At 47.1% G+C, this 276,727-nt stretch overlaps 4 protein-coding genes across 5 annotated transcripts; 3 read left to right on the plus strand and 1 right to left on the minus strand.

Moving 5' to 3' along the window:
- Nucleotides 1-51,750: 51,750 nt before the first annotated feature.
- On the minus strand, nt 51,751-122,999 carry LOC146178802 (uncharacterized). Its single transcript, XM_084578558.1, has 15 exons — nt 122,693-122,999; nt 118,626-118,720; nt 112,774-112,887; nt 107,896-108,030; nt 104,173-104,402; nt 101,094-101,295; nt 96,170-96,257; nt 93,872-93,916; nt 88,803-88,862; nt 81,714-81,787; nt 77,874-77,952; nt 75,881-76,003; nt 67,725-67,963; nt 59,513-59,623; nt 51,751-52,108 (listed from the first exon to the last, which is right to left on the minus strand). The coding sequence occupies exons 1-15, from the start codon at nt 122,808-122,810 to the stop codon at nt 52,022-52,024; spliced, it is 1,800 nt and encodes a 599-aa protein (XP_084434684.1). The 5' UTR covers nt 122,811-122,999; the 3' UTR covers nt 51,751-52,021.
- A 475-nt stretch (nt 123,000-123,474) lies between these two features.
- Nucleotides 123,475-159,906, plus strand: LOC146178803 (uncharacterized). Of its 2 annotated transcripts, none has more exons than XM_084578560.1 (4): nt 123,475-123,731; nt 124,580-124,655; nt 124,748-124,860; nt 154,557-159,906. In XM_084578560.1, exons 2-4 carry the CDS (start codon nt 124,590-124,592, stop codon nt 157,273-157,275), a joined length of 2,898 nt encoding a protein of 965 aa, XP_084434686.1. In that variant the 5' UTR covers nt 123,475-123,731; nt 124,580-124,589; the 3' UTR covers nt 157,276-159,906. The 2 variants fall into 2 exon arrangements, with proteins under 2 accessions (XP_084434686.1, XP_084434687.1); XM_084578561.1 differs by lacking the exon at nt 123,475-123,731 and adding an exon at nt 123,796-124,310.
- A 59,565-nt stretch (nt 159,907-219,471) lies between these two features.
- On the plus strand, nt 219,472-223,924 carry LOC146178804 (endothelin-converting enzyme homolog). Its single transcript, XM_084580039.1, has 2 exons — nt 219,472-219,501; nt 221,840-223,924. The coding sequence occupies exons 1-2, from the start codon at nt 219,472-219,474 to the stop codon at nt 223,922-223,924; spliced, it is 2,115 nt and encodes a 704-aa protein (XP_084436165.1).
- Nucleotides 223,925-257,157: 33,233 nt separating this feature from the next.
- Nucleotides 257,158-259,191, plus strand: LOC146178805 (endothelin-converting enzyme 1-like). The gene has a single exon (XM_084580040.1). It carries the CDS (start codon nt 257,158-257,160, stop codon nt 259,189-259,191), a length of 2,034 nt encoding a protein of 677 aa, XP_084436166.1.
- The last annotated feature ends 17,536 nt before the right edge of the window (nt 259,192-276,727 follow it).

Here is a 276,727-nt window from a genome sequence, read left to right on the forward strand (position 1 = left end):
TGTAGCGCGTCACAACTAAAATTTCAGCCTGCCTGCAGCAATGCAGCATAGGAGTCTATGCCTAGCAGAATCGCAAACATGGCGGCAAAGTTTACAATGGGCATGAACATGACCCACTTTGTGGCACTAAGAACACTGGGCTTCCTTCCAGGAATGAAAAGAGGCACTGAATATCAAATGCTGTCAAAAGATCGCTGATGTCACTGATCGCGGGACCATCAGCAAGTGTCAGCACAAATTGGAATTGATTGCCGGGTATGCGCCATTTCCGTGACCATCGAGTTTTCAACAATGTTCGATGTCACTCTGCATAAAATGTGATGCGACGAATGTATATATTCTTCAGATGGTCTGGAAGCCACAGCCGCTTTATTTCGACTACATTTGACCCTGATCCAATCAAGCTAATACGACGTTTTTTTACGTGTGGTCTCTGGTGTTCGCGGAATGTTCTTCGCTATCGCCGACTAACGAGCAACCACAGCATCAGCCGACATTATAAATTGTCCAAAGGATCTAATGTCACGCAAATTGTGTACAGAGCCCGGCTGGCAAGTATTGAGCATAGTAGGGACTCACCAAAGGTCCACAAGAAACAGAGAATTGAAAAACATCTTCCCGCTGGCGGATGGGGGTGACAATATGGTATATATTACTGCTGGCTGATATCGTCGTGGTACATGAGTCATCGAATCGTAATAACTCATTGCCGACCATGCGTTATTTTGATCGCTAGCGAAGTCTTGCACATATCGGCAGTTTAGAAGCCATAGGCAACAATCTCATACCGTGGACAGGCAACCGCGCATTACTACTGCAATCATCCTTTTACCGGCACCAGCAGCCCACTTTTTGAAAACGTGCAGATATTAATGCGGTAGCAATAAGGCTCTCTAATGAGGAAGCCTTCGTTCCATGTGTGGAAATTCCGTGATTGGTAGAGAAAGCTGAGAGGTCACCGAGGCCACTGGATTGAGACAGGCACGACTTACAAAATAGTACCAAATTTGAAAAAGGTACGAGGAGCCGGCAAACAGCGGAGTGAGATTCAACATTTTCCAGTTTTCGAACATTCGATTCTTCCCCAGAGTAAGTAAACCTTTAAAGTTTGCGAGTTAGCGTCACCCGTCTCCAAAATATAGTGCCCACCACGAAAATTTCTGTCGGCCCACTTAACACTGCAGATCACCAAAACATATGATTAATTAGAAAATGGGTGCGATAGGTTGATTGTTGGAGCTTGGAATAAAATAATTGTTCAATTTAGTATGATATATTGTCCTAGAACCCTCGAAAAGAGGTTACTCATGCTTCCATGTAGGCTGTCGCCGTACTTCCTTTATAAAAGCGTATCAAGCGAAAAATTTTGGACTGTGTTTCCAGGTTGGGAACAATAATGTGATTAGGTTTCTTTACGCCTGTGAACGATTTTAACTAGACATATGGCCGCAAAGCTATTCCCTCGTTTCTTTGCCTTATGGAGGTCTGTTCATTACCTTGAAATCGGGAGTCCAAACCGTTGTAATTAGCTGGTTATAGAGGCTGGACAACACCTTAATCTACCCAGAAGAATGTTTATATCGCCACAGCCATCCGAAAAGGGTACCTTTTGTGCACGCCGTTTTCCCACTCGCGGTTTCTGTGGTTCGGTAGCGGCTTTCGTGTCACAGCTGCTATGGAAATTACGGCAACTTGGACGCGAGCGAGCCACGATGTATGTGGAATGGGCATGGTGGAATATCGGATATTTATTCGCTCTCGGTACGACATACACATACTGTGCCCTCATGCACGGTGCACCTATTAGCGCATTTTATTATGTCTTGAGGGCGTGCTTCTTTTGACACTTGTTCAAGTCAAGGAAGAACTCCGGCTTATCCCTGATGTAGTACATCTGTCGCTCTAAAAAAAATCGATAACAAAACGTGAAAAAAAAAGCATGTGGCTCACGTACGATGTCCTAAACGTAGACAATGAGGAGACTAGAAGGTCAATAAATTCCTTCATGTCTCAACCGCAAGCTATGAAAACTAGGCACTGTACTTGCATTACCGATGCACTGGTCGTTATGCGTGGTGGTGGTAGTGGTAGTGGTTATTTTATTTATATACAAAAGAAAGGAAAAGATGTTTGCCAGCCCCGGTATCTGCTATCTGATATCTGAATCACCTGAACTGGGGCGGCGGAAATAAAGGGATAGCGAGGAAGGGTAGAGGAAATCAAAGAGGTGAGCGATGAGGAGAAAGGAAAGGATAGGTAAAAATAAAAAGAAATACGTACACTATAGAACAATATACAGTAGTTTGCTTGAGGCCCACCCGAAAATGTCTTAGGTCACTGAGCACTCGGCACATCGGGCGGGCCTCCGCTCCAGCTCTGCGCCCATGTAAGTGTTTAGGACGCCTGGAGGACAAAGCAATGACGGCTGACGTGGGGCGATCGATCGTTACGCGTGACGATCACGTTCTATGATCGCTGCTGCTTGGAGACAACAAAGGTCGGCATATTTTTGTTCAAGATGAAGGCCAAATACATGCTGTTGTGCACAAAGCAGACATCCGTCAATCAAGCGCTGACAATTAGTGAAATTTTAATTAAATCATTTCCCCAGCTAAGAGCACTTTACGGTATATACGATAATTGGGGTCATACTTGGCTCCAAGACAATGAACGCTGCGCTGTAGTGCAACCAGACCATCTAGAAAATCGAACTGCGGTCGTTTCAGTGGAGGGTGCATTATCCTGACTGGCTCGCGTTGCTGTCTAGAATCACCCCCTTCGATTGCTCCATTAGCGCCGTCCAACTGTAAAGAGATAAAAACAATGCTGCAGTTGTTGGAACATTTTCGATTTTTAAGCGTTGCAACATGATTGCTACCATTGGAAGAGCATGCAGTTGTTTGTCAGATTGCTTCGTCGTGCGAAGAACAGGCCACTGCTTGTCATGCTACATTTCATGTTTGTGAATATGCCAGTCTGTCCAGAAGTGAGCATTTCGGCCGCGTATCTTGAGAAAATGTAATAAATGGGTTTCTGCTTTCTTCCATATCCTGCGTCTCATTGTATTACTGCTTTCATGAGATATTTTATTTCATATTTTATGATTAAATATATATATATATATATTTGTAAAATTTGTAAAATTTGCGATATAGTGTTTTTAATACGTACGTAGAAATGAGCATTAAATTCACAATTCTACGTGCAATAACAATGTGCGTTCAATGCGTTTTGGTGGTTGAAGATCGGCATTTTTTATCGCACGATGTGATCGCGAAGAGAACTTTCTTGAAATTCACTGTGGAATTACTTTTTACAATCACAATTATAATTACAATGTACAATTACTTTCTTCCGCACTCTGGAATAAGCTACCCAAGAGCATTGGCGAATATAAAACGTGTTGAAAGTTTATTTATTGTCACACAGTCTACCGTAGATGCATATCAACCTGCTTACTTCATTTCGTTACCTAGTATTGCGCTTCATGATTTACTGTACCCTTCCTATTTAGTGTGTTGTGAATGTTGCACCGCGGCGCCCTGAAGATCGTTTGCCGTCGAGGGGAGTTATCGGTGTCGCGAATTTTGTTATCTTTTTTTGCTTTTACCAACTGTGCTTAGGGGTTTTAGTTTTTGTCACATGTTCATTTAAGACATATGTTCAAGACATACGGCTTTTTGTGCAGATCATCACTCTGCATTGCGTGTTTAGTAAGACAGAGCGTTTATACACCGACGTCGCAAACAATTTTTCAGTTGAATTGGCGACTACCGTACGATGCCTCAAAAGATATCGAGCCTGGTTAGGACTCGTGAGAGAGATAGTAACTTAGAAAAAATTGTCATGTTGCATCGGTGCCGAGCCTTAAAAGCCTCGTAGCACAAAAGCAATCAAGGGCATTGCTTCATTTCTTTAGTAGGTAGCAGTTGGCAAGTGGCAAACCTATCACCCTTGTCCCCTTCGCATCCCCCCCTTCCACTTTCTAGCCGAAATATGGCATCATCTTTTTGTGCCTCGTGAGCACTTGAAGTATGCCCCTTTACTTAGGTTAGGGTTTTTTTTTTTTTTTTTTCAGTTAAACAGCGCAGAAAAGTCCGAGTAGGCCCGCCGACTCGATGACCACAAAAATGCTTTTTTTTTTTTTTATGAAAGGTGTGTCTTACTCATGTAATACTATAAGATCAATTCGTCGATTCGACAATGTTGATTTCGTATATTTCAAACTAGTTTCGCGTATCGTACTGAATGTTCCTCATTTCGGCACATTAAAGATCGGGGCAGTTGCCTAATTATTATAAAATGGTCTTTTCTTTTCTCACTACCGCCGACGTATTGTACGCAATTCCCTACAAACCTACTACAAGAGGTGCATTTTAATGTCTTATAAGAATATCTAAGCATAATAAACAACAGCCCTTTATGTTCTGCGTGTAAATGCCAAACACCGTTTTCCCTAAAGGTTTTAAACGTATTCTCAGTTTTACTACTCCTAAAGGCGTCGTAAACCAGTGACGCAAATACTTTGAGGGAGGTAATTGTTTGCCTCTTTTGTAAACGAAATTGTCTGCTTGCATTGGCGATGTCAACCATTGGTAGCCTCCCAGCCACAACAGATAACAATCATGTCCCTAGCAGGTTGTAGTTAGCAGTGACACCCAGACCCTTGCACGTCACGTTTCAAGCCACGCAGCCTCCTAGCTACGGGTATTTCTGTGGCAGGCCTAGTTGACATGTGACGCGGCCAGGCATTGATGAGTTTGACAAGAAATAACGCGCCGGCGTTCCTTGCTTCCTCCATCACAGAAATCACTGGACGTGTAAAAGGTCTGCGGATTCTGTCACGGCAAGAGACGAGTTGGCATGGTCGAGTCAGATGGAGCTGCCAGCTGGGGTAGCTGCTTTCATCAGGAAGGCTTAAATTGGAATAAAACACATGGTACCCCTGTACCCCTCGTTTCCGGCTTCACAGCTAGTGTAAAATAGAAACACGTCTCAGAGAGGTGGTATGCATGGGTAATTTCCCCTTATCTGCCGATAAGGCTATATTGATCCTATTGACGTCCACACGCTCGCCTAAAAGAAATATCGTCCGATACTGGACATCTTAATTGGTGCAGGTCATCCAAAAGAATGCTGCCACTACATAAAAAACAATTCAGACGCTAGCATATTACCCCTGCCATTTCAATATATATATATATATATATATATATATATATATATATATATATATATATATATATATATATATATATAAAAGAATCAGCAAGCTGTAAAAAATGGGCTTTCTTGTAGTGCCGCATGAATCTCACTGATCATCTTTGAGTTTTTCGTCATCCGTTTTGAACCGCGCAATTGAACAAGATATTAATTAGCCACCCGTTCTTGCAAGTATACACTTTTAGATGTTGTTTCATGCAATCAAGGTAATGACATAGCCTACTTTTATCTCGTGAAAGATGCAAGATAAACGCTCCTCGCTGGAGAGGAGCTTTTCATTCAGAAACGAGATAACTCGCTCTGGAAACCTGTGTCGCAGAAGGTAAAGGAGGTGACGTGTGGAAAATAATTGAAAACAGTAACTGAAGAAAAATAAAGGGGCCACACATGTAGTACTAAGAGAAGCAAATTCCATTTTTTAGATTAGAGAATATAACCACATTTATTTTTCAGGGGCCATTTCAAAACCTAAAATACAACGTATTCCGACCTAATACAACGATGTCACGTTTAATCGAGTGCTATCTAAACTAACCCATCTCAATACCATGTGATTACATTGAATCCAAAGTATTCCACCATATACGAAATTAAACTACCCCTATCCAAAGTCATAACTCTTAATCAAACGCAATGAGCCCAAATTGCGCAGTACTCATGTTCACGTTAATTACTCCTAATTACCGTTAATCTAACTTAAAGAACTGAGCCCAACTTTATCTCCCCTGATCCTGAATAATGGACACAATATGCAATATGTATACTTAATTGAGCTAAAGTCACTGTTGTGCACCTGACAGGCCACCACGACCTCCACACGAGACCTCCATAAGTTTTAAAAGTTTCTCTCAATTCTCGGACTCAGCGTCGGCGAGAGCTTTTTGTCCGGACGAGCTGTATACACTTTTCGGAATATTTATTTTCCCAAATTAAATTCCAGGAACCGTAGCGTATCTTTGCGTGCAGTTCTCATTACTTCAACGTGCTTCAATCTGAAATTCTAACTGGAAGCGCATATGCGTCTCTTACAGGTTGAACAACGAGCTTTGTTGCAGTTACGAAAAAAACTAGACAGGTGATCTATATTCTCTGAGATGTTTTTTGCTTTGCGAAAGTTCATTTAGTTTGGAGTCGCTTATCACTACCGCTACAAGAAGTAGTGGATAGACGAGTGGACCTTCCATCGATGAGAACAGAAGGATGCATTTGAAAGGTTGGCATATTGCTGTCACGAAACCTGCAGGATTTTCATAGTAGATTCTGATATCTGCCCTAATAATTGAACCGGATGTGAGCAATATTCTTATAGAGACGTTTAGCAAAATTGTTGCATTTGTATTCTTGTACAGTGTAATATTGCCACGTGCCTAGTGCCGCGCGACAGCCGTGCTTGGTGCCGATGACGACGAAGCGGTTGTTGGCACGAGCGGAGCACTGGTGCTGGACTCTGTGATCGGAACTACAAGCCGACCTCGGCGACGTGTACCTTCACGGCTCCCTGTGACTTGAGTCGTGACAATATAATAAGGAAAGATACATATAATGGCAGCATGGATGCAAAAAGTGCTCGGTATACTCGGCAATGATGGCTGGCGGACGTAACCACGGGGCCTCCTGAAGCGCCTGTCGAAGCACGATCCTACCGAGCGACGACCTTTCTGTGCGTAGCAGTAGCATCCTGGTTTGCAGTCAGCACTACGCATGGCAGGCACACACTGAAAGACAAAAGAAGAGATAAAAGTTGAAGAACGCTTAAGGTTCGCATCTAAGAGTTCAACGTGATTGCTCCGCTGTCCTTCATTCCCAACGTTTTTAAGACGATGGATTGTTGTATAAGGCTTTGCATCGCGCGGCGGATTGCGCCATCCGGTATGGCAGCGCCGAACAACCGAAGGAGTTTACTTGTGAGCTCAGCATCGCAGGGAAGCAAAGCGGAATCATTTTTCGCTGCTCAACTTTTACTTCCGTAATTAGTTTCTTTCTAACGACACACCTAAACATTGGCTGACAATCATAAGGAAATGCAAAGATTACATCCTCCTTTATAGAAAGAGAAGCAATACTGTTTGCCGCAAGCCGGAAACTATCGAACACACTTTCTTAGACTGTTGGGAAGCCTGTTTCTTTTAGGACATACCACGACGAACGATTAAAAAAGATCTACCCGTGGATGCATCCGGAATTAGATTTTTACCAGTTGGGCTGCCCCTGGGCATGATCATGTTATCGGGCCTGCACAGTGCCTGGCGATCTAGAATGAGTTACAGGCATGCAGACATTGATGCGAGGAATATATGGCACTATTTTTGAAAATCCTTTGATAGCGTTAATGATATTTTCAAGACACAAGACCAAGTGTCTGAGTGGTTGCCGAGAATGGAAGCGTTGCTACACTGGCTGAATTTTAATGGTTCACACATCCCGAGCTGGCGTGGTTTTTAACCCATGTTGTGTGTTTGTCGCGTAATATTCTGTATGTGTAAAATCTGGCTTTAGAAATGGCAGTAAAAAAACAAACTTCAGTGGCGGAGTACTGGCTTGCTCGCCTCCCATTGCAAAGGATCTGTGTTCGACTCCGCGGGTTTCCGGAACATTTTATTGTTTCTTTTCTCCTACCAATACGCCGGCCCCTGCTTTTTTGCGACACGGGGACCGTAACGTTGTTGCATTAAATATTAGTTTGTTTGAGGGGACTAATTGCATATTTTCGAAAAGAAGGCTTTTTTGCTTTGAATACCTGCCGTAAGTTATTTAAATTTTACTGGGGCAAAAGAGAAGACCCCAAAAATATTCGCAAATTCATTCTCCTAACAAAAAAGCACCATTTCTTTGCACCATAATAAATTCCTCATTGTAGTCAACTATTTGCTGTCTTTTCTTGATTCGATACCGACAGCGGTACTTCAGTGAGTGCAATATTGCGTCGTCTCAGGTCTATACTGCCCCTTCGCTTTTTCCTAAAGTGTCTTGAAATATCCGACGTTACCAGCATGCCCAAACCCCCTCCCCCTTTTATAGGCGCCTATTAATTGAACGCTAAATAACGAAGACAGCAGTCTGAAAAAGACAGCTGTCTACTGCTGGGTGAAATCTCAGTAAACCTTTTGGAATCTTTGCTGGCTAACAAACACGAGACACATGAGGAGGCTTTTGTAAAGTACTTAAAGGGACACTGCCTTGTCGTGGCGGAGGGGCTTGCGAAACTCGATGAAGTCGTGAGCTCTGCTGTGTAGGGCCACCCAAGATAGACAGGTCACGGCAGAGAGTTCTGACAAAATCTGATTCACTGGAGAAGGTAATGGCAACCCACTCCAGTATTTCCTGCCAAGAAAACCCTATGGCCAGTCACAATACCATTAATGATATGGCGCCGGAAGATGAGCCCCCCAGGTTGGAAGGCGTCCCACATGTTACTGGGGATGAACAAAGGGCGATTCCTAGTAGCTCCAAGACGAATGAAGCGGCTGGGCTAAAGCCAAAAGGACGCTCAGTTGTGGATGTGTCGGGAAGCGACCGGAAAGTCCGATGTTGCAAGGAGATATATCAGATAGCAACATGGAATGTAAGATCTATGACGCAAGGTAAACTGGATGTCGTCAAGCGAGAAATGAACCGATTGAACATTGATATCTTGGGTATCAGCGAGCTCAAGTGGACCGGAATGGGAGAATTTAACTCCGGCGACCATTATGTCTTTTATTGTGGGCACGAATTCAAGAGAAGGAATGGGGTCGTTCTCATAGTAAACAGAAGAATGGGTAAAGCAGTGCTAGGGTACAACCCCAAAAACGACCGAATGATTTCACTTCGGATCCAAGGTCACCCTCTCAACATAACAGTTATCCAAGTCTATGCACCGACCACTACTGCTGAAGAAGCTGACGTTGAGAGATTTTATGCGGACCTACAATGCCTTTTAGACCGCACCCCATCATCAGACGTCGTTTTTCTCGTAGGAGACTGGAATGCTAAGGTCGGGAGTGAAGAAATATCCGGAATTGTAGGCAAGTTCGGTCTTGGCGAGTCGAATGAAGCTGGACAGAGGCTACTAGAGTTTTGTCAAGAAAACAACCTGACCATAGCGAATACTCATTTTCAACAGCACAAGAGGCGCCTGTACACATGAACTTCACCGGACGGTCTGTACAGGAATCAGATCGATTATATTCTTTGCCGGCAGAGATGGAGAAGCGCTATACAAGCAGTAAAAACAAGGCCTGGGGCCGATTGTGGCACCGAGCATCAGCTTCTTGTTGCCAAAATTAAGCTTTGATTGAGGAAAACTCAGAAAACTAGAAGGCCTTTCAGGTATGATCTGGATCAAATTCCATTAGAATATGCTGTGGAAGTGAGCAATCGATTTCAAGAATTAGATCTAGAAGACAGAGAGCCCGAAGAGATGTGGACTGATGTTCGTGATATAATACATTGAAGTTGCTACTAAGGTAGTTCCAAAGCAAAAGAAATGCAAGAAAGCAAACTGGTTATCTGAAGAGGCTTTGCAAATAGCTGAGGAAAGGAGGATGGCAAAAGTTATGGGGGAAAGAGAAAGATACAAGGTTCTCAATGCGGATTTTCAGAAAATAGCAAGGAGAGATAAGAATGCCTTCCTGAACATACAGTGCCAAGCAGTCGAGGACAACAGCCAATTAAGGAACACAAGAGCTCTGTACAAGACAATCAAAGATATCAAAGGAAGCTTCTGTGCTAAGCTGGGCGTGATAAAGGACAAACGAGGCAAGGTCCTCACTGAAGCCTCAGAGATAAAGAAGAGGTGGCAGGAATACACAGAAGAACTGTACAAGAAGGACCCGAATGTGCAAACCCAACATAAGACGGTTGTGATTACTGATCTCGAGCCGGGCATCCTGAAGAGTGAAGTTGAATGGGCCTTAGCCAGTCTTGCTAAGAAGAAAGCCAGCGGAAGTGATGGCATTCCAGCTGAGTTGCTTCAAAACCTCAACCATGACGCTGTTAGCATTCTGCATACATTATGTCAGAAGATTTGGACAACTCTGCAGTGGCCACAGGATTGGAGGTCAGTTTACATCCCCATTCCAAAGAAAGGCAGTGCCAAAGATTGTTCCAACTACCGCACGATCGCACTTATTTCGCATGCTAGCAAGGTGATGTTGAAAATCCTCCAAGGTAGGCTGCAGCAGTATGTGGATCGGGAGCTTCCGGACGTGCAAGCTGGGTTTCGCAAGGGCAGAGGAACTAAAAACCAAATTGCCAACCTCCGCTGGATCATGGAAAAAGCAAGAGAGTTCCAGGAACCCATCTACTTCTGCTTTATTGATTATGCGAAAGCGTTTGACTGCGTAGATCACAGCAGATTGTGGCAAGCTCTCCAAGAGATGGGAGTTCCAATTCACCTCATCTGTCTCCTCAGGAACCTGTATGAAGGACAAGAGGCCACAGTCAGAACTGGGCATGGTCTTACCGATTGGTTTCCGATTGAGAAAGGAGTGAGGCAAGGCTGCATACTGTCGCCCTGCCTATTTAACCTATATGCAGAGTGCATCATGAGGAAGGCCGGTCTGGACGAGTCTTCATATGGAGTGAAGATTGCTGGAAAACGTATCAACAACCTTAGATATGCGGATGATACCACTTTAATGGCAGAAAGTGAAGTGGAACTCAAGAGACTTCTGATGCGCGTACAAGAAGAGAGTTTGAAGTTTGGGCTTAAACTGAACATCAAAAAGACAAAGATCATGGCGTCTTGCCCTATCAAGTCCTGGAGCATCAATGGACAAGAAGTGGAAGCTGTGACAGATTTTCTCTTCTTGGGCTCCAAGATTACCTCGAAAGGAGACTGCAGCCATGAAATTAGGAGACGCCTGCTTCTGGGAAAGAGAGCAATGGTTAGCCTTGACCGCCTAGTAAAGAGCAGAGACATTAGTCTGCCAACCAAGATCCGTATAACTCGTGCTATGGTCTTTCCAGTTGTGATGTATGGATGCGAGAGTTGGACTGTGAAAAAGGCTGACCGCCGAAGAATTGACGCGTTTGAATTGTGGTGCTGGCGAAGACTCTTGAGAGTTCCTTGGACTGCCAGAAGATCAAATCAGTCGATATTGTCGACCATAAACCCTGACTGCTCATTGGAGGGTCAAATTCTAAAGTTAAAACTCAGGTTCTTTGGTCATCTGATGAGAAGAGAGGAGTCGCTGGAGAAAGATTTGATGTTGGGAAAGGTTGACGGTCGCCGGAGAAGGGGTAGGCAGCGAACGCGATGGTTAGATGGAATCCTCGAGGCACTGCAGATGAAGTTATGTGATGTTAGGAAGATAGTGAGAGACCGGAAAGCGTGGCGTGAAATGGTCCATAGGGTCACGAAGAGTCGGACACGACTGAACGACTGAACTGAACTGAAAGAGAGAAACGATGTGGGTTTGCATCGATAGAATACCAGTTCCTGATTACAAAAAGACCACTCTTACTGAAAACAGAGCTGTTATAAGGTAGTAAAGAAGAATAACGGAAATACAGGTATCGCCACCACAGCCAAACGGCCGAGGCTCGCGACTACAAATCACGTGACGCGCTAGGGATCCCGGAGGCTGACAAATGCGAATTACGTTGCATTTTTGAAAGCGGCAGTACATTTTTTCTCAAAGATGATAACACGCTTTTATGATACGTAAACGACGGCGAAAAGACAACGTAAACGTTGCAAGGCAAATACAAAAATATACTTGGAGGCGCCACAGGCGCCCACTTCAGTTTTGGTTATGTTTCGGCTCAGGCATTTCGTGCGCCCTCGGATAGTTTGTTTGAACCTGCAGCGCCTGAATTACGAGCTTGGAGCAGCAGATGCGCCTTGATGGTTCCCATTTGAGCATTCGGAGGCACGAGCGAGCGAAATCCGCTACCGCCGACACACCCCTTCTTTTCACTTCTGCGCCAACATATCGCCGCTGTTGCCGCTTCGACTGCGACCTGACCGCTTGACTGCAGCTACGTACGCCACGAAAAGCATACATATGCTAAGTACCGAAGGAAAAACGCATTATCATTCAATTGTTCACTAAATCATGGCACATCTGACCAACATATACTGCATCAACAAGACCTTCAACGTGCAATTTGCAGGAGTCGTAAACAAAAGGGGCATACTTGCCGCTCATACCAAGGAGATCATCGATATATTGCGCTCGTCGCCCGGCAAAAAAAAGGGCCTCGGGTAAAAAGTAAAAACTAAAAATAACGAAGCACCAGAAATACATTACAAAAGATTAAAAAAAGAATCGATTTGTAAAAAAAAAAAAAAAAAAACCGCCAGACGCGGTAAGACTCGAACTCGCTACTGCTTGCCCCGTAACGTTCGGCGCTAACCGCTCGGCTACGCCGCGCTTTTTTTTTTTTTCTTTATTGCATGGAAAAACTTCCGTAAAAAGGAACAACTCCACTTACTTAAACATGTCCATGTCTAAAGTTACCGGGCTGCTTAATACGAGCCCGTCATATCCCCAGCCCGACAATGCACAATCATCAGATCATCAAAAGTCTGGGAGACATACACATGCGTCTAGATACGGCATCCAGTTTGGAGGTTCTTCACGTGCAGCATATACACTTCTCACCAAAGCACACTGCTCCCGAAACACGGATTTGGACGATCTTGGTGGCTCTGCATGCCTGTCGATCATGCGGTTTTTCCAAAGGCTGAACAGTCCCATCAACACAAATAGATCGTAAGGCACGACAGAGTTTTTGTCAGGAGGCAAAAATCTAATTGTATAAGGCGTAATTTCAATGTCCTTTTTAAGAGTTCTTTGCAGTATGTCCCAAAATAACATAGCACCACGGCACAGAATAAAGCAATGATCTATTGTCTCAGGCACGTTACAGAGACGACAATTTACCGACCAGGGCACAAACATCTCCTTATTGTGAAGAAATGTCTTGACAGGCAACGTCGCTGTATGTAATTTGAAAAAGAACGTTTTTGCAGCTGCCTGAATGCACATTTGCCTAACACGCTTTAGAACAGTGGTGTCCAAAAACCCCAGATAAGGCTGCCGATACAACGGTGTAGGGAACAAAGACTCAGTGAGAGCCTGGGTCATCTGCTTTCTCGAGAGGCTATACAGTGAGAAAATTGAAAGTGTCAGCAACCTCCTTAAGGAATCCCCATAAACGCCCCTCACGAGCCTGCCCAGTCGGTGCGAATAAGTAAGGCAAATGTGGACTAAGACGCCTAATGAGCACAGTTATAAGAAACGGATGGTTTGCCGATTTGAAAAAGAAAAAGCGGGAAACAAGTTGATGCACAAACAAGTGTACAAGGCCCACTCCACCAGACTCTAAGGGAAGAAACAAGTTGTCACGCCGCATGGGCTCCCATTGAGAGCGCCACACAAATGTTGCAAATATTCTGTGTATAACTTGTACTTTGCTCCTCGCACAATGCAGGACTTGAAGGACATAAGCAAGCTTTGCAAACAAAAATATGTTACAGACCTGTGCCCTAGCAAACACTGAGAGTTTCCTACCCATCCAAGCCTGCGTTTGTCGCCGCATAGGTACGATTTGTGAATCCCAGTAGGCTGCGCTGTTACGAACTTGGTTCAGCGGAACCCCTAGGTACTGAAGAGGACTACAGTCCCAGCATATGCCTCCAAACTGGCTTGGTCTAGTGCCCCAGTGTCCCAACCAAAACCCTTTAGATTTATCTAAATTAAGGGCCGCGCCTGATACATCGCAGAACTGTTCAGTCAAGTGTAAAGCCTCAAGTACACTCTTTTTGTCAGAACAAAAGAGGGCGATATCGTCCGCGTAAGCTAAAATCTTAACTTCACATTGAGCCAGAGAGAAACCACGGATAGCTGCACTGTTAATTATACTGAGACAGAGGGGTTCCAGATATAAGCCAAACAACAGTGGAGACAGTGGACATCCTTGACGAACAGATGATTCCAGTGGTATTGGTTTCGTTAGCTCATGATTAACAATTAGTCTTGTATACGAGTTCATATAGCACAGCCTTAAGCCTTTGAGCAAAACGTCACCAATGTTTGCATTCTCCAAGACCGCGAACAAGAAATTGTGCCGAACTTTATCAAACGCCTTCGCCAGGTCAATCTGAATCAGAGCTACTTGGCCTGCCTCATCTGATACTGTCTCGATTACTGAACGTGCAATATGGATGTGTGTTTGAATACTGCGCCCTCTGATACCACATACCTGATGCGAACCTATCAAGTCCACGATAACCAGCTGCAAACGAGAACAGAGGACCTTGGCAAAAATTTTGTAATCAACATTACAGAGGGAAATTGGGCGATATCCTTCAACAGTTTTCAACCGATTAGTATCTTTGCTTTTGGGAGTTAATATTGTGTGGCCTGAATAGAAAGTGGGAGGAAGGAAACCCACATCATAAGATGCTTGGAATACTTCCATCAAAACAGGCGTTAGGCAAGGCGAAAATGTTTTATAAAATTCGCTAGTAATACCATCAGGGCCAGGAGATTTCTGGTTCTGAAGGTCTGAAATGGCTGATTTAATTTCTTCCAGAGTGATGGGTCTACTACACCACACTTCTCATCGTCTAGTCGAGGAAAGTTCTCAAGTAAGGAATTATAATCGAAACCCTGATTAGGATCTTTACAACTGCCGAACAGCTTTCGATAATAATCATAGAAAGCAGCAAAATACTAGGAGCATCACTATATGTGCAATCACCATACTGAATTTCCAATATTTTCTTCGTAAGAGCATTCTCTCTTTCATCACTGAGGGACCGACGTGAAGGTTGCTCGTCAAGAAATCTTCGAGTCCTAGATCTTATTAGGGCCCCCTTGTATCTTTCCGTCGCAAATTGTTGAAGCTCTGCCTTTACGTTATTAATTTCTTCAACATAGGCACCCGGGCTAACCCTCTCTAGCTCATGCAGCTCAGTTAGAGTGCGCCCAAGCTCACGAAGGTGGTGTCTCTTTAGGAACGCGATTTTTGCAGAGGCTTCAATTGCTAAGTTTTTGGTTTCCTGTTTAAACAAGTCCCATTTTTGAAAAACTGACAGATCATGGCGTGACCATATGTCTTACAAACAAGTAGGTACAGCACGCTTAAAGATTTCATCTGAGAGCAGACAGCTATTCATTTTCCACAGTTCCCATCGAGGGTGAAGTATCTGCCGACTGTACCTCCCTACCTGAAGAGACACCATAGAATGGTCAATGAAGAAGATGGGCCTCACCCAGTAACCAAACACATTTGCTAACGTGTCTGCAGAAACATAAATTCTGTCAAGGCGGGCATTAGAGGAGGACTGAATATGAGTGAAATGAATACTGTCGCCTTTTTCCTGCCCCACATCCACAAGGTTATATTCACAAGCCAAATCGTTAAGTAATGCAGCACTAGGGTCATATCTCTTACATAATGCTGATCGGTCCTCATCCCTACAAACACAATTAAAATCTCCCAACAACATAATTTTGCGATCTGTGCACAAATGATTAACTAATGAAAGAAAAAAAATGCCTTCTGTCTCGCTGTTTTACAGGGGCGTAAACACAAATAATTCGCCACTGCACACCTGAGATTGTGAGGTCACAGCATATATGTCGTCCCTCGCCATCTATGCAATAAGACATGGCTGTCATCTCTAGTGTTTTGGCCAGGAATAGCATACACCCTCCGGACAAGCCTCTAGCGTGGCTAACAATAATGTTATATTCCGGCAAAAACGGCTCAAGAGCAGCTTCCGTCTCTTCATCAGATGACAACTTTGTTTCCTGAATTGCTGCTACAGACACACCCCATTTCTTTAACAGATGTCTTAACTGCTGCTGTCTCCGACGATTGCGCATACCCCTGACGTTAAGGGTAGCGACTTGATATGCTGCGACGCTAGCCATTTTTGGTACTAGTCCTTTTAAACATCATCCCCTGGAATGGGGTGGCCCGCCTGCAAATTGGCGGCCTTTCGGGCAGACATTGCCCTCCTCTTTAAAGTCACCCTTCCTGTGGCCTCTACACAGTGTGCCTTCTGGCCAGCACCATCGATACACACCTCATCATCTGCGGGACGCTTCAAAGGCACTGTGTTGTCCATGTCCTCCTCTGAGACACTCAAGGCTTCGGTCCACGAACCTGATTGGAGCACATCGCTCGCTGTCACACTGACAGCCGACAGAGAACCAGACGTACCAGAGATCGGCGCCACACACGGCTCACTGTTACCCTCCAACGACGAATGAGAATCAATGACGAAGGAGGATAGGCGAGCATCCACTGGCAGTATCTTCTCCATTGTCTCCACAGGAGACATATCCAGACGTCCTTCAATGACAGGTGGTTCTTGGGCAGCAAGCGCAGCACTCTGAGTGGCACTCAGGCGGGCCCGGGTCCGGCGGTTTTGGCTCTGGATACGCTGGTTCTTGATGGTCAGTCACTGCAGATTCTTCTGAGTTGATGTGGGGTGCTGAAGGCTTCTGGTCCCCATCAATTTGAGGTTCACGATCTAACTAACCAGTTACATCAACAACCTCTGACACATCCATGATATGTTCGGACGCCACGTCATCTTCTCGTGACCACTGGCCTTGACGCAGTCTATCGGCATAACTTAATACACAGTTCTCCACAGTATGGCCAAAGCGCCGGCACTGGGTGCATCGAGGCGTTCGGCACTGACGCCGTACATGACCTACCCGGCTGCATCGAAGACACAGTGGAGGTCTCCTTGAGATAAGCACTAATGCCTGCACCCCATAAACATTAAGAGTGTGAGGAATTGTACTTGCTGACACTCCGTCCTTGAGCGTGAGGGAGATTTCACGGTTCGCCGTTTCCATGTGCTCCATCCCTGGGCACCGCCACTTTTCACGCTCCACAGATTGAATCGTTCCATAAGGCTCGAAAGCTTCCACAATCCTCCGGTGCTCCATATAGCGGGGAAGCCAAAGGAGCTTAACCTTGACATTCTTTGTATCCGGGTCGAACACCATGCACCGAAGTCCTTTCGCAGGGAACTCTGCTTTGTTAATTAGCTTCTGCTTTGAACAACTACTCTCGCAGGTAACCATCCACACGTGGCTCATTTGGTATTGACCAATGCACAAAATTTCCCGGAGGTCCAAAATCTGTGCAAGTGCGTCTCGAAAGTCAGGTGCTCGGTACGGGCGACCCTTATGGTCGGCATGCAGGAAAACGGTATTAAGGACAACATTACCGGTGGGCAGGCGTGGAAGGACAACTTTGTACGTTTCGGTAGTGTCCTGAGGAGACGAAAGACCTCGGCCAACGGCCGATGCGCTGTTTCCAGCAAGCAACATTTTCAGGCTCAGCCGCCCAGAACGCCCTTCTTCCTCGCGCCCTTCGGCTACGCCGTGCCACAAGAACCTTGGAAATATTTCTAGTTTTCATGTCATGATCCCATTTACAATAAAGTGTTTCTGCTGCCGGTCTAAAAATTACAACTTCTTGATTATCGGCGCATGCTGCCTGCTCTCACGTCTTGCAACTAATGTTCTGGATGCCTATGCGCACTATATTGTGCACTGGATCCATTTTAACATGTGGAATTTCACAGCGCTGGCAAATGTAGTGGCGCCGGCACTTCGGTCATGTTCTGCTACCGTGGACGTAATTTTCGCTGAACACGGAGCTGTAGCACAAACCTTGAAGGAAAAAAGTGCGACGAAGCTTCAAAACTGACAAGCGCAGCAGCGAGGACACTATTTTTCTGGTAACTAAATCTTATTTGTATGTAAACATGTCAGGAAGCGTTGCGATGACCGAGGGCTCGGTTTGTTTATACACAGTGCAAGAAGGAGCGCAAAAGCTTGAGAAACATGTAAAGTATTGTGCATTACAAGCGCTCTATGTTTTTTTTTCTTCCTTTATGGGCCCATCGCTCGGTAAATTACTCTCTTCATCGTTTTATTTATTTTGGCTGAGGCCGTCATTGCGAGTACGCTGTTGCCAAGTTGGCCCTTGAGGGATGCGACGCCGCGGGCCGCGCCGGCTCGCTAGCTATCACGGAGTCTCCGCTTAGTCATAGTGTGCGTCACTCAACTCCAACTACGTAGTTGAAGGCCACAGTTTGAATTCGACCGGCGGGAACAAGAAAAAACCTCAACTTCTTATCGCAATATCTCAGCAATTATTCGATTCGGCGAACCGGCTGCCGGATATGAGGCGACAGTGTCACCAAATGTAGTTTATTAGATTTTCATACCATCTTTGGCTGTCTTTAGTGTCCCTTTAAGAACAGAGCCAGCAGACACCGATAAAAGAGAGAACGATATTTATGTTTTTGTTCATCAATGTGAAGTAACACCTTCCCGCCTGACCAATGTATGATCATCCACACGACATTGTAAATTTGTACAATACGCATATTGTACATGTCACATATCTATACTAATGACGAACATTACAGCCTGCACTGACACATGGCATAGCCTGTATGTGACGACATGGCATAGCGGTATGTGACAACTGCAATCTTTCGGTCTTCCTTTCCTTTTAGCTCTTAGTCCTTGGCGCGGGCACGACCTTTCCTGACTGGTTTCAGCAGGCTCCCATTCACCGACGTGAAGACGGAGGTCGGTTTAACATGGCCACCTGAAGATCTGTGTCAGCGGGTGTTCCAGCGTCAAAACTGTTCCTGAGCCCTACAGTCACGGTAGCTCTTGCTCCGTAAAATCTATAGAAGCTTATCAAAAATGCGGCTATATACCTCACTGTTTTGTCACACATTCAGACTTTACTGTAATTCAGTGGTACGTTTTGTAGCGCTGTACATTGTCTCTTCTCTGTTCTGTAGCATTTTTCTGTTGTAACTACACAAAATTTTGATGATGCTATACAACAGGTTCACTATCAAAAGCATCCTTATGCCTTTATAGAATTCTAATCAAAATTAGTTAGAAAATCGTCCTATGTAATTCTGAATAAGACGGACTTTAAACATTTCGCCTGCCAGGCATTCTTTGTGCGCAGAAGATGACATCATTTGAGCACTGATGGATGCAGGGGTAGCCGACTATTTATGCATCTCATTTGTCGATGGTCTGACAAGCGCCTCAGAAATGTCAAAGATAAACGTGAAAGTGAAAGAAGCCCAGCTGGAAAAATTGGAGAAATGTTTGTGGTGTCGAAACAGTGTGTTTTCTTATTTTAATTTATCGTAGGGTCTTATATCACATCCTAATGAATTACAATTTTCTTCGAAGCTTTCAGCAGTCTATTTACGTCATTAGGCGAGCCCTAGAGTTAGCCATTCCCTTTTTTATGCCCTAATCTCTGTTATGAGGGGCGAACCAAATTTGATTCGTTTACGACTACTTCAGCGTTCCTATTTCCACAGAGCGAAAAAATATTTGTATAGAACGCCATGTGATATGTGGAGAGCCAAGTCAGCTGCGTTTCCAAAGGCAATGAATACTTTCTTTTGCATCTCTCATTAAGTATTTTTTAAACCGGCAATCTGGCTTTAGGTGCTGCTTGCAAGTAGTGAGCAAGAAGATTATGAAACTGGGCTGCTTCATTACGCTAAAAAATATTTGATGGCCTATAGACCAAGGTAGAGATTAAACATTTAGCATAACAAAACCATTCTTCACCTTATGGTTTGCAGACAAACATGGCAAATTGTTGTTACTAGCACGCGGAATGTTTTCTATTACGAGTATTTCGGTCATGCCATGAAGCATTCCTCGTTTGAACGAAAACGTGGCAGCTGCTGTAAAATTTTCCTTTTGAAGATGTATTTCAGCTGTCGAAAACAAGATAATAGCAGTCTTCGTATTGCTCTGTGCGCACGCTATACAAAACGTAAAGCCTGCTATTACCTCCATGTCCATCATTAACAGGTGTTGTCCTTTTAACTTTGTGCAATGCAGATCGAATCATTTCTGCTCGTCAATACTACTTATTATTGCCACATATTTGTCAGTTCCGAGCAATTGCGTCGACAAACGCAAAAAGCAAGCATACATGCTAGCAAGACAAGCTAGCCGCTTGACAGTAGAGCTGTGCCTTTTAGAACTATAGAAAGGGTTTTTCAACCTGCAGAAACACTACAAATTTCAGTTTCTTCACCCAGGGCACGAGTGATTTTCTAAACCGTTAATTTCAGCAGAAATTGCAAAAATGCAGGGTATAATAATAAAGCCGCCACCATGATGGGGCAGGGGTTAGAGCCCTTGACTACTCTTCCGAAGTATGCGGGATCTAATCTCCAGTTTGGCGGTCGCTTTTCGATGGAGGCCAAAAGAAATCTAGGCGCCCGTTTTCCATCTGATGTCAGTGAATGTAAAGAACCTAAGTGGTAAAATTTCTTGAGCCCTCTGCTGGGCCGTCTCTAAAAGCCTGAGTCGCGTTGAGACGTTAACCCCAAAAACCAACCAAAAAGTGCTACACACTGTACATTCATCCGGTTTGACGAAACTGTCATGCAGAGAGTGATCGATTAGCCTTAGATAATATATACATTAAGAGCTTACGGCAGCCATGCAGCGATCATGAAGTTGCAGGTAGTTGGGTCCTTTACTTGGCAAGGGTGCGCTGCAAAGAAAACAAGAGAAAACACTTAGAACACTAGAATCATTTTAGAAATTACTTTATAGCATCACTACAGCGTGAAAAGCATGAAAACCACTTGACTAGCTGTTCAAAGACCGGAAGTATAAACCTTGTTATAGGCACCATGTGAAAGCAAGTTCGGATTGAAATAGGTCATTTTATAGTGTGATACAATAATAACCAGACATGCTTACGCGATTGCATACGGGTAAAACTACCAGCATAAACTTATCGTATCATTTCGCAAATTACACACCGGAGAAAATACATTGTGCATAAACGGCACGCTGCGAAGAGCCACCCAAGCCACTAGGAACATAAGTATTCTCACTTTCTAACTTATTATTGCAATCAAGATCGTTGCTATCTGATGTAGGTGCAGCTTATTTCTTTAGTCGTGTTATTGGTTGCGAGCGTTCGCCAGGAGAATGTTCTAAATTTTTTTTTTGCAAATTATTGACTCCAAGCAAGATTTTTAAATTTGGTTCGAATACTCACGTTGACTAAGTTTAATAATTTCTTTCTTTAGTATATTGGAGAAAGTAGCGCTATAGGGGCCCTGTAAAGGTGCATATAAATGTTTCTTCATAATATTTTTGCGGAGTTGCCAGAAAACAGTGTCTTTTTTCACTTGTTTTATTGTTGCGACCATTCTGCAGGGTGTATGCCGCCAATCTTTTAGATCCGCGTGACATTAGTGCTAGCCAAGTGCTTTTTCTTGCCATGAAGGATATCGGACGTACAAACTTGTAATTATTTAACACTTTTCGCATTAAAACCTGCACTGACTTTTTTTTTTTTACGCTGCCGGAAATATTACCCACCCGTTCGTAGTGAGCCATTAATTTTCTGCCCGCTGAAAACTTTGAACCGCTAGAAGTATGGTCACTGAAAAACCAGCAATATGCGCCACACTTGCGTTCAACCTGTGTTCTTTGAACAGCGCGAGGATTCTTCGGTTTGTTCTGAAAGGCGCTCCTGTAGCCCCGCAATATTCCATGGGTACTTTCAAGGTGAAACATAATGGTGAGCTTATGTTAGCACAAGGAAGAGATTCCCTCTTACAGCAACTTTATCTACAGTTTCTTAGGTTATCATTCAGCACATTCTGTGAGTGGGCAACCTAAAGAGATTAGCGATCTGTTTGTGAAACCTCTTAAAAGGAATATTTAAAAAGACATAACATAAAATAGTCACTTTTAACACATCACAGTTCCGGGCAAAAAATCTAGGAAAAAAATAACATTTTAGCAGCTTTAGCGACTGAGGCTGCACTACGTTGTAGTAAGGCCTCATTTGGTGCATTAGAACTTAGAAGGATTTGGAACAATGAACGTCAAATATTATTGTTATGTAGAGCTTAGAACATACTTACTAAACAATATGCACAGAGAGCAGGAAGAAAATAGCGACAATCACTACGTAGCAGCGCATTTGATGCAAAATGCCTTTTTGGAAGATAAATGGCGAAGTGTTCATGTTGGAGTGACATTGCCGAAACATTTTTAGGCTCTAACTCGCTCTCAAATGAGCCCTTGTATATTTAATATGCCTCCTCGTTTGCACACGGAAATTGAAATGCGCACAACAGCTGGATTTATATCACAAAAATTCAATTCGAGCAGAAATGCGTCAGAGTTTGCATAAAAAATTCTCATTTATGCGTATTCGACTAAAGAGGGGAAATTTTCACCCAGTTATATTTATTTTTTGTTTACAGAATGCATGCGGCAAAGCCTGAGGAGAGCTAGTGAAAAAAAAAATAATCTCAATAAAAGTCTATAAGCATATTGTGTGCGCTGTATGGCGCTTTATCTTTCACAAGGCACGGCTATACAAAATCTCTTTGTTAGGGTTTAGTGGCGGATGCTCCAGCCCCCGTCCTCTAGGCTTGCTTGCCGGGGTTGGGGAGAAAAGGGCCTCCATTTACCGTGGACAATCAAAGTTATTCATCAATCTATGCATATACGAAGTTGCCCCACCGGGCGCTCGATCCAGGAGTCCGTGCGGCGCCATTTATCTGGCGCTTCCTCGAACGCCGCAGCACACAGCATATAGAAGCAGACTCAGTGCAGCCGGCATCAGTGGCATTTCAAATTTGTCTACAGAAACGAAACGGTGCAGTATCTGTAACAATTCTCCGCGGACGCCTTAACCGAGTCGCAAGGAAAAGGAGGAAGGCGGGAGTGAAAATAGAGAGAAAGAGGGTGTCGTAGTGGAGGGCTTCAAATTTAGCGGTCTAAAGCGCCCCCTATGCCACAAGAAGGGAAAGGCGCAGTATCTGTCACACTTGTGTCTGTGGACACCTGAACCGCGCCGTAGGGAGGGGAGGAAGGTGGGAATTAAAGTGAAAAGAGAGAAAGAGGAACCGTAGTGGAGGGCTACGGAGTAATTTCGACCACCTGGGGATCTTTAACGTGCGCTGACATCGCACAGCACACGGACGCCTCTTCGTTTCGCCTCCATTGCGATGCCGGAATTTGTATTAAAAAACGCAATCATCAGCATACAAATGTATGTTAGAGGTGATGTTAAAAGGCGTCATTTATAAAGATCAAGAAAAGCAATGGACTCAACGCAGAACTCTGTGGAATTCCTGAGAGCACTTCTGGTACCATGGAATTATTTCTGTTCAAAGATACACATTGACGTAAAGAAAATTTATTCGGTATTCACAGCTAGCACACATCTACGAGAGAAATCTAGAAACACAGTATATACACACTGTCCTGTCGTGACATGAGCCGATCGGCCATCCTTCAAAACCGGAATATATGCGCAACAAAAGAACAGCTAAATGATCGCACAATCCAAAGGGGTGGCTTCAGATGCTTCTCTTGGCACTAATAATGTTTCCCTTCTGAGAATGCGCTTTATTCTTATCGGCGTTTGAAGAAGTTATTAGATTAAATTACTTACAAGGCGAATATTATTTCATTTTTGCTCCTGCCTGAATCACTGCGGTTCTGGCTAAACAGAATGCGTTTCTCAAATCCTGAGCCCCTCTGAGGCATTACAAACTACAAACTAAAGCAAACCAGAATAATGTTGCTCACCTACTGAAGCAAAGTACCCAACTTCAAAACCAAACTGTTCGAATCCGCAGCGATGTTCTTTTAAAGACGAAAGCCTTTAATGGCTCCGGCGGCAGCTTTTCGATGGAGGCGAAAAGCAAGGCGCCCGTGTGCTGTGCGATGTCAGTGCACGTTAAAGAACCCCAGGTGGTCGAAATTTTCGGAGTCCTACACTACGGCGTCTCTCATAGCCTGAGTTGCTTTGGGACGTTAAACCCCACAAACCAACCAACCAACCTTAATGGCTCTTGCTCGCGGCCAAGATCGTCTCCGTCCGTTCGTAACGCATTAGTTTGATGACGTCAGGAGTATGTCGTACCTTAAAAAAATTACCGACGATTACATTACTTCCTAATGCGAAATTTGAGCGCAGCAAATAAGCTGTTTCACCTTTTCGATAGATTGAGGCAAAGAAATCGAGCAACACATGTATGCGCTATCACAGAATTTTTTTTTTATTTTTCACACGTATTCCTTTAACAAAGACTCCCTTCTCGGCGGCGGCGATGAGCTTCTGCTTCAGCCTCGCTTACACCTGGTTGCTCTCGACGGTGGCGATGAGCCTCCGCTTCGGCGGTGCGAACGGCAGGGTCTTCTCGACGGCGGCGATGAGCTTCTGCTTCAGCCTCGCTTACTGCTCTGGATTCTGGCGGCGACGGCGCTGGGCCTCTGCTCTGGCAGCTCGTTTAGCAGCAGCAGCAGCAGCAGCAGCAGCAGCAGCAGCAGCAGACGGAGGACTTCCACCAGTCGTTTCGCTCATGGCTCAGAAAGAACTGGCAGATAATTTCGCAGTGGCGAACGGCAGCGGCAATTTCGGCTCGGGCGGTGCACATATACAGATCCGCCGCCACCGATCTGGCTCTCTGATTGCCACCGCACAGGGGTTGCATTGGAGGAGGAGCAAGAAAGGAATTAAGTTCGAGCCGGCGCTTTGACTACCGGAGACTCGCAGGAAGAGGGGGGAGGGGGGCGGCGTGTACACCCAGCGGCAAACGATGGGGGCAGAAGCGCGCGCCGCAAGCGGACAACGCGATAAAGGGAGGAGGGAAGAGATAGCAGCGACTGACTGATGCTGCTGACGCCGATAGTGAGTCAACCCCAGCTGCGGAGTTGGTTTCAGGGACAACGCCGCCGATGCCGACGCAAACAATATGATACCCTCGCTTCCGCAGCGCCAAGAACCAGGTCTAGCCGTGGGAAGGTGGTCACGTATTCGTCGACGTGCCGGGGCCTACGTGAAATAACCGGCGCGTCGGCAACTGAAGAGCACCCTATCCGCCACACAGGAATAGGGGGGGGGGGGGGGACCCTTCCCTCCTCTTTCTGCATGGCGGCGACGGTGTTCTATGCAGTCACGTTATCTTGACTCTCTAGCGGCGTCAGCGGCATCCAGCGGTATCAGTCGGTCGCTGCTAGCGCTGGGGGGATGAAAGGGGGGCGGAGCTGGTTACGAGGCCGACGACGACGCCGACGCGAAACCCAGAAACGGACGCCAAAGAGCTGCGCTCTAAAACATACGTCATCAATGGTGTAGTACGTCGTACCTTGAAATTAGTGGTGACGTCATCACTGGTGTAGTATGTCATTATTTGAAATCAATAATGACGTAATCAGTAGTGTAGTATGTCGTACCTTGAAATAAATGATGACGTCATCAGGGGTGTAATATGTCGTATCTTGAAATTATTGATGACACGGCCATGACTGTCTGTCAGGCCATGGCCATGTCACCTCTTAACTAGTACTAGTAATAGTTATCGCTAATGACTAACTAGTCACCAACCAGTACTAGCTAATGACTAACAAGTCACTAACTAATACTAAATAATGACTAACTAGTTAAAAGCGCGCATTATTTAGCCAGTATTCATTACTGTTTTTGTCATGGTTAATGACAGCGAGATTACTGCGACATCAGAAATGGTGACTCCACGGCAGTGACGTCATGACCAGATTTTGCATCATCATGACCTCACATTCGGCAATATCTGATTACTGGAAGCGACGTCACGTGACGTTGATTGGGTCATGTCACGACTGGACGACTATATCAAACAATGGGATACAAGCTGCAGGCCCGTCCTGCACAACGACCATTCCACTAATGCCAAGCTAAGAAGCACACAATATGGACATGTAAAGGCTACAACATCCCCTCCCCCCCCCCAAAAAAAAAAGGAGGAAAAGGAGGGGGGATGTTCCCACTTCGCGCAAGTCAGAACGTCATTACTGAAGAGAAGTTTATTGTAAACTCCAAAACTGATGTCCGCCCCGCCAGGGTGGCGCAGTGGTTACGACGCTCAACAACTTTTCCCAAGAAAGCGGGATCGAAATCTGGCTTTGGTGGCCGCTTTTCGATGGAGGCGAAAAGCAAGGCGCCCGAGTGCAGTGCGATGTCATTCCACCTTAAAGAACCCCAGGTAGTCTTAATTTCCAGAGTCCTCCACTATGGCGTCTCTGAGTCGTTTGAGACATTCAACCCCACAAACCAACCAACCAAGCTGCAGATCCATTCTGCACAAAGACCATTGCAGAAGCACACAACATGTAAACGTCACACCTTCGACTCTATGCTACCCTTCGAATTGCTAGCTGGGTTCAGTGCAACTGCCATCCTTCAAAACGAGAATATATGCGCAAGAAAAGAACAGCTAAATGATCGCACAATTCAAAGGGGTGTCTCCAGATGCTTCACTTGGCACTAATAATGTTTCCCTTCTGAGAATGCGCGTTATTCTTATCGGCATTTGGGGGAGTTATTAGATAAAATTACTTACAAGGCGAATATTATTTCCTTTTTGCTCCTACCTGAATCACTGCGGTTCTAGCTCAACGGAATGCGTTTCTCAAATACTGAGCCCCTCTGGGGCATTACAAACTACAAACTAAAGCAAACCAGAATAATGTTACTCACCTACTGAAGCAAAGTACCCAACTTCAAAACCAAACTGTTCGAATCCGCAGCGATGTTCGTTTAAGGCGAAAGCCTTTAATGGCTCATGCTCGCGGCCAAGATCGTGTCCGCCCGTTCGTAACGCTGTTGTTGTTGTTATGAACTTTATTTTTCCACCGATGTAGGAGGCCCCCTACTCCCCGCCCCCGGCACGCAGGCCTATGGGACGGAGGCCGGGGCCTCCGCGACTAAAGACAGGCGAAGCGACAGTGTTTCTTCGCGGCTTCAGCCGCCAGACGGATAGCTTGCTGCTGGTTGGCGGGGGACTCGCTCCGCAGTAGCAGTTCCCAGGCTTCTCTACTGTTTATGTTTTCCTTGGCGCCAGGGGAAACGGCCGCGGCGTGCCCGCCGCCGCCGCGTCCGTTAGAAGCCGAAATGTAGACACGGCTGAAAAAGTTGCAATAGCGCTCGCTTGCGTTGGAACGGAAGCCAGCATAGTTATTAGTGACAGCAAAACAGCTGCCTGGAAATTTGGAATTCGATGGAGGCGAAACGAAGTGGCGTCCGTGCGCTGTGCGATGTCAGCGCACGTTAAAGATCCCCAGGTGGTCGAAATTACTCCGTAGCCCTCCACTACGACCCCCCTTTCTCTCTATCCACTTTCACTCCCACCTTCATCCCTTCCCTTACGGCGCGGTTCAGGTGTCCACAGAGCAAGTGTGACAGATACTGCGCCTTTCGCTTCCTATGAACCAACCAACCAACCAACTTTGGAAAAGGGAGGGTCTCGACGGAGGCAGCCAAAATTTTAGAGAAAGGAAAACTTGAAAGAAACATTCGAATTATTTGGACCCCCGCGCACGAGTCCGTCCCCGGCAACGAGGCGGCGCACGAGCTAGCCCGAGCTCTCTACTTTCGGGCAGCCATAGAGCCGCCTGATTGCGATGGGATGGACGAGAGGCTACAAACTTATAAGGAAATTTTAGAACACTACAGACTTAGCAGAAGGTCCCTGCCACCACCGGACCGAACGCTAACTAACAAGGAGGCCGTCGCTTGGCGGCGCCTGCAAGCTGGGAATTTCCCAAATCCCGTCTGGCTTTTCCACACGCAAGTGGAGGAAAAGGCGGACGATAAATGCGAAACCTGCGGAGAAAGGGGTACTCTGGATCACATAATCTGGCAATGCCTTGATTCCCCTGGCGCCAAGGAAAACATAAACAGTAGAGAAGCCTGGGAACTGCTACTGCGGAGCGAGTCCCCCGTTCGTAACGCATGTTTGATGACGTCAGGAGTGGTGTAGTATGTCGTACCTTAAAATAAATGACGTCATCAGTGGTGTAGTATGTCGTACCTTGAAATTAGTGAAGACGTCATCATTGGTGTAGTATGTCATTATTTGAAATTGTTAATGACGTAATCATTAGTGTAGTATGTCGTACCTTGAAATAAATGATGACGTCATCAGGGGTGTAATATGTCCGTCCCATAGGCCTGCGTGCCGGGGGCGGGAAGTAGGGGGCCTCCTACATCGGTGGAAAAATAAAGTTCATAACAACAACAACAACAATATGTCGTATCTTGAAATTATTGATGACACGGCCATGACTGCCTGTCAGGCCATGGCTATGTTACCTCTTAACTAGTACTAGTAATAGTTATCGCTAATGACTAACTAGTCACCAACCAGTCCTAGCTACTGACTAACAAGTCACTAACTAGTACTAAATAATGACTACCTAGTTAAAAACACGTACTAATTAGCCAGTAGTCATGACTATCTTTGTCATGGCTAATGACTGAGATTACTGTGACGTCATATATGGTTTTTGTTGTTGTTGTTGAAAAACCTTTATTTCCACCGAGAAGAAGCTCCGTTTCGGACTCCCCGGCAAGCAGGCCTGATGGAGCCTTACTCAGGAGCCTCGCGAAGTAAGGTCTGGTGAATATACATTGTTGCTTCACGGCCTCAGCCGCCAGGCGGATGGCTTGCTGCTGCTGAGCGGGGTCCTCGCTTCGCAGCAGGGTCTCCCAGGCGTCTCTATCTATATTTTCTTTAGCTCCTGGGCTGTTGTTACACTCCCAAATAATATGATCTAGAGTGCCCCATCTCCCACATGGTATGCAATGTAGATCCTTTTCATCTTTTGAAATTGTTGCATATACCCAAAAGGGACTAATATGATTGCCCCCTTGTAGCCTCCTCCATGCAATTGCCTCCCCGTTTCCGAGGGAACGGTCTGGCGGCGGATAGACCCTTCTGCTTAGTTTATAGTTGCAAGGGTGGAAGAACGGGCTAGTTGGTAATTCATCTTGGAAATCAAACTAGCGCACTTCAAAACAGACACAGGAAGAGAACGACAACACAGCGCTGCAAGGGTGGAAGAACGGGCTAGTTGGTAATTCATCTTGGAAATCAAACTAGCGCACTTCAAAACAAAGACACAGGAAGAGAACGACAACACAGCGCTGTGTTGTCGTTCTCTTCCTGTGTCTTTGTTTTGAAGTGCGCTAGTTTGATTTCCAAGATAGGTTATAGTGCTCTGTAACCTCTTTATACGAGATTAGGCTATCTTTTACATCCATGCAACAGGGCTGCTCGGCAGCCGCCCGGTGATAGAGAGCTCGGGCAAACTCGTGAGCAGCCTCATTCCCTGCGATGGATTCATGTGCTGGTATCCACATAATTTCCACGTTGCGCTCAAGCGGCCTCGATTCGAGGACTCGTTTAGCTTCTTCTGATATCCTTCCCTTCCCAAAATTTCTGACCGCATTTTTGCTATCGCATAATATGAATTTAGCCTTGGTACCGACACAAGCGAGCGCTACTGCCAATTCCTCCGCCGCGTTGGGGTCTCTCGTGCGGCTTGAAGCCGATACTACAGGTGCTCCTGTTCCGTCGACTACTGCGGATACGGCTGCTCCTTGCCGTCCACATGCAGCATCTACGTAGGCCACTTGTTCTGCTGGTTGTTCTCCCATTCTTTTCTCGTAGGCTCTGGCTCTATGCCCGCGCCTCTCTTTGTTATATTCGGGGTGCATATTTTTTGGCATAGGCGGGACGCGTATCCTAGCTCTTATCTCTTCCGGGATATCCACTGTCTTATGGGCAGTGTATCCCTGTTTGATGTCTATCCATTCTAGTATTTTTCTTCCTGTTTCAGATTGGCTAAGTCGCTCCAGCTGAGCTATTCTAACTCCCTCAGCTAGCTCGGCCCATCTGTTGTGGATACCCATTTTCTCAAGACGTTCCGTTGATGTGGATATGGGAAGTCCCAGAGCCCTCTTGGCACATTTCCTCAGTATCCTGTCTAGTTTATCTATGTTCTCTTTGTTCATATTTAAGTACGGCGTTGCATAGCAGATTCTGCTTGTTATGTACGCCTGTGATATTCTTAGGAGGCTTCTCTCTTTTAGGCCTCTCCCTTTTACTGCTATCCTTCTGAATATGCCTTGCACTTGATCCGCATATGTTGCTAATTTCTTTATGGTATTGGTATTGTTGCCTTTATGATTGATAACCATACCCAGGACCCTCATCTCTTCGACCTGCGGCACCTCTAGGCCCTCTACTACCACTTTGATGTTTATTGGCTTTTTGTCTCTGCTGTTGGTGTTGTACCGTCTTTGCCACAAGTAACCAGGCTGCTCCGAAGGCTGCCGGAGCAAGCACACGGCCATGTGACGGCGTTGCGCTCGCTGTGGCTTATCGGTGCTCGTCAGCTCCGAGGGTACAACAGCTGACGTAACTTCGCACCCTCAGTCTCGCCCGTTGGATGATAAAAACTAGGCGCGTATGATGTTCGGGCTGCGATTTCACGCCTGCGAAGCCTGGTTGTGCCCAGCGAGGGCGCTCAGTATAGCGACGGGGCTAATCGCTCATCTCGGCAACTTCGGAAAACAGAAAAGCAGGTGATAGTAGACACTAAGAGCACTTGTTCATTTTTAGGACGAATATGTGCTGGGTTTGCCAGACAATGTTGCTCTGAAATAAGGGTTCTGCGAACGAGAAAGCAATATCATGTGCATATAATGGCTAAGTGTGAGGAAGGTTTCATTATAGTTCATTACTTAAACCAAAACTTACCAACAAGCAAATGCAAGAATTTGTTAGAATCAATCATTGCACTTATTTATAGGCAACCTCCCCAAGGGGCTAACACAATTTTGCAAGCCTAAAAGAGAGATAAGGTGGCTTGAAATGGTTCACTAGCTTTCCCATATCTTTGTACTGAAGTTACGGCCCGTACAATTTTGCAAGCCTAAAAGAGAGATAAGGTGGCTTGAAATGGTTCACTAGCTTTCCCATATCTTTGTACTGAAGTTACGGCCCGTAAAGTGGCAGTACGCAAGACACCTCGGAGAAAGCATATTGAAATTTCGAGGTTCGTTATCATTATTTAATGTACAGGCGCATCAAACACGCAGGACAGCTCAATTCTGCTGGTGCGTTTCAGCAGCGGATTACAGAACATAAGCACGTAGCGAGTAACGCGACATAATATCTGCTTCATGGCAATTGCCGAGAAGAGCGAATAGCCCCGTCGCTATACTGAGCGCCCTCGCTGGGCACAACCAGGCTTCGCAGGCGTGAAACCGCAGCCCGCACATCATACGCGCTTAGTTTTTATCATCCAACGGGCGAGACTGAGGGTGCGAAGTTACGTCAGCTGTTGTACCCTCGGAGCTGACGAGCACCGATAAGCCACGGCGAGCGCAACGCCGCCACACGGCCGCGTGCTTGCTCCGCCAGCCTTCGGAGCAGCCTGGTTACTTTTGGCAAAGACGGTACCTAAAGAGCTCCGACTTCTGCGGTGAGCATGTTAGTCCTCTGTCGACTGCATACTTCACCACGGCGTCTGCAGCTCTCTGCAGGCTCCACTCAATTTCTGCATCACTTCCATTGTTCATCCAGATGTTAATATCGTCAGCATACATACTGAACTTTATTCCAGAGATCTCATTCAGCTTAGCTGGGAGGCCTCTCATTGCTATGTTGAATAGAAATGGAGATAACACGGCACCTCGAGGGGTTCCTTTGCTTCCTAGCCTTATGCTGGGAGACTCTGCGTCCTGAAATTTAATCACCGCCCTTCTGCCCTGAAGAAAGTTCTTAATGTAATTGTATGTTCTTTTGCCTACGTTTACCTCCTCAAGACCTTTTAGTACCGCGTCATGTCTGATATTATCGAAGACCTTCGTGAGGTCTAAGCCTAGGATCACCTAGTGTCTAGCCCTTTCTTGTCTATGATATCATGTCTTAGTCTGAGCATTATGTCCTGCGTGCTGAGCTTAGGTCTGAACCCTACCATCTCATGCGGCCATAGGTTTTCATCCTCCATGTATTTTGTTAATCTCGCTTGCACTACGTGTTCCATGAGCTTCCCCACACACGATGTCAGAGAGATTGGTCTTAGGTTTTCTAACTTTGATTCTTTCCCCGGCTTAGGAATGAGAATCACTTCTGCCTTTTTCCATTCGTCCGGTAATTTACTTTCTTTCCATACTTTGTTTATGTATCGTGTGATTGCTTTACCGATCCTTCATCTAGATTTCTAAGCATGACATTTGATATCTTATCTGGTCCAGAGGCCGAGCGAGTTCTTAACCCCGCAATAGCTGCTCTGACTTCTGCTACCGTGATATCTGCATCTAGTTTGCCATTCTCTGGACCCCCATATTCCGCTTGTTTAATTTCTGTTGTTTCTCCTATGTATATTTCTTTGAGTCTCTCCATTAGTTGCTTATCCGTCCCATGGAAAGCGTGTCTCGCCTTCACTTGGTTGATGCTAGCTGTCTGTTTTGATTTGTTCAGGTCTAGGAGGTGCCTCAGTAGGTTCCACGTTTTGGCTAAGCTCATATTCCTATCCATTTCGTCACACGTGCTGCACCAGTTTTGCTCGTTAAGTTTTATCGCGTAGGTTTCCATGTCTTTCATATGCCTGGCTAGCGTTCTTCTTAGGTTTCTGTTCCATTTTTGGGATTTCAGTTTTTTTCCAAGTCTCTCCTTCTCCTTCCACATACTCATTAGTTTGCTGGCCATTATTTCGGGCGTGTCTTCCCCTTCGGCAGCCATTTCCGCGCTCTTAGCATCCTCTCTAAGCTGTTTAGCCCAGGTATTTATATCCTCAATTTCTTCAATTCCATGGTCTCCCCGAATTGCTCGGAATTTATCCCTCTCCGTTATTTTGGTCTTCTTGATCTTCCTCAGTTTCACCCCTTCTCCCACTTTGGTGGCTATTATGTAGTGATCACTTCCCAGGTTCTCCATGGTGTTGATCCACTCGACTTTACTAGCATTTTTACTGAAAGTGAGGTCTGGCGCCGTGTCTCTGGTTACACTGCCGCCGACTCTAGTGGGCGCACACGGGTCTGTGTGTAAGGTTAAGCCAAGAGCTTGGGACTCTTCCAGGATAAGTCTACCTTTTAAGTCCTGCCTTACATACCCCCACTCCTGATGCGCCGCATTAAAGTCTCCCACTATCACCAGCGGGTTCAACCCGGCCAATTTGATGGCTTTCTTGAATATCGTTCCGAATTTGGTTTTCTTTTGTTTTGGGCTGCTATAAATGTTAAGCAAAAAGATACTTTTTGCTTTTTTCCGCCCTGTTATCATTTCTACCAAGACTGCTTCTATGCTTCCAGTGCTAACATCGTGCTCTAAGGTTGCTATGTTTCTCTTGACCAGCGTGGCCACCCTGCATTTTTCTCCCAGATTGCTGCAAAAACTTTGGTATCCGGTCAATTTGACTTGATAACCTCCGGTCTCCTGCAGTGCTATAGCAATCGGTTTGTTGTCTAGATTTTCTAGGTGCTGCTGCAGTAGTGCCCTTTTGCGTCGGTACCCTCGGCAATTCCATTGCCATATGGTAGCGTTCTCTTTCTTATTTCGGTTCGTGTCCATTGTTGGAGTATACTATTTGTTCTAGTTTCGTCATCCTATCAGCGATGCCGCTTAGCGCCACAAGGATTTGGTCTATCGACCCCTTTATGTCGCCCAAGGCGTTAAACCTGTTATTAATTTCTTGCATTTGTGCATCTATTCGTCCCTCTAGCTGTGTAAACCGCGTACTTAGTTCTTCTACTCGCGTTTTTAGCTTTTCAATTTTGCTGCCGAATCTGCTTGTTAGTTTCCTTTCGAGTACCAAGAGAGGGTCTGACTCGCCCGCCTTCCGTTTTACTGGTGGGGGTTTAGTTACCTCCGCGTCCATTTTTTTCTCCCCATTTTCTGTTACCTGTTTCGCCTCTGCTGTTTTTTGTATTACCGCAACGTGAACAGGAGGCGTTTCTGGTCTAGATCTGTTATTGGTAAGTTCTGCCATCATTTTTCTTAGCTCTGCAATTTCTGATCCTTGCCTTTTTATATCGGCTTCCTGTTTTTCTATTTTCGTTTTTAGCTCTGTGTTTTCTTTTTTTAGCGCTATAGTTTCTGGGCTAGCCTGGGAGGCCTTGCTCGCGTAGCTTACCGCTGCCGTTTGGTGCCCCGTCTTGGGTAGTCGCAAGTCCTCCCTGGAGGGTAGGCACGGGAACTCCTTGTCGTCCGCAAGTACCACACTCGGCCGGGGGTTGGGTTTCCCGGAGTTGGGTCTCCTTCCAGATGCAGGCCCTCCTTTGGGGCCCACTCTTGGGTAGCGTAGCCTCGCCTTTTTCATCTTCCAGTCTGTTCGTCGGCACGAATGGCTTCCTGTATATTTTTCTGCACTTGCTGTCGCCCAGCATGTGTTCTCCCCCGCATAGTTGCATACGTCATATATGGTGACTCTACGGCGGTGACGTCATGGCCAGATTTTACATCATCATGACATCACATCCGGCTATATCTAATTACTGGAAGTGACGTCACGATGACGTTAGATCGGGTCATGTCACGACTGGTCATGACGTCACCTGGCGATTCACGCATATATGAAGCTGACCCCGCCGGCGTCGGTGCAGCGCCTTTCACTTGGCGCTTCCTCGAACGTCGCACCCCAGAGCATACAGAAGCACACGCCATAGAGAATGTAAGATGGAGTCCCCAGTCAGACTTCTCCCGCACCACTAATATATCGTGGGTAGAGAAAGATCCGCCATTTGGCGACATAAATACATAAATGAAAATATCCATTGGGACAATTGGTTTTTGGATAGGTCAATAAATAAAAGTGGGGATGCTAATACAGCGACCCACAGCCAGGGGAGCGGGCCTGAGGAGACCCCCCGAATATCCCGTGGGAAGAAGCGAAATGGGATGGGATAAAGGGAATGGGAAAGAGAAATAATGAATGGGTTACGGCACCCCCACTCACTATAAGGATGTCTGGGAGTGTGCGCAAAATTAGTGGCGCCTCGTTAATAATTCATAATTATTAACGGGTGACATCGGGCAACCTAATACTAAAGAACTCGCCAACATTATCACCTCGTCCCCCTCCTCGTAAGAAGAGGAATTCACACCGGCCTACGCTTTCGGGCAAATAACTCAACCGTATCAAACAGACTCAACCTTTACCCCCATCAGTGTAAAGGATTAACGATGACGGAAGAACGCGTGTTTCTCCGCCTCTTTACGCACACCATGATGTGCGCGGTGTCGCTTAAACACTATGACACTGCCTTGTACGGGAAGTGCCCGTACTCTGGGGAAATGTCATCGAACCTCTTCCCCATTATGTGGACGTGTCCCTCCATCCCTGCCCTTACACCAAACCCAAGCCCCATCCGGGAGGACTGGTAGGCGACCCTACGCGCCTGCTCCGACCTGAAAGCCCAAAAGGCATTAGTCAAATGAGCAATGGCGGCAGAGGAAGTAACTTGGGTCCCGTACTAGGGACTCTACTTAGTGTTTTGTGAGGGAAATGGTACTAAGCCTGACCTCAGAGCAACCTTCATGTAACTCTCTCCTTTTGTAAACGTTTTTACGACCACGCATTTCAAAATGGATAACATAACAGTTATCCAAGTCTATGCACCGACCACTGCTGCTGAAGAAGCTGACGTTGAGAGATTTTATGCGGACCTACAATGCCTTTTAGACCGCACCCCATCATCAGACGTCGTTTTTCTCATAGGAGACTGGAATGCTAAGGTCGGGAGTGAAGAAATATCCAGAATTACAGGCAAGTTCGGTCTTGATGAGCCAAATGAAGCTGGGCAGAGGCTAGTAGAGTTCTGTCAAGAAAACAACCTGACCATAGCGGATACTCATTTTCAACAGCACAAGAGGCGCCTGTACACATGGATTTCACCGGACGGTCTGTACAGGAATCAAATCGATTATATTATTTGCCGGCAGAGATGGAGAAGCGCTATACAAGCAGTAAAAACAAGGCCTGGGGCCGATTGTGGCACCGATCATCAGCTTCTTGTTGCCAAAATTAAGCTTCGATTGAGGAAAGCGCAGAAAATTAGAAGGCCTTTCAGGTATGATCTGGATCATATTCCATTAGAATATGCTGTGGAAGTGAGGAATCGATTTCAAAAATTAGATCTAGAAGACAAAGAGCCCGAAGAGATGTGGACTGATGTTCGTGATATAGTACAAGAAGTTGCTACTAAGGTAGTTCCAAAGCAAAAGAAATGCAAAAAAGCAAACTGGTTATCTGAAGAGGCTTTGCAAATAGCTGAGGAAAGGAGGATGGCAAAAGGTATGGGGGAAAGAGAAAGATGCAAGGTGCTCAATGCGGATTTTCAGAAAATAGCAAGGAGAGATAAGAATTCCTTCCTGAACATACAGTGTCAAGCAGTTGAGGACAACAGCCAATTAAGGAACACAAGAGCTCTGTATAAGACAATCAAAGATATCAAAGGAAGCTTCTGTGCTAAGCTGGGCGTGATAAAGGACAAACGAGGCAAGGACCTCACTGAAGCCTCAGAGATAAAGAAGAGGTGGCAGGAATACACAGAAGAACTGTACAAGAAGGACCCGGATGTGCAAACCCAACTTAGGACGGTTGTGATTTCTGATCTCGAGCCGGGCATCCTGAAGAGTGAAGTTGAATGGGCCTTAGCCAGCCTTGCTAAGAACAAAGCTAGCGGAATTGATGGTATTCCAGCTGAGTTGCTTCAAAACCTCAACCACGACGCTGTTAACACACTGCATACATTATGTCAAAAGATTTGGACAACCCTGCAGTGGCCACAGGATTGGAGGAGGTCAGTTTACATCCCCATTCCAAAGAAAGGCAGTGCCAAAGATTGTTCCAACTACCGCACGATCGCGCTTATTTCGCATGCTAGCAAGGTGATGTTAAAAATCCTGCAAGGTAGGCTGCAGCAGTATGTGGATCGGGAGCTTCCGGACGTGCAAGCTGGGTTTCGCAAGGGCAGAGGAACTAGAGACCAAATTGCCAACCTTCGCTGGATCATGGAAAAAGCAAGAGAGTTCCAGAAACCCATTTACTTCTGCTTTATTGATTATGCGAAAGCGTTTGACTGCGTAGATCACAGCAGATTGTGGCAAGCTCTCCAAGAGATGGGAGTTCCAATTCACCTCATCTGTCTCCTCAGGAACCTTTATGAAGGGCAAGAGGCCACAGTCAGAACTGGGCATGGTCTTACTGATTGGTTTCCGATTGAGAAAGGGGTGAGGCAAGGCTGCATACTGTCGCCCTGCCTATTTAACCTATATGCAGAGTGCATCATGAGGAAGGCCGGTCTGGACGAGTCTTCAGCTGGAGTGAAGATTGCTGGAAAACGTATCAACAACCTTAGATATGCGGATGATACCACTTTAATGGCAGAAAGTGAAGTGGAACTCAAGAGACTTCTGATGCGCGTACAAGAAGAGAGTGAGAAGTTTGGGCTTAAACTGAACATTAAAAAGACGAAGATCATGGCGTCTTGCCCTATCAAGTCCTGGAGCATCAATGGACAAGAAGTGGAAGCTGTGACAGATTTTCTATTCTTGGGCGCCAAGATTACCTCGGAAGGAGACTGCAGCCATGAAATTAGGAGACGCCTGCTTCTGGGAAAGAGAGCAATGGTTAGCCTTGACCGCTTAGTAAAGAGCAGAGACATTAGTCTACCAACCAAGATCAGTATAACCCGTGCTATGGTCTTTCCAGTTGTGATGTATGGATGCGAGAGTTGGACTGTGAAAAAGGCTGACCGCCGAAGAATTGACGCGTTTGAATTGTGGTGCTGGCGAAGACTCTTAAGAGTTCCTTGGACTGCCAGAAGATCAAATCAGTCGATATTGTCGGCCATAAACCCTGACTGCTCATTGGAGGGTCAAATTCTAAAGTTAAAGCTCAGCTACTTTGGTCATCTGATGAGAAGAGAGGAGTCGCTGGAGAAAGATTTGATGTTGGGAAAGGTTGAGGGTCGCCGGAGAAGGGGTAGGCAGCGAACGCGATGGTTAGATGGCATTCTCGAGGCATTGCAGATGAAGCTATGTGATGTTAAGAAGATAGTGAGAGACCGGAAAGCGTGGCGTGACATGGTCCATAGGGTCACGAAGAGTCGGACACGACTGAACGCCTGAACTGAACTGATTTCAAAATGGTTAGGGGCGGGATAGCTCTTAGCGCTTGAGGTTAACAGACGCGCTGGCATGAGCTACATGTTTCGACACCGGTATAAGCTATAATTTGTGCCACCGATTTCGAACCTTTGATGTCTCGAACTGGGGAAGTCACGAGGGTCACGAATTTCTAGGCGAGTGAACCTTTTTCTGCCTTTTTGTGAAAGATTGTAGTTCACAACCACGGGGAAGGCTAAGTCTATTCAGACATAGTGAACCACCCACGCAGCCAGCGCATCTACGCAGGGGAAGAAGGCCAGAATATAAAAATGGAAATCATCGTTGAAGGATAAAGTATAAAACTCGAGCAACTCGAGGCGCCGAACAAGTGGTTCGTCAACTATAAGTCTTGTAATGCACTTGGAGGAAACGCATCGACAACGCGAAAAAGAGAAAGTGTGAAGCAAGCTGAAGGGAATGATGCTGGCCGTGAACTCGGTAGATAAACAGTACTCTCGGATACTAATAGGATACGAGCCAGTATGTCAGATGTGCGGCAAGGGACAAACATCCTAAGGGACAGCAAATGCAAATCTATATACTGTACGTCGTATATTGTCAAGAAGCGGCGCTGGTTGAAAATTATGGAGATGGAACAACTATGGAGACAAGAAGACAAGAACAAGGATAGAGCCAAAATGCGGACGATAATAACGGATCCGAAAAGAGGTTCAAAGACGATTATTTCCCAAGACGCGGGGAGGAAAGTGGAGGACACAACTGGAGAGGAACCGCAAGGGGAGGAGAATGATCCAGAGGTAGAAGCAAGTCAAGACACAAGAGTCAGCCGAAGGGGACAAGCACCTCCAGCTGCCGACAACAAACTAAAAAAAAGACAGTTCAGGACGAACACCAATAGACGAGCAACCTTTTTTGGAAGAGGAAAGATGCCGGAAGAGAAGTGAATCAGCTTCGCAGAAGGGTCGCAGCCAGGTAAGGGGAATGGTCAGGATAACAAAATAGATTAATTAGGCAAATTGAGGAAATGCAAACGATAATAGAAACGCAAAACGAAACCAAACGTAGACTTACAAAAACAGCAGAATACAAGGCAGGCACAAGCAGCAGCAGCAGCAGCAGCAGCAGCGGCAGCGGCAGCGGCGGCGGCGGCAGCGGCAGCGGCAGCGGCAGCGGCGGCAGCGGCGGCGGCGGCGGCGGCGGCGGCAGCGGCAGCAGCAGCAGCAGCAGCAGGAGGAGGAGGAGGAGGAACAGTAACAGTAACAGGAAACAAGGCGCGAGCTAATAGTGATAAGACATGCGACAGAGTCAACCGCCACCGGCAAAGCGCAAAACCAGTGACATGGTGTCTTCATATTTGGGAACTAGGGTCCCATGATTGAAAAATGGCTTCACTAAGCTAGAGAGTGTGATCACCAACTTCTCAGATTTTATGAAACAAATGAATGCACAAATAAATGCACAGAAATGAAGGGATGCAAAAACAGGCAGAGAATATTTGTCTAATACCTACAGGTAGAGCTGGGAGCCAATTAAGGGTGGCAGAAAAAAGCAGAGGAAGCGATACTTCAGCTGCAAGATGGACAGAACGAAGAATACTTAAATCAAATCTGGTAATGTAATTGCAGAGGTTTTAGGAGAAAGCGGCCAGTTCTAAAGCAGCATCTTAAACAATTAGAAAACCAATTTCTCACAATAGTGCTGCGGGAAACAGGGGCCTTGCGAACTTGGCAGGATAACAATCTTTCCATAGCAACAAAGGATATAAAACGAAGCTCACTACGTTAGTCAAAAGAAATGTGGCAGCTCTGCAGCATGAGATAGGATCTAGGGACATAGGACACGTGTTCGTGAAGGTATTAACCGGGATCATCACAAAGCCGAATATTTTCATACTCAACCTTTACAGGTCGCCAAAGCAGAAAAAGATAAGATTCCAAACATTATTTAAAAATGCTAGAAAGATATAGTAAAATCAAGATCCTAAGATGGTAAATTTATCTCATGATTGGACCTGAAGAAGGCAGTTGACAGTATAAAACACGAGGCTATTTTCCAGGACCTCACGGAACTAAGCGGAGGGGAAACAATATATGAATATATAAGAAACTTTCTAACGGACAGCGAAAACAGATATCAGGGGATAGATCTCAGATATTCAAACTTGAAAGCAGGGGCACATCACAGGGAGCAGTGCTATCACCCCCACTTTGCAGCATAGTCATGGATGGACACCCAGAAAGACGAAGGCAAATAGAAGACATAAAATTCAGGCTATATGTGGGTGATATAACCATTTGCATAAACAAAGGACGCGATGCTGAAATCGAGCAGAAACTGCAAGATGCGGCAAACAACACTGTACAATATGTAAAAGAGCGGGGCATCAATCTTCTCCAGAAAAGTCAGAGTTGTTTTATACAATCCGAAACACCTCAGGCAAAAAAAAAAACAACAAAAAAAAAACAAGTAAACGTAAATACAGAGGTGGGGAGACAAGCGGTCTTAAAGTCTAGTAAATTAGGTTGTTAGGAATGGTCTTCCAAACAAACGGATACAACGAAGAAACGATAAAGAAGCTGGAAGGACAGGTCCAACAAACGGCAAATCTTATACGGAGAACAGGCAATAAAATAGGAAGCCTTAAGAAAAGTAACCTATTTAGGCTTAAAGAAGCTTTTGTAATAAGGAGGGTCGGCCACGCCATGCCATACTCGGGCCTCAGGAAGGCAGAAAAGATAGGATCGATAGCATGATCAGAAAATGCAATAAAAGGACACTACACCTACCGGCAACTACCTCCCCGGACAGGCTAATGATGCTGGGAATACAAAACACATTAGACGAAATGCAAACCTAAGGCTAGAGAAAAATGAGGGCAGTGGAAACATACTGAGTGAAATAGGTACGCAACCACACAACCGAAGGAATACTGATACACGACAGAGAAAATTAGAGGGCGGATCGGAAACGGATCCATATTCCCCAATATGAAAAAAACATGAACCCAGAATATAATAAAGACAGGGCAGAAACACATACATGGAGATTGGAAGCAAAACAATCTATATATAATTGCATATGTAACGCTGCATAGTGCGGCAAAGGAAAAATAAATGCAGTCGCATTGAATGTCAATCGAGAAATGGTAACAGCAATCTCCATAAAACAAGGTTAGAGGAGGCTGCAATGGCACTGGCTCTTGCTCAGACAAAGGCATCATGCATAGTCAGTGACAGCAAAATACAATCACAAGCTATGCCGCGGGAATCATAGCGACGACCGCGGGCAGAATCTTTACCCATCACTTCAGGCTGGAAAGGCGCGCATATTCGCCCCCCCCCCCCCCCCCCACACACACACACACAAAATTTTAACAAAGGCGCAGGAAGTTACCTGGCGCCGACTACAAACACGCCCCCTCCTAAATCCAGCGGTGCTTGCCTTGATGCACCCAGGCCAGTACAACCCAACCTGCAGTAAATGCAGCGAAAGAGCGGCATACGATCACATTCTCTGGAACTGCGCAAATGATCCACCTGTGGTGGAATTAATACAGCTCCCTTCTTCCGAGCAACGGGAAGCCGTGCGGGTCAGCTCGGACCCAAAGTTTCAACTACGGGCCATCGAGCAGGCTGATGAGGTCGCCGCCAGCCATGGACTAGCGGCCATCCAGTACGTCTCTCCTTAGACCTGCTTGAGCGACGAAATAAATGTTTTGCAATCTAATCCAATTGCTGAAAAGAAACGGCGCAGTATCTGTCACAATTCTCCGCGGACACCTTAACTGATTTATGTATAGGAAGAGAAAGGCGTGGTAACTGTCTCACTTGTTTTCTCTGGACACCGCAACCGCGCCGTAAGGGAAGGGCGGAAGGTGGGAGTGAAAGTGGAAAGAGAGAAAGAGGAGCCGTAGTGGAAGGCTACGGAGTAATTTCGACCACCTGGGGATCTTTAACGTGCGCTGACATCGGACAGCACACGGACGCCTCTTCGTTTCGAGGTCGGGTGCGAACCCGGGTACTCCGGCACAGTAGTCGGGCGTCTTACCACTGTACCACCCCGGCGCGGCAGAACACCTTAACCGCGCCGCAAGGAATAAGAAGGTAGGAGTGGAAAAAAAGAAAAATTTGGAGGACGCTTAAGCTTCGCCTTCAAGAGTGGAACGCGATAGCGTTATTGCACCTCGTTCGCACCGCCCACTCATTCGCTCGGTATGCTCTTGAGTACCGAAGGGGAGAAGCGGGTGAGCGAAGATAGTGATCTAAAGAAAGGAAAGACGCTTGATTCTACAACCCGTGAGGGTGCACGGCGAAACGTCAGGGGCGAGTGGCGTGCCACGAGTCGGGGCAGCGCCGTACATTGCGAGGAGGGGTTCTTCTGTGTTTGCCGCAAGATGGCTCTGCATGTGCGCAGAGCGCAGAAGAAATGTAGCGGAAACGTACTTCGCTACTCGTTAACTGCGACTTCTGTAAGTAACATGCTCATAATTACCGATATACAGCGCAGTATAACGTTCTACGGCAAGTTTCTAAGGCAACACCGCATTCACTAGAAGCGCTTTTGTACCGCTTTCAAGCATCGAACTCGTGGCTGAGGTCACGGCGAACGTGGCCTGCGCCGTGACACCGCAGGCACTGCATCGGCCGCCCGGGAACCACCACGAGAGCCAACTCGCCGGCGACGCGAAGCTGGTGGGGCAGGTCGTCCACCTTCATACCTGGCTCCAACTTGAGCAGCACTGTTCTCGTGGTGGATCCCTTTTCCTTCATTCCAACGACGCGCCAACGCTCCCGCGTCACCTCGGTCACGTTTCCGAACGCCGCGAAAGCAGTCCGGATGTCCTCGTCTTGGACACCGTGTAGCATCCAGTGCAGGCGTAGCTTCACCTGCTGGTCTTCAGGGTCGAATATGAGGCAGCGGCGTCCCTTGACTTCCAGCTCCTTTAAGGCGGCCAGCTTCTTCGCGGCTTCCGTGCTGTTGATGGTTACCGCCCACACATGGTTGATTTGGTACGCCCCCAACGCCACGACGTCGGGGAGCGCACCGACGTTAGCGAGGGCATCCCTGAAGTCCTCGACCCTGTAGGGCCTCATACGCACGTCGCCGTGCAAAAACATCGTGTTTAACACAACACGTCCGGTGGGCAGGGTAGGCAAAACGATCTCGTAGTCATCTTCTTCGGCGCTAAACCTGTTTCCGCGGCCAGCAACGGCCGCTATCGCCGCTCCGACGGAGCTCATGATTCCACGTCCGTACACTGCGGTGGCCGTGCTCCAAGCGCAGGCGCTATGGACACGCGGACGAGGACTGCGTCCGCACCTACGCGTCAGCGACCGGGCTCGGTGCGAAGGACGACAACAGGGAGCTGATGGACGTCGCCGAGGCTGAGGAAGCAGCAAAGGGTGCCGACGTGCTGGACAAGGTTCCCGTGTCGCAGGGCACCTCGGTGACTCCGAGTGGCGACGCCCCCCTTGCCGATAAGCCAGAGCTCGCGCCAGCTACGGTGAATTTGCCACAGCCAAGCGAGGAGACCTCAGCGGACGCGGAGAGCCTGCCGGCTCCCAAGGACGCAGAAGCAAAGGAAGTGAGCGAGGTTCACCGGCACAATTGCGGTGGTCGGACGACCACGGCCGCTACCCCCGGGAAACGCCCACATGCCGACACCAGCACCGGCGACGACAAGGAGGCAACGCCCACTTCCGAGGAACCACCAGCAAAGGCGCCTCAAACAAGGAGGCCCACGTTGAAGCTTCGCCCAAACCTTGCGAGCGAGAGGTGGGCCGGCGACACGGCGCCTCTCGAGCACGGCCAGAAGCTCGAGGAGGACGGCGCCAGCAGCGACGGAGGCGTCTAGCCTTGTGCTAGGCGCGAGAGGTAAGCACCGTGCTTTCGGTCTCTTCTTCTTATTTAAAAAATGGCTCCTGCATCACCGTTGAAGGTCGCCACGCTAAATGTTAGAGGTCTGGCAGGAAAGAGAAAACAAGGCCAGGTGTACCGACTTTTAACGGAGCATGATATTGATGTATTAGCTGTGCAGGAGACGAAAGTTGACGGTGAGGAAGAGACCGAGAGCATGGTGCAACGTTTCACGCCTAGGTTTTTTGCTGTGGTTAGCCACGCTGTAGGCACATCGGCTGGCTGTGTTCTTTTTGTGAAGAAGTTGCCGGGGCTTGAAGTGCTTGGTCATTTTTCTTGTGAGTCGGGCCGGTGTGCACTTCTAGATTTTTCGCTGAATAGCACGGATTGGCGGATTGTCTGTCTCTACGCGCCTAATGTAGCAGATGAAAGGGCGCAGTTTTTCCAAGGCATCCAGCAGCGGCTCTGCACTGATAGACAACTGATCGTCCTAGGTGATTTTAATTGCGTCCTTAGTGCGCGAGACAAGACAAGCCGGCGGCCATACCGAGACGCAAGCACTGAAGTGCTATCGCGAATTGTTGAGGAGTGTAACCTCGAGGACGTGGCAGAGTGTCTCGAGGGAGCCCGCACCGTAAAGCTCACGCACTTCCAGGGTTCGAGCCATGCAAGGCTGGACCGCATTTATGCATCCCTCGACATCTTACCTGAATGCAATAGTTATGAAGTAGAGCCGGTATCGTTTTCAGACCATTGTTTAGTTAAATGTTCTTTTGGATGGGTAAAGAGAGGGAATTCTTTTTCGTGGGAAATGTGGAAATTCAATAATAAACTCTTGCAGGATGAACATTTTACCCGCATAGTAAAAGAAGAAATTGAAAAAATAAACCCAAGTAAAAATATGCACCTTTGGCAACAGTGGGAGCTGTGTAAAGAAACTATAAAAATTAAAGCAATATAGAGGGCAACCTGTATACGGTTTGAGGAAAAACAGAAAGAGACGGAGTTAAGGACACTGCTCCGTACGTTGCTTAAACAGGAAGCTCGAGCGCCGGGGAAATGGATTGAAGATATACGGAAAACAAAGCAAAAACTAGAATTGATAGACGAAGATCGTTATCGAGGTGCGTTAGTGAGGGCAAGGGCAGAAGACACAGCTGCAGGGGAGGCGCCATCAAAACGAGCGCTGGGGTTCGAAAAAGCAAACGCTCAACGGAACCACATCGACCAAATAGATTGGGGCGGTATCTTGGCGGCGGACAACGACCACATCAAAGCAGCGTTCAACGCCCATTACCAAACCCTCTTCGCATCCCACACGGTAGACGCCATCCCTTTTAAGAATAAGTTTCTGGCGACGATACCGCGTCTGGACTATGAAGTGAAAGAGAGATTAGAACTAAAGATAACTGAAACAGAAGTGGAGCACGCTATTGACAGTTTAAATGCCGGTAAATCGCCGGGACCGGATGGGTTCAGCGCGGGTTTTTACAAAGAATTTAAGTACGAAATCACACCTATTTTGAACGCAATTTATAACGATGCCTACACAGTAAATGCCCTGCCTCCGTCATATGGGTCATCCCACACCGTACTCATTCCTAAAACTGATGAAATAGACAAATTACGCCTGGTAACATCTTACAGACCCATAGCACTTACAAACGTTGAATATAAAATTTTTATGAAGGTTTTGGCCCGAAGGTTGCAAACGGTTATTAAGGATATAGTAGGACCACACCAAACGTGTGGGATAAAAGGGAGGTCAATAGTGACCAACATTCAAAAGGCGCGAAGTGTTCTTGAGTGTTGTGATGACTGGGATGGTCGGGTCGCCATGCTTCAGATCGACCTCGAAAAAGCATTCGACTGCGTCGATCACGAAATTTTGTTTTCCTTTTTAGAACATGTGAATGTTGGTTCAGTTATATGTAAGGGTGTGGCCCTGGCGTACCGTAACTGCACGACGAGAGTGATTATTAATAAGAGTCTGGGAGCCCCCATTCGACTGCAGCGTTCGGTGCGACAGGGCTGTCCCCTCAGCCCTCTTTTGTTTTGCATTTATATTGAAACATTGTGCATGAAACTTATGAATAATGTCAACATTAGTGCGTTTAGGTTACAAGCAGCCGAAGTGAAGCTGCTCGCGTATGCAGACGACATCGTTATTTTTACGGTTGACCAGGAGAGTATCACCGAGGCTGTCAAATGTATCCGTGAGTTCTCTCAAGTTACCGGTAGCGGGGTGAACTGGGCCAAGTGCCTTGGGCTCTGGCATGGACAGTGGCCGTCGAAACCAGATCGCTTTGCCAATGTTACGTGCACAGACACACCGACCAAGTACTTGGGCGTCGAGCTGGATGCCTACCGCGAAAGCGAGCATTATTGGAAAGGGCAAATGACCGAACTACGGGAGAGAGCCGAGAAGTGGAAAGGCGCCAACATGTCGATTTTTGCCAGAGCTACTGTATGCAATCTTTTTTTTATCGGCAAACTTTGGTTCGCAATGCAAGTTTTGAGTTGTTCGCGCGTAAACGTACAGAAGTTACACAGGATTTTCGCCGTTTTTGTTTGGGCAGGTAAATGGGAACGCTGCAGCAGGACGAATTTGTTCCGTCGGGTAAAAGACGGCGGTTTGGGACTCGGCCATCTGTTTTTACGGCAGGTGGTCAACCGGTTTTTGTTTTTTCGGGATGCTTCGGACCCTTTCTTACGCACCGTCTGCCAAGTTAGGCTACGGCGCCTACTGCCGGAGTTTGTTGTCTCCACCGAAGAAGCTACGGGTGGGATTTTTGGTTATTACAGGGAGGTCGTCGCTAGTGTAAGACTTCTTTCAGTGCGTTTTTCTAATGAATATTTGTTCACTGTAAAACGAAAAAAGCTGTATCGCGATTTATGTGACATTGTTTTGCCACAACCCTTGTACAGAACCTTATACAGTGGAGGTCCGGGCAGAGATGTCTTGAAGAGAGTAAAGAAAATGCAGGTGTCGCCAGGAGCTAAGACATTTTTCTTTAAATTACACACCGGAACATTATCAGTAAAGAAGTTTTTGGAGGAAAGGGATTTTTTTTTTACCGTTGGGGGCGCACTGTTTAATCTGCAAGCAGCCGGAAACAATAGACCATGTTTTTTTGCATTGTTGGGAAGGGGTTTATTTCTGGGATGTTTTGCAACGTACGATAAAGAAAGAATTTCCACTAGACTCCCACGGCATCCGGTATTTAAGCATTGATAATGAAGATGGCGTTCCGTATGATTTAATCATGCTCATGGGCCTCCACTCTATATGGCGCTCCAGAATGGCGGGCTATCACTGCGACAGGGATGCTCGACCCGCTAGAATATACTTTCGAGAAAGTGTGAATTGGTTTATTGCCATACAGAAAGTGGCTGCTGAACCTCCCGAATGGCTCTCAAGGGTAGAGCCTTTGCTGTCGTTGCGGGAGTTTTAATGTACTGAGACGAAGCCAGCCTGACATTGGCTGATGATGACCTTCCAATATGTACTTTGTTTTGTGTTATTCGTGTTGTGTTCTTGTGAAATGGTATGAACCAAAGCCAGGAAATAAAGAAAAAAAAAAGAACTCGTGGCTGAGTGGTAGCGTCTCCGTCTCACACTCCGGAGACCCTGGTTCGATTCCCATCCAGCCCATCTTGGAAGTTGCTTTTTATTTATGAAGTGCATGCCGGGATTTATCGCTCACGGCCAACGCCGCCGACGACACCGGCTTTTCTGCGATACGAGCTCCTTAAAGGGAAGCTGAAGCACTTTTCGAAAAAAATGAGTTTTCGGCTGCATTTAGTTGTTTTTGGTCCACTGAACAAGAATATCGCATGAAAAAAAGGGCTTAAATAAACGCAAACAGCTGTTTTTTTAGAAGAAAACGCGCGCCAGCGCCTCAGGGCGCCGAGCGAACTCCACTGTCGCCTGTGAGTGGTCGGGACCGTCGTGAGGTCATCTACGGGCGTCCCGCGGGTCTCCGGCCTGCACCGACGGCGTTGTTGCGTAGTGCGTTGCTAGCGCGTTGCTTCAGTTGGCTGGAAGGCCTAGTCTTGAAAATTATGGATAATGCGGGCAGTAGTGAACAGTTTGGACTCTCGCCATATATGTTCGAGCCATCAGCGGCTGCAGAAAACGGCGGGACCAACGATGCCGCGGAGTGCGCCGATGGAGAAAGTGACGCCGCGACATTTTCGCGGGTTTGAAATCTCCTCTGGTACGTATGTTTTGCGTAGGTGCTTGTTTTTACATATCTTTTCGATGTAGATGTGCAAGTGGTAATAAAGTAAATCACGTCGAAACGCTGTTGCTTACTGGCTGCTGCATAACAGCCGAAATACCAGACACCTGTAATATCGAATTCAAAACGCCGGCATGCTTACACGAGTCACGCGAGGTAAAGCATTTATTTTTCATTTATTTAGAGCACGGTGCCTACTTGCATCCGAAGGCCTTTTATTACTACGAAAGAGCGCCAAACCTGTTTAGTGAGTTCACTGCTGGACTGCAGTGTAACGAGATGAGAGAAGAAGCTATTCGTGTGTGCTAGTAAGTGCGCCCCTGTATTTTTTTTTCTTCTGTCGTCCAACGAGATGTAGTAAAGTGGAGAGCTAGGTGAATTGGCACATTTTAAACAAGTAAAGCCAGCTAGAAAACGAGGCAGATCTTTGCCGCGTCGTCCTGTGCATCTCTTTTTGTCTGCGGCTTTCCGTTGGTCTTGTTTCGGCAGGATGTAGTTGGTGGTGTTGCGCAGCGAGATAGCCAGCAGAATGACTTACAACAGATATATGCATACCGCGGCTCGACGAGTTTGCCATTTTTACTCGAGGAAAAATTTGCACGAACGCTATACTATTGTCGATCATCAGCCTTGTCAAACGTTCACGAATGCAAATTGTTTGCATTGCTCAAATATTTATAAGTTCAAATAATCGGATTTTGTTCAATTAGGTGCAGCTGCATGTGCTACGCGCTGATGAATAATGAAGAGGACTGCTTGTGCTGCCAGGAGGCCGCTCTTGGAGGTGGCGAGGCGTTATTGTTGTGCGGGAACACTGACGGAACGACTCCGGGCTTCAGTTGCACCGATTTAATTGGAATCCGCGTGCCCGCATCGTTCCCAAGCTCCGATAATAGTCACTGTCACGAAAATGGTTCGAGCACAACACAGTTGATTTCGTAGGTACGAAATTTTTCCTCTTCACGGCAGAGACCCACCGCGCTGAAAGTTTCTTGTCCTTTGGAAACGTGTGAAACACCACATCGTCCCGGCCGCCAGTGTTCGCGCAGCCGAATGCTGCGCAGAACGACGGCATGATGGCCACTTGTCGCTACACCCACTCCACACAGAACGCTCGAACTAGAAAAACCAAACGGCACTAGCAAAGGATTACGTTGAATCGTCGTTCGCCACGCCAAAGCGCGAGACGCAGCGGAGCAAGCAATGCGGGACTGGCAGGACGGCTGGCCGGCTCCCCGTGAATGGCGTCACTTCCGCCAGCTCTCCAATTTTGCCTCCCCCAACCCGGCGTTTCCGGAGGCGACGGGGGCGTGTCCGCGGCGGGTTTTTAAAAGGCGATTGCGGCTCTTCTAACGGACAGAATCGAGAAAAAATTTACACATATGATTTTCGACGTCTTTTCTTCCCAACCACAGCGTTTCATGCAATTTGAAAACCGCTTCAGCTTCCCTTTAACGCTACAGGGAGATCGGTGGCTGCTCAAGGTTGTTGGTGGTTGCTCCTGGCCCTACGGGACTGGTAGGCCATTACCGCTTGCGGCGGGGGCTAGCCTACCAACATATTTTTATCTGTTGTAGGCCGTCATTGCACCCGCTACTGTTTCGGTGGTGGACGACGGCTGTTGCGACGCGCATCTTTCTCTCCCTTTTTTTTCTTTCGTCTCTATTTTCTCTTCTGTCCGCACGAGGCAGCGGAGGCTCAGCTACAGAGCCAGGAGCAGGCCCGCGCATTTTCTTTTCCTTCAGTCGCAACCTCCTGGCCCTACGCGGCTGAGACTGGTAGGTCACTGCCACTTGCGGCGGGGGCAGGCCTACCACCGGATTTGTATCTCTGTAGGCCGTCATTAATTATCTGTCACACTTGCTCTTTTGATACCTGAACTACCTTTAAGGGAAGGAAGATGGAACTGAAAGTGGAAAGAGAGAAAGAGGAGCCACAGTGGAGGGCTACGGAGTAATTTCGACCACCTGGGGATCTTTAAGAGCGCTGACATCGCACAGCACACGAACGCCACTTCGTTTCGCCTCCATCGAAACGCAGCCGCCGTGGTCGGGTTCGAACCCGGGAACTCCGGCACAGTGGTCGGGCGTCTTACCGCTGCACCATCCCGGCGGGGCCGGCCGTCATTGCACCCACCGTTTTGGTGATGGACGACGGCTGATGCCGACGCGCGTCTTTCTCTCCTTCTTCCTCTCCTCTAATTTTTCTTCTGTCCGCACGAAGCAACGGAGGTGGCTCAGCTACTCAGCCAGTAGCAGGCCCGTGCATTTATTTTCCTTCTCCCTACAGTCGCAGTAACAACAACAATAACCGCGCAATAGCGGCTTCCGCCTCATCGCACTTTAGTGGTCCAAACTGCCCCATAGACTTTTTAATGGGAGCACACCAGAAGATGGTGTGGTCCGGCATATTTTAAATTGTGTGCACAACACAGTGCGATAATGTAGATTGTGAGAAGCACTTGTTTGAACAAATCATTAGAAAAAAGTTGTACAGTGCACTTAGAAGTGTTGAGTATGAAAACTATGTCTTTGTGCGACTCAAGAGCATACCGAGCGAATGAGTGGGCGGTGCGAACGAGGTGCAATAACGCTATCGCTTTCCGCTCTTGAATTGCGAAGCTTAAGCGTCCTCCAAATTTTTTTAGCTAGTGTGAAGACATGGGTTCCTCGCAGAGAATTCTTGCGCACTAACGTTACTGGCCCTCTTGGTTAGAGCGGATGTTTGTTTTTCCCGCGCACCGTAGGTTATTTTTTGTTTCTACGCGTATCTCGATCAGCCCATCACAATACGCGTGCAATGCTCTATATTTCATTTATTTACAAACTCTGTCAATTGAAATCAGTACAGTACTGGAGATGCTGCGTGAAGCAACACCCAATGCATACCACTGCCCGAGGCAGCAGAATCTTCCCTTGAGTAAACTTCCATGTCAACGTGTTCGTTCAGAATAATTTGAACATTCTGGCCTTCGCACGATCCCTCCTTTCTCGTCATTTGAAATGGAGACTGCAGTAATGCTAGTTTCTCAGGGGCCCGGCATGATGTAGTTTGGCTGATCAGAGGGGTAGGTGTTGATTCCCAGTGGAATTAAAGTTCCTGGCTTGCTGGTCGCGCATTCCGTGGGGAGTCTCTTTCTGCGCAATACACTGATGAGTCGAGAAAGGCTCTTGCCTTACTAATGCAGCTCGCAGCATTTCCCATACATTGCTCAGAGCTAGTGGACATGAGACAGACCTTCCAAATAATAATTTCAGTGGTCACAGCCCTATCTAGTCCTCAAAAAACCTTAGAACCTTACACTGTGCAAGGCTTGAACTCCCTCCGCACGGATGGCATCTGAATGTTAAGGTAGGCCAATACAGGCTGCCCAGTCAGCAATTAAAATAAGGCTCCCAGTGATTACACTAAATACTACCCACACAACACAAAAGAAACTGCAACGTCTTTTATTTTCGAGACATTAAATGCACCATAAAAACACATTTGTTTTGTTTGAAGTTAAAAAATAGATTACTCTGAAAACTTTAAACTTTGAAGTTAAAAAAATAGATTACTCTCAAAACTTTATGCACATAAAATGAAATATGAATAAATAAATGCATATGTACAGAGGATTTAATACACAAGACAAACACACACGTTATTCAAATAAATCACCAGTTATGCAAAAAAAGAATATAAAAAATAAAAACTAGTTATATACAAGGTATGCTGCAAGCTAGAGGTCGCCCCGTAGCTCTCTTATCTCGGCTCGCAGAGCCAGGACTTCATCAAAGATTTCTTGCAACATGTTCTGCATGTCATCCTGCAAAGAGAATGTACAACAAAAACACGACTGACAATTAATTCTTACACAACCATAAGACACATGATCTTAACTTCTTGATTGTTCAGATCCATTTGGTCTATAAATTATAAGGTTAAACTTTCACACAATACATCAAAGTGAACTAAACACATGCTTTAATAATTAACAATCCACTTCATTAAACAGTTTTATGACTCACCAAATTTTATTTGCAAAAATAAAGGTTCTGGGCCTCAACTTGAATAAAACTTACTACACTACAATCCGTGTCTATTCAATAGCAAAAACATACTTTGAAAAATATTAAAGGATTTCTAGATCGTACAGTTTCCTGGCTAGAAAAATTTCCTGAAGCTAGTGGAGCCTGGATGGCGTTGGCCACATTGATAATGGCAGATTTGCAGTTGGCCGCGTCGGCTGCTTTCCACGTGTTCTTGCGCAGTTGCTATTGCAAGCTCAGTTTTCCCGCAGTGTTTCCATCGGGATATAAACAGTATCTGCTGAAGTGCATTGTGATAACTTTGCGAGCATCATCCACAATAATTTTTCTTAGGGCAAACGTTCAGTTCAACCATTCAAAGAAACACGCCCGAGACAGGATTCATATTTGTCACTAGCTTGGCAAGCAACGTGACCAAAAAGACAATGACCTCATTTCGAGTTAGCAAGTAGCTTGTTATTCCCATTCTCAGGTTACAACAAGGCATAATTTAAGGACAATAAAGCAATAATGGCACTGAGTCCTCAACTAGACGAAAGAGAATGTCTCCCTGAAAATGCTGCACGTGACCAACACTGACACTGGGTTGTCAAACCACAGTTATTGCACAAAAAGCAATTTTCTTTTCAGGCTGCTGGAATAATACCCCCGGACTTTCCCATCTAATTGATGCACAAAAAACATGTGCTGATGACCTTCCCTTTAGCCACGGCACTCCCCAGGACAGCAACATATAAAACTGCTCGCTGCACAGCCTGAATTCGCCAAATGGATTCTCGGTCGATGGTATTACAGCGCAGATGCGATGCAGCATTGCTGGTGACAAAATCACAAATATTTTCACAGAAGGATTACGACTCTCTATGCATCGATCAAGCGCTCGCGAAATAGTAAAATGACTCCACATGCTGCCCATCCTTCTTGGACTAGAGTTACCATAAGGGCTCTGCCTATATAGTAACTATCTTGGACTAGTCTGCGGAGCCACTGCAGCATGGTGTCAATTGGCTGGCACAGACAGGAAGGCACTTGTCAGCTTAGTGTGACAAGGATGAACCCAGGCAGCACACTCATTGGCACAATACTGGTGCCGTGTTGGCAATGAACTGGTCCTATGTTGGACCAGATATTATAATCATGGTAACAATATATTGGCCCAATGATCTGTGCCGGTTGGAATACATTGGCCCAATATATTGGTATTGCAATGACTATGCACTGGTTCTATGCTGGGCCGGACATTGCCAACACATAACCAATATTTGGCGGATGGTTCGTGCTGCCTGCGAAGGCAATGTAGAAACTGCATTTGCCATTGGTCCTGCCGATCGAGATCAGACTGATGTGACTGCACTTTCAGTGTAGCGGCCATGCACCGCTTAGTTTCAAAAGAAAATGCTCGATATAAAGACTGTGGTGGCATCTTCGCTTGCGTACTGCAGGCTTTACAGTTGGAGAGAGTAGTCGGGCAGGAGACAAGCAGACGGCCTTGCAGCTGACGTAATAGCCATTTTGCGTGCCCTGACATGGTATACATTGCATTCATGGAAATTCTGAGTTATATACAAAAATGTGGCAGTTAATGGTATGGCAGGAACCTGCTCCAAAGAGGCACTCATACGTCATTACTGTTGTTGCCATCTTTCCTAATGAAAGGTGCAATTTCTATTTAAAAGCTACTAGGGAACATAACTCAACCTCATAGACAATTTCTTAGGTTAGGTTAGGGGTTTATAAACAGTTTGAAATTTTCAGATTTCAACAGTCCCGTGTTTACTCGAATTTAACGCGACCGCAAATAATGTAACATGAGGACCGACTTTCCATACTGCCCAGTGAGAAGAAATAAACCACGAATGTAACGCGAGATAAGCGCTTGAAAAAGTACCTTTAAAGGCCATTAGGCCATTGCAGTCTAATCAAAAACACTCTTCATCATCGTTATCAGAGGCAGAGTTGTCGGAAACCCAGTCTTCCTTTTCACTCTCGTCCTCCCAGACGATTCAGAAGCCTTTGCGGCCAGGCCAACATTTAAAAATCACCTCCCGCTACATCCGCCCCCACATAGGCAGATTAGTAACGTCTAGCCGTCAAGCTGCCTTCCTTCTGCTATCACAATAGCCTTTTTGAGGCCAGCGTCATATCGTGCAAAGCGCATTGCCATCGTGCGAAATGCGGTAACAGAAGTAACCATGCTAATCCACTGCGAAAGATGTGACAAGCGCTTGATCAAGGGGACAACGTGATTCTGAGCCCATGAGAAAAAGCGCAACGTTTGGATGGATTGGGATTTGGCTTTTCTGCTACCCATGTTGCTAACATTATATTGTAAAACCGCGGAAACCAAAACTGAGTGGTGGCGGATTTAATACGGCTGCACCCTGGTGCTGCTTTAGCCAACTAAATCGCAGTATTTGATTATAATGCGAGGGTAGACTATAAGAACCAAAAATCATGAAAAAAAAACTTTCGAGTAAATACAGTATATTTTTATTATTTGTAGTCATTTAAAAAAACAAGCATTCATCTTGAGCCGAATAACGTAATCAACCGACTATTTCTAGGGGTGTATGAAAAGTTGAAATTGTAAGGTTCAAATTAATTTTATTTTTATTATTTTTAAGAAATACAGTATTCAGCTTGTGCCAAATAATGTAATCGACCAACTATTTCACTGCAAGCACTAGCTTTCATTTGGTCTGAAAGGCCACGGCTTATCCAGAGCAACATGACAGCACCATGCCCAATGTTGGCCATGCTACCACAGAAGTGGAGCTTATCTGCGTTGAATCCAGCTAACCTGCGATTCCACGTCTGACTTGGTAATTCGTGCCATGGCGGAGCAAGCTTGTGGAGAGCTGTCCGCGAAGCAGGCGAACAGCATGGAGACGACACCGAATTGAAAAGGAAAGAGTACTATTTGGAAATACTTTGACTGCAAAGATAGCACCATCCAAGGCATAGTAAGCGACGCGCAGCTCAGTGTTTCGAACATCTACAGGTATGACAACACGGCTTGCCAACTATTTCAAAGGTGGCCTTGATGAAAGAGTGTCGATGGATCGCTGTAGGGGTACCAGGAAAAGATAGCAGACTATGACAGACTTTGTGCACGCGAAGAAGCCGTTGTCATAGCCTACCACCGCACACAAACATTTTGTACGTACTTGTTCCGCACATGTACAATATGCGGAAGGCGAAAACAAAACTGAGCAACGCTTATCGGGGAACCACGTCTGTTGCCCTTGCCAGGAACGAGTGGACATCGAGAGCAACCGAAAGTTGAGAGCTTCACTTGCCGTTACCTCACTCACAATTTTTGAAATAAAGCGGTTCACGCTTAACACAAAATATAGTTACCAGCCACTATGCTGAATGTGATGCGAATATAGTGGGGGATACCCAACAATTGTGAAAAGCATGCGGTGACAGTGACAGATTGTAGACGCAACATCCTGCCCACTGAGAAGGCTCCCGTGGAGCGACACCCTGCGCCTAATCCTAAATGATACAAGATTACGATGCCGTCCATCCACCGTCTGTACAAAAAAGCTAGGCAAATTGTTGGCCATTATCAGGGGAGCAACAGCTGAAGAGTAGGATCCGGATCATTTTTTGGAGTAGGAAAATTTTAATTTTCGAGAAGTAAAATCCATTTTTGAAGCAGTGACAGAAAAGAAAAACTACACTCTGGAGCACAAATTCAAATTCTGGTGACATTAAATAGGCAGAAACCTTAATATCTGCATAAATAAAGGACCTATTTGAAAATTAAGCCATCCAAATGTGAATCAAAGGAAATCAACCAACGGTCACTCATCCTCACACTTGACTTCTTTAAGAACCCGGACTGCAGCTGATTAATAATTATGTTAGTAATAGTAAATAAGCATCTTTTACTGCAAAACATGCTATTGCAATAAAACATAAAATCACGGATGATGAGGATGATGATAAGCTCTATTTACTCCCAAAGAAGGGGAACCAGCCAAAAGACTGGTTGCACTGCTTGGAGAAGGTCAGCAAGGATCCCTTGGGACTCTGCGGCCTCCAATGCGCGCAAAATGAGCTGGCGCTGTTGGGTGAGCTCAGTGGTGGTTCATTTTTCAAACTTCAAGAACCAAATAAAAAACAATGGTTTTGGTTTGGTTTCTTGGGTTTAACATCCCTAAGCAATTCAGGCTATGAGAGACGCCACAGTGGAGGACTCCGGAAATTTCGACCACCTGGGTTTCTTTAACGTGCACTGACATACTGACATCGCACAGCACATTAGTGCGAAGTGTGTGAGAACGGGAATGAGCGGTGCGTCAGCATGGAGAGCGGACGCTTGAAAACTGTGTGTGAACGTGCATGAGCCATCACCCCTTCCCTTGCGGCGCGGTTCAAGTGTCGACGCAGCTGCGGCTCAAGGTCAAGCACGGCGTCCGCCGAGGATATGCGACGGCACGAAACCTGGCGCAGATTATATACGCAATAGAAAAGAAAGAAAAAAAAAAAGGTCAGCGACCAAAAGGTGAAGGGGTGAATGCTGAAAGAAGATAACAAGGAGAATTGTAAGCAAACAAAACTGGCAAGCAGATCTTTGTCCCATGACTTTCACTTTCTATGGGCAGCTGATGACTCGGGATATTAGTTATGTAGTTCGCGCACAAACAGATACTATAATAATCACGCTACGCTGTATAGTGACGGGAATGCAAGTCTATCGAGGAGATAGCATAAACAACTACGCGATAAATGAATGACTCAACAGGATAGCGGAAATTTCGAAAAGCAGACACACATAAAAGACACGCGACACATGCATTAAAAGCATGCAGCGCTTAAGACATGACCGTACTAGTAAAAATAAGGCAAACAATGAGCGCCTGCTCTGCTGCTTGGACTACAGCCTTTCAAATGAATAAACCGACAATTCTGGCAGCAGACAGTCACTCGGCATCGACAAGCATGCACATGGTATGGCCTTTGATGTAAGACTGGATTGGATTGGCCAAAGGCAAGGCTGCAGGTAGCCAACGTGGCTCTTTCGCCAAATTTAGTGCACACAACCACACACACACACAAACATAAACAAGAACGATGCTGCACTGACAACTGATTATTTGAACACCAACATCCTCTTCCTCCTCCACTTCTAAGCACACACACCAATTCATCTTTGAAGGTCCTCCCAATGATCTAAAAAGTATATCTCTTTCTTCGATGGAAGAACAGAAGACGTGCTAATGCCATCATCACCAGCTAAAAATATCTCCCAGGCTGTATGGTTGTGTGCCTCTCCTATGTGTCATCACCTACTCTGCTGCGTGGTGCATCACGTCGTCTGACACACAAGCTTGACTTTCTACTGTCTTTGGCAGCTATAGTCAGGGCAATTTGGCGCAACGTGGCGCAACTTTTAATACATTCCATACTTATGGCGCAGAAATATGCAACTGTATCAAAAATGGCACAATAGACGCAGCTGTTGCACCAATCATTGAAAGCACAGTTTATCAGCACAAAAATGGGAAGAGGAATGAACAAAAAAAAAAGAATGGAAACATCTCTGTCTGGTGAAAAATGTAGAAACTATACATGGAACAGCCAGATGTTATCTTGACTCTTGAAGCTAAGGAGGCAGTCACTGTGGATCTTGCTACTTCAGACAACAGCACTGATGGACTCAGTTCATAGGAGGGGAAAGGATTCTCAATATACAGAAATGATAAAGCCATTCATTGAAGCCACTGTTATCAGTGCGGAAACATATCCGTCACTCTGCTCAAATACCCCTCATTTCTTTCAGAATGCCGCACTATCTCGCGAACTCTAATGGTGCAGTCATGAGCAATATGAGAGGGCACAATGTATCAACATTCATGTCTTCCCTACTCCATAATAATTTGCGACAAGCAGTTTTTTTCAGCTCTTTAACCAGTTTTCCAGCTGAATGCATAGTATCTGATGGTCGTCCTCATATTCAGTAGCGAAATAGTATCAAGAATATTCCCCGTCATATTGCTCAAGACTGCACTTTCAAATTTCACTCAGCACTGGAGTGCATCCTGTAAATTCAAGGTTTATCCTGTAGGCGGAGAACAAGGAGGCACGCTTGGCCACGTTTAACCCGCGCTTCAAATGCAACATTATTCAGAGCGGACAAAGAAAACATGACATGGCCAATGGTTTTTTTTTATTCCTCCAAAAGCTGTCCCTTCATGCCCCCATAGAAGCAACTGACCCAGAAGCCAAAACGAAAGGCCAGGGCTGTACAAACAATCTTCACCTAACATCTCAATGCATTTGATAAATTTGTGAAGGGTGCTGTGAAAACTGAAGCAGCCACTGCTGCAGAATGAGAGCTCAGTGCTCACTTAGAGGAGGTACTGTTGAAAAAAAGGCACTAACCCGTGAAACTAGTGGTGGACTGTGGTATTTTTTTGTGTCTACCTCAACCTGTCGAAGCTCCATACGAGGTGCTTTCTAATGCCTGCCACTCGAGTGTCAAGTGCGAGGGCATTTTTTCGTGGCAGGAGCTGTTTTGGAGCAATTGGTTCTCTTTCATGACAGCCTGTAATTTCCATACCTGCAGTGCTTTCTTTGCTTAAGGCAAACTAGTCTTAATCATTGCTGTGTACTAGTTCTTCTCCACGATATTTTGCCTTAACCAAAACTGGTGATATTGACATGGTGCTAGTAAATTCTTCTAAGCAGTTGTGCCGCCGCAAAATAGAAAACCCCCAACGGGAAGCTGCAGAAACTGCTAACGAGCTCGGTACTTGCACCAAAAAGCTCATTCTTACGCATCTTATTATGTTACTTAGCCTCCAACCAATAAAACCAAAACTGTAAACATATTTTCTGTAAACTGTAAACATAGCACAGTTTTTTTTTTTCTACAACTTTGAACTACAGATTATTTCATCAAGCAATTTCCAATCAAATAATTTCATTTTCAGGGATAACCTGCCTGCCCTCTGCAGGTTTAAATTAAGGTCGCAGAAAACATTTCCTTTCTTTCAGACTACAAACCACTATCTGCAGGCACTTCAAGCAAAAAAAAAGAAAAAGAAAATGTAGTCTGCTAAACCTTACACACACACACACACACACACACACACACACACACACACACACACACACACACACACACACACACACCTTGTACACGCTACACCTTGCATATCTCTTACCGCAAACCTGTTGTGCATGAGGATCAGCTGAATGTGCATGTGCCGCATGTGGGCGTCCAGGTGGCGCGCCCGGTCAGTCATAAAGTCCTCCAGTCTACTCACCAGGTCCTCCTGCACACATGATCCACAACCGCAGCGCACAGTTAATGAAAATGCGGGCGGGTAGCGGCTCTTCCAAATTCTTCTCCTGAACCAGCCAGTTCCACCCCGAATATTTGTACCACTCGCTCTAGATTTCCACCTCTGCCCCGCAACAGAAGAGCCCATTCTTTACACAGGCAAAAAAAAAAAGCTAATCTCCAGACAACTGTAAGTGCACCATAGTTGTCCGACCAGGTTAGCCATCAGAGTCAAAAAAGAACGAGAAAATCTTTCGCGGAAATCTGCCTGGTTGGGTTGCTGAAAAGAGAGAGAAACACCAGCACCAACAAAAGATTTATTCTAAACAAACGTTTTGGGACCAGCTCTGTCCCTTCATCAGGGGGCGACTGATGTGAGAGCCAGCTCAAAACATCAGTCCTTCGCTTCTCCTTTCTCAAAATGTGCCTAGTCCATTGGCGTATGCGCAGGATGGCATTCCTAGCTTCCGAGATTCCGACTTACTCTCTTATTCACTGGGACAGTGAATCAGAATCCAGGAATGCTATCCTCTGCATACAGCAATGGACTGCGCCACATGTTGGGAAAGGAGAAGCGAAGGCCGCTGCGTGCTGCTCGTGGTTCACACACCAGTCTCCCCTGACGAAGGGACCGAGTTGGTCCTGAAACAATAAATTTTTAGTTGGCGTTTTCCCCCTTGTTTCAAGAACCGAACGAGGCAGATTTCTGCCAAAGATGATCTCGTTCCTGTTTGACTCCAATAGTCATCCTCGGCAGTAAACATTTTTCCTGCCACTACTGCACAGTTTTTTTTTTAGGTGAACAGGAATTGGGAAGGAATTAAGTGTTTAGCTGGAATGAAACTATAATGCAGTTGTCATGTTTGCATTAATAAAGAGTGCGATTCATTTCAATAGCTTCGTTTTTGCTGCTTGGAGCCTTACCCATTTGGCATGTACAGAGCTTGTTCGGTTAAAAAGGCATCGCCGTAACACAGAATTGAGGAAAATGTGTCGGGAAACAATACACGATTCAACAGAATAAATTTGTCGCCACTGGGGTTTGAACCCAGGCCCTGTGCCTGCCAGGCAGGCCCACAACGCCAAGGCCACAAAGTGTCGTCGGTGCAAGCCTGTTAAGAGAAACAGTTAATGAGCGCGTTGTGGTATATACGACTTAGTTACATGTACAGTTAAACGTCAACAAAATGAATTCTGTAAAGTCTGCCGTTTACTTCTTTAAACTGAAATTGCGCCAAATGAAAATTTGTCATCTTGCATACGAGAACCTCCAGAATATTACGCAGAACGTCCAGACGAAAAGCCTCGAATTGTGGCGGAATTGGGCATTATATGCGAAATGGGATGACACGGACTTAAATATTTGTTTCACCATCATCGCCACCTACCTGAACCTCAGGTTCCCGATTACGCCACCGATTCGACATTGTGTTCAGCTGCAGTAGTGCGGGAGCCAGGGAAATGAAGGCCGGTGGCGAAAGCCCATGACAGCTTTTTTGCCTTGCTTTCTCCAAATCAGCGACAGTGAAAGCGGTGCCCTATACGCAGCTAATGAACTGAAACGCATTTCAGGATGATTACAGCTTTGCGCAGCTAGCACTTCTGTTTGCGTGTGCACACAGCATCCGAGTGAAAAATGAGGTTGTTAGGCGGATGGGTGTGGGTTTACCCTTCCAGTTTTTTTATTTTGCCGAGCTTTACGGGCAAATGCGATAATCGCAGCGCAGGTCCCTTTGAGTACAGGCACCAGACTGCACTCGGTGCCCGTTTCGGGCAGGATTACAACCAACTGCGACATTCTGCCAGTGGTGCGTCTGGTTTCATTTGCTGTGTGTTGCGCGGACCCTCATACTGCCTAGTGGTGTCCCCCAAAACTACTACAGTTGAATCCCGCTATAACGAAATTCACGGTGCACGAAAAAAAATTCGTTCTCGCGGAACTTCGTTATCGCAAAAATTTGACGTGAAACGCAGAAAGAATTGCCCAAGCAGCAGCAAAGGCGTTTAATGCCAAAAATCTGTAAGCTTGGTTTGCTTACGCTTCACGGCGAGCAACGCCGTCACGCGATTTTCGCACTCAGTCAGCAAACCCATTGCAACATCGTCGTCTCGGACAGCAACGAAATTCCTGATGACATCAAAAGCTTCCATCACCTGTACGGCGGTTGCCGCAGCCGGCGCTTCCTGTACGTCGTCGTCTTCTTCACCGGAAGAGTCCTTATCATTCCGGGCAGCTTTTATGATCTGCTCATCACTCACATCTTCGTGAACAACAACACAAGCGTCAGCGCCGATGTATTCGTCGAGCTCGAGATTAGGCGGCACGGTTCCTATTTCTCCCAGCGTTTTCCAGGCGGCCGCGATCCCCGGAGCCGGTGACGCCTCTTCGTCGTCGTCTGTAACGCCTGGTGTTAGGCCAGCAGAGGGTACGGGTCGACCTTCGGCAAATCCGGCGTGCCTGAAACAGTTCACAATTACTGAGCGCCCCAGTGTGCTCCAGGCAGCAGACATAATCTGCAGCGCCACGTACAAGTCCACCTTCGTGTCTCGGCCGGTTTCAGTGTTAAAAAGCAGCCGCTGAATTAACCTCCCGCGGTAAGCGCACTTCAGGCTAAGAATCACGCCCTGATCGAGAGGCTGTAAGACAGACGTGCAACTGGGAGGGAAAAACCTCAGCTCCGTGTTAGTGAGCTTGACTTCGTCGGAGTGATGCGCTGAACAATTGTCCAAAAGCAAGCAAACTTTACGGCCCTGCCGCTTCATGTCGCGGTCGAATGCCATCATCCACTCGGTGAAAATAGCGCGGGTCATCCATGACTTGTTGTTCGCCTTGTACTGCACAGGTAGGCTACGAGTTCCCTTAAAACAGCGCGGCTTGGCACTTTTGCCTATGACTAACGGCGGACGCTTGTCCGAGCCATCCATGTTTGTGCAAAGCAGCACTGTGATGCGTTTTTTGCTGTGTTTGCCGCCGTGACAGCGCTGCCCCTTGAAGTCGAGCGTCCTAGCCGGCAACATCTCGTAGAATAGCCCGGTCTCGTCGGCGTTGTAAATGTCTGCAGGCGCGAAGTTGCTTAAAATTCCGGCCATGTTACTCGCCTTCCAAGCAGCTGCTCCGTCCACGTCTGCTGACATTGACTCGCCGCACAACACTTTTCCAACGATGTTATGGCGGGCCTTGAAACGGTTTAGCCAGCCAATGCTGGCTTTAAAATCATCAATGCCAAGTAGGCATGCATAGTTCAAGTCTTTCTGCTGGACGATGCTTCCGGACAGGGGGACGTTGCTGGCTCGTGCTTCCACAAACCACGCATGCACTGCTTTGTCCAACTCTTCATGGAGGGGCCGCGTCACCTTTTTGTGCTTCGAGGATGTGCCTGAAGCAAGTGCCATTCTCACGCTGTCCTTATTGCCTAGAATCGTTGACAGCGAACTTGCAGGAATTCCGAAGTCTTCAGCAATTGCCGCTTTCTTCCTTCCGCTTTCTGCTTGGGCGATTATTTGAGCTTTTTGCTCAAGGGAAAGAGTTTTGCGTTTTTTCACTTGCGTTGCCATCGTGTCCTGCGGATGAAAACTCGTCGTTGTCGAAGAGAAAGGCAGCGAGTGAACAACGCGACCACGACACAAAGCCAAAATGGCGGAACTGCAATCACGTGATTTCATGCTTAATGTGGCTTTGGATTTGACTTGGACTTCTCGCCAATAAAACTAGTTTCGGTTTCGATTTTGAACGCGAAAATTTCGTTGAAGCGGAAACGCTCTGCAAAAATGGTTCGTTGTGCAGAGAAATTTAGGCCATTAATTCTTATAGGATACTCGCGGGGAATAAAAAATTATTCGTTGTCGCGGAAATTTCGTTGTGGCGGTATTCGTTGTGGCGGGATTCAACTGTATGTTCGTGAACCTCACCCGCACTGCCCCAGATGGAGCACAGCACGCGGTGAGCTCCGCCACTACGCACTCTTCATCTGTCTTCCGGGCGGTGCACCTTCACGCATGCGCTCCGGTGCGTGCTTCGGCACAGGCTCCACTCAACCTTTCTTGCTCGTAGCCCAATTTTTCTGCTGGTTCATTCCGAAGCAGCAATGAACTTTCGCTACGATTAATGTGCAGTAACATTTATTTCGTCATACAGATGAAATCACGGCATATCCCCCTGAATAGCCTGCGAGAAAGTATAGAAAACTGCATCACATACCAAGCTCCAATTACAATGGTCGTTCGATATATCGAACTCACCCTCGATATATCGATATATACCGATATTGATATATCACCTTCGGCCATTTGCTGCGTGACGTTTTCAAGCCACGCGCGGAAGGAAGGAGAGATAGAACCGGTTCGGCGATGACTGGTCGAGAGCAGTGCCACGCCCTTTCCTCAAAGGGGCGTGTATCTGCAGTGATTGCCCTGTGGCAGCACGCGACGTTTGCAAGTCATGTGCATAAAGGAACGAGAGGGAACTGGTTTGGCAACGGCCGGTACGGAGCAGATATAGCTAATGCAGCCGTGGTGTCCGGGGGAGGGGAAGCAATGCGATAGAGCGAAGCGCAAGGGTGTGCCCATTGTTCTGCCGAGCTTTCTCCTTCCTCTCTCTTTCCCGGTCTTCGTTCACAGCAGCACGCAATACGCATGCACGGACAAGCCAGTTCAGCCCGTGGCAAACAGAATGTCTGACGCTTTCTACGGTGTGTTGTGAACTCTGTCTGCGATGGGTCACATGCAACGTGCGTCGTGTTAGCTATGGTGGCTGCAGCGTTAAGAAGCGGCAGTTTTTTTTTTTGCGAGACTCGTCCATCCTTGCGTCTATGAATCAAAGAAAGCATGTGGTCAGATGCGATCATGACACCGGCTTTTAGCGTTGTTCGCTTTGAACGGCATTTAGAGCTATCACACATTCCAATGATTTTGTGACAGTGGATGCCGCCTGCCCCAAGTGCTATCCAGGCTTGTACAATCAAGCCACCACAGGCATGCTGCCAAGTTCGCTCCTCGCCACAGCAGGAGCTAAAGTCGTAACATAAACGCACCATGACGTTATCGCTGCGCAGCATCTTGAGCTTTGAATGCGACAGCCGAAATGGGGGACGTGACACCGACTAACGTTTTTTTTTTTTCATTCTCGGTGGCAAAAGTGGAGGGTGGGTTCATTATGTGAGTGGGTTGATTACGCAACAAATACGGTATCGTTTTTCATGATTGCGAGCCAAATTTCTGCATATCGAGTTGTCGATATGCCAAACTACTTCGCGATCCCCTTCAAGTTCGATATATCCATGTTCGACTGCACTGATGCTAAAAATACAGGGTGTTCTGTGAGCACGAAGTTGTGAAAACCAAAATACCTCGTTACATCAAAGATTTCTTTACATCGAAGAAAGTTACATTGAGGCTTGACTCTATTCAGAATGTGCCGACAATGCAGCAACGATAATTTTTAAAACTAATAAATTCAACAAGAAAAATTTCAAAACATTACAGAATGAAAGGGTAAGTCTTATTGAGTCTACTCTTAAAGGGGCAGAACATTGGCCAAAATATGTCATGAGATTATGGTGGAGATGAAAAGATCTCTCCTCATATAGTATAGATCGAGCACTATAATATCAAAGAAAAGAGGCTTTACAATTTTAATTTGCCATTGAAAATCGCATAGAAGCAACTGAGGCGCTATCTAGCGGAGGAACCCTATTACTTCCACCGTAGTACCCCACGTGACTAGTTGTCAGCAAAATATCGCCGATTTTTGTAACTGCACATTGTTCTTTTTTCTTCTAGGAGTGCTTGTCACAATTTATTATATTTTGCGCTCTCTCCAGCGCGTTTTAAAATAAAAACCACCCCTCCTTTCGCATCACGAGAGGATGCTTTCAGGTTTTGCCACTAGATGGCGCAACAGTGTTTGGAATTACAGGAATGAAGCGGTGGTCACGGTGGCGTAGTCATCATCATCATCAGCCCGACTATACCCACTGCAGGGCAAAGGCCTCTCCCATATTTCTCCACTTAACTCGGTTTTGTGCTAGCTGCATCCACTTGACCCCTGTGAACTTCTTAATCTCATCCGCCCACCTAACTTTCTGCCGCCCCCTGCTACGCTTTCCTTCCCTTGGAATCCAGTTTGTTACCCTAAGCGACCATCGGTTATCCTCTCTTCGCACTACGTGTCCTGCCCATGTCCATTTCTTCTTCTTAATTTCTGCTAGAATGTCGGTAACTTGAGTTATTTCTCTGACCCACTCTGCACGCTTCCTATCTCTTAATGTTACCCCTACCATTTTTCGTTCCATAGCCCTCCGAGTTGTCCTCAACTTAAGTAGAACCTTCTTGGTTAGCCTCCACGTTAGAACCCTCTTGGTTAGCTTCCACGTTTCAGCCCCATAGGTGAGTACAGGTAAGATGACCTGTTGTATACTTTCCTCTTGAGCGATACCGGTAAGCTGCTTGTCATAATCTGCGAGTGCTTGCCAAATGCGCTCCATCCCAGTCTTATTCTTCTTGTTATTTCCCTTTCATGGTCCGGATCTGCGGTTACTACCTGTCCTAAGAAGACATATTCACTTACTATCTCCAGTACTTCGCTACCTAATGCAAACTGCTGTTCCTTCCCGAGGCTGTTGAACATTACCTTGGTCTTCTGCATATTGATTTTCAAGCCTACCTTTCTACTTTTCCTCTCTAGGTCATCAATCATTATTTGCAGTTCATCCCCCGAGTTGCTTAGTAAGGCAATGTCATCAGCAAATCGCAGATTACTGAGGTATTCTCCATCTACCCTTATCCCTAACTGCTCCCATTCCAAGTCTCTGAATACTTCCTCTAAGCAAGCTGTGAATAGTACTGGGGAGATTGTGTCTCCTTGCCTAACACCTTTCTTTATGGGAATTTTGTTACTTTATGCAGAACCATGGTTGCTGTGCAGCCACTATATATATCTTCCAGCACTTTCATGTACGGCTTGTCTATCCCCTGATTTCGCAATGCCTGCATCACCGCCGAGGTTTCAACTGAGTCAAATGCTTTTTCGTAATCAATGAATGCTATGAATAAGGGCTGATTATATCCTGAGCATTTTTCTATCCCCTGGTTGATGGTATGAATATGATAGATAGTAGAGTACCATTCCCGAAAACCTGCTTGCTCCTTTGGTTGATTGCAGTCTAAGGTTCTCCTGATTCTATTAGCGATTACCTTAGTAAATACCTTATACGTAACAGACAGTAAGCTGATTGGTCTAATTTTTAAGGTCCTTAGAGTCCCCTTTCTTATGAATGAGGATAATATTTGCATTCTTCCATGGCTCCGGTACCGTCGATGACACCAGGCACTGCGTATACAGGGTGGCCAGTTTTTCTAGCAAGATCCCCCCCTGTCCTTCAACAAATCTGTAGTTATCTGATCTTCTCCAGCTGATTTCCCCCTTTTCATAGTTTCTAATACTTTCTTGACCTCGTCCTTTGTCACTGGTGGAACGTCTGGCTTTAGGGGAAAACAGTCAATCTCATTACGGTCCTGACTACTTTGGCAACTGTAGAGATCTGTATAGAATGCCTCGGTGCCAGTGGTAGTGCCCACTAAAACTTTCGTCGACAAGGTGTGCGTTACTGTGCCATAACATCTGTGTGTGAAATTGAAAAGGATGTTACTCTAAGCAAAAATGTCTCATTACTGCCTGGAGAGTGAAATATATATTTGTTTTCGGTACGTCTTTTTTGTGGACCACCCGTAGTCATCATGGTCGCGGTTCATGGTTTCCAGCATCGGACTACATAAAGCGATTGGATGCACTGATCGAAAAATTCTAGGTAAAAATTTCTACAGTGTTTCTACCAAAACCGTTACGAAATCGAACATTTTAGACATTTTTTCCATTGTGCCAAAAAAAATTCGAGACCTAAAATCCAGTGTCCTGCCCCTTTAAGGTTAAGTTTAAGCATCGACCTAAATATTTCATGGTTCCAGCAATAAAACTGATTGAAAGTCGGCACCAATCCTTAAAGTGCCTTCCCTTTTGTCCCTGGCTAAGGGCGCTCTATTCCTCTCACAATGCCAATGCCGCCTGCCACCCCAGTGACCTCTTTGATCTCTCTCACCGGCGGGAAGAGATCGGAAACTTCAGGTGGGTAGCGAATGCCGCTATTCTGAGCAGCTTCCTCAGGTATGGTGGGCTGGGAAGCTCGAGCTGAGCGTCGGTTACGCACGCTACGGCTCTGATCAGCTCCTTCGGGTGTGGTGGTTGCAGAGTTGCTCGAAGCCCAATCCATCCTGCCCGAGAGATGGTTCTGCAGCATTCCGGTGCTGCTGGTCCCCACAGGAGCCTCGGGCGAAGCATCTGTTTGCAGTGGGAGATATGAGAAAACTTTTAATTTAAAGCACGGCGGCAAGCCAACAGAAAACACAGCATGCCTTTTTATCGACCAGGGGGCAAAAGAATTTTACAAATGTGTACCGCACTGCCATCGCAAACTGGCTGAAGAAAGAAAGGTGCGAGGAAAAGTGTACACTAAAAGTACATTAGTTTGGTTTGGCTAAGGGGTTTAACGTCCCACAGCAACCGAGAGGCGATGAGAGATGCCGCAGTAGATGGCTCCGGAATTGCACAGCACACGGGCGCCTTGCTTTTCACCTCCACTTGAAAAACATCCACCACAGTCGGGATTCGATCCCGCACTATTGTGCAGAGTAGTCGAGCGCCCTAAGCGGCGGGAGTGAAAATAGACTAGTACTACCATGACCACTAACTAGCACTTAGAAACATTGTTTATCAATTGTATGAAAGCGAAAAACTGTTAGGCCAATGTGCCCCTTGATTCAATTCCAATTCCAGCCAAACCAGCTGCTTTGAGCAAATCACCTGCCCAGTTCTCATACCAACATACAAGAAATAACAGGCTGGGCTATTACACAACATTACAAGCTTCCGTGACAACACTATCCGCTGGGCCACAAATGTTATCACTTTGTTTTGCCCTACAAGACTCCACTCCATCCTACCAACGTCATACATAACAAAATTGCCTCCACTGTGGAGAACCTTAAACTTCTATCGAATAGTCTGGGCCTGTCAACGCAATAAAGATATGAAAGCTGTCCCTCATCCAACTATCGAGCAGTGGAACATTATCTACTGACCCCTTATATGTGGAAGTACACTTGACTGGTATATTAACAAATCATCAGTGCTCAGAAAAATGCAATATCAAAAATGCAATATGCAATATCAAAACATCTCATATTTATCATATCCTCAGCACAGCTATCTTCTCAATACCGTGCTCTAAATGTTCATAGGTTACATGAATATCGGTTATTAACAGGTTTTAAAAAGTTGGCTGTGCTGGTTTAGCTCTTGCGAAAGCAACGGCTGCATGGCTATGCTCGTGGTCAAGCATTTGGTTTAATTCTATATTACAGACAAGACGAACTGTTCAGATAACTAGGCTTTCATTTTTGATACCAATGATGACGCTGCGATGATCAGTGATGTAGTGGGACTTGGTTTCCACTCAGCTGACGGCGTGGACTGTACCTGCCGAGGCTCTGTGTACAACCAAGTCTAAACTGCTTCCCCAACGTGTGGCGTTTTGAGGTTGGTTGCTGGCTCATCTCGAGTAGAAACCGCTCCTCTGCAGCTTGAATGAACTTCTTGTCTTTAAAGTCCCCTGTCACGACAACAAACTCCTTTTCAGTTCGGCTAGGCATTCAGATAGCCACAACCTTCAACGCAGTTTCAACGCTGGCATGAGGAGATAAGTAAAATCTCGATGATGCGAATCCAGTTGATACGAATTTCAGGATGATACGAATTCATGAAATTCCCCGGCCAGAGTGCATTGTGTACAATGTGCAAAATTTCGGACGGTCCGAACACTATCCCGCGCCACAACGGATCGTACGAACGCGCGAACTGTAACCGCAACCTTGAGCACTACGCATCGCCCACACATCGTTGACTCTGCGATCGCCAGCCGCGCTGTATGTACGCATCATGAGCAGTCTGCAGTGACGTGTAGTCCGCACCTCGCTGACGTGATTTTCTGTCGGGCTCACACCGCGAAAAGCTTTCAGCGGCGCGTGGCCTACAAACCGCAGACGTCGTAACCACCGTAGCTGGCGGCAACGTACGCGGCGGGTGCGCACGAACTGGACATCGCTGGCTCTGCAATCCGTGATCAGTTCGCGACACCGTGCGGCCCACATGTCACCATCTACAGTCATGCTGTATTCACCACTAGAAGTACGAGGAGGCGGGCGAATCCCACATTGCCGGCATCGCGATCGTTTTCCACGCCGCAAAAGGTTTGCAGCGGCGCGTAGCCGTGAGTAGTAGTCTGTGGCGCACACCACGGCGGGCATGCACGGGCCGCACATCGTAGACTTCGCGACCACTAGTCGCGCTGTACGCATCGTAAGCAGTCTGTGGAGCCGCATGACTGGCACGTCACCGTCTCTTGTGCTGCACGCGCCGCGCAACTATCTGCAAATTTTGGTTAAAAAATACCACCTTTTTCGCATGTTACAGCGTTTTAATGTTGCGAATCTGAATGCTTGGCCCTTCAAATTGAGGTCAAATCACGCAGAGTTTCGATCGGCCACAGATTAAAAAATATGCGCTCCACCAGCATCATTTTGGTCTCGTTCAAACGATCATGATTCAGGCTGTCCCCACATCACGATTGGAGTCTGTGACCAAATGAACACCCAAAGCAGAAAACAAATGGGCGAAATTACGCTAAACACGCTGCTATTGGGCTCCGAAAACATGTGACCCAAAAGCCCACTTGGTTGGCTGCCGGCGTCAACTGCTTGAGGCCTGGCGCCATTTGCTTCTATGGCAGTATCGCTATAATTCCTTTTTTTTTTGCCAGAAAGATAAAATCATACTTTCTGCAGTAACACTACTTTTTAACCATTGTTTATCAAAATTATCAAAATAAATCATTTGTCCCAGTCATCAAAATGAGCTTTTTCTTTGGCAAGTTTGACAGGCAACAACTTTCTTCCAAATCATCCTAGAATGCTTATTTATGCTTTATTGCAGTCCTTTGTGATTTTAGATTATTTAAAGATCAAAATCTTCTCCTCAAGGTCTGATGTTTACTAACCATGCTTCCTCCAAACAAAAGATCAGTTTTCCTTAATATATTTCAAACTACCTGTACTAGGTAAAAAAAGCTTGCAGTTTTGGAATGAGCACAAGAAAATGCAACAGTGGTGCAAATCTGGTGCAAATCCGCCCATAAATAAATAAAATGGTCCTAAAAGGAGTGTTGCCCTTAGGCTCTACCTTTAGGGTATGACGCCATAGTGTAGGCTACCAGCCCACATGTAAAGACCCGCTTTAACCAAGCCATATGAACGTGGCTTAGCGGCCTATAGGGGTGATGTGAATACCAAGGTCCTGGCAGTCTGATTCTGACATAACCGTCCCATGTGAAACAAGATACCCAAGTTGGCAGCTCCTGCCACGGTTTCGTTGCACTTGCCATTTATGGCTATGGCATACTAGCATATGCAACAAGCCGAGCCTGCTGGTGTAGTGCTATTCGTTAAATCCATCAGAATGTTAGTTCACTTAACTGCATACCTAACCTCAGGGAGGAACCTCGACACCTCAACACGGCATCATAAGTACAGTTGCAGGCCGATTTTTCGGACCCTCAAGGGGCCAAGATAGCATCCGGAAAATCGGGCAGTCCAGAAAAAAAATTTCACGCAAAAAAAGTAATTTCATTTAACGAGCGGCTTGAAAAAGTGGTCAATATGCCGCTGTGAGGTGCTACATTGCCGTACAAGCAAGTCGGCTTGAACGTCGGCAAGGTTGACGTTCTCGCTGTACACAGCCAAAAGCAATATCAGAGCACCATCAGAGCAGCACAGCCAACTAGCAGTTGGCTGTGCTGCCTACTGCTAGTTAGCAGCACAGCCTCTGGCTTCACACTGTCTGAGCCCGAGTTGTTACTTTCAAGCACCTGGCGAACAATTTCGGCGTCGGTGAGTTCTGCGCAGAGCTCGATCTCGACGTCAGAATTAGCAAACTGCTCCAGCGTCACTTCCTTGGGAACGGCCCCTGCAACGCACAAGTGCTCGATGAGGTCAACAGATGAAGACGGCTGATGGGATTCAGTGGCGCTACAGCACTTCGCTCTTGAAACCAGCGTGATGGAAGCAATTCCGCAGTGTTTCCTCAGTCACCGCTTTCCATGCATCGGAAAGCATGCCAAGTGCAGATAAGTCGACGCTGTAGGTTTTGCCGCTGTCCATACAACTACAACAACTAAGCACGCGTGACCGATAGAGGTGCTTGAGTGTCCGGATAACACCCGGCATTAGTGCCCGGTAGTTGACGCGGCGGTGTAAACAGCACAACAGACCTGTGAATGGCGACAGCGGCGACTGACGACTGTGCACAACGGCAGCACAGCAGAGCTGGCACTGGCGGGCATGTTTTTCCTTCCTCCATGCTAGCGGGACGGTGCAGCAACCGGTGCCTGCTATCGAGGCTAGACCAGGTATGCGAGGTTTCGATGGCATGATCAGCTGACGATATGACACGTGGGTTCGAGGTTGCAGAAAATCAAAATGGCAGCAGCCAGAAAAGCAAATGGCACCGGCGTTGTTTGTGTTTTCGGTAACCCTTGAGTCGCGAATCAAAAGAAAAAGTCAGGCAGGTCCAGAAAATTGGGCGTCCGAAATATCGGTCGGCGACTATATTGCTATATACAGTAAAAGCTCGTTAATTCAAACTCGAAGGGGCAGAGAAAATTGTTCAAATTAAGCGGAGTTCGAATTAACAGTCGGGCACTGGAATGAGTGCCATTGTGGCCCACCGTGCTGGCCGAGCCCACATGTTGACTCATTACCATGAGTAAAGAGGGCTAGGCGCTACTACACGTTTACGGAGGGCGATTCCGATAATTTGTGCAATCGAGGCGCAACGGCGAATGAACGGGACTAATCGATTGGTCAGTCATGCGCCGCAAACAAGAACCGGAATGTATTCGTGTGAGTAGAGAGCTTCAAAACATGTTTATTTACACGGAAAAATAATAGGTAATGTGCGTTTCCTTGCGTTTCTTGTGCCGCGACTCCACAAGCATCGACTGCAGCTTGCCCAAGAGTTCCAGCGCAGGACCCGTATTCTCATCGGCGGAGAAGTATCGTGCAGCGAGATCGAGCGCCGACGCCACTTCACATGCACTAGGGGGTGGCACCGGATCGTTGCCTTTGTCGGACTCTTCATCGCTTTCAGCCGTGTTCACCACCCGTGAGCCCTGTGGAGCACATGCAGCAGCGATTATATCCTCATCACTCAAGGGCCCAGACGTCTCCACACCGTTGTCAACGTCAACGTAGGCTTCAAAGGGGACACCCTCCGACAAAGCCGCGTAGCCACGGTCGAGAACGACGGAGTCATCCCTCCGCTACCTCCGCGCTGCATGCTTCTGGGGCGTCACCGAAGCCACACTTGCGGAAACAATTTTTGATAGTTTCCGGCTTGACGGTACTCCACGATGATGCCAGCATGTGGACAGCTCCAAGCAAATCGATGTCGTACGACTTGCCACTGTCCAAACAAAGAAGAAGTCTCTCTAGGAGGTGGCACCTGTGTAGCGTTTTTAAGTTCTGAATCACTCCAAGATCCATAGGCTGGAGCACAGAAGTCGTGTTTTTAGGCAAAAATGCCAAGCGGATTGCTGTCAGTCCACTCACGTCACAATGAGCTGTACAGTTGTCCACGAACATGAGAACATTCCTGTTTTGTGCAGCGAATTTCCTGTCTAGCTTGCCCAGCCAGTCTGTGAAAATTTCCCGTGTCATCCACGACTTTTTGTTTGCGGTGTAATCAACAGGAAGCGTCTTGATGCCTTTAAAACAGCGAGGCTTCTCTGCCTTGCCGATCACCAGCAAGCGGCACCGTTCCGTGCCCGTCGCATTTGCGCACATCATGACGGTGATTCTTTCTTTGCTTCTCTTTCCGCCAGCACAAGTGTCGCCTTTGTAAGTGACGGTCTTGTTGGGGAGCAATTTGAAATACAGCGCCGTCTCGTTAGCATTAAATACAACGCTGAGCGCATAATCAGCAAGGAGTTCCTTCAGTTCACTGGAGACCCACTGTTCACACGTTTCCTTGTCGACTTCAGCTGACTCCCCATAAACGTTTCTAAATGTCAGCCCGTGACGAGCCTTAAAACGCGACAGCCAGCCTTCCGACGCGCCGAACTCGCTGATGCCCATTTGGCTGGCAAAGACTGCAGCCTTCGCAGCAATTATGAGCCCGCTTAACGGAATGTTTCGGCTGCGAACTTCTTTTGTCCATGCCATTACGGCACTCTCCACTTCGGGATGGGCCGACGTCCGTAGCCTTTTGCGAGAGGGCTCCATAACGTCTTTACGAAAGGCAGCACTGATTGATTCCTTGTTCCTGAGATACGTTGACAGCGTGCTCTTCTTGATGTCGTACTTTTTGGCTATATCAGTCTTGGATAGGACACCACGTTCCACCTCACTCAAAATCTCCATTTTCGTCTTGAGGTCCTTTACCGTGTATTTACCGCGGTTTGCCATGGCTGTCACAAACGATGAGTCGTCGCTGGCAAAGCGGTGAGGCAACGAAAACGGTAAAACTTGGACCACCGCGGCACGAACAAATGCACGACACCGACAACTGCGTTGAGCACACAACATGACCGCAGGACAAAAAGAAAAAAGGCTTGTCAAAAGCGCACCCAGCAACCGCAGTGCAGCCAAAACCTGCAATGGCTTGTGCCGGACCGTTGGTGTGATGGAGCCTGGCGGCACCCGGCAGCGAAAACCTGCTACGGCATGCACCGGAATGCTCGCTGTGACTGTCGAGTGCGCACCTCGTCTCGCGCGCGCAGGCAGATTTGAAAGATTGTTTTTTTTTTGCGTTTTTAGTAATCTTTCTGCGTATTGTACACGGTATGGGCAGACTTCTGTCTGCGAGGAGCTGTGTGAGCCACGGGCTTCTAGTTCGAATTAACCGTTGTGGATACTGGCATGTTCGAATTATCGGGCGTTTTCTCCTATTGAAATACATAGGGCCATGCCGGGACCCGAGCGTCAATTCGAATTAACCGTAAGTTCGAATGAACGAGGTTTTACTGTACCATGATCCCAACCGACGAGTTTCAATGAGTTTGAATATCCTCGAACAGATTGCTCAATATGCTTCAGTCATGTGTGTTACTTTCGAGTTTGTTAAGCGCTGATTAAATTGCTTTAGTCTGTTTCGTCAGTCTTTCAGAAATGCAGAAACTAAATTTTGTTTTTTCTAAACATGAAAGTATTCTTTTCCGCATCTTTTCAATATCCCACTTCATCCTGTGCATTTTATATCAAACTCAAAAAGCGATCTGAAAGCAAAAGCCGTCAGTGACGCATACCCACGTTTATGAACGTTTACAATGTTTTTTTTCCCCGGAAAAGAACGGAAAAAAAAGACGAAATTTTCCTCACATTAACTGAAAGAAAAAGCCCTCTGGCAGCAATCCAAACTGTTCCCGTCTTGTTCCGATCGAATCTTGAGATTGAAGATTCTGTTTAATTCAAACTCAGCTTTCTCGAAACGACAAAAAAAGATTTCTGTGCACAGAGTCCGATAAATGGCAATTTACTACACCAACGATATGGGCGTGCAAAAAACATTAGTTTAAGCTAGAAGATAAGGTGCTGAATAAAATGATATAAATATATCTTGCCACTATCTACTAGTTACTGAGAAAATTGCAGCACACCATGCCCCAAAATACATGGGAAATATATAGGGCTTACCATGTCCCCTTATTAAGGGGAAAGCCTTAAATGGCTTATACTATTGTGTTCGTTCGGTCACACTGTAGCTGTCGACAAAATGGTGTGTCTCATGTCTCCACCAGGAATCGAACCTCCATACCTTGGATCCCCAGCCGAACGTTTTAACCAAATGCGCCACGCCCGGGATAGTGAAACTCGCGTCATAATTCTCTTGTCTACCTTGAGGATGATAGTAGCGATGAGAATGAAGCTGCAATTAGTGATGATGACAGTGACATCAGCAATGATAATGACTGTGAATTTAGTTGATAATGATAATGAGAGCAAACATGACGCACCGTGTGCACCAGCAATGCTTAGGCTTTCGCATTTCTGCAGTGTATAGATTCCACAAAGCACTCGGAATTTTTTAATGGCGAAATGTCGACAAGAAAAAAAGACAAAATCGAGAAAACAGTGACAAGGAACGCACCTGCTGCTGCTGCTGCACCATTTGCCCCGCCCGGTGACACCGTTGGGGACTGCTGACGTGCGGACCCCACCGACTTTGACAAGGAGGAAGGCTCGGACAGAACCGGCATAATGTCACTCAGCCCTGCAGAAGGGGGGAGAAGAAAGGAGGAAAAAGAGGGAGGCGAAAGAAGTAAGATGCAGGTGAAATCACCTTCCTGCGAGCCACCATTACTAGAATAAACACAAGGATATGCTTTGCAATCACACTGACAGCCACTGCCACGGCTCTCAAAACCCCTATGAGTTGGGAGGCAATGAGCTGAAATCTGAAGCACCGTGGCTGAGCCAGAGGACAGTGCATTCTTTTCCGCAGCTGCCACTGCATTCACTAGCTCTCATTCTGCCCGCTACCGTCGCCCCAGGAAACAGACTTAAGCGTCACCGGCGCTCTCCGCCGCTGTACCCTCGAGTCACGCAAGCAACTACACAGCGGTGACAATGCACGCCGCTCGTCCCTCAACTTTTGCTAGTTGCTAGGAGCCTTGTTTTTGATCGCAAATACATTTGGCGTCAGTGAAGCCAGCTCAAACACTTGTGTACTGCAGGAACGACTAAATGTACACTAACTGACAGATCATCGAAAAGTTGGCTTTACTTAGCAGCTCATGCGTGTAGATCACTGTAAGTGTCTGAGAAGAACACTGAAAAAAATGTACACTATATTTGTGTTATAGTTCTGAAGCAGATCAAACAAGTTTTTAACTCACATTTCATCATGCAAATGCCGTGTCTGAACTGCAGGCAGTGTCTAATGGACGTTTTTGCTGAAACCTCTTAGTAGCAAATTTTTCTAGCTTCAAAAACTTGTTCGAGTAGTTTTGTGACCTGCCCTTCAACAGCAACAGACATTGGAGGGTTGTGTTACACGCAGATGAGCGGAATTTGGTTCTAGTTTCAACTTCAAATCTCCTTCGCCACCGTGAGACAAGCCGACGAACGCATCCACACATTGTGAAAAATGCAAAATGTTCGCTTTTTCCTCGCCGTCACGAAGCACAGAAAGTGCGTATTATAGGATTGAAGAGGCTCTTGCAAATATCTCCTCTTAGGCTTTGATAGCACCGTGACTTCCAACACATGAGGATTTTAAGTTTACACTGGCACCACGCATAGGTGCCCTAGTTAACCCTAAAATGACACAGGAGCAGCTACAACAGCAAGCATGAAATGCAACTAGCCACAGCTACTTTCACCTCAGCTTTGGTCAGCTGCTTAGTCGATGATGCCCATGGTACTAGTGTGGCCGTCGACGGTAATGCTGGCAATATTCCGAGCTAAGGGCTTCGCAAAAACCATTCATGCGAGGGCGAAGGCAAATTGAGAAACTTATCTTAATTCCTCTTGGCTAGCATTCCTGCCGTCTCCATGTCAAATGACAATCCAGTTACAGATAATGACATTGATGATAGTGATAATACTGCATTTAATGACAATGATGGTATAATGATGACAATGACTGTGCGTTTAGCTGATGATGATGATAGTAGTGTTAGTGATGCTGACAGTAGGGACGAAAATGACGATGCGACAGTTCTGCAAAGTGGTTTTCGTCGTTTCCGCTCTCATGCTGACTCGAGCGAGTCTCGTCATTTTTTGCTCCCTTTATGCCTTTACAATCTGAGCTTCTCTACCCATTTTTTTTTTTTTTTCCTAGACACGTCTCCTTATCCACAGTCATTCCCAATACAACCAAGGGTAGCACTTCTTGCCATACGGACACCCCCCTACAGTCTTCCGACAATGATACAGTGCAAGCTGAAATCATGAGCAGAAAGTAAACATCGCTGGAAAGGACAAGTTATAGCGGTTCCCAAGGGAAGAATGGAGCCAGCGAGGTGTCTCACAGTGGACCCAAATCAGACGCAGCTGCTGATTGGGAGAAAAAGAAGCACGGTACAGCAGCAACTAACAGAACGGCAGCAAAGATGGCTGAACTTGCTGGAGGCACTCACGAAATCGCCTCCGGGGCTCAGCCCTGTCACTTGAGAATGTCCATGAGGCGTCCATGAGATTCTTTCCATCATATTGCTCCTGCAACAAAGGGACACAAGACAATGAGTGGAGCTGGGTACTTTAGCGCAAAACGACGCCCTGGCAATGTGTAGACCCTAAATGACGCCTTTGCACTACAAGGCAAGATAAAGCTACTATATTTACTCTATTCTAAGAGTCCTCTTTTTTCATGACCTTGACGTCCTCACTTGAAGAAAAAGCGGGGGGAGGGGGGGGGGGGGGGGGGGGGGAGATGATCCTTAAACTCAAAAAATCTAAACTTAGCCTTCCCACTACCACCCTTCCTGTTCTCCTGTTCGCAGCATTATCTTGCCGAGACAGCCGCAAGAAAGAACTATTCATTTGGCTGACAATCGTGGCAAACATTTTAGCCAAACGCAATTACAGTTTTCCTATACTTCCAAGCTGTAGGCAGCCCTCTACACACTCGTTTTGACTTCCATTATTATATGGCTCTCAAACAACTGACCCCTAACTAAGGAACGAGGCCAAGTGATGGCGTGAAATCTGCCGAGCAGCGTCTGCACCAGACCCACGTAGCAATTAAACCATAACTAACGAAAGAGCTATCAGTGTCGCTTTTAGTCTGTTTCAGCATTCTGTGCAAGCATCTGTTATTAGTGTCAGAACACAGCAACATATGAAACCACAGATCACACCTAAAGAGACTATTCACGTGACAGACGCCACGCCACCTCAGATTTTCAAAAGCTTTGGCCTTACGACTCAGTGAAAAAGCGTGCTTGGCGGCCTTCGATAATACAGGGGATGCTTGGATTTACGAAAATATGGCACAGTTGCCCACATAAATCTGCAATCATTTCTCGTATATAATGAAGCCAATTTGCAATACTGGCACTTTTCCTCAAGCCATAAAAGGAAGCAAAGTTTATTCCCATATACAAGAAGGGTGACACAAGACTCACATTTAACTATCAACTGTTTGTAGTATTATTCTTTTTAAAAAAAATAATTGAAAAACTTATTGGTGCAAGTTTACCGGGACAATTATCTAAATTTAACATCTTTTCACTAAACCAGTCTCGCTTCAGAGTTTAAATGTATTACCGTATAACAGTAATACATAGATGTTTAACTCTAATACCATATTTTGCAAAGAAATGTCATATTGCAGATTAACGCTGGCTTACAATAAATGGATCTTTTCTGAAGCACCACTATTTTATTAATATTAGTTATTGTAGTACTTGGCAGTGCTAAACCACAGTACCTTATTTGTGGGACAAAAAAACATGTGGTATACTGGAAGCTTAAGGGCAAGGTACTAATGTAGAACCTCGGCGACACGAATCTCACGTGGTCGCGAAAAAATTTGCATCATTCGAAAATTTGTATCATAAAAACGAATGAAAGTAAGTATGCAGAAGCATGGGAAAGGAAGCCGCGCAGATCTTTTTATGCCTGAGAAGGTTTATTACGGTCGTGTGGTCACATCGCACCACTCGTGGCGCACACAGCGCGACAGGCAATCGCGACGCCAGCGACGCGTGCCTCCGCGGACTTCTCGCAGCGCGTAAAGCACGACAAAGGATGGAGACTTGCCAGCCGCGCAGCGCCGCTGACTGCTCGCGATGTGTACAGCGCGACTAGTGGTCGCGAAATCTACGATGTGCGACTCGTGTACGCCCGCCGCCGCGTGCGCCGCCGACTACTACCCATGGCTGCGCGCTGCTGCAAACCTTTCGCGGCGTGGAAAATGATCGTGTTGCCAGCGATGTGCGATCCGCCTGCCTCTACGTACTTCTCGCGCCGCGTACAGCATGACTGGAGATGGCGACACGCGGGCCGCATGGCACCGCAAACTGCTCGCGGAGCCAGAGATGTCCGGTCCGTGCCCACCCGCAGCGTACGCCACCGCCAGCTACGGCGGCTGCGATGTCTGCGGTTTATCGGGCACGCACCGCTGAAAGCTTTTCGCGCCGTGAGCCCGACAAAAAATCGCAACGTTGGCGAGATGTGGACCTCGCGTCACCGCAAACTGCTCGTGATGCGTACATACAGCGCGGATGTCGATCGCAGAGTTAACGATGTATGGGCAGTGCGTAGTGCTCAAGGTTGCGGTTGCAGTTCGTGCATTCGTATCATACGTTGTGGCGCGGGAGAGTGTTCGGACCGTCCAAAATTTTTCACATTGTACACAATGCACTCTGCCCGGGGAATTTCACGAATTCGTATCATCCCGAAATTCGTATCAACCGGATTCATATCACCGAGATTATACTGTATTAAGACATGGCTATATAACACCAGTTACTGAAGAAAACTTTTTTGCAGCACGACTGCCATGACGCCCACAAGGCAATCTTTTTGTCCCAAATCATTGCATACTTTTCCAGAATGAATTTCATTATTTGGGGCTCAGAATAGCAGAACTTTATTTCTTCGGTATTTATTTTTACACATTTGACTTCGACTTGATAGACCATTCTTCAAGCACATCATTACGGTGCAAAACAAAGTCATTGGGATCATTACCAAAAATGAGCACACTACTAACATCGGCGTATATGGTAACTGACAATATGAATTAGTATATGTCATTTATGTAGAAATTGGGCAAAAGTAAGCCTAATGCACTCTCCTGTAGTGCAGCATAAAAATTCAGCAATAGAGATGATATTTTTAATTAATTCCAACGCACTGGTACCTACTGCTCAAATAGAGACTTTTAGTATAGCGTATGGACGCTTTCGTATGACGCCAGAAAATTATGGGCAATACTCCGTGTGCTGCATCAGCGCTTTTAGTTGGCCGTACTAAAGAGCGAACGCAAATTACGATGGCGACATTTAAAATAAGAAAACACATTCGGGCTCTTTTTTACTTCCAAGCTAAAACTAGCTAAGTCACATCGCAACTTTAGCCAGTTTCTTTGCTGTGGCAGTTTCATTGAACTCCCCAGTGTTGGTATTCCCGTGTTGAATACTTTTACCTTGTATTGCCTTCATGGTGAGTACCAGCCTCCTTTCAGCCCCGTACTGGCAAGCACGTGCTGCCAAGATATTTTTACAGATACATGAGTGTAAGCAGTCAAGCCAAGGCGATCCACTTCATGGCGTTGCCATGTCAACAAAACAACGCTACTCGCCAGGCTTAGGGACTGCGCTGCCGCCGTGCAAAATAAAAAGCAAAGCAAATTATTCACTAATTTTATGAGCTGAATGCTACACGAGGCAAAGTGAAGACCCCGTGTGCCATTTATAGGCAGCAGCGCGCCCAAAAATGCGGTAACGGAGACAAATTCACTTTGAAGCGGGCGGCCTTGACGCCGCCATCTTGTCAACGCTGATCTTTCATCGTACGTGAAGGCCGGGCACGATAAACTCGCGTTTCGGCGTACGCTGGCCGATCGTATGAAAGAGCTCGGTCTCTGGTATCATATAGCGCATGCGCAGTTCACGTCACAATATTTTTGGCGTGCGCTATTCCTCTACACGTGTCTGTGTATGCTATACTAAAAGTCTAATAAGAGTTTAATAATAGGTGAGGTTTTCCATGGTGCCATAAGAAGAGAGTTTATTGACCATATTACAGTCCTGACAATCAAAAGCTTTGCCGAAACCAAAAAGACCAATTACATGCATCTTGTTTCCAATGTTCCACAACATACATTATTTTATCACAAGCAGAAGTTCAAAACCTACTTGCTGCACTGGACAGACAGTTTATTCATTTCTTTTTTCTGCTTCTTATGAAAAAAATGCATCCTGCCAGCAATACCCAAGCCAAGTGTAATAGGGTAAACTTCCAGAACACACCTCAGTGAAGACATCGCCAGGTGAGCTGGTAGGATTGATGCTATCATCTGGGCTCAGCAAAGGCTGCACGGGGGCTGCAAAGTACCGGCACCATCAAAGTGGCTTACAACAGTGATGCCTTCACAGCACACTAAAAAGTTACCCCCTTCATTTGAAAACAAACTGCATTGCCTAAGTCAGAAACAAAATAGCAGTGCCAACACAAACAATACAAAGAGTCAATGAAGCACGCATAGTAGAAGGCCAAAGTAAATACTACACCCTTCCCGGTTTGTGGATCTAGAAACGGACCACGGTGCACAAGTGTCTCGCACCACCTGCTCCATCGTCATTCAGACAACGTGCAACTACGGCACCAAATCAGACAAAAACTAGTTTTAACTCTGTGCTTTGTGTCTTGAGTTTGTGGAGCATTTTGCTCAAAAAAGATTATGTCCCGGCATTCCTGGAGTCCTGACAACATCAGAAAGCACTACCTTGCAAATCTGCGTGCTAAGGATTAAGTTTCATCCAAACAGCAGTGTAATGTGCACCTTTCAATGACAATTCATCCTTCGCAAATGAAAAAAATATATCTATATAAATATATATATTGTCACCAACACACGTAGCAAGCAGCACAACAACCGAGCTGGCCCTTTTTTTTTAAGCGAAAACTCGAGAGAGAGACGAGGATGACGCTTAGCCACGTGCCAAGACATTCGGCCACTTGGTGGCGCCAGAAGATGGTCAGCGGTGTGGCATTGCCCCCCTTCCAAGGGGCATCGACCCGATGCCGCAAGCGTAGGGGAATAGTCGAAAAGCGGGGCTAGTTATACGGGAAAGTCTCTGGCGCTGGTTTGGATCCTGAATTGGTTTACCGATTGTAATAGGGCTTCATTCGGGCAACGTGAACTATTTCAGATTTCGGCTGCCGAGAGGAGCGTACAGTGCCTTGTGGTAGCACCTCGTAGTTCACCGCGCTGAGGCGGCGGAGCACCTCGTAAGGTCCAAAGTATCGCCGCAGAAGCTTTTCAGAGCGCCCTCGCAACCGTATTGGGCTCCATACCCAGACTTGGTCGCCGGGCGTGTAAGTCACCTCTCAGTGTCGCAGGTTGTAGCGCTGGGCGTCGTGTACTTGTTGGTGCCGAATTCGCTGTCGGGCAAGCTGGCGTGCAGCTTCTGCGTCACGAATAAATTGGTCAGCCCCCACGGCAGTGGAGGGAGCAGAATCTGGAAGAAGCATGGCATCCAGCATAGTCAAGGGTTCGCGTCCATGAACCAAATGAAATGGAGTGAAGCGTGTTGTTTCCTGGAGTGCAGTGTTGTATGCGAACGTGATGTACGGCAGAATTCGGTCCCAGTTCCCATGATCATCGTCTACATACATAGAAATCATATCGGCAATTGTCTTGTTAAGCCGCTTAGTCAGTCCATTAGTTTGAGGATGATAGGCTGTTGTCTTGCGGTGGGTGGTGCCACTGAGTCGAAGTACCTCACTAGTGAGTGCCGACGTAAACGAGGTTCCTCTGTCAGTTAAGACGACTGTTGGCGCACCATGACGGAGTACAATGCTGTGAATGAAGAAATGCGCAACTTCATCTGCGGTACCACGTGGAATGGCCTTGGTCTCACAGTAGCGGCTAAGGTAGTCAGTGGCAACCGCTATATACCTGTTACCCATGGAGGACTTCGGAAATGGGCCCAGTAAGTCCATGCCGACCTGTTGAAATGGGAATTTCGGGGGATCGATAGGCTGTAAGAGCCCAGCTGGTTTAATGGGTGGTGTTTTCCGCCGCTGGCACTCACGGCAGGTACGGACGTAGCGGTGCACAATGGCAGCTAGCCTGGGCCAGTAGTACTTTCGGCGTATCCGTGCCAATGTGCGAGAAAACCCGAGATGGCCGGAAGAAAGGTCATCGTGGCACGCACGAAGAACTTCGTCATGTAGCGTTGTGGGTACTACAAGCAGATAAGCAGTTTCTGTTGGACCGTAGTTCTTCTTGTAGAGCACACCATCACGCAGGCAAAATGACGACACTGCGCGCCTGAAGAGCTGAGGAGGAGATGACACGGTTCCTTCGAGGTATTCAATGAGGGGCAAAAGTTCAGAGTCAGCCCGCTGCTTTTGGGATAAGGTGGACGTCGCGATAACGCCAAGGAAAACGGAATCGTCGTCGGAGCCGTCCGCGTGGCAGGGAGTAGGGGCGCGGGACAGACAGTCAGCATCACTGTGTTTCTTGCCGGACTTGTGCACGATTGTAACGTCAAATTCTTGCAACCGAAGGCTCCATCGAGCAAGCCGACCCGATGGATCTTTCAGGTTTGCCAGCCAACACAGAGAGTAATGGTCGCTCACGACACGAAACGGACGACCGTACAAATACGGACGAAATTTCATGACTGCCCACACAACAGCGAGACACTCCTTTTCGGTAGTTGAATAATTAACTTCGGAACGGGACAAAGTGCGACTGGCGTAAGCAATGACACGTTCTGCACCGTCCTGCCACTGAACAAGGACCGCACCGAGGCCAACGTTACTGGCATCCGTGTGCAGTTCCGTGTCGGCCTCTTCGTCGAAGTGGCCAAGTATTGGCGTACTTTGGAGACGGGACTTGAGTTCCGTGAAAGCGTTTTCCTGGTCGGGGCCCCAAAAGAACGGCTCGGCGTCTTTTGTCAGGCGGGTCAGAGGCTCAGCGATCTTGGAGAAATTGTTAACAAAGCGACGATAATACGCGCAGAGGCCGAGAAATCGACGCAAGCTTCGTTTATCCGCTGGTTTGGGGAATGAAGAGACAGCGGCCGTCTTCTCTGGGTCTGGGCTAACACCACGAGCGCTGACAATGTGGCCGAGAAATTTCAGCTCGTTAAAAGCAAAGTGGCATTTTTCAGGCTTTAGAGAGAGACCGGCAGATCGGATGGCCTCGAAGACAGCGCGCAAACGTTTCAGGTGCTCGTCGAACGTGTCCGAGAAAATCACAACGTCGTCGAGATATACGAGGCATGACTGCCACTTCAGACCAGAGAGTACAGTGTCCATCATTCGCTGAAATGTGGCAGGGGCCGAACACAGGCCAAACGGGAGCACTTTAAATTCATACAAACCGTCTGGCGTAATAAAAGCGGTCTTCTCACGGTCTCGCTCGTCAACTTCTATTTGCCAATATCCACTGCGGAGGTCAAGGGACGAAAAGTAAGTGGCATGGCGAAGGCGATCGAGGGAATCGTCTATGCGTGGCAGGGGGTACACATCCTTTTTCGTGACGTTGTTGAGGCGTCTGTAATCCACGCAAAACCTCAAGGTTCCATCCTTCTTTGCGACGAGGACAACAGGCGAAGACCAGGGGCTCGTCGACGGTTGGATAACGTCGTCCTGGAGCATTTCTGTTACTTGGCGGCGGATGGCATCACGTTCTTTTGAAGACACCCGGTAAGGACGCTGACATAGTGGACGTTGGTCATCGGCAACTATAATTCGGTGCTTCGTTAGTGGCGTCTGTCGGACCTTGGAGGTTGATGCAAAACAATCTCGGAACGAATTGACAAGATTATCTATGCAGCGTTTCTCACTGGGCGAGAGGTGCGGGTTCACATCAGTCTGAATGGCTGTAGGCGTCGCATTGTCGGGGTCTGACGTGTTGGTTAAAGCGTACTGGCCTGTACATTCTCCAAGTTCTTCAAAATAAGCGACCGCCGTGTTCGCCGTCAAATGTTGGGGTTCACATGTGAAGTTTGTCACTAGCACGTTGGCTTGGCCACGGACAAGTTCGACAAGGCCCCGAGCTACACAAACTTGTCGAGTTAGAAGCAGTGACATGTTAGCTTCAGCAATGCCACTCGTGCCGGTGCTATGATCACATTCGACTGTGACGAACTTGCTCGCACGCGGAGGGATCGTTATGTGGTCGTCACAGACGCGCAACATCGTTTTCCGGAAGTCCGTGTTGCTATCAATGGCTCGCTTGGTTGAAAACGATACCATGAGCTGCTCCCGAAGGTCTATAACCGCACCATACTCTTGAAGAAAATCCATGCCGAGAATCAGATCTTTGCAGCACTCTTGTAATACGGCAAATGTGCCAGTGAAAGTAAAACCGCAGATCTCTATGCGGCAAGTGCACATGCCAATCGGCGTCATTACATGACCACCGGCGGTACGCATCATTGGCCCAGACCAAGGCGTCAGAACCTTACGGAGTGCCGTGGCTAGCTGGCTGCTCATGACGGAGAAATCGGCGCCGGTATCCACAAGTGCGGTCACATCACAACTGTCGGCGGTTACAAAAATTTCCCCGGAAACAATGCGTTCGCAGCACGTCGGTAAGTTTATCGGATCGGGTCGTCGCCGCTCGGGCCGTCGCGTCAAATCGTCGGGTGGAGGCTGTTTAATCTGAAACGTAGCGGCGGCCCCACCCCCGGAGGTCGCCGTGTTTAGTTTTCCCGGTGAGGGGACGTGCCTCTGAATTGCCCAGAGGAAGAGTACCGAGTGGGCGAAGCAAAACGCTTCGGAGATGTCGATCGCGACCGCCGTTGTGGTGACGTTGGCTGCATCTCGTTAGCAGCCAGGTACTCCTCAATCTCCTGTGGTCTTTCGCCATAGCGGGGTCGAGGCGCGTTTGGTGGAAATCCTCTCAGGCCTATTCTCCGGTATGGGCAATTGCGAAGAATGTGACCAGGTTCGCCGCAGTGATAACAGAGCGGCCGTCTGTTGGGCGTGCGCCACAAGTGCGCCTTGCTGATAGCAGGACGCTGGTATTGCTGTGGCTCGACGGGGCGCAGATCTTGTTGCTGCTCGACGGGGCGCATGTAGCGAGGCGGTGGTCCGACAACGGGACGGAATGAATTTGGCTCGGGAGCAGGTCGACGTAAGACATCACTATAAGTCATGATGCATGGCTCCGGTTGTGGTGCTGGTGGTGGTGGTGGCTGCACCGCTCGCCGAATTTCATCACGGATGACGTCCACGGTAGAATAATTATTTGCAGAGGGAGCATTCAAGTGGAGGTTTTGCAGCTCTTCGCGGACAATGCTCCTCACAAGCTCCCGCAATGCCTCGCCGCTGGCTGCTGGCACGGACGAGCAGCAGGGTGTGGCCGCTACGCTTGCCTGGCGGCCATATTGGGTACTCCGTTCCTGCAGGGAACGTTCCATGCTGGTAGCTTCTCTCGCGAAATCTGCGACAGTTCTTGGGGGGTCGCGAATGAGGCCAGCGAACAACTGCTCCTTCACCCCGCGCATGAGGTGCCGTACCTTCGTTGCCTCAGGCATGGTAGGGTCGGCCCGATTGAAAAGCCGCATCATGTCCTCGACAAACATGGCCACACTCTCATTTGACTGTTGAGACCTTGAACGGATTGCAATCTCTGCATTTTCTTTGCGTGCACTTGAGCTGAATGTTGTAAGTAACTCACGGCGAAAGGCTGCCCAGTTGACAAAGGACGCCTCGTGGTTCTCGAACCACGTCTTGGCCGAGTCTTGCAGCGCGAAGTACACATTCATTAGCTTCCGCTCGTCGTCCCATTGGTTAAATGCAGCCACACGGTCAAAACTGGCCAACCAGTCTTCCACATCCTCTAACCGGTCACCATGAAATGATGGCGGTGATCGCGGTGCGAGAAGGACGAACGGTGGGGCGTTGCTGGAAGGCTGGCTTGTCTGGCTGCTCGTCGTGGATGTCATGGTTCGTAGCGGGGTGGACAGCGGTTCAAACTCAGGTTGTAGGCCTCGCAGGCGACGGCTGGCTTTATGGACAGGAGTCGCGTCCACGCGTTGATGAGCAGCGTCACTGACGTCTTCGGGGGCAACGTACATGGGATCTTACCCCGCACCTCCACCAAATGTCACCAACACACGTAGCAAGCAGCACAACAACCGAGCTGGCCCTTTTTTTTTAAGCGAAAACTCGAGAGAGAGACGAGGATGACGCTTAGCCACGTGCCAAGACATTCGGCCACTTGGTGGCGCCAGAAGATGGTCAGCGGTGTGGCAATATAAAAGCCTCAACATAAACAAAGCAGGTGTCTCAGTTCTGTGCGAAACCTCACGAGAGTTGGAGGCGACACCCTCCCGTGTGTGGAATCTATCTGCTCCAGCACAGAGACTTGAAAGCTAAGTTAAGCATTTACCCAACTGTAATGCGAACGCATCATAACACAAGGGTGGTTAACTTTGTGACTATAAATAAAAAAAAATCTAAAGAAGGTGAATGCAATATACAAGGGGTGAGGCCACTGAATATAGGAGAGATTGATAGTGCTTAAAAAAAGAATGTGCCGCATCACATAGAATTCGCATGCCCCTCCAGTTCCAAGAGAGCAAAGTAAACAATTATGAGGTAAAGATACAAAGTTATGTGCAGAACCTCATCGCGCTATCGCAAAGTCAACCATGCGCCTCAGAAGTCTCGTCATAAAATCTTAAACTTCTACCAGCTACTGAACAGCATGAAGAGCTGAGCATCTCAGACCTTTGTTCTTGGCAACATTTAAGTGAGTCGTTTTATTCTTGGAGTTATCCGAAAATTATTGTAGCAGCACGTCAGTATGAAGTCATTTGAAAGTGCATCGAATTCTGATACCGAGGCAAGCCGAGAAATCACCTTTTTGCAAGCGATAGCAACGTCAAGCTTTCCATGCACCCGAAGCGGACTACAGCACCCTGACAGAATGAAATGGAGACCTCTGCGCCTCTCAGTGTTTCTTTGGGACAGCACCATCAGCGGTGGTGAACTTCTTAAAGCTCTGCCACTGCTCTAATATGCAATGTGCCATGCCAGCTGCTTTAGATGAATATTTGTGGCTTGGAGCTTCCCTCAATTTGTTAAACCAGTGCAGCACGTTTTTTATTGTTTGCTCACTGGAGATTTGTATTGTAGAAGGCGAAACTGCACGACGTCATCGTTATGACAGCAAATATGGCATGTGCTTACTTGTATCTAGGAGGCTTTGCGCGTCCTAGGCTACCACAGTGCCAATCACAGAGAGTCCAGCATCTACTGTCAGAACGTGCTATAATCCATCGATACAGGACCACTTCAGTTTATCCCCAGCACGGTTCCTAGTCCATCATCGATGCCTTGAAGAAGCATCACGTCCCATCCGCACTCACCTTTGCCATGGTTGAATGGAAAGCAGCTGGCCCCTACATCTCCTTGAGACAGTCCAAGCCCTGCAAGCCATTGTTGGGAAGCCCAATGAGCAACTTCGCTCCGCAATGCATATCGCACAACGATGCAAACATAATCCCGAACACCACAAAGAGGTGTTCGATTCCGTGCACAAATGATGTTCATACACTGCACAGGATAGCTTTGTTATTAAAACAGGTTCAAAGATACTGAATAATAAAACGCGTATGGCATGGCACGAAGTAGAGTAAAACCATATTTCAGACTTCAAAGACAAAAAAAAAAAACATTTTTCAAGGGTTCAACGCAGCTGAATCAAATATTGAGCGAAAGCATTAACTGCGGGTGACCAAGCGTTCTCTTTTTCTTCCTCAGCCCACATATAAAGCCCCGCTTTAACCAGCCCGTATGAACGTGCCTTAATGGCCTATAGGGGTAACGTGAATGCCAGGGTCCTAGCAGGCAGATTCTGAAATAACGGTTCCATGTGAAACGAGAGACCCAAGTTGGCAGCTCCTGCCAGCCCATCTCTCATTTTTGTGTCACGTGGGGTGTGACGTCCCGTGCTGTGCCGTGGCTGCGACCGCGCTACGGCAATTTTTTTCCTCACACTCATATTCAATTCGTATCCGAAAATTTCAAATATGCAAACACCCCTATTTAATACATAAAACGCTGAAGTGAATCAAGTTACCTGCGACCTAAATGTGAAAAAGTATCGTGCATCCACGCTACGGATGCATTTTCTGTTCTAGCCCTGCTTTGCGTCGAAGCTACCATGAGCAGTGCTCCGACAACTGCCCAGCACGAGAGGTCTGATTATGTTGACAGTGCGCAATGCATGCAATAATCAGTCACTAGGATTAGAGGGGCCAACATTTAATACGGTAGCGAAAATTCCACAAGACAAACCGAAGTTCCATTCTGCGACAAAATGCTGCCATTACTGGAGTAGCAGACCACGTGGCAACATTTCGGGAAAATACCACCAACTTCCAGTGTTCTTTCTTCCAGGAGTGCTTATCATGCCTACTTATATTCAGCACCCTCTCTCCATCTCGTACTTATCTCAAGTCTGTGGTTCAAGGCCGCCAATCTGCAGACAGTTACAGCTACCAACTGCATTTTTAGACTCAGCGAAACCCAAGGAATAGTTGAAATAATCAAGGAGTGCTGAAGGTGAGCGAATTATAAAAACAACAGCCGTGTGCAAATACAGTTGTTCAAGGAAGTATCAAATCACTTACATCGAACTATTTAAAACTGGGTGTGGAACCGGAATTTCAGGTACGGTTCGGGTTCACGCCTTACGGGTTTGGGTTCGGCTATGGAGACACATTCTGAACTGGTTTGAAGTTGCCCGAAATGGTTAAAACGAGTTCAGATGAAAAAAAAAAAAAGCTTCGGGTGCATTTTTTAGTCCACTTTTTAACACTGTTTGCTTTCCTGTTCTAGTACATAATAAAATCTAAAATTCACACAGTATGGTTATACAGACTTCAGCAAAATGTTTATAACGAGTGGCCGACAATTAGAGCAGGATGGGGGGGGGGGAATGAATATTTTTACTGGTACGTAACCAACTGAAGCTGTAACAAGCCAGAAGTTAAGAGAAAATGTTTAATGATGTTTAATAAATAATGCAAGCACCACTGTAGCTAGTGAATGCAGTTCCTGCGCCATTATGCAGATGATGTACTAAAATGGAAGCCACTATGACAGCCTTAAGCACTACAACCGCCCGCACACTGGTGGCTGCAATCACTAGTCGCCACAAACAATAAACAGATTTCTTTATGGTTTGTTTAGGACCATAAACAGATTCATTTCTCATGTCTCTGCACACGAATTTTTATTCACTTAGACCAGGGGTTCCAAAATTTTTTGTTTGGAGGAACCCCAAAAGCCTTCAAATAGTTCCAGGGAACCCCCCTCCCCCTCAGAGCCAGTATCATATCAGCTGCCGGGTTAAGACGGCTCCTGTGCTTGTTCTTCAGATAGGCGAGGGCTGAAAATGCCTGTTCACACGCATATGTAGTTGCAAAGGGAAGCAAAATGTCCACTGCCCTTTCAAAGAGGCATAGAAACAACGGAGCAGTCCCCATCCAAAATTTCACCAAGCCTTCACCATTAAATTTTTCTTTAAGAGCAGTGCTTGCCCTGAGCTCTAAGGATTCTCGCGGAACACAAGAAGACAGCCCGCGGAACCCCTGTGTTCCGCGGAACCCAGTTTGAGAACCCCTGACTTAGACAACACTCATTCCCAGATGACACATGACACAAATTTTTTCCCGACCTCGTCCGATTCATATCGGTGAGGGTCGACTACATACCGTAAAAACCCGCGTATAATACGAACCCGAATATAATACGAGGTGAAATTCTGGAGACGCGAAATGGAAAAAAAAGTTTTTACCGCATATAATACGAGAGAGAAAAAACAAGACATTTATTGAAATCGGACCTCACACTTCAATCACTTTCATCTTCAGCAGCGCTTTCCTCGGAAATTTCTTTGTCGGACAAATCATCCCACAGGTACTCATCTTCTGTGCCATCGAGGGCGTTTGAGATGCCGCACTTCTTAAACGAACGGCGCACAAGCTCCTCTGGGATGCTTGCCCACGCGTCCACAATCCATTTGCACAGCGTGGCTGGCGATGCTCGCTTCAGCCGCCCGGCCGGCGTCACTGCAGGCTCACCTGACCGCATCCATTCCGCGTAGCATCGCTTGACTGCGTCCTTGAAGGGTTTGTTGACACAAACGTCGAGAGGCTGAAGTTGTGAGGTCATCCCACCCGGAATCACAACAAGTTCTGTGCGGCAGTCGCTTAGCAGCCTCTTCACCGAGTCGGCCAAATGGCAACGAAACGCGTCCAGCACGAGGATGGATGGAAAAGACAACAGTGCACCGGGCCGTTTGCACCACACTGACTTCACCCAGTCGAGGACAAGATCCTCGTTCATCCAACCTTTTTCATGGCATCTCACGATGACATTCTTCGGCAGCTCCTCACCTTTCGGCATTGTCTTGCGCTTGAAGATGACTTAGGGCGGGAGCTTGCGGCCGTCTGCCGTGCACGATAGCATGACTGTAACCCGCGTCTTCTCGTTTCCAGTAGACCGGATACAAACTTGTTTAGAGCCCTTCTCATGGACGGTGAGGGGCGATGGCATGTCTAGGTAAACCGGCGTCTGGTCAGCATTGCCTATTTGCCCCAGCTGAAAGTTTTTGGTCTTTCGCAAAGAAATCACGTGGCGCTGAAAAGCCACCAGCAGCTCTTCGAAGGATTCGGGCGGCTTTTGTGAAATCGAGGTTCGCCGGCGTAGCGAGAATCCAGCACGGCACATATAGCGATGTATCCAGTGCTTGCTTGCTTTGAAGGCGGAGCTCGGAATTCCCTTTTCCCTTGCAAGCTCCCTAGCTTTTGCCTGCATAAGCTCTACGCTCACAGCTAGATGCGATGCTCGCTGTTCTCGTACGAACTCCGTCAGAGCGAGTTCAATTTCCGGGAATGCGCCATTCTTTGGCCCGCGAAAGCTTCTTCGCATTCCCTTGCACGCGAAAAGGGCTTCTTTCTGTCGTCGCCATCCGCGAATGCTTCCCTCGGTGACGCCAAACTGCCTCCCGGCCGCACTGTTGCCGATGTTTTCAGCAACTAAAATCACCTTTCTCTTAAAAGCAGCCGAGTACTGTTTCCGAGACCCTGGCATCTTGCTCGTTCACTTAAAGAAAAAAGCGTGCACTTTTTCGCGAACCGTGGTTTGCACGAGAGCACATGCGCTGATGCTGTGCGCACTCGACGACCCAACAACGAAGAGACGACACCTCGACGTCGTGACCACTGCGGGGTGCGGCCACGTTAGGGCAACGAAGCCAAGCCGTAGCCGCACATCGATAACAAAGCCAAGCCGTAGCCACGCGGCAACAACGAAACCAAAACTTCTCGCAAAACTTTGACATTTTGGTTGGGATCCGCAAATAATACGAGGCGAAAATTTGGAACGCTGAAAGTTGGAAAAAAAACTCGTATTATACGCGGGTTTTTACGGTATTCGAACACCCCCCTAAAGATAACTTCGGGATGAAACCAGCTAAAAAGAAACTAATTTTACACACTGTCATATTCCACCAACAGGCGATAGCATAAGGTTGCATTTCAAACAGAGTCATGCTTATGTGATGCCCTCTGAGTTGAGGTGTCCATGGCCTACTGCACGCTATACTGTTTGCCTAGTTTGCAGGTCATGATATGCAACATAGCATGAACAGACATATGCTACCATGCTGAAATGCACGCCCCTTGCTGAGCTACACATCCTACCATTTGTACATGAACGTAAGTCACACAGTTTTTTTTTTTAAATTTGAAAATCAGAAGCAGGGGTGGGAGCATGACACTGCCACTAATAATAAGACAAACTATGTTTCTAAAGAAATATTCAGTTTTTTTTTCTACTTTTACTGCGCACAACACGCCTACTGGAGTGCTGGTAGTTGGCAGAATGGCGCTATTCCAATTGCAGAGACTTGCTTTTTGCATGCTGGGCATGCGCCGGGTCATGCGACATGACGACGCTTTCGGGGGAGTGTCAACGGCTGATGGAAGAGCCAACACCGATCGTTCGTACTTTAGTGCTGCCTCAAGTTTGAGTGTTTGACTCGAGGGGCGGCCACATGCTCAGTCACGAGCTCTCAGAGTCTGAAAAGCATTTGGCATTCATTCAAATTTTAAGCAATATTTTGCTCCTTGGACTGCTCAGTTACCTTTGAGCAATAGCCATGAATGCAGAAAAAAAAAATTTGTTGGGCACCCCATAGTGATCTCCGAACACTGCAGTTCCTCAGCTGCTGGCTAGTGAAATAAAAACCACATTGGGAGGACCGACTCGGGAGCCTCCACGAAGCATAGGAACAGCAAGGTGTCTCTCAAATGGCGCATTAGGCCTGGCACACAAAGTAGGCACGCGGGCCAGGAATGACCATGAAGGACCAAAATAGACGAATAGGTGGAGTCACCAAGCCCGTAGTCTAGGAGAAATGACTCACCATTTAGTGATGACGCCTGAGCAGCACAGGCGCGGCTTTCGACATCTGAAACGATGACGCGAAGGATTGAAGAAGAAACGTGGCATTCATGCAACATCCAAATTTTTTCACCGCAATGGGAAAATTACAACACAAGGAGCTAGGTTTTACGGCACCTCTATCAGACAGGCAGTAGATCACTTTTACTGAGATTTCCGCTATCAATCAATAGACGCACATTTTTCGATATTTCAATGTTAGAAACAGCAATCAACGGAGCACACTGGGAGAAGTGGGGAACTCAGAACAAATATTGTCCCAGTAGTCTAGACCAACAGTAACTACGTGGATTTCGTCTAAGGTAGCATTCATTTGAGTCACCATGTTATGGCTCACGAACTCATGGCTCTACAGGACCTTGATACTACTTCAACCATGAAGTGTAAAATCCTGCGGCGCTGTATCTATTGAGAAAAGACAAGCACATCAGTAATGCATAGAGGATGTCAGAGGGTGCTCTGAAGAAAGAGTAAACTAATGAACTGTGACCACTCCTGAAGGAAAACGCTATGTAATCGTGTAACAATGGCCAAGTTTCACCTCAAAATGGAACTTCAGCACAATTTATGCAATTCATTTTAATGTCATGTTATAATTTTAAAAAATCCAAACTTTTCTCGCAATTGCTGCGCAAGATTCTGCAATATGAGGCTAGATCTATCCATTTATGACATAACATCTAGGCATATTTTGTTAATTTTCAATCGCTTTAAAAGTTCCTGGTTCTGGCAAGTGCTCCGATCACTTCGCCTGGAATTGATATATGCAATATATTCTTGTTACAATGAATCCAGTTTCAGCAGATATTAGATTATAACACACTAATCTACCTTGCTTGCTTCATCTTACCAATCTGTGCCATTAACTGAACTTTGTTCAATGCAGATTGTTACAACACATACGCGGATAGAATGAACTCAATCAGGTGACCAATAATCGGCCTCCAAATATGGCAGCTCATGCTTATCTTCAAGTAATATATATATATAGTTATGTGTCCTGGCAACACACACGTCAATGAAAGTAAATAAAATGATAGTGGCCATTTTTTTTGTAATTGCAAATTCCGCTTGTGAATGAACGCCGAATAACAGTCTACGTGCCGGCCAACTAAAACAGCTAGCACCTAGTATGTCAGATCAGAATTATCGAATTAGGTTGAGCATTGGCAAACTACCACTGCAGGCTTTCAAAAGATCAGGACCAAATAGTTCTGCACGAACTCAAGTCTTCTTACCTATCACTACCATTCAAGACTTTGATCAAGCCAGTAAAAGGGCAGAACTAACCGACTGAGCCACTTCTGATCGTCTCATTATCTGTGCCTATGGTGTTGAATTCCAGTATGATACCCACTTCAAGACTGCCAGTTTTCACCAAGGCCACATTTCCCATTTCGAAAAAACTACTATGTACCAGCACCAGTGCGTCTCGGTGGCAGCTGAGGCGTGCAGTTCTACGTATCTGTAGCGAAGCCAACAGCATCACAAGAGTCGGAGGAACCTGTTGCCTCAACCCAGAGCATCCATATTGCCCACTTCCCCGAAATGCACCCACAGTGGCCAGCATTTAATCCCACGAGCCTAGCCTCATCTGCCAAACACCAAGGTCGCCGAATTAGTGATTCTATGCGCGGGATTGTGAACACAAACAGCCCTGCTACTACAACCCACGGATAAGCCAAAACTGCTTTTTGATTGGTTATGGTGTTTAACATGCCTCGCACCAGACCACGACTCCCCCGACAATGCCTTCAACAGCAGCACCTCTCAGATAATTTGGACCACCTGCAGTTCTTTACTGTGCACCGATATTGCATAGACAATGGGCCCCTTGCATTTTGACTTCATCGAAATGCGGCCACCGTCGCAAGGATCAAACCTGGCTTTCCCTCGGCTGAGTAGTTCTAGCCCTGCAAATACAGTCAAACCTCCGTGTAACGAACACGGACATAAAAGATTGTTTGCTAAAATGAACTAAAAGTGAAGTTTGGTTGGTGCATTCTTTATTATTATGCAAGTTTTATGTGTATAATGAAATGAAAAATTCAGTCAGATGGAGGATTAATTAAAACGAACCAGTTTCTGGCATTCAAATGCCTCAAAACGGGCAACACCAGCTCACGCCGTTTATTTTAATGGTGCGCCATGGCTTAGAGGGCTAACAGGCATCTCGATTACCATATTTACCTGTTACCTCTAGGCAGCGAAAGAAGCTCTCTCATACAAAGGGTCCACAACCAACTGGGGGAGTCCTCACCTGGGCTCAGAGAAAAGCGAATGGGCATCTCCTTGCTTGTTCTGATAACATTGGTCGCTTCCACGTCGGTACGCACAAGGACGGCCATCTGCAGAAAGACACTGCACGCTACAAACCTTGCTCATCATAGCTCAATGTGTACAAGTAATGCATATATAAAAAAAAAAAAAACGCTAATTCAGCTTTTAGGTGACCAGAAAACAATGCTCGAACTACCGAATAGGTCCGAAAAAATGGCTGAAAACCGTTTAAAGACAGTTTGATCACCCGCACAATGTCCACCTGCATTTGGGAAGAAACCCAAGCAAGAACAAAAGTTTCTCTCGGTTTCACTTACTTTGCACACACTATGGAGAGCGCTGAAAACCTTCGAAATCGCACTGACCTCAGCTACCCATTTCACAATGCAACACAATTGCAGTACATGGCACCTCTTTGCAAAACAGCTGCGTTGCCTGTGCTCCACCGCATAGTCAAACGGTGAAGAACCGCAGAGAAGAGCCCAGTGCAACAAAACTATGGGGTATGTTCCAAAAGTAAGTGTTGTCATTTATTCCAGAAACTTCATTCCCCCAAAAAATGCACCATGGCATCATGAAACGTATACCTTGCACAGACTCCACCGACATTCAGACATTTGTCACAGCGTGCAATGAGTCTGAAGAACCCGCTCTGGTGAAAGTGTGCCCTGCGATGCAAGGAATTGTCGAACAGCCTGCTCACCCTCACCGCTGCTTTGGAAGTGACGTCCAGAGAGAACAGCTTTCAATGCAGGACACAGGTGAAAGACCAATGGGGCAAGATCTGAGCTGTAAGTCGGATGATCCAGTCTCCCATGGGAAGCGACGAATCTAATCTTGTGTGCATCATCGCAGGGCACAGACTTTTACCAGAGTGGGTTCTTCAAGCTCACTGCACGCTGCGACAAATGTCTTAATAACGGTGGCAACTGTTTTTGGCGTATATTTTCGGGCAATAAAGTTTATGTGCGAAAATAAATGACAAAGCAGCAAATGGATGTAGGCGAGGGATATGCAGGGGTGGGAGCAGAATTGAGCATTTTGGAGCCGTTCAGAGAGCAGTATTAATGCTATTTTGAAGCAGCTTTGGCAGAAAAAAAAGTAGCTTTGGAGCACTCTAATTATGTTTTGGAGTACGTTCCTAGGGTCAGACACCATTGATAATTGCAGCTTTCTATTTCTGACATACAAAAATCCCAATTTCAATCCTTTCAATGCAATGCTGAATGCTTTTACAGAGTATGCATGCACATATGACAAGACAAACTGCCAAAACTTGCAATTATGTTTAAAACAACATAGCCTGACCTAAGCAACAATTCAAAACAGAGTGGCAGCAAACGGAAGCTTGCTTATGTATACTTCATAACCAAGCACCAAGTTTGATTTCAAGCTTCTACCTAATATTTTGACTTGACAGATTCAAACGTGGAGTCTCTACCACTTTGATGTGCTCAAGCAGCACCACTGGTCCGGACTTCACATCAATGGGTACATTTCCTCTATCTTGCGCATCCTTTTTAATCCTATGCCTGTACTGATAAATTCCCCAGTACTACTGGTTAGCACTAGTGCCTTCAAGAAGGATAGATGGCAATGACGGGCAGCCTTTTTGTCCTTCAGGTTCATTACTTCACCACCTCCTGCTGTGAAAAGCTCATATTTGCTCGAGCAATGCTAAGACTTCAGTTTTAACCTCTCAGCAACAAGCCCTGTATGCCTTTCCAGTATCAGTTTCTAGTGAATGGGGTGCAAAAACTCATGACGCTTCGAGTACAGTAAAACCTCGTTACAAGAGACACTCAAGGGACCCGAAAAAGATGTCTCTTGTAACCAAAAATTCTAAAAGCACTGTGTTGATCTGTTCATTGCACATCAGCATATAAATGCATTGCACACATTAACAGGAAATTGTTCAGGAAAGCTTAAAGAAGCTATTTATACAAGTATGTATTTTTGTGAGTGCAGAGTGTATTCCTTCCTAATTCTGAAGCTAAAGCCCTTCGCATTGCAAGCCTTCCTGTTGCTCTAATACCTTTGAAGCACTCTTACATGCTTGTCACCCTCAGATGCTGACACTTTTCCTCTGAAATTTCCTCATAGCCAACCTCTATGGCACATGTGTTATTTACTTGCGCGATAATTGCAGTCTGTAAGCTCTTCAGGAGCACACAAGATCCACATCTGCAGATACGAATTCCTCAAAAGATTCTGGTACCTCAGCAGTCTCTTGGATGCTCGCCCAAACTTCTTCAAGGAAGCTTTCCACAGTATCCATATATGGGCCCTCTTACATCACGTCACCACATTTAAAGCCTGCTTGTCTGAAACGGTTTTTCACAGCTTCCCACCTGAAATCACCTGAACAGCAAACTTTGCATCAATTACTATTGTACAGTCTTGCTGCCTGTCGAGCAACAGACGTTCTACCAACCGAATGCATAATGCCTTTGTCTACTGGTTGAAGGTAGGGTGTGGAGTTTGGAGGCAAAAACTAACTTCAGTGGCTTTGAGCACGAGAACTTTGGTGCTGCAAGAAGCATTGTCCGCAAAGAGAAAGACACCAGGATTCTGAACTTTCATCTTGTCATCAAATTCTAACAGCGAGGTGTTAAAAATGCTGGATGTCATTCATGCATTTTGATTTGCTTTGTAGGTGACAGTAATGTGATGCCAATGGCTGAAACAATGGGGTCGTTTTGACTTTCCAATCATGGCGAAGCACTCCTCCTCAGTTCCCGACATATACGACAAAAAGGATGCTGATATGGAACAAAATTTAGCTAAGGGAATCTGAAGTGCATCATGTACAAGTTGGCATGCTTCAGCTGCATTGCATGAGCACACCTGGGTTGTGTCTCTTCTAAATAGTGAAGAATTTACTCCAGGGACTTGCCAAAGTTGTCTTTAGTAACAGAGTCCCTTGTAACCATGTCTCTTGTATGCAATGTTGTTAAAATGGCAGACATAAGAAAACCAACCAAACCATTTTCAAATGTCTCTTATAACCGAGTGTCCCTCTAATGGTGTCTCTTGTAACGAGATTTAACTGATTTAACTTTTGTTTGATGCAGGCCTGATAGGCTTGTCATTGACAAAAAGGCTTTATAGTGAAGCACCTGCTTGTTTTCGCAGCAAATGAATTAGAACAACTTGTTTAGTCTTTGTAGCCAAACGAGTTTTTCAATGTTTCGTGGTGGTTTGCATCACCTGCTTCACTTGCTGCTCTCTCTTCGCCGGTGATTCAAAGGGCTGAGAGGATGTGCTATGTCATCAGCACAGTGAAGTTTCTCGCCTCCAATCGGTCGTGGCTCATACTGAATTCACTTGCGAACAAATATTTCTTATGCCCCATGCTTCCGCAATTTTCAAGTTTTGTTTGTACTATTAAGCCGAGCACAAGACTCTTTATACCTCTGCCATGGGTGTGCTGCCATCATTCTCATGTTCAGCTAAATTTGATAGTAAACATTGCGGCAGTCAGTTTGGAGCAGTTTTGGAGCAGGAGAAGCCGTTTGGAGCAGAATAAAGCAAATAGAGCAGCAGGCATTCCACCCCCCCCCCCCCCCCAACCATTCCTAAATAAAAGTGACAAGAGCAAATGGAGCAGCACTTCCACCCCTAGATATATGTGCAGGCGTTCCAAAGCCCCATGCCATTCCCAAATAAAAGTTAATAAACAATGACATGCTAGGCAGCATCCGAAACGATGTGACCGGTCGACGTATGCATCCAATCGCAGCCGCTGGATGGCGTGAAGTTAAGAGAAAACCAGAACTATGCAACTGAGCTGTTTCAAAAATATGGCACTTCTGATCGTCAACATGCTTGCTGCAGTGTGCATTAGGTGTGCCGGCACTGCTGTCCCATGTGACTGAGGTTTAAGGAGGTCTATTTCGGTGATCGATGGCGTGCAGGTCGTACCTCGACGTGATCTCCCATCCGAATTAACTGGAGTAAGGCCACTCATTGGTCAAATTAATGAGTGTCCGACGCCATAGACTTACATAGGCGTTGGCCGGGGCAACGCTTCTAGTTTGAATAGACTGCATTTCTGAATTAACTAATGAGATTTTACGTGCCACTCATAACGAACCTGACGGTCACAGTGATTACATTCACTGTACCTTAAAGATTGTGATAAGTGGACTTCGCATATTACTGACAAAAAAAAAAATTCATTGTAAAGACGCAGCAATTAGGTTAGCGCTAACTATGTGCACCGGAAATGTAACAACTGTGCTAAAAAAGCAGCATATGAATTGTGCACCGCCTGCTCACGGTAGCAGCACACAATAAAAAAAGACGCGAAGTGGAGAATCAAAGCATGTACATGTGACCAGCTAGGCCAGCCAGCCTACCGCGTGACAGGTAATTCTAAGTTTTTTTTTTCCAATTCTTTGAAATTTGCATTATAGACCTTTTACTGTATTTATAGATTAAAGTGCAGGCAGTGTCCCATACAAAGCCCTCAGACCAAGAACGGCACCAAAGAGCTCATGAGTTACTTATGCAAGATTTTTGGGAAAAAAATCAGCCATACATACTAGAAAACGGGAGCAGAATTCTTGAAAAATTAACGAAGGGCACTGGTGCAGGCTGCAATAAATATGCACTACATCAATAAATATGAAAAAGTGAGGGGCCTTGATACAGCCTTCAGTAAATATGCATACTGGACTACAAGGTCAGACAGGACAGAAATCCCAAATGCCTTTCTCCCGACGCTCTCCAGGATTCGCATTCCGAGCGTGTTTTTATCGAAAGTGCTGCTATCTCCCAGACCTCGAGTCATCTGACTTGAGGTCAGGGAGTAGTGGTACTTTCGATGATGCAATTACGGAATAAGGACCCAGGTGTATTTGTTTACTCAAAACAGGTCCCCTCCTCATTAGGGTTCCCACCTGTGCCTGGCTTCTCTGCATGGTGGTGATGGCCGTCACGGGCGCCGCGTGCTTCCCCACCTCGATGGGTGGCACCTGGCGCGTGTTGCGCAGGTCGTACAGGTACACCTGGCCCGAGGAGGCCCCGACTACCACCCGCTGCCCATCCGGCAGAAACGCCACCGACTCCAGGCACTCGGGAGCTCTGACACTCGCCTGCTCGCTGTGCAAGCACACAACACCAGGTCAGGATCAGTGCTTCCCTGAGAACGGGGAAGGGCAACACTAGAGCCACACTGGAACAAGAACTTTGCAATGTGGTGTGATAACGAGTCAGTCAGCGCTACATAAATGAAACCGTGCTTCACCATCTAGCCCGGCAATGCAAGTGGTGTGGTAACATCTGCAGAACGAAGCATGCGATCAAGCATTAACCTTTTCACACCCAATCATGGATATTTACACAGCACACATGACTCTGCCCTTGAACCACTTTGGAACCCCAGTCTGATTTGTTCTGGTTTGTTTTGATGGTGTGTAACGTCCCAAAAGGACTCTGGCTATGAAGGATGCCATAGTGAATGGCTCCGGGTAATTTCTACCACCTGGAATTCTTTAGCAAGCACCAACATCGCACAGTACAAGGTTGTTCATTTTGCCTCTGTCGAAATGCAGCTGTGGGCGGCCATTACCAAAGGACCTGGTGCTGCATTTGAAAAACAATAACCCGTTCGAGCAACCCCATGTGATAGGCAGATTGCATAAAGTAAAGGTTTTCTAATAGTGCGCGAGGAAACCTGGTGATCGAGCCAATCAAATACTACAACCAGCGTTAGACAGCACCGCAATACTGTTTGCTTCGCTGTCATGCCTTCCATTTGCTGTTGACAGCACCTGTATCATATTCAAACTATAACAGGTACTATGTTTTCTCAACACTTACCTCTGAGGATTTCGCGATGAAATTAGGAATTAAAAGTCAATCTTGCAAAACAACTAGCCTGGTTTGGTTTGGTTTATGGGGTTTAACGTCCCAAAGAGACTCCGGCTATGAGAGACGTTGCAGAGGAAAACTCAGGAAATGTTCGACCATCTGGCGTTCTTTAACGTGCTCCAACATCGCATAGCACACGAGTGCCTTTCTCTGAACGTCCACCAAAAAGCGATCCACCACGGCTGGGATCCGATCCCAAAATCTTGGTTATAGCAGTCGAGCATCCTAACCACTGCACTACCGTAGCGAGAGTGCAAAACTACTAATCGCACTTGTAGAAAGTAACATCTTCACACAGAAGAATGCAACTATCTTTAAGTTTTTTGCATGAATATTGGCTCTCGGTCAACCCTCTCATTATAATCTAATACTGCGATTCGTCAGCCTAAAGCAGCGCCTGGGTGCAGCCATACTGAATCTGCCACCACTCTGTTCCGGTTTCCGTGGTTTTACTATGTTATGTTGGCAACATGGGTACCAGGAAAGCCAAATCCCAATCCAACCAAAGTCAAAACCTTGCGCATTTTGCTTCTAGGCTCAGAATCACGTCACCTTTATCACACGCTTGTTGAGTCTTTCGCAGGGGACAAATGCGGTTCTATTGTTACCGCATTTCGCATGAGGCAACGCAGCGTGCACAATATGACACTAGCATCAAAAAAGCTGTTCTGATTACAGAAGAAATCGAAAATTCTGCGACAGCTCGACGGCTAGACATTAACTAATCTACCATATGTGGTTGGCGTATGCCGCGGGAGGTGATTTTTTTAAATGTCAGCCTGATCGAAAAGTCTTCTGATGACGACGATGAATGAGCGTTTTTGATGAGACTGAAAGGGCCATAATATCTATTTAAGGTACTTTTTTCAAGCGCTTATCTCGAGTTACATTTGTGGTTTTATTTTTTCCCATTACGCATTATGCCAAGTTGCGCCTAGCGTTATATTCGCAGTCGTGCTACATTACAGTAAATAAGGTACATGGTTGATGACATCACCGTCTTCTCACCCACTGTTCACACCGCTTGGCATGGCATATCTCGGCCTCTGGTAGACAACTGCCATGAACTGGCTCCCTATTTCAAAGCAAACTGAATTCACTTTGTTCTTCATGCCAGTTTATACGGTCAAACCACGTGACGCATATATGATGATCCCCCTCACAAAAAAAAAAAAAAAAATATAGATACAAACCATTGCTTCAACCAAGCCGTATACGAGCGTGCTAGGATAACCTAGGGGCAGTATGTTCTGGAAGACAGGGAGGATTCTAACCTTAAAGGGAGACTCCGGTGGTTTTTTCATCATTTTGTGTTTTTTGTTGAATTACATTCCTCGACACTTCCTGACTACAACACAAAAAAGCGTTTTTTGAAATTTTAATTAGAAGTATATTTAAAAAGGAAAAACAGAAAATTGAAACCGAAACTGCTTTCACGGCCAGAAACGACCTCTCACTCAGTATTAGAAAAACACTCGTACGTGCGTTGGATGATGAAAGTATGGAAATCATGACGCACTGCATAAAATGTCTGAGGTAGTTCAATATAAGCCTCATAATTTCATAATCACGCGGGAAGTGGACAGTAACGCCGGTATACTGTTTGTGACGGCAGAAACTCAGTGTTGCCAGCAGAAATAGTCTCAACTTATGCCATGGAAACAGCATATTTTAAAGTCATGTTGCGCGCGAACGCATTATCGTACGGCGCCCAAATTTTGTAGAATGTGTCAGAACGGAAAGCAGAATCTGCAGTAAAATCTTTATTAGAATATTCGAATGTCAAAAAAACCTCCGGTGTTGCCCTTTAACCTCCTCCTCAAAGTTCAAGTTGGTAGTTGGCATGTGGCGGCCATGGCATGTGGCCTCGTGAGATCACAAAAACCACTAACCAATCAGTAACCAGTCATGACACCTGCGATTAGCACCCGCCAGAAGCATCCTGAATTACCAAAAATCGAAGGACGTAGCTCCTGCTTTTCAGATTTGGTACTTTGCAAAGTACAGCTTTTGAGATTAAAAAAAAAAAAAAAAAACTCTAAATACAGGAACAGATGGCAGTGCTTCCTACCCTAGAGGCAATCAAGGGAACTACCCGTCACCCACCTCTTTGTGGCCAGGTCAAAGAGGACCAGCGTGCCGTCGAGGCCCACAGTGGCCACCAGTGACTCGTTGATGGGCGACAGGGAGAGGGCACATGTGGGCTGTCCGGGGTGCAGGCAGTGCCTGCTCTTGACGCACCTTACACTGGCGTCCCACACGGACAGCTGGCCGTCCAGCGAACAGGACAGAAGTTGGAAGCGGTTGTGCGGGGACCACTGGAGCCCCATCACCGCCTGTAAGGAACCACCAGGCAGATAAGCCCGCAAAGCAAATTGGATAACACTGCAGGCAACTCATTCCTAATAATCTCGAAAGGGCATTAACAACGAAAGGCATGGGAACTCTACAAATCAGCAGCAGCCCATGTGTTGCCCTGCCATATCCATAAGAACTCTCCCTTCCACTATGTTACCTGTGATGACACTTCCTCGCCTCTCATAGGAACTTCATATGTGCAGCAAATGCCTCGCCATCAGCAATAAAACTGTGCCACCTTTAAAGTAGTTTAGAGACACCAAACTTTTGCTCGAGTGCTTTATTCTTTCTAATATTCCACGATGCTTTAGAATAATACATAGGTAACCTTGAGATGTTGCTTGGCGACTACTAAAGAATCTGCAATAGGCTCCCGTCACGACCAAAACAGGAGAGACAATTTTTTGGATAATGTGAAGCGAAAAAAGAAAACTGAACCAATGCCTTTTCCAAGTAAGATAATGTGGGCCTGCTTCACTGTTTCAGTCTTCAGCTCACATTATGCATTGTGCAACAAATGCTCTATTAACAATTATCCCCACTGGAAAACTACTTCGTTCCTTGTTGGAAATTTGTTCACCAGAAAGAAAAGGTGCAATATCCCCCACACTTGCTCTGTGGACACCTGAACCTAGCCATAAGGGAAGGGAGGAAGGTGGGATTGAAAGCGTAAAGAGAGTGCTCTGGAGTAATTTTGCCTTTTATCAATTGAATGACGGCCATGAGCTGCAAGCTGTGTCACGACAGGGATGAAAAGAACTGCAATCTATGCCGTTGCCAGGTTGTTTTCAAAATAATTTATCAGGCTGTTTCCAAACCAAAATTGATCACAGAAACATTGCAGCAATGCTGCCACTGCTGTCACCCAAGGTTTACCCTCCGCCCTTAAAGGTGTACACGTAAAACCTCGTTAATTTGAATCCTGCTAATTTGATAACTTTGACTGCAAACGAAATCCTGCCAAGCACCTATGTGTGGCATCATCGTGTCGAGTGACAACTCACTCAAACTGTTGTCCAAATATACGTCCTTAGGCTTGAGCTGTACATTACATCGCTTACGGAGCCCCACAGCAGTGCACGTTATGGAAGGCACGTTCATGATCGATAGGTCGATAGTTTCCAGCCATATACAGTTGCCGACAGATTTTTCGGATGCCCGACTTTGCAGCCCTGCTTGATTATTCGAACTCTGCCACGGTGCCATCACGCACTCCATAGAATCAATGTATAATAAAATTCAAAACTTTGGACGTTTGAACCTTTTCTCGTTCAATTTTCTGGACTTTTTATCTTGATGAATTACAATCAAGAGCTACGAAAAATTGCCACAGCCTCGCTGCCATTTTGTTTTTCAGCAAACTAGAACCCTCGTGTGCATGCCGCATACCCCTATACTCTCAATAGCAGATACCAACTAGCTGTGGCAACTCAATGAACCAGTCACTCCCCAAAATCGGCCACCAAAGAGGAGACCAGATGAGAATGAGGAGATTGACACATGTTGAATTCCAATGGCAGATCGCGAGCGCTTGACCGGATCACAAGCGGAGCGCATCTCTCCGGTGTAGATCTCTTCCTCCATATTTGCCATTGGAATGCGTTCGCTCCTGCGGGAGCATGCTCCCTGGTGGAAGTAAGCCAATCAGCCCACAGAACTGGTTCTTGTGGATCCGACCTCTGCAAAAGCTGACAACGCCCTCGCTAAGTTGTGAGCACATTTTTGAAGCTATTGGCAAAATAAGCGTATTTAATGGCATGGATCTTTACGGATCAAAGCTAACTAATGTCTTGGAAGCAGCACAGGTGCAGTTTGAAAAAGCTGCCTACGCCGAGCATAGCGCGACACCATCTAAAGCGAAGGGAACGAAAGTTTTTCCTACCTGCAGTAATTCAGGGGCTCGCACGTCATACTACAAATATTGTAAAGAATGCTTAGATACGTAGTTCTTGCGTCAGTTGGGATGCGGAATGTTTGCGAGATCCGAATGTAAAAAAAAAAATGCTCCGAATGTCCACATTGTCATGGCTGGCTGCAGTTTAGGCGTCTTGCTGTCACCGAAGTGTGCAAGAACAATGTTGAGAATCATGCATACAGCTCACCTGACGTGCTTTGTAAGGTGAACATAAAAGAAAAGCTTACGACAGATAAGTTATTCCATCTTACGCTGTAGCAGCTTCTTTTGCGACCTGCAGCGTCACAACTGTGTCGTTGCGATGGCTGCCCACTGCGATAGGCCTGATGCCAGCACTTGCAGGTGGCGTCTGCTCCTTTCTCGATTTCGATGCACCTCACCGTGCAAGATTTTTCAGCACGAGGATTTCGCAGTGAAAGTTGACTCCTTGGAGGTCGGCAAGCAGGCACAGCTTTCACGTCATTCACGGCTGCTCGAACCACCATGCAGCGACGAGGAAGCGAGAATGCGGCGATCGTGGCAGGGAGCAAAAGCGGAAACATGAGATGCGGCGTACGCGCTTCCGGCCAAATCTCCCGATGTAGGCGGGGCAAGCCCCGTTGCTCCACGAAGCGATCCTAACCTGATCTCAATCTGCCATTGGAAGAGACAGCTCTCGCTCCCATTCTGCTATTGGAATACAACTGCCCCAAACGGAGCAGAAAAACTTGACTCGAATCTGCCATTGGAATTCAACAAAAAACAGATTTATGACCAGTTTTTAAAGCCGCTCGGTAAATGAAGTGATGCCTGGTTTTCCGGACACTTTTTCGGCACCCTGAGTGTCACAAAAATCGGTTGGCGACTGTAGTTTATATTTGGAAGCTTTACCGCCAGTATGTGTGAAGGCGGCTATCGGCTGCACTGATCAGTCTGCCACCAAGTTCATAGCTGCGCGCCGTTAAGAACGATAACTACCCTGTCACTTTTTTTGTTTCCCGAGGGCACCATGTCACCACGGTAAAATGTGCTGTCGCTCACTTCCGTCCACAAAGCATTTGTACTTCAGGGGCGCCGAAACTCTGCGACCGTAGCGTGCTATTCTAGGCTTGCGCAGTAAAACCTCACGTGCGATGCCCCAGCACCAACCACAAAAACGCTCCAGCTATACCGCGCTGCACTCCGCGAAAGAGGCTGCGCATTATCGAGCCACTCTGTCTCCAAAACTCCTGATACAGTGTACTAGATAAAATCTTCACAGGATTGCACCACGGCTTTAATAAAGCCTGCTCTAGCCAATGCAGCGTTGCACTAAAGGGAAAATAGGTGCTGTGTAATAAGCACGAATAAACAGATTATGGATGTATAGATTTGGCTATGCTCCTCCTTGCATAGTCACATGCTGATGACGAGGACGGCCCACCCACCCTGGACGGAAACTTTCGCATTGCCGCGCGCCTGCAACATACGGCAGCACCACCACGACCACAAGCTTCAACGCGCACCCGCGTATTGCCATGCCACCTGGCGTACTTCTGTCAGAGCTCCCAGTGAGCCCATCAGGCAGGACCACCTACTTTGCCAGTCGGTTCACGCAGAATCTGGGCACGCTTGGTCTCTAGCCGGAACAGAGCCATGGAGCCATCAGACGCCCCACTCGCCAGAAAGTCATCGTCCTTGCTGAAGGCCACGCAAGTTGCCTCCTTGTGCACCTGAAGGGAGTCACAAAACAACAAACAATGTCAGACGCACCAATATTTTTCGAACATAGTCGCTGGGAACAGGCAAAACATTGCACTCGCACGGTGGGACATTAATATTTGCCATATATCAGCCACACCCCTGTATACAATGCACTGAACTAAAAAAAAAAAAGCTTGCATGGTGCAAAATAGAAAATTTAATCACAGGGCTCGGAAATCGAGCAATGCGCTAGTAGTGCTCGTCAACCGTGCAACTCACAAGTGTGAATTTGCAAGCCACGGAGGCTGTGCTACCATTTGGCGAAAAAAGAAAAAAGATTGCACTCTACACGATTTTCCAGCCTGGCAAGCCCAAGTCCCAATATCACTAGACCAGTCAGCGCACCCACTTAAACTGTTCTATTATTCTGTTATGACAATTAATACTGTGCTTTTCTGGTATCATAGCCTTGGAAGCCATGCAACTGCTACAGTAGAACCCCTGTACAGTTGCCGACCAATTTTTTGGACTCCGCAGGACCCGGGAAATGGTCCGAATAATTGAGCGGACAGAAAATTCCGTTAACTTAGGATAATCAACTTTCTGTGAAAAATCTGCCTAAAAAATCAAACTTCACACTCCTCGCATTCCACCCGTAAATCGATAAGAGTTATAGCGTAACATTACCGGCTACCGTTGTCTGCTTTTGCGTGCTGCACGATCCCAAAGCAACAGGCGTGCGCCCCGCCGAGAAGCACCCGACTCCCTGCGCATAGGCAGCAGCGCCCTGCAAAACGGATCAGGCTGTGCTAACTTCAATTAGTTTACCTCAGTCACAGTCATGCTTTCATTGTGTCCACACTGTCACCTTGTGTACGGCTGCATATGCCATTCGACGGTTCGAGAGACCGCGGGATAGAACGAACAAGGAAAAAAAGAGTGGACAGATTGGGTACCCCTGAATGCACCCCTTCTCTCATCCCTCTTCCGACCCTGCGGGCAGTGGCATCGTTGAAGCCACTGCGGATGCTGCACTTGTCCAGTCGAATGCAATTGTACCCTCTTTGTAGGCCACCTTTACGACAACACAGAGCACACTATTACTGCTGCTACCTCAAATGACAACAATAAACAAATAGCCAAGCTAGTCCACCCACAATAACTTCGTTTAAATCCAAGATAGTGCCTTTCATGGATGCAAAGAACCGGTTGGTTGTGACAGCGATGCCCGCTTGCGTCTTGTGTCACAGCGGAAAAATGAGCTTACAGCCAGAAAACGATCTCCACTGTATTGCTGACACCCATCTTGTTCAAAAAAAAAAAAAAGGAAGTCGACCTTTGGGACTCCACAGAGTCCGAAATATTGGTCCTGGAAATGTACACGTTCCTATGGCGTGCATCAAGGTAACCAAACAAAGTCCGGAATATCGCACAGGTCTGAATGATTGGGGTCCGCAAAATCAGTCGGCCGCTCCATTGTAAAGTAACTCAGTCCAGGAAAAATCTTTACTATATTTCAGTTGTTTGTGATGATATGTCTCTGAAAATGCGGACTGGTAATTAGCTGGCTACTTCACGAGCATGAACTGTTGGCTTTACACAAGAAATGCCCAGAAATACTGTCCATCTACCGGCTACACACAATAATCATTTATTGACAGCCACCACATTTGTGCTCTCGTTTTTGATGCTGCATCTCCAGGAGCAAATAATGGCTACAAATGTCACACAAGCACGAATTTGTATGATCTGTGTCATTCGAACTGTGCACCGCTGCGACCAGGCGGCCTGGCGCCCAGCACATGGCCAAAAAAAGGCTTCCGCGATAGAAAGGCATAGTCAGAGACTGCGCACACCCAAAACGGGGACAGAAGATGAAACCAGGGAAAAACCACGGCAGAGAGGATAAAGCCGAAATGGCGTCATGACCGGCGCGGCTGATGGCGGCACCGGAGGGCAGGGGTTGGCGGCCACGGCAGCCTGCTCTTCTCTTCTGCACAACCTCGGAAGCTTGAAACTAGATACTCGCTAACTCGACTACCGTTAATTTGGAAGTATGGATAAGTATTTCTGTCAGCGCGGTCCCAGCCTACGCCCATGAAATGCTACGACGTCAGATGGGCGCTACATGTTTCCAAATAAAAATCCAAATCATCACGCTGGAAAATTTTTTTTTTCTTTCTGTGACAGTCGTCCATCCTTCCACCCACATGTCAAAGAAAGCATGTGGTGAGTCGCGATCATGACGCCGGCTTTTCGCAACATTTGCTTTAAAAGGCATTTGCACTATCACGTGTTCCAATGATTGTGCGGCATTGGACGGCGCCTGCCCCAAACGCGCCACGATAAAGTGAAAACAAGCCACGCACAACCAAACGAGTGCTGGCAATCTGCCAAGTTGCCTTCTTTTCTTCCACAACAGCTAACGTGAAAAGGTGATGTTAGCGCTGCGCAGCATCTTGACGCACTGCCAGGAAATGAGCAGTGAATGTGACGGAACGAAACTGAGGGACTCGCTAATGAACTCTTATTTCCCTTGTTTTCATTCAAATTCTCACTGGCAAAAGTGCGTGTGTGTGTATTGGGGGGGGGGGGGGGGAGTCATTATGTGAGGGGCATGAGCTAAAGCACGATGACTGTAAGCCATTGTGATGGCTTCTCCACAAGTCACTGGTGTAAGGGGGCAAAGCATCCGGAAACAACCAAGGAAGCGATCCCGGCTCGTCATTCCTTCTACGAACCAAATCTGTTGCTCTCTTCCCTGCTTAGGACAATGCAAATATGAACAAGAAAGTGAGCTGTGCATACTTCATGTCCATAAATGCTAATATATACTTTCCTACAGTGAAAGTCTCAATTCTAAATGCCTTTATAAACATTCAGCAGTTAATATTTTTAATATTACAGCTTGGATCATACGTTTTCCCGGATAATATGTTTTTCCCCGGAATTTTTTAGAAAGCGTGTCAACGAGATTTTGCTGTATTAACCTCAGGACCCCAGACTGCGCAGGGTGCCATCATTCTGCAAAAAGTATGTTACAACTGCAGGACAATCTTTGCAATGTATTTGTTTTTTATTGAATATGTCTTCAGCATACAGTAGCCAACTGATTTTCGGATGCTCGACATTCCGGACCTGCCTGATTATTTGGACTCTGCCATGGCATCGTGACGTGCTCCATAAAGTCACTTTTGGGTGTTTGAAACTTTTCTCATTTGATTTTACTAATTTTTGCTCTCCATCGCAGGTCAAAAGCTAATAAAGATTGACACAACATTCTTGCCACTTTGTTCTTCTGCAACCTTGAACCCACATTCTCGATAGGAGCCACAACTAGCTGCAAACTCCTGCAAGTTGCAACTCACTGCTAGCCGTCCCACGTCCGTCAGGCCTCATTCTTGCAGCCTATCTTTCCCTACTCGCTACACAGGCAACCGACAGAGTAGGGCCAGCAATGGAACTCCGCACCACGGAGGATGAACCAATCAGCGCAGCCGTGCTTCTATCACACGGCCTTACATTACGGCTTGTGTGTAGCTGCGAGCGAGAGAGCCAGCAGCGCAGATCGCTGCGGCACGAGTCTGCTTCCTGATGGCTTGCGCGAACATGGAGGGGAAAAAAGAATTGAGAGTCTGTCTAGTGCACCAAAAAACGCCCACTGACAATTGACCACAGACGCTGGATTTACTTAATTTTGCAGTACACAGAGTGTCTAAACTAAACACAACCGTAGCCGGACTCCGGCGTCGGCGGTGCGTTCTTTAGAAAGCAAGCCGCCGCCTCTAGAGTCTGGCCGTGACAAGACCTCCAAGAAAGCTTTGTGCTGCAACTCCAGATGGTTGCTAGAGCTCGCGAGAAAGTGACTACTTTTTTTTTTTTAAGTGGCCCTGGCTGAAGCCAACCAACTTCAGCACCCGAATTTGCAGTCATTCCTTTGTTTTCATCTCGCCTAAGCCCAGGATGCCTTCTTTTAAGTTCTAACGATGCCACATTTAAACATGATGAAAAACATTCCACCCAACAGAGCACTGCTCAGCAGCCATTGGTCAAAATATTGTTCCATCTCAAGTGCCAAGAGACAGATGCGCAATGATTCATGACAACATTGACTGGTCGCACACAGTTGATGATGCCGTGCCGCTGCACACGTTCAGTTCAAAAATGACAATCTAATGATAATCTAATGCAGCGCTGCGCTGGCTGACCAAATATGAGTGAAGAACGAGCCTGCTGCCTCGGTCTGCTCAGATATTATGAAAAATTTTGTTGAAACAAAAAAGGGTGGTTTGGTTTGTTTTGTAGGGCTTGCCATCCTAAAGCAACTCTGGCTATGAGAGACGCCACAATAAAAGGCTCCAGAAATTGTGACCACCGGGGGTTCTGCTGACATCGCACAGAACTAGAGCGCCTAGCTTTTCGCCTACATCAAAAAGCGGCCGCCGAGGCCGGGATTTGATCCCGCATCCTTGGGAACAGTAGTCGAGCCCCGTAACCAATGCGCCACCCAGGTGGGGCGACGAAACAGGGAGTGAGCAATTCAAGAAGCACTATCAAATTGCATGCTTCGGTCCCATTCCCAGCTAATTTGCAAAAATAAAAGTATCTGCAAGCATCTGCACTTGAAAAAGCAGAACAGTCACTGTTATCCGGTGTACCTTGAACTGCGTATTCTGTAACAAATGCCTCTTTTCCTGGCTGCTCACAATGGAAGGCAGTTTTTCATAACACCGCCCCATCTCATTGCACTGTCTGGTGGTCCCTTCACATACCTTGTAAGAGTTGACAGCCTTCCCACTCTTGAACAGTTGCACCGTGCCGTCGTACAGGCCGAGGCCCATGTAGTCACTGTCCAGTTGGCTAAACTGGCCACAAATGCACGGCCCCTGGAGAGAAAAGAAAAACATCAGCCTGTGCTAGCTCTCCATGCCGGCACGAACACTTTCATGCTGCTGTAATAAAATTTTGATGATGGCCACCTGGAAATCAAGTCAACTGCGAGGTGTTCAAAAGCCCAACCATTTCTTGCCAATTCCACACACAAATGAGCCCGGTCCTTTGAGTGCCATAAAACTAGGAACACTTAGCACAGATAGGCATGCTAGAGTTGCATATACAGGACTCCAGTAGTATTTTTTACAGTGGCGTAGCTTGCATAAAAACACAGTAGGTTAACAGATTATCTGACAATTGCATTATTGTCAAGATATATATACTCCCAAGACAAGATACTATATACGTGGATTATTGACAAGATATATACTCACCTAAATCTCCTTTCACTAACACCCAAGCCTCCATTTCTATGTTTCATTGACACTTAAACCAAAAATTCTCCAATTTTATTTATTTATTTGAAAATGCTATGATCACTGCTTGGCCCTAGCAGGAGTGAGTTCATATTGTTACATAAAGAAAAGAATAAAAAATGGGAGTAAGTGAATGCTCATTAACACCGAGAGTTCTTCTCAATAGAGGACGTTCAATGCACTCTGGAAGCTTGAGTTTTTTTCCTGTTAAGCTTTAAAGAGGAATGTCAATAGGGCAATCATTCTGCCGGTTCCCAGTGTATGAATGTTATTTAAATTCATTAACTGTCTAGGGGAGTGTTCCCTTCTATATTTTTTTTAATATAAACCCAACAGCTTTCCTGTTGACTTTCTTTTTTCGTGCACGGGTCCTAAACTACTGAAGCGTATTCAAGTGAAGACCATAAGCAAGTTTCATAAGCTAATTGTTTTATATCTGCCGGGGCAGTTTTTAGCTTTCTTCGTAAAACCCATAGCTTTCGTAATGCAGCTGTAAAAATATTAGTAATATGTGCTGTCCATTTTAACTCATCGTCAAGTGCTACACCTAAATATTGAGTTTCCAACTTCAAAATCGTACTGCCGTGAAGTAAGGAAGCAAATTGGGAGATTTTTTTCTCGTTATTCGTAAGAGAATTTTACTATTAGAAACATACCTAAGAGCCATTGCTGCAGTGCAGTGTACTAGTTCGAAGCAGGTGCAACCAACGTGACCACCACCTTCGTTGTAAGCTATGCGGCAGCAACAGGTGAATAAAAATTTCGAGAGCACTGAAATCTACACTGCAGAAATGCAAAAGCCTAAGCGTTGCTGGTGCACATGGTTCATCACGTTTATTATCAACTGAATGAACAGTCATTATCACTGCTACTGTTATCACTGTCATTATCACTAATTGCAACGTCACTGTGATCGCTACTATCTCCCTCAGACTTGACAAGAAGAGTAATGATGCGCGTTTCACAATCCCTGGCATGGCGCATTTCGTTAAAACGCTCAGCTGGGGATATAAGAGATGGAGGCTCAATTCCCGGTGGAGACCGGATTTTCATTTTTCTGATACGTTAATATTGGTTTCGAGTGATGACACCATTTGATTGACAGCCATAGTATGACCAGACGAACGAATGCCAACAGTATGAGCAATTAAAGGCTTTCGCCTTAAAAGCTAATGAAGCATTCATGACTGCAACTCGTGGAAGGCTTCATGGCCATAAGCGGATGCCAGCTACACTAACCTCCTTCATGTTGCGTATATTACAAGTTAGATTTTTCTAACTTACTTTCCGAAAGGTTCACACATTTTTATTTGTTTATTTTAGAACTCTTCTTTTTGGCAAACTTTATTTTCAACAAATTAATTACAGACTGTTTCTGGGAGACACAGTGCCACTTCTGTGTAGCCAAATGTCACTCAGAGTCTATCTCTGCATTTGGTCTGCATTAACAGCTTATGTGCCTGTGATTATTGTGTAAACGACAGTACTTGAAGTTGTTTTTCCAGACGGAATTGCAAATGTCATTAAGAAATCAACGCTCGTGGATCTTTACTCTTAAAAATGAGGCTAGCATGTTAGTGATGTGTCACTGCGTTGATTTCAGCAACAGATTGAGAAATCTTAGTGAAACAGTCTACCGACTTCTTCAACAACTTTTTTTCTTGCTTCATTGAAAAGCTCTTTTGCCAAATGAACAAATACCCAGCTGTAGAGTTGAAAAACACAATGGAAACTTTTAAAACTTAATTTTTCCATGTGGTTGTCTTGTTTGCTCACTGTTAGTCTGCTGATATCGGGGACGTGACATACAGTCAGTATAGTAATTCCACGCAGCTCTATGAACACGACTGCAGTGCCGCATTCATGTGCAGAACGTGTCATCAACTAATGTAAAGAAAATTTGTTACCTATAGCTGAGACTACAAAAATAGCTTGAATGAGAATGAAATTAATAAATAAGCTAAGTAAACCCGGTGACATCTACCGCAGATACTAACAACCATTTTTTGCTTACAGCATCGCTACAAGTATGGCACAGTCTTTGGTTGTGCAGTTCTCTGTTTTGAACGCATTTTAAAGAAAATCAAGGAAGATTAAAGAATAAAAGTAAATAATTTAACGAAAGCGAAAAGGCAGGCTGCCCTAAATTGATATGAGCACAAATACGTGGCTGTATGATCCTGTGGCATAGCCATAAAATTTAGTAATATATTCACTTCACTCTCTCCAAGCAAATGAAGTATTAGCAGCAACGAAGGGCGCAGTATGGTGCCATCATCTACTAAAATCTGACCTTCCCGTTCAATTTAAAATAACATTCTTCTCTCAATACTGCCAATGAGTGGTCCAATCTACCAAAATCTGCCAATACGTATATACTTGTAGACTGTCCCTTTAATGTCAATGGCAGTGATGGAACTGCTGCTCAAATGGCGGGTAGCAAACATGACGCTTTTCATGAAACCATGCACAGTTTCGTGCCGAAGTCCTTCACACAGTTCTCAAATCTATTTGACCGACTAACTCTAAGATAATGACAGCAGACAAAAAAGCGATTAGCCAGGAGGCAACAAAGAGGTCATACTTACCCTTCTACAGAGATGCGTAAGGTTGCAAAGAAATTCCTTAAAATTGCATAACTGTGCTGTTTACCTCTGATTCGCCACATAATTTTAGCCCGTACACAATAGCCAGCTGACAATACCTTGCATGCCAAAAATACTGACGTTTTTGCTTTTTATTCAAACCAAATTAAAGAAACTGAACACCGCATACTTCTCACTACAACCAAGCTACAAGAAGCGGCCCCCTCACATCATCGCTCAATACATGATACACTTCACAATAGTGCAAAGCCAGGAATACAGTGTAATGTGAAAAATTGGATTTCCAACTTCCCTCACACAAGGATCCTACCTCGTATACTGCCATAATGCACTGATACACACCTGCACTTCACACGAAAGTCAACGAACTGTGTATATTTCCTTACAGTTTGTGCATTTCATTAGGAGCAATACCAGTGGCTAAGACTGGTGCATGCACCTCATTATTCAATGGTTTAGTTTATACGGTTTATCGACCCAAGGCTACTCAGGCTATGGGAGACGCGTAGTGGAGGGATCCATAAATTTGGGCCTGGGGTTTTTCAGCGTGCACCAACATCACACAGCACACGAAAGCCTTGCTTTCTGCCTCCATCGAAAAGTGGCCACTGCGGCGGGGATTCGATCCCACATCCTTGGGCACACCAGTCGAGTACCCTAACCGTAACACCACCGTGGCAGGGCAGAGTTCAAACAGGCTCTACCACAGCTGCCCAACTGAGGCGCACTCTGTGCAGTGCGTTGCGCCGTGCCCAAATGACTGGGGAAGGGCGTGCTGGAAGAAGTTACGATTTCCGCCACCATTCTCCATGGGGGCGCCACTGCTCCATGCTGTCGGGATGGATGGCCAGACGCCGCGGAAAGAAGTTACGAATGACTGGTACACTCAGGGCACTTAAAATATGATGACTGCAAGGTTCACAAAAAGCTAAAGATTCATTTTCTGTCAGCGCTCCCCACTAGCTTAGTCTCCGAACTATCCACATTACCAGCGACACGAATGAGAGCAAAGAAGAAAGCAGAAGAGTTGACTGCCCTGCTGATGGCCAGGCTTAAGATCTTCAGCTGAATGAGACCGCTCTATATATCTGTGACGTACACATCAGATATCCATAAACGAAAGTAGCTCGCCTGTGCACCTCATACATGCTTTTGTTAGAAAGATCATAAACTGCCTGGAGGTCATACGAAGTAGCAAGCATTGTAGCATGGGCCACATCAATATGACAGTGGACAGAATTGTACAGACATGGGAGGTCTGTCTATAGCACTCGAAGCAGGTAGTGGTTTTCATAGGTAACCTTTGCACACAAGCTCTCCCGTGTACTATAATAGCCAGAACGCAGTTTTGAAAGCAACTGCAAAAATATTGCAGACATTCAAGCCTGCTCACCTCCATACTTGCACATAAACTTCTTGTGGAAAATTCTTCAAGTTTAAACAAAGCTTTCAACTTTTGTATTGTACCTGCCTTGACTTCGAAATGAAAAGAAAAACTTGGCTGAGCTGAGACAGCTATTGCACACTAGTATTTTTAACATTTACCCGCTAGAAGAATCTTTAAATACGAAACGTGAGGAACAGCGCTGCAGACAGATTCGTAAGTGCGCTAAAAAATATATGGCATTGATAATTTGCCCGAAACCATGTCCCCGGTTTGGACACTTAAGTGTACATAAGTTAAAATTGTTATTAACATTATTAGACTGTTCTCGAGGATAGAACACTGTAAATTAATTGGATACCACTGCCTCAAGTACGCTTTCAGGCAACGTGCACTGTACCACAGTCGGCTTTCAGCGTAAAGGCAAGTGCTTTTGTCTGTTAAAGCAGCGCAGTGACATGCTGCGATCTATACTTATTTTAGGGTTCGTGTTTTATTCTCTCCAATGATAAGCAAGACATTACTGCACATGGATGACCACATGATATATTTAAAGTCAAATTTTTTTCTCATTTGTTTCAGTTTCAACAGCCAAGTGATGGCTGTGACGTCGAAGTCAAGTCTAAGTCATGTGAGGGACGAAAAAACGATGATATAATCATCCCTGTGTTATTCGAGCCCACTACAATGCTAAATCCAGCCCGCCTCAAAAACAGGAATTGCAACAAGTGAAGGGTCAGTGAGTACATCGCTGTGGGGGGGACAGCGAGTTTCTTCAAGTTACGCATACTATCTCTCAGCTGCTGAAACCGAAAGTACTGAGGAAAAAAAATTTAATGAAAAATCACTTAGCAGTCGTGAACAAAAATGGTGTTGTGATCCATATACAGGAATGGCTTGTGCATCATTAACAAGAAAAATGCCACCAAACTTTGATGTCTATAGTCCTTTAATCCTCACATGGCATCCTTCATTTTGTGAAATAGGTGCCTTAAATCCTGAAACTCAAGCGCCGACCGTACCGACGCTTTCATGAAAGCGCCACTCTCTGCTCATAGCTGTCACTAAGCAGTGGTGCCGTGGCAGTGGCAATGTGAACCAAGTGCAAAAAAAGGCCTGTTTCGGGCAACGTGCCAGACCACACCCAGTGCGCTTCCAATAAGCGGTTGTGGCACTACAGTCGTGACAAGGCCGCAAACTAGTATGTGCTTGGTCAGTGCATAAAGAAGCCACATTTTTCACTCGGTCCACAATAAACAGCTCCCACGTGTACGGAAACCACGAGAGAACTAACCAGGCCCTCAGAGGTCTCGCCACAAACTCACCCCAGCGTGCACCCGCGCGTGCCGCGGCTGTCCTGTGCCAAATGATGTGAGCAGAATAACATCTTGTTCCCGCGCAACAGATGCCAACTGCATTCCTGCAAGAAGATATGCAGCACAATGGGTCATGGAGAAGCAATCCCCTTGAAAAAAGAAAAGGGCAGCAAGCCCCACCGGACTAATCCTTAGAAAAAAAACTTCTTGGCTTTTCAGGTCATGTTTGTACTTGCCCGGCAACAATGACGCTTATTACTCAGAAAATTAATTTTGAAGTTACCTTGCCCCTCAACTCAAAACCTGGGACCTCAAACCAACAAGAGTTAATTAACACTTGAAAGTGAATGGCCTCGGCAATCTGCACACAAACCCATGTCCATTTACCGCAATTTGCTCGCGAACACAGTTGGAAGTCGCGAAACTCGTATTTAATGTTGCAGTCTATTCTAGCTTCCCTACCAGCGAGCCTCTGATTATGTGATGGAAGCATGTCAGCACAGGTGACGTAGATTTGTCCGCAGAGTATCTTCCATGCGTTTCTGCATTCAGTGCCAAGAACATCAGAGATGGCTGAGACAAAGCACACCTCATCAAAACGAGGCCCAAGCATGTCAGAAAGCGCTTTACTGCCTGAAAGTCTCCAAAAAAAATTATGGGAGACACTTAAACCCCGCCTTTAAGGGTATGACACAATAGCATAAACTACCAGCCAACATATAAAGCCTCGCTCTAACCAAGCTGTATGAATGTGCATGGCCTAGGAGTAATGTGAATGCAAGGGTCCTGGCAGGCCTATTCTGATATCACCTTGCCATATGAAAGCAGAGGCCCGAGCTGACAGCTCCTGCCAAACGTAACGTCAGCCAAACCTACATCCAATTAGTGCTCGGCCATGTTCGCTGCCAGCTACCGCCTGCCAGAGACACGTTCATGATTGTTCATGCAATTCCGATGGCACTGGAGTTTCTGGAAAATGGTGCCTAATGCAGTCACATTAATAGAACCTATGACATTATATAAATACCACCCCCCCCCCCCCCCCCTTCTTGAACAGCAAAGGTAGCACGCAATTCCAAGCTACTGCATGAGCTTAATCTGTGCAGCAAGAACTCTTAATAAACACTGCTGCCAAACAGATTGCCATCAAGCCACACCTCTGGTGTTAAAGAAAATAGAATTCGAGAACCTATGACATTATATAAATACCACCCCCCCCCCCCCCCCCCCCCCCCTTCTTGAACAGCAAAGGTAGCACGCAATTCCAAGCTACTGCATGAGCTTAATCTGTGCAGCAAGAACTCTTAATAAACACTGCTACCAAACAGATTGCCATCAAGCCACACCTCTGGTGTTAAAGAAAATAGAATTCGCAGGCATGATATAAAATGTTTTTTAACTAACACTTCTAAGGTTCCTGTAAATAAATGAGCACAAACCAATTCCAATGAAAAAAATCAGTCCACGTGTCTGTATGTTCTTTCCTGTCTCGTCCATAAGTGCTGTTTTCGTCGTTCCCTTCCAATATGAATGAACCTGCTCGACCCAGCCCTCTTCTCAGCTCAGGACATTCAGCACAGCCCTTCACTTCAAAGTTCAGTTCACAAAGTTTTGCATCTGCAGAGAATGCAAGTGCGACGATGCTACAAATGCCCAAAAGCAAAAAGGCACACACTTGGCCACGGCAGACTGGCTCGCAAACATAGCTGGGCCACCGCAACAACAAGCACAATAGAGTGCAGTTTGCTTTAAGATTGTTTTCATCATAACCTCAAGACAGCTGCTAAGCACACCGACAATTGCAAAAGAAACAACTCACCACTTCCAATAATATGCGTCCAGCAGCTTTTAAAAAGTAGACAAAAGTATGACAACAGCAGCAAAAGTTGCATGTTTGCAGGCAATCAATGAGCAACAAAATTCCCAAAACAACTTCAGCAGTGCTCCTTCAAGAACTAATGACCTTTATTTCCCTTTTGCTTGGAAATTGTGGCCATCAGCAGAATTATTCAATTCACAACTAAGATGTACGCACATTAAAAATTAAAAAAAAAAAACTGCAAGAAAGGCACACAAGTTTAAAAAAAAAAACTGCAAGAAAGGCACACAAGTACTTATACATGAAAACCATAAATAAAAAGTGGACAAACAGAACCCGAAAACTTTGGTTTAAAGGAGTACAGACACCTAATTTTTGTGTTCTCATGTTTTATCCTTTGTAATGATGCCCAAGATATCGCTATTACTGTACACGAATCACCACGTCATATTTGCCTACAGCTGCTGAATAATTTATAATCGACTCATCTATTTTGGTTCTAGTTTCAACAGTGAATCGATGGCTGTGAAGTCGTCTAGGTCACGTGAGGGGTGTCGTTTTAATTTATTACAATGATAAAAGCAGCATACCCCAAGAACAGGAATCCCGACAGGTGAAGAATCAGCGATTATATCACTTTTTCATGCCGCGCCAAGACTTGATTGTGATGTCGGAGCCATCTCGGCTGCTGAAACCGAAACTAGTGATAAAAGAAGATTCAATTATAAATTATACAGTGGTCGTAGCCAAAAACTGCGTGTGGGTTGATATACAGGAATGGCTTACGCATCATTAACAAGAAGAAATATGCCACCAAAATTTGGTGTCCACAGTCAATTAAGTACATACAAGCGACCAACGAGGTTCAGCACAATAATAACGTGGAAAAGGAGGTAAAAGACAGAAAGAAAGTTGTGGGAGGCAAGAATGCAAGAAAAATCAGCGCTGAGTTTGTACAGAAAGCGAAACCAGGACATAAGGAGGGAAAATCTATCTGATAACTCACGAGGCAGCTTACTGCTATTCGAAGCTAGAACAGGGGTCCTGTGAACGAAAACGTACACAAAAATTTGAGCAAGTAGATATATTATAGTGATTTGCGGAGTGGAAATAGACTACAGAATGTATAGTGCAGAAACTCCAGCCGGCTATCACAGATGGAAAAGTGACAGATCTGAAGAAGAATCTGGGATTTGTGCATCGATGAGAAACAAGGTGTGGCGGTTGGGAGATCGGTCGAGTAGGGCAAGGGAGAGGGGAATTGCGGATCCACGAGCTGATTCTTAAGGAAGGGAAATGGGGGATTATTGACTGGACAGCGCAAGCTGCCATATGATATAAAGGGCCAGCAGATTCCATCCATTCATCCAACCTGAGAAAGATTTTACAGATCAGGCTAAGTTGCAGTACTCACTGCCGAAGTTTTATGATGTGGCACTTAAGCAGACAATGCCAGCGAAAAGAACTGACAGTGCTCCTCTTGCATTCCCTATGGCAATGAGTAAACGCCTGACCATAACAGAAAGGTCTGCGCGAAATTAACACCACGCGAAAGAACCTGGGACCAACTTAAGTTATCCAGTTTGCACAAACTTCCCTGGTTTTTAGAAACGCATGAACTAGTCTGGCATTATCTGGTTTTAAGGCGAGTCTTTAATGGCTCATGCTGTCGTGGACAAAGTGTGTCCCGCTTTTACGGCGTTCTGATTGGCCGAGGCGGGATGCGTCCCTGCCATCTGTAATGCCACACTTGAATGCGCGCCACGCGACAGGAACGATGGTGTACCGTCCAAACTCACACTTGCTGGAGAAAGAGTGATATATACTGCGCCTTTCCTTTTCTGTAAACCAATTATAATTATATGTAGCACTGCAACGAATGCCAAGAGGCTAACGATGGGAGCCAAATTAGAGGATAGGATGGGTAGGCTTTCGCCATTCTCCCCACCCCCATTAAACTGTTTCCGAGAGTCGACGCCGACCAGCGGGCTGACCTCACGAGACCAAAAAATTTTCTCCAAATCGGGCGTTTAAGACTACCAGCAAACAAAATTTTCGCTTTCATTCCCGGAAATGAGTCTCATGTCACCTAATCGCACGCAGAAAGGAACACGCTCGTTCTGCAGGGGCTGGGACGCCACCCCTGCAAGGCAAGCCGCGAGCACAGGTAGAAAACGCTTTTGAGACAAACCGTCACAACAGCTTTAAAAAGTGAAAACTGAGAAGCCACGACAGTTCGCTGACTCGCAGTACGAACCATCCGAGCTCCAGGAGACGCTCGAAACCTTCGGCGCCTTCACAACGTCGAACTGGAAGCATTGCTGAAGTGATGCCGAGGACCAGACACGGACGTCTTCAGCGGCGGTAGCGAACATGGTTATTAGTAACCGGTACTACCGGTAAGATGCACCAAACGTCTGCAGCACAGCGCGCAGTACACCACGGTTTGCCTTTTTCTTTTTCGACCGCGCTCTCGCGCTTACCGCTCGTGCATTCGCGCCCCAAGTGAAATATTCCCCGTGCCTGCATGAATGGACCAACGGACGGACGAACCACGCGCGCCCACAAAATTGTATGTATCCGCGTGCCGCTGTCGCTGCAGCTACGTGCCATTTACGTGCCGCGTTCATTTTTCATCGCCTAAACTAATAACATCTCAATCAATTTTCTATTTAATAATTACAAATATTAAAAATTACGTTTCTACGTGACTCTTGAATAACATACAAAGTTACAAAAAAAACCTGACGAACAAGAACTCATTACTTGCGCGCGAGCAAACTGCGAAACACACTGTGAAAAGGTCTGTTTAAATTGATGATGATAGTATAAAAGCAATGTGGCAATGTATTTAAAAGTTTGAAGCACAAAATTAATTTTAAAAACAAATTGCAAGTTAAATAAAAATTAAATAATTCTTAACGTCGATTTTAATGTAATGTAAGAACAAAAAGTTTGTTCAGATAGGTTTTATTGCTGCTAGCGGCACGTAGCGGACAACTATGAGAAAACAATCAAAAAGGCAATTCTGTTCCAGGCTAGCCCTTCCTTTTCTTTCAGGGAACTTGAGTACGCAACTCCCGCCCGTCAATTTTAGCGTCCAACCTGGCTTCGTTTTTCACAATGGCAATGTGTTGACATCGTTGAGTTGAAAATTTTTGAGTTCCGTCATCGCAACGTTTTCTGCAGATCGCGCGGCGTCGCAGGACAACCAAGCCAAGGGAAAACGCCACCGTCGTCGTCTTTAGGACGCACAACGCGCTGCGAGGGACCGGCCAGCGTGCAGCAGCCTCACCGTGAGTCGCGCGGGGCTGGCGGTGAATCGGTGGCGGCGCTCTGGCCGTTGTGTGCGGCCACCTCGAGAGTAGAGCGCGCGCGCCTGAGTCGCAAGGGTACCCCATCGCCGCCGTTTTGCTGTTATGCGCGTTCTTCAGTGTCTGCCTTGTGCCCGTGACATCAAAAATAGTCGGCTAGCACCGACCCTCAGACAAAACTGTCGTTCTCCTGAATAGGCGCGCGAATTGCGCCGTGGCAGCGGCCTTCTTGTTCGCGCTGATGCTGCGAGGCGAAGCAACGACGAGCGTGGGCCCTCAGCGGGCCGCGCGCGCGTCGCATTTTGCCTGGCGTGGGAACTTTGTCGTCAACGTTCTCGTTTTACATCTGTGACTAGGTTCTGGGCGATCTGGGAACCACCTTAGCTTTCTTTTCCGAAGCGGGCGCGCCTCGGATGTGGCGCGCAGGCTGGCAACGGTCCTCGGTGGGAAACTGCCGCCGAGTTTGACCTTCGGCGTCGCTACGGAGCGCGGCGCATGGTGCATGAGAAAGCGTTGCCGACTGGTGTGCATTTTCAGCGAGCTGGGAGAGCGCACGTTCAGGTTACCTTGTTTTCTCGTGATCGTTTTGTGTGTTAGATGCATATATGCGATGGACGAAATGCCTTATGTGGCATGTTACTTAACACGCCAGGATGCGCGGCAGCTATTATCGATTCACTGTGGTATGACTTCACATAACCAAACGGCTCAGTGATATAACCTCATTCAGTGTCTTGAAATGGGTAATGCACGTTGTCTATTTCTTTTGGCAGTGGTTTGGCATGGTTATTCCAAAACACAGTTTACCGATTGTCTTTCTTCAAATACAGAACCTGAGTCATGGCAGGCGGTGACGGCAAAAATGGATCAGCGACACCAACCACGACACCAGTCTTCACGACTGAGGTGGGTCTCCCACCTTTTCTCTTGTTGACAGCCTGTTGCTTGCATCAAGTCAGTACCATTCACAGCCTGTTCTTTATTCTCTCTTAATGCAGTTGGACAGCCCGGCTATGTTTGACGACCCGAACCTTCCTGAGGGTTGGTACCGCAAGGTCTGCCAGCGACAGAGCGGCCGCTCAGCTGGGAAGTTTGATGTCTACATATACAAGTAAGTTAATGGAATCATTTCATATTGTGTGACTGGGATTACTTCATTCTGTATGACACGGAACCAACCAAGAGTTTCATCATTGCGACCTGCCGCAAGGGCTCCATGGTTAGGCCGCTCGGCTACTGAGCCAGCCGGCTCGGCTTCAATCCCGGGCACGGCAGCTGCGTTTCGATGGAGGCTAAATGCAAGGTGCTCATGTACTGTTTGATTTGGTTTGGTTTATCTTTTTTTTAAGCTGTTATTTGCATATTCTGCTTTACCGGGATCACTTTTAATGCAAACTGAACTGCCTTGTCGACAGGCTGGCCTCTTTGAGAGGCAATCACGCAGAATTCTGATATCCAGTAGTCTAACTGAAGTGAGTGTGGTCATGCAGCTTTCATTATGAAAGTGATACCATAAGAAGCAGTGCATGGGATACAGAAACAGTGGGCAAAAAAAGTGGAGTCTTTATGCGACAAATTGCCCGCTGCAATGGCTCATTGGTTGTGGCACTTGCCTGCTAAGCCAAAGGCAGTAGGGGTTCAATTTTGGCTGCGGGAGCTATATTTCATTGGAGGAGGAATGCTACAATGTCTGTGTATGCAGATTTTAGTACATGATAACCACCTAGTGGACTTTGATGACTCCGGTGCCTGGTTTCCAGAGAAGTAGGCTTGCCCAACTCAGATTTTTCTTCAGATTATGGTACATGTATGAAAGACCATTTTGGCGTTAATTTTATTATTATTATTATTATTATTTTCTAAGAAACTCTTTTGGGGACTTGAAGAACTACAGGTCATCGAGATTGAGAGCCCTCCACAGTGGTACACTTCATAGCAAACAGTGTTATTTTTCGCGTAAAGCTGCGTCAGGCCGACCACGTCTGTCATAAACACAGATGGTGTTGCTTGGGAAAACAGTTGCAATGCTGTATAGTTAAATCCGGTTGTAACAGAAATAAAGAAAGCCCACAATTTTTCATTATATGCAGTTTTCACGTGAAGACTAGGAAGAACAGTGCAAACGGAAACAAAAATAATTCTCCCTCTTCAAAGTAACAAACATGGACTAGTAAACTATTGCGTATTTCTGCCATATTTCCAGTAAGTGAGCAGTCGATAACAGATAGTCGCTGCGTTGAGTTTGTTTTATGAGATTTGCAGTATCGAGGAATTCGCTGCATGGCGCTTCGTTACACCCTGGTTTAAACTGTATACAGTCAACGACCGATTTTTCGGACTCTCAACGGACCATGAAAATGTCTAAAAAAAACAAATCAGCACCAAAAAAAAGCTCAATTTATTGCCTGTTATTCACTTTGAGGCCAGAAAAAGCCATGAATGCTTTTACTGCACCACGCTCCGCTTCCGTGCTAACAGGTCCGCCTGAATTTCGCTTGCATCAGCTCGGCTTGTGTCGGCTGCGCAGCTGCAGGTGAGTAGTCGTCGTTGCTCTCAGACTCCACAAGCACTTGGCAAATAATTTCTGCATCTGTGAGCCCAGCGCACAATTCCAACTCGTGGTCCACGTTTGTGAACTCTGAAAACGAGACGGCCAGTGGAATTTCGACACCTGTAGTGCGAAGCTCGTGAATGAGTTGCTCACTGCCTGACAGCTGCTCGACGACGCTCTCCTCGCCCAAGGCAGCCGACTCGACATTCAGCAGAAATCCCGCGTGGCGGAAGCGATTGCGCAGTGTTGTGGGTGCTACAGACTTCCACGCATCGGCGAGCGTACTAAGTGCTCCAAGCAAATCGACAGACTAGGTTTTCCCACTGTCGAGGCACACCACAACCACCAACCACTGGATCACAACACAGACTCCGTTGAGTGCCTTCTCACTGCCGCATTGCATGGGAAAAGAAAAAAAAAACACCCTTACAGAATCTGGAAGCAGCTTCTTGAAGAACGAGCCACAGTAGCGACAAAACATATTTCTCGCATCAGCACGACCACGGCTAGGCCTACTCGCTATGCTCGGCAATGCACGTGAAACATACGGCAAACACAAAGCAACAGGCAGTCGAATCGATCACGCTAAAAGAAGAAAAAGAGCACTCCGGTGGCGAGCAGCGACGTTGTCCCAGAAACGGAAGCTGCTAGGCAAATAATATAGCCTCGATCCAGCGTCAGTTTAGCTGAGGAGTGGCATGCAAGGCCGGCACCGGTGTCGAGGCTATCAAAGGAAAAAGTAAACAAACAAGATGGCGGTGACACCACTCAAAATGTGTAGCAGTTGGCCCGGCTGACGCTTGGAAGGTCCGAAAAATCGAATAGTCCTCCTTAGAGTGTTCGCAACTTGGAGCAGCGTAATACACTTTATAAGGTATGTCCTGGGGCCGGGAAAAAGTCCGAATAATCAAGCATTTCCGAAAAATTGAGTGTCCGAAAAATCGGTCGTCGACTGTACATTACAGTGTGAATAGCCACTGTCAGTTGGCTTTTGAGCCGAGAACATTTTCGAGGTTTTCGATTGCATTTGAACTTCAACAACTTTGGCACTACTAGACAGCAAACTCAATGACAAATTTCATCATCTATAGCCAGTTCCTTGTGCTACCACTATAAGCACTAATTACAGGGGTGCAAGTGCTAATTTGACCGGCTGTGCCTAAATAGCAATTTACGTGATAAATGGCAATCGCAAGTATACAACAGCAAATTTAGACAAGTATTATCTTCTGTTGAGCAACTCTGGGCGCTTGCTACAAAAGGACAGATCCACATCCAAGACAGTTTAGTTTGCTTGTAGTCCTTGTCCTAAAGCTGTTATCACCTTGGCTTTCTCGAAACACTGGTGGCACAAGCTTTTGTGGTTTGAAATCAGTAGCGGCTAATCGATTCCACTAACAAAAGTTTTCAAAACCATTTCACCCCTAAATAATTTTCACCAATGTGATACAGAATCAAATTTTATGTAGTTTTCAGACTAAAGTAAAATCTTTTTCAACCCATGTTACTTTGGTACTTAGGATAATTTGAACTAGGAGCGCAGTGCTGGCTGATGTCCCTGTATGTTTATGGCGTCCTATGCTCTTTAATTCAGACATGGGCTGGCCCGCTCTGCGTATTTTGGGCGGGGGATCACGTCGAGGTACGGCGCCGCCAGCGATCGCCGAAATAGGCCTCCCCAAAGCTGAATTTCATGTAGCAGTCATGGCCGCACGCATTATGCGCGCTATGGCAGATATGAAGACGATCAGAAGTTCGCCATTTCTGAAATAAAGCGCAATCGCATAGTTTTGCATTCGCTTTTACTTCACGACATCCTGTGATTGGGAGGGTGCGTCAGATGCTGCTTGGAGCATCACTGTTATTTTATTCTTGCTTTGGGATGATGTCACGCTGTTCTAACGCATATGCATGTGTCCCTCGCGTGCATCTGCATTCTGCTCCCAGCCGGTCAAGCGAAGTTTTACCGCACTGCACATGTGACAGTGCAGTGAAGCACCCTCAAAACGTGACAGGGCCGTTTTGTGCTGGGGCATCAACAATACTGAGGTGCACTGCGAAAAGGGTAGGGAGACTTGCGATTTTGGAGCAATCCTTCAACCTTCCCAACAGTTTGTACAAAGCCAAGAAAACCTGTTGTTTTCACTTACGCTTTATCAGATGCAGACGACTGTCATGAAGGTGTTCATCAGGCAAAATTACTGAATTCATGTTGTTTTCGGCAATTATTACTAGCCCATTTGATAATTCAAACTAAATTAATTTGAGCGTTTTTACTGCTCCATTAGAGGCCAAATTAAATAGAACTTACTGTAGCTGAAAGCAGAAAAATGCACTTAGTAGTATTTAACGTCGTCAGTCTGTTCCAAAGCTGCTCCACAATTAACTTCTGCAGTTGCTGTGCTTGCTCCAAAAAGCTAGAGCCTGCATCCACCCCTGTAATTATTTAGCATGAAGGAATCTAGTCACAAGTTCAGCCTTGAAGAGTTAAGAACGATGTGTTTATTTATTACAGTGGTTTTTACTGTTCCTAAAGATGAATTTCACTGCTCGGGACAGGAGGAAGTAACATTTTTGTGGTATTGAACTAGCATTTCTGATCGTTCTAGAATAAAATCTTGGTCATGAAATCCAGGGTTGCACGGAAACCCGTCTGGTCGTGTACATGTGCATGGCGTAAATCTTAGAGCGCTGACCAATTGTTCTAGGAATGATGTTTCGGTCCCGCTGTGGGGGCCTTGTTCACAGTCGAATTTTGAACAATTGAGTTATTGTTAACGAAGCCCCGTAGTGGGGCCGAAACGTCATTTACAGAACGATTGGTCGGCACTCTTAAGATTTCTGTCAATCTTGTCGTGCGATCGCTCGGCCTTGGGGGGATGTGAATTTTTTTTAATTTTCTGTCCGCTCTTCTTTAAACGTACAGTGGGAAAGGTTTCGGGTGTTCTGATTCTTGTTCACTCTATCGCAGATGATTCAAATGCATGAGCCGTGACCATATCCTTGAGTACAATATTCTCGCAAGACGCAGATCATAGGACATATAGAGCATATGACAGGCAACAATGCTAGCAGTACTGACATTGTGTCTTTTATCCTTTTCTGCTAAATGATTTATATTTCTTTTTTTTTTTCTGTGTGTGTGCTCTGCAACTATTCAGCTATTATACCACTATATTCACAAACGTGCCTCGACTCAACGCCCCTCCTTCACTCTGGGAAGTGGAGAAAGCAGCCGCTTCTCCACTTAAGGGTTGATTAGGATTCATGGACACCCCTCGGCGCCTTTCTTTGACAAGTTCTCGAGAAATCAGTCTTGACTCGATCACGCACAAATGGCGTATAGTTGTTACAGTGGCATGCAGTTTTCAGGCAAAAAGTAGGTCCGAAGTGTCTTTAAAAAATATGTACAACATTCGGACCAAAATTTTTGACTGCAAACTATGTGTCGCTGCGTCTAAGACGTTCATAGCCTAGTAAAAGTTGTTTTGCAGGCTGCATGAAACAAAGCGGCTGTGAAAAATGGCTACAGAAATGCTCTTCCATCTGGCAACATTCACTCCTGGTCACATACAGTTTACGTAGAACAAGATATAGGCGTTGAGAAATGGTGTAAAGCCTAGTGCTTATTAAGTATTATTAAGTATGCTTAAAAATTTCTGTTGCGCTTGCCCTTTGTCCTCGAAGGGCTCGGAGACGATGAGTGAAAAGATGCATGTTTCTTCGTAGTGCGTTGCAGCGCATGCATTCGAACCGATCAATTCAACTCCTTAAAAGCAAATGCCGCATGGCGCTTGAGATTTCCGAGCAAGCCGGGTGCCATAATTGTTTCTGTGCTTTAGAAGCCGTGCCATTCGCCGACCGCCAGCATCCCTCTCTAGAACGAGTGAACCAACACGCTCCCTCGACAGCGCAACCTATCCGAACACATTGGTGCCCTGACGCAATAGGGGAGACTACCTCGGCCAGGCAACGCTGGCTGAGGATGAGCGCGCCATCCTTGGAGATGCCGGCAAAACCTCCTCGGCCGCGTCTGCTTCGTACTACATTCGAGCGCATGTTTACATGTGCGTGCGTGGTTGCTGCTCTCCTTCTCTTGCAGTGTTCTGGCCACCATTGCATTCCAAGAAAAGAAAAACAGCTAAATTGAGTATATCATGGCGGGACCGGCTTCAGGTCATTTGAAACCACTCATCATTAAAGGTAGATAGGTTATTGATTCCGGACAGTTGCGCCGCAGCAGCGAACGAACTTCCCCTGGCCTCTGTCGGCATGAACCAAACCGTAAGGCAGTATATTTCTGGCCTTTGTAGGGAAGACGTCCAAAACACGCTGAAGAGAGGCACCATAGAGCCTGTGGCATCCTGTGTGTTCGTCACCCTGCTGAACTGAATTGTTCATTACGGGTGGTAACGTTTAGTTTCATTGACCTTGTTGAGAGGGTTGCCTAAAAAGTCTGTTTTCAAACAGTTGAGTGGGCTCCTTTCAAGTGAGTGGTCACGAAGGGATAGGAAGCTCCCTAACCGGCACCAGGAGCACTCGTTGCTGTGTGCATATATATCAGTGACTCTCCATGAGAAGACTGTGCTCTTCTTTTCTCTGAACAGCAGGGACAGAGACATAGCGGTATCCGCATTATTCTTTACTCTCGACACCTTAACAACACAAGAAGTGCCACCTTGGATCTCTCAGACTATCTGTCACTTGTCTCTCGCCTTCAGTAGCAACTCCGCGCTCGTTTTTTTTTTTTTTTTTATGTCTAACAGCCTGCCAACCAGTACTTTTTGAAAACGATGTCTGTGGCTCATTTTTCAGCACCTGAAGCGGTGCGCAGTGGTGACATTTTATCAGTTACAGTTGAATCCCGCCACAACGAAATTTCCGCGACAACGAATAATTTTTTATTCCCCGCGAGTATCCTATAAGAATTAATGGCCTAAATTTCTCTGCACAACAAACCATTTTTGCAGAGCGTTTCCGCTTCAACGAAATTTTCGCGTTCAAAATCGAAACCGAAACTAGTTTTATTGGCGAGAAGTCCAAGTCAAATCCAAAGCCACATTAAGCATGAAATCACGTGATTGCAGTTCCGCCATTTTGGCTTTGTGTCGTGGTCGCGTTGTTCACTCGCTGCCTTTCTCTTCGACAACGACGAGTTTTCATCCGCAGGACACGATGGCAACGCAAGTGAAAAAACGCAAAACTCTTTCCCTTGAGCAAAAAGCTCAAATAATCGCCCAAGCAGAAAGCGGAAGGAAGAAAGCGGCAATTGCTGAAGACTTCGGAATTCCTGCAAGTTCGCTGTCAACGATTCTAGGCAATAGGGAACCCAAGCTCAAGTTTCGCCGCGCGATGGCAGCGCCGCATTCCTGGCATGGTGGCGAAATGTAAAAAGATGGGACGTCGCCGGAGCAGACGCTCCGCTAGCTTCCTGTGCACGTTTGGCGATCGAGTTGCGGCTGGCGGTTATTTCGCGATACAAAAACGCTTCCACTGATGCGAAACGGAGGTACTAAGTAGCATTGTGTCATGGGTAGCCACAATAGTAGGCGAAGCACCAAAAAACGAGGCTCACGTGTGGGACTTTGCAGATTTCATTGGAAGCGTTTCCACAAGACCTGTTTTCCAACCGCATGACAGCATTCAGAGAAGTCTCGCGTTCTTTGTGGACACGAAAAGGGCCAATTTTCCCCGTCTCCATAAACTCAGAAATGTTCGACAGTTAACAAAGATGTCTTAGAGAGGCATCAAAAGAGTACAATGGTGTAACACCATGTGTACGAAGTGAAGGGGGTGGAGGATTGTCCTGCTTTTCGCTCCGCGCGTGTCTTGCTTTGCCGATTTTCTGTGCTCTCTCCCTGCTTTGAGAGTGCTCTGAAAGCAACCAAATCAACAGATATCCAGCGTGCGACGCCCGCGATCGACAATGATGTGTGAATGTGCCCTACGACCAAGAAAATATCTTTTTTTTGTATGTGTTTGTGTGCGTGTGGGGGGGGGGGGGGGGGGTGGAAAACATGCTGGGCTGAGCCGCTTTTACAGATTTCTGCAAATTGGCCAAGAAATGAACCAACATTATTATTATTCATAACAAAAATATGTTGGAAGTGCAATACAAAAGCGATCCTAGTTATGGCTCGATTGACACTACTCGCACGGAGCACCCTATTCGCGTCACAGGTTTCGTAAATGCAAACCAAATATAAATGAAGCACAACCATTTAGTAAGAACCGAAATAAAGCACGATTGTAGTACAAGCTTGGATTTCACCTTCCTTCCGAGCCAGCGAGCCGGTTATGTCGCGTGCAGCACGCGGAGTACGCATGTGCTTTCGAGACTGCTAGCATTCGTGCCTTTGAAGAAACATCTCCTTCGGACTATAGCTTATTCTTCTACTGCAAGATTTGCTTTAGTAACGTCGTAATAATAAAAACAAAACTGTATATAGATCTCATGCCACAGGCCAAAACGATGATCAACAAGCGAGTAGCTTTATTTCAGAGTACTGATAATAATTCCGCAGTTTTTAAACATATTATAATGTAGCGTGTGCAACAGCAGCCGCTAGGCGGCTGTTCATCGAGAGTCTCGTGCGCGGACTCGAAGAAGTGGCCCCATGGCGTTCGATGAGAAGAAGCTGAAGTCGGCAGCTGTCACTCGGTGCTCTGGACCTGCTCTCCTGTGCCTGCTAGATCAACCCCCTATTAAAAACCAACCTTCTGGTTACGGGCCTAAACGGCTACGTGACAATATACGACAATATATTTACATAGCTGACTTACCTCGAGATAAACTTCCTAGGTCTTCGCTAACGTGGGAAACGCATTCACAATCAATATTTACTCATCGCCGTCTGTCATCTGCTCTGCAGTGCAGACGTGAATAAAAATTTTCTCGGCTATGATTACGTTTCCTCCATGAAAATACGCGGCAGGTTGTCCAATCATCAAGACGGAATGCAGGCGGCATGTCGCGATGCGCCTGCGGGGGCGCGTCAGGGCGCGTGCTCGTTCGAGAGAAAGCGCGCGGCGGACATCGCGAAGGCAGCGAGCCGAGCCGATGGCGTCCCAGTGTGTGTTTTTCTGCCACAGATGGCGTTGCCCATCGGCAACCGCAGCGCCGCCCAGCGATGCTTTGGGAGCCTATTAGGACAGCGTGAGAATGGCACTTGCTTCAGGCACATCCTCGAAGCACAAAAAGGTGACGCGGCCCCTCCATGAAGAGTTGGACAAAGCAGTGCATGCGTGGTTTGTGGAAGCACGAGCCAGCAACGTCCCCCTGTCCGGAAGCATCGTCCAGCAGAAAGCCTTGAACTATGCATGCCTACTTGGCATTGATGATTTTAAAGCCAGCATTGGCTGGCTAAACCGTTTCAAGGCCCGCCATAACATCGTTGGAAAAGTGTTGTGCGGCGAGTCAATGTCAGCAGACGTGGACGGAGCAGCTGCTTGGAAGGCGAGTAACATGGCCGGAATTTTAAGCAACTTCGCGCCTGCAGACATTTACAACGCCGACGAGACCGGGCTATTCTACGAGATGTTGCCGACTAGGACGCTCGACTTCAAGGGGCAGCGCTGTCACGGCGGCAAACACAGCAAAAAACGCATCACAGTGCTGCTTTGCACAAACATGGATGGCTCGGACAAGCGTCCGCCGTTAGTCATAGGCAAAAGTGCCAAGCCGCGCTGTTTTAAGGGAACTCGTAGCCTACCTGTGCAGTACAAGGCGAACAACAAGTCATGGATGACCCGCGCTATTTTCATCGAGTGGATGATGGCATTCGACCGCGACATGAAGCGGCAGGGCCGTAAAGTTTGCTTGCTTTTGGACAATTGTTCAGCGCATCACTCCGACGAAGTCAAGCTCACTAACACGGAGCTGAGGTTTTTCCCTCCCAATTGCACGTCTGTCTTACAGCCTCTCGATCAGGGCGTGATTCTTAGCCTGAAGCGCGCTTACCGCGGGAGGTTAATTCAGCGGCTGCTTTTTAACACTGAAACCGGCCGAGACACGAAGGTGGACTTGTACGTGGCACTGCAGATTATGTCTGCTGCCTGGAGCACACTGGGGCGCTCAGTAATTGTGAACTGTTTCAGGCACGCCGGATTTGCCGAAGGTCGACCCGTACACTCTGCTGGCCTAACACCAGGCGTTACAGACGACGACGAAGAGGCGTCACCGGCTCCGGGGATCGCGGCCGCCTGGAAAACGCTGGGAGAAATAGGAACCATGCCGCCTAATCTCGAGCTCGACGAATACATCGGCACTGACGCTTGTATTGTTGTTCACGAAGATGTGAGTGATGAGCAGATCATAAAAGCTTTCGGAATGATAAGGACTCTTCCGATGAAGAAGACGACGACGTACAGGAAGCGCCGGCTGCGGCAACCGCCGTACAGGTGATGGACGCTTTTGATGTCATCAGGAATTTCGTTGCTGTCCGAGACGACGATGTTGCAATGGGTTTGCTGACCGAGTGCAAAAATCGCGTGACGGCGTTGCTCGCCGTGAAGCGTAAGCAAACCAAGCTTACAGATTTTTGGCATTAAACGCCTTTGCTGCTGCTTGGGCAATTCTTTCTGCGTTTCACGTCAAATTTTTGCGATAACGAAGTTCCGCGAGAACGAATTTTTTTTCGTGCACCGTGAATTTCGTTATAGCGGGATTCAACTGTATTCATAGTTCTCACTTTTGAAAGCACTCATAAAAACACGTTTCCAACCAGCCTCTTGTGTCAGTCGAGAAACTGAAAAATGCAAAAATGGAAAGCGTCGGCTTTGCACGCACTCTGCGTGACTCTCTTCTCCTGCTCCGTGTGCACATGCGGAAACTCCTGGCACGCGCTTCTGCGCCGGTAGGCTGCGCAGACTCTACAGTCAGTGCTGCACTGCGCGGCAGCACGTAGGTACAGTGCAGTCCACTTATAACGATATTGAGAAAACCTGAAAATCTTATCATTATTACCAATTATCGTTATATCTAGACAGGCGAAACAAAAGCACACCCACGTATTTATTTTCCCATGCATGTAGGCTTGCCTACTTACGATGAGTAAATTGAGTTGAACAATGCTAATCATTGTAAAGAGCACTAAACACTTTACTATAGTATGCATCAATAGCCATAAAATAACTTAAGCATACTTAAGAAGTCGGAAATTCGCCTTCGCTTTAGCAGCCCCTGAAGCTTGACAATCATCGCTTCCAGTAACGTACGCTGGCGGCAGTGCACAAAAACGGTTAGCGACTGGATGAACTGAAGGACATCCCCAGCCTTGATGGTCGGTAAAATCGTAGAGTGTGAATATCCGTATTTTTTCACGAGGCTTCCAACCTTGAAACTCTGCCAGAAATCCCGATGAATCTGCCGTTTCATCTCGTGAGTTATCGCGGCGACCACATATCACGCCGTCCGTCAATGTGGTCGCCGCCATCTTCCCCGGACGCAAAATTGGCGATGGCGGTACGGCCGCAGCTGTACTCTTTGCACGGCTGCGATTGCGATGATGATAGTGGTCATTTCCTTCCGCTTTCGTCGCATATGTCAAGTTTTCACGGCATTGTCTTCTTAATATTGTTACCGGGAAACGCGGGACCAAAGTGATGTGCTCACTGACAAAGACGACGATTGAGGAACGCGGGCACGACGAAGCGTTGAGAAAGAGGACGACGCTGAGAGAGTGGATTCTGCACGGCTACCGAAGTCTTAGCGTCGAGTTCAGCCCATCGCAGTGCCGTCACATTAAGTACATCCCCGTAACATCTTGGTGCGACCATCTTGGTGGAGGTCGCGGGTTCGACACAATCTGACTCTGGATCTCCGCAGTGGCCGTCACCTCGGAACCGTCACAATGACAACCGACGGGGCTCCATCAACCTCCGCAACTCCAACTGTCGTCGTAGCCCACCCCCGTGACCCTGGCCCATTCTGCGGTACAGATGAGGTCAACGTCGAGGACTGGCTTTCGCTTTATGAGCGTGTTAGCCAGCACAACAGGTGGGACGCCACGCTGATGCTGGCCAATGTCATCTTCTACCTTACTGGCACGGCACGCGTGTGGTTCGAAACACACGAAGCAGATATACCCTCTTGGGATGTTTGCAAACAAAAACTCCACTGTTCGGAAAACCGGTTGGCCGTCAACTCGCCACCAAGAGGGACCTCGCCACACGTGCCCAGACATCTACCGAGCCTTATATTACGTATATGCAAGACGTTCTGGCCCTCTGCCGAAAAGTCGACAAAGACATGGCAGAACCTGATAAGGTGGGGCACATCCTCAAAGGCATAGCCGACGATGCCTTCAAACTTCTACTCTGTCGGGACTGCTCTACGGTTGACTCCGTTCTGCAGGTTTGTCGACATTTCGAGCAGGCAAAACACAAACGCATTGCACATCGTTTCAATCGGCTTCCCAACACTGCCCTTAGCTCCACGTGCGAGGATCTGCCGACCCTAAGGCAGCCTTCCAACACTGAAAATGTGACCCGCATCGTGCGTCGTGAACTGGAAGCGCTCGCTCCTGCTGCATCCAACCCACCTCCTCGGACAGCAACCTAGCGACGATATCCCTCATTCAAGCCGTCGTTCGTCAAGAGGTTGCTTGGGCGTCCCCTATAGACCTCCTTCATGTTTGCAAACAAACAAGACGATCGAGGTGGCGCTGCTCTCGTCAGCGATCCCACGGTAGGCAAAAAGCACGACCGCGGCTGCGGCACTATGGCTAAGCTTGCCAAGGCCGTGTTATTGTGATCTGTAGGCGCCTTCTTGGCAGACGAAATGACCATGTGCTAGTATTTCGCGAGCCTCAGCGGTGAGGACAAATACGATACATTGAAACGTACACGACGTGCAGCGTACGCACCCGCACGCCGTACCGATGGAGATTGGTTGCTTGGCGGGCTAGTTGGTTCATATCTAACTTGTATTACAGCGCGAACCACAAGAAGGGACGACGACAGACAGAGTGAAAAGAGCGCTCTTTTCACTCTGTCTGTCGTCGTCCCTTCTTGTGGTTCGCGCTGTAATACAAGTTAGATGGAGATTGGTTCAAGGCGCCCAAGAGAAGCGTTGCTGCCAGCCAGAGAAAATGACCGACGTTGACATCTATTTGCTGTTTCTCCCAGAAAATTAGGCGCGGAACGCATAGAGAATTACAAAGCTTCGGATGCTTACAACTACTTTGAGTCGAGTAAGCTGACGGTGATTTTTCTCGCTCATAAATAGCGCGCGCAAACCGCGTACGAAGTAGTCCGCTCGAAGCATCATTGCGTTATCGGATGAGGCTTCACACCGAGCGGCAAATGAGCGTTCTTGATAAGCACGAAACACCTCGCTAGCGTCGAATGTCTGTATGGTTAAGATGATTTAGGTCATCACGGCAGCAGTAGCCTTGACACCGCACGGATTTGCGTACCATTTCGTTATTCGTTGAAATCACAAAGCGGCGCTTCTTTTATATCTGCTCTGTTCGTGGGCGGATGTCGTCGTTAATGGTAGCAATTTTATCCCGGGTAGTCACGCTTAAAGCTTCCATTACCATTACGAGCTGCAGCGGCCGCTGTGGTTCCGTGGGTTCCGGCAAAATCGTCCCAGGAAAAAATGGTCCCAGATAACGTCCCCAACCAGATGGAATCAAACGTACTGCAAAGTCTAGCTTTCGCCTTGCCTGGTGCTTGGCTTATCAGCGATGAATAGCGCTCATTCTAATCAACTTTTACTGTTCTTATCTTACATCTGCGTTTGTGATTTTAGCTTGAACATTATTTATATTTTGAACACCGCCGTATTTTTGTTTGTTTTTTTTTCACGTTTTGTAGTTCTGTTTACTAAAGCGTAGACTGAGTTTCCTCGTGTCTATAGCCGCAGTAATGTATGCTGCAGTGATTCTTTCTACCCGTCCGCTTGAAATTTGCAAAACATGGTACTGATGCCATGCGTTTACAAAAAAAATCATTATGGCGCCGAAATTTGTGCGGTCGAGGACAAGCACATCTCTCGAATGTGTAATATTAGCCGAGACAGACATTTCCCAGCTTGGAAACTGACAACTTATGCACTGCATAATACTCGCTGGATGTTATATAGTGGTGGGGCTCTTTTTTTTTTTTTCGCAATGCTTTCTTGCCAAGCCTTCTCCAGTTCCTGTAAATGTGTAAAGCACCCAGATGACCCAGTGCCCCGACAATGGTTACATCTATTCTAAAAAAAAAAAAAAAGGCATCCAATAAGATGTACAATTTTTTGCGAAGTGAGTTCCGGGCAGATTTTCAGTCGATTTCTTCGGTGACATTTTTTCCTAGGGGCCGCTTTCTGAGGGGACCTTTCTGCGCGTTTTTTCCGGGGCCGTATATTCCACGGACCTTTTTTTTCGGGGCTGTATCTTCTGGGGACCTCTTTTCTGGGGTCGTTTTTACCTTCACCCGTGGTTCCGTAGTTAAGGCGGCCCAGTTCGTTCTCGGCCACTGTGGCCGCGTTAATGTAGGATAAGCCCTCCCAACTCGCATTCACAATCAACCGCTGTGAATACAAATAAAAGCACTCAGCATAAATAAAAAAATGCAGCTCCAACCCAATTGATTAGTAGCTGTCAACGTGAAGTTTGAATCTTCATCAGGAAGTAGATTAAAATAATTTGACGTGAACGCGGCCAACGTTATGCAACATATACATACCACGGATCGAGGAGTGCAACACTGATCTCTCGCGTAGCAGCTCACTGCGCATACATACAATTACCAAAGTGAAAAAAAAAAAAAAAAGCCGGGCTTGAAGAACAGTTTACATAGGTAAAACATCTATGCATGCTCCAACAAAGAAACAGGCCTACGCATTACAACATATATATGACGGCCTCGTCTACATATGTTACCTGCGCACCCGCACCGGCACTAAAACAGTTCAAGATCCCATCACGCGTCGTAAAAAGGCCAAACTCGAGTTATTCGCGACCTTTAATCCGGTAGACCGCTCTGGCGTAAAGGTGAATAAGCTCCAGCTTAGCCGTGACGAAGTGTTTGCCGCATATTCGATGAGCAGGCATCGGTATCCAGCCTTGGCGCTTCACCGCGGCGGCCCACCACTGTTTACGGCGACCATTGTAGGGCAAGAAACCTGTGCAAGCTTACTAAACTTCCTCTAGTGTGCCTTTCGGCACATGTCATAGCAACGCGATAAGTCGGCATGGTGCTCTGCATTTCCCGGCAGCAGCAAGCCATCGCGTAATCACGGTAGGCAAAGCTAGAGCACTATAGCAAAGCGACTGAAGTGTTGTTTTGCCTACCAGGCGAAAGTCACTAACGACGACAGCGCCACCGCATTTTCGTGACGTAGCCGGAGTGAAGGAGGTCTATAGCCACACCGTGGAACACCACAGTTCGAGCCCCATCCCTCCCATGGTCGCCACCGCTACGCCCTGCAACACCTTCACGCCACGCTACCGATACTGCAATCCTGATGAGTGGCGCATCCCTAACGACAGGCCGATCTGTTTCACGTGCTCGCATATTGGCCACATCTCTCGCCACTGCCGCAGCCGCTGGACATCGCCACCTGGACACCTGCAGCCGATTGCTATCCCAACCGAGCCATTTTCTCGTGTTGGCCTTGACCTCCTAGGGCCCTTCCCCGAGTCCTTGTCAGGAAACAAATGGATCGCTGTGGCCACCGATTTATCTTTTATTGAATATTCAATCAAATTTTCGTGGTGAACACCTACCGGGCGGCGATAAAGCTATCATTGTATCCAATGTACGGACGATAATCGATCATTATATCTGGGTTATTTTTACATAAGGGCAATTGGAAAAATGATAAATCTAAAAAATGCAATCATTATAAGCATATGTATCTGGTATCGTTATAAGTGGACTGCACTCCACTTCGTCAGGAACCGAGCGCTGGCGTCGCGGAAGAAACGGCGGCTTGAGTTTCTTATGGGCAAGCCTTTGATGCATGCAGCGCAGATGTTCACACAGCTTAACCGCGCCTCTGATGCCCCCTAGCTTCTTGTGTGCAGCACACCGTTCCTCACAAAGCGCCGCCGTCTGAGGATGGTGCAACGCAGGACGAACTCTCCATTAGCCATGAAATGCGAGCTGCGTACCTGCCACTTCCTCCCGTTTTTGACCGAACTTTCCGATTGTATGATCACTACATGTATAAAAAGTTAGAAAAACCTACACCAGGTAATCTGCCGCCACATCGTAAGTACCAGCATCACCATCAAAAGTCGCACTAGCACCATCGGCATCATTGACAAAGATGCTGATCAAGGCCAATTTGAGCCAAGCCAAAGTAGCTATGGCTGGCTGCTTATAAAAAAGAAAATGATGCAATGCCGGTTTTGACTGCTAGTGGTGTGGTGGTTGTTTCTTTTAGGCTCCCAAAGCATCGCTGAGAGGTGCTGCAGCTCCTAATGTGCAGCGCTGTGTCAGAAAATCACACACTGGGATGTTGACGGCTCTGCTCACTGCTTTCTCCGCGTTCGTGCACTTTTCTATGGATGTGTATGTGCTTGCGCAGGTGCGTTGTAGTGTACCGCCTGCATTCTGCCTGGAAGGTTGTCCAGATTTCCATGAAACTTCATATTCGCGCCTACACTTTGGAGCAAACGACTGACGATGTCACCACGCGAGAGATGCGGCGCTGCCACCATGCGGCTTAGCTTGAGCTTGGGTTCCCGATAGGCGGTGGCAAATTAGTTGGCAGAGGCGCACAGTTTCTCCCACGCTTCGCGTTGAAGGGTCTTGCCACGGCTTTGCCCAAATATCACGCCATCTAATCCTTCTGTGTCACACTTAGCCGCATGCTTCATGTTATCGAGCTGCATTGTGCCCGATAACCGCAGGTCATCTTTCAGAACTATCGCAGGCAAAATCGCATCTAATGAGGTAGTAATGGTTTCACATTAAGAAACAAATAGCGCGTTGATGGCACTGAGAGAACACGGTTGCAGCGTTACGCTGGTCAGTTTGCAGAGGCGTAGCGAGAACATACTGTGGCAGCATGCAGGTCTCGACTCAAACCTCTAGGACTGACATTTCATGTTCAGTACAAAAATCTGGGCAAGTTGGTAGGAATACATAACTCACATGAGTGCAGAAACACGGTCTTTTTTAAGGCACATTAGTTTTGTGCTCTCTACCACAGTAACCTGCACCGCCAAGAAAAGCAACCACATTGAAAAGCACAGCCGTACGAACGTCAACGCATTAAAAAACAAAAACAAAAACAAAGTTGTGCTTTAATAACAACTAAGAACCTGCAGTTACTTAAAACAAGTAACAGTTATATTTTATCTTGCATTTTTAGAAAGATTTTTGTGCTCTAAGCAAAACCGAAAACAACGACACTGGCGCCATAAAGGTATGGTGCCAAACACCAGAGCTATTTCAACAGCCTTTGAGTTTTGCCGTGTAGTAGCGGCACATCTCCTTCGAGTTCAATCATAATTGAGAATCTCGAAGGCTGTCGACTCGGTCACCTTTGAAAATGACCTTGTGACAGGGTTATTAGCTGTACAAGGGTCATTCATAAAGTTTGTATTATTATCACGAAGAAAGGCAGACACAAAAATGATGTTTGAGTGGGAGTTTTATCATCATGTGCATATTCTGTGCCCAAAACCCTCACTTCTACCACTGATAGACGAGCTGGCACCAATCATCACTCTAGACCTCTTCACTGTGTCTGTTCTGGTATAGCATTCACTTGAAAAACCACTTCCTCATCGTCCTGGAAGTGTTCTTGCTTAGTGCGTGCTTTGCAAAAGGAAGAGGAAGTCAGGTATTTCGTACGAGATCAGATGAATATGGAGGATGATGCAATATTTCATAGCCTAGACGGCAGCATCTGTCACCGTCACCTGTGCTTGTGAACCGGTACATCGTCATGGAGCATGCAAAAGATTTTCGAAAGAGCGCAGCAACCTTTATGTGCAGGTTGCCACGTAAAATGGTGGTCACTGAGCCTGCACTCACAGAGACATGTTCTGTTATTTATTCAACAGTTATCCACCCATCAGCGAGCGTTAGAGCCCCCACGCTCGTCGCAATTTCTGGTACACCAGTCAGAGATGGTCGGCAGCTCCGTTCCAGGTCGTCCAGGCTTCTTTAAGTGATAAAAAAAAAATCTTCTGCACTACTTAACATTCTTACTGGCTTGAACATTATCTCTATACACTGCCATTACCCCAGCATGAACCATATTTTAAGGCAACCCTCCAAGTACAGAAAGCAGATCACTGGGAATGCTTCCAATTTCCCAAAAGGTGCTCCCATTTTTGGCTTGATGCTCTAGTTGTATACTGTGGGGCTATATAGAAAACAGTTTTTATGTTCTAAAAAATAGGCAGATGTACGTTCATTCTGATGCCTCTTTTGTGTGCTTTTTTTTTATTTATGTTACTCATAATATGAACCTTACGAATGCTCCTCGTACTTGGTATGCGGTTTCAGGGGACTCCGCGTGAGGCAAGGGCAAAGTATATGTCAGCGATGGCAGGGTGGACTTAGCGAGAGAACATGGAAGGACCGAAAGGCTCCGGTTCCTTCACGACAACCTTCCCCGCTCCCCATCCCCTGGAGTTGCAGCATCGAAACTGGAGGTCCTCACTTTTTTGCCTCAGCAAACCCCAACAGCCGTCCTTGTGTGCAAAGACACTTCCTCTCCTTCCCCTTCGTCACAATCAGGCTCTGTTGCTTCTGCGTGGGCGTGTTCTGGGTTTCATTTTTGTCATTTAGTCTATTTTATAGACCGTTTTCGCGGCAAAGAGGAAAATAGCCTCGAACCGGAGCGCATAGTGCCGCTCCTCCTCTCTGGTACTATGTGGGGACGTGGTGAAAGCTGTGGAGGTGCCAGGGCATTCTACGGAGAAAGCGCACACGTTGCGCAGTCTTTTGCACACAAAGTGTTTTGAACAGCTGCAAAGTGTCTAAGCTGGTTAGCTGATGCGAGCAATGCGCCACGGCCTATCTGTGCCACATAAAAGCTACACATTAATTGCAATCAGGCTTGTAGCCTTTGGCCGACCCGATCAGGAGCATAGATTTTGGTCATTTTTGACCGAATGGCTTGGCTGCTGCTGAAAAGCTTTTTTTCTTTCAGCCAGGTACTTTCAGAAAGCAGTACTTTGCATCCGAATGCTCCAAAATGCCAATGTGCGCTACTTGTCGCCTGTTCCACGGACGGGACCGCACATACCAGCATGGTGGTTGTTCTCAACTTAACCGCTTTTTCTTTTTTCTTGCTTTTTTTTTTTTTTTTTTTTTTTTTTTTTTTTTTTTCTTGCCTTGGTTTTGATAATCGGCGTTTTACTGAATGACTGCCTCACATTCATGCTCGGACCTTCCAGTGGGAGGAGCTTGCACAGTTCACACTTCTACTGCAGGTTCGCACTGTAAAAGTAGCTGTGGAAATAGAGATTTCTTTTAAGAGGCACAGTAATTTCATTTTTTTTTTTCTTTTCCTTGGAACGCGACAACAGTGAGAACTCTACAAGGAGAAATAACAACTATGCGCACATAGACAAACGCTCAAATTCTGCGCGGAGCAGATGACGTGGCCACACATACAAAGCCAGAGGTTTTGGCCAATGAAATAGGGCTCCGAAGACCTCCGGCACTGCATGGCTATACACAAAAAAACAATACACACACAAGAGAAATGAACCAGGACGTTAACACAGATGATGCGCTCGCTACCAACTGCCAGTTTTTGGGGTACGAAGAAGAAGAAAGCTTAACACAAAACGTGGGGTTTTGTGTACTACTACTACTACTGAAATAGGGCTCCTCATTTTCTTAAAAAGCTAGTTGGATTTTCTTTTTTTAATAGGAAAGTCTCGATGTCTCTATCTCTTCTGTTTGGGGAAAAGAATGGTGCATTCTTCTCATGGAGGCCCATTGACGCACGTGTTAACTGTGCTGAGTGCTCCATGTGCCAGTTGGGGAACGATTACATGCGGAGACAGCTTCCTTTTATGGCCATTTACATGAATGGGCAACCTCTCAACAAGGTCAGTCTAACTAATTGCCATCTGCGAAAAGTCATTTGCTTCAGCAGGATGTCAACTACACAGGATGCTACCAACGTCGCGAGGTGGCACATTTTGGGCGCATTCCCTATAATGGCACAAAACGTACCACCTTACTCTTTGGTTCATGCAGTCAGCTGCCAGGGGAAGTTGATCAATGCTGCGGCGCTGCTATCTGAAATTAATAACCTATCTGCCTTTAACGTTGAGTGGTTCCTCATGACTTGGGTCGTTGACTAGAGGCCAAGGCATCTCATTCTTGAACTAGGTATCTCTCTCCGTGAAACGAACAGCGAGCCTGATGATTTTTGATGCTGGCAGGTACAGTTCTCATAGAAAAACTTCATTTTTCTGCAGCTACCCTGTGCAGTCCCCGTTTCAGTTATCTGGTCGAGCGAATGCAGTTTTTCAGCTCAGGAAGCAGGATTGCATATTAGTCTCTAATGTTTGATGCATCTGTTTTGAGCCCTGCCGTGGTGGACACCCACCGGTAAAAATGGGTACAAGCGTCCCTCGGCCTGGCGTTCAGCATTTCTAAGGGTGTGCGCTTGGGAGAAGCTCCGTAAACCCCACTGCGCCCCCCCTCCCCGGTGGGCCTAAACCCAGTTTCGAACCTCGCAGTTTCGACTGCTGCTCCCAAGGATGTGGGATCGAATCTTGGCCGCGGCGACCGTTTTTCGATGGAGGCGAAAAGCAAGGCGCCCGTGTGCCGTGCCATGTCAGTGCATGTTAAGGTGTATCCACATGACGGACCACGGACCAAGCGTTACGTGACATTGCACTTCCGGTTTATGAGGTCCGCGGCGGACCGGAGCGGGCGAAAATGGCTGGGCATTTTTCTCGGGCGCGGATCACGGACCTGGCATCATTTGTGGACGGAGGAGTCGCGTTTGCGCCCGATTAAAGCACATGAGCTAGCCCACATCAACAAAGTGCACTTTGAGCACATTTTGAAGAGCACCAAGTGACATTTAGGCAGTGTCTAGAGTGAAATACGACAGTGTTTTTATACAGCCTTCGAGTACCACGTACCACGGTACGTGCAGCAATATGTACTGCTGCCCCGTCACGTCCCGGACGAGTGTTTTACAGCGGCGTATTTAGGGAAAAGTGTCAGAAAACATCGAGCCCCAGCTACGTCACTAAAGAGAAGTTCCCAAAAGAACATGTGCGACGCCAAATGCCGCGAGTTTGCCGGAGCGGTGCCGCTGCAAGCGCGGTGGACGACGACGCACTGGCTGCGCCTATACTCCCTGCTCGTCACTAGGCCTAGATTGTTTCGCATCGAAGCCACCGCGAACGGTGCTTTCGATTTGACCAGCACTGTTGTAAATGTCCTGCCCAGTGAAAGAAAAAAAAAAAGTCTAGCGGCTTTCTTATAAAAAAAAAGGATATGGCCATATATGGGCAAGGCCTTAGCAGCGGAGATAGCGTACAAGAAGGCCGGTTGAACCGGCGCTGCACATGCGGCAGCTGTTATGCGGAAACTTGCTTGTTATCACAGTGATCTTCACGAAGTTGTCAGTTCGGATATGCCTTTATGTCAGACTTGTTATTTTAGGTAAGACTATGTCACTACGCACGCTGGCGCAAGAGATATCCCCCGCTGCCGTGGCACGGCTCTGCGCGGCGGTAGGACGATGCATGAGCGCACTATTCCCGAGTCGGAAGCAGCTCCACGCACAGTGTTATAAATAATTATGATATTTGTAACCGCAGCTTCATTATGCTGATCGCCTAAAGGGTAACGGTTGCGCGCTGTGCAGCATTGGTGAGCTGCTATTCGCGTTAATCCGCCTTTTGCGGGAGGATGTGGCGCCATCATGCGGGAGCGGGCGAGAAACACATTGGACGGCAGTGTAGCAGACAACGCGAAAGCACACCATACGAAATGGCCATGCCAGCGCAGGTAGAAATCGAAAGCTCCCCCCCTTTTTTTGGCCTCGGGGCGGAAAGTAGTGACAGTGATTGCAGTATATCATGTTCACGCAGTTGGGGGAATGTACAGCGTTTTCCCAATCCACTCCTAACGCACGCATATACTATCTTCGTATTGTAAGAGCGTGTAGCGCGGGCCGTGTTCGACGTCACAGAATGAGACGCTTTTGGCGTGCAGGTTTTCGACAGACAGGAGAGCGCGGAGGCAGAGAGAGGGGGGGGGGGATCTCAAAGGGCAAAGCAGCCAGGGGTTTGTTGATGCTGCAGAGCTAGGTGGAATCGTCTCCTGTGATTTCGAGCAGCGCATTTGCGCGGGGTGTCGAGTTACCGCGCACAATGCGGTCACCGCGGCACTGGCATGGTGCAATGGGCGTCGCTTCTTCCTCGCGTCATCTGCAAGCATGCAGCTATAGGATTTCATCTATGAAGCTCGGCAGAGAGGCACTTATACACACCCCCTGAAAAGGGCATTGTTCCGGCCGGAATGCACACCTGTAGGAAACGCGCGGCATTTTTCTGGCAACGGATGATTCAGCGCTGTAGTCGGTTTCTGCCTTCAGGAGTCAGAACGGATGTGGTCGCAGTGGTGAAAAGGATCTCAATGCACAGAGAATGGTCATTCTGTTGTGAAAGGATCCACAACCTTTCTGCCTCCGCCGCGATTTCTGTGGAATCAACGACTTGGTGACATGTGCATCTCCTACATATCAGATGCGCATCTCGGTCAGGAACCAACCCTGTTCTACGTCCAGAGCGATCCACTCTGCAAGTGAACGAGCATAAACCCTCCAGGAGACTCGTTTGTGGCGGGCGGTTTCCTTGCCGTTGCAAACGGTTGGACGAATTGACGCTGATTATCAAGCTCCCTAACGAAATCTGATTGCGTACGCCAAAGGAACAAAATCCAAATGCTTTGGCGTGCACGAAGGCGAGCCTTTAAGGTTAAAAAATATATACTGTGCATAGTGCAAGAGTTTCAAGTGCGTCATATGCTCCGAGCGGCAAAAACACATACTACAGATATGTATGCATCTAAAGGAAATATGCATGATGAAAAGTACCTACTGAAGTTTGCACCCAGCCTGTAACTCACCAGTGATAGCTGCAATGAGGATTTCTTCGGTGCATGATTGCTTTAGTTGCGCCGGGGCCTGAAGGCGATGTATTTTGTCGTTTCTTTTCTTTATGTGCGAAAGGGCTAGGTAGCTTAGATATCACAGGCGGCTGTGTGCGCTAGGCCGTAATATTTAGCATGTCTTATCGTGACTGCTGCCTGTCGAACAAGGGAAAAAATACGACGTTTTAATGCACTGCCCTTCGCGAGCCTCATGACCAGCTCAACAACTCGGCTCGCGAACGGTGGTGCATCCCAACAGACGCCCAATTTTTTTTTCTTTTTAGTCAGGCGGAAGTTGCGATAAAACATGCTAAATATTACGGTGTAGCGCACGCAGCCACCTGTGATATCTGCGTTACCCAGCCCCTTCGCACATAAAGAAAATGAACGACAAAATACATCGCCATCAGATGCGCCGAACAAATGCTCATTGCGGCTATCACTGGTGGGTTACAGGCTTGGTGCAAACTCCGGTAGATACTTTTCATCATGCATATTTCCTTTAGTTGCATACATACCTGTAACGAAGTGTTTTTCGCACAGTCAAGAGTATGCAGTTGGTTGCTAAGGTCGGCCATTCACATCTTGACGCTTAGTGGCCCTAATTCAATCTTCACGTCGTTGTTAGTCGCGGCTCGCCGAAGAAAACCTGAAAAACCGCGTCTTGCATCTGGGCACGCTTAGAGAGTGGCAACCGTACGCGGCAGATGTGGTTGGCATTGCTTTGCCAAGCCTGTGACGGTCACTGCGCCGCCAGCCCCCGTGCACTGGCGGCGCCAAGAAACGCTGTCTAATGTGTTTCCATCGGTCACCGCTACGACTTCGCGCATGCGCAGAAAACTTGCGCAAAAGGCGGATTGCGGCTAAGTTCGGTCTACAGTAAAGGCGTCCGCGTATGTTGATGTGGTTCTTATCACCTTCATCTTTGCGCCTGCAGTTAAACAGATTAAGTGGAACGCTGTCAGCGTAGGTACATTGTTAGGGCTGCACAGGTGCGTCCTCGTTTATATGAAGTCCCTATATACCTGAATATTGCCCAAATGCACGCCAAATTCGGCATTGTGAAATAATGTAAAAAAAAAAAAGCGGAGGCAGTGTCCAACGAGCGCATCGCGAAACGACGAAGTAAATAGTGTATACCTTCTGCCGGCCCCGTGGTCCGGCATGTCGGCTGCTATTTTGGCCCGCCGTTTCGATGCTGTCGCAAGCTGGACCGTGCGCAATCGAAATCACGTGACCGGTCCGCGGCCCAGTCCGTGGTCAGTCGTGTGGATACACCTTTAAGAACCCCAGGTGGTCGATATTGCCGGAGCCCTCCACTACGCCGTCTCTCTTAGCCCGAGTCGCCTTGGGGCATTAGACTCCATAGACCAAACCAAGCCAAAGATCTGTTGTTTGAGGCTAACTTGGTTCTGCAATAGCCATTGCTGCGCCGCTAGGCACCTCATCAAACAAAAAAAAAAAAAAAGAACCGACAACCACGCATCGAACTCTACCATATCTCCCACGAGTGGTACGAGGCAGCTCAAAGTAATTTAAGCATCGCAGTTGTTGGGCTTTTTCCTTTTTTTTTTTTTTTTTTTTTTTTGTCTCTCTTTTCTTTTTTTGAGACTGCGTCAGTGACAAGCGCTCAAATGCTGTTTGGAGCAGATGATGCAGCCGCGCTGCACGGAGGTTTTTCTAGTCGTGCCGCGGAGGGCGCTAGTGTACAGAGCAGTGGAGCGCCCTCTGACTGAGGATGTTTCCCCTATTTCAAACAAACGACAATTTCCCCTAGTACAAACCAAAAACACAAGCTGTTTCATAAGATCTGCGCACTGTCATGTGACACTTGCAGCCTTGGGGCTGCCCGTTTTAGATTTCTCAAAATATTGTGCATCCAATTTACACCTGAAGGAACATGTGAGCTCTGCGGTGGTGGAATAATATGGCAGTTGCTCCACTCTGCAGCATTGCCCTGAGACTGCACCAGCACTTTGCGACAGTGCAGACCAATAGACGGCAGCTGCAACACATGCGTGGTGGCTCTAATTACTATCCTAAACTGAGGACATACAACTGGTGCATTAGTAGATCGATTTCACAAGCATTTATGATACTCTGCTGTAATGTATGTGCATCCTGAGAGATGTATTTCAGCTAGCAGCCGCGTTGGCACACACGAGGAGCAGTCCTCTTTGCATCGCCATACTGTTTCATGTTCTAGATGGTTTTACCTGGTTGGAGCTATGGGCTCTGGTAACTGCACCAAGCAGAGCCCCTCCCAGTTTTCGATTTATTTATTATTTTTTCTTTTTCAAAATAAATCCACAAGAGTGGTAGTAGCTAGTGAGAAGGACAGCAAAGAAGTGTGTTCAGTGCATTTACCAATCTCTTACCTGTAGATTGGTATGCATTGGAAAATCGTGCTAACGACTTCAAGCTCCTTACCGTGACAGCATTTTATGCATCCATTAATATAGTAAAACCTTGTTAATTCGTTCCTGGTTCGTATCCTCAAAATCGTGGGCAATAAGAATGTCTTTAGAATAAAGGCGCGTTCGCTCTAGCGGGAAAATGCGCAGCGCGGGACATTTTCTGCGCACCGCTTCCCACACAAGCCTTTCTTTTCTTTTTTTTCCCTCGGGCTTTTTTTGATGTTCGCCGAAGTGATAGGGTGTAGAGCTATTTTTCTCGTTCCACAGAATGGAGTAGCCAATCAGCCAACCGCAGATTATGACGTCAGTCTAAGTTCAGTGACTTGCCGGCGGAGGCGACTTCTGTGCGAGCGATGGTATATAGCGCACGCTTCTCCGTCCTCGCTGGTGTCACTTGACTACTTCCTTCTCGCTCCGCTCGCAAACTTGTCTCTCACTGCCTCCTCTTTCCTTATCCCACAACAAATGCAGCGGGAATACGCCTGGTCAAATATTTTAGGGGAAACCCCCAAGGTGGAGTAGATTTGTAATAAGGGAGTAATTACTCATTGCATCCACCCAAGCGCAGCCATACGGCTACAAAGGAAAGCTATACAGCTTTCTCAGAAACTTCGTAGTTAAAGAAAAATTTGTACTGATCCGGGAATCGAACCCGGCACCACCGCCTTTCCGGGGCAGTCGCTCTACCGACTGAGCTAACCAGGACAGTCAGCAGATCAGATGGTAGGGCGAGAGCGAATTGATCTATAACTCTAAGTGGGAATAGTGTTGGTCAAATATATTAGGGGAAACCCCCAAGGTGGAGTAGATTTGTAATAAGGGAGTAATTACTCATTGCATCCACCCAAGCGCAACCATGCGGCTACAAAGGAAAGCTATACAGCTTTCTCAGAAACTTCGTAGTTAACGAAAAATTCGTCCTGATCCGGGAATCGAACCCTGTGGTGTTAGCGTCATTCCAAAGAGCTGCGACATAGCGGCACTGTCAACATTGCACTACTGGGGAAAGTGTCTGTCTTGTGCGAGCTGGACTTTACACTGTTTTAATACATTTCGGGATAATACAATTTTTATGCTACTATGTACATATTTTCAGTAAGTACCAGTCACACCATACAATTGGTGCCCAACTGCACGTGGGAAACATGTCGAACCTGCGGGCACGTAACACGCTGTACGTAGCCGCTCTTGACTGCCTGGCTGCAAATTGGCAAAGCATCTTAATTCGGCAGCGATGAGCTAGCATATGAACAGGGCACCCACACACAACACGAGAAGCGTGGCAGCTTCTTTGGAGCACCTTAAAGCAAGGCTCTGACAACTGCACTGATTCACTTAGACAGTATCGGGCCAGGTTTGAGAAACAATGCAGTATATAAGGGAGGCAAAGTACCCACAAACAGGCAAGCAAACCTACTAATTTTGCCGTCTCGACCCGTGCCCAAATGAGCTGCAAATCTATTCCCGCCAAGGACATTGCAGATGCAATGGGAATTTTGTAAGCACTAGAAAGGGAGCTGTACAGACCTTGTGCCTAATATGGGTTCTGATCAAGATATTTATGGTGTAAAAATTTAATAAATATGCCTTTGTACAGCCGGTGTCAAAAGTTTAGAGCCCAGAGTGTTTGCTTTTAAGCCATATAATTTGACTGCTTTAACAATCGTGGAAGTCCTAGCCAATGGAGTTGGCAGGACGAGAAATCTTCTTGCGTACACCTTTTCGTTTTTACCCTCCATCTTTTTTAACCATTTCAAATACGTTTTGCTGCATCTGCATGAGGCTCTTAACTTGCAGTGAGGATGTGGCCACCTTTACCTTAGTACTACCCGTCATGCTTTTTCACAGTGATTTCTGTCCGGCGTGAAGTTGTGGACAAAAACTGCACACAGTTGGAGTGTCATATTCATGATTCCACATGATTCCGAAATACCGAGCAAACACCCCCTCTTATTTCCACGCTGTTCCGGGAAAGCCCCCTGCCCCCCTCCATTTGATCTAGGCCTAATTGGACCGCAATTTATGTCTAACCTTAATCGAGTATGGCCAATTCAAGGGTGATCTTCAAGTTTGGAGGGAAAGCCCCAAAATTAGGCCCTCTCGATCCCCCAAAATTAGACATCGTCAGAGTTGGAACAAGATAGACGTGTAACCTAATGTGAGTGTGGTCAATTCAATAGTGACCTCCAAACTCGGGTTGGCCACCTTTGAAATTTGACTTTGTCCGACTATGACCAAAATTGGATTCTAGCCTAAGTTGAGGAGGCTGAACTCGCTGGTGACTTCCAAGTTTGGGTGGGCTACCCCCAAAATTTGGTCCCCTTGACATCTGAATTTTACCAATAGAAATGGCAACTAAGCAACGATACGCAGAACTCATGATGAAATAGGCACGGAAGCAGACTTAAGTGCACCCCTGTTATGTTTTTAAGCAGTTTATCTGCAGCACTGGCATCAAAGTTCATTCTGAGGTCACATGTGAACCCATACCCAGGTACTCACTTCGCAGATAACAGTCAACGTAATGAAGCAGCTTCATCTCGGCCCGTATTTCGTGTTTGCATCGTTTTCAGAAGTCGTTTTCAACGCTCCTGCCCTTATCTAATTGATAGAAATGCCAGAACCGGAAGCGGTGGCAACTGAACTGATATTTGGTTTCACTGTTTTCACCAATCAGGTGACTTCGAAACAACAGAAATGACACGTCAAAACGAGAGTGAAAACGACACAAACTCGGAATACTGGCCCTGTGCTGCACTATCTTGGTCACATGCGGCATTGATTGGTATTACTGCAACGTAAGGGCTCACATTATTGAAAGAGGCTGCTGTGCGTTGTTTGATTTGATGTTGCACTTTGAAGACGACTTGTTGAAGTATTCCTGTGTCGTAATTTCCTTGCCCTGTTGCCCGGGTTGCGGCAAGAGTAGTATTATTCCTGGGACGCGTACCTGTCCTTTAGGAACTCATCAATTTAAAAATCCCATTATCAGCATGAAAAATCAAGTCACAATTTTCAACCAAAAAAAAAATTTGCCTATTTCATGACTAAGTAAGAGGTTCCTTTTCAGCGCATGCATTTCTACTGGTTGGCTAAACATTTTTTTTTTTGTTGTTGTTGTTGTTGTTTCTTAAGTTAGGTGGATGCATGTTGCACGGCTGACCATATTGAAGCCATTGGTATTTTCGGCTGTTCGGCAACCTTGGCACTGCTGCCACATGGTAGTGTTGCACTGCAGGTGCAGACTTCGGCTTGCTAAACAAAGGTGTATTCCTCTCCATGTTGATGGAGTGTAGCTGCAGTGTGGAAAGGGGGCCTGTAAAGTATATTTCCAAGTGTGTGGCTTGCTAAAAACAATTACAAGTACTTGGAAGAGCCAAATGCTACAGGTGCACATGAAACAAATTGCAGACCCCGAGGAAGATGCTTTGACCATGGTGTGGTTGGCAAGTATGCTTTAAAAGTCTGTGAAAATGAAGGGGGGGGGGGGGGGGGGGACACACTAATATACTGGAGGCAACACAAGTGCTCTGAGGTGGTGTCGACACACTCATTGCCGCACGAGAATTGACTGCCCAGTGTTGGGACACTGTACTTTGCAGAGAGCATCTCTTTCCATTTCTTCCCTTCTGTCCTTATTCTCCCCTGCACTGTTGTCTATCGTTAGTCTGAGCCAACTTGCCAGACATCTTTCCTTTTTTTTTTTTTTTTTTTTTTTTTTTTTTTTTTTTTTTCATCAGATATTATGGGGTTGTGACAGGAATGAAAACATTATCTGTGATGTATTGAGAAAGGTACGCCCCACTGTGGTGGTGTAGTGGTTAGGGCGCTCGACTGCTGTGTCCATGGGTGCAGGATCGAATTCCGCCAACGGCGGCCGCTTTGCGGTGGAGGTGAAAAGCAAGGCGCCCATGTGCTGTGCGTTGTCACACACGCTTCCCTAGGTGGTTGAAATTTCTGGACCCTCCACTACGGCGACTCTCATAGCCCGAGTCGCTTTGGGACGTTAAAACCAAACCGAGAAAGGTGCTAGGCTAGGCATTGCTTTTGCTTTAAAAAAAATATATAAAATTCTTGCTTCTGCTGTACCATAGCCGGGCAGCTGTTGAATGAGGGTGCAGTGGAGACGTACAGTTCACGGTTCAATCTTTGCATATGGACTATTCTTTTTTTTTCTTTCTTTGAGTGTAGTAACAAACCTTTCCTTTGGTGTGCAAACGCTTACGTGTGACAAAATCAGACATAAAGCTCCATTGTGGGTCCTTGAAAGTTGTCTCTAATAGCCTTGAATCTCCTTGATTTTTTTTTTTTTTTATGGCACCTGCGTGAAATTCGACTCCTGACGAGAGAGTTGACCACACTCAGTGTGGAACATCAGAAGTGGTGTGGTAACTTTTAATCAAAGAACAGAAAAAGATAAGAAGTACTTTGCAGCACATGGCACTTGTCAGTGCATGGATCATATGTGATGGAATTGTTTTTAACGGCTTCGTTTACAAAGGAAATTGACAATAAAAGCAACGGGAGCACTTTGGCACTTTCAGAATGTGCATGCACATGTGTGTGTGTGTGTGTGTGTGTGTGTGTGTGTGTGTGTGTGTGTGTGTGTGTGTGTGTGTGTGTGTGTGTGTGTGTGTGTGTGTGTGTGTGTGTGTGTGTGTACGCACGCTGCTATGGCTATTACAGCCAACTGTAGCAATTGGCTAATGTTTGCCCTCTGTTTTTTCTTTCTCCCATTCTTAAACCCAGCCCACAGGGTAAGAAGTTTCGTTCACGGAATGAGCTGGCGGTCTACCTGGAGCAAGTGAAAAGTTCCCTGTCAGTATCGGACTTTGACTTCACCGTCAAAGGTGACCACTCCAGAGCCAAGTCAGCTGGATTAACTCCTACACCATCGTCTCGGAAGTCTACCCCATCAACGCCGCTGACACGAGAAAGGAAAGCGTTGCCCGAGAGGAAGTCACAGTCTGAAAAGAAACCAGCATCTGAAAAAAAGTCACAGTCTGATAAAAAGCCACAAGCAGAAAAAAAGCAGCAGGTAGATAAAAAGACCCCAGCAGAGAAAAAGCCACAGGTAGAGAAAAAGACAAGCGAGAGGAAGGCTCAGTCGTCCAAGAAGGCAGCCTCCAAGCCAGTGTCATCTTCAGCGCCACGCACGGGCCGTAAGTTGATGGTCCGACTTAATTTTACTTCCCCAAAAAAGCGGATCCTCAAAAACTACTCTGAGAATAAGGTCGAGACGAGCGGGGAGAAAGGTAGTGGGACTGATGAGGGTGTGGCGAGTGATGCTTCTGCAAAAGGCGACGAAACCCCATCAACTGCAGTGGAGGATGAGAAGCCAGTGGACACCGGACTGAGTGCCAGTGATGCAGACGTTGATACGGCTTCAGGGGGGGACAGCACGCCAAGGAGTGAGCCTGCTGCTAAAAAGAACAAGGAAAATGCTGTGGACAAGAAGGTTTCGCCGAAAAAGAAACGCAAGAAAGAGGACACCGATGCTCCTGCAAAGAAGACTGACCAGAAAGGACCTACCAAGAAAGGTGCCGCTTCATCAAAGCCAGAGGGCCGGGTTCGGAAACGGAAGCTTGTGGAGGTAGAGGACATGCTGTTCAAGGAGTTTGACCGGCTTGAACGGAAGCCCGTAGTCAAGGCAAAGCCAAAGCCAGCTGATGATAAGAAAAAGGCCGAGGCAAAGGACAGGCTGGAAGACGATGTGGCTGTCATCAAAGCAGCAACAGAGGCAAAAATGGCAGAATTGGCTGAGGAACCCAAAGAGCTTGCAAGGGGAAAACCAGAGGGAAGGAAGAAGGCAGACACCAAAGCAAACAAAGCCAAAGCAGAGCCAGAACCGAAGGCTGAAGCTGAGCCTGTGATCGAGCAGCATTCGGAGGCCAAGACCCCGTCTGAGGCCGATGCTCTAGCCGAAGCCCCATCTGAAACTGAAGCCGAGGTCAGAGATGAGTCCCAGCCTGAGGATGATGTCCAGCTTAAAGCTGAAGCTCAGCTTGAGCGTGAAGGCTCGCCTAAAGGCAAGGCTTCCCCGAGAGGCAAAGCCCAAGCCAAGGCTGAAGCTCGGCTTGAAGCTGAAGCCCATCTCGAGCGTGAAGGCTCGCCTAAAGGCAAGGCCTCCCCAAGAGGCAAATCTCAATCCAAGGCTGAAGCTCGACTTGAAGCTGTAGCCCAGCTCGAACGTGAAGGCTCACCTAAAGGCAAGGCCTCCCCAAGAGGCAAATCCCAATCCAAGGCCGAAGCTCGACTTGAAGCTGAAGCTGAACGTGAAGGCTCACCCAAAGCCAAGGCCTCCACCAGAGGCAAAACCCAAGCCAAGGGCGAAGCCCAACCTAATAGCGAGTCCACAGCTAAGGTAGAGGCTAAACCAGCAGAGAAGCAGAAGAAGCGACGGTTTAAAGAGGAGGATGCTGTTAACCGCGTATCGAAGCGGTCCAGAAGGGACAGCGAGCAGAAAAATGAGGCAGAAGAAAGTGCAAATGAGGTGTCTGAAAACGGCGCTGACACTGCCAAGGATGCACCTGAAGCATCGTCAGAAGAAGGGGCAGCTCCCAAACCACGTGACGCAGAAAGCCACGAAAAGCCAGCTTCACCAAGGAAAGGCAAAAAGGAGCGCGAGAAAAAGAAGGTCGCAGAAAAAACAGAGGCAGAAATCAAACCAGTGCGAGAAAAAAGCAAGCGGCAGGCTGAGCGACACTCTAAGAAGAACGCTGATGCAGACAAAGCTCCAGATGCAAAGAGTGACACTGAGAGACAGTCCAGGAAAAGCACCAAGACGGACAAAACTCTCTCCCCAGATGGGAAGCACGACACAGACCGACAAACCAGGAAGAGTAGCAAGGCCGACAAGTCGCTTTCTCCAGATGGAAAGCACAGCACCGAAAGACAATCGAGGAAAAGCACCAAGGCAGACAAGACGCTGTCCCCAGAACCTAAGCACGACAAGAAGGCCGATGCTAATGACAGTTTATTGTCTGCAGCTAGTGCTGAGCCGCGGCTGCATAATGAGAGGCAGGGCAAGGACGCTGCAACTGCCAAGCCAACAGCTGCAGATGGTGAGAAAGCTGCGGATCCAGATGAGATCCCTCTGCCACCACCATCTGACATCCCGTCCATACCGGACGAAGATGAAGACGACGACGTGGGTGTCGAAGGAGCACCACCAGTGGTGGAGTTGACACAGCGTGAGCTCAAGCTGTACGAGATGAGTCCACACTTGATCGAGCACAGCTACACGAAGATTCCCGAAGACGAAGACACAGAGGCCGCCACGCAGCCGCAGTCAACCTCTCCTTCACCCACACGCAAGAGAGGCCGTTCGTTGACACACGAGAACGAAGCAGAGGCCGGCGAGGAGGCAAAGACGCCGCGACGTCGGCAGCGCCGAAAGAAGGGTCTCAGCGAGAGCAATGAGCCCAAGGGGGAGATGTCTGCAGCCCTCATTGTGGGGCAGAGCTGAGCAGGGGGGTGGAAGGCTTGCGTACATGTCCTGCGCTTCTTCAGTGTTGCCTTTGGCACAGTTTCTTGCAAAGGGAAGGAAAACTCTGCGCGTAATTTATCGCTAGACAGCGATGTTCAGTTGCAGTGACAAATGGCATCAGCACCATTGCTAGGCTGTTTCTTTTCGTTTATCACGGAAAAGGAGACAAAAAGATAAATAGGCTTTTTTTATATATGCGTGCTCCTCTGGGCCTTTGTGAGCTTTATTGTGTGCCCTTGTTTCGAAATTACTGAGCTGGTAGGGAAATGGTATGAGGATACCCTAGTTTGGTTTTCTTCTCCCTTTTGTCGGTTTTTTTTTTTTTTTTTTTTCTTTTCTTTCTTCTTCTTCAAGTTGGTTGTTAAGATTTGTTTTTAAATAGCCCATAAAAATTTTCTGGGCATTGAATAAGTTTTCAGAAAGTGGAATATTCATTTTGTTCCTCTTATGTTTGTCTTTTTTTATTGTTTGAATTTTTGCCACTGTTGAGTGTGTAATACGTCTTGCGTGAGAGGAACTAGTGGTTCGGTTTACTGACAGTGCATTGTACATGGTCTCACCAGGGTTGTTCCCACACTGCGAGCCTAGTGTGAAATCATTTCCCCATATTGGTTGTGCTGAAATTCATTGCCCAGCCTTATGTTTTTCATTTCACAAAGCTGCAAAATTCAAACCTGTGGTGTAGTGAGTGGTTACGAGCTGTTTTGAACCATAATGAATGCTCCCTTTGGCTCTGATGAGGTTGGTTATTTCCTTTATCCTGAATCAAAAGACCAACACAGCAGTAGTCATTTCATGTATGAGTTATCCTGAAATGGACGAAGCAACTTACTGTTTCGATGTGAATGTCACCGCTGTTCAACACCAGGCTTACTTCAGCTGACGAACAGCTTGGGCATCTCTTTGCAAGCCAAGTTGTTCACTCGTAGCTTGCTTTTCTTAGGATTGACAGAGGTTTGACTTATGGGACACTCTAGTTTGCGTCTTACGTCCCTGGCATCTTTCAGAAATTCGGCGTTCAGGAAGTGCTGGTAACCAAACTTGGCTGCTTTGTGGTTTATGTACCGAGAGGAAGCCTTCACAGAAGCTAGCACATCATCGTTCATGGATTCTTTCAAGGTTCTTTTCGGGATTTTTAGGGGGGTGCTTACACCTGTGCTTTTTGGAAGTAAACTAAACCACACGGCCTGTGGCAACAAGAGAAGAAGAAAAAGGGCATCACTGTATAAATTTGTACATAGCATGGCTATTTTCTCATCCAGTCGGTGCTTTCTACCCCATAGCACTTTGCTGTCATATCCATTGTTTTCTAATTCTTGATTTCCTGAAGTCACGGCACTCCCTTGCACAACACCTCATTACTACAGCTCATCGTGTCTGTACAGTTGTGGCAGTCATGCTAAGCGGCCCAGAGTGCTCGGTCACCTATCAGCTCTTTGTGTCAGATAGCTTAGGCATCCAGAAGCATTGCTTTGAGTCGTGCTGGAGTGATATCACAGGATAATGTCTCAATCTGTTTTAGCACCAACCAGTGTGGGCTTCACACTGTCGACTGGACAGACGAGCCAAACCTCATTGTGCTTTTGCAGGAAGGCCTTTCTCCTTCATAGTGTCGTGTCGTTCGGACTGCGTGGCTGCATCGTCACACAGAATGGACTGTTACCAGCCACGTATGTCTTGGCAAGTGTTAGTGGTTTGCCTGGCACCATTGACATTGAAGTCAACCATGCGACCTACTGGCTGCTTGCACGAGGCTTTTACCATAGTGGGCTTCAGTAAATCCTCATTAGCATCATTCCGCAAGCTTCAGAGCTGGAAGCTAAACTGGAGCGCTTTGTCATTGGCTCTAGAACTGCATCAAATACAAACTGGTCCACAGCACGGGCAAAGGGCATGCATTACAGCACATCACAAACTACTGGTCGTCATTCTTCTTTATTCCAATTTTAAGTATCCAAATTTGACACAAAAACCGTTCAAGGTACACGTGTTGGGACATAAAAAAAACTTGGCTGGACCGATATTTCGAGATGTGCTAGTTTGGTTTAATGAGGGTTTACTCTTAATGCTTTGGAGGCTTTAGCAGCCACCAAAAGTGCAGGTGGTAAGCTTTTGGAGCAAGTAGATGCACATGATGCTGTACATGGTACAGTACCATTTTCAACGTATTGTGACGTTCCATTGTTTCATTTGCGTGGGGTATTTTGGCAACTGGCCCTGTGGCTAAACATGTTGGAACGGTAAATAAACTTGTGGCAATTGCACGACGCATTTCTTGGACTGGGGCCTGTTCGCCACAGCTTCAGCCGTCGCCTTTATGGTGCGTGATGAACGTGCAGGTTACGGCCAGTTTTCTTCAAAAAGATGTGATGTCATCGATTGAATGCTTTTATGAGAGCGGCACAGAAGAGCAGGTTGATAAAGCCACCCATTGAACTGGCGCTCTGCTCCCGAATACCATCAACTGTGCTGCTACTGCTGCCGCTGCTGTAAATTTGCTGTGTTTCAAGCTCCCATTTACTTCCTGTTTTTTCTCTTGTCTCAGTGTAGCATCTCATGAGCCATCACTGTTTAGTACAATAAAGAACTCATTATCATGCTGTCCACAAAGAGGCTTCAGTGTTCCTTTTTTTTCCAGTCACTGAGGAATGTGGGATGTGAAAAGGTTGGGAATAGCGTAGCTGATTCAAGCGGTTGGGTTTGCAGTTGGCGTTGAGAAAGCTGTACTGACGGGACTGTTGAAAACATAGTTTAGGAGGAATGACCTCCTGCTGAAATGTGGAAGCTAACAAAAAGGGTTGTACTGAAGTTGACAATGCGGAGGGCTATGGAATGATAAATAAATAGTAGGTGTAATGTTAAAGGACTATAGACACCTCATTTTTGTGTTCGTGTTTTATCATTTGTAATGATACCTAGGACATTAGTGTACACTGATCACTCTTCACATTCGCCTACAACTGCTGAATAATTGATAATCGAATTTCTTTTCTCGCCTGTTTCGGTTTTGACTGCCGAGCGATGGCTGGGAGGTCAAGTCTAGGCCATGCAAGGGATGAAAATAGTTATATAATCATTGCTGTGTCATTTGAGCAAGCCTACCTCAAGCACAGGAATCGCTACAAGTGAAGAATGAGCAATTATATTGCTATTTTTTCATTCCGTGCATCAAGACATGATTGTGACGTCACGGCCATCTCTGATGTCGAAACCGAAACTGGTGAGAAAATTCAGTTATAAATTGTTTAGTGGTTGTAGGCGAAAACTGTGCGAATCGATATACAGGAATGATATTAACAAGAAAACAAATGCCACCAAAATTTGGTGTCTATAGTCCTTTAAGAAAGGAAGCATGCAGAGTGGGTCAGTGAAATAACTCGAGTTAATGACATCCTTGTAGAGAGGACAACCGATGGTGTCTTAGGGTAACAAATTGGATTCCAAGGGAAGGAGAGTATAGCAGGGGCCGGCAGAAAGTTAGGTTCGTGAATGAGGTTAAGAAGTTTGCAAGGGTAAAGTGGATGCAGCTAGCACAGGATTGGGTTGGAGGAGCATGGGGGAGGCCTTCGCCCTGCAGTGGGTATAGTCCTGCTGATGATGATGCGCTCCTGCTGATAGTATGTGTAGAATACATATAAATCTGTGATGTATCTAAGGCAGGGGATGGCAGCTGCCTCTCCAATTATTAAACTCCTTCAAAATTGAAGGATTTCATAAAAGCTGCAGCAACATAATGCCTGCCCAATATATTCATCCCCTTTGCCTTTTTATACACTCGCTGCTGCGGTAGCTCAGCGGTTAGCGTGCTCATTGACTGAGCCAGGAGACTTGCAGGTTCGATCCTGATCACAATGGCGATGTTTCAGCGGAGGTGGAAACTCGCACGTGAAAGAACCCCATGTGGTCGAAGCTTCCGTAGTCCTCCACCTCGGCGTCCCTTTGCCAAGTCGTCTTTGGACGTTAAGTCTCTCCTCAAATATTTTCTATTTTTTTCTGCACCACCCCGCTATAAATACCTGAAATGTTTGCCTAAGGATGCATTGTTGCGGCATGCTTGGAGATTTCTTTAATAGAGCAAGTTGTCCCGATCACTGCATGGTCGTTTTGCCTTGGTGCTCTAGGCAGCTGGTGAGGAAGCGCAGTATATAGAGAGAGTTGTGACAGATGCAGAAGTGAGATGTGGTTGGCATAGGAAGTAGGGATTGGTCACTGTGCACATTGTACAGTGCAAAGCGGATCACATATCAGTAGGGAACGAACGCAGTAGGAAAACGCATCAATGGTCTGTGCTGTTGCACGGGTGCAATACCTCCAGCTGTCTCCGAATTTTGCATAGCAGTGCGCAAACAGGGTGTCAATATTTTTTATGCACTTTTCAGCTACTGCTTTGTTCAGAGTTTGCTCTCACTGACTGAAGGCATGTTGTGGGTTAATAAACCCTCATCTGAAAATAGCGCATATTTATAAAAAGAAAATTCCATTAGTTACAGCAAGATCTTGTATACACACGGAGTAGCGTGGCATTGCTGTCACCCTTAGCTTAAGCTGCTAAATGGGCTAATTATTTGACCATTTTGTCAAGGATAGGACAACAATGATGGCGACGTGTACAGCTTCATTTGTCCTTGCTGAATGCAGCATGGTAACCTTTAATGCATGGCATTAAAGGCCGCATTCAGCAAAAGACCAACCGTCGGTGTTGCTGGCAGTTGCTAGTAAGCAGCTGGCGTGTCCGAAAACTGATTGATTAATGGTCTGTGTGACGTCATGAGAGCACGTGACGTGGCTGAGTTGGTAGGTTTTCACACGGTCAGATGGGTATCGAACATGGTACCCTTGGATCCCAAATTGCATGCTGCTCTTAAGCTGAAATTGCACTTTCAAACAGCTTATTGAGTTTATAGTAACTTCTGTGTGATAATTGCTGTGTGTTAGATAATAGAGGCACAAATTGGGAAATCGGTGATTAAGCAAGCTGCAAGAGTGAGCAAGGTTCTGCATGCAGATGGGAGCCCTTATTAATGTTGCTTTATGTCCTTAAAAGTGGGGCTTAAGCGTCCCTCAGATTTTTTCTGATGCACTGCAATGCCTCGTTGCATCCACTACAAACTGCTTTGCCTCGATCTTTCACTGGCTAAGTCTAGCGATTCATTTACCTTAGTAGGAGACAGTCTATGGCATTCCGACTTCTTTTTAGCCAGGTTATCATTGTTAACAAGAAGGCCGTTTCCAAAAATTTACATCACGATAATGTCTTACTGTTCAACCTGGATATATTAACTTTGCCTTGTGAGGCTTTGTGTCAGGAGTGCTAGAAGAACATAACATAAAACACTGGTGTGAGTGGTTTCTGCACATTGCCTGGTAAAAAAGGAACCCCAGGAAGGCACCCAAGTTGTGAAGCATGTTTTGAGTTACAATTGTACAAAACAGTGTGAAATGTGGAGAGAAAATTTTGTGCGTACAGGAGAATAGTTTGAAAGCGATATGCAACGCTTTTATTTTTGTTTACTTTTCAGCAAAATATGCAAGTTCAGAAAATGGTTTTTTGTTATTTTGGTCCTCCTCTTCATAAAAAATAGCAAGCCAAGATTTCAGATTTGGAAGTAGCTGCTTCTTATGAGCGCTTGGTAGCTTTTAATTTCTCCAACAGGACGTGTATCGTCCTTATAAACCCTCTAAAGGTCAAGTTGGATGTTTGCATTCATATTACAGGAGCTCGTATCTTTGCCCTATTACATTTTGTTGCGAATTTATTTTATTGTGCCAGTAGGTAGACAAATCATACTTTTTTTTTTCTCACATAAATACATCCCTCATTATTTGTACTGTGCCAGCATAAATTATGGTGCCTCACGCTTTCTTGATGTCCAGTTTTTTTAATGGTTTAGCATGATATATGGTGTGCGGCCAGTAAGCAGTACCTTTCAGCGCAAAGGACAGAGCATTTCATATTTATCTGTCCGGGTTGTAAAAACTTATGCGCAGACTACTTGGCTATACTGACCACAAGGTAACTAGTGATGGTCTATTTTTCTTATAGTGTAATTGAACGTACAAACTCTCCTGCATTTTTCAGAATCGGCTAAAAACTGCAACCATCTGCGGCAGAGCTTTTCATTGTGGCAAGAGGATCATCCAATTCGATAGGCTGCGCCATCTGGCGAACTGCGAGGAAATCGATATCCTTCTAAAGGGCGTGGCATGCCTTGCAGTTTGTTAGATGGCGCTGACTGTCGAATAGGCTGATCTGCTTGCCACAACGAAAGGTTCCACCGCAGACAGCTGCAGTTTTTCCAGTGCATGCTCCTAGAAATTCAGGTTCTCGCTTCTGTATCTTTTTTTTGAATGACATGGAGATAAGCTTCGTACAATTATTGCTCTCTATAAGAATTTATTCTCCGGCTTGTTCAGGTTATGTAAGCAAAAGGCAGTCTGTTAGAAAGAGTTGATTTAGAAACCTTCGCACCTGTCTACTGTTGAAACCCCCACTTGAAAAGAATGGTTGGTTGCCATTCCTGAAGTGAATGGTGGTACAGCGCCGCTACAGAAATCCAAGCTCAAGAATCGATGTTGCACACATTTTGCTTGCAAAAATGGCCGTCACCACCTGTATTTCACCTCTAGATCTTTCCTAGCCTATAGAAACGCCATTTTTGATGGGGGTGGTCTTTTTGTGATTGCCACCCAGTGCCGTATAAATACAGGTGAGCTTCTGCATGTCGTCAGTTTAAAGACACTCTGTTTCATGTGTCCTGGCAGTGTTCTTAAAATGCCACATTTACAATGTTATGAAAGAAGGTCATGGTAGTTCCATTTTCCTTTTTCATCACTGCCAAATCAATATTGCCCTTCATATAATTTGTTTATATCTTTTGTGCTTAGTATTCAGAAATTGAAGCTGGTCTCCATATTTTCTCTGTGGCAAAGAGCAGGTTTTGTTTGGCGGCAGTCTCATCTTGGTGGCACAGTGGTTAAGTCGCCCGACTACACCCGACCACTTGCGGCTGCGTTTTGCCATCGTTTTGCCACATTAGGGATCCCCGGGTGGTCAAAATTACTCCTGAGCCCTCCTCTATGGTACCTCTTCTTCTGTTGCTGCTTCCGCTTTCTCCTTCCTTCCTTCCCTTAGGGCACAGTCCAGCCATTCGTGAACAGTATGGGACAGATACTGCGCCTTTCCTTTATTAATTGGCAACACAGTGGATGGTCAAGTTTAAAACTGAACATGCAAGGATATGGAATGGAATGAATCATGCACTGCCATGCAGTTCAACATTCACTGCTGGCTAGTTGATTTGTTTTTGTCTTCAGAATATGCGACAGAGATGACACGCAAAAGGGAAGAGGACAAGCGCTGTGAAAGCTAAACTAACCTGTAAGCTATATATGCTTATCAGAAATCTTTTTCGAAAAATATTGAATATTTCGGCATTGACATTATGTCGATAAAAAAGCTGGCAAGGTTATTGCCCTCTCCTCCGGTGATGGAGTGATACCAAGTTTGATACTGTACAGGGTTCTGAATGGGCTTAGGAGCTTTTAACGGACTTTGCACATTTTATGTGGTCTCTCCTGTTGGCACCTTGACCTTGTACCTCCTTGTCCTTTTCTGATGTTCATTCGGGGGTGCTTTTTTTTAATTACGTTCTGGACATTAGGGAATGTCAACCAGCCTAAAATTTTTAACATGATGATAGAAGAGTGTATGTGGAGAGGTAAACCGGAAATTCAAAAGTTTTTTTTTATTAGTCTTGCCTTTAAAAATTTCAACTCTTTTATCACCAAGCTAGGCAGATGCTTCAATGGAGAAGGCCTCTGGGAATGCAGTCCTTGCACTCAAACCAGCGTGCTGTCAGCTATAACACATTCTATATTTGTATTGGCTAGCGGCTGTTTGCCTCCCGAACGGGACCAAATCATCCCACACTTAGCCTTGCAATGAGTATGCTACATAGAACTGACAAGGTACAGTTACTCGCTGGTTCTGTACATAGGCTGTTTCTAGATTGACAGACAGGCTATTATGTGATGAATAACACTCCATGTGCAGTTACCATTATCGCAAGACTCCTTTGAGTGATCATTCCTGTTGGAATCCCCTGTGCCATCAGTAACGAGCTCTGTCTTCGGGCTAATGCGATTGCAAGAGGACAGCCTCTCTTGCCTGTTCCTTTGGGACAGGTGTGGTGGGTTCACAGCACTGCTTTCCAGGGACGGGGCTCCACTATGCGTATTCTGTTCAAACGTTTGCATTTACGTGCAAACCTTGCAACGCGACCGTCAGTCTGATCCTGCCCTTCTTACCATGATTGGCAATGGTACCAAAAGGACATTGTTGGCATTGAGCCCTTTGTCCCCTGTCCAACATCTCCAGGCGCATCTGTGATAATCTTTATAGTTTATTTTGTTTTCCTCCTTTCCTCCAACCAGTGTGACAGAAATTGAGCAGGTTAGTCGTTCATTGTAGGCACTGTGTGAATAAGGTGTTGCTTGTGGCTGCCTATCAATTCCTCTAGATAGTTCCATGGTTTTTAGCCACCCGTGTCACATTTTCCCTTCAAGGAAGTAGCGATTGCTGCAAAGCATACCTTCTGGAAGATCTCTTTTAGTCAGTTGTCACAAAAATCTCCATAGGTCTTTACTGTCACCGATGGTGAATCTACTTGTGAGTCTGTTTCACGCTCCTGGAATGGATTGCCTAGCAACGTTACACATAATCCCATTAACTATAGGGCTTTTTCTGCTTGGTTTTATATGGGGCCATCCTATTCCATCACCTTTTTCTGCAAGACAATTTATGTCCAATTCTTCATGTCAGTGCCAGTTACCTACTCTTCAGTAATGTGCATCAACTGTTTTTCTCGCATTAATTTGGCTATATTGGGTTAAGATACGGCTACAGTGAGTAGGAAACCTTGAAAACCCTTATATATAAAGATGTTTTTTGAGCCCCCAAATTTTTCATTTTATTTAAGCATTTCATTGTTAAGATAGCGAATGTGGCTGGCTGTTTGTAATCGTTCTGATGGTTCTACTGTCCTCGGTTCTACCAGAATTATTCATTTACCTTGGGCGGGAGGTTTTGCTTTGTGTCGAATTCTGACATGTTTAGTGGACTTTAGGCACTGGGAACTGTGGCGGCTCGGGTGCAAATGTCTGGTATGGTTTGTCACTTCTTTGCTACTTGTGGCACACCACTCGTACATTGCATCATCATTTTCTACTGTTCTTTGCTTACATCCTCGTGGATGAATGGATGGAATATAGGAGTGTCCTCTTTGAAACGGGGTGGCAGCAGTTGCTATCATGCTCATCAACCTCTCAGCCACGCCACCTAATGTGAAAACTGTGCATATTCTTCCTAGTGACACTAACTGCTGTGACCTCCTATACGTGCACCCCTTCACTGAGGGAAAATCTTGTAATCATGCACTTCTCACTGTCACAAAGAATATGCAGTGATTACTAAAGTCGCAGCAATTATTGCTTCAGTGAATATGATATTGAAACCATTAAGTAGCAAAATAAATTTGAAGTAATGCTCACTGCCTTGACTGCCGTTGCCCACCCTCAGAAAACAGAAGCAAGCATCTTGGGGGAAATAGTAAAACTGATGCACTGGAAGAACGATGAACCGGAGCCCTCAAACACATTTGAAATTAACTTGAAGCTAATCAGAACCAAAATGAATCGTGTTTATTTGCAGTTCTGGTTTTGAGGGATTCACTTTTCTATTCTACATATACCTAGGAAAGTTTAACACACTCAAGTAATGGCCAGCACACACTGGGAAAGCACGAAAAGCTCCCCGGGCTTCGCTGTTTGCATGTTCTGAGCAACCCCGAAGGATAGTTGAAAACAAGTGCTCAAATTGCACATGCAGCATAATTTTTACAGATGTTTTGTTTCCTTGTTCTTTTTTTTTTGTATATTGTACACACTTCATTAAAATTTCCTGTTTTTGTGCTTGATGCCTTTAGCAGGGCAAGTTCATAATTGTTAGCTGAGTTTCTATTTTTCCCAGTGACCTGAGTTGTCTTGAGTTTGAAAACTTTTGCCATGTGAATTTGTATTTACTTTTTTTTTTTTCATGTCTTCGGGCGCCTGATACAAATGTGGAATATAAAGTGGCCAGTCTTATGCACTGTAATAAACAGGTTCAGATTTGGACTTTCTTTATACGTTAACTTTTCATACGTGGGAACACAGGTTTTCATTGTCTAAAGTATTTGATCATCACCAGCCGGACATACTATACCCACTGCAGGGCGAAGGCCTCTCCCATATTTCTGCAATTAACCCGGTCCTTTACTAGACCCTTTAGTCACCATTTTTAGTTATAAATTCAGGGCCAGTTCTTGTGACTGTGACTAAGTATCAATCTAATGGAATGGTAGGGCCCTCATATTTGATAGGTCGCATTACTGCAACCTCAATAATGGCACCCAAAGGCTTGCTTTTCTTAGATGCCGTCATTTCAATAGCCGAATGGGTCTTGCTTAAATGTTGCAGTGATACAGCAGTGGCAAAACACTCGTTTTAAAGCAACTTCCTATTCTAAAGCATTCGTTCTAAGGGCAGTGCACTTGGCTCTTCAGGGGTAAAGTGTTGATTGCGTAAATCATCTCTTTTCTCTCTCTCTCTTTCACTAGGTCCACAACTGACAAAGCTCACTGAGCGCATGAGCCGTCAAGATGCAAGACATGCCAGCATACATAAAAGCAAAGACGACCCGACATTGGATGTGGAGCATTATTTAGACAGCGCAACCTGCCAGGAAGCTAACCTGCAAATGTCTAACCCAGCTGGAGGAACCAAGCTTGCTGCCTGGCAAAGTAGACTGACAACTTTGAAACCACAGTTGGCAGACAGAGGCACAACCTGGCCTGATGGCTCAGTTCCCACAGCAAGAGACCAAGAGTCTTCTTTGCTAGGCAAAGCTGTAAAGGATACAGTAGTTCTGAGAACACGTACACGGTCAAGGTCTTCTAAGCAGCTTGCACCAGCAGCTGATCAACTAAATGTCGAAAGGAACTTGAGCTTTGAGGAGGGCGATGATTCACTTCGGATGGAAAGTGGTGATCATGCCTTGGAGGGGACAACATCTCAAGGAGGCACCTGCTCATTTTCAGATGCAAATGAGTCGTCCATTCTGGACAAGGATACCGAGCTGTCATGCATGAGTGGGCTAATCAGCGAACCCTCGAAGTTCACAAGCTTAACAGCACATAGACGTAGAACTGCTGTTAAAGGACAGTCGGGTGTAATAAAAGAGGATCAGGAGTCGCAAGAAGATGAGGCAGGGTACAGATCGAACATCAGTGAGTCGAGCACTGGCCCTCCAGTTGTGGATAGGATGGGCTCTCAGGGCAACATGGTAGTTGATGCAGGTGATGCAGTTTGTCCTTCACTTGACAAGGACAGAGGATGGGCAGGCAGCAATGATGGGGTCAATGTGAGGTCCTCTGGATCAAACGATCGTCGAAGAAAAAAGCAGGTTATTGAAGAATCCCGCAGTGGAGAAGTTGAAGGACAGCAAAGTGGAGAAGACATTGCAGGAGCAGAGAAGGAGCGAGTAAGGCAGAAAAAATCAAGGTTGAGCAAGAGTCCCTACTTCAGAGCAGCAGGTCATTCTCTGGGCATCAGTATTGGTGCCAAGCCCTGGATTCCACCCAAGTCGCCCTATAATCTCATCCAGGAAAAGCTGTACAGGGATCCCTGGAAGGTCTTAATTGCGACCATTTTCCTCAACCGCACCACTGGTAAAGTGAAGGCAGCATGCAATTTATTTTGCCTAAAGATAACACAGCACTGGCACCCTCATAATAATAATTGGTTCACACGAAAGGAAAAGTGCAGTGTCTGTCACACTTGTTCTGTAGACACCTGAACCGCGCTGGAAGGGAAGGGACAAATGTGGTAGTGAAAGGGGTGCCGTAGTGGAGGGCTCCGGAATAATTTCGACCACCTGGGGATCTTTAACGTGCACTGACATCGCACAGCACACGGATGCCACTTCGTTTTGCCTCTATCGAAATGCAGCTGCCGGCGGTCGGGATCGAACCCGGGTACTGCGGCACAGTAGTTGGGCGTCTTACCATTGCACCACCACGGCGGGGCTGGCACCTCTCACCAAGTTTTGCTTTTCGAGTATGAGAGCACTCCATGAAAAATAAAAAAAAGAAATAGGAATGAACAGATTTCTGCCTGTTGAGCTTAATCTAGCAATGAAAGTGTTTTCTGTACTCGAAGCTAATATTTAGGGAAGCACTAATAAGTGATCATGAATTGACATTACGTCTGAAATCCAGGCATAATTTCATTCTCCAGTGCACTCCTTTATGTTGATGTGTACAGCTCTCACAAGTCAATCGTAGCTCTTCACAGCAGCTTCTAGTGATTCTAGTTGCATGCATCAGCTATTACATATAATTTCTGCTCTCAAACTAAGGTATCGAGAAAAGCTGCGTGTACAGGGAAAAGGTCCACTGTGATGTTCTATCGAGCTAGAATTGAGTACCGCCTTCATCAGTAAATAAGAGGTCGTGTTTTTCTTTTTCTATGTCCAGTTTTTCCCACAAGTGTACTTATGCTAATTATGTTTCTGTAATTAAGGAATTTTAAGGAATGTTTATTTATTGATTGGTTGCGTATCAATGTCACACTACATATGTATAACGGAGGCATGACATACCGCAATGCGTGCATCTGAATTTGGCCTGGTCACTTGCAGTAGAAAGCCAGCATGTGATGAAGAAAAGACACTGTTCACACTTTGCTGAGGGTAGAAGCTGTAGTGATGGCCGCATGCAATACAAGTAATCCAAGATTGTTGCATGTAATTTGTAACAAAATGTGTGCAGTGATAAGAATTCCATAGTGGGACAGCCCACCCTCTGCACGTTGGACCATATGAACTTCCCCGCATGAAAATTAATGCAGGCAAGGCAGCCATTCCCATCCTGTGGCAGTTCCTGGCACTTTACCCGACCGCACAGGCCGCCATTGAAGCAAGCGCCGACGAGATTGCCGAGTTGTTGCAGCCACTTGGGTTGCACAGAAAGCGTGCAGGCATCATACAGAAGTTCTCCGGTTAGCTACTTTCGCTTTGTTCATGATAACTTGTGCATATATTTATCATTGCCTTCTCTCCTGGCTGTCTGTGTATGGGCCTAAGCACTGAAAATAGTTACATTTTGGCAATTTTTCTTTGTGCTGCAAGATTTCTGCCCTTGAGAGGGTATAGGTAAAAAGCTAGTGGTCTATATTGTGCTGGAAGGCACACAGGACATTCTTCTGTCTCCTTTTTTACTCCACATTAGATGCTCATTTCACATTATGGTAATGTACTTCACCATGTTTTGCTCCTAGCTACTGTATTTTCATACTCTGTCACATCAAGACTGCCTTTATGGCATCAAAGTTCACGATCTCCACAAATAAAAAATTAATATAGCAATAACTCATAGAAAAGTTTGCGTTTGCTGAGACATATCAATGTCACAGCCTGTATTAAGGTTTACCAGTATACGACTTCATCCCTGAAAATAAAAATCAATCTCATTTTGTTGCCATTATTGCCACGCAAGGATTTCATTATCACTGCCATTAATGACTGCGTTATAAGAATATTGGTTTCACGCGTATCATACTGCTCTCATGCAAAAAAAGCTTCCGCTGTACCAGAGTTTGAGAGGGAGCTTTCAAGGACAAGGCGGAATTCAGCTAGGAAAAGCATTTGGGTGGCGCCGACTCCTCGATGGCGGCGGCCCTGAAACTTACATGATACACGTTTGCCTTGATAGATGGCGCTAGTGCAAACTGCATGCACATCTAGAGTCAGAAAACATTCCACAAAATGATGGATGCCTTGTGTGGAGGGCATATGATACATGTAGTGTTGGTTCATTGATTGGGTGGCCGTTGATGGTGTGATTGGTTGTATGACTGATTAATGAGCTTTGACTAGCGATCAGTGAGGGAAGCGAGCACGGTGTAGACGAATAATCTTCTGTGTGGTCACTGAATTTGAACACACGCAGTGGAACTTGTGGCCAGTGCTAGCGCGGCATTGTCGCCTGACATTGTACTAGACGTGTAATAGTGTGGGGACTTCGTTTGAGAATATCTCTTCTCGTGATTGTGGTGCTCGACTACCAGTGAGACCACGTAAGACAAAAGCAAAGAATTTTGGCAGAGAAGAATCCTCGGTATGAAGCAGCTAGATGATTGAAGCGAAGATGGGATGCTGAACTATGAGCATTAGAAGTCGGCCAGTGAATGTGCACACTTTCACGTCTGATCTTAAGGCAAAGCTTAAATGTCCTATTTTTTTTTTGCAGAGGAATACCTGACGAAGGAGTGGCGTTATCCAAATGAGCTGCATGGCATCGGCAAGTACGGAAACGACTCATATCGCATCTTCTGCATTAATGAGTGGAGAAAGGTGAGGCAGAAAATTAAGCATTATTTGTAATTTTAATGAGCAAAGGGAAAATGGTGATACAGTCGAGCCTGGATTATACTGAACGCGATTATTTCGAAGTATTGGCAATTACTGGCAGCACACAAATTATTCCCTTCAAGATCTTGCTTAAAAACACAGGTCCTCACGGTACATCCAGTTCCGATTCTGCCATTTGTTTAGTACATTGAACTGCTTGTCGTTCCACCTCAAGTGGCGCTTTATGTGGCATATCGCTATTACGCAGTGGAGCCGGTGTTTTTATAACCTAGCAGCAGCCTCACTTCAGATGCATCACTGCTGACAGAACTGTAAAAACCAAATGTACCGTTATTTTACGAAGCAATTAGTACATATACTGGTAGAAGGATTAGACAGCACCTCTAATAGGCAGTAGTTAGCTAGCTCCGAAGAACAGCTTGCTGTGGCTTCATTACAAACAAGATTAGGTATAGTAATGCCTAACGTGTGGACATGCTGCTCCGCGCTGCCTCTTATAGGCTAAAAGATACATATGCGGCACAAAGTGTGCCTGATCGTTATTAAAAGCAACTCCAGGGCAACATCTTTAACAGAGTGTCATAGCCCCCATTATCAAAGTATAGAAATAGCCAGATAATGGCATTACGCGCATTGTCTGCGTCATGCGGAAAGGCCATGCCAACTCGTGGAGTGGGTAACACCTGTGCTTCATCTACAAGCTAGGCTCTATATGGAGCAAGACAAGAAAGAGACGTACTCATTTAATGTGCGCAGAGCAGGATGGAAAGAAAATCGGAAGAAAGAAAAGGAAAGGAAAGGAAAATATCAGCTGCTGTGGGATACGGTGAGAAAGATGAGGCAGTGCAAAAAGAAAACTAGACAAATGCTCCGCTTTCAAGTTGTATAACAAGTGTTAGTTTCATTCTCTCAGTCTCCAGCTATCTCACTGTATGCATAGTGCGGTAAACGCTGTACTTGCAACAATTTTTTTTGGAAGGATAATTTATTTCTTTAAGCATATGCATCAGCCAGGCTATGGCGGGTGTAGTACAAAGAAGCAAAGAAAGCGAACAAGCTACATTAGGAATGGGCTTGTAAGAATTCTAATAGCAGTAACCAGATGTTGCCTGCAAAACTTTAGTGGAAAAAGCTCTAGTATTTAAAGACGTGTCGGCATAAAAGGGCAAAATATTTATGGCAGACGACTTTTTGAAGGTGGAGGTCGGACAGTCAGATAATTATCTAGTGAAGAGAAGGGAGGTGAATTGACAAATATATACATGAAGTTGAGGCATTCAAGGCGATGGAATCCGACAGTAGCAGTGAGGCCTAGATAGGGAAGGGAAGTAGACGGTGAAAAATTCATGTTAAATCTCATGTAAACAATAAGCATGCCCTTCTTCTGCATAGATAACACGTTGATAACACACTGCTTATACAAATTTCAAACAACACTAGCATATTCGAGGATGGGGCAAATGAGTTTTACATCTTAAGAGTTAGTTTCTTGAGTAGCAGCGCAAAAAAAGTGATATAAGTATCCTAGAACTCTATTACAGATGACATCAGTGTGTTTGACAATGACACATTGTGCAGTAACAGCTAGGAGGCTGAGATATCTGTATTCATGCATTCTAGCTGTATATGAGCATGATTTGTCTTCATGTAGTTTACATTTGTGTTTTTACTAGGTGAGGAGTATATTCTTCTGTTAATCTTGAGGGTTTCTAGGTGCTGTCCTAAAGGCAGTCCACTGTATCAGCATGGCTGGTATTTTTCAATAGAATAGAATTCATTCACCACCAGCTTTAACATGCTAGGAACACTGAGGAGAGAAAGAAAGCCTTGAAAAAAAAAGATCAAGCATCATGAGCACATTGTTCATTAAGACGCTGACAGCTGATGCCTGAAAACCGATTTTATTTTGTGAACCTCTTGGTATTTGTGCAACAGAAATTTTCACAGTGTTTCCTCGAATTACATTGTGGTACATGTGAATGTGTGCGTGTGAGGGAGAGAGATGAGATGGGGGGTAACTGCCACTTGAAATAGATAAGGATAGTGAAACACTTATGACACACAAGTGTCGGCTTTTTTTCCATAGTACTTGCTCCTTTCATGCAGCTGTTACTTTGCATCCAAGAATGCACCAACCAGCCTGACAAGTTTCACAGAGAAAAGGGGGTGGGGAGATAGTGATGGTGCTAGCGTCTTTTAGCAGCCCTTCCAAGCTATGTTGTTCGTTTTGTTCTCCCTTCTCAGGTCAAGCCCAGTGACCATATGCTCAACAAGTACCATGCCTGGCTGAAGACACAAAAGCTGGACTGAGCACCAGAAAAACTACATCCACAACCACATAGAAGAACTCTGGAAAGAAAAGCGTTGACACGATGGTGGGTGGGAAGAGCTTTGCAGCATATCATTTTTGTTTGTGTGAATGCCATTGTTTCACAATTTTTGTTTTTATGTTTATGTGAATGCCATTGCTTCACAACTTTTTATAGCTTTTTAACCTTTTTAGCACAGTTTTAGCAAAGCTTTTTAGCACAATTAAATAGCCCTGGTGATTCATTGCTTCACAATCTTTATTTGTATAGGTTTATAAGCTTTAGCATTTACCATTTAGCGCAATTAAGTTTCATGGTGAGTCAGTGCTTCACAACGTTTATTTTTATAGGTTTTTTAGCTTTAGCATTTACCTTTTAGCACAATTTACTCGCCTTACTGATTCTATGCCTTTCTCACCTTATTTCAAAAGGTCACCAATTCTCTAAAATGTCTTTGTAACCGTCCTCTTGTTTAGACCTCTTGTTTGTCATTGTCACTTGTTGCTGTCAGACTGAATGGAGAATCGTATACTCTCTACTGTCATGTATTGTCTCATGCTCTAGAATGAGCATGTATGATGCAATACTTGAAACTTTCTTGGTGTCCTCTGTTATGCACTGAAACAGCTACTATATGTAAGTGTCTTGTGCAAACTTGCGTTTTGCAGAATTATTGGATTTGTGAACTTTGCCTGGTCCATAGTAGTTGTGGTTAGCTTACTTGCTTTGATGTTTATTAGACATCTGTTAGCATCTGTTATGAAAGATGCATTTTATTATGTGCTGGAATTTTTTTTTTTTTTTTTTTGTTATTCAGTGAGCTGCAGAATTGGTGTGCTTGTCTGAACTGCAAATTTTCGCTTCAGATGTCTTCGTTTGATGCACATTGACATTGCTTAGCACAGGAAGCAGAGTTTGAGTGGCAGTTTTGAACATTTGGTAATTTGCATGTTTGAGGAGCTGGAATTCTATTCCTTTTGCTTGTTCTGGCTTGCAAAGATGAATCTGACAGTTTCCTTATGCACCATTGATGCTTAGTTCTGTAATTTATAGCACAAAAATTGGCCTGGCAAATATGGTACAACTATACTGAGCAGAACTGCCCACTTCCTACATAGTCCTTTCATACTGCTCGTGATCTCTCTTTTTGCAGCTGCAATTTGTACCTGAGGGACAGAACTGAAAGCTTTCGTGCTGTTCTCTGGTATTCACAGAAAAAAATAAAAATAAAAAAAGGTGCATCCATGCAGTAGAGTTTAACCATGGAACAAGTAGAAATAGCATCATTTATTTCACCAAATGAGAGAAAAACAGATTTAACTAAAATAATCACCATTGCCTGTTCAGCGTTGCTATCGTAGCCGTGAGACAGTGTCATGTTTGCATTTACTTTGTCTTTTTTGTTTCATGTTTAAGAATACTCACATTAGCAACCTCTTAAGCCAAATATTAAGGCTTTTATTTTTGTAACTTTAGCCGTTTCTGTCCTCACACTGTGTGTTTTACCATAACTGCCTTGTGAGCAGTGGCGTCGCGAGGGTGCAGCGCTCAGAGGGGTGCAGCTGGGCAGTGAGGGGGAGGAAGGGGCGGGGGGGCAGGGCAAAATGAATTAAGTTAAAATAGCGCTAGAAACACGGACTCTCTATATACTCTCTCTATACATGTATATGCTCTCTGTGTATATATAAAGATATGCTTCAGGAATAAAACTTCAGTTGTCGGTTCAGCGCAATGCGTGTTTGTATTCCTATCTGTCCATGTTTCTAACGCTGTTTAACATGATGTCCAACCAACTAGCCCAAAAAATCCACTTTGCGAAATGAATTGTTGTGCAAGGACGCGAAAAGGCGCGCATTGCCACTGAGACACTGACTGGCAAATATGATCTTCTCGTAGAACGAATTATTCTGTTGTGAAAGTGCTTGAAAACACCTGCTTTAGTTTATGCCAGAGATGCCACGCCATTTTAACATTGCACAGGGCCTGTGTATGTGCGTGTATATCCTGTAAACGCCAGCATTAACCCGATACCCAATGAAAACCCGCACGCGCGGGGGCGTTAGAAGACAGCTAGGGGTGGCTGCGCCACCGCATCGCCTTTTTTGTGTATGTGCAGTTCATTCCCTTTTCCCGAGCGAGGACTGTCGTCAGTATCTCTCCGGCAGTCTGTCTTGTTCATGTATCTTCTGTGCCTTAATTTCTCGCTCATCGCCCTAGTAACACATCCGCCTCACACTTTCAAAACGCCGAAAGGCACGGAATGCGCGGAATACAATGCATAGTTCATGAGGCCCCTTTGTTCTTATGGTCTCGTACTGGGCAATCACCCGTCTTAAGCCACTTGCGCAGTGAATTTCCTCGCAACTTACACCTGGTAGTGTTTTTGCCTCATTCGGAAATATGTGCTTTTGATGTGATGTTTTGCTGAATTATCAGCCGTGGGGCACGATCATGCAATTCCTTCACACTACGGGTTTGAGCTCGGTGGAATGCGACCTTGACTTCAAAGCTAACCATGAGAACAGAAGAGGTAGAAAGGAAGTTGCGATTGTGTGCTTAAAATGCGAAGAGAGGTCGTGCCGTGCCACGCCTCCGCACCGGGTGCGAGTGACCCTAACGACGCCACTGCTTGTGAGGTCCAAATGTGAAACACCATGTGTCTAAAGTGCTAAGCAGATGAAAGCAAAAATGCAGAGTACCAACGCAACTGAAGTAATGTTAACTATTGCAGACGAGCACATTATATCTACAGTATGGTCCACTGTTAAAGGGAACATGAGATCGTGTGGTCTTAACATTTTGCAAAGCGCTGCAGCTGACCACTGCCAAAAATGGACGGCACCAAGTGAATGTTCGGGACGAGCAGACAGGTATGTTTACTGCGCATGCACCTTGTACGATTGTTTGTTGCTGGCCCTCTCGGGAGTGCTTTGTAAACTGCAACAATGCAGTCTCGTGTTCCCTTTAACAGTGGACCGTACTGTACATTTGGGCTTTTTGTACTTGACATGTGTTCATTTTACAACAGCAGCCATTCTTCAGTATAAGAGAAAGACGCTAGCAAAGTTTTTTTGAAGTATTAGCGCTAAGGTTGTGTCAAACGCCGTGTAATTGTATTTCCTTATGTAATTTGATTCAATTAATTTGAAAATGGTAGATAGGCACTACTGATGATTTTTTAAAATTTTGTTGAACTGAAAGAAAGCGCTGTAAGAAGGTGTGTGTGCACATATTTGGTCATGTCTACACAGTACAGTAACCGATATGATGCTAAAATATCAACCGACGATGTATATGGCTTTCATCAAATTTTAAGGTTTCTGCCTAGTGGTTTTACAGTGCCGATGGCTGCGCTCCCATTGCGAGCTGCAATTGCAGTGGTCTTATCGAGTACTTTATTTCACAAACACATGTTGCATCGACAGTTTTACTCCAAATCCCTTAGCGCGCTTTTACATGATGCAAATGAATAAATATTGTGTGCCATTGGAGTCATGCATATTACATGTGTTTGCGATTTTTCATTCTTGGTTCAGATAATAGTCCTTCGTACAGTAATAAATTGGGGCCATCCTTCAATCTCATGCAAACGTTGTGCCTTGGGGGTTTCTCGCACAAGACCCGGCAATGCTGCAGTGTAGTTCTACTATAATGAAGCATAACACAGTTGGTATCCTCTTTTTGTTCTAATCACACAAGATTTCAGCACCAAGGAATGGCGTATACTTAAACTGATGATCACATAGAGGGCTATGGAACCGAAAATTATAAGTGCAAAGAGGCACAAAGAATGCAGATTGGCTCAAGGGACAAATGCAAGTTAAAGACATTCTAGCAGAAATCAAGAATTGAGCGAGGATAAATCATATAATGCAAAGGCAAGATAACCAGTGGTCTACAAGGGTGACAGAGTGGATTCCAAGGAAAAGTAAGCATAGCGGGGCGAGGGGGGGGGCAGCAGAAAATTAGGTGGGCCGATGAGATAAAGAATTTCGCAGGGGTAAAGTGGATGCAGCTAGCACAGAACCGGGTTAATTGGAAGAGTATGGGAGAGGCCTACAGTCCGGCTGATTATGATTTCAGACTAAAATAGGGAAAAAGAAACGTCTTTCTGCGAGTTGTTTCAAAACATTTGTGTTGCCAATTATTTGTGCAAAAAATAAAAACCGATGCAGTTTGAGGTACACTAAGTGTTCACTTGTCTACAAGTTAGGTACAGGGCTGACGAAAATAAATGCAAACAGCATTGCACCTGTGCACTCCACCGTTCGAATTTATCGTGTTTGTACGTGGGCAGTGAAAAAAAATGGAGTCATCTAGATACAACTGACAACTCAACCATCGTTTCATTACTGCCCGATAACAAGCATTAAGAGAAAGTATTCAAAGAGCACAGCACGCAAAATAGCCGCACTTTTCCCAGACTACCTGATTGGGAAAAATACCATATACAGTAAAATCAAGGGCTAGTATACCAAGAATGCTGCAGTTTACCCAGAAGTGGAAATACTACCTTTTCCTTCTACTACGGTGTAGTACTCTATGGCTTGGGGACAAGGTGAAGTACTGCAACTTCATCCTTCAGAGAAACTCCGCAACGGAGTCACACACCAAGTGAAGCAAGCGGGAGAATTGAAAACTCCTATCTCGTTTTATTTGAAACTACGTACATGTAATGTCCTCGTTATGTCCTTGGATATGCACAAAAGAAAAAAACAAATGGAAGCATAGCAAACTAACGAGATGCAGACATACATTTCAATTTGGGGTTTGTGCAGCGTGACCCTCTGCTCTTCACCCGTAGCGCCTTAAGGCGCATTATAAGGTGGAATAAACATGGTTTCAATCAATCAAATGCTGCTTCAGTTACAAACAACCTCGCATTGTCATGAATAACAGCCCAGAAAACTAGCATGTCGGGTAGTTGCCCTAAACCCATTATCTCATTTTGCAGCGCCTCAGATGTGTAGCCATACAATAAACATGACTAAATTTTACTTCTTTGTGAAAAGCTGATGCTCCTACAGATGAACTCGAGCAAAAAAGCATGCTTTAAAGCATGATTACGTTACTGTATTTTTAACCAGAAATGAAGATTTGATAGGAATGCCAAAAATTGATGCTCACAAAATTTTACTCGTACTGCAAATTTTAATCGCATTAAGTTTCAACAAAGTTTATCAGCCTAGCTCAGTAAAAGCATTGGCGAAGGAGTTGGTCAACAAACCGGGCTTGCTTACAGGTCATTTCAAAGGTACAAATGCAGTGACTGAAGTGAACAGTTTTTGATGAGCTATGCATTCTCCGTGATAAAAGCATGCCAGATGCAAAGACCCAGGAGCCTCTGCATAGGAATGTCGCATTTCACGCACACAGCAGTTATACATGTTTGCAATTCATCTAGAGCATATATATATACAGCACGAAAACTCAAAGAAATGCATTTATATAACATACGAGATGAGCTTGGTTTCACTGATGCATGAGTAGAGAGAAGTTTGTCAAGTTGAAAACAAATGGTTCTTAAAAAGCTCTTTTTTTTGGCAGCATATTCAGAGCATTCTAAATCGCAGGGAAATTTGCCCGTGTTGTGGCGCCACCTATTATTTCCAGTTGTTAAATACAGCAGACTCCTTCATGACTAATTCTGTCGCACCAAATTTTCTGAGAAGCTCAACGGAGCAACAAATCCACATTAGCTGATTAGCTGTAGCTAATAGTAACTGGCACCTCACGGCAACAAGCAGCCAAGAGAGCTCCGGTGGGAGAGTGGAAATGTGGGCAAGTACCACAGATAGTTGCAATTGTGAAGTACAATAATGAGAGCAGCAAGATGGCCAAAGTACTTCAATCGAAATTTCTTGTGCATGCTTGGATTCTTGCCTGACGAGCAATGGCAAATTACAGATGGATCTGTTTAACTAACACAGCACTACAGTAGTTGCAACCAAACAGTCGGGAAAGGAGCCATGCCAAAAGAATCACCACAGGCCTGTACACGAGCCCGATTCATAACAAGCAGGTGAACTTGAGACGAGCAGCTAGCGATTGCTTGTCTCAGGGGTGTAAGCCAGATAAAATACACTGTAGGTAACTCAAAAATGCAAGCTACACGCCGGTTATTGGGTCAGCAACCTTGTTCCACTTGTTCGAGCAGCCCGTTGCGAAGCTGCTGCTATTCCTTTGGCCTTTTTCACTTTTAAAGTTTTTACATTATCTTATGAACTACCATTGTCAGTGATTTCCTTACACTCTCCTTAAGAGAATGTACCGCGTTATGTCTGTGGAATGCATTACTAAACATGGCTAGCAATGTGGACTGCGCCAGAAAGTGGCACACAATTTATAATTGAATTTTTCAGTTTCAATCTCCAAACAACAGCTGTGATGCAATACATGCACTGTCATGCGAGCTGTACAAAAAACTACAGCCACTATGCCCATATTAATTCACACCAATTCTTACGCAGGCATGTGAAAAATTTAAAATCAGCGAAATGAATAAGTAGTAATTATGTTGCAGTTTTCCTCAGCTATAACGTAAAGTGTGCTGATGACATCATAGCCATCATTCGATAGCTGAAACCGGACCCGTAAATTATTGAGAAAAAATAATTGTACGTTATTAAGCCGGTGTAGCAGACTTCTGTGTTGTGTTTCATGTCCGCTGTTTTGCATGCTATAAAAAAAAAAAGTGCATAAAAAATTTTGCAGTCTAATCCTTCAAATCATAACGATTTTTTTTTTCCTTTTCTTTTACACTGGCAACCTTCTAACACGCTGTCCTCACCTCCCAACAGAAATCTTAATTCCCGTTAATTTCAATTCCTTGGAAACCCCTGGCCACTACGTTGATAGTTGAGGTAGCAGTGCTAGGTCAAGGGGTTCGAAGCAATTTTGTAACAGCTAAAAGGTCTCAGAGGGGACACTTCAGGCACCTGCTTCATGCAGGTAGACTGTCAGGTAGGTAGACCTAATATCTAGTTACTTTGTTAGTAAAGGCATGTTATGAAAAAAAACTATTTCACCAGCATCACTTTTTGGGGTTGAGAATATCCCCTTCTGACTAAGAGGATTCAGCATTTACATAAAAGCCAGCTGTCTAATAAGGATGTACCACTTGTGTGCAAGAGATGGTCATGGGTACTCTGAAGAAAAGGGGGAGGTATCACAGATGTCGCTGACATGTTTGACCCAGAAAAGACCAGCAAGTCCAGAAGCTGTTCACAGCTTGTTTTTCAGAGATGCACTCTTAAATGATTTGCCTCCCTCTGCACATAGGGAAACCAATCAGGCACTAAGAGTTATTTCAAGCATTACATTGGGTGGTACGAAGGATAACAAGTGATTAAAACAAACAAAATGAACTCTCCACATAAAATAAGTAGCAAAGCAAACAGTCATTTTTTTTTCTCTTTTCAATCGTACCATGCTTCGCTCAGTGTTAAAAACATGCCTTCAAGGCTCCCTGCTATACTTGAGGATTGCGTGGGTAAACTCTTGCTGCCACGGCACGGCGCCTCGGCCATTGAAGAACGCGCACAGGTTGTCTCGCGCAATGACAGCATCCGAAGAGCCATCTTCACATGACGTACGAAGGCCAAAGAAAGGCGAGCTGGCTGCATCAAAGCTTGCATCCGGTAAACACGGCACACTGTTCCCGAGAAAGTTATGAAGTGCGCAGGCAGCGGTCACTATGGCGACAGCCTTTCCGGGCTGCTCTTGGATGACCGTCCGAAGACACCTGAAGCGATCCTCCAGCTGCTTGAAGGCAGTCTCCATGACCAACCAGGCCTTGGACAACCTACAACGTAATGGAAGACAGGTTCGAATGCCAAGGCACAGGCCAACAAAGAGAAAGCAGAACATACGAAGTTCTGACTTGAAGGTTAACAAAGCAAACATGCAGTTGCTCGTGCTCTGCCCCTACGTGCATGCACGGTATCGGCAGATTTCTGAGGAACGGATGCATTGATGCTGTGTACGAGACTGAGCGCGGTAAGCATTGGCGCGTGGCCCCATTCACACCATGTGCAGACGACTGCACAATGGGTCTTGACTTGCGGCTGCTCGCCGACATCGGTGACATTCTTCCAAATGTCTAGTTCTGGGGACTAGTTTGGTGTTTGTACAGATTGGCATCAATCTTCCAACTGTCAGTTCGTGCGAGCCATTCGCGTTGGTGTCACTAAGAGTTATCGCTTCTCTATTTTTGGAATCCTGAAGAAGGAAGAAGGTTTTGAGGGTTGGCCTTTCCAGTCTCCACTTTCTTTGTTTTACTGTGGGTTCGGTTATTACAATCTAGCACAACACAGTATACCACCGTGCTGTCACCGTCTACACGCATTATGTGACCATGTAAACATGGCGGTTGCTGTGTCGTCTGCTGCCAAGCACGACAACATGTGGACCAACGTTCTTAGATAGAGACAGCTAGACAACTGCGCGGTGCAAAGTGGGCCAAAACGATCGCCGATCTGGCGTGAGTTGATCGCAAAGCGACCGCAGCACCCCTCTTGCTCGCTGCGGTAGACGGGTGAGGCTATAGAGCTGATAAGAAGGCGGAAATTTTTAAAAATCACTTACCCTTTCTTTTCAGCAGCACACTGGAAAATAAATCTGCGCCTGCGTTTTTTAAACACATCGTTGTACGCATGAAACGCCACCGCGTTTGTAGACGTATCTCAAGCAGGCAGGTAGCAGACGACCCGCTTGAGCCGCGTCTGCAACCTCCTTGCCTCAGACTGACGCAGTGGCTTTCTATGCGTACAAAAGTGATTTAAAATTGTAAATGCAATTTTATTATCCGTTGCATTGCTAAAAAAAAAAAGAGTGTTAGCAGTATTTTAAAATTTACGCCTGTGTATTAACTCTATGGCATCACCCATTTACCGCAGCGGGGGAGAGGGACGCTGCAGTCGCTTTGCGATCAATTCACATCTGACCGGCGATTTTTTGGGCCCACTTTGCAGCACGGCGGGCCAGCACAGTTTTCCAACTGTCTCTATCTAAGAATGTTGATGTGGACTACCCAAAATGCATCGCTTCGTGCAAGCACCCTATCAAATTTTTTTTTTTATGCTACTGCACTGATGCACATGACGTTGAGAACCATAGCTGCTTGTTCATACAAAACCATTTCAGCGATGGAGACAACCCTCACAGGGTCTCTTTCCTCCCCTCTTCATCTCCTCCTTCCACTTTGGCAGCATCAGTGGGAAAACTGTCTTCGCAGCAAAGAGCTACCCAGTGCTCATGCGTTAAAAGGTGCGTAGCATTTAACAAGGAAAGCAATAGCCTTTTCACCGCAGGGACATGCCTAGTTTTTTTACTTGCTGATCAATAACCATCTATTTCTATGATTCAAAGTGTCTCTTTGGAACTCTGGAAATTCTTGGTTGCAGTGGTTGCAGCTTTGGATGCTCCTGGGTTGCAAACACTTGAAGTCCCCGAAATGTACCACAGCTAGTTTTATTAATAACAAGAAACTGAGGTGCAACAATGCATTTGACATCTGTAGATTTTTCTTGTGACATTGGGATGGAACTGGTAGCGGAGATGGGACACAGCTAGAATAGTGAAAGATATTTTGGAGAAATATATCCGGCAACGAAGTTAGAAACGGTGTTCGGCCCACAAAAAAGGATACTTAGACTCATTTTTGATGTCCCTGAAAATGCTCATACTGGTGATGTGTTTCTCCAAGCAAACATATACCTGTCTGGAAATTATAACATTATAGGCTAATTGTCACATTTATCTGCAACCTAGCTGAGCTGCAAAATAAAAATGATGTCCCATACCACGTCAGCTTGAATACAGGAAGGTGGTCATTCCACGTGGAAATTATTCCATGGAAAAGCTATCCCACATCCTGCCTGTACTCCTTAAAGATTATGGAAATGATTTACGTCGCACTACAATTCGCGAGCTACGGCATCTTGTTAACCATGATTGTAAAGTTTTGAATTTTCTCCTTCTTTTGTATCATCTTAAACAAAACATCTTGCACTGTCTTTTGCAAGAGTTTCTGTGTGTTCATGTCTGCCTCCATGTCTCCTTGTAGAGGAGACCGCAAACTTTTGTCAAGCTATCTTGCAGCTTTTACCCATGGCCCCCTTCATCTTTTTGATAGAAAAATAAACCGGTGAAATCTCGTTACAAGAGACACTCGGTTATAAGAGACACTTGAAAATGGTTTGGTTGGTTTTCCTATGTCTGCCATGTTAACAACACTGCATACAAGATACATGGTTACAAGAGACACTCAGTTACTAAGGACAACTTTTGCAGGTCCCTAAAGTAAATTCATCACTATTGAGAATAGATACAACCCAGGTACGCCCATGCAATGCAGCTAACTTGTACAAACTCGTATGTTCAGCAGTTTAGATTTCCTTATCTAAATTATGTTCCATTCCAGTGTCCTTTTTCGTTGTAATATGTAAGCAACTGAGGAGTGCCTCTTCTTGCCTGGGAAGTTAAAATGTACCTGTTGTTTCAGTCACACAGGAATGTGATGACGGTGGCTGGAACAACGGAGACATTTTGACTTCCTAGTCAAGAAGAGGCATTCCTCCTTGGTTCCTGACATATTGCAACAAAGAAGGACACTGATAAGGGAATCTAAACTGCTGCACATATGAGTTGGCAAGAATGTTTGGTTACAAGAGACCTTGCTTACAAGAGACATCTTTTTAGGGTCCCTTGAGTGTCTCTGTAACGAGGTTTTACTGGTGATGTGTTCCTCCAAGCAAACATAACACCTGTCTGGAAATTATAACATTATAGGCTAACTGTCACATTTATCTGCAACCTAGCTGAGCTGCAAAATAAAAATGATGTCCCATACCACGTCAGCTTGAATACAGGAAGGTGGTCATTCCACGTGGAAATTATTCCATGGAAAAACTATCCCACATCCTGCCTGTACTCCTTAAAGATTATGGAAATGATTTACGTCGCACTACAATTCGCGAGCTACGGCATCTTGTTTACCATGATTGTTATCATTATCATTATTATTATTAATAAAGCGTGAGCCAGGCAGCATTGACTGCTGTGTAGACTGGAACAGCACTAGCACACTACATTGATCATTTACAGCAAATATACATGAAGGCATAGTTTATGCTGCTTACAGCTCTTTTTGAAGAAAGCCTCTAAGGATGTAACACATTTACAATGGCAACTCTGTAAAACAGTATGCAGTATGCTGCCATCGAATGCCACAGATCACAAAGCTAATCTCAAGAGTTCTTGATTCATCACACATCGCATCGAACAGTGCGAGAAAACACGGGGACGGAAGAAAGGATGACACAGGATGAGCACTCATCCTGCATCGTCCTTTCTTCCGTTCTAGTATTTTCTCGCATTGTTCGATGCGATGGATCGTTACCAAATCGCTCTATTTCAACATGAAGCACAGCGTTCAACTCTTACCTGTAGTTAAACACACCCTTGTCTTCAGTGAGGCTGGTGCCAGCAAAAGGCTTCACCACATGCTTCTCAAGGGGCAGCGCACTGTCCGTGACAAAAGCGGGCGGCAGGAGAACATTGGGTGAGCTTGCTACCTCCACAAGTTCAGGAATGCGGGTCCTCTTCTCCTGTATGGCCTTCTGCAGCACTGCATTCTGCCACAGTGGACCACTGTCTTGCCCACCCGGAGCGCCAGCCTCTATGTAGATGAACTTGCCGTTGGCATCCACGGCAGCGAGAAGAATGACGCTGAACGTCTTCTTGTGGTTCAGGTACATGTAGCTGGCCCTCGCTGGCTTCTTGATCGTCACATGTTTCCCACCAATCGCACCTAAGCAGTTTGGGAAGTTACACTTGTCTCCAAAGACTCGCATTACTTCCTTCCAGTCCTCGTTGGTCTTAGGTGCCTTCATGAAGTCCTTTTTCAATTCTTCGAATATAACGATGCACGTCTTGTGAATGAGGTCGCCGCACTTGGTTCGCGCCACACGAAACTGCCGGCTCAGGAACTCGTACGACTCACCTGCAAATACATGTGCAGAGAGAGAAAGAGAGAGACATAATGCAGGTCTTAGCAAGAAACAAACTGGTGTGGAAGATCATTAAAACGTCTTGACATCTGCAGTTCTCATTCCGTCAAATACTGATAAGCTCAAATTCATCAGAGGAAAAATTGATGCTTCAGAACATCACACATTAGCATTAACCCCTTAACTGTTTCAGAGAAGCAGAGTTCATCCCAGCCAAACAATCCCCAAACTGTTTTGGGCAAGCAAAGCACGTCCTGCGAGACTAGTTTCTCCTCTTTAGAGTCCACGAAAAAAAAAGCAATCGGCTATGGCTTGGATGGCGTGCCGACTACATGGAAGCACATCTGGCGGTGACAATGTGCATATTGCTGCGCAATCAACTAAAAAAAGATATAAATAAATAAAGCTTTCATATTCGTCTTCTTCGAATGATAATTATTTGAACACAGACGCTTATCCTGTGTCCAGAAGTGAAGAAGACAACGATAACGGTCATCGGTGAATTGAGCAGTTCTGATAATGATGAAGGCATCTCCGAAGTTAGTTATATGAGGTTTCATGGTGCAACAACAACTATGGCTATGGCTATGGCTATGAAGTGTATGTTACAAATGCACAGCAGTGGATAAAGCTTGATGTCAACAATCCACCCGTGAAACTTTCTTGGTTTGCACTTTTGGCTGCTCCAGGCAAGAATTTCAATTTAATAGCGCCAGATGACTTTTCTAGAGTATATATAGTTTTTCGACAGTGAGCTCATTTCATTAGTGGTTGATGACACCAACTGCATCACTCCTTCACTCAGCTCTCCTCCTCCTTACTCCTGCTTCAAGGAATGGGTACTCTAGACCAAGGAAGAGATGCGGGTGTTCCTTGCAACCCCATTATTGCAACAAATTGTTCACAAGCGCCAACAACAGTGGTACTGGTCCAAGAACACAAGTGTTGACATCCATTTTGGGAGAAGTGGTCAGCTTCAGCTGTTTTCTTCTAATAAAACAGCTGCCAACCTTAGTGGCTGCCCACAGCTGAAGCTGTTCATGATATGGCCATTTCTGAAGCAACTGTTCAAGAACTTCCGCTCAGCACGCATACTAGTGAGACATATCGGTAGATGAAAGTCTCGCGGCTCTACAAATTGAACGAATAGGTTCAATGCGTCTCACTGAAAAGAGATTCAGAGTGAAAATAAACATGCTTTTTCAGGCATCATTAGGATAGGTGTGGGATGTACTGATCTACTCTAGAAAAAGCACAAACCTTGGCACATCAGCAAATCTTTAACCCGATGCACTTATCAGCACAAAAGTTGTCATGTTATGAAGCTCCTCGAGCCCTTGCTCGGAAAGGGGTAATGCACGGCCATAGACAACTATATTTTGACTGAGCTCGAGATATCCTTATCCAAAACTGCAAGGATTTGTACGGTACCATGAGACCAAACAGAAAAGATAATACCTCCATAACTTCGAATACAGAAGCTAGAAAATGGAGAGATACAAGCATACCTGCACAATAAGTGTGTTGTTCTCCAATGGCGCAACAAAAAAGTAGCACCTACAGTGCACCTACAGGTGCGTCTCATGCCCTCTTCTCTCTGTCTGAAGTTTCCTTTTAGCGCTTTCTTCACATAATCCTGAACACACAAGCAACATATGTCGGATGGTGGGCTTACAAAAATGGGGGTATGATAATTTTACCAATTTTACCTCTTTACCAGAAAATTTCACGCTCTTCACTGGGACAGCCAAATGGCGAACTGCAGCTGACCCCAGGCTAGCAAAATGCCAAGGAAGGCTAAATTCACCAATAATTCAAAAATGCCAGCAAGAATTTCGATAAGCACACGAAACTAACCACTTATTCACATATCAAACTGCTGGCCCCCTGCTGTTTGCTAGTGATCACGTTTATGCTGTGGCTACCATCAGTGAGATGGTGGGCTTATGTTCTAGCAAAGATATGGCCATTTCCCAAAGCTGCAGAGAACTACTTGGTAACCATTGGTCTTCAGTTTAACCTACTACATGGTGGATGTCATATTTCTGAACTGCGGAATGCACTTGCATTTGCGGCAATGGATGCTGTTAAAGTTACAAGAATCCACATGTTTAACATTACTGCAGCGTTACCTGAGCCTATCACTCAGACATTGGGATAGGGATTGAATACACGATTTTTCTGACATTCCACACATGCTTTTTCGTCCACTCGAGCCAACGCTAGGCCGATTTATATATATTTCTTCTTTGTGCTCTCTCAACGAATCAGTAGTAAATAAAAAGACTGCGATTACGCGCTCAATATGCCCTCTAAACATGTCATCGCATCCACAACAAACATCTTACAAATAAATATACACACCTCTCTAAGCCCTAAGCCCTGTGGGGTATTTACATTTGTTTACTACCTGTCATTGTGTCCCGGGGTCAGAAACGTGGCGTAGCAGCGTGGTCACATTACAGGAAAAAGCCAGCAACAGGCAATCCCACGAACATTACTTACCCGACGTCAAGTACCGCAAAGTCACTTGCAGCCGCGTTTCAGCGTTTACTGGACGGCGTGCCCCGGTAGCAGCATTTTCCTTTTCGATCCGCGCGCGCACTCGCGCGAGAAGGTGTAGGAACTGCTCTCGGCTGACACGCAACAATTTCCTGTACTCGCCCGGGTCAGCGTCCAGACGGTCTTTGAGGATCCGCTCTGGCGGGCTCTCTTCCTGCTGGCGCGATCGCTTTGCGACGGGATAAAAGTACTCATCGTCATCCTCCAGTTCACACAAAAGTACTGCTAAAGCTAACAACCGTTTGCGCGCTTCCATCTTGGCTACCACCATAGAGTATAAAGATTGTAGTGCAACTCGGGCCGGCAAAGAGGTGAGGACGCCACACACGTTGAACGCGCTGGCCGCGTAAATCCCGTCGGCGCTGCTAGCGTTAGAGCTTGCTGTGCTGTGCTTGGGATCTGCCACAACTTCGGCGCTTGAAATAACTAGGTTTTTGGTGAAGGTGAGGTCTGGCGACGTGTCTCTTGAAATACTGTTGCCAGTTCTTGAGGGAGAACTTGTGTCTGTGTGGAGGGTGAGAGCTAGTTCTTGCACATCCTCCAACAGCTGCCTGCATTTCAGATCTTGTTTGTTACTCCATTCTGGGTGCGTGGCCGCGTGGCACTGAAGTTGCCTTTGATGATTAGGGGGGCTCTGCCGGCTGTTTTGATAGCGTTCTTGGAGACCTGAATCGTGTTTTCCTTTGATTCGGTGTGCTGTATGCGTCGAGAATAAAGATGCTTAGCCCGGTCTTGTCACCCGTGATGATTTCTACTGATACCGCTTTCAATGTTCTCGGGGACAGTTGATAGTCGCGACGTTCGTTTTGAAGAGAACGGCTACTCTGGATTTTTTGCCTTTGTCGCTGACGTAGGCTCGGTAGTTAGGCTGATTTACGCAGTTTGTGCCTGTTTCTTGAAGCGTTATTGCTAAGGGAAGGGTTTCTTCTTGGGCTAGGTACTGCTGTAAGAGCGATTTCTTGCTCTTATAGCCTCTGCAGTTCCATTGTAATATTCTACGTCGTTAACAGGCCTTTCTCGGAACTTTTGAACTCGTTAGATAAACAGTGTAGGGTTTTGAATATTTGGGGGCTGGGACTTAAAACATTCCTATGCAAAATCTACTACACCATTCGAGCTGAAATAACGTTCACAAATTTGTATCAAAATATCGTCTACGTTATCTGATAAGTGATTCAACATCGGTACTTGCCTAGATTACTCGAAATCGAGAAAAAACTACTCTCGGCGGCGTGCACAGTTTTCGCAGAAGAGAGTCGAAAAGTTATTTTAACATGGTGCGTCATCTGTCGGGTAGCGAGGCAAGCGCGCCAACAGCCGGGATGGAGCTTGTCTCACTGCTCGACAGATGACGCATCATGTTAAAATAGCTTTTCGACTCTCTTCTGCGAAAATTGTGCACGCCACCGAGAGCAGTTTTTTCTCGATTTCGAGTAATCTAGGCAAGTACCCATGTTGAATCACTTATCAGATAACGTAGGCGATATTTTGATACTTTGTGAACGTTATTTCAGCTCGAATGGGTTAGTAGATTTTGCATAGCAATTTTTTAAATCCCAGCCCCCAAATATTCAAGACCCTGTAGTGTAAAGGTGGTTTCCATGGCTTGCTTCATCTCTACGATTATGTTCTCTACTGTGTCTATTCTAGTGTTTGTCTGTCTCATTGTTGCTTCCAATCTTTCCACCGTTACATGGTTGTTTTGTGGTTTCTCGGCACACCGCTTGATGGATGGAGGCTGGTTGGCGCTTGTCTCCTTCGCATTGTTAGTTGGTGTTCTAGAGGAGTGTTTGGGCGGGGAGGATGAATCACTTGTTTCTTTTAGAGGAGTGACAGTGGGTGCTACAGTGTTTTTAGGAGTGTGGATTTCCTGTCTGAGTGTTTCCATCTCGTGATTGAGTTGCAGAATCACATCTTTGAGCTCTTTGACTGTATCTCCGAGTTCACGATTTTCCCTTTCTATGTTTTGCGTATACTGTGTAGGTTGGGAATCCCTCCTATCAAAGCTCACCTTTTTGTCAGTTTCTGCTTTCTTGTTAAGGCGCAATGGATCGTTCGGCGCTCTCTTGGCCTTGTCACCCTGGAGGTTCGCATGGCCCGCTGCCATTCCTGTGGATGCCAACCTCGAGCGGCACCTGCGAACAGGGGGCAGGGAGGAGGCAGAGAGGGGTAGGAAACGGGATGGGGATTTACTTCTGCTTCTCAGCCTGAGTTTTTGAGGATCGGTATCTATTTCGTGTTCTCCTTGCCTTTCAAGTGCTCCTTCCATCATCTTCTTCTCCCAGTAGTTTTTCTTGATCCGATATAGGATGCGGAACATAGCTCTGCACTTCTTGTTCTCTAGCGGTTGCTCCTTGCCGCATAGAATGCATCGAGTTTGTTTGCAGTTGTGATTCTTCTTGGGGTCTCTTTCTCCACAGTTTCTGCACCTTCGGATTGCACCGAGGTTTGAACAGACGTCTGCCCTGTGTCCGAGCTCGCCGCACTGGTAGCACACTTCGTATCTTTTTTTGTATAAAAGATATCTTTCATAAAAGCCAAAGGGATTGTTTGTCCTTGGGACATGTTCTTCGAAGACGAGAATAATCGTCGTGGACCTGGGACTCAACCGCAATGATTTTAGTGTTGATTCCCAGTCTTGCATTAAAATCCAAGTCTTGGATTATATCTTCATCGGAGATATGCTTGGGTGAGTGTTGTGTATCACTTCTTTGCCTCATCGTTCGGGGACTACTGTGTATGCCATGACTTCCTTATTGGCGCCTGTTTACATGGTGATAGAAGTGATTCTTTGATATTTCGACGTTCTCTCTCCGTTTTCCGTGGCAACGAACAGGATTTGCTGGACATCATTAGGGGAGAAAATGTCCTTTCTCGCGTCTTCATATAAGATTCCGGTCTCTTTGCAGGTGTAATAGAGTAGCTTAGCTGTGCCAAACTTGGTTAGGGGGCTTAGGCCGCCCAGTGGGCGCAGTATTATTATCGTGGCGTTTAATGGTATGCGCACGTTTTGCTTTCCTACCGATTTTTCTGCTATTTTCTTTCCAGTGACGCGCTTGTGCTGGCGCGTTCCATCTTGCATGGCAGCGGCGTCCATGGCGGCGTCTGCTTCCATAGCAGCTCGTCGTTTCCTTCTTTATGACTTTATACCAGCCTTCCATTACGTAGTCTTCTACCGCAAAGCTATTACTGCCCTCCGCGTCCATCGCAGCTGCCTCATTTTGCCCTTCTCCGGATTTCTTAGTCAGATTGGTCGCCTGGCTGGCTAAGCCTACAGGTAGGCTTAGCTGTTCGGCGTGGTCAAAGCTCTCGGTGGCCTATATAGATCGAAAAATTTTACCCACCTTCAAAATATTGGTGTACTCCTGGGTGCTTCTGCTGGCGTTCCTGTCGGAAATTCTCGGTCGTAGTTAAGGGATTCGTCGATGGGTTCGTATTTTCAGAGCCCATGGAGAGCACGTCATCGCGCATTCGCGGACGCCGGTGCTCCCGAAGTTACAAAAGGAAGTTTAATCAAGATGAAACTTGTGCTATGTGCGGCAAATGGCCAAAAATAATTGAGCATCTCATACTGGAGTGTGGCAGTATCCATCCAGATGTCGATGCTATAGTCACTCTAGCCGAGGCCCTGCGTTTTAGGTAAAAAAGGAAGCGTGAACGAATCGGCGGTAGAGGTAAGCAAGGGACCTTTGGAAGATTGGTGGATAAATAGCAGGGAGTGAACACATGGAAGCTAAATTGGAATTAAACACTAGTACTTAAAGATAATCCGGAATAAATGGAAAGTCGTTAAGAACGATCTCGGAGTACGCGGAAAATATAGGCCTCGAAGTTAAAAACATAAAAAAGAAAGGTTGAGCATGGTGATGACTATCACCACCCTGTTTCAAAGGAGACGCTCCTAATATCCATCCATCCATCCATCCATCCATCCATCCATCCATCCATCCATCCATCCATCCATCCATCCATCCATCCGTCCATCCATCCGTCCGTCCGTCCGTCCGTCCGTCCGTCCGTCCATCCATCCATCCATCCATCCATCCATCCATCCATCCATCCATCCATCCATCCATCTAAAAGTGCACCAGGATCATCGGACTCATCATCCAGGCAGACGCCAGAAACGGGTCTTAAAGGAAAGCTGGAACGGTTTTCAAATTGCATGAAATTTGGTGGTTGGAAAGACGAGTTTTTCTTAATCACGTGTATCAATTTCTTCTGCATTGTGTCGATAAGAAAAGCAAATCGATTGTCAAAAACGCACCTCGGTCATGCCCTCGTCGCTGCCGGGAGCGGCGGGGGCGCGGCTCCGAAACTGGGGAACAGGCGGATGTGACGTCAATCGCGGAATGCCAGCCGGCCGGCTAGGCCGATCAAGCCTTTACCACGCTTGCTCCGCTAAATCCTGCGCTTTGTTCATCGACGGATCAGCGCAATCTGCTGCTGGTGCCGCTTGTTTTCTCCAGTTCTATCGTTCTGTGCTGAATGTTTCGCGTGTTCAAAGATTCCACGAGGTCAACCAGCAGATACGCAGCTGTTGCGGAGTGGTGCGCCGCGCTCTTCGACGCCTTCCTACTACAGCGAGCTGCTTTTGCCCAGTTGTAAAATTAATGTCGTTTGATGTTCGAAAATTATTTTCCTCGTGTCATTAGAAGACAAACATTCTGTTGAGTACGTGAAGCAACTAGTGGCTATCAGCACGATTTTCCGTTGTGCGAGCATCGGTGGTCCAGGCGACATAGTGCTTTATAGTTTCATGCAGGATAAGAAACTTTCGGCGCATTTGTCTGTAATGAAAGGGAAAAAATATTGACTTTAGAGAGCTGTGTTTTGAGCTGATAGTTTTCATGCCGATGGCTGTAATCGAATCTTGGCAATGATAGCGGCCCACTAATAAGCGCAACTGAAGTCCGGTGCCGTACTGTCATTGTTCCTGCACCTAATTGGGTTAATTCCATTGCTGCATAAATGGCTTCGCCGTCGTTACGCCTAACCGAAGATACCGAACTTAAAACGCGATTCGCGGCTCACTGTTGATACACAGCTCTCCACCGTTCTCGGCAACGTCAACAATTACCAATTAGGGAATACCGTACGTGCTGCTGGTGCGGCAGGAGCGTACTCAAGCATCGTCCGAAGGCAGCAGTGCTACAGTGAACCAGAATATTTTCTATTTCACTGTAGCACCGCCTCCACATGTCGCGCCGGCTCTGCCTCCCGCAAGCTGTCTGTGGAGGCGCTAGCGTCAAGAAAGCGTGCTCAAATTTATTGTTATCCTAAATAATAAGCCCAGGGATAACAGAATCACAAAAAAACCATTAGTGATAATCGCTGACCCGTGCTGAGATGCTGGTAGTATAACTACGACACAAGCAAGTTTCATCTTCACAGCTGCGTAGCGGCAGTCGCCGGTGCATCGCGGCTGATTTGATCTTCATGTATACATTAACACCTCTGCTAAGGCGGCGTCGTAATTATTGGTATTGTTACTGGGCAACGCGTGACCAATGAAGTGGTGTGCTCACAGACGACGACGACTAAAGAACGCGTGCACGACGAACTGTGCTAGAAGACAACGACGCAGACAGAGTGGATGCTGGACGGCCCCTGAAGTCTTTGCGCCGAGTTCCGCCCTTCGCAGCGCAAGTTCAATAAACAGTTCCCCGTAACAATATCTTCACTTCGTTGCGAGACAAAGTTATTTTTAGTAGGCTGTTCTATGAGCAGCCCTTTACTACAGCGCTAATCCCCAAGCGTCGTCTGCCGTGGCGCCGATGACGACAAGGGAGTGCGTTCGGCCAGAACGCACGTCTATCACGCTCGCTGCCGGCACCGTTCCGGTAAGCTCGCTTCACCTGGCGCTGAATCTGCTGTGAACCTGTCTGATTTCATGACGCGGCTGAAACCGGACCATTTTCGGCGTTACGTTGAAAAGCGCACAGCGCAAACTAAGCTGCAAAAATGGAACGGGCAGCAGGGTCATCAGCTCAACTTTCTACCAGTTTGCGAAAGCCTGGGTTTTGCGCATGTTACATGTAGCCCAATACACCCTCAAAGAACATGTTTTGTTGAAGCTGTGGTCCGCATCGTCAAGAGCCCATAGAAAACTGGCGACAGTTACGTTGCTCATCGGACTTACGGGGCCACACCGATAGCTAACAGCTTCATCCTGCGGAACTGCTAATGGAACGATGGCTACGGACCTCCTTGGCCATCGTAAGCAGCAAACTGTAACTAAAACTTATCCACAGGCAGGCTCTGCTGGAGTGGGAACGAAGAGCAGATGAACATAAACAAAATCGTGAGGGAAGACATGGACCTCGCCCGCCTCTTGATTTGGAGCCAGGTGAAACTGTATGGGTAAGAGACCGGAAAAGACCGATACTGTCGTGTCTTTCGCTGAGTTTATGACGTCGTACATCAAGGAAGCGGACAATGACAACGCGAGGAGAAGGAGAATAGATCAGGCACCGGTGCCCGACGTTGAGGAGTAATGTCATCTCAAAGAGCCGAGAAAACAATTGTTGGACTGAAACCTCCCCAGGACCGCGAAAACCAAGCATTGGAAAAGAAACCTCCCAGAACAGCGTATCGTCTCAATAGGCATGCGTGACACGAAGCGGTCGTGTAATTAAGCTGGTTGAACTAATGCAGCTTTGAAAGAGAGAGATGTGCTGTAGGTTGAAAGAAGAGCCAAAGCTCCGGCGCTCGGCTGAATAAACATCCGCGGGTGGAATATGTACAGTGCCCGTAAGGCGATGCAACACGGTGCAACACGGGGAAACCCTGCGCCGGGGGCTGCCAGGAACATGGGAAGTGAACCTGAAGGGCTCCTTATAACTATAGGCACCGAACGCGTCGGTCGTTCTCTTCGCACATTATATGCTAACACAACAGAAAACGGCTGTCGGAATGCATCCAGTATGAAGGTCCTCTTGAAGTGACAAAAAAAGGGATGCGATATTATAAATCGCAGAACTATTTTGGTGAAACCCGTTAATATCTCGACGATACTTGTGGTAGACGTAGCCGGTATAACAAGCAAACTCTTTATTTATACATCAGGTAATGGCGCCCGTTTTCGCTCTGCTTGGCGCGGTTGCCCATGCCGGGGTCTCCCGGCGGTCCGCCTGGTTAGCTTCCCGCTTGGGGCGCTGTCATCAGTGGCGCCCACAACACCCCCCTTTCTTGAAAAGTTTGATCTCACAGGTCCAGGCGTTCTGGTCGCTTACAAACACGTCCACTTCTTGTGGTGCTCTTGTCCTGCAACGGTTGCAGGTGTCTTGCTGTATGTCTTGCTTGTCCTCTGTCGGTTTGTACAACGTAGGACCTTGGTTCTGATGTTGGCTGTGCTACCACGCCGTGTGATGCAGCTCCAGCGAGGATGCGCACCGCTGTGCCCGCTGGTAAGCGCTCTCGGCTCCGTACCTTGTGCCGGGTGTCGTATGATCGTTTTCCACGAGCTCTGTAGGCTTCATTATTTTGTCTGAATTCGCTGTCGTCCCACTTCGGGGATATCAGCATCGAAGTGGTTGGTACTGTGGTGTTAAGACGACGACCCATTAAGAGTTCTCCTGGTGAAAACCCTTCCACGCTGGGTGTGGCCCTGTAGGCAAGCAGCGCTTCGTGTATGTTGGACGACTTCCTCAAAACCTGCTTTGCTGTCTGCACAGCCCTCTCAGCCATACCGTTGCTCTGCAGGTAGTAAGGGCTTGAAGTTGTGTGTGAGGCTCCCAAGTGATGCACTAGTTCTTTGAACTCTGTGGAAGTGAACTGCGGCCAGTTGTCTGTGCGTATTGTCCGTGAAACACCGTACCGTGCAAACATTGACTCCAAGACTAGGGCTATGTTTTTTGTAGCTGTCCTCGACAGCTGTTCTAGCTCGAAAAATCGGGAGTAGTAGTCTACTACTACAACATACTCTTTCCCCTCCAGCGTGAAGAGATCCATGCCGACTGTGTCCCAAGGGTGTGCTGGCAATGGGGTTTGAAGCAGGGGTTCTGTTTCTGGCTTTCTGTGCTCTCTGCAAGTTGGACACTTTTCCACGTAGTCTTCAATGTGCTTGCTTATGCCTGGCCATCATATGCATTCTCTTGCCCTCGCTCGGCACCTCGTTGTGCCCAAGTGGCCTGCATGGAGTTTTTCCAGAACCTCTACTCTGATGTCTAGCGGGATGATTATTCTGTCGCCTTTGAATAGCCGACCATCAACGAGCGAAATCTCACTAGCCATCTCGACGTACCTTTTCGGGTTAGGTGACAGGCCATGCACAGTTGGCTATGATGTAGTGCAGAAGGTAGCCCCCCTGGAAAGTGTTTCGTCTGACTGGATGCTTGCCCTGATTATGTCCAGCATTTGGTTTGAAGCAGGGAGCTGTTCAAGTGCTAATTCTTCAAACTCGCGCACTGCACTCTAGAAAGTTCTTTCTTTGTCTGCTGGTTTCCCAGATGGCTTCCGGGGCAGAAGATCAGATGTGTACAGCTTTTTGCCGGGAGTGTGGAACATGGTGTAGTCGTACTCCAAAAGGCGCATCCTGAAATGTTGAAGGCGAGGTCTCAGCTCGTCAAGTCGTTTAGTCAGCAGCGGTATTAACGGCTTGTGGTCCGTTTCCACGTGAAAGGTTCATTCCAGCAGGTATTTGCGGAAATGTTCGCAAGCCCATGTGATTGCCAGTGCCGCCTTTTCGATTTGGGCATATCTTTGTTCTGTATCCGTAAAGGAGCGTGATGCATATGCCACAGGTAGGAGCTTTTCGTGCGACTGCTGTAGAAGTATAGCCCCAAGACCGTATGAGGAAGCATCCACAGACACTGTGTGAGGCGACTGAGCATCGTAGTGAGTGAGAATCGGCGTCCTGCTTAAAGCTTGCTTTAGTTTGTCAAAACTCTGCTGCTAAGCTGGGCCCCAGTGCCAGTCGGCGTCTTGGTGGAGCAAGTCTCTGAGAGGCTTCGTAAAGTCTGCTAGCTCTGGAAGAAATTTCGCTAGGTGGTTTGCTGAGCCCAACAAAGACCTGACTTCTGACACATCACATGGTGGGCCGAGCTGGACTATGGCCCTGACCTTTTCCGGGTCGGCGCTGACTCTTGTTGAGTTTACGACGTGTCCTAAGAATGTTACGTCTGTTTGTCGAAAGGAGCACTTGTCGATGTTGAGGGTAACACCTGCATCTTCCAGCTTCCTCAGCACCAGCAGTAGGTTGGTGTCATGTTCCTCAGTTGTCTTCCCTGAGACAATGATGTCATCTTGTAGACAACTCACACCATCCAGTCCTTCGAGCACACGGAGAATTTATCGTTGGTAGAACTCTGGCGCTGTGGAGATTCCGAAGAGAAGCCTCAGGAACTGGAACCTGCCAATTGGTGTGATGAAGGTTGTGTATTCGCGAGAGTCCTTGGACAGTGGCACCTGCCAGTACCCTGCTCGTGCATCTAGGCAGGTGAAAACTGTTGCACCTGCTAATTTTGCAAGACACTCGTCCACCGTAGGCATGAGCACACGTTCGCGTATTATTTATTGGTTGAGTAGACCATAGTCCACGCAGATACGCAGCTCATTGTTCTTTTTTTCGTGCAACAACCATAGAAAAACACCGCTCGGTTGCTCGTTCGATATTCTGGATGACTCCCAAGTTTTCCATCCTTTCTATTTCCTTCTTCACAAGTGGAAGCAGTGGAAGAGGCACGCGCCTAGGATAACTGACTGCGTATGGCTCAGCATCCTTCTCGACTTTGATGCGGTACTCAGTCTTCATGACTCCAAGCCTAGACGTTAGCTTTGGGTATGACGCCAAGAAATTGGGGACATCAGTTGATTGTGCGAGGGTTTCGTCTAGCTCAAGAGGGCGCTGTAGAATCCCAAGTGATTCTATAGCTGGTCGAATGAGCAGCGGTTCTTTCAATCCTTTGATGATGAAGACTGCTTCTTGGACTTCAGTGTTGCGCCAGGTGACTGTTGCATCGATGTAGCCAACAGTGGCTATCGCTGTCTGGCCTGGGCCTATCAACAGCTGTTGCGCTGACTTGATGGGTCCCATGACGGTTCTGTCGTACTGGTCGTATGCGATTGCAGTCACATCCGCGCCGGTGTCGACTTTGAAGGTAAAAGGCAAGTTGTTCACGGTAGCAGTAATCCTCCACGGCGTGTTCACTCCCACTTTGATTTCGCCTAGGTATAGCTCTCCAAGATCTTTTGGTCGTTGTCGGATACTCGAGGTCTCGTCCTTCGGCTTAGACATGCAGACGCGGGCGTAGTGGCCTTTTTTCCCACACTTGTTGCACGTCTTGTCTATCGCGGGACACTGTGTCTTCGTGTGGTGACGTACACCACCACATCAGTTGCAGCGTTCGTCTCCCGTCTTGTGTGTACGTTGAGGGTGCGACTTGAAAGGCACCTTCGCTTCGTACCGGCGAGTTTTGACGTTTGTCTGGCCGCGAACTTCTCCCATGTCGAGAGCTGGCTGTTCGATGGAGCGAATTTCCTTGTGTTGAAGTTTTACGCTCTCTGAATTGCGATTGCTTTTTCGAGAGTGAGTTCTGCGTCAAGCTGCTGGCTCTCGCTGAGTTTTACGTCTCGCAAGCCGACCATGAGCCTGTCCCGAATCGGTTCGTCTTTGAGAGTTCCGTAATCGCATCTTTCGGCCATCTTGAACAGTTCAGTCGCAAATGCGTCGACGTTTTCATGCTGCTCTTGTTTCCGATAGTTAAATCGCGCTCTCTCATAGATGACATTCTTTCGAGGTAGGAAATGCTGTTCAAAAGCACTCACCACGGCGGAGTATGATGCCATCTGTTCGTCTGTCAGTTTCAAAGCAGCGAGCACGTCCTCCGCTTCGCACATGGCGTAGAGTAATGTGTTGATTTGTGTCGTCTCGTCCTGTCCTATCAGACCGGAGATGAGTCGGTAGCTTTCCCACCCGCGGTGCCATCGTGTCCAAACTTCTGGCTTGCGGAAATCGAGCTTTGTCGGCAGTTCCACGGCGAGCGGATTGAACGTCATTCTCGGAGTGCCGCTCGCGCGCTCTTCGATCGCGCCGCGAGTGTCTGGCATGACGCTGCGGCCGCTTACGTTGGGCTCGCTGTCCTTCTGGGTGTCACGCTGCGTTGGTTATCCCGCCGCTGCCGCCATGTGGTAGGCGTAGCCGGTATAACAAGCAAAACTGTTTATTTATACATCAGGTAATGGCGCCCGTTTTCGCTCTGCTTGGCGCGGTCACCCATGCCGGGATCTCCTGGCGGTCCGCCTGGTTAGCTTGCCGCTTGGGGCGCTGTCGTCAGTGGCGCCCACAACAATACTCACTCCGGCTTTCGAGAAACCATGTGACTCGTTTGCAGACCATTCGCTTCATAAGCTTACCTACGCACCTTAGTAGAGCGATGGGCCGGAAGGGTGCGTAGCTTGTTGAGAGTTTGCAAGGTTTCAAACCTGGCAGGATTGTCGACACCTTCTATTCCATCATTCCATCATTTAATCATATCCTCCACTATTTCATCAGACATCCAGGAAGAATTCTAATATTCCAAGAATCGAAGTCGGAAGTTGTGAGGTTATTTTGCGATGGCATCTTAGGACACTTCATAATGACCCAGAAACGTGCATCTATCTGATTCCGCTATAGCCCTTTCAATGTGAAAGGTAGGTTCATCGCTGGTACTGTCGCCTGGGAGATATTCTTCTGACCATCTGTGGAGATTGTCGAAGGCTCTGACATCACTGACAGTCTTCTTGATTATTCTTCCGAGATTTCTGCTGTGGATTTTCATGCGGCATACTGCGAAGGTGTGAAACTACTGGAGTGGCACGAGTGTACTGCGAACGATCCGCCAAATTTTTGTTACCGATTGGCGCACACCTAGCGTAGAACAATGCTCTTGACATCGTTCCCGACTGAGTTTATCTAGGTAACATCGAATATGACGTTGTACCCGCCGGTAGGCACGAATGTCTTCAAGCTTTTTTTGTGCTCAAACCTTTTCTTTCAGCCCGCATGCGAATAGCGCGCAGAATTTGAAATGTATGTTTAGCTGTTATTCCTGTCTTTTTCTCTCCGACAACGAGACATTTTCGATATTTGTTCGTCATTCCGCGTTGCGACAGTAATTCATCTTCTTGCAGCGTTTTTGTATGCATCCCCTACTGAAAAAAATTGTATGAGAAAATAATTTCACATTTTCTCACACAATCTCATTCAATTCACATCAAAATTACATATAGGTCGCATATAATTGCATATGGTCTCATAGGTTCTTGCACATTATCATAAATTATGTACAATATTTTATCATTATGATGTGCACCGTATGAGAGTGTATGCGATTAGATGAAATTTTATGAGGCTATTGCCTCGTAGAACGTTTGGTTTTTCAGTAAGGTCCTAACCTGTAGATGTTAAAAAATTGTCTTGTCGGCGTCTACACGCAAAGTGCTGATATTAGGTCACTTCCACGTGTTTCGAGATGGGGAGACTTGGAAGTATTGCACCTCAGACCAGACTACCACCCTGCTTGGTCCTTTCGCATGCTTTTTAATCATTCATTGTGACACCAGAACTTTTCCCAGCACGACACCGATTGGTGTATTAGGCGTCGTGTGCTGTGCGATGTCAGCGCACGTTAAAGATCCCCAGGTGGTCGAAATTACTCCGTAGCCCTCCACTACGGCTCCTCTTTCTCTCTTTCCACTTTCATTCCCACCTTCCTCCCTTCCTTACGGCGCGGTTCGGGTGTCCACAGAGCAAGTGTGACAGTTACTGCGCCTTTCCCTTCCTGTGAACCAATTTAACTTTAATTTAACTGCATTCAAGATACGAACAGTGAGGTGCGCACGCCTATAAGCACACAAGGCAATATCTGGTGTGAGTTTAATAAGCTCCTGTTAATCGTGTAAAAATAATGCGATAGAGCGACAAATACACTGGAGTACAGACTCGCGTCATGATTATTGTTTTACAAATGAAGCAGCAACAGCCATTTCTTGTAATTCTTATCATTCTTCGCTGTTTCTGTTGATGATGTCCTGAGTCGTAATGGCACATACCCACAGCGGTGGATTGGCAAGGGTGTTTTGCAAACACAAAACAGTAGTGGACAAGGAGTATTTGGATACTTTTGAGTCCTAAACTAGAATTAAGCAAAAAATAAAATGTAAAAGCTGTGAATTGTCAGTCCAGCTAGTGAATCTGCCTGATGTAATTTTATAGTTCTACAGCAGCTGGCCCATACGTGCCTCGTCTTCTTCACCTCTTTTCTCTCGTGCCGACGTTTGCTGACGCCGCGTGGCGCAGGTTCCTTGCAGATGCGTGGTGTCTGAAAGCCTGGTCGTTCTCCTCCGAGCAGCACTTCGTCTTCGTGCGGTCCTGGTCCCCTGAGGTCGGCCAGCACTTTACGTCGTCGTCGCAGAATTGCTGTGGAAGGCGTATCCTCGCGCTCTCCTACGTCGGTGCCCTCCATGGATCAGTCCGATAGGTCGTCCGGCGTACTGCGGCCCTCCCAGCCTCCTAAACAGGTTCCCGAGGTGATCTATAGCTGCCGCTGAAGAAGGGCTCGTAATGCGATCCCAGTTCGTTCCGCTGTGAAGGCGTCTAGGAGCAGAACTCCACTCGAAGCCTTGCGCGCACAGAGAGCGCTTCGCGGTACACTTACCGGGATAAAGTAGGACGTAGCCTGTTTGATCGAGTGATCTGTCGATGATTTTTTGCCGAAAAGCATGCTGTACTTAGAGCTAATTCTGCAGGTTCTAAGCGTACGTTTGCTGTTATCTTAATTAGTTTGCCAAGGCCTTTGACTGCAGCGCAATGCTATAAAAAAAGAAATACTATTAACCATATTTCCGAGTTTACTGACAAACCACGGCCAAGCTTGATAATTAGTCGTGAAGTGTCATTTGCCTGGGATGTAGAAGCTGTGTTTTGAGTGCCGTGCGAAGTGGGTTGAATAGCTGTGAGCGCAGGAGCTGCTGCCAATTTGTAACGACATTGCCCTTTAGGTAATTGTGGCGTTTAATCATCATTTACAAAGCCTGCTATCGACGACCGATGAGGTCATAACAAGTGTTAGAAGCGACACCCAGAGCTGCCGCCTCTCTCGCCGTCATTTGCAGGTTGCGGTTTCAGAGCACTCTGTCTTGCAGTGTCAGCACGCGATTGACAGTGCACAGTGTAACCTTCGTTGAGAGGGGGGACATTATGTCTAAGTAGGGCGCGCAAAAGAAACTCGGAAACAGTTGCAGTGTTTTCTGCGTTCACGTTTAAGTTGATGCCAAATGCCAGATATGGGGACATGTGTGCCAAACATTTATGCTATCTTTTATGACACCTGTGCTATGGTAAATATGGGGGCACTTCCCTAGCGAAAAACCCGTATGAGTCACAATAACTTCATACAGATTTCTCATACTGAACTCGTTCAAATCTCATAAAACCTCATATATTTCTCATATGTTGAATGATATCTGTATGAGACGGTATGAGATCTGTACGAGTTTAATATGAGTTTAGTATGAGAAATTTGTATGAGGTTATTGTGACTCGCAGGGTTTTTTCTCTAGGAATATTGAGCGGCGCTATCCTGTGTTACCGCTTACTTCGTATCTGTTCCGGTGTTGACTACGCACCGACAGCCATAGTTTTTATGCTTCACGCCACAGCGTGGATTCCTAGTAGTTTTTATTACGCGACAGCACTGAGACAGCATTTAAGCAAAGAATGTGGGGTTTAGCAAAGAAGCTTCGATTAGTCGACAAAGCATGACGTCACACGTGAAGCGGCGGAATTGAAAAGTAATCGGAATGTTAGAAAAATTGGGAATACAAGTTTGGGAAATGACTCGCATGTCATTGGGACATGTAAGAATATATATGAGGTAAATCACTTCCCTTGAAGAAAACAAATGGGGTAAATAGTCTAGAATTGAAACCGTTAGCGTCACGTTGTGACTCAGACCTAAAACAAGCAGGTAATTTCGCACAGCTTGGTTAAAGCGGAGCTTCTTTTATGTGTCGGGTGGAATTGGCACACTGCGGCAGCTTACGATAGCATGTTAGCGTAGGTGTCGGCAGTGATTAAGGGGATAGGTTTCTACATAAGGTTGTTTAGAGAACATTACATATAAGAAAATCCATTCACTACTACTGCACAAAATACGCCTTACTCTGCATATACACTGGATTTTTGGCCATGCTCATAATCTACACAATATCCATGTGGATGCAATGGCACACCTTGACACATCGTATATCCCGCCACATTCTCCTCTTCCTCCAGACCTGTTCCTCTTTCAAATTTCCGAGAAACAATGTTTGCGCCAGCAAACATGTGCATTACAAGTGACCGAAAAATTGCGCGCACTGGAGTGCTTGACCCGAACTGTACGATAAGAAACACCTGCTGTGGCATTGCTCAGCTACGGCCCCAGTGAGATTGCGCTACCTAAGGACAGCAGGTCCGCTGTAGGACCTGAATGCGGTTAACGGAAGGGGACACTAAAAGGTAATCGCTTTATCGGGAACGTGTGCAAAGTTTAAGCGAAACTTATCTGCGCTCCTTCTTTTAACTTTATCCTACTTCGACTTCTCTTCTTCACTATGCCTAATGGCAAACAACTCAAATAAAACTATTAACGGAGTATTTATTAAGCTATAAGAAATGTGCATGTTGGTAAGGTTTGCGTGTACTCGTACGAAGTTGCACAAGAGCCGCTGGCGTCAGCCAATAATGATCATACCCTTCAACGCGGAGCTTGCCTGTCACCCCAACGTTGTAACGTGAATGCATTACATGTCATTATGAGATAAACGAGCAGAGTTCTCATTACGGGTCCATGACGTGGATTGAAAAACGTTCAGTAACAGCATAGAAACAAAGCCAATAAAAGATGGATGCCGTCATCAAGCGGATATACGGCAGTGCGAAGTATCGCTTTGATACACCTGGACTCGTCCGTGACTGAAGCCCTGCCACTTGAGACAGTCCTATACATGTCGTTCGTCTACATGAATCGCCAAAGTTCAGCCTGAATGTTAATCTAGTCTTCCCGACATTGTTATTAAAATTGAGCCCCGTCCTGCCTTGTTCTAGATGGTGGAGTATATAATTTCTGGCAGCATGTCGCATAGGCATGCTAGAGAAGTTGGCTTGCTATAGCGACAAGGACTCGAACCAATGTGATATGTACAGTCTTTGTCAAAAATATACAGCCCAACGGTGTTGCTTCTAAGCCCCGCAACGGGGCTCAGTTTACGCATCTGCACAGTTCGAAATCTAGTAGACAACAAAACTAGTTTCCATTCTTCTCTATGCTTACCTATATATCCAGTATTGCTTCTAGGGGCTTAGTTAGAATGCTTAGAAGCCAACCCCTTGGGCCGTATATTTTTGACAAAGTCTGTACGTCATTCCGCACGGTTTCAAAACGAGGCTTCGGCGAATACGGATACCATACGCCGAGTGAAGTGTGGTTAGTCCGCGTGAAATATGCGCTCTCTCTTTCTCACACACGCGCACTCACACACACACACACACACACACACACACACACACACACACACACACACACACACACACACACACACACACACACACACACACACACACACACACACACACACACACACACACACACACACACACACACACACACACACACACACACACACACACACACACACACACACACACACACACACACACACACACACACACACACACACACACACACACACACACGCACGCACGCACGCACGCACGCACGCACGCACGCACGCACGCACGCACACACACACACACACACACACACACACACACACACACACTGCCAAATGAAAAATACTATCTCTCCCGCAATCGCGGGCAGATGTAAGCATAAAATGGTTACAGGCCCAGCATAGCTGAAGATGGTAGTAGCCACGATCTTGAAGTGAGTCTATTGCACATCACAGTACGAGCTATTCTTCTGCCAACAAGGAAGTACGCTCAGTCGTTGTCGCAGGTTTTTTGTCACGTAGAAGCGATCACATGCAATTTTTCTGTCAATCCTGAGTATGGCTGCGCCAGGTGGTGGGTGGCGAGTGATATGGCCAGACACTTTTGTTGGCGGGATGTGTGACGTCAGAAGGCGACATAACATGACAGGAGCTATTAACTAAGGGTAGCTCCTTTGAAATGGGAATAGAACCGCCAAGCAGCCTTGAATCCAAAGTTAGACGCTACCCATATGCCACGCAAGGACTTTCCTGCGCCTGGGTAAAAGCGGAGCGTTACATCTACGTCTGGCGCTCGTTTGCCTAATGTGGTAGTTTACAACCATGTGCTAATGACATACTTCAGTAGCAGAGGCACAATGCAAGTTATTAGTGATTGATCTGTAGCGAAGTGCACGCACATGAATGTGGAACCACGATGGGAACTGCAGACGGAAGCCATAAACGCTTTTCTGTCACATCCTTAAAAGGGAAGCTTAGGTGCCCCCTACCCCCAAAAAGGTACGTATGCGGTAGGTATAGTAATAATTGGTTTGCGGGAAAGGCGCAGTAGCTGCACGCTTGCTTCTGTTGACACCTGAACTTCTGATTTATTTATTTATAGGAAGGGAAAGGCGCGGTAACTGTCTCACTTGTTTTTCTGTGGACACCGCAACCGCGCCGTAAGGGAAGGAAGATGGGAGTGAAAGTGGAAAGAGAGAAAGAGGAGCTGTAGTGGAAGGCCACGGCGTAATTTCGACCACCTGGGGACCTTTAACGTGCGCTGACATCCCACAGCACACGGGCGCCTCTTCGTTTCGCCTCCATCGAAACGCAGCCGCCGAGGTCGCGCCGCGGGTTCGAACCCGGGTACTCCGGCACAGTAGTCGGGCGTCTTACCACTGCACCACCCCGGCGGGGCTTCAACTCCAGAAAAGTTTCTCTTGCGAAGTAACTCGGCTGCTTAGTCGAAGGGGTTTGATTTCATATGCACTTGACTGCCGAATTAGCAAGGGTTTCCCTAATAAATTGATACTTAAGGGGTTGGGCTGTCTAGCGCCTGTGTTTTATTTTCACATTTGTGTGTTTCTTGGGATTTCCCTTCAAAGAAAGTAATTTTAGGCATCAATATTCTGCTAAATGGCGTCTTGATGTGGTTGTATTTAGAGGTCCATTGACAACTGAAGACAGGCGATTGCCATTTTTGGTAGCCACCAGACAAAAAGAAATTGTTACGAATTAAGGTCTTAAGAAAAACAACCAGGAGTTAAAGGAAATCTCTATCCGACAGCGCACGACGAGTGATAGATCGATGTGCTAACAGCAAGACTAGAGGTGAGAGTTTACGTAGCGCTAAACTTGGCGAAATATGTTGCTGGGCTGCGACCTCTCTAGCTAAAGCTCAAGACGCACCAACTTCATAGAAACTTCGGTGGTAACTGCAAGGATCTCCGTGACGTGCCTGACTGGTTACGTGATAATACACGACAAAGTAATGGCGGTCTACGCCATACAAATCACTATGTATAGTATTCAGTGCAGCAGCATTCATCGTAAAGGGAGTTCTAGCTTTAGCAATATCCATTTATGCTGAAACACAAGTATACGTCACATTCTTGCCGCATAGGGCATAATTCTTATGAATCTGATCAACTCGGATGCCGGTAATGCCGTCACTTTCAGAACCTATGCGCTGCCTTTTCGCCCAGGGACCGAACCGAGATCTAGAGACAACTCTCAGCACCGGCCAGTCCCGGCAATCCCTTGGGCAACGTTCTCTGGCTGCAGGACCTACAAGCACGTCTCAGCAACCAAGCATGAAAAGCGTAAGAGCTTTACTCTAATTTAGGACGCACGGTAAATGCTCTTGGTTTGCTAGATGCAAATTTGTTTATAGGAAAAGGGCGGTTTCTATCACCTTCTCCGTGAACACTTGAACCACGCCGTAAGGGAAGAGGGGAAGGTAGGATTGAAAGTAGAAAGAGGTGCCTTAGTGGACGTTTAATTATTATCGACTACCAGGGAAGCTAATATGCACCTGCATCGCACAGCACACGGACCCCTCTCCGTTTCGTATCCATCGAAATGCAGCCGTCGGTGGTTGGGTTCGAAAGAGGGTGCTGCGATCCAGTAGCTGGGCTTCGTAACCACACAGCCACCGCGGTGTGTTTGTTTTTGTTAGTAGGAAAGGAAGCTCACAGGATATGCCCTATTGGTCAGTGGACACCTGACTGTGCCGTGAGGGCAGGGAGGAAGAAGGAAGTGAAAGAAAAGGTGCTGTACTGCAGGGTATCGGGATAATTGCGACCGCCTAGAAATCTCTAACGACCCCTGGCATCGTACAGCACATGGACACTTCTGCATTTTCACTTTTACTGCGGTGGCTGTTCCTGGCCCTACAGGTCCGGCACTGGTAGGTCACTGCCGCCTGTGATGGGGGCTAGCCTGCCACCATATTTTTATCTGTTGTAAGCTGTCATTGCACCCGCTACCGTTTCGCTGGTGGACGACGGTTGTCGCGACGCGCGTCTTTCTCCCCGTCTTTTTCTATATTTTCTCTTCTGTCCGCACGAGGCAGCAGAGGTGCCTCAGCTACAGAGCCAGTAGCAGGCTCATGCATTTTCGTTTCCTTCTTCCTTCAGTCGCAACAACAACTTTTACTGCCACTTTCCTTTTTCCCTTACAGCGCGGTTCAGGTGATCACGGAAAGTGTGTGAGATGCGGCGCCATTCGTTTTCTACAAAATAGTAGTAGTAGTAGGTGGGTTTAATCGAATAAAAAATACTTGAAGAAAAAAGACGCATGTACGCTCCTTAATCTAATATCTAATCATCAGAAGGACCTGAGCTGAAGCGGCGGCAGTAAACGGGTAATAAGAGGAGGTCGAGAAAATCAGAGATGAGTGACAAGAATATAGAACAGTACGTTGCAGGAGAACAGTAGGATGACTGAGGCCCACCAACAAATTGTATTGAGAGGCCGCTGTGACGCGCGTCTTTCGCTCTCTCTCTTATTCTTTCTTTCTCTATATTCTCTTTTGTCCGCACGAGTCAGTAGAGGTGGCTGAGCTACAGAGCCATTAGCAGGCCCGTGCATTTTCTTTTCCTTCTTCCTACAGTCGCGACAGCAACAAATTGGATTAGTTCACTGAAGCTCTTTATGCAACTGGGGTCTCCATAATAGACGATGCGATGTCATCAGCCGACTGTCGCATATTGTGTTTGATCTGCTTCCCCTACCTTGGAAAGCTGGGCGAGCGACCGGGAGATGCTCCTCGGAGAGGGGGAGAGCACGACAGCATAATTGGTCAGCGTTGCCGTGTGTGTCGACAAAATACAAAAAGAAGCCGCCCGCGTATTTTGTCCATGGCACTTAAAAATAACCCACGCGCGCGTTACGCCTAAATTTTAAGCTGCTCTGTTTGATGGAGTGCTCTGGTTAGGGCCTGAGGAGCTTTGACGTAAGTTACGAGGTCATGGGATATATAACACTGCCTTCGGCCGCGGCGTACGAATGAATGAATGAATGAAAAACTTTATTTAGACAAAGGGAATTCACTCGACGTGCCTTCAGTCCAGGGCCCCAGTGGCCTTTGCCGTTTTGACTGCTCTGTCGATCAGCTTGAGCTGGTCATCAGGCGTCGACCAGGACAGCGCAGCGTCCCACTGCTCCAGTGTTCATCATCATCAGCCTGACTATTCCTACTGCAGGGCGAAGGCCTCTCCCATATTTCTCCAATTAACCCGGTTCTGTGCTAGCTGCATCCACTTCACCCCTGCGAACTTCTTAACCTCACCCGCCCATCTAACTTTCTGCCGCCCCCTGCTACGCTTTCCTTCTCTTGGAATCCAGTTTGTTACCCTAAGCGACCATCGGTTATCCTCTCTTTGCACTACATGTCCTTCTCATGCCCATTTCTTCTTCTTAGGTGTTGGTGTGGTGTTTATTGGCGCTACCTGTGTTTTTTGACACGCCCATGTAGCATGGTAGAGTGAAGGGGGTTCCCCGCATGATAGGCATTTATGTGTGACAGATGCTGCGCCTGTCCCTTCCTGTGAACCAATTATTCTTATTATTATTCTCAGAGAAGGGTTGTAGAGCGGACGCTGTGCGGACGTGTTCCGCATGAGCTCCCGCCTTGAGACCGATTTTCGGCGGAACGCGCTGTGCCTTGGACTTGCTTTTTGTGGACTCGTCTGCAGGCAGTTGCCCTGTACCTGTGGACACCATATTTTGGCAAGTGTTCCCCCCTTTTAGGGGTTTTTTCACGATTTGTACTCGACCACGGCGCGGCAAATCAGGCCTAATCATTAGGCCGAGCCGACGCCTGCGGCACCGGGCTCCGGGGCTGTGACTTGTGGTTGTGGGCCTTTGCGAGGCTGAATACAATGGAGTACTCCGTTGAGGGAGAATCTATATCGCCCGAAGAGTTCGAGGCGGGAGAATGGACCTGGGTTTTGAAGGCGCAAGATCGATTCAAGAAGTCTGTGTACGGGGATCACTCCGAGAGTAGGCCTACCGAGAAACAGGCGGGCAGCGACGGGCGCCAGACGCACGGAGCAGCCCAAGTCAAGCGGGGGAAAGCGCCGGTGTGGAAGAAACGGGGACCGTTTCTGAAGATGCCAGCCAAGGATTTCAAGGTTGTGTGCCGGCCCAAGAATTGGGACTTGAGTATAGTGACGCCGAGGGAGCTCGGATGTGCCTTGAGAGCGGCAGCAGAGCTGACGAACGCGACTGCGGTGGAAGAAGACCTGGTGCGGGTCAATGAGACAAACAACACGATGACGGTGAGCACGCCGTGTATGAATCGTAGTGGGGCATATGCGAATGTAAAGACGCTCAAGCTGGGCGGTCGTGACCTTGAGGTTTCGGCGTACGTGGCGGCGCCGGAGAACTCTGTGCGCGGAGTAATTTACAATGCGTACAACGGATGCCCATTGGAAGAAGTTCGCGCAGGATTCTTGAAGAAGAACGAAGACATGGACATTTTGGATGCCAGACCTTTGGGCAAGTCAAAGGCGATTCAGATCACTTTCGGCGGGAAGCGCGTTCCCCGGCAAGTTATTTATTGGAACTGTCTGTACGCTGTGATCCCGTATAGAGAGTTAGTCGAGACCTGCTATAACTGCAGACGAGTGGGACATCGGGCGGACGTTTGCTATCGTCCGAAGACTAATTTGTGTCGCCGTTGCGGGAAGGAACATCCTGCACCACCGGACGGAGAGTCGCTGACCTGCACGCCGGACTGCATCGTGTGCCATGGGGCGCACAGCACGGGAAGCCGCAACTGCAAGTTTCGTCTAGCCCGTCAGCAGCCGACGGGTCTGCAGCACAGCAACGAGGACAAGAGCCAAACTGGCAAGGAAGAGCGGCGTTCGCAGCACAGCAACAAGGACAAGAGCCAAACTGGCAAGGAAGAGCGGCGTTCGAGGCCCAGGAAGCGGTCATCTAGCGGTGCGAGAGGCGATAGCAAGAGAAGGGACCGGTCAGCTTCCTTCCCGTCACTGCCCGGACCCGAGCCTGGCAAAGGAGGAGGGCAAGGTTCCGGTCATGGAAGAAGTCCCAGTGCCACAAGGAAAAAGGTGAGCTGGCCAAACGCGGGCTCCCAAAATGAGACTGCTCGAGAGAAGGAGCTACAAAGGCAGGTGTTGCAGCAAGCCGAAACTATCAAAAAGATGGAAGCTAGGATGGCAGAGATGGAACGCGCGCTTAAAACCGGCAGAGTTGAAAGGGTACAGACGCCGCTGGCCCAGGCCCCACAAAAAGCGGCGCAGGCGAACGCTTCTAGCGTGGACGCCCCACAGAAAGCGGCGCAGGCGAACGCTTCTAGCGTGGACGATAACTGTACAGCTATGGAAGTGGAGAATCGGGGGACGGTCAAAAGGCCGCCGCCGGCAGATGAGGGAGCTCATGCGAAGAGAATAGCAGAAACTTCGGCGGCGGACACGCCGCAGCCAGTAGTTAAAGTCACTAGTCTTAGGAGGGACATGCTTACCCTTGCAGAGAGAGTAGGAAAACTGGAAGAAAGACAGGATAGGTTGGAAGGTCGGGTCGACAAGATCGAAGCCAGACTAGGCAAGATTGAGGAGCGTCTTGACGCCTTCACCAATGACTTAAGGGGTTTCCAGACCCAAGTAATGGGTATGTTTAAACACCTAAATGCTATGCTAGAGGCTAGATTGCCTCCCGTAGTCGGCCAGGAGCCGATGTTAGTGAACCTAGTGCCTCACCATGGCCCCTCGCCAGCAAATTGAGGTTTGGCAGTGGAACTGCAGGGGCTTCCGTCGCAAGCGGGGGAACCTGCAGTTGCACATACAAAATCTAGATAGTAAGCCGGACATTATAGCTTTGCAGGAGGCTAGCGGCTCGGTTAAATTACCGGGATTTAAGACATTTACACCACCAGAAATTGATCGAGGGGGCGTATCGAGCGTCTTTACGGCCATGCTAGTCCATCGTAACACCACAGTGATTCAGCATACCATAGATAGCAGCAGGGAGGACTACGTCCTGCTGGAGATTTTACCCAAAAGAAAAGGCGATAAGAGTCTCTTTGCTCTTAATGTATACTCTTCTCCAAAAGATAAGGGGGTGGGCTTGCCAGACCTCCTGATAAAGACGCAACGGCTAGCGGCTAGGTCTCAACTCATCGTGGTGGGGGATTTCAATGCGCCTCATCCGGAGTGGGGCTACATCCGAGCCAGCCCGAAGGGAAATAAACTTTGGCAGGTTGCCCAGGACCTGCGATGGACGATCTTGAACAACCCGCTAGATCATACAAGGATAGGCAACAGCGTGAGCATAGACACCTCTCCAGACCTCACATTTGTGAATGGTATCAGGGATGCAAAGTGGGTAAACACGGGACAGCCACTGGGAAGTGATCACTATATCCTTTCCACGATATTTAGTGCTGCTAAGCACAAAGACAAGGTGAAAGGAACTCGAGTGACGGACTGGGACCGATTTCGGGAAGTCAGGAATGATACAGTGACCGGGGAAATCGAGGACTTAGGAGCCTGGGTTGAGGCACTCAAGCAGGCCGTGAAGAGTACCACAAAAGAGGTTCCAGCGGAGGAGGAGGGCTCTACGGCTGATTCCAGATTGTTACACATGTGGGAAGCACATGCGAGTCTCCTTCGGAGGTGGAAGAAACAAAGGCATAATGGTGTGCTCCGTAGAAAGATGGCCAAGTTAGAACGAGAAATCGAAACGTACACATTGGAGTTGCAGTGCAAACAGTGGGGGCAGATTTGTGACCGGATGAATGGGCAATTCGGATGCAAAAAAACATGGCAGTTGTTGAGGCACCTTTTAGACCCGACGGCAACCAAATCTGCGCAGAAGGGGCAAATGGCTAGGTTAGTGCATCGGTATCAAGGCACGACTGGGGAGTTTATACATGAACTCCGAAGACGTTACATAAACACAGAGGCGGGCGGTTGCTTGCCGGATTACTCGGGAGAGGAAAACCTTGAATTAGATGCAGACTTTACGGTGGCGGAGGTGGAGTTTGCAATGGGTCAGCTTCGTACCACGTCAGCAGCGGGTCCGGACGGGGTTACTAATAAGATGCTGAGGAACCTGGATTTCAAGTCAGTAGGGGCACTCACGAATTTGATGAATAAATTTTGGGTGGCCGGGGAGATTCCGCCAGAGTGGAAGCATGCTAGGATTACATTTATTCCTAAAGCAGGGAAGAAGCTCTGCATTGAGAATCTGCGTCCCATCTCGCTAACGTCGTGTTTAGCCAAATTGATGGAGCATGTGGTCCTGAACAGGCTTCAGGGTTATGTAGAGGACAAGGAGTTGATACCTGAAACAATGATTGGTTTCAGGGCTAATTTATCAACGCAGGACGTCATGATACAACTAAAAAAAGACGTTGTTGATCCTGGGTACGGCACGGGCACCAAGGCTATCTTGGGGCTCGACCTAACTAAGGCCTTTGACAATGTTACCCATGAGACAATATTGAGGAACCTATCGGACATAAGACCGGGGGGTAGAACCTTCCGGTACATCAGATCGTTTCTGGAGGGTAGGACTGCGGAGATTATAGTCGGAGAAATGAAATCGGATCCCTTCCCATTGGGGGGCAGAGGGACACCGCAAGGGTCGGTATTATCGCCGTTCCTATTTAATCTCGCATTGATCAAGATACCACCCAGGCTGCAAGGGATATCGGGACTTAAACATACATTTTATGCGGATGACATTACTCTTTGGGTAACAAGAGGCAGTGACGCACATTTGCAAGAAACTCTACAGCACGCGGTGGATATTGTTGAGGAGCTAGCAGGGGAAGCAGGACTCTCGTGCTCTCAGCCCAAGTCCGAGCTTTTTGTGCTGAGGGACAAGCCAAGAGGGATACATGCGAGACACTATGTGCCGCCACCGCCTTTAGAGGTCAAAGTGGGGGGCGTACCGGTCGCTGAGGTTCAAACGATCAGGATCCTGGGTATGTATCTGCAGACTAACAGGAAAAATAGCGAGTCCTTGAAAAGGCTTAAAAATACGGTCAATGCTACCGTGAGGTTAATCAGGAGAATCGCTAATCGTAAGAGAGGTGTTAAGGAAAAGGACTTGTGTAGGCTGGTGCAGGCGTTTGTGCTCAGTAGAATAGTGTATGCGACGCCTTATTTGAAGCTGGACGCGACGGAAAAAGGCAAGGTGGAGGCTATGATTAGGCAGGCATATAAAGCGGCCCTTGGGTTGCCTCACAATGCGTCTACCGAAAGGCTGCTGGGATTAGGGGTGCACAACACCCTAAAAGAACTACGGGAGGCGCACTTGGTGATGCAGCTCGGTAGGCTTTCAAAAACAAAAGCAGGAAGGGACATATTGGAAAGGATCGGCATTGGAGTTGATGCTCCAGCTGGTGACACTAAAATTCAGATTAGGCGGGAAATGCACAAGGGCTTGTACATAAAACCTTTGCCCAAGAACATGCATCCAATACATCACGAGGACCGCAGGAAGGCAAGAGCCAAAGCTTTACATGTTAAGTACGGGAAGTACAACGGGGCAGTCTATGTAGATGTCGCCGAGTATAGGGACAAGGACGCATTTGCAATTGCGGTGGTGGACGGGCGGGGACGCTTGATCGCCTCCGGATCAGTCAAAACCCGCTCCCCAGAAACTGCAGAGGAAGCGGCGATAGCACTAGCTATTACTAGTAGTAATGCTGACTTGATCTTCAGCGATTCCAAAACAGCCATCCGAAATTTGGCGAGGGGCAGAATATCTGTCACAGCGGCGCGATTGCTGAATCGGGCCACGGGGCGAGGGACTACGGAGGCGGAAATTGTCTGGGTACCAGCACACTCTGGGAATCCTGGGAACGAGACGGCTCACATGAATGCTCGAGGTTTCGTCAGCCGAGTAGGTGAGCCGGACGTTCCGGGAAGGTCCACGAGAGATGGGCTGGTATCCTTTCATGACATTACTAATCATTTCAAACTTGAGCGGAGGATTTACCCACCCCCGGACAAGCAATTGGTGAAGGCGCAGGAATGCGTCTGGCGACGATTGCAGACTAGATGTTTCTTAAACCCATACGTGTTGACCAAAATCTACCCGGACATTCAGCCGGAGTGCAAATGGTGTCAGGAATTGGCAACCTATGACCACATATTATGGAGCTGTAGCATAGCACCGCCACCGGCGGATATTATGCGTGATCCTTCCCTCGAGCAGTGGGAGGCCGTGTTGGCCAGCTCAGACCCGGTCGTCCAGACCAGGGCCGTGGAGTGGGCCACCCAGGTCGCCGTCAGCCATGGGTTGATGGCCATCTAACACGGAACCATCCATACATGCTCTCTGACGAAAATAAAGTTTTTCCATCCATCCATCCATATTATTATTCTCATATGTTGTGGGATAGATTTTACTTAGTAGACTCGGGCTGGGGTATGTGTTAGTGTGTAGCCGTCTCCAGGCAACCGACTGTCTATTAAGGTCTTCGTGGGGAGGTGGGTAGATCCTCCTAAAGGCTCTTTGATGTTCAAGGATGGCTCCATAGCTTCTAGTGACTGCGTCCAGTATCCCGTCGTTGTGCGCACCCACCAGGGCGAGGAGGCTACTACGCGGCGTACAAGTGACAGCTGGCTGGTAAAATGCGAAATCGTCAGTGTACTGTGTCCTGCTAAGATTGGAAACGTTGAAATGCTCTGTACCGTGTTCTCAGACACATTAGCTGCCTGGTATTGCCTGACAATACCGACGTTTTGAAGATTCTGGGCGTTTTTCCCGCGAATATTTCACTCGTTCCACATTATTTCTGCTCTGGCTATCAGTAGCTGCGAAATAATTTCTCGGTGCCCTCGCCAACATGAGTAGTTTAGCTTTGTGTTTTAACCCCCTAGAAACTTGAAGCAAGAAGACAAAACTGACAAGGGTAAAAGAGTGTCTTATATTGCTTTTTTTGGACGTATTACTTTTTCCATTGACGATTTATTGTTGTTGTGGCTGTAGGAAGAAGGAAAAGGAAATGCAGGGGCCTGCTACTGGCTCTGTAGCTGAGCCACTTCCGTTGCCTCGTGCGGCCAGAAGAGAAAACAATTTGGAGGACGCTTAAGCTTCGCCATTAAGAATGGAACGCGTTAGCATAATTGCGCCCCGTTCGCACCGTTGACTCATTTGCTTGTCGCGAGCCTATGTTTCGACGCTTCATGGGGTGACGCAATCGCTGCCCTTAGCGGTCTCTGCGAGTGGTAGAAATTGTTCGCTACAGTTCGCGCGCACAAGAGACACCGTAGTGCGCCCGGCACTGGTAGACGCAACCGCTTTCATTACACGTCTCTCAAGAGCGAGCTCATGTTCCGACGCTTCATGCTCTAGCGGTGACGTCATCGCTTCTCCTAGCGGCCTCTGCGATAGAACCTTTCGGCTCCAGTTCGCGCGTACAAGCGTTCCTTCGCTTACAATGCGGCTGAGGCGTGCACTGAGAAGGGAGGCTCTGTTTCAAATTCCTACATAGAGCAACTTGCTTACTCATTTTTATTAGTCCTTCCGGGACGTAGAAGCGCTGCCAGCCACCTTGCCGAAACGCGCGGGCCTCAAGTTGCAGTCGTAGTTCGTCGGCAACATCGTTGCCGATCCCAGTCGGAAAAAACTGCAGAAAATTTTCTGATGTTACGACAGAATTTCTGTGCGATTTTTGACGGGAAACCTGTTGTGAGAACAGAACATTCTGTAGTAACATCAGAAATTTCTGTAGTTACAACAGAAAAGTACTACAGAACTACAGACAACAGAAATATACTACAGAAAAACTACAGAACTACAGAAAAGTACTACAGAACTACAGAAAAATCTGATGGTTACGACAGAACTACAGGATATTTTGTCGTATTTTTGACACATTTCTGTAGTGTTTTTCGACTGGGATCCGAGCCGGCGCGATGAAGATCTCGGAGGCCATGCGCTGTCTATCTTATTCCGTGCGCCACACGCATGATGGCGGTACGTGCACGCCAAGCGAAGAGGATGTACAGCGGAAAAGTAATTTTCCGCTCGCTTAACTGCGTGTTCTGTAATCCTGTAATTTATATGCTCATAATTATTATTATACGCCACAATAAACTTCTCTAAGGGAAATTTCTGAAACAACACCGCAATCAATAGACGCGCCTTTGTCCATTATAAACCGTGTAGCTGGCGTGGTGGAGTGGTTAGCGTGCTCGTCTCGCACCTCGGAGGCCCACGTTCGATTCCTCAGGTAGACGATTTTTCCTACTCGTTTTTATTTATTAATGATTCTGGGATTTTTCGCTCACGGCCAACGCCGGACGACGCGGGACGGCGGCCGCCGACGACCACGCCGACTTTTCTGCGACACGGGGCCCTTAACGCTATCGCGTTAATAGAGAAGGATGGAAAAAGAAGAGGGAAAGACGCACGCTGCAACAACAGCCGTCGTCCACCACCGAAGCAGTGGCGGGTGCAATGACGGCCTACAACTGATAAAATTCGGTAGCTGGCTAGCCACCGTCGCAAGCGGCGTTGACCTACCGTCCGAGCCCCGTAGGGCCAGGAGCTGCCACCCTTCACCACTTCCTCGACTTGTCTCCCCGTTTCTGAAGAACACCTTGCTAGGGGACGACGCTGCCGGGGTGGTGCTGGTAATACGCCCGACTACTGTGCCGGAATATCCGGGTTCGAGCCCGACCTCGGCGGCTCCGTTTCGATGGAGGCGAAACGAAGAGGCGTCCGTGTGCTGTGCGATGTCAGCTGTTGTTGTGGCTGTAGGAAGAACGAAAAGAAAATGCAGGGGCCTACTACTGGCTTTGTAGCTGAGCCACCTCCGCTGTTCTCCCCTGATGGGGTTGGTACAGGTGGGTCTCCGCCGCTTGCGGCGGGGGCTTGCCTGGCGCCGAATCTTTATCTGTTCTAGACCGTCATTGCATACGCCACCGCTGGTGGTGGACGACGGCTGTTGTTGCGGCGCGCGTCTTTCTTTCCCTCTTCCTTTCCTTTCTTCTCTATATTCTCTTCTATCTGCACGAGGCAGCGGAGGTGGCTCAGCTACAGAGCCAGTAGCAGGCCCGTGTATTTTCTTTTCCTTCTTCCTACAGCTACAACAACAACCGCTTCCGCGTCTTGACAGAATATAAAATAGAGAAGAAAAGAAGAAGGAGAGAAAGACGCGCGCCGCAACAACGGCCGTCGTCACACCACCGAAACGGTGGCGGATGCAATGACGGCCTACAACAGATAAAAATTCTGTGGCAGGCTAGCCCCCGCTGCAAGCGGCAGTGACCTACCTGTCCCAGCCCCATGGGAGTACTTCCGTCAGCGCGCGTAAAGATCCCCAGGTGGTCGAAATTACTCCGCAGCCCTCCACTACGACTCCTCTTTCTCTCTTTCCACTTTCACTCCCACCTTCCTCCCTTCTCTTATGGCGCGATTGAGGATTCCACAGAAAACAATTGAGACAGTTACTGGGCCTTTCCCTTCCTATAAATCAATCAATCAATCAATCAGTTCTTTTTTTTTTCCTAGGGGACGCACTTGCATACAATATGCCCCGTGTAGTAAATTTATTGGGTGTAGCAGCGTGCCCCATAGATAGCAATCATTTGTCCCTAGTTCCACATTCAACCTCGCCCCGCGGCGAACATGCAGATTTCGGGCGCCTAGTGCGCAAATTTGCGCAAGCAAAACTGTTCTGTTTATGCATGGTTTGATCATGATGGTACGACCGAAAGCTGCATTAGGCATGGTTGTGAACGGTTTGATGGATTCAATTAGGGGGATGCACCGCCGCGACGACGCAGTGGTTAAGACGCCCGGTTACTCTACTGGAGTTCCCGGCTTCGAACCCGACCGCCGGCCGCTGTGTTTAATAATTATAATTGGTTCACAGGAAAGGAAATGCGCACTTGTTCTGTGGAACCGCGCCATAGTGGAAGGGAAAGTAGAAAGAGAGAAAGAGGTTTGGTTTTGGTTTTGTTGGGTTTAACGTTCCGAAGAGACTGACTAAGGCTATGAGAGACGCCGTAGTGGAGGACTCCGGAAATTTCGACCACCTGGGGTTCTTTAACGTGCACTGACATCGCACAGCACACGGGCGCCTTGCTTTTTGCCTCTATCGAAAAGCAGCCGCTGAGTCCGGGATTCGATCCCGAGCACTTGGGCACAGTACTCGAGCGCCGTAATCACTGCGCCACCGTAGTGGAGGGCTACAGAGAAATTTCGACCACCTGTGTGGGGACCTTTAACGTTTACTGAAATTGCACAGCACACAGGTAGCATTACTTCGTAGCGCAATTTTCGCGCTGCAACGGACAAGAATGCCGACACCGGCTTTTCTACCACACGGAGACCTCACGCTCTCGCCTAAAACTTTGTGAACGGATCTGTTTGCAACATGTTGGTAGTGCCTCCTGTACGCCTGTGGGTGCGTCTTATGTAAGAGATGATGGAGAAAGTGTGGCAAATACTACGCGTTCCCCCCCCCCCCCCTAAAACCCAATTAAGAAGGAACCAGCAAACACACTGAATCAGCAGGTGCGCCGCAGGCAGCGAGAATGGCTCGGCACATTACCCGAGTTTGAACCCGTCCTCTGGCGGCTGCGTTTCGATGGAGGCGAAATCGAGAGGCGTCAGTGTTCTGTGGGATATCAGTGCATGTTAAAGATCCGCTGGTAGTTAAAACTAATCCGCAGCCCTGATGCTGCGGATGCTGATGCTGCATTTTTCAACAACCACGGATAAGAGCAGCCGTTTGCAGATGGTAGTCAGGCACTTGAAGGGGCAGGGCGATATGTGGCAGGGGCTATGAAATTAAAATATCAGGAGAATCTGATTGATATCGAGTGCATTTGACCAGTACTCGCAATTCATGACCAGCAGCTTGCCGGCATCTTTCAAGAGGAAAGTATATAACAGTTGTATCTTACGTGTATTCACCTATGTGGCAGAAACATGGAAGCTAATGAAACTATTCCGGCTAAGCTGTGAACCAAGCAAAGAGCTATGGAACAAAAATGATGGTCGTAACATTAACAGATACAGGCGTGTAGAGTGGATCATTGGTTAGGTTGGGCAATAATAAAATAAAATACCCTGCCCGCACCGTCTTGCAACACAATGGAGTGGATCAGAGACAGGGAATGATATTTAGTAGAAATTAAAAAGAAATGGGCATATGCAGCGCATGTATTGCGAAGATGGGATAACCGATGATCGCATAAAGTACTAAATTGTATTCGAAGTGAAGGAAAACATAGCAGAGGGAGGCAGAAAGTTAGATGGGCGGAGGAGGTTAAATAGGTGCAGCTAGTGCAGGTCTGTGTTAATTGCCTTAGCTGCAGGGGACAACAATGAAGTGCACGTGGTGAAACATCTCGTGGAGAGCCAATCTTTTATAGACAAAGCTTATCTGGAGACACAATACAGAGGGATTTGCTCACCATATACCAGCTGGGTGCAATTTCGCACTCTTGCAAAATCCGAGTCGTCATCCTAACTTCGTAGCCGGGTGGCCACACTCAAAAAATACCTTTTCACCTCTACAAAAACTGCATTTTAAAACTCCCTATTTCATGCGCAAGCATTATATCGACAGCGACTTGCCACAGAGGAATCGAAACGACAAAATGGGAAAAGGCAGGAAACCTCCTATTATTACTCACGTACCCTTTTTCTCCACGTAAGAGTATCGTGAATTCGGTTCATTAATGCCCGCCTTTTATGTACCAGGTACAGCCTTTGTCAAAAGTTTAGAGCCCAGGTGGTCTACTTCTGAGCCATGCTATCTGGCTTGTAATACATTCCCAGGTTTTTAAACTTGCTGAAGGCAAGAAGGTTTTTCGTCCTACCCTCTCCAATGGCTATTACTTCCACGTTTGTTTAAGAAGTCATAATATACGGCTTAAAAGCAAACCCTCTGGGCTCTAAATTTTTGACAAATGCTGTACATCTTGGAAAGTTAGAAGCCAATAAGCCTCGAACAGGTGCAATCGATGGTGCTCCGTCTTCTCGGAGAATTTGAAGCGCACTTGCTGCAGCAAAAAATGCTGAATTCCTTTAAAAACAACGGAATTCAATTGATTAGCATGTAGTCATGGACGGCAAAGGATGAGGTACGTGAGAATAGCGAGTCTAACGATTTTGAGTGCGATAAGCAGATGCAGTGACTGCCTGAGAGAATATAAGGAAATCGCTCGGTGAAATGTTCTCGCGATGGGGCGAGGACGAAAGATGGGAGCGGCACAGCATTTTCTGAAACTATAGCAGTGCGGTCACAGCTCGTTGGTCTGACGTGCGCCATTCGATTTTGAGACGACCATTTACTACTTGGTGGTCAGGGCTGATTACTCTCGAAAGACTCGAGACTGGACCAAGTAACCGCACCAAGCACACCACTAGCATTGTAAATAGAAGTTTCTGCGCATCCTGGTCAGCGAAGACTACATTAACTTTACATTAAGGACACTTCACATCGGGAAAAGAGTGGTAATTTGTTTAGACTTCGTTTATTGACGCATGCAAGGAGACTCATTCTATTGCTTAGAACAAAAAAGCAGCACTAAGACGTTTAAAGTAACTACGTGTTCAAACGCGGCTGCGTCCAAGAGCCGGAGAGTATCGAAATCTGCCGAGACGTCCATGATAGGCCATTTACTACATATACCGCTGGGGTCGCAGTAGTAGCTATAGTAGTACTTCGGATGTTCGATAATGACGCAGCTAAACTACAATGTTCCGCTTCTTATTTGTGTCCGCTGTTTCAGCTCCATGACCAGGAGATCGCGGGGGAACTGCCTGTGGGGTTCGACGCACGCCAGGAGCAGGCGGCCAAGAGCAGACTATATCTGCTCGTGGGGAAAGCGATCGCGTTACCGGCGACGCTGGCCCTTTTTGCCCTGGTCTACCAGCTGCTCTTCAAACCTGCTGACAGCGTGCTCTTGCGCTGCACTTCGGAGAGCTGTGTTGCCCACTCGAAGAGGCTACTGGCGACAATCAACACCAGTGTGGACCCATGCCAAGACTTCTACTCGTTTGTTTGCGACGGCTGGCAGAGCGCTTTTCCCCACCTCTCTGTGCTCGAAAAAATCAATGATGACGCAATCAAGAGCAACCTGAAGGAGATATTCGACGATGTGCGGCATGTCGGTAGACCGAGCCGGCTTTATTATAAATGCATAGCACCAGATGAGGACGACGTTGAAGAGAACTTGGAGACTTTAAAGGAGTTTAGAGAATTCTTGGGTCTTTATTGGCCAGAAAAAGAGCCCGAAAAACTATATGACCACCCGCTAAACCTTATGGTCTTTATGGCCGTGAGTTATGACATCAATTTTCTTTTCAGTTTGGACATAGGCTACAGCAATGCCAGTGGCGACGTGATTGTATTACGAAGAGGACACAACAGTGCTGTTTGGCAAGAACGCATCGAGAGACCCCTCAGCCAGTCTGAGTATGCCAGAGTCGTCAGGGAGCATCTGAGTACCCTAGACGTGACATCAGTTAAAATCACCGCCGAACTGCTGCATGAGCTGGAAAGGGCGTTCCTGGTAGCCATCCAACCGAGTGTGCACACCCAACAGTCGTGGTTTGCCATCGATGCGCTGGATAGGAAGACACAATACATAAAAAACGAAACCTGGCTCTCAATCCTGCGTGGTAACCTCCACCACCTCGGCTACACTATAACAACGAACAGCTGGGTAGTGTTCGAGGACTCCAAAACTGTGGATAGCATCGAAGGGCTCTTCAAAACGTTCGGCCATTACGACCTCCTGACTGGCATGTCCTGGATGTTCATCCAGTCGTACCTGTGGGCCGTGACTGGAAAATCAGAGCTGATGTTTCGTGACAATATTGAAGAAAAGAAGCACCGTGCCTGCCTCGAGTTCGTCAACTCGCGATTCGGCCTGCTAAGTTCTGCCCAGTTCATCACGAGTCACTTTCCGACGCCAGAAACTCGCATAAAGGTGGCGAACTTCTTTAAAAGCGTGAAAAACGCGTTCAAGGCGCTGGCAAAAAAATCGTCTTGGATCGACAGCGAAAGTAGGAAGACATTGGAGAGAAAGATAGATGTCATGGAGGTCAGCATCCTGCCCGCGGAACCTTTTTTTTCACCCGCGCAGCGCGACGCGCTTTACGCTTCTTTTAGCAACGTTGACGCACTGGGTTTCGTCGAAAACTGGCTCGTCAACTGTTCCCTGCAGTACCAAACACTGCAGCGAGATAAACACTTCAAAGATATTTATAGCAAGCGCAGAATATTCCGCCATGCGCCGTATTCGTACACCTACTTGCTTAATGAGGTCGACGCTCCATTTGCGGCTATCGAACCACCGCTCTTGTATCCGGATGGGCCGTTCGCCGTTAACTATGCTTCAGCGGGGTCTCTTATTGCCAGGGAAATAGCAAAGAGCATGGACCTCCAAGGCACACTTATCGACGACCGCGGTGAGAATGTCGTCTGGTGGGGCAAGTCCCACTCCGCCGAGTACGGCCACCGCATAAGCTGCGACCTGGGCGAAACGGGCCAATCTCGCATGAACATGTTCCCATCAGTACCGGCACTCGAGGCGTCTTTCTTCGCGTACAAGGCGGCAGTGTCAGAGCAAGAGGCCCTTGAAGGGCGCTCCACGAAACTCACTCTGGCGGGCCTCGATAGCTACACGGAGGAACAGGTTTTCTTCATGACCTACTGTTACTTACTGTGTTCAAGGAAAGGCCCTTCGTTGGCTGAACACCAGTGTAACGTGCCTCTGAGGCACAGCTCCCATTTCACAGAGGCATTCAAGTGCGCTCTAGGGTCATCCATGTATTCTAAAGATAAGTGCACCTTTTTTGCTTCAGCCTGATGGAGGAAAAGAAGTCTGACAACGCAAGATTAGAAGCACTTTCTTAATGCGGGAAACTGTGCCGACGGCGAACTATTTTCTCACAATTTGTGCTTTGAAATGTTTGTGAACTCTTGTCGTTCTCGACACCTATTTCTGCTAGCCATTCCAGCTGCCACTTTGATGTTATCACAAACATGAGGGGCGCAGTAAAGCAACTTTCTTTTATGACAAAAATACTGCAGACAAAAAAGCTCTACGTGGCCTGGATTTGCGTCCTAAAATGCTGGGAATATGTTAAGAAATGGCAACTACTGTTGAGCTTTTCCATTTTATTTTATCCACTAGCACTGAATATTCTACATCTGATCATGTGGACTGATCTGAGCCCACATTTTAATGTGTGAGATATGCTGCTTAGCCATCAAATCGTACATAGTGAAGGGCAACTTTGTGTTTAACCATTATATAACTGACAAAACAAAACAGCCTTGTGCTAGATGCGTTACCTGATTTACAAATCGTCTCGAAGAATATTGCGTTATCGAGACTTGCGAAGCGTTTTTTGAATGAGAATTTTACTGCGAAATCAAGCCATTGCGTTTCCGCTAATATCTTTCCTCAGTAAGCTGCCGCGCTGCAGTCGGCGTGGGTAGTCCCTTCACCTGAGTGCATCACTTTAAACGCACGTTTACTGGCTTGGATCCATGCTTTTAGAAGGTTTTTTTAAAAAAAAGCGCTTGACTGATTATTTCCTAATTTTAACCCGACTGAGTACGCTAGGTGAATTTCATTGCATTGCTTTTAAAATGGTGAGATTTTTACCCAGGTACCACGGTGGCCTGCGAGGTAAAAATTGCATGAGAGCTGTAAGGTTTTAGCTGTTTAAAAACGGGTACGTTAAATGCTTGATGAAGATAAGTACTGCTCGCTTCCCCACCGCTTTCGGATGAGCATGATGTGAAATCTAGGATTTTCGAATTTTGTTGTTCGGCCTGTGTCCGGCCACAACTGCGTCCGTGCCAATTTAAGAAGTGCAAGTTCAGCGTTGAAATCACTGTCGCTATATACATTCACTAGTGCCTCTTTCAAGCAATAAACTTCTCACGCTTATTCATGGCCGCAGCCACACGTTTCGCTGTAAAGCTGGCGCTTCTAAACTATGCGTGTGACGAATACGCTACAACTTGCCGGTGTGAGATGGGTAGTTTTCGGGCGCTGATGGATGTAGAAGGTGCCTTCAGTTTTATCCTACTCTTTTCTTTCTGATTGATTTGCTTTACCTCTACACCTAGCACTGAGCAGCAATCTTCCATGAATCTTCATCCAGTGTGCACGCAGCATGGAGGTTATATAAAACTTCTGGAGTGGAAATGGTGCGTTAAACGTGAAGCCGGCGTCCGGAGCCATCTTGCAAGGGGCAAGGAGGACGTATCGGCGAAGGGTCCTTTCATATAAAACGTCTCATTTGTGACTGTACACTATTTTGCTCTTGTCTCTGTCTTCACGCTCTTTTGTATCGCACGGGATAAAAGTTCGAAGAAAAGAACTGAAAATAAAAGGTTAATGCGCAGCATTATTGGCTCATGCGTGGAATGTCCAGAATATGTATAAAGGTGCTGTGTAGATTTTGTCGAGTATAATATAGCCTCAACTGTTATATCGTTGAGTAGCTAGTCGAGTATAATTACACTAGGCTTGTTGTACTTCGTAATTATACGCCAGTAATTAGTTGTTTGTAATAAGTTCAATTTGTGCTACAGCATCAAGTCATATATCGTTTAATAGCTTTTATCGCGTACGATATATTGAACGATATCCAAGTATTAGTTATTGAGTGTTAAATAAGCGATTTCTTTCAAGGGGCACAGTGACATTCGTCAGGCCGCTAATTCCAGCCAACCTCTAGGTTCTTTGCACCATGCCGACGTCAGTTCAAAAAGAATACAAAAATCGGAGCGCGGACACGAGATTTATTTGGTTTATAAAATGTATATATAAGTACAAGGAAAAAATTAGTTGTGGTTTAGCTCTGGTTAACCCCAGCTGAATTGCGAAAGCAACAGCGGAAGCTTCTTTTCCCTGCTACATTATTCCCCTATCACGCCTTATCAGTGTAAGGTGCTACATTATTGGGTGACTCTTAAGCTCATGCTTTAAGAGTATAATGCGAGAGCGTAAGCTACCAGCCCAAATATAAAGCCACGCTTCAACTGAGCCGTACGGACGTGCCTACGTGTCGTAGGAGTAACGAGAATGCAAATGGTTCTGGCAGGCTGATTCTGATATCACCTTCCGTATGAAAGGAGCGACCACAGTTAACAGCTCCTGCCCGTGGCATAGGGGTAACGTGAATTCAAATTTCATGGCAGGTTGATTTTTTATTGCGGTAACAATACTACGAAAGCCAGAGCGAGACATCGGGTGGCCGCAGCTAGGCCGTGAAGAAGCGCGTGAAGAGACGTAGCTACACCGTGAAGAGGCGTATCTACGGTCTCCTCATAAAAATATCAGCCTGCCATGACGTTTGATTTTACGTTACCCATATTTTATGGGCAAGTGTTAGCGCGGTGAAACCACTAAGAGATGCCAACTCGGGTCGCTTCTAACGTTCCTCACACTAACTAGAGGGAAAGCTGAGGGCGCTGCACTTCAGCCACCATGGGCGCGCTAAGAATCATGGGCCGGTGTGCTACTTGTTGCGGTACAGTCGGTTTTTCTCGGGTACGTGGAGTGGCGTTACTGCGATGTTTCTTTTTCGTCGTCATCATCGTCTGAAGGTGCGTACATAGACCACGAAAGCCATAGTAGCGAAGGCGCAAAAGCAGACGTCGCTAATAAATGGTTTCTGTTTCCCGAAATGCCACTAAAGACTTTCTTAAGTGATTGCACAACCATAAATATTTTCATAACGTTTTTTTTATTTCAAAGTTTGCCTATTAAGTGCGAAATATTGGTATTTGTGCTGCTCAAAACTAAGCCAATAGGAGAAAGGTCCATCGCTTATACTGGATAAATATCACACTGACATGCTGTTTCTCTCTCTTTTTGCAATTTATAGTCACAATATTCAATCTTAGGACATTATTTATGGTAGAACAACGTTTATCTTTGCATTAGTTTTGGCCAAAAGTTGTAGTTCTGCACTCGGTAGCTCTCCGGCCCATGATGCTTTGAGCGCCCATGGTGGCTGAACTGGCCGTCTGGAAACTCCATGCAAACTCCCATAGACGGCAGCACAGCTTTCCCTCTAGATAGATAGATATATATTTTAATGGCAACAGGAGATGTCTGCCTGGTAAGAGCAAGAAACTCTATGGGTTGCATTCTCGTTACCCTTACGACACACAGCATGACACGCTAGGCTTGGTTGTAGTCGGACTTTATATGCGCGCTGGTAACTTACGCTCTCGCTTCATAGCTTTAAAAGATGAGCTTAAGTGTACCCAATAATGTAGCACCTTACACTGATAGGGCGTGATAGGGGAATAATGTAGCAGGTAAAAGAACCTTCCGCCGTTGCTTTCGCAATTTAGCTGGGGTTAGCCAGAGCTAAACCACAATTATCTTTTTCTGAGTTCTTTTTTTTTAAGTTTTGGCACCGCCCTAGAAGGCAGCGGCGACCCGCTAAAAAGGGCAATGTCACCATGACCATCACCACAGCAAGCAGACGATTTACCGTGCTTGTTGAAAATGCCGCATTTACCCGAGCTTGCAGTGCCTATCTTTAGAAGCACTTCAATGAACAGACGCAGAACTAAATCATCTTTTATTTGTTTTCTGCGTAGTAACTTGTAGAAGGTTCGATTGTAAAATAAAGTCCATGCTCAACCAATCAGCAAAGCTGCGCCCAAGAGAAGGAAACGTCATATCCGTTAACGAAATTCGCCGTCGCGTGTCGCTCACATCGGCGCCAAAGCACTGATTACTGAAGCGCAATAAAATATTAGTAGCTACGATTTCGCCGTTTATAATGCATTGTTTCTTTCCTGTAAAAGATTAATTTATGAAGAAAAATATGAAAACGTGACCTTGATCGGATCAATTGTAAAACTCCCTACCATTCCGGAGAGGCGTCCGTGTGCTGTGCGATGTCAACGTACGTTTAAAATCCCCAGGTAGGTGGTCGAAATTACTCCGAAGCCCTCCACTACGGATCATCTTTCTCTCTTTCCACTTTCACTCCCACCTTCCTCCCTTCCCTACGGCTCGGTTCAGGTGTCCGCAGAAACAAATGTCACTGATACTGCGCCTCTCACTTCCTGCGAACCAGTTATTATTATTATTATTATTATTATTATTATTATTATTATTATTAATATTATTATTATTATTATTATTATTATTATTATTATTATTATTGCCATTCCAGGGCAGGGTAGCTGTTCCTGGCCCTACGGGGCTGGGACTGGTATGTCAACGCCGCTTGCGGCGGGGGCTAGCCTGCCAACGAAGTTTTATCTGTTGTCGGCCGTCATCGCATCCACCAACGCTTCGGTGGTCGACGATGGCTGTTGCGACGCGCGTCTTTTTCTTCCTCTTCTTTTATGCGAAGCGTACTAGCCGCACAACCGAGCTCTTCCTTGCTGCGCCGCGCGCGGCCGCGTAGCTACCACTTTACCTACATCGGCGCACCACGTGATATGACGTCACAACAGCCTCCGCCGGCGGCCTAACTCCCGCACCTACCGCTAGGAGATACTGACGTCACGCAATTGTATAAAAGGCGACGCACTCGTTGACGCATCTGGAGGCGATTACAAGCCGATAACTACATCTGCCCTGTCTGGGTTTTCTTAACACAGACCGGGGAGGAAGAAGATTCTAAATGTAAAAATTGCGGACAATAAGGCACGCTAGATCATATAATATGGAAATGCGCCGATTCCCCAGGCGTCGGCATTAACATTGATAGTAGAGAAGCCTGGGATGTTTGGCTGCGGAGTGGAGATCCCACCGTTCAGCGGCACGCGACTCGCCTGGCGGCTGAGGCCGTGAAGAGTGCTTGTAACCTCACCTGACCTCAGCCTGCGGAGCCCTCCTGACCCGCTCCCCGGCCTGCGTGCCGGGGGGCGGGAGATGAGGGGCTCCTTTTCGGTGGAAATAAAGTTTTCATTCATTCATTCATTCGTTGAGTCAGTTGAGCAGCGAGATGTCGGCCAGGGAGAGGGGTAATGTCTTGTCTATGAATGGCTAACCAGGTATAGCCAGGTAATGTTTAATTTTTTAGGCTAGTATGCTTCGCATCCTAGGCTTGACCATAAGCCAAGCCAGACCAATTTTTTTCTCTCTCTATTTTTTCTTCTATCCGCACGATGCAGCGGTGGTGGTGGTGGTGAAAACATTTATTATATTACACTAGGTGGGATGCCTAGACAGGCACTCCATTGGCGTTTGCTGCAGTTGTTGTGGCTGTAGGAAGAAGGAAAAGAAAATGCACGGGCCTGCTACCGGCTCTGTAGCTGAGCCACCTCCGCTGTCTCGTGCAGACAGAAGAGTAATTGGTTCACTGGAAGGGAAAGGCGCTGTAACTGTCTCACTCGTTTTCTGTGGACACCTGAACCGCGCCGTGAGGGAAGGTAGGAAGATGGGAGTTAAAGTGGAAAGAGAGAAAGAGGAGCCGTAGTGGAGGGCTACGGAGTAATTTCGACCACCTGGGGATCTTTAGCGTGCGCTGACATGCACAGCACACGGACGCCACTTCGTTTCGCCTCCATCGAAACGCAGCCGCCGAGGTCGGGTTCGAACCCGGGAATTCCGGACAGTAGTCGGGCGAGACAGAAGAGAAAATAGTGAAGAGAGAAAAGGAAGAGGGAGAGAAAGACGCGCGCCGCAACAACAGCCGTCGTCCACCACCGAAGGGGTGGCGTGTGCCATGACGGCCTACAACAGGTAAAAATTCGGACAGGCTAGTCCCCGCCGCAAGCGGCAGTGACCTACCTGTCCCAGCCCCATCAGGGGAGTCTCGGGCACGCTGCGTTAAGACCTTTTGGGCCTCTAGGGTGCAGCAGCCGGACAGGGTCTGCTCCCACTTCTCTCGTGTGGGGTTGGGGATAATAATTATGATAATTGGTTCACAGGAAGGTAAAGGCACAGTATCTGTCACACTTGCTATGTGGACACCTGAACCGCGCCGTAAGGGACGGGATGAAGGCGGGAGTGAAGACAAAGATGGGTTCTTCTGGCAGTCCCACATCATGTGGTAGGTGTCAGACACCTAGGTGGCTCAGCTACAGAGCCAGTAGCAGGCCCGTGAATTTTCCTGTCCTTCTTCCTACAGTCGCAACAACTCCCTACCATTCTGTCCCCAAAAGTATACTCCGCCTTTCCTTCCCTGCCCCGCCGCGGTGGTCCTGTGATAAGACGCCCGACTACTGTGCCGGAGTACTCGGGTTCGATTTCGACCGCCGGCGGCTGCGTTTCGATGGAGGCGAAATGAAGGGGCGTCCGTCTGCTGTGCGATGTCAGTGCACGTTAAAGATCCCCAGGTGGTCGAAATTACTCCCGAGTCCTCCACTACGGCATTATTTATGTGAGGTGATGGTTTGGTTTGTGGGGAATTAACGTCCCAAAGTGACTCAGGCTATGAGAGACGCCGTAGTGGAGGACTTCGGAAATTTAGACCACCTGAGGTTCTTTAATGTGCACTGACATCGCACTGCACACGGGTGCCCTGCTTTTTGCCGCCATCGAAAAGCAGCCGCCGAGGCCAGGATTCGATTCCGCGTCCTTGGGAACAGTAGTCGAGCGCCGTAACCACTGCGCAACTCCGGCGGGGCTTATGTGAGGTTGGTTGGTTTGGTTTGTGGGGTCTAACGTCCCAAAGCGACTCAGGCTATGAGAGACGCCGTAGTGAAGGACTCCGGAAATTTCGACCACCTGTGGTACTTTAACGTGCAGTGACATCGCACAGCACACGGACGCCACGCCGTTTCGCCTCCACCGATACGCAGCCGCCAAGGCCGGGATTCGATCCCGCTGCCTTGGGCACAATAGCCGAGCGCCTTAACCGCTGCGCCACCCCGGCTGGGCTTATGTGAAGTGATGGCACATTTAAGGATTGCACGATTAACGTATTCGTGCATGTTTAAGAGTGTTGTGATTGTTCGAATATGACGCCGAAGATAGGTTATGACTGTGACAATTACTGAATATCCCCTTGCTTTAATGCCACATTTGTAATTGGAAATGTACAATTGCCTGCATACATTCCTAACACATCTTGACAATTTTTGTTAACGCATATTTACTTTCTTGTGAATGCTAATAGCCCCTGGGGGCCTACCGAAAACAGCAGAATCTGCAGCCAGCAGTTTGTGAATGGCGAAAAATGAATGACCAGAAGAGTCTATCGCACTTACCTACAGTTATTCCGACTGTTTACAGATGCTTGACCACAGGAACATCTGAGAGATATAAAGTTAAATTCTATTATTGCTCGTCGCTGTGTGCCATGTCCGTGTCCGCGTGCCAACACGGGTCGCTCCTTTCAGACGGTAGGGTGATATCAGAATCAGCCTGCCAGAACTGTTTGCATTTTCGTTACCCCTACGACACTTAGGCACGTAGGGGAATAATGTACAAGGCAAAAGAATAAACTTCAATGTCCGACGGAATAGGTTATCTACCCACCCTCGACACGCAGGTCAGGGGCTGAGTGCCGCCTTCTCAGATGCAGACTGGCAAGTCTTGGGGTCCCAGCAGCCTCTTAGCCAGTTGGACCAGCAGGAGCTGGAGCTCAGGGTCTGAGCTGCGCAGCAGCATCCCCCAGGTGTCTCTACTGTCTCTATTGTGCGTCCCCCGATAGAGTACGGGCATTCCCATAAAAGATTGTTACAGGCGATGTAAAAGAAGCGGGCACTGGCGTGGGCAGGCGCGCTCGCCCTAGGTCAGCCATCATTCTTCAAAACGTCATCTACCATCGGAATCGATCATGTCTTGTCTTCTTTCATTGCCTTGCCGCCCCGTAACATTTTGGCTGGAGGCGCGGGGTAAGTTATCATCACTCATCATCCTGGCCCGGAGCTTTGGCCCTGCGGTTCCCCAGCCTGCTGGACCCGACGCGACATCGCCGTTCTTCACCCCCCCCCCCCCCCCCCCCGCCTAGTCCCCCGCCCTGACTACAAGACACGAAGAAAGACAAGCAGGCTGACGTTAAGACCCCATCGACCCGAGACGCCATGAACCCTCGAGAACACATCACAAAACACAGCCCATGAAAGACCTGACCAAAGGACCCGACCGACTCGAGACGCCGACCAGATGAACCCACCGACCCAGTACAAGACTATGCGTGAAGACATCATCCCCGCCTGTGCCGTTTGATGCCAGCCTGGAACCCAGCCTTCAAATCCTGTCGAACGTTGCAGCAAAAGCTTCTTGGGCCAGGATTCATCGGTCATCATGGCGTCAAGCCGTTACCTTCTTTCTCTTCTGTCTTCACCGATACACACATCATCGTGATGATGATGATGATGACCTCAGACAAAATGGCACATACCCACGGCGGCGGATTGGCCGGGATGCATTGTAGATTGTAAATATATATGTTCAAGGACTGCAGTGTTCAGATAAATATGAGTGTTTGACTAGAATTTGGAAAAAATAAAAAGGAAGAGAAAAATAATGGATGCATACCTAGCATAGGAATCTACCTGTTGAAATTATGTAATCATGAATAGCATCGCACACTGGTTTTAAGACATATCCCTTGACGCTTGCCCCGAAGGAGAGGAGAACTGGAATGGTTAGCGGAAGGCCTAATCTCGAAAGGGGAGTCACTAAGTAAATTTTGTGGAGAGATGCGAACCTCCGGCAGAAGAGAAAAAAAATGATCTATTGTTTCAATGTTTTTGCAAGACTCACAGAGATTAGTAGCGGATAGCTCCGAACGACATAAATACAGATTTAGTTTCGGTAATCTGCAGCGCAAGAAAGTCATAGGCACTTCACATAGCCTTGAAACACGCATACGGCCACGCCAAGGCCATCTGAGGTGTTGGTAATCTGGTGCAGAAATGAGAGGCTCGTTACTGAGGTGACGGAGACGTTGGAAATTTTGAAATCGTGCTAAAGTCAAGTAAACGGTATTAGGTATGTATGGAACAAGAGGTCCACTAAAAGTAGATTTTGCTAAAAAATCTGCGCCCCGCCGGGGTGGTGCAGTGGTAAGACGCCCGACTACTGTGCCGGAGTTCCCGGGTTCGAACCCGACCGCGGCGGCTGCGTTTCGATGGAAGCGAAACGAAGTGGCGTCCGTGTGCTGTGCGATGTCAGCGCACGTTAAAGATCCCCAGGTGGTCGAAATTACTCCGTAGCCCTCCACTACGGCTCCTCTTTCTCTCTTTCCACTTTCATTCCCACCTTCCTCCTTTCCCTTACGGCGCGGTTCGGGTGTCCACAGAGCAAGTGTGACAGTTACTGCGCCTTTCCCTTCCTGTGAACCAATTTAACTTAACTTAACTTAAATCTGCACTTTCATTATATGTAATGTCATAAATGTGATCGACTTTGACTTCTTCATCCACCGATCGGGATGATCCCTCGGTGGCCCCGAGTATAGTGTTACAGGCGATGTAGAAGAAGCGGGCACTGGCGTGGGCAGGCGCGCTCGCCCTGGGTCCGCCATCATTCTTACAATGTCATCTGCCATCGCCATCGGTCATGTCCTGTCTTCTTTCATCGGCTTGCCGCCTCGTAACAATATGATCTTGATTTGGTGTAGGTGAACACCATTCCGTGGTCCCCAAAAAAATATAGGGCGCCTTCCCAGCCCCAAAACCTAAGTACCGCCGATTGGAAAGGCCGAGTTATAGGGGCTATGTTTGCAACACACAGCTTTCGCTCTATTACAACGTTCAGGGTTTGTTTGAACCCCCACAGTTTTTATTTTTGATGTGTTAATTTTAATTTTTTTACACCTCTCATATAACTTTTTATTTTATTTATTTTTATTCGTTATCTTGATTTTACTTTTATTTTATTGTATTAACTATCCACTGTCCTTATTTTTGTGATTTCTATTTGAATAATAGTATTAACGTTTCTACATAGTCTGCATTGTTCTTTCATTTTTTCAAGTGTGTTGTGTACTCCTAGCGAAAGTAACTTCTACCTTCCTCTGTAATACGTGAAGTTTAGAGATATTTTGTAAGACGCCCTGATCATAGGATCTATCTTCCCCACCTCTGTCCTAAGTGGGTTTAGGTTTCCTCTTCATCAGGTACCCTAGAATCCTTCTGCGGGGCTTCTGAAGAGACAATTCCATTGAAATACAGAGAATACCGGCATTTTACAGCTCTAAAAATGAGGCAGCAACATGCCTCTTTCAACAGATCTGATTTCTTTGTAATTCCTATAACTGCGCTCTGCTCACCAGCACGGAGTTTTGTTTTTGTGGCGCCCTTAGATATTGGCCCACATTTAACCACAGAAATAATTTTACGTTAAATTAATAAATTAGTAATGTCATATTACATTTATTAGAATAAAATAAAAAAAATGGCCCTATGATTGAAGACAGTGGCTATCCAATACGTGCCTCGTCTTCTTTACGAATTTTTTTCTCGTGCCGACGCTTGCTGACGTGGCGCTGACTCATTCTAGATTCATGGAGTCTGAAAGCCTGGTCTTGCTCCCCTTAGCAGCACCTCGTCTTCTTGCGGTCCTGGTCCTCTGCGGTGGACTCAAACTTCACGTCGCCGTCACAGCATTGCCGTGGAAAGCGTACCTTTTCGCGCTCTTCATCTCAGTGTCCTCCATGGAGCAGTCCGATGGTTCGTCGGGCCCACTGCGCCCATACCGCCATCATGGGCGGATTCCCAAGGTAATTTCTAGCTGCCGCTCAAGACGTCCACATAATGCTATCATTATTCGTTTCGCTACGAAGCCGTCCAGGAGCAGAATGAGACACGAAGCCCTGCGGGCAAGGAGATTGCTAGCGGCACAACGACTGGGATAAAGTCGGACACAAAGTGGTCGATCGACTGGTCTGTCAATCAGTTTTTGCTAACATCATGATGCGCCTAACAATAATTTTGTGATTTCTAAGCGTACTATTGCCATTTTTTGAATGCCCTTGCCAAGGCCTTTGATTGCGCATTGAATGGTAAAAAAAAAGACAATTGGCCAGAAATCTGAGTTGTTTCTATCGAATTATGCCTATTAATCATGATTTATAGAGCCAACGAACGACGACCGACGAGGTCATAACAGCTGTTAAAAGGGACACCTACAGCTTCCGCCGCTCTGGACGTCGTTTGCGGGTTGATGTTTTTGCCCTCCGTTTTGTGATCTCTGCATGCGATTTATAGTGCACAGAGTACAATGTCTGACGTGAAAAGCTTGATCATTGTTGAAAGGGTGGCTTTAGGACTACTTGGGTTACACAAAAAACTATGAAGCAGTCGTAGTGTTCTCTGCGGTCACGTTACACTAAATCCAGAATTGCAATATGGGACATGTATGCAAAACATTTATGCTGGCTGTAGAGACATCTATGGTATGATAATTGTTTGGACACTTAGCATAGCGCAGCGTTTTCCTGCGTTAGCGATGATTCGCAACTATTTTGGTGTTGACTACACAGCGACATCTAGAGTTTTCATCATTCGCACCAAAGCATGAATTTTTTAATTATATATAACGCGGGTGCATTTAAGCCCAGAATGTGGTGACTCCGGAGCCATTCCGAGAAAGCCTTGATTGTTGAAAAAAGGATGGCGTGACAGGAGGAGCGGCGGATTTAAAAAGTGATTAGAACAATACAAAGTAATGATAACAAGGGAACATGACTAATACGTCATTAAGACATGTCAATATATTTATTAGGTAAATTAATTTCAGGAGAAGAAAAATATGGTAATTTGTCTTCAACAGAAAGCCTCAACACTTGGTTGTAAGAATTACACCACGAAGGCGCTTGTTTAAACGGGAGTTTCCTATGTGTGTCAGGTGGTATTCCTTTGTCTTCATGTATTGCTGTTGTTGCTGTTGGGACTTTAGGAAAAAGGAAAAGAAAATGCACGAGCCTGCTACTGGCTCTGTAGCTGAGCCACCTCCACTGCCTCGTGCAGACAGAGGAGAGAATGAAAGACTTGCTTCACTGTTCGGCTTTATGCTCTACTAATCCTTCTGAGATTCTTAACAAAACTGCGAAGCAACCTTTTGTACTGCCTGGTTCCATATGGTGTAATAAAAGTCCTCTTTGTATATCGCATACATGTGATACGGAAGTTGACTACTTGCTTGCGACACGATTTCAAAGCAAAGGATTATGTACGCCCAATCGCATGCTGTCAAACCGAGGTTTCGGCAAATGCACATGCCGTGTGATGTACGGTTAGTCGGCACGAAATACTACTCATAGGAACACGCACACGGTGTCGAAGAAAAAACAATTAGTGCCTCTCTTGTAGTCCAGAGCAGATATAAGCATAAAATGGTTACGAGCATAGCACACCGGATATGGTAATAACCGCGAACATAATATGGGTTTTGTGCGCGCACAACCGCAACAAGGCGGCGCTGTGGGTCGTTTTCGTAGCTTTTGCTTTTTTCACATTGAAGCAATTGCTTTCGACTGTGCGCCCTTAGTTGCGGTCGGCAGAGGCCTTGTTTCTTTCGTGAGCGGCCACAAAATTATTACGCTGTTTATAGGGGTGAGCAATCTTCTGCATTGGACTATAACTTAGAAAGCGATCGCTTTCCTTAAGAGGTTGCCAATGTCTCTACACCAGGCTTCACTGCTCGGCTTAAGCAGCTCCAACGGCTTTACCAACGATGGCATCCTGGCGCCACCCTTGGAGAGGGCGCGGAAGTCTGAGAGGTGGTGGCGGTTTATTGCTCATGAAAATGTTTATTGCTCCTGAAAAGAGGGAGTTACATGCATGTTGCCCTGGAACAAGGCTTAGTGTCATTCCCGTCATAAACATTAGGTGGAGTCCTTAGTAAGGACCCCAGTGGCTTCCCTGTCCGCCATTGCTGGTCTGACCTTCGTCTTTTGGGCTGTAAGGTCAAATCGGACGAGTAATGGGGCCTCCCAGTTCCCAGTCCTCCAAGGGGGGTTTTGGACACTTGTAAAGGCAGGTTTGGACGAGCACTCCCGGTGGGGTTTTGGACAGGTGTAAATGCAGGCTTGGACGGGGACTCCCACAGCATGTAAAAGAGGTCCGAGGACCTATCCCCACAGTGCGAGGACTGCCCAGAGAGAGCTGTGTCAAAGTGTTTTAGCGACGCCGGACACATCATGGTGTTCGTGAGGAGGCGCAGAAATAGGCGTTCCTCCACTCTCGTTACTCTTTTACTTGAATGGGGGTAAATGTGTCTTTCTGGGTATAATTACTTGCCTGAAAGTGTAGGCCACGTGGCCTCCGCTCCTCGTGAGGAGGAAAGAGAAGGGGTTGCCCAGTAAGAGAGCGCGTGCGCGAAAGCGTAGCGAACTCGTCTCGTGAAATGACTCTCGGACGCTACACATAAACCACGCAGGCGCATTCATAAGGCTTGGTTAAAACCGATTTTCATATCTACGCCTGGTGTTTCTTTGCATAATGTGGAAGGTTACGACGGTGTGTTAATAGTATACGTGAATAGCAGAGGCATAATGCAATGCACTAATAATTAAGGGACTAGCGAAATGCATGCACAGGAATGATGTACAAAGGGAGCGGCAGACGGGAGTTTTTTAACGCTTTCATCCTAACCCTTAAAGGGGAGATTAAGTGCCTCCCAAATTTTTCAGTGTGCAGTACTGGTCAGCACTATCGGTAGTCGCTTAAAGGCGATTTTAGGTTCCCGAACAGTTTCTCTTCCGATGTACCGTGGCGGCAGTTCTGGCGCCAGATGAATTTTACTGCCGCGAACAGGAGTATTTCTATGGAATTAAAACTTTAGGGGTAGGGGTGGCTAGCACATCTGGTGCTTTTTCAGATCTGTGTTTATTGTGGTTTCCCTTATGTGAACGTTATCTCACGTATCCAATTGCATGCCCAAATATCCTCATGGGAGCTCTAAGTTCGTAGGGTAGAATGATTGACAACAGGCGATAGCCATTTCTGGAGTCACCACACAGGAAAAAGAATTGTTACGAACTGAGGGATGTCTTCAGAAAAACAACAGCGTATTGGGGAAATGTCTGTCTGACTGTGCACGACGAGTGATGATGCGATGTGTTTATTGGTAACAAGACGAAAAGTGGAGAGTGTACGCTGCGCTAAACTCGCGGAAATACGTCGCTGTGCCGCGTCCTCTTTGCTTAACTTCATGACGTACACACTTTATTGAAGCATCGGTGGCTACTGGAACGTCAACGTAAAGTGCAAGGCTCTGGTCACGGGATGATATACGGTGTAGTGATGGCTGTCTATGTCATAGTATTTGCCAAGTCTCGAGTTCCATGCAGCACTTTCTGCCGTTAAAGGAAGTTAATTCTTAACACACCGCTGTTTATGCTGAAAAATAAGTATATGTTATGTATGTACGGCGTTCGAGATAATTTTTACGCATCTGAAGAGCTCGGATGCAGGGTAATACCATCAGTTGCAGAAGCTATGCACTGTCCTTTCTCTCAGGGACCGGAAAGAGATCTGAGGACACTTCGCAGCCGCGGCCGGTCCACGCATTCTCTGGAGCGACGCTCTCATTCTACAAGCTCTGCCACAAGCTCGACCATGAGGCCAAGTCTGAGAAGCGTAAGAGCAAATGTACATTTGTTTATAGCTAAGAAATGGCGCAGTATCTCACAGGTTCTTCGCGAACACCTAAAAAGCGCCGTAAGGAAAGGGGAAGGTGTGTGCGAAAACAAAGAAAAAGTCTCTTTCCACTTCCTCCCTTCTCCATCTTCCTCCCTTCCCTTACGGCGCGGTTCAGGTGTCCACAGACACAAGTGTGACAGATACTGCGCCTTTCCCTTCCTGTGAACCAATTTCCTTCCTTTCCTTCCATAGTGGAGGGCTGCGGAATAGATCAACCAACTGGGGATCATTACCATGCAATGTGTAGGCAGCTCCGTGACTCGGGATACGTGTCTGGTTAACATTCACCAGCAACATTCGATAAATATATATATATATATATATATATATATATATATATATATATATATATATATATATATATATATATATATATATATATATATACTGAATGGAGTCCCTCGGCAGCGACCGCCGCCTCTTCAACACGACGATTAGGACCCGTCTTTTCGCTCCATACACAAAACAAACTGTACTTTCAGACTGAACCAAGTTTAGGGAAAAGTAGTGCACTGCGACACCCATAAATGAGCAAGGCTGCCAATTGTGCTTCCAACAATAGTTTTCTAGCATTTGCTCTTCTGAAACTCAGGTCAGAGGCAGTGCCGGATGTGGACAAGCACATTATCCTCCTCTGGGAGTCCCAGCATTGTCTCATCCGTGGTTTCAGCAGAAGCACAAATCTCCGAGCTAACCCAGCGAGCGACTGCGTATTTGGCCGAGTTCGTCAACACTGACGGGTGGCCCGATGCAAAACGGCTGCTTGACAGATGTCTATCCAGAACGCCTGGGGACTCTCGCGTCCTATTGGACTTGACACAAACACGCATGGCTACTCAAAAACACCCCGAAGAGCAACACATGGCTTTCAAAGCAATGCAACTCAGTTGACGCACAAACTTCGAAACCAGTTCTTGGGCACCAGCCAGATTATTTGCCCTCATCCGACCGACCGCCGGTTGACTAGGACCTCATCTTTGACCCGCCACGAAGCAGCCGAGCTAAGCCTAACGCTCGGCGTGGCACCGCTTTGTCCGCAGCGCAGAGCTGCGTCTCACGCCATCCCTGTGGCCGCTGAGCCATCGCCGCAGCTGCTGTAGCCTCAAAGACGTCGACATGGAGAACCAAGTCGACGGTACGCCCATCACTCCAGAAGAATTTGACGACGACCCCCGCTGGACCCGAATTGTTAAGGCCCAGCGTTCGGCCTACCCTAGAGGAGACGCTACTCCTCAAAGCGACCCCCTCAAGTCCGCAATAGCGTCCCCGCCATCACTGAAGACTCCCAGATTACGTCACCATGTCCCTCTACCTCGACTTCCACAAGAAGACTACAAGATCGTGTTCCGCCCCGGCGGTGGCCTCGACCTCCGCACCACTACCAATGGGGCCCTCCTGACCTCACTTTGTGCCATCGCCAAAGTTGACTATGCCACCGCCCGTGCCAAGGATCGCGTACGTATCAACCCATACAACAACTCATTCACTGTTAGTTCACCCTCAGACCAACGCACCCGGTTATATGTCCAAACCTCTGAGCTGCGTCTCGCAACCAATTCGTACCCCCTGCGCGCTTACGTTGCCGCTCCTGACAACGCTCTCCGCGGTGTAATCTACAACGCCGTGGACCAACAGAGCCAAGAGGAGATCATAGCAGACCTTCAAGCTATGAACCCCAGCAATACCTACGCCATTGCCGATGCAAGACAGATGGGGCGTACGCGGTCCATCCTGATCACCTTCGTCGGCACAAAAGAACTACCCCGCACCGTGATATTCAACTGCGGCCTTTTTATCTGCCACCCTTTCCGCCGCAAGGCCGAAGCCTGCACCAATTGTTGGAGCTACGGCCATCGCTCCGACGTATGCACCCAGCCCAGATCCGGACGCTGCACTCGCTGCGGAGCCGTGCACGAGATTCGGGAGCCCCCCGACTGCACACCTAAATGCATCTTGTGCCAAGGCACACATGTCACGGGATCCCGCCCGTGTGGACTTCGCTACGCGCGGACCGGTCCCTCTCCAACCAACTCCAGCCTTAAGTCAACGTCATCCACCCCACCGCAATCAAAACCGTCCACCGAAGACTCCCGCCCATCTAGACCCAGCCAGCGGTCCAACTCCGGGACCCGCCAAGGACGCAGCCCCCGCCGCCGCTCCGTCTCTTTTCCGCCACTGCCGAGTCAAGACACCTCATCGACTTCTTCCGAGGTGAGCCGGCCTTTGCAGCCTCCCACCCCCGACCCCGAAAAAGAAGAGCTCAAAGCTCAAGTCGCTGCCCAAAACAGGGAGATTACCCTGCTAAAACAACAGCTGCAGGCGTTGTTGGGGCACCCCCAACTCCCCAGCCCTTCTTCACAATGCCCCCCACCACCTGTCACTCAAAAGCCCCAGCCGCCCCTACCCGCCCCCATGTCCATCTCCTCCAATGCTTCCTCCCGCGCCACCTCCCCTTCCCGCACCCCTCCACAAAAGAGGCGATCCACCAACCAGCCCACATCCATCCCGAAGGTGGAGGCCGTCATCCACCACACAGCCTCGTTTCTTGAAGCCCATGAGCAACGCCTCATGGCCGCAATTTCTACGCTGCGTACCGACACGCAGAAATGGATGGAACAAATTAACGAACGCGTAGCCAGAATTGAGGCCCGCCAGAGTGCCCACGAAGCCGAACTTGCCCAGACGACCCTAATGGTGTCATCCCTCCTCCCCTCCTCCTCATCTCCCAATCCCCCTGCACCAGCAGGGGCACCCAGGCCTCGTGATGGCCAGACACCCCTCACGCCTTAATTTCTGGCAGTGGAACTGCCGTGGTTTCCGCGGAAAGCGGAACGCGCTGCAGCTCCACCTCCAGAACATCCCTCCCTCCGAGCTCCCCGCTTTAATCGCTCTCCAAGAAACTTTCTCCCCAGTTAAGCTGCGCGACTTCACTGCTTTCCATCCTTCTTCCTCATCCCCCCCGAACATTGCCACTCTGGTTCACCGCAACTACACGGCGATAGAGCATCCTCTCGACGTTCCAGAGTGCACGCACCTTTTCCTAGAACTCCTCCCCCGGCGGCGACAGGATGCCAGTCTCTTTGTTCTTAATGTCTACAGCCCTCCTCGCACACCTTCAGCTCCTCTCCTCCTCCTTCTACGCAAAGCCCTTTCTCGCGCACATCGCAACGCGCTCCTCATTCTTGGGGATTTCAATGCACATCACGTCAGCTGGGGTTATCCCGGGAACAGTAGGAAAGGTCTCGCGCTGTGGACATTCATCCAGAACGAACAGTTATCCGTCCTTAATGATTTTTCTGACCCAACCCGCATCGGCTCCAGCGTCCAACGCGACACTAATCCGGACCTTTCCATCTGCAAAAACGTCGTGGATGCAGCGTGGACGAACACCTGGGTCTTTCTCGGCAGCGACCACTATATCCTGTCCATCTCTTTCTCTCTTCCTAGCCTATCCTCCCGCCAGCGTCTGAGCCAGGTAGTCGATTGGGATCGGTTCCGCCACTCACGGCAACATGCCCCCACCTCCATCTCAGACCTTTCTCAATGGACTGCCACCTTGCTCAAAGATGTTTCATCCGCCACCTCTACCGTCCCTACCCCTCCTCACTCCTCCACGGCTGACAGCCGCCTCCTTCACCTATGGGAGGCGCATCATTCCCTGCACCGCCGCTGGCTTTCACAAAAACACAATCGCTCACTACGCCTCCGCCTTGCCCGCCTGGGTATGGAAATTGAGGAGCACTGCTCATACCTCACCAGGCAGCAGTGGGGCCAGACATGCGACCGCATGGCCGGTAATCTCGGGCTGAGGGATACGTGGGCGCTCCTACGTGCCCTCCTTGACCCGTCGCATGTCAAGGCCACGCAACGCAGGGATGTGACGCGCCTCCTGCAATCCTCCCCGCTATCCGATTCCGATTTCCTTCTTGCACTCCGAGATCGCTATCTTTGCACTTCCCCTCCGTCCCCCCTCCCTTCTTACTTCGGCACCATTAATTCTGCGCTTGACGCAGATATCACTTTGGGGGAGGTTTGTGCGGCGCTACATAAGCTCCGCACCACTTCCGCACCAGGAGCAGACCAAATTTCTAATAAGGCCCTCCGTAACCTGGACACATCATCCCTAGAGGCCATTACGGACCTCTTTAACAAACATTGGCACGAAGGCACCCTGCCTTCTGAGTGGACCCACGCTAAGGTGACCTTCATCCCCAAGCCCGGCAAACCCATAGACATTCAAAATCTCCGTCCTATTTCCCTCACCTCTTGTCTCGGTAAGCTCTTTGAGCACGTCGTTCTAGACCGCTTACAGAGCTTCCTCGAGGACAACCATCTCTTCCCCGATTCGATGTTCGGCTTTCGCCCATCCCTCTCTACACAGGATGTCATGCTCCAGCTCTCCGAAGAGGTCCTTCACCCTCTTCACGCCAAGCGCACTCGCGCGATCATGGCACTGGACTTGACAAAAGCATTTGATAATGTCTTCCATACCGCCATCCTAGACGCCCTTTCTACCCTTAACGTGGGCTCCCGAATCCATAGTTACATCAAGGCTTTTCTTGCCCATCGCACGGCTGAGATCTCATTCGGCACCCTCTCCTCTCCTACTTTCCCTCTTGGAAATCGAGGTACCCCCCAGGGTTCTGTTCTCTCTCCCCTTCTCTTCAACATCACCCTTTTTCCGATGGCACGTGCTCTAGCTAGCATTCCTAACCTCTCCCATGCTTTCTACGCTGATGATATCACCCTCTGGGTGACTACCGGCAATCTTGGTGAGATGGAAGCAGCTCTCCAGGCAGGCGCTAAAACGGTCGCCGATTATGCTCGCACGGTCGGGCTAGCTTGTTCCCCGTCCAAGTCGGAGCTCCTGCTCCTCCTGGCTCGAGGCATAGCTCCAACCTCATCTCCTAACCTTAACGTCACTATCGACGGACATCCCATCCCTTCTGTCTCTTGCATCCGTATTCTCGGTCTCTTTCTCCAATCCAATGGCAAACACACTACTGTCCTTTCCCGCCTTACTACCACCGTCCAGCAGACGGTACGGCTAATCCGACGGGTCGCTAACCGACACTACGGCATGCGCGAGCACGACCTCCGTCGTCTTGTTCAGGCCTTTGTGCTAAGCCGCCTTGTCTACTCCCTCCCCTACCTCTTTCTGTCTCGTACCGAGGAAGACAAGGTCAACTGTCTCATCCGCCAAACTTATAAGTCGGCTCTCGGGCTTCCCACTTCCACCCCCACTTCTCGTCTACTGGCGATGGGCGTCCACAATACTCTTTCAGAACTTGTGGATGCCCATCGCGTGGCACAACTCGATCGTTTATCTCGCACCACCCCTGGTAGAGCCCTTCTTACTTCCCTTCGCTTGACCCCTGTCTCCCCTATCTCTGTCACCCATCCCTTGCCCAGCTCCCTCTTCTCCATGCTCACTGTCAAGCCCCTTCCCAAGAACATGCACCCTGAGCATCATGCCGCTCGCCGATCTGCCCGCGCTTCCACCCTCTGGTGCCAGTACGGTACACGGTCTGACGCTGTGTATGTTGATGCGGCACCCTACCTCTCGCATCCCGCCTATGCCTTGGCCACTGTCTCTAATACACGAGCCCCCCTCTCCGTCGCCACTATCCATGCTCTCACTTCTACTGCCGCAGAGGAAGCAGCCATCGCCCTCGCCATTGCCAGCACACCAGCCCTTTTCATATTTAGCGACTCTAAGACCGCAGTCCGCAACTTTGCAAAGGGTAGAATCTCTTCCTCTGCGCTCAATATCCTTAAGCACTCCTCCCCCCCTTCCCGATCTATCCAACTATTTTGGGTTCCGGCTCACGCGGGGCACCCTGGAAATGAGGCGGCAAATTCTATCGCTCGCGAAATGACCGACCGAGCTGGCCCCCTCCACCCCGGGATGGACACGCGTGACTCCCTCCTCACCTTCCATGACATCACCCTCCACTACCGCAACTCCCGATTATCCCTCCCTCCCCCTCACAAGTCCCTATCTAAAATCGAACAGAATACGTGGCGCCATTTACAGGCCCACACTTTCCTCTCCCCTGCACGCCTTGCCCTTATTCACCCCGGTGCCTTCTCGCCCCAATGCACGCTTTGCAGCTCTCCCCGAGCAGACTATGCTCACATTCTTTACTCTTGTCCGGCGCACTTTCCCCCCGTCTCCTGGCAAATAAACAGCCCGCAGCTGTGGGAGGCTGCTTTGGCCAGCTCGGAGCCGCATATACAACAGCGGCTTACGACCTGGGCAGCGGAAGTCGCCGCCAGGCGTGACCTGGAGGCCACGACCAGCAGCCGGAAGGCCACCCACGGAACGGCGGCAACATAATTTTACTTTTTTTAATTTTTTGGCCTTCAATGAATAAAGTTTGTACCACCACCACCACCTTGGGCACCAGCCAGGACTCTCGCGGGCCTGCGCATTGTAGCGCAGGCTCTGATAACGCTGAGATTGATCAACCGTTCCAGCTCCACGACTAGAATGCCGTAATAACCGAAATGAAACGCAGAACTGGTCCGGGCCAGAAGAAAATAGTAAACTTTTTGCCAACCTCCTCGAATCGGCGTATATATACCTTTATTCGATTACATTACCACAATCTGTTTTCGAGAAGGGCCACTCCACACAGACTGGAAGACCACCCTGGTCACCATTATTCGTAAAGCTGTCAAGGCCACCAAAACGGACAACCAGCATCTAATCAACGACTTTCTGTACAGGTAAACTCGTGGAGACGATGATATACGACAGGTTGTTCGCGTTCATGAAATCCTAACGCATTTTCGCAAGAACTTCGACCCTAATGAGTTGCACAAGGTGTCTTGCTACAACTCAATCGGGCCGTTCTCGACCCTGTTGAATACCCCCATGATGACAAGCTCCACTCGTCTTGAATTTCAAGGTAATATTCGACAAAGGTATTACCGAACTCATTCTCAACAACCTTTCCCGAACTGAGGCAGAAACGCCTTTCAATACATTCGGAAATTTTTAACAACTAAAAATCTTATCTGCCAATCCAGGATAAGAAACATGGTCATTTTCACTAAGGATCCAGGGGTATATGTTAGGGTGCAGTGCCCCCTCCCCAATTATTTATTCTGGCAATGTTGCACCTGCCGACGCGGCTGGGCGCTGTCTCCGGTGTGTAGCATGCGCTGCACGATGATGACATCGACCTATGTGTGATGCAGGGCTGCCTTGTTGAGAGAGAGCAGAACTTTTTATTTATTCCAGCGGATGAAGAGGCTCCGGCCCTCCGTCGCTTGGGATGGACGGCGGGTGCCCCGCCTCAGACGCAGGCCGGCAGACGTTGTTGGCCGGCGGCTTCCCAGGCCAGCTGGATGGCGGCTAGCTGGAGCGCAGGGTCCGAGCAGCGCAGCATGGTCTCCCAGAGTTGCGGTGTCAGATTTAGACCCCTCCCGAGACAAAAGGGGCAGTCCCAGAGGATGTGTTCGAGGGTCCCTCTCGAGTCACAGTTTGCACAGAATTCAGATCTTTCTCCTGGGAGCATATGGCTCACCAGGAGCGGGTGTGGGAATGTCCCAGTCTGAAGGCGACGCCAGGCGACGGCCTGCCTACAATTTAGGGTAGGGGCTGGCGCAGCAGCCACCCGTCTACTTAGTATATGTATGTATGTATAACTTTATTAGGGAGCCGGCAAACGACGGGTTAACGCGTCGTGACGCTGGCCAAGCGTCTACCCGGGGTTAAGCCCTACTCTGCACTACCTCATTTGACCCGTTTGTGGTGGGTGTGAGGCTTGTGCTTTTCGAGCGCACCCCGGGCCTGCTGGACGGCCCATAGTTGCATGTCCTTGTCTGTATTCTGCACAGCATCTTGAAGTTCCGGCGGGTATGTCCTGGATGCAGCTTCTGTCGGGAACCTGGCACAGTCCCACATGATGTGCCATTGGTCCGCCGGACCCACTTGACATACACTGCACATATCACTCGTGTAGATGTCTGGGTGGAGGACGTGTAGCATTGCCGGGGCTAGGAGTGACCCGGTTTGCATTTGCCTTAGGATGACCGCCTCCTCCCGACTAAGTGCCGGGTGAGGCGGCGGCATTGTCCGTCGAGCTAGGCGGTAAAATTTTGTCACTTCCTCGTAACTGGTCATTCTGTCTTTTGTTTCGAACCACCATTCGGAACGGTCCTTCTCGGGGGCGCGGAAGGTAAGCGCTCGCGCCGCCGAATGGGCCGTCTCGTTGTGATTCGGTGAGGATGCACAATCTCCCGCGTGCGCCGGGAACCACTTGATGCGGATAGTGTTGCCGCGGTCTTGAAGCTGGAGCTTACTGATGATGGCGGCCGCCGGCGCGCACACTCGCCCCTTGGCAAAGTTGCGCACAGCGTTCCTCGAGTCGCTGAGCACGGTGCGACACTCGGCCTCCGAGATCGCCAGAGCGATGGCAACCTCCTCGGCGTCTGTGGCGTCCGTGCATCGCACGCTCGCTGCCGTTGTTTTGATGCCGGTAGCCGCCGCGACGGCCACTGCCACGAATCCTTCTCGCTTGTATTCCGCAGCGTCCACGAACCGGGCGTGCGGGTCCTGGGCGTGTTGCTCGACGAGGACTTTGGCCCGCGCCTGCCGCCGTTCTTGGTTGTACTCGGGGTGCATGTTTTTCGGGATGGGGTCCACGTGGATGTGGGCCCACGCCTCATCGCTGATATCGCACGATTGCCGACTGGGAGCTCGGGGATTGTAACCCAGGGACGTCAGTATGCTGCGGCCTGTCTTGGTGGTAGAGAGGCGCTCCATTTGCGCCGTGAGCTGCGCCTCGGCTATTTCTTCTAAGGTGTTATGGACGCCGAGCTGCAGGAGCCGAGCCGTACTCGTGGTCCCCATTAATCCCAGCGCCGTCTTGTAAACCCGTCTGATCAGCGTGTTTATCTTTGTCCGGTCAGCGGCCTGCCAGTTGAGGTAGGCCGCAGCGTAGGCGATGTGACTGATCACGAACGACTGGACGAGGCGCAGAAGACTGTCTTCACGCATGCCTGCCCATCGTGTCGAGACTCGGTGTATGAGCCGGATAGCGTCCATTGCCTTGGTGGTGATCTTGTTGATGGTCTCGTCGTTGCGGCCGTTCTTGTTTAGTAGCAGGCCCAGGACCCTGATAATGCTGCAGAATTTCTGTGTAAGATTTGGCACACTCTATGCTCCCCGCTCCAAGCTCCCCCTCTCTGCCGCCGGCTCGGTGGTAGAGCCCTCGAGCCATGACATGGGCGGATTCGTTGCCGGGAACGCCAGTGTGCGCTGGAGTCCAAATCAGCTGTATAGTTCGCGAGATTGGTGATTGCTGTAATATTCGAATTGCCTGGGGAGCAATCAACCCACGACTGCAATTTCGTATGGCAGTTTTGCTTTCGCAGATCACGAAACGCGCCTTTGTCTGGGCGCAGGCTAGAGCTACAGCCCCTTCCTCAGCTGCCTCAGGAGATCTAGTTTTCAGGGTGACCGCGGTGATCGGTCTACCCGACCCATTCGATACCGCTGCAACCATAAAGGGGCTTGCCCCTCCGGCAGCATCTACAAAGGCTACTTCCTCCGGCGGCAAGCGGCTAAATATCTTACTGAGCATTTGAGCTCTTTTTTCCCGACGTTCCGTATAGTGTTCGGGATGCATGTTTTTTGGCAGCGGAGGTATCCATAGACTGTCCCGTACAGCCATGTCTATTTCAGATTTTGTCTGAGCGCCTCCCCAAGTGTCGATGCCCAGTTTTTCTAGAATGGATCTGCCTGCGGCGGTTAGGCGGAGCCGTTCTACCTGTGAAGTGCGCACCGCTTCCGCGATTTCATCCCATGTGTTATGTATGCCCAGTTGCAGGAGGCTAGCGGTGGAAGTACAGCGCGGGAGTCCAAGGGCTCTTTTAATACTTGTGCGGATGAGGCTCTCTAATTTCTGTCGTTCTGCTGCCTTAAGGGGTAAGTATGGCGTAGAATAGCTGATTCGACTAATGATAAATGCCTGGATTACGCACAGAAGATTTTTTTCCTTTAGTCCTCTGCCTTTACTCGAAACTCGGCGGATGAGGCTAACTGTTTGAGATACATGCCGCTTAAGCTTCTTAATAGTTTCTCCGTTGTAGCCATTATCTTGGAGAAGGAGACCTAATATACGGATCTGCGATACCTGGGGAACTTGATGTCCTTGTACCAAAATCTGTATATCCACTTTACGCTCTTTCCGCAGGCACCGTGGATTGTAAATTAAGAATTCTGATTTTTCCGGCGAGCATGTAAGTCCACGTTCTGCTACAAACCACACGATCGTGTCCACCACCTCGTGTAGCGTGTGTTAAGTTACGGCATCGCTACCCCGGCTGATCCATAGTGTAATGTCGTCAGTATAAATACTAAAATTTAAATGAGGGTGACGTCGTAGTTGTTCTGGTAATTTTGCCATTGCTACGTTGAAGAGAAGAGGCGAGAGTACCGAGCCCTGAGGAGTACCCCTACTGCCCAGAGGGAAAAGTGACGATGTGCTATCGCGAAATTTAAAGCGGGCACTACGCCCACTCAAAAAGATTTTGATATAGCTATACATTTTTGTCCCTACATTCAATGCTGATAGGCTGTCCATCACTCCCTGGTGTAAGATATTATCAAATGCCTTCTTTAGATCGAGGCCAAGGATGGCCTTAGCATCTTTACTCTTGGACCGGATAATGTCATGTTCCAACTGGACCATGAGGTCCTGAGTCGAGAGATGCGAGCGGAAGCCTATCATTTCCCGCGGGAAAAGGATAACATGCTCTAGTAGCTTTCCCAAGCATGATGTTAGGGATATTGGCCGTAAATTGTCTATCCGAAGTGGCTTACCAGGCTTGGGTATGAGAATAATGCCAGCTGTTTTCCACTGCTGAGGTATTTCCCCTTTCTCTCAGCACTCCTGCATAAGCTGAGTTAGTGCGGCTACCGATTGGTCATCTAGGTTTCGCAGCATTTTATTAGTGATACCATCTGGGCCCGGTGCCGTGTTGGTTCTAAGCCGACGAATCTCTGCTCTTACTTCTGCCGTACTAATAGGGGCATCAAGCTCGTCATTGGCGTCCCCTAAGTAATCAGGAAGGGGCATCCTGCTTGTATCGCTAACATACAAGTCTTGCAACTGTCGAAAGAACTTCTCGTCATCTCCTGGAAAGGAGTGTCTAATCTTCATGAGGTTAGTGCCTACTTGAGCTCTCGAGCTCTCAGGGTCCAGAAGGTGACGAAGAAGTCCCCAGGTCTTAGGCATGCTCATATTATTCTCCATGTGTTCGCATCGATCCCCCCAGTTTTGCTCGCATAGCTTGAAAGCGTAATCTTCAGTGGCCTTATTATGCCGAGCTATCTTGCGCCTTAGGTTACGATTCCACCGCTGCCCTTAAGTCTCCTTTCCATTCGTTCCTTTGCCTCCCACATGCGGAGAAGACGACTATCCACTAGATCCGGAGCGTTAGCGTCATCGAGATATTTAGTTGCTGCCTTGACATCGGACTTTAGTTGTGCAACCCACGTGTCGAGGTCGGTTATTTTTCCTTCATTGTCGCCTGTCCTGTTGTCCCGAAATTTGTCCCATTCCACTATCGCCGGCTTTGCACGACGTTTGGGGCCGGGGCCACCCCCAAGTTTAAGCGCGATTATGTATAGTGATCGCTACCGAAGATCATATCCGTGTTGTTCCACTGGGGACTGAGGGTGCGCCTAGATAGTGTGAGGTCGGGGGATGTATCGACGCTAACACTGTTCCCAATTCGTGTCGGACAGGTAGGATCTGTATGTATTGTGCACCCTAGGTCTTGTATATCCTCCCACAACTGCCTCCCTTTAGGGCAAGGTGTACAGTATCCCCACGCAGGGTGTCTTGCATTGAAATCTCCCATAATCACCAACTGATGTTCCCCGCTGACTTGCTCTGCTTTTCGGAGCAAAGTCCTGAATCTGGCCTTGCGCTGCCTCGGTGAGCTGTAAATATTGGGGAGGAAGATACTGGCCCTAGGACTGGCTCCTAGGATAATCTCCACAAAAACACTTTCTATCTCTGGCGATGCAAGGTCGTGTTGTACTGCTGCCATATTTCTTTTAACTAAAGTTGTCACTGCCGCCCGCTCCCCCTTATCGCTGTGGAATGCTTGGTATCCCGAAAGTTTAGCCGGGACCCCGGTTTCCTGAAGTGCTAATGCGAGAGGCGCATGTTCTGTCGTTGGGAGGAACTGCTGCAGCACCGGCCGTTTCCTTCGGAATCCGCGACAGTTCCACTGCCAGATCTCATACTCAGCCTTGAGAGCCATGTTTACTCGCAAGGGTCTGTTCGATGTTCTGCTGCCAGGCGTTGATACCTAGCAGCTCGTTCTAGAGTACTTGAGACTCCTCAGCTTGTTTTTGCACTACCCCCACAAGCGTCTGGAGTTGGGAGGAGATTTGATTTAGGGAGGCGGCCAACGAATCTAGAGCCCCCTCAATTCGGGTCACCCTTTCTTCTACTGATTTTTCCTCGGAGGGATCCTCGCGTACCTTCCGTTTTACAGGTGGAGGGCTTGCCGTGTCAGTGATCATGCTATCCTCTTTAGCGTTCTGCGTATTGGGCCTGATATTGAGATTAGCGGGTGTGCCAGATCTGGACTGCTCCTGCTGTTGCAGATTTTGAATTTGACCTCGAAGGGAATCTACTACCCCATTAATATTTTGTAGCATGCTTCTAAGCTGTCTATTTTCATCTCTTAGTTTTGCCAATTCCTTCTGGGACACCATATCTGCGAAACTCACCCCCTGCTGCTCCTGGCTGCCGCTCCGCCGCCAGGTGTCCGCCGGGTCCCGTGAGCTGGAAAATTCCACCAGTTCCGTCTTGTTGCCGTCTAGCCGGGGAAAGGATTCGTCCCTGAACTTGAACTCTCGCCCTTGCTTGCTCTTTGATCTGCTGCGCCGACCCGTCGGGGGTTGGTCTTGAGCGTGCGGCTGTTGATGTGGCTGCTGTTGCTGTTGAGTCAGCTTATCCCATGCCTTCTTCTTAACGTGATGCGGGGCGCGATACATTTCCTTGCACTTCTTGTCTCCGAGAATATGGTCTTTCCCACAGAGCATGCACTTTGGCTCACAGCGATGCTCCTGTGGTGGGAGCTCCATGCCGCACCCCCTGCATCTTATGTTGTTGGGGTCCCGGCAGACATCTGAACGGTGTCCAAGTCTCCCGCACGATTCACAAACTTCATATTTCTTGCAATAAAGTTGGCACTTCAGAGCCATGCCTTTATAGAAGATCCATCGGGGCACCTCCGCTTGCTTGCAGAATATAAGCGCCGTCTTGGAGTCTTTTCCAAGCCTCCGGGCTCCAACTACTCGAGGATTGTTGAGGCAATTCAACATGTCCAAGATGTACTCCACGGAGTGGTATAGAGGTATGCCATGTATTACACCTTTCCCACAATTTTCAGGAGACGCTAAGTAGGCAAATGTGTCGATGCGATTTTCTCCGATGTGGGTAATTTCTGAATACTTTGCCATCTTCTCTTTTTGGCTGGTGCCGACCATAATCGAGTTTTGCTTGTGGTTGAGTACAACGACGTCGTCCTTACTTTTGGAGGGATCGAGTCCTGCCGCCATCTTCACCGCGTCTATCGCAGTCACTTCTCCACCCTGTAGCAATTTTGTTAGGCCCTGTGGTTGCGCGGGAAATTTGCGGGAGCGAAAGGTCATGACGTGCCCTCAACTGGTTCAGATAGTCCTTCATTGTGAATGAAAGAGGTTCACCGTGCTGCACAATCCGCGCTCTAGGATGTCGTTCATTTCGGTTGTTTGACGCACCTTTCTCTCATGACCTGCATTAGTTCTGCTCGGCATCTGGCTTCCAGAGTATCACATCTATGTGACGCTCTTGGGTGGCTGCACTAATCTCGAAGTGCTTCTCGCAATGTCGCTACACTGTCTGGACCATGTATTAAAGTGGTGCCCATTTTCTGTTATACCAGGAATGTGGCTCGCTGGCGAAAAACTATACTGAGATCGGATAGTGATTGATAGTGGCATGGAACGTCAGGTGGACACCTCAACATGTCACAGCTAGTGATGCAGCTTCCAGGACCCCAGGAAAATAAAAAAATCTTCAACCGGCTCATGCTCGAGATGTCTTCCCACGTAGCAAAGAACTCCTCACCATGCATTGCTATCCATAGATCTTTGAGCTTGAAGTTGTGTATTAGCTGCTTTAGTGCACGAGCTCCGCTGTATGACCTACTCTGTCTTCGCCCGCTGAAATCTTTGTGCAGACCCTCCACACAGTTGAAATCACCAGCCAAAAACGTAGGATAATTGTCGAACATAAAAGAATCAATCGAATAAAAACTCGGATGTAAAAGAATGCTGACACGGAGGTTTCATTACTAGCACTCTTATACGTCGATCATGTAAGTTGAAATCAACAGCTAGCATATCGCCATCGAAGCCAAAGGGACAGTGTGAAAAACTTTCTGCGAAAACCTGGCGACCGAAACACAACTCCGACTTCGCATATAAAAAAAAGACTGTGCGAACGTAATAAGGCATCAACCAAAAACGTGAACAAAAAAATTTAGCAATGTAAAAGGAACTAAAATTGCACCATTGAATAGAAAGTGTATCGGTGTTGCTTGCCCTGGCGAAGTTCATAAACTACCTCTTCTTGTCGGGCTTCTAAACTCTCGCATATTCAGAGAGAAAAATTATATACCGCCACCATTGTAAGAAGTGATATTCGGAAACAATAGGAAGGGAAGAAAACTTAACGACCATCATGATTGCGGAAAGTTGTGCCCTGACTTTCTCATAATACTGGGTTTTTTGCGGGCTTACTACTGTCTTAGGAGCTGCCAGAGTTCGCCGACGTGGAATGATCCCTTCGTAGCCTAATGATCAATGTCCATGGTGCTTTCATCGATTATCGGACTGGTGATTCTGTAAGGGGGATTTGCAGGCTCATCGTGTGGGGTTGGTTGCCAAGTCTGCTCACTCCAGAGTTCCTCGTGATCGAGTTCGCGGGTCTTTTCTTGAATTGAAAGCTCTTGACTCCCCGAAGCTTAATTGTCACGGCCAGCCAATGCACGAGGTGAGCAAGGGCCTCCTGTAGAGCTCCCAGAGCTGGAGCTGGAGAGGCGGGCTGGCTTTTTTGGCGACGAGAGCTGGTTTTAAAACTACGCGAAGAGACGCTCTCCTCATTATTGAGGGTGAGAAGAGCGGGGACGTCAGTTTGGGAGGCATTCCCTTTCTCTTCCTGTTGCTCCACGAGAGAGAGCTCGTGTTCGCTGTTACCATGTCAATGTCTGAGTAGGCCAGATGACCTTGCGTCGGTTGCGAAGCTGGAGCTGGCGCCACACCATCAGGAACGTTTTGTCTAACTGCGGCTGCTGCTCCAAATAACCTCGGTCAGTGTCCACTGTGGCATTATCACCTGCGCACTAGTGGAAAGGCTCTGTGCAACCTTCTATGGTGTGGCCAAAGGCGTTGCAGCGTGAACAGCGTGGTGTCGCGCACTTCTTGTGACCTTCAAGGCGACAACTCTCGCGTACTTGGTGGACACCTTGGTAGTCTCAAATTACTGTGAAACCTTGCATGGACAGGAAGTTTGGGACTGGCTTCATCTCTATGTTAGCCACTCTAACACCAGTGACGACGTTTAAGTGACCATTGAAGGCTGGCTCATGAACTTGTAGGATTCCATAAGCTGAAGCGCCGCTGTGCGAGGGCTGCATGACCCTATGCACGGTGGCCGAACGCTGTGGTGCCTGGGCGGTTGTCTTCGGCTGGGTGCACTCATGGACAGGTCTCGTGGGCCGCATCCAGGAGCTTCTTTGCAGCTTGTAGAATTGTTTCTGGCAGGGCAGAGCAAATCACTGATCATGGTGGCCGGCGCACATTAAAGCAGGGATGCTTTTAACGGCCACATTTTCATCTCATCATACGTCATGCATTTGTCACCAAGGCATATCAACCTCGCCAAGCCGACCGGTTACTGTCATGATTTTTAGAAACTCTTAGGCATATAGTAGTGAATGTCACACCAAGACAAGGTTAGGTGAATAACTAATAGCTATGAATAGTCATTTTACTATACTACCTCCAATAATGCATTGCCAAAGTACAAGATTGTTAGTCTGTAAAAAGGTCTAGCCTGGTGCTAGATAATAGTGGCGCCATCTCGCGCAGCAACATGCGCTGAAAGTTTGATTGAATCGCGTTAATTGCACCAGATGTCCGAAATAATATTTTGCTTATGGACATTTCCCTCGTATACTGCCACCTGCATTGCTAAGACGCTATAGATTACATTATGGCGCAGCCATCGGCAGAACCTTCCAAGAGTATATATGCTGACGATTGCCGTGAAAGCTTTCGACAAGTACGCGACCGCTTTCGAACCCGCCGAGGCAGTGCAGTGTTTGGGGCGCCCGACTACTGTGCCCAACGATGCAGCATCTAATCCAGTCCACGGCGGTCGCTTTTCGATGGAGGCGAGAACCAAGGCACCCGTGTGCTGTGCGACATCAGTGCGTGCTAAATAACCTCAGGTAGACGAAATTTCCAGAGCCCTTTACAACTGCGTCTCTCATAGCCTCAGTAGATTTGGAACGTTAGCGCCCTCAGAGAATGTAAAGCAAGCAGCTGTCTTCGGAAGCGATAGGCGAGGAAGATGTATTCACAGAAGGAAACCTGACGCTCGCGTTTTCACCTGCGGCGAAGTTTTAAGGTAATGACTCATGACTCGCCAGCTTATTCGTGCACGCATTCCGACATCTTCGCGAGATTCCACGGAATGCCAAAAGCCTACCAAGTCATCACTTGTTGACGTCGTGACCGGGCCACGTATAATAACCGGAACGGACGTCACCATTACGTCACACCCGGGCATTCCGTAACGTCCGGTCATGACAGATGACTTCATGAGCACAGATACAAAGCTGACCCCGTCAGGCGTCCGATTCAGGCTTCCGTGCTCTTCGTTTCATATGGCGTTTCTTTGAGCACCGCAAAACATAGCAAACAGAAGCAGATGCAGTACAGCAGGCATCAGCAGCGTTTAAAATTGGTGCACACCAAAGAAAAGACGCAGTATCTGTCAATTCTCCGCGGACACCTGAAACCGAGTGGTAAAGAAATCGAGGAAGGTGGGAGTAAAGGACAAAAGAAAGAAATAGTTGCCGCAGTGGATGGCTACGAACCATCTAGATATATCAGAACCACTTAGACCAGCGAGATATAGGTTTTCGCCTCATCGCACTTTGGTGGTTCAAAGTGGTTGGTTGGTTCACAGGAAGGGAAAGGCGCAGTATCTGTCACACTTGCTCTGTGGACACCTGAACCGCGCCGTAAGGGAAGGGAGGAAGGTGGGAGTGGAAGTGGAAAGAGAGAAAGGGGAGCCATAGTGGAGGGCTTCGGAGTAATTTCGTTCACCTGGGGATCTTTAACGTGCGCTGACATCGCACAGCACACGGACGCCACTTCGTTTCGCCTCCATCGAAACGCAGCCGCCGAGGTCGGGTTCGAACCCGGGAACTCCGGCACAGTAGTCGGGCGTCTTACCACTGCGCCACCCCGGCGGGGCTAGGTTCAAAGTGGCCCCAATAAATTTTTTCGACCCCAAGAAACCGGAGTGGTTGCCAGTCTTCATGCGCGGGCTAATTGTGAGTACAACTGTTATTAACCCACTTCAAGCCATTACCAGAAATTCGTTTTCTATGGATGACAATTCGATGTAACCGCTATCAACCTGTTACTTCAGTTATGACGTGTCTCTCTACTCGCCATCCTGCGAGATAGCAGAGCACACGCGTAATTAAAACCGTTTCCTCTCAATGTGTATATTGTGTGTGCCATCAGAACATGGGTCAATACGCATGCATTCGTGCAGTGGAATAATCTGTGCGTAGCACGGTGTCTACAAAAGCATAGCACGGATTAGAGCACCATTTTTTCTTAAGTCATGGCGTTACGCTGACAGCAGGCTTTGCCTGGCGTACGCCATTCTATTTCAGAAAACAATTTCAAATATACTGATCACGCCTTATTATTACCGAAAGACTCGGCACTGGGCTACGTAATACCTATTAATCCCACCAAGCACAGCACAAGCTTTATAAATAAAAGTTTACGTACGTGCAGGGTCATCAATCCCACAATAAATAACATAACTGACACTGCACATCATGAAGACAGCGCTAATTTGTTGAAAGGGCTAGTTTAATAAGGCATAAATGGCAGACACATGGTATTGCCTTAACTAAAACAGCCTCAGTAAGGAGTTCATGTAATTACGCGTTCAAAAGCAGCCGCGCCTCAGAGCTCGACGATCGCGAAATCTCGCGAGCTAAGCATGACAGGTCTCTGCTAGAAATACCGCCGGCGCCGCTATAGTTACTTTACTGCCGCCTGTTATTTTCGATAATGACGCTGCTGAACCACATTATGTCGCCTTTGATCTGTGTTTGTTGTTTCAGCTCTATGACCATGGCGTCACGAGGGAACAGCCAACGGGGACGTACATGCGACATGGGGCGACGGCCAAGAGGAGGCTGTATCTGCTCCTGGGTGCAGCGGTCGTGTTCTTGGTGGTGCTGGCGCTTTGCATCCTGGTGTACAATCTTTTACTCTCCGCTTTTGATAGCCCGCTCGTGCGCTGCACTTCGGAAAGCTGTGTCGCCCACTCGAGGAGGCTGCAGGCGACGCTGAACACCAGCGTTGACCCCTGCTATGACTTCTACTCGTTCGTGTGCGACGGCTGGCAGAGCGCATTTCCTCACCTCTCTGTGCTGGACAAAATCAACGAAGACGTATTCAAGAGTAATATCAAGGAGGTGTCCGACGATCTGTGGCGTGCGATCAGATCGAGCCGGCTGCTTTACAAATGCACCACACCAGAAGGGGGCGAAGTTGCTGAAAACCTAAGCTCTTTAAAGGAGTTTAAAGAATTTTTGTCCCTCTATTGGCCCGAAAAAGACCCAGGAAGAGACATTGACAACCCGCTTCGCGTGATGGTCTACATGGCCGTGACTTATGATATCAATTTTCTCTTCAGTTTGGAGATTGCCTACAGCAACGTGAGTGGCGACATTATTATCTTACGAACAGGTCACCCTGGCGTTGTTTGGAGGGATCGCATGGAAAGACCCCTCAGTCAGATTGAGTATGCGAGAGTCGTCAGAGAGCATCTAAGCGCCCTGGACGTTACATCAGTTAAGATCACCTCCGCACAGCTCCAGGAGCTGGAAAAGGCGTTCCTGGTAGCGATACAACCGACTGCGAACAGACAGCAGTCGTTTTTTATCCTTGGCGAGTTGGATAGCAAGACACCATCCATTGAAAAAGGAATCTGGCTTTACTCCCTGCGTAGTAACTACAATCTCCTCGGTTTCGCAGTAACAGGGAACACCTGGGTAGTCTTCGATGACCCGAAATTTCTGGATAGCATCGATGGCCTCTTCGACACGTACAACAATTTAGATCTTCTAATTGGCATCTCCTGGATGTTCATCCAGTCGCACCTGTGGGCCGCCCTGGGTAAACCAGAGCTCATGTTTCGCGACAACATCGAAGAAAAGAAGCAGCGTGCTTGTCTTGAGTTCGTCAACTCGCGATTAGGGCTGTTAAGTTCCGCCCATTTTGTGACGACGCGCTTTCCGACGCCAGAAACTCGCCAAGAACTCGCCAACTTCTTCGCAAGCGTGAAAGCCTCGTTCAAGTCGCTGGCAAAAAACTCGTCTTGGATCGACAGCCAAAGTAAGGAGACAATGGAGCGTAAGATTGATGCTATGAAGATCAGCGTTCTGCCTGCGGAGCTTTTTTTCTTACCTCTGCAGCGTGATGTTCTTTACGCTTCTTTCAGCAACGTAGAGTCATTGGGTTTTATCGAAAACTGGCTTGTCAACAGTTCTCTACAGCTCCAAAGTCTGCAACGGCATAAACACTTTAAAGATATTTACAGCAAGCGGAGGAGTTTCCGCCATGCACCATATTCGTACACCTACCTGCTCAACGAAGTTGAAGGTCCTATAGCGGCGATTGAGCCGCCATTATTGTACCAGAATGGGCCGTCCGCCATAAACTACGCTTCAGCGGGGTCTCTTATTGCCAGGGAGATAGCCAAGAGCATAGACCCACAAGGCACGCTTATCGACGATCGAGGTGAGTACGTCATCTGGTGGGGCAAGGCTTACTCCGCCGAGTACGGCCACCGCATCAGCTGCGACCTAGGCGATACGGGCCAGCCTCGCATGAACCTGTTCCCAGCAATACCAGCTCTCGAGGCGTCCTTCTTTGCGTACAAGGCGGCGGTCGCCGAAGAAGCAGCCATCAAAGGGTACTACACACCGCTGAGGCTGGCAGGCCTCGATGGTTACTCGGAGGACCAGGTCTTTTTCATGACCTACTGCTACGTACTGTGCTCCGGGAAAAGCACCTCGTCGGCTGTGCAGCATTGTAACGCGCCTCTGAGGAACAGCCTTCATTTCTCCGAGGCGTTCAAGTGCCCTCCAGGGTCGCCCATGAATTCGACCGAGAAGTGTACCTTCTTCGTTTGATCCTGATTGTTCCTGATAACGGCGACAGAAAGAATGACACATTTTACCACTATGACATCTTTCACATTCGCTTGCGCGCTTTCTTATTTTTTGTACGCCCGAATGATTTGCCACACTATTTACCGCGTGTCCTCTGCTGTAGTTACTGGAATATGTTCGCGAAATGTAGTTAATTAATGGCTTTATGTAAACATTTCAAGTTGTTCTTAAGAGTCTTTGGGGTGGCATGATTTTAGGCAAATGCTGGAAATTGGTTTTAGGACAGCTTTCGTAGGCTGCACGTATTAATTACGCAGTGCTCACTAATGTTAAGCTTGACAAGTGAGTTTTCAGTACACTGTGGGTCAAGAGGACGGGTTATGTTTTACGCAAATGAAGTACACTAGGCTGCGTGCACTGCCAGCATCGAGTACAACGGAGTTCCAATCAATGTTTCAAAACATATCCTTTGATGCTATCAACCTTTCACGCACGCATGTGACTCTTTTGACGAAATGATATCTGAGAATCCAAGACTAGAGATTGTTTTTTAAAGCACGAAATTCGCCGACAGCGATATACCTGCTCACAGAATGTACTTCACTGAAATGTATGTGAACTCTTTATCGTTCTGGACCACTGCTGTCGCTGGCCGATCCAGTTAGAATGTTATTTTTCCCGTCCCAAGTATATTTAGGTCACAGTAAAGCAACCTTGCAGTTAAAACAGCACTGCTTCAGAATGGTCTGAGTATTTGTCTTAGAACGCCGAGAGCAAGTAAAGAAATGGCAGCTGCTGTTTAGCAGTTATGTTGTCTTCTGTCTTTTTGTGCAATGACTATGCATTGCCTACTTCTGATCATGTGGTCTGTGCTGAGCCTCCTGGGCATGTTGGTTAGACGTTATCGGTGCAGCGCATATGCGACGAGGACGAGAGGAGACACAGACACAGTGCTAAACTTTCAGCGCTGTGTCTGTGTCTCCTGCATCCTCTTCCTATATGCGCTGCAGCAATAATAACTACTTTATCAGATGTGGGATATGCTGCTCAAGTTGGCATCACCTTGAAACAGCACATAGTGGTGGGTAGCTTTGTGTGTAACCAGAGGGCTTTCAAGATAAAGATCATCGCAATTTTGACAGAAAACACCCCGTAGCTAGATAATTCTGTTACCTAGACTTACTTATGAAGTATTCTTCGAATGACAAGTTCTACGTGTGGAACATTCTGCGCTAAACCACCGTGCGGCTTCGCTGCTGCCCTTGACGGGGAGCGCCATTTATGGCAAAAACATTGAAAGAGGGAATATGGGGGCCGCTCCTGCCACGTGTTCTTGCACTGCCGCTTTCCCTATTCCTTCCCTGCAAGCGCAGAGCTCCCTTCCTGTGAACCAATTATTAATTAATTAAATTATCTCGCGCTGCAAAAACAAGTGCGACAGTTACCGTGCCTTTCCCTTCCTATAAATCAGTCTCGCGCTGCACCTGCGGCGCTTCGAAGTGTGCCGTCAGTGGCGCGGTTTCGGAAAATCCTTGATTGACTCTTATTTTCCGTAAATTAAGTTTGAATAAGGTTGAAAAGTTCGTTAACAGGGGGTACGCTTTGAAGCAGTACTCTACAATACACGACTGGTCGCTACGTGCGCTTCGGAAGCCAGCGATCGCAATGGATATGATGCCTCCTTTATAATAGTTGATCACTGAAAGCCACCGGCTTAATAGGAGTTGTAGTCCGCACCACCTGTGGAAATAGAATATTCTGAGACGAATAATCGCATTATTGCAATTAGTGTTTCTAGTGATTTATAGTTGACTGATTTATAACAGACGGCGACGAATTAAATTAGGTGATGAATAAAAAGTAATGGAAAAAAAGGAAAAGTGCTTAGTGTCACGATGTCCTAAATGAAACTCTATGCATGATGAGGCTAATAAAGAAAATTTAGAGGAACTGATCCATAATTCTCTGAAGTAATAAGAAATGAATGCATTCCAATGTGTAAAACTGCTCATATTGGAAGGTATATATATATATATATATATATATATATATATATATATATATATATATATATATTTCACAACCCTCAGCGTCGTCGTCTTCTCCGAGTCTGTTGCACTTCTTCATCCTCATCATTACCAGCGAATACCGCTCAGTAACACTACCCCCCGCGAGAAAAGCACAGTCCCGGTGCAGTCTAAGTTAGCGAAATAGAACGTGCACAATAGGGCTTCAGACGGGACACAGGCACTATTTCGCACACTCTATGCATGATGAGGCTAATAAAGAAAATTTAGAGGAACTGATCCATAATTCTCTGAAGTAATAAGAAATGAATGCATTCCAATGTGTAAAACTGCTCATATTGGAAGATATATATATATATATATATATATATATATATATATATATATATTTCACAACCCTCAGCGTCGGTCGTCGTCTTCTCCGAGTCTGTTGCACTTCTTCATCCTCATCATTACCAGCGAATACCGCTCAGTAACACTACCCCCCGCGAGAAAAGCACAGTCCCGGTGCAGGGCTTCAGACGGGACACAGGCACTATTTCGGAGGTTGGCGCTGTGGACGGGGACTTCGGAAACACAGATTCAACTTCGTAGGTGACGTCGGTCACGGGGCGCGAAACACAGTAAGGGCCTGTGTAACAGGGCAAACGTTTTTCACACAAGCCCACGTGACGGCACGGGAGCCACAGCAAGACGAGAGATCCAGGAGTGTTGTACGTACATCACGGTGGCGACTGTTGTACCGAAACTTTTGGGAGTCTTTGGATGCAGAGAGTCTGGCACGAGCTATCCGGCGGGCATCATGAGCGCGGGAGACAGCATCACTGGAGTAAGTACTGGTAGCGTCTGCCGTGGGTAGGGAGATGTCGAAGGGCAGTAACGGGTGTCGGCCAAATAATAAATAAAATGGGGAGTATCCAGCGGTAGAATGGACAGGTGATGGTTAGGTTTGGTTTGTGGGGTTTAACGTCCCAAAGCGACCAAGGCTATGAGAGGCGCCGTAGTGGAGGACTCCGGAAATTTGGACCACCTGAGGTTATTTAATGTGCACTGACATCGCACATCACACGGGCGCCTCGCTTTTCGCCTCCATCGAAAAGCGGCCGCCGAGAATGTAGCGATGAATTGTTGGAGAATGTCACAAAGGGGAGATTAACGTCCCAATCTCGGTGCTCGTCAGACACATACATGGCTAGCATGTCTATGAGGGTACGGGTTAGACGTTCCGTGAGGCCATTGGTCTGAGGGTGATAGGCGGTGGGGAATTTGTAGCGGACGGAGCACGAACGGAGAATTCCGTCAACCACTCGTGACAGGAAGCAGCGGCCACGTTCAGTTAGTATAGTACAAGAGGGGCACCATGATGAAGAATCATGTTTTCTAGAAGGAAGTCAGCGAAGTCTGTGGCGCAGCTGGTCGGGATAGCTCGGGTAATAGCGTACCGAGTAGCCTAATCAGTGGCGACGGTGATACACTTCTTCTCCGAGGCGGTAACTGGGCCAAGGAGTTAGGCTTACGAATACACGGGAAAATGGGTCATTCGGTATGAGGATCGGCTGCAAATGACCTGAAGGCAAAATTGTGGGCTTCTTCCGACGCTGACATTGTTCACATGCGGCAATGTACTGCTGAACAGAGCGGTAGAACCCCGGCCAGTAGAAACGTCGGCGCAGGCTGTCGTACGTGCGAGAGGCACCCAGGTGGCCAGCCGTGGGAGCATCATGGAGCTGTTCAAGGATGGTAGAACGCAGGTGTTGGGGAACGACGAGGAAACGGTCTGTGCTATCTGGTCGCATGTTACGTCGGCATAGGGCGTTGTCGTGGAGCACAAATAAGGCGAGAGATGAATCAGAGCGGTCGGAAGTAAGACGGAGGATATTGGAATGCAGCGAAGGATATAAGTGCTGTTCGTCAGTGTATATTCTTGAAATCGTAGCTCCCAGCGCCCCAAACGGCCAGTAGGATCTTTGAGAGAGGAAAGCCAGCACAAGGCATGATGGTCTGTTATAACAGTAAAAGGGCGGCCAAAAAAATAAGGGCGGAACTTTCTAATAGCCCGGACAAGCGCCAGGCACTCTCGCTCTGTGATAGAATAATTTTGTTCGGGCGTTGAGAGGAGCCGGCCGGCATACTCAATCACCTTTGTACGGCAGTGTTCTCGTTGAGCGAGTATAGCTCCTATGCCGTGGCCACTTGCGTCGGTGCGGATTTCAGTACTGGTGGATGGGTTGAAATGGGCCAAGACGGGTGGAGTAGTGAGAGCAGCAATAAGCTTCGAGAAAGCTGTAACTGTAGCTATAGGCCCCCAAGAGAATGAAACGTCTTTCTTGAGGAGGTGGGTGAGTGGACGAGCAAGGGCTGTGAAGTTTGGGACGAATCGTCGGAAATATGAAGATATGCCAATAAAATTTCGAACATCGCTGGATGAACGCTGAGTGGGAAAGCTCTGACGGCACGAATCTTGTCAGGGCCAGGCTGAATGCCGGAAGCATCAACCAAGTGACCAAGGAGTTTGATTTCTCGGTGACCGAAGCTGCACTTCTTGGAGTTCAGTTGAAGTCCGGCGCGGCGAAAAAGAGAAAGGATTGTAGAAAGGCGAAGGAGATGGCTGTCAAATGTAGAGGAGAAAACAATGAATCGTCAAGATAATACAAGCAAGGGGTCCACTTGAAGCCTTTGAGCAAAGAGTCCATCATGCGTTCGAAGGTTGCTGGGGCACTTCAAAGGCCAAAAGGCATGACTTTAAATTGACAGAGGCCATCAGGGGTGGTGAACGCTGCTTTTTCACGGTTTCTCCCGTCGACAGAGATCTGCCAGTAGCCGGAATGAAGATCGATGTACGAAAAGTAGCTGGCTCCGTGCAAACTGTCAAGCGCGTCGTCGATACGCGGAAAAGGATAGACATGTTTTTTGGTTATCTTATTCAAATGACGGTATTGTACAACGGCATTCTTTATGCCAGCAGAAATGAAAGCATCCCTGGAGACTGCGTTGGTTCCACTCTCCGCTCGGCTGCAGCCCCATAATTTTTCTTAGCTTTAGGAGCATATGGCACAACTGCAGCTCTGTGGTTGGTATCAATCAATCAATTAGTCAAAGTGATCTTTATTTGTATGCAATGGAATACATAAAGAATATTTGGACCGATAGCCGCGGGGATAGTAGACGGTCCAGTACAGAATAAACTTGATCAGGCAGCCGTAATTAGCACACACAAACACGCACTCGCGCCTCGCGAGCCGGCGGCGCGAGTCGGGCCCTTGTTTTTGCCGCAGATGGGATGACCTCACTCCGGCTGTAGCGCCCCTCGTGGAAGGAGTGGGAGTTAGGCCGCGGCCAGTACATACCGCCTCGCGCGCCGATGGCACAAGTTGGGGCCGCTGTTTTTGCTGCAGATGAGATGACGTTCCTTCGGCTGTAGCGCTCCCTCACGGAGGGAGCGGGAGTTAGTTAGGCCGCGGTTGGTAACTACCGCCTCGCGAGTTGACGGCGCGAGTTGGGGCCCCTGTTTTTGCGCAGCTGTGCTTGGCGGCGCTCCAAAGGTCACGCTAAAGGTCAATGGTAGCTACCGCCTCGCTACGCGAAGGGTTGAAAAGTGAAAGTAGTAGTGTTTTCGCAATAAAACAATAAAAAAATTTCGGTGGCACGGACACATGTACCACACCGTAAAGAAAGGGAGGAAGATGGGAGTGAACGAAGAGAGGGAGATAGAGGTCCGCAGTAGAGGGCTAAGCGCATGCAAAAAGTAGCAAAAATACGCTTTGAATGCACAAAATGAACTTTAGGCACACTATGGTGTTTACGTGCGACACTATCCCATTAAGTGTACCGCGAGCATACGCTGCGCCGCAGGGCTTCGAGTCGTGTTTGTCTTTCGGACGGTTTCACAGTGGAACGAATAAGAATCGCATTATGTGCAATTATTAAGCGGCAGCTAGAGATCACCTTAGGAAGCCGGCCTGGATGCCGGGATGGCCGCAGTACGCCAGACAGCCCATCGGACCTCTCAATGGAGGACACCGACAGTGAAGAGCGCGAGGACAAAGCTGTGATGGCGACGTGCCGTGCTTGTCGACCGCACAGGACCAGGACTGCAGGATGACGAGATGCTGTTCAAGGAAGAAAGACCAAGCCTTCAGACTTTAAGCATCTTCTTCTTGTTCTACCTTGATAAAGGGCCTGTTTCCACGAAGGGGGATTGGCCATGTTTCAGTGTGGACTGCCGTATGTACTGCAGATACTGAATTAGTGTACTAAATCAATTATCCACAAAACATTAATTGTGGTTTAGCTCTGGTTAACTCTAGTTGAATTGTGAAAGCAATGGCGGAAGCTTCTTTTGTCTGCTACATTATTCCCCTATCATGCCCTATCAATGTAATGTACTGGCATTATCGGGGACACTTAAGTTCATCCTTTAAGGGTATATGACGGGAGAGCGTAAGCTAAGAGCGCATAATGTCACGCTTAACTAAGCCGTATGGACATTCCTGCGGGTCGTTTAGGGGGTAACGAGAATGCAAGTGGCAGGCTGATTCTGAGATCACCCTCCCATATGAAAGGAGCGACCTGCGTTGGTAGCTCCTGCCCGTTGCAGCGGCGGCTCGGGGACCACGGACACGGACACGGTACACAGCGACGAGCGGTTAGACCTGGCGTAGTATTGCTTTCGCAATAAAACCTAGTATTTAAGGTTTTGAACTTTGTAAATTTGGAATACATTTATTAAGAGATCTGTCCGTAGCTGGGATGTATATATGTAAATAATGATAAATTTGAGGCCTCGACGTAAATTTTTATTTGCGGAATAAATTTAATTTTATTTGATTTGATTTTATTTTTCAATGAATACTCAGTACCGGCGGCTGTCTGCAAGTACCAGAGCAGGGAACTGATGCTTGTGCGGGCGCTTAGGCAGCCAAGCACGTTCTACGGCTACACCTGAAGCCTGGAGTGCAAGTTCGAGAACAACAAGGACAGCGTAATCAGCGTGGCCTTCCTGTTCACCCTTTGCGTAGGAACGAAGACGACCTGGTGCAGTGACCGCTCGCCAGGCGAGTCACACTAAGCATCGTCCACGCCGAGGATGAGGGCAAAGACGTCGCAGCGCCGCTGAGGATGTGCTCAGAGAAGGCCTCCGCTTGCTTAGGAAGGCCGCAAAAGCACGTTCCGCAGAGAGGAATACTCTCAGAGGTGGTAAGCTGGAAGCAAATTGAGAAGAAGCAACTCGTCCGAGACAACTGTTTCGCTGTGGCAACGAAGATTGGCGGTGCATGGACTGACCAAATACAGGACAGCAGCCGAGTTTGTTGCTGGCCTTAGGTGGAGGCTTTCAGCTGTAACACCGCTTCCCTGAGCTCTGGAAATAAATTGCGACTGATATGTATGTGGGGATGTATGTGGATTGCTTACGTTACAAATAAACAATGTGACCGCAGTGATGAAGGGACTAAAAAAGCCCCAGAAACTACCGTCCTATAGCGATAGTGCTGGGAGTGCAGTTTGTGCACTGAAATCAGAATTTATGAAGGTCGGAATAGCAATTTACCCCACAGGAGCAACAGTCTCCGTCATCCGCAAGTGATTTGAAACTTTTTGTCACAGTGCACTGCGGTAAAGCGACACAATATATTTTAGAATGTGTTTTGTAAAGTAATTGTGTTTTTTTTTTTAAGCGGCCATATATTCAAAAGAGATATTTAGATATCTCTGGGTCGAGTCGCTATCGGTCGGCACGTCGCGGTGAATCGTCGGGAGGAGGCTCTTGCCTCTGTTCAGCTGCGGCGGCCCTACCCCCCGAGGACACCGTCTTTAGTTTTCCCGCCGTGAGGACGTGCCTCTGAACTGCCCAGAGGTCGACGGGCGGTTGGGAGAAGAGAACCTCCTTGGAGACGGGGATCGGGACTGGCGTCGTTGTGTAGTGTGGGGCTGCACGTTAGCGGCTAAGTAGTACTCGATCTCCTGCGGTCGCTCACCGTAGCGCGGTCGAGGTGCTTCGGGAGCAAACCCCTGAGACCTGGCGGTAGGGGCAGTAGCGCCGAACGTGGCCGGGCTCCCCGCAGTGGTAGCACAATGGCTGGTTGTTTCGCGTTCGCCACAGGTGTGCTTTACGGATAACGGGCCTGAATTCCTGCTGTGGGACGGGCACAGTTGGGACATGGTACTGCACAAGAGGTAAAGTAGCAACAGGAGGAATAGCTTGTGGCACAGGCGCAGGTTTTCGTAGTACCTCGCTGTAAGTCATTATGTAGGGCTCCGGTTGCGGGGCTACTGGAGGTGGCTGCACCACTCGCCGGATTTCATCCCGGACCACGTCTGCTACTGCAGCGACGCCTGCCTGGGGAGCTTCGAAGCGTAGTTTCTGGAGCTCTCCATGCGCAATTTTCCGCACAAACTCTCGAAGTTCCTCAGCGGGCAGCGACGTAGGCGGGCAGTGATGTGCGGTTGCTACAGAAGTAAGTCGTCCGTACTGCATGCTGCGCTCTTGTAAGGAGCGCTCCATACCCGTTGCCTCTTTGGTAAATTCAGCCACAGTTGTCGGAGGGTTTCGGACAAGTCCGGCAAACAACTGCTCCTTTACACCCCGCATTAGGTGGTGTACCTTCTTGGCTTAGGGCATAGCTGGATCAGCCCGATTGAATAGTCGCGTCATGTCTTCAATAAACATAGCATCACTTTCATTTGGCTGCTGCGATCTTGAGTGCAGGACGAGCTAGACTCTCTCTTTCCTCTCGTCGGTACGAAATGTCGCAAACAAATCATGGCGAAAAGCTTGATGATTCTCGTACCACGTTTTGGCCGAATTCAGCAATGCGAAGTAGACGTTTTACAGCTTGCGCTCACCATCCCACTGGTTGAAGGCTGCCACATGGTCGAAACTGGCCAACCAGTCTTCAACGTCCTCGAACCTATCGCCATGGAACGAAAGCGGTAACCGAGGTGTGTGTAGTCCAAACGGCGGCACCGCTCCAGCCTGCTGAGGAGGATGGCTACCCGAAGTAGACGTCATGGCTCTTGGAGGTGTTCGCACGCCGCTGAACTCAGGCTGTAGGCCTTGCAGACGACGACTTGCCTTGTGGACAGGTGTTGTATCGACGCACTCCGAACTGTCTTCAAAGGTGCCTTCGAAGTCAGCGTACATGGGACGATTCCAGCACCTCTACCAAATGTCACCGTCAAACAGATTGAAGGTTAGAAGCTGGGTTTATTCACAGTGACAGTGACTTAGCAAGGCTGGCCGGAGTTTAAGAGAGGAAGACGAAGAACGCCGGGGTCACTAGCGTGGCTAAGGCCAGCTAAATCGTCGGTAATCCATTCCGGCCGCATGACGGCGCCACAAGAGTGATTAGGAATGCGGCATTATGTTTCGTGCATCCTTTTTTGCCAACCGTCTTCCGTTAGTTTTTTTTTCTTCTTAAGTCATTTGTCCACAAGGCCATCCTCGACGCTCATAGTTGACGGTACCGGAGTCTCCTCCACCTGTTGAGACAAGGAGGCCAGCCCATGGTTTGACGGAAACTACGATTTGTATCTTGCGCCTACACATCTTTGTACCTACACTTTTTATCTTGAAGCGGAGGCTAAAACCGGCCCCTGGCAATGTTGACGGCTTAGGTCAATTTCTGGGATAAATCCGAATGCAAATTCCTTCAGGTATGCGTGAAACAAGGCAAGGTTACAACACTCTTGTGCTCCAATATTAGCCTCAGTCAACCGAATTGCATTACTGTATTTTCGGCATTTATTTTATAAATGCGATGTAGTTATGTCACTAAATCAATTATGCTTGCGGTGCTAAATGGCTCAAAACCACCATGTTGTCGCTTTTGTCACCGACTGCTGCAAGCAGGTGCTTAAACCACTTTGTAATTAGCATGGAAGATGTCGCGCGGCACTATAGATGTGTGGCCACAGCATCGCCGTGAAGTGAAGGTATTAAAAAATTAGCGCCTAGATAAACCCAGTTTTTGCACCATTTCAAACTTTCAGGCACCGCCTTGCGCAAAAGTGGAGACACCATACGTTCTGGCAAAACTGCACGCATGCTTTTTCTGATGGTGAAGTGGTTACTTCTCAGTGATGCATAGGCTACCCTAGCAAAAAAAGCCTATGAATCACAATAACCTCATACACATTTCTCATACTAAACTCGTATAAATCTCGTATAGTCTCATTCAACGTATGTGAAATACATGAGAGTGTATGATATTTGTATGAGTTTAGTACGAGTTTAGTATGAGAAATCTTTATGAGGTTATTGTGACTCATACAGTTTTTTTGCTAGGGATAGCCTAACTAATTATGCGTGCAAACTTGCCAAAGCAAATTATTGAGGTGCATCTTTTTGTGCAGAAAATAATTGCAACGGTTCGCCTGCTCTCTACACTTTTGACAACGTTCCACACGAGTGTACACAAGCTGGGCTCTGCAACATAAGAGTGCGCTAAATACCCCCTAAACGTCTCAACGGAATCTACAGCAGTCCACTATGGTCTCCCTCACTGCATGAGGAGTTTCGAGACGCTAACCGATACATAACGTAACATTTTCTCACCTTTCTTGATGGTTCAGGTGATCATGCAACCCCAGCGTCGCATGAGTATGCCGATTCAGAGCTGGGTGCGTTGAACTCGTTAAGAAGAAAAAATGATGGCCGTTCATCCGAACCGATAGTCGTCTATCTTTTACAGCGAAATCTGTTACAGGATCGGTGCAGCCACTTATGACTACACTTTACACTGGAATCTACACCGTAAGCCATGAGGTTTTAACTACACAAGAAATCACTCGTAACTGCAATCAATTAATACTGACTTAAACTGAACTGAGGTTGAAGTTAAACTATATATGAAGCACTTGTGCGGTTGCCAGGGGGCAAAATGTAGATGGCAATCCCGTTGTCCGCGTTGATGAATAAGAGTGAACAGAATCAGTTTTTAATATTCTGTAACACCAAACAAGCCAGTGGCACAAAACTTCTTGCGCTTTTAATTTGATCTGACGGTTAGCTTTTCATTTGGGCGACCAGTAAAGTCTTAACAATGGGCTACTTTCTGTCGCGGATGAACTGCGTGTATGTCAATCGACTAACACAGGCTTGAGTTTATCCAACCATAGAGGCCTTAAAAATTATAGCGACAGCTCAGCAATGCACAACAGAAAAGTGGCAACAACAAGAAGAACCTAGTGGTGGCCGCCGTATCAGCAGAAGCAGAATGGAGTAATGTGCAACCCGTGGGTGGTTCAGCGGCAAAATGCAGTGGTACGTATTGTGAACCGAATCTTTAACGTATTTTTTCGCTTGCTGGCGCGCTTAGCGAGTACGCCTAACGGATGCTATTTTATGTATTTATTTTATTTGGTTTGATTTCCTTTGCGCTGGAGGGAGGATGCATGCGAATTAACCTGATTATGACGCCGAGACAACTACGATGACCCGCTGTAATTATAAGCTAACGCATACTGACTGACAAATTTTCAAAAAGTCAATTCCCAAAGAGCTTTGCGACAAGCTTGGCTGCGCTGTAGTGCGTACCGGTGAGATATCCTTAGGCCGGGCGCACATACGGCGCGGGAGGCCCCAGCCCGTACCGGAAGGGCTCCATCCGTGGAAGGGCTCCATCTTTTGACCTCACCAGCTGGGAACCCCGCTTCAAGGCTTGGTTAGTACCAGCGGCCACTGTTGCCGAGGGTTACGAATAGTTGCTCAATGCGATACGGGCCAATCGAAGTTATCGAATTTTGTTCCGTTATCTTTCCAAGAGCTGTTTTACGTTAGCTGCTATCAGCTTTTAATTTATTCCTCGGACTGAGATTTACACGCACTTTTGCTTCTGCATAAGTTAGCTTAGTATGTTGCCAGGCAGATGTGCGTTTATCAGCAACCGAGGAGCCTGTAGCTGAAACACAGTCAATTATCAGCAATCTCGGATTTATAACCAGAACACAGTTTGTAGTATTGGCCACAGGTGTCGCAACCATCCGTAAGCCTCCAGCCTAATCAGACCGTTGAGTTTCAGTTAGCGCACCTTGTGGGAAGTTCCTCCAGCGGTGTGGCCGGAGCTCTGCCTGCCTCTGCCTATCCGCAATATAATCCTTGGGCGGTGCAGCCTGACCTGCCGAGTGGTCCTTGGACGTGCTGTGTGCCGCCCGCTTGGTGCCACTGGCTTCCAGACGCTCTCCCTTGACTTCCCGCCCCTTCGCTTCTCTCACGAAGGCGAAGGCCGAAATTGTCATCAGGTCCACCCCCATCACTAGCATTCGCAGCCAACCTGGGCTGTAAAGATTTTCAGTGGCGATTCGCAACCCGCCACCTTCCACACCATTGGCATGAAGAGTTCACCAATCGTCTGGTACTCTAACAAGGCGTACTTGGAGCATATATCCTCACAACGACCGAGCGCTGCACGAGGAATACTTCATTTCAAACAAATAAAAACTGCCTTTCAATTATAAAATTCTTATAGTTTAACGATTACAAATAACTCTCAGGCCTAGACGGTGTTCCAGTTTGGTTTTGTGAATAATTTAAGAACGTTTTCATTGCCTTAAGCTTTATACGTTCAAGAAAAAGATCGAGGTGTGGTGTCACACCACTTTTTGGCTCACAACCACCGCACTGATAAGTGCACGGACCAGTGGAGCATATGTAGAACCAGATTTATAGCGATCGTGGGGCCTTTACGGTTATATTTAAGGCCATGTGTTCTCAGGGTTTCAAATTTTCAATTCAAGAATATAAAGTTGCGTTATTTCTTTGCTGAGGTCGAGTATAGTACAAAAAGTTAAATATGCTCAGATTTCAGAAATTGTACCAATTCCTTGCAAATAATTACCTGTCGTAATTGCTGCTCCCCTTCTTTATAAAAAACTGTATGGTAACGCCCGGCCACATGAAACTAGATTCATTTCAAGATTTCTTATAGGTTCCGTATTATTGACATGAACTTTCGAATAGGTCGTGCAATAGTTATTTTGACGATTGTTTTAAAAGCAGGATCAAATATAACACAGTATATTCGTGTGGCAGCGCTCATTGCGCTCCTAGATATAGTCGTGAAAGTTGGAGGATTCGAAAGCATCTGATATTAAATACACCTTGCCGGTGTGAGTAAAATAACTCTTATTACGCTCGATCTCGGAGGCAGCGGCTCAAGCTATCGTCTATCTCATCGATTAGGTGTGGAGCTATTTTATTCCATGTCTAAATGAACAAAAGAGAGCAACTATACACCAAAAGTATTGATACGTGGCGCTCATAAGCACTGAGATGGAGACGAAAAGGTGATTTGGCGCTCCCAAGCACCGGGATGGTTGCTTTTTTTTGTGTTTTTTTTATTTCTTACGACTGAGGCACTAACACGGTGCCCACCCGATACAAAGGAAATGGCCACTAAATCATAATCATGAAGAGGAAGAAACATGAATAGCGGAGGCACGCGGGCTGAGAAGCTGACCGTTCTCTGACCGTTCCGCGATGTCCCGGTACCCTGTCAATAAATTAGTTTTGCCAATTGCCACTTCGTAACAATGTCATAATCTGCGTTATATTTGGTCCTAATTTTTTCTTCTATTTGTGCTCAATGCAGTATCAATCCCAGCTTACCTATTCATATTGGAATTGGGATAGAGAATGCGCTGTTTTGCACACAACTATGTTTCTCATTTATTCATGCGCACTAGCAGCTCCTAAGCAGCAATTGTGCAGCCATGCCAGACCATTTTGTTTCTCCTTGCACACTGTGAAAAGTACACATTCCACATCACTTCGACCATTATACATACGCAATAACAAAAACAGAATGTCGCTAGCGTGGGCAGTGCTTAGTACATTGATACCAATAAGATGCCTACTCAGTGCTCGCGTTTTCACCCGACGTCTTCAAAACGACGAACTTATCTTCGAATTAAGCCTTAGCATTAATAACAAAATCCTCAGTTAACTATACACGCCCTTGTGGAATAAGTGAGAGGCATCTATGCGGTGCATTCAGCCAGTGCACTGGAAAAATAAGCTGTCTTCGAGACAAGCTTTTTTTTTTTAAATCTGCACGGGGTACGAGAATAGTATAAAGGGCATTTCAAAATTTATTCAATATACCGCATTAAGTGCATTGTTCCGCCCTCCTATGATTACGTACTTGTTCTGTAGTATTATTACTCAACAGTGCAAGACGGACGCGATATTACCTAGTCACAGGAAAGCACTTGATTGTCTGTGCTTCAGTTGCGCCAATTTGTTATGTGCAGTTGAGAAATATGAATGCGTACTGACTCAACCGAATTCCACCATTAGGGGATATGTTAAGCTGTACACATTGCATATGAAGAGGCAGCAGCAAAAACGTTTCGCGACATCATTTTCATTATTTACCGTACCGCGCTGAGTGACATTTTTTGTTGTACAGCAGAGTTAACAATTGCTTGTAAAATAAACCGTGAATGATGCGTATCTTTAACGATTCGTGTAAAATATAAAAGGAAACTTCCTAGAAGTCGCCCAAACTTAACCTTTCTCACATGGCTTCCATTGACATACTGTCGACTACATTACATTGCAAGTCATACTGCAAAGTTCATGAGTGCCAATTACGTCACTCAGACCCCCCTCTCCCTATCTTTGTTCGGAGTCGGCATTATTTAGATTTAGATAGGTAGATTTATTTTAATGTACCTCTACAGTCAAATGGCCTAAACGAGCGCACACTAGGTCATATACATCACAAAGACACGGAAGCGAAAAGGCCCCAAAAATTCAAAAGACAAGACACGAAAACAGAAATTAGGCAATTATGTCCATGTCAATAAATGTCACGTTATACAAGATTTGTAGACTAGCCATCCGACAGATAGCATGAAAATCAGGGTAGAAGGTCTCGAAACTTTTCGAGGCGTTCGCATGCGGCGCAAGAAATTTCAGCGAAGACAGTAAGGTCACACAGTCAATAAAGCCGCGCACGACGTTTTGCAGAAACTTCATGTCACGTCTGAGTCGCCTGTCACTAAGAGTAGACATTATTGATGTCTACCAAGAGAGAATCAGAATAGTGGTGGAAACGCCGGCGACGAATATATCTGTCGTAAAGGATGCGCATGAACTTAAGCTGGACAATTTCAATTTTTATGCTAAAGGTGGTAGATGCGGTATTCCAGGCTACTGACGCGAACTCAATACGTGATCTCGCGAGAGCACAGTGGAGAGTGCACAAGAATTTGTGCCGTCGAAAGTTTTTGTTAATACAGAGATAAGACCAAAATGTCTCAATGCGCGAAGCGCAGTTGAAGATACGTGAAATCTGAAATCAAGCCTTGATTCGACCACAAAGCCAAGGTCTCGTACATGTGCCACACGGGAAACATGATCAGCTAAAAGTGTATAATCAAACATAAATGTATCGCGTTTTCCAGTTAGAAACATGGCGGAAGTCTTCTGAATATTCACTTTTAAACGATTAATCAAACACCACTTCTCAACGTTGTTAATGCCGTCTTGATATTAGCAGCAGTCCTCAATATTTCCAAACTTGCGGAATAATTTGAAGTCATCTGCAAAGACCAAAATTCTCTAGTTTATGACATTTAATGGCAGGTCATTAAGAAACATTAAAAACAACAGCGGTCCTAAGCTGGAGCCTTGAGTTACTCCCGAAGATGATACAAGTTCGTTGGACACACATCCGGAATGATCAGTTCGTGCGTCTGCTTCGCCAAATGCTTGCGCGCTTTGCAACGGTGCACTCTTTACAGGCATTGGCGCGTGTCGCAAACGAAGCAGCTGAGGGCTTTCTCAACTTCTTGCACTTTAGATTGCACTTTAGCATTCGTTTCCATTTGGCACTATATAAAAAACAAACTGTACTGTAGGTTGTGCAGGGTGAATCGAACAGACCTAGCCACCATACAACTGCTGCGGATACGATTTTGCTGACACTCAGGTCCATTCGATTCACCCTGCACAATCTACACTAGTATTTTTTATAGGGCCAAGTAAAAACGAATACTAAAGTACAATCTAAAGTGCAAGGCATCGGGCAAGCCCTCTGCTTCGTTTGCGACACGCGCTTGTCACGCCTGTCATTGTTTGGCGTGTTTTCTTGAGCTAAAGGAAAATAAAATGGACCGCGACCTGCTATGGAGCTTCGGGGCGCGTTGCTGTGCGGCGGCGTGGACGTTCGGCGATCAGCCGGGTGGAGCCTGGTAACTGGTGTCGTACGTTGCTCAACTACACCGATACGATTGTGCCGTCTGTGCGAGAGTATAAATATTGATATTTTGGGATCCACAGCTAAATCAAGAAGAATAGTGAAAATCTGGGTCATTGCTTTGCATAAAGCCTGTAGACCTGGAGAAAAGGCGACGCACACGCAGCTGGATGAAGCCAACGTAATTAAAAACGTTGGATAGCAAACATACCAAGCTAACTACGATCTTGGTTAATACCAAGCTCATTCACAGAAAACTAGAAAAGAAAAGCGAGAAGCAAGCTAGATGCATAAAATAAGACAAAGAAAAAAAAAAAGACAAGTACCATGAAAAGAGAGAGTAAACTTTAATTGTTTAACGGAATAGCGTGGGTGGTTTCGTCAGTCCCGGATAACATTGGCCTGGGCTGACTCCCTCGCTCTGGTGAGCAGGCTGCACTGCTCTGAGAGACCCGTGTGGGCCAGCTCTGCCTCCCACTCAGCTTTGCTGAGTGCTCGAGCTTTATATTTTTCTAATTGCTCTTGCAGTTCCATATCATGTGAAGGATGTCCGAGACTTCACCGCATGCAGTGCATGTGTTATTTTTGAAATTTTCGGGACAGATTTTGGGGTACTTCGCTAGATTTGTGAATGTCCTAGCCTGTATGTTCCTCCACGTTACTGCCTCCTGTCTGTTGAGGTCTTTGCGTGGTTCTGCGTATCGTTTTCTTTCTAATTTGAAGTATTGTATTCGTTCCCCGTATGTGAGAGGGGTTGAAGGCTCTGGGGCAGCTGGCGCTGGTGCCCGGAAAGTATGCCCTCAGTCTATCCTGTCGGCAGCCTCGTTGCCGTCGATTCTCTCGTGTGCCGGTATCCACAGGATTGTGTGCTTTATGTTGACCGTCATTTTTTCCTGTCCCATTATTCGGTGTGCCTAAGTACCTTGAAAGCACGTCGTCGGCGCATGAAGAAACACATGCACGTGTTTCGCTTTTTGTTGACTGAGTGAAGCCTTACCTTGCCTTGTCAGATGGAGGGGAGGGCCGGTGCACTGGGTGCAGCCCTCCTGTGAGGGTACAGACCTCAAACAACAACCATCATCATCTTACGGCAATCCCGGGCAAGGCCAGGTGGGGAGATTTTTGTTCCGGGGAGCAGACGTTATCCCAGCCAAGTGGCTCATGCAATCTGGATTCGCTCCGCCGGGGCGGGTTTGCTGTGCTAATGCACCGCCCACGCAACGCGAGCAAGATCCTAATAGCAGACTTCTATTCTTCGATTTTCTTCTTTGAATGTGATCATTGGGTGTCCCCATTATTCATAAAATTTCTTTGCTCCAAGGTGCCGTA

Source organism: Amblyomma maculatum, chromosome 9 (assembly GCF_055883805.1).
Source record: "Amblyomma maculatum isolate TAMU_Amacu chromosome 9, ASM5588380v1, whole genome shotgun sequence".
Lineage (NCBI taxonomy): Eukaryota > Metazoa > Arthropoda > Arachnida > Ixodida > Ixodidae > Amblyomma > Amblyomma maculatum.

What these genes read in the sequence shown, in the direction of transcription:
- LOC146178802 (XM_084578558.1), bottom strand. Translation starts at nt 122,810, where the DNA reads ATGTTCGCTACCGCCGCTGAAGACGTCCGTGTCTGGTCCTCGGCATCA. An exon ending in AGGCTGTCAACTCTTACAAG is followed by an intron (nt 108,031 to 112,773) that starts GTATGTGAAGGG and finishes GACTCCCTTCAG; the next exon opens with GTGCACAAGGAGGCAACTTG. An exon ending in TGAGCCCCGGAGGCGATTTC is followed by an intron (nt 76,004 to 77,873) that starts GTGAGTGCCTCC and finishes CCCCTTCTGCAG; the next exon opens with GGCTGAGTGACATTATGCCG.
- LOC146178803 (XM_084578560.1), top strand. Translation starts at nt 124,590, where the DNA reads ATGGCAGGCGGTGACGGCAAAAATGGATCAGCGACACCAACCACGACA. An exon ending in CACCAGTCTTCACGACTGAG is followed by an intron (nt 124,656 to 124,747) that starts GTGGGTCTCCCA and finishes CTCTTAATGCAG; the next exon opens with TTGGACAGCCCGGCTATGTT. An exon ending in TTTGATGTCTACATATACAA is followed by an intron (nt 124,861 to 154,556) that starts GTAAGTTAATGG and finishes TCTTAAACCCAG; the next exon opens with CCCACAGGGTAAGAAGTTTC.
- LOC146178804 (XM_084580039.1), top strand. Translation starts at nt 219,472, where the DNA reads ATGTTGGTAGTGCCTCCTGTACGCCTGTGG. An exon ending in TGCCTCCTGTACGCCTGTGG is followed by an intron (nt 219,502 to 221,839) that starts GTGCGTCTTATG and finishes CCGCTGTTTCAG; the next exon opens with CTCCATGACCAGGAGATCGC.
- LOC146178805 (XM_084580040.1), top strand. Translation starts at nt 257,158, where the DNA reads ATGCGACATGGGGCGACGGCCAAGAGGAGGCTGTATCTGCTCCTGGGT.